We start from the raw sequence: 288358 nt of genomic DNA on the forward strand, positions 1-288358 counted from the left end.
AGCATTGTGCCCTTAACGTCAAAAATATTTTAGCTGTGTAAAACTTTTTTTTTCCGGTTACTGTATCCCAGCATTCTGGAGGAAGTTTAGAAAATCTAACCCCTCTACTATGCATGACAATACAAGTGTTGCTGTTTAAACCTCTGCACTGTTCCCTGCAGTTGGATTAGACCTTCAATGCTGAGATTTTCATGGTACTTCCTTGAGTGTGTTAAATCCTTGTGCACTGTGTATGTCACTAGTCACACTGCTAATTAGAGAATTTACCTGTCTGGGATACTTGTCTTTAGTACTACAGGTGCCTATTTCTGTCATTTTTGATCTTCTTATGTGAAAGTTAGGTGTTACTTTGTGTTACAATCAAATTTTCACAGCTGGGTGCTCTAGGAATGTTGCAGGAATTTTTGTTTGATAGAGCGAGCCATTATTCTGTGTGAGATACCTGCCTCCATTTATCAGTTTCCATCAGAAAATTGATAAGTTTAGATCTTAAAACACTGTGTGTTATTGTGACATATGAACATGCAATTTGGCCTTAGATAATCTCATGTCTAGCAGTGGAAATTCTTATTCAGAATGAATGCTAATTCCCAAATCTTAATCTTAAATCAAAAAATAATTCTTAAATTTGTGAAACTTAATTGTATAACCATCCTCAGTGTTGTAAGGAACTTAGAAGATTCGGAGTAATGTGAACTGTGACAAGATTCTTGCTTCGTAGACCTGCCAGAAGCAAAAACATAAACCCATTGAATAGTGGGTGATCTTCTCAAACCCATTGAATAGTGATCTTCTCACTGTGAAGCTGCTTGCACCTGTTTGGATCCATGCAGGAATCAGCCAGTCCAACAACAGCAGTACTGCTTGGGAAACAGCCTCTTTTATTGCAGCAAGTGCCACAGTAGCCAGCAGGATGGGAGATGAGCAGGTAACTAGGCAGAAGGAGATAATTTTGGAATAACAATCCAAGCCCCTTTCTGCTGTTGCCATGTAAATTTGGCTAATGGGAATTGCCTGGAGATCTAGTGCACAGAAAGGAGTGTTTGTTTATGATTTTTCCAGTTCTCAGTTACTGTGCTCTCCAGGAGGGTGTCCTTCTCTGAGGACAGTGTGTCTTGTTTAGAAGTCACAATGTTTAGGAGCAGGATGCCAGGGTTTTAGCAGCAGAGGGAAGTGTGAAATAGCATTCTGCTCCCACAGTGTTTGCATGCTAGCAAGATAACCAAAAGCATTATAAGGATTCCAGTGGAAACACCTCTGTTTTCATGCTCATCATCTTGGCTTTTGAAGGATGTATGTCTGTACGCTGAGATGTGTGTGCTGGTGTGGTGGAGGAGAGAGAGAACGCCAGGTGATGCCAGCCTGAGGAGTTCAGATCATGTGGTGATCATGGTGCAAAATACCTGCTCTTTTGGGTAGCTGAATCTGCACAGTAGTCAAGCTACTAGAGTCACCCATGTCCTACAAGGCAAGTTTTTTGTCCCGGTGTAGCTGGGGAGGTGCATACATTTACTCCAAAATAAAGAGCTTGGCTTTGTGTGTCTGTGTAGTGATCAGGGTACTGAAAGTAATATCTGCTCCCTAGATCTCAGTAGACCACAATGCAGAAAGTGCCTTGGAGAACTCTTTTTAATTTGCTAATGGAGTGTCATGAATTTCAAATTCTTTACAAACATTAGTAAATTTACATCATTAGCCTTTCAAAAATACCTGACGGTAGTGGCTGGTAGCTTTTTGAAGCTATTAATTTGCTTGAACATGTGACTCAAGTGTTTCCTCTTGTTTACATTTTTGTTACCAATTTATTGTGGTCCATATGAAATTCTTGAGCCTTAATTTAAAAGCTTCTATTCTCTTTTCACTATGGCTGTTGTCAGTAGTACCTTTATTACCTAGACTCATGCATTAAAATTCAAATTATCCTGCTCTCCTACATCCCAGCTTGAGCCATGTTCTGCCTGACCTTCGTCCTACAATGGATGCATCACTGTGCATCCTCATCAGCTCCCTCTTAAGACTCACCCCACCCCAAATCTCTTCAGTGACATCAATCACCAGCACATCCTTCCTCTCCATAATGACAGACACTACAGTTTCCTTTCTCTGCTTGCAACCACATCAGTATTTTTTCTTGAGGTCCCTCATAAAGTGTTTTGCTGGCCTTGTCTGTCTCAGTGATTATACAGATCCTCTGCCCTGTATCTCAATGGCCTGTGAGCATGGTCATCCAAAATGGATTGAGAATTCCATGAGAAAGTCTGTTTTCTTTATTATCACTGTTTTTTTTTTTTTTTTTTTTTTCCTGTTCCCTTCTTGACCTGGAAGATCACTCTCGTGTTTCATGATTTTTTTGTCAGGGATGAAGATAAAATCCACTTCTTATTTCAGCAGATTCCAATTTTGCTTCCGAGACGTGAAAAGAAACTAGCAGGTGACATCTGCTAGTAGCAGTCCTTCTATTTGAGATGAATTGTGTCTATTTTATATGGGAGTTAAGAAGTTTGTCCGATTAATTTGGTTTGTATCTTGAAAACTCACAAAAACGTTAGCTTACTTTTAGTACTAATTGAAGAGCAGGTGGAAAGGATTCATTTTATAGGATGTGTCAGTGGAATTGGGAACTTACTTGCTGGTAAAGGTAATGGATTACCATGAGTGGCTGGGATAAAAGATTGACCTTTGAAATCAAAGAAATCATACAGCTTGAAAATTCTCACACAGAGAAGGTAAAAGCACTATATCTGAATGATTCCACCGATGGCCTCCAAAAGACTTTTCTTCCTCATTTGTCAGGGAACCTTGCCCATATGTTGGCTGTGTTGATGACAATTTCGTAGCTTTTTGGTGAACCAGAGATAGAAGGTTTGTGGGTTTGCATGCTGCTGCCTGTGGGGGGATACACATCATAGTTTTCCCAAATTCTAACAGAAATGGGTGAACTTCATTAGGTCTCAAAGAAGTGTAGATTGCCTGCCTGGGCGAGATCCTCCAGAGAGAGGACAGGTGGATGGTGAGGGAAGGGTTGAGAGTGTTCAACCTGGCTGAGCAAGACCTGTGATTAGATTATCTTGGGGAGCAGGAATGTTGTGTAGTTGGAAGCAAGAGGCAAGGGAATCAGATGAGAAAAGATCTGACATTTGATGCAAATTTAAGTGTTTCAGAGTAGAGGGAGGAATTTTGAGTTGTAGTGTACCAGGGTGTGCTTTAGTGGGGGAAATCTTACTTGCCACACTTGGGGCAGAACACAGTTACATGCAAGGGGCCTTATGTTCCTGCATGTGTCATTCCAGAGTGATCTGTGCCATGGTTAATGCCCTTATTTTACTGTTTGCCCTCACACCACTACTCCTCACACACCACATCACTCCCACCTTGCAGTGGTTTGTGGCACAGCTCTGAAGTTCTTTGTGGCAATCTCCTCAGTCAGTTCTCATAGAGACATATTTTACCTGTGGTTTGAAGTGAGGTTTCCAGGCCCTTCAAGGCTTTTGAGTTTTGAGGTTTAGCTTGAGCAGGAAAGCTATTAGCAATAAACAAACCTTGCTTGGAGTTACACAGACTTGTCTTCATGCATTGGCATCCTTTCCTTTGATGTGTTGGTGTTGCTGAGTAAACAGTCTCCAGGATTACTCCAAGATTACAGAGCCTTGATTGTATCTGTGCTGTTTTTAGGATACTGCCTGACCAGGGCATTGCTGCAGGCTGTGAACCTGCCATCAGACTGGCTCTTGGTTGCCTTTTTATACACAATCCATAACAATTTGTAAAGGCCTGAGACAAAATGAAAACTGACTGTGGCTTCATGCAAAGATACTGTGGGTACGCTTTGCACTTTTTGTAGCTGTGTAACTTGCTGTATTCCTGTGTGGTGTCATGAGCATAATGCTGTAAAACTCCACCTATCCTGAGCCCCTGTGCCATTTCCATGCCTGTTCAGTGGTTGCTGTACTCTGCCTCATGAAGTGCACTCGTCCCCTCTGATGGGGTGCACAGGACAAAGGCTAATTTCTTGCTAGTGATGAGCACAGGAGTGTGGAATAACAGCTCGTACACAGACTCCTGTTGATGTCCCAACTACCTTAGCAATGTGGATTGATTTTCCTTGGTTGGTTGAGCTGAAATTTATTTTTCAGTGATCTGCCCTATGGGACCTTGTATTATTGATACTTCATCATTGTTGCATTTGAGCTTTCTCCGTTACAGCAATGTCATGCCTCTTGAGGCTGCCTGGTCTCCCTTTCATGACAGTAGCAAAGTCTGTCAGGAGAGCTGTATGAGATGTATGGAGTGAGTCTAGTTGTCTGACTTGTTAGTAGCATGTTTATGGGAGAAAAGGAACTCCAAGAGAAGCATTTTTTAAATCTGTTTATTTATTTAGAGAATAGTTTTTATCGTGGAGAAGGTTGGGTTTTTTTCAGTTTTTGGAAGTTATTGCATGTGCCTGTAAGAACAGAAAGGTGCTAGCACTCAGCAGTGGCTTTGAGGGAGCTGCATGTCCTCCAACTATTTTTTTTTTTGTTTATTTGTTTCTTGGTTAATAAGTAGGAAAACTTCTGCTCCCTATACTTTCTGAAATGATGCCAACTTACTGGTGCTTGTTCAGCACTGTTTGAGCAAGAGCTTGTTGTTAATCTTTTGTTGGCACGTCAGTGACAATAGGATAAAAAGGTTTCTCAGAGGAAGTGGGCAGGAGTGATGTGACAGAGGTATCTGCAAAGGAAGAAAAGAAAAAAAAATGAAGAAAATCCTCTTATGGGGAAAAAAAAATGCAGAAAAGAAACCCAGAAGAAGACAGAACAGGGTTCATTTGATGAAAAACTTTCTCCATAACTAAATGAGAACTGTAAATACGATCATTCGCTAAAACACAAAAGGTGGCAGGTAATACATCTTAATAATTCAATTTAATGCTGCTTTAAGTGAACAAGTCTCAGAAAGAATGGGCCTTTCTTTTGTTCTTTATATTCTAATGAAAATATGTTCAGTTGATGTCTAAATTTAGAAAAGATTCACAGAATTAGGTGGTTTGAAATTGATAGTGAGAAAATTCACCAAGTCTTACAAATGAATGATTAGGCAAAGAAAACTTTGTCATTTGGCAGTTTTGTATCCAAGCCCAATTTGTTAATCTGTTAAATCTGGAAATTGTTGAGACCTTACAGGTTACTTTGAAATGGGAGATTGTGGGGATTTCTTCTCAGAATTGAAATCTGGGTTTCACTTTTCAGTGCAGTTGTGGAAATAATTTTCCAGCTGCAGAGCTGTCATGCTGTGACTATGCTTTATGCTCATGACTGTCAATAAATCATATGGCCATCAAGCATGCTGGGTTATTGCCCAAATATAATGAAATTACCTGGGGGGCAATTGTGATACCTCAGTTTCAGGTAGTCCAGTTTCAAAAGTGACTTCATTGTCAGCCAACATATTTTAAGATTTCTCAGTGCACTTAAAACTATCCATATCTTGTGCACCCAAGATCCATATCTGCTTTTTAAACCTATTTATCCAGAGAAACTCTGGCCTTAATAGGTGTTCCAGTATGTAGAAGGCAGAAGAGAGAAGGAATGGAGGGAGGTGCCCTCTTTCTACTTCTATGTCTCTGTAATTTATCTCTCTAAACTGCAGAGGTTTAGTGAGATCTCTTTGCAAAGGTTTTATTTTATGTAGTACTACTAAACCTTGTGTGAGTTCTGTCACTCAAGAAATACAGTTTATGTATATTTCACTCTGTTTAAATACAGAAACACATCTAGAGACTGCAGACATTTGTGAGCCAGGCCAGTAGAGCAGTTTAGGGGCGTACAAAGGAGAGCACTGCTTCTGCATTTCTGTAAGAAACTTGGGAACAAATTGGACAATACTTCATTTGCATGTCTGCTGAATAACATGTAGAGAGAGGGAGACTCCCAGAAAACCAGCCTATAATAAGCTAGGAAATGCTTGCCTGATCTCTGGGCTGCATGTCAGCTACTTTGAAACTGCAGCAGCAGTGGGCTTTCTTGGGCTGGAGAATAAGAAGGGAAAAGTTCTTAAGACTTTGGCACTTTTTTGCATTCTACATTTACATCAATGAATTGAGCCTTATTCAAACTAGGGGATCAGTTTTACAAAGCCATATCCTGACAAGAGGAAATGTTGCTAGGACTGGCCTTGGAGTTTAGAGAGGAGCTGGACTTTGAGACTGAACCTAAAAATACCAGATAAAGACAATGACAGGATATTTGGTTGTCTGGGCTTGAGGGGGAGGGGGCTGACAATTATTTTCAAATGTTTTAAGATAAGATTTAATTCCTTTAAACTCTGTTGACTAAAATCCATGGTTTCTGTTCCCTTCCCCATTGTGAAGGGGAGACTGTGTTTATTTATGAAAGCCCTATCAGATTAATTCAGGGGGAAGAAAGGGGGAAGAGGTTCCACAAGAGTAGTTTTAAAAATGCTTTGAAAGCTGTTTTAGGAATGGTGATGCCAGAATACATACATAGAGAGAGGCATCCTTTGGATGTAAAGCAAAATCCTTGTGGCAAGCAGTAAGAAATGAAAATGGGTTTTGTCTCTAAGAAACAATCTCAGTAATTTTGCTGATGTTTTGTTTATGCTGTTGGAGCATATTGTTTCTCAGGAAGCATAGTTGTAGCTTAATTGTATGATAATTGGAATTTAAATACACATCATAAGTGTAGCTCATTTATTTGTGCTCTTGAAAGTTGGAACAATGCTGGAGATGGCAAATTGGAAGCTGCAAAACACCTACTCCTTCTCCGTTCTAGAGAGTAAGAAATTTTCCCTTTCTACAGCTGGACTGTGAGCATTGGCAGATAGGCCAGTCTGTAAGTGATGGAGCAAAGCACTGCAGGCTCAGTTTTGCTGTTTTCCCAAGCTCTGTTATGCAGTGATTTTTTGTCATTTTGCAAAGACAAGAATTTGATCGGTTCACTTTAAAGGGAGAGTCAAACCATCATGGTTGCAGAAGGAGATGTCATGAAAAGTTGTGGGAGTAGGTGAAAATAATGGCATTTGCAATTTGCAATTATTTTTTTGCAAAAAAATAATTTTGTGTCCTTCTGCCAAGGGACAGAACTTCTCATCGTGTGAGTGTCTGCAATTTGTTTCCTTTCTCCCTTAACCATTCTTTCTCTTTTTCTTGAATAAGTTCTCTTCTGTTTATCCAGACTTTCTGTGTGTGATGCAAGTAGGTCTCTTGAGATCGGTCAAGGTAACATTTGAAACTGCAGGATTGCTTTAGATTAGATTGAAGGAAGAGGTTTTTTACAGTGAGGGTGGTGAGACGCTGGAACAGGTTGCTGTGAGAGGTGGTGAATGCCCCAACCCTGGAGACATTGAGGACCTGGTTAGATGGGGCTCTGAACATCCTGCTCTGGTGGATGGTGTCCCTGCTCGTTGCAGGAGGGATTGGACTAAGTGGCCTTTAAAGGCCACCCAACTCTCTGGTTCTGTGAATAAGGCCACATAAGGGAGGAAAATTTCATGTAAAAGCAGATCCAAAGTCTGTATTATGGTTAAGGAGCCCTGTTCAAGCAGTTTGGACTCCAGCTGTTGGTGTGAATTTCTGTTTCTTAGGCTTCTATCAAAATACTGAAGTCAGTAAAGGTTGAATTCTATGTGACTCACTTCTATCGATTTAAAAATTAAATCAATAGAAATATAGTACATATGCCAAAAACCTTCATGATTTGAAATGAAAGGCAATTAAAAGATGATGATCTGGGCTGAAGTCATTGGAAGAGATTTATGTTCTAATTAATCTACATATCTTGTTTCTATTAAGCTTCTTCCTGATATAATAAAACCAACTTTGTTATTCCTCTCTGACCTTTCCTCAACCAAATTTCTACTGCCTCAAAGTCAGGAGTCTAACTGCTGAGAGTTTTTTTCTTCCTGTCCACCTCAGAACACACAGAGCTCCATGAAGAAGAAACTATCAGGATGTTTGTTGACAGTAAATGCAGTACTTCTGGCATGACTTTTTTTCTCATATGTGGGAGATAAGAAAAAACATGGAAATTAAAGACATATTGCTGTCATTCTTGCTATTTATCTGATCCTGGACAAAAGTGTTGTTAAGAGTGATGAGACCCCAGTGAACTAGATGCTGGAAAAGTGGAAAACGCAGAAAAACAAGTCTTCTACCAATAATTTTGTCCCTAATGTGAGGCGGAAACATAATATATAGATATATATAAATATATAAATTTCCTATTGAAATATTAAATAGGAATAAGATAAGGGAAAAATTGAGGAAATAGACATATAGGAGAGTACAAGCTAACAACTCTCTTGACAGGTACCATTTCTTTTTACTGGCAACTGTGAAAGGTAGCATAGGAAATTTTAACCGAGCAAAATTATGTATAGTATTGAGATATCCTTGTAGATATTGGTAAAATGCAATTAGATTAAATTTGCAAACACCTGAAATATGGCAAAGCCTGGGGGAAGCCTGCATATCTTTTTAAACCTAATTAGAACATCCATTTTCTCTTCCCATTCCATTTTCAATAAAAGCACATGCCTGTTTTTGAATTATGCTCTTACAGCTCTCTTACAGTGTCTGGCTGGTAGTCTCACCTCAACTTATTCAGTATCAGGCTTTATATTTTTTCTCTTGGTTCATCTCATAAACTTCCCTCATCCATTCTTTTCACTTATTATGATATGATTCCCCTGTTATTAAGATTTTCCTCAGAATTTTTGAAATTCTATCTTTCCACCCTTGCTGGCTATTGCAGCCTGAGAACCACAGCTGCCAAGAGCCTGTGCCCATCTCTTCAAGATCCTGACATGTCACACTGTGAACTCTCTCCTCCTTTACAATTTTTGTTGCCCAGGGACATTCAGTGACAGAGATGCTCCGCTTCTTTCTTGCCCCTTCTGTCTTCCACAGTGAGCAAATGTCTCATTAGCAGCTGTTCATTAGCTGTTCCCCAGCTGTTTGTGCCAGCCTGAAGTACCTGGCCAGCTCTGTAAGTGGCTCTAAGTGCAGTCATCCCTTGTCTGCACAAAGCATCGATGCTGTGTTGAGACCATTAAGCTTTTAACTGTGTCAGGGGCTTGTCTATTTTCTTGGCTGGAATTGTACTTGTCTGTGTGTTTCCATAGTTCTGTTGCCTTTGCAGCGTGATCCTGAATGGCAACTCCTAATCTGTAGGCAGAGGGGGCTTGGAGCACAAGCCCTGTGGGGAATGATTGAGGGAGCTGGAGGTGTTTAGCCTGGAGAAAAGGAGACTCAGGGGTGACCTTATCGCTCTCTACAACTTCCTGCAAGGTGGCTGGAGCCAGGTGGGGATTGTCTCTCTCTTCAGGCAGCAACCTACAGAACCAGAGGAAACAGTCTTAAGCTGTGCCAAAGGAAATACAGATTGGATATTAGGAAAAAGCTTTTTACAGAAAGAGTGATAAAGTTCTGGAATGGTCTGCCCAGGGAGGTGGTGGAGTCACCATCCCTGGATGTGTTTAAAAAAAGACTGGATGTGGCACTCGGTGCCATGTTGAGGTGTTAGGGTGGGTTGGACTCGATCTTTAAGGTCTCTTCCAGCCTTGTGATTCTGAGGATGCTCTGGGGCTGTGAACATGTGGGATCTCTTAAGGTAAACTTGGGGAGGGGAAGGCACTCAGTGGGGGCTGTGGTAGAGCTGCCAAGGGCTTGGGCTCTACAATCAGTGCATCAGCTGCTCTGTGCTGGCTCCAGATGATGGCTGCTGTTTGAGACAGTGCTGATGTGACTGCTGCTGTCAGCCCAACGTGCCCTGGTTCCCTGTAAAACTTTTGTTGGGTTTTTGGGGGGTTTTTTGTTTGTTTGTTTGTTTGTTTTGTGAAAATGCTGATATTAGCATGTCCTGTGGGTTGTGGTAAAGTGTGCTAGCCAGCAAAGCTGTGGTGCTATCTGTCTTCCTGAGGTGAATCAGAAGATGCAGATGAAAAAAACTCATCTACATTTCTCTGCAATCTCTGCTAACAACATATTCCTTCACCTTCAAACAGGAACCCACTGAATTGGGCATATAATAACCCTTTCAAATGTGTAAGAGCTTGCAGATTGCAGCACTGCAGAGAAATGATGTTAAAGAGAACTGGATTAATTTTATAGACTGGGAAAATAATGGGTTTTCTAACATTTCTTTTCCCCTACAATTTTTTATCCACTTTTTAGCAAATCTTAAGTTTTATAATGAAATGAGGCATTTTTGTGTGCTTTGAAGTGATCCAGTTTCTGCCTTGTAACAACTGGTTTGTAACTCCACAGGGGAGTATTTAAGCTGCTGAATGCTGTTTGAAAAGATTGTTTAATGATGTGCCACCTCTTTCATGTGATATCTGCAGTATTTTAGGGGTCTTTTAAAATTTTTGTTTATTGTTTGGCTGTAGGGGGTTGGTGTCTTGGCTCTGCCCTGGAAATGAAGAATTTACTGTAAATGTGCTTTGATTGAAGCTCTGCAGCTGCTGTGGTTTCTCTGGTGCAGAAAGTGCAGAAAGTCCTGACAACACACTGCTCGTGTTGTCTGCACATTCATTTGCTGGCATCTTTTTTGAGAGTGTGTGGGTCAAGCAAAAACTTTCCCCCTCCTTTTGTCTGATTATCTGTGCCAATCACATGTTAAAGGAAGACTGGAAGTTACATCACCACCACTCCATGAGCATGAGATCAAAACCAAATGGGAAACCAGTGACCAAATAAGATAGAAAGGAGGTAGAATTCCAGTAGCAGTGAAGACAGAGGATAAAATGATGGAAAATATATGAAGCCATTGGGATAGATTGATAGCAATTTAGGTGTTTGAAGGAATTTAATGGCAGGAAAAAAAGACTTCTGCAGGAAGACTGATTTTGGATTTTTTGCTTCACTTTCTATCAGGTGAAAAACTAGCTGCAGGGAGCTTTCCAGGATGGAGATCAGACAAAAGATAAACAGGTAGAAGGCAGAGGAAGGGGGAGAGTAGAAAGAATCTTCCTCCTTGTGGTTGGGTTTGGTAGTAAAAGACAAAACAGTAGGAGTCCAGGAACTACTTGACAGGGGATGCACATCTCTTCTGAAAATGGTTTTGGTGATGGAGTATGGACTGTCTAGTGCACTTAACCTATCCAGAGGCATGCTCCTTCCAAACTGTTACTGCCTGCCTTAGCTGCTGACTCAATACTGATGAAGTGTCTACAGTGCTTGCCTGCAAACATGTGGCTCTTGCTTCAGCACTGCCTTCATTCTATTTTTTTCAGCTTTCTCTCTGTGAAGACTTTCTCATTAGAGTTTAGAATTAGTTCAGTATTTGGACAGTGATTTCTCCACTTCAGAGCTGTTTGACCAAAGTCTTAGTGAGAGCCTGTGCCCTATAAAACAAGGTGCCTAGCTGTGTTGTCTGCTGAAGGATCTTGCTGGTAAGCTGAGTTCATCAGATCTGCACAGCTCTGTGTGTGTACTCAGAAACTGAAATTCCAACTTCCCTGCACATTCAGTCCATCCCTCTGTGCCTGTGCACAGGAGAACAACAAGGACAGACATCCTCCTGGTGTGAGGAAGATGTGATGTCAAGGTGGTAAAGCCTGAAGTAGTACTGCTGCTGTGCAATCCTGTGCAGCAAACACAGGAGAAATGGACTTTCTGCAGGGCTGCTTGCGTGCACAAGGCAGCCCCTCCCTGCCTGTGCCCCGGCTGCGGCAGAGGGGAGGGAAGGGCAGCTGTGGGGACAGGGAGAGCACAGTCACAGGAGGGGGAGCTGCTGTGGAGCAGTGCTGCAGGGGGGATGTTAGCCGTGGGCTCGGGACTCATACTCACATCACCCGTGTTCTACTGCTGTTCAATAGGTCCCTGGAAGGGTGGAAACAATGCTGTACAAGGTTTTAGTCTGAGACACTGCCGGCTTGCCTTCCAGAGTTGCCAGCCTCTCTTGTCTCCTCTTTTCTTGAGCCTGAGCTGCTGCATCACAGGTTCATTTATTACCTGGTGTCAAATTACAGGAGAAAGTTTGATTCATCATAAATGGCAGCCCTGTGTTTCAGCAGATATTTTCTGAGTGTAGTGAGCCTAAATCAAGGGAGTGTGGATTAAACTGTCCCTCTGATTTCCTAGCTCACTTTCAGAGGATGTTTGTCAATCTAAAGCCCTTTCACAGCCTGGAAAATACTGTCTTTTTAATAAAACTCCTTTGAAATCCTTATCCATTATCTTGGCATCTTGTAGAAGATACAATTATGTCCCAAAGTTTGGTTGACCAAACCCTTGTTCAATGGATGACAGCTTCCAATCCTCTTCAGTAAATAATGGTTCAGTTTCTGTAAGGTTTTTTTTCTTGCCTCTGTTTGATATCTCAGGCCAGGGAACAGTGTCTATTCCTACCAGTCTGAGTTTAAATGAAGCAGACAGCTAACTTTGATTTGCTTCTGTTCCTTCTCATCAGACAAACTGGCTTGCATTAATCATTTTAATAAAAATGGCATTAAAATGATCAAGTTTTAAAAAGACACACGACCCACCAAGTTACAAGTCATCCTGTATGCATATTAATTACAACTTGTCTAAATTTTAGCAAAAGCTCAAAGGAATCAGTTTTCCCTGCATGTTGGCTTTAATATGGAAAACTCCCTGTAATGCAAGATGTATCCCATCCTAGTATAGTTTTCTAAACACAGTATATTAATTTTGATGGATGACCCCCGAATGCTTTAAATCCACTAAGATTTGCAGTAATTAGAATTTTTTAAAATACTTTGTTTCCTGAACTATCCATGGTGACATCCGTCTATTGTCACGTGGATTTTTTGTGTCATTATTCATTCTTCTTAAAAAAAACCAAAATCAAGTAATTTGTATGGAGAGCTTACCTTTGCTGCTACATGGTGGAGGGAACATGTTTTCATTTATCTCTTTTTAGTCACTGCTCCCTTTTTGAGTGATTGTGTTCTGAAGAGGTGCACATTTTTCAGGAATGTTGGAAGCCCTTCCCCTCCCACCCCAGTCTCCAAGTAGTAGCATTGTTCCAACAGGAGGGCCAGAAAGTCACTTCATCCATTCTGAGTGCTTGCCAATGGAAACTCAAGCATAAGGCAAAATTCACCAGGCTTTTTTTTGCTCCTCTGTTTCATGCTTCCCTCTCCATTTTCTTTTTATTGTAATGTTTCACCTAACAATGTATGTGATATAATATATAATGCTTGCATGCACAAATCTAGTGTATATATTCAGAATATTTATTTATTTAGTGGTTGTAAAAAGCAAGACAAAGTGTTGGGTTGTTAATCTCCTGTCATCTCCCCCAGACTCCAAGCAAGGTTTTTCTCTCCTCCTGAGTCATGATTCCATGTCTGACCTTTGCAGAGCCGCACATCCTTTCTCAGTCGCGTTTCACAGCGTTGCTGATGGCTTGCTGCTGTTTGCTCAGCTGCTTGTGCTGTCCTGTGCTGTTTTCTCTTCCACCAGCCTCTACTTTATTTCTAGTCAGAATTTGCATGTTTAGTCCGCTCTTTGCTTTCTAAGATCTCTCTCCTCTCATTTCCTGCTTTGGTGGTTTCAGATCGTTCCTTTATTTTCTCAAGCGCATTCCCCCCTCCTTCGCTCTTTGTCACCTGCATTCCTTGGCTCGCTGATGTGTCTGATGCGGCGTTCCCTCCCATCTTCCCATCCGTGCCTCCCTGAGCAAGGTTTCCCCCTTGTCCCTGCCCCCGGCCATCTCCCGGGAGCCAGAGCAGTGCCGGAGGGGAGGATGCTCCCGTGCTGCCGTGCAAAGCCCTGCAGTGCCGCTCAGTGCAGGGAGAGGCAGGGGGCACTGGGGAACAGCTGCCAGATGCAGGGGAAGCAGCAACAGCCTGGTCCCAAGGCAGAGGGTGGTGGGAGGAGTGGGCTGTGATCCAGCACATGCCTCTTTCTGACAGGCACCGGTGAGGGAAGCCTGCAGCTCCATCGGACATTGGGACTGATGTGAGAGATGCTCAGTGTAGCTCAGAGTGTCATCTATGGAGATCCCCTTGCCTTTCCACAAGCATGGTCTTTGCTGGGCTTCTCCCTCATTCATGGCTGGTTTTACCCTTTATTTCAGAGGTGACAAAACCCCAGCCCAGCAGAACAAGACAGCAGGTCTGTACCACCACTTGCCAGTGTCTGGATTTAGGCAGCAAGCCTAGGAGGGTCCTGGCTTGACTAACTAGGGGAGAAAAATGTTTCCTTTCTGGACCAGCTAATAATCAGGTTATATATTAACAACTAAAATTTGATTAGGCTTCTGATTAGGAAAGAGTAAGCCAGGAGTTTGAAGCTTGTTGTGTCAACAGAACAGATTAGCTTGAGTCTGACGTTCTGCTTTCAATAAGGAACTGTTAATAGAATAATAGTGTCTCCTCATGAGGTTCTGACCAGGATACAGGGCTTTGAGCAGTTGCTAAGTATCACAGGATATGCACTGGGACTTTGCAAGCAGCCAGACAGAAGGCTAGCCAATCATGTCGTTTGCTAATAAACAATAAACAATGATAAGGGAGTAGGGAAATCTCTGACTTTAATGAATAAGGTGAAACTTGCATGAAAGGTGAAACTGGGAAAAGTACCAGTAGGTTGCTGTCATTTGCCTGAGGTGACTAGCTGGAAAGGCAGATGTCGTGCTGGGGGACCCTGAACTTATTGTTGTACAAGGTTTTATTTGCAGAATAGCACAGTTCAAAAAGTTCTGAACAATTCTGACAATTGACCCTTTTTACTGGAAAGCATTGAGATCGTGTCACCCACACTTTGTGAGTGGGCTCACTGCGTGCAAGGGGAAACTGCCAACATGAGGTGACCTGGAATGGTAATGGCACTTGGGTTCTTACTGAGAGCAGATTTTAGAAGGAGAAAATAAATAATGCCTGTAAATTTTTTATTGTGCCAGGCTACTTTCAGCCAGCTCTGAGAAATGGCCAGCAGATAGTCATGTACTAAACCATTGCTGTTTTGTCATACAAACTGGTGTCACAGAAAATCAGGGTACCAACTGTTAAAACCATACTGTAAGTGCCTAACATTTAGAAATATAAATAATGCTTAGCCTACTTTTCTCATCAGGATAGGATCCAGTGACAGTGTGATTAATCACAGGCTGTTCAGCATCAGTAGGGGGAAATGAAACCTATTAATGCTGCCCTGTTCTCCAGGCACTGAGGCTGTGCTGGGAGGAAATGATCTCTGACGTGAGGGAAGACAGACTCCTAATTCCACACACAAAATTCCACCTGCTGTCAAGAATGATTAGGGATCAGAATGGTATCTGAGGGTATCCGTGGTGATTGCTTGATCTTTGTGGCTAGCTGTCCACAGCCAGACCCCTATTAAAGTTCTGTGTGGTGTTTCACATTCTGCCTAAAATGCTCCCCTGCCCCAGATACGTAGGAGCAGGACAGCTGCTCCCTTGGAGGATGCTTGCTCTCTCTGCCTCAGACAGCAGCACTCTGAGGGGGGGCACATTGCTCTCAGCCCAGAGCAGCAAGCTTTGCTTCTGCTTGTTACTTCAGACACTGGGGATGCTTTTTGGATGCTGCCATCATCACCACCAGCATTAATGATGCTCTTCACTTGCGGGGCAAGGGGATGGGAACAAAGCAACATTTCTTCTACATCTTTGAACTTCAGCACAGTGGATTTCAATAAAGACATCTTCTGTTCTACGTTATAGCCAGGCTGCCTTTGTCTACTACACAAATGATTCATTTCAGCAGAACCTCTGTGGATTTTGTCCTCCCTCAGATCACTTTGAGTTAACCTATGGGGAGGGGGAGCAGATGTCCTGCTGGGATGCCAGGTCTTGGATTCTAATGTGTCTGCAGGAAAGCTGTAGATTGTCTGAAGGACACACTAAGGGCAATGCACTGCGATCCATCAGCTAAGAGAGCAGGATGGTGATGATGTGAACAGAAACACAGAGACAAGTTGCTGTCACATGCACACTGCTCATGCAGATGACAGGGAAGTGCTTGTACTTAACTGGATCCAGGTAGTGGTATCAAGGCTCCCATATGGAGTGATTTGTCTTAGAGGGCAGGTAAGCTAAAAATAACCAGGCAGCTGTAGGGGAGTTTGTCTTGCCAGGTCCCCCTCAGTTAGGGAACTGTATTAGTAAAGCTGAGATTGCTTCATTACTGTCATTGAGCCCACTGAATTTGGGCACAAATGTAGCAGCACTGGGACCAGTGGAGAAGCAGTACTCAGAAACACATTCATTTGGGAGGGGAATGGCCAGAGGAAAGGAGGTACAAGGGGAAAAAAAAGGTTCAGAAGTGGAGAAATGGAAGGTAAGATAAAAATCAAGTAAAAAACAAAGGGCAGATTTTCTAGCAGTAAGAGTAGGAGATTTTACAGATGTTAGTGTAGCTGTCCTACTGGCCTAAGGCCGCCAGGATGCCTGAGGGAACCCCTGGGACAACTCACTCACCTGCCAGCCAGGCCTCCTTTGGAAAGGTCTGGTGTAGGGGGGGCAGAGCCAAGAGGGATAACTTGCACCTTAATATTCAATGCTGTGGGGAAGGTGATGTGTATTTCAGTAGTAGTTATGTGTAATTAATAGGATTTAGCATTGATAAATTTGTAGCTGTGTCTAATTGCAAGCAAAATAATGTAAATTGGACACAGTTGTCTGTTTATTAGCTAAATAAACTGTTTTATTATTTATTAGTAATATGTTGATTAATCAGTAAGAATTACAGTCCCTATCAGTTCTGTCCCCAGCTTGCAATATAAAGAATGAAAGTCACACCCTGAGGCAACAGTCCAGCATGTGATTCTTCTGAAACTGGACCTTGGATGGCTGCGTCTCTGTGGAACCCAAAGTGGTGAGAAAGTGTTGTAAACATGTTGAATACCAGTCTGGTTACTCTTCCACTTAGACTGTCTTCCATAGTAATCTGCAATCCTCAAGGTGATGTATTTAAAGTTCTTTCATTCCCATTTTTAGCTCTCTAGTTCCTACATGGTCAAAATTGTCCTGATCTCTCAAATGCCCACATAAATATTTTGGTTAAGCTACTTTCAGTTTATGGTTCCTGTTTTGGAACAGGGGGGGTTGCAAATTTTTGTTTGGAACTTTATAATCATCTTTTCAAATCTCTCTAGGTATTTAGTAGCTGTCATTGCAGACAGGATGGTTTGGTTCATTTTTTTTTCTGAGTAGCCTTTTATTTCTTCTTCCTGTGAAACATTATTTAGTTTCCTTTGGGTAAAATTCTCATTCTTGATTTAATTTCATTTGACTGTTTTCTAATGATTTTGGGTCAGCTTTAATGCCTTATGAATAATTTCATTATTTGTTCCATCTCGCTTCCTTGGTTCCTGACAGCTCCTCTCTCACTACCTCTGTCCTGATGTGCAAGTTTTTGAGTTAGCCAGAATTTAGAGTTTTCCCCATGTAGATGAGCATCAGTAATACACAGATGGGATACTATTTGTGATACCTTCACAACAAAATTCTATTCAGGGTGCTGGAAGCAGAATTTGTTTTCCCCCTTAGAAATTCTGTCACCTTTGCTGTTTACCACAGCCACGATCACTGTTTCTTTGGCCACGTCTCTGCCCTATGCCCAGCCAGCAGCAAATGGCCATGCCTCATATTTCAGGTGGATTTATTAGGAATGCTGAGTAATGCACTTTATGCTGGATCACTTATTACACTTGTGTTTTGTGTCAAGATCAAGTTGGATGAAAGAACTGAGTGCATTGAAACACCATTTGGGAGGGTTATTGGTTAATCATACCTTGAAATGCAGTTGAATGTTTTTCCTCATGTAAATTTATGCAAATGCTTTTTCACTGAATGTGGAATTATTATAATAAAGGCAGTACTGTGTGTATTGAAGAAGTTGAGTTATTTGGGTTTCGTTACCCTATCTCTTAGAGTTGAAGACACTCATCCTGTCCAGTCTAATTATTTCCACAGAGGTTTTTGTTTTTCTTTCCTCTCAGTTCCTCTCTGAGCTGAATTGTACTGATTGAAGAAATGCAGATGTTTAAGAAGTTCTCTTGGTACCTGCTGCTATGTTGAAGCTGGATTAGGGCTTCAGCCAGTCCTGCTCCAGCAGCTTCTGCTGGTTCAGCCATTAGACCTTCCTTAAAACTCAGTGAGCAAATGCAACCTGCTTAATGCTGACTCTCTGCACGCCTTCTGCAATGGGTGAAGTTCCTTTCAGCATTTCTATCCTGCTGCAACTGGAATTAGATGGATTTGTTAATTTTGGAATTTACTTCTGCCCAATACTGCAGGCTGTTCCCTCTCTGGAGCTACGTGGAGAGTTTTGGTGGCTTCCTCTGTTAGAGCTAAAGATGATCACTTAGGGTAGCAGCTTTGTAAAGGATTGCTCTGACTGCTGAGAGCCCCAGATTCCTTCCTGTTGATAGCTGTTAGCACCTTTTAGCTCGTGTTAGCACAGAGAAGCATACACATAGTGAGGAGAGAGCAGATGTTTGAATAAGTGCTCTAAGGACAGCAGTAGAGAAAGCACTAGGATGGAGCAGTGCTCCTGCCTAAGGGCTGCATCCTTGGAGGATGCTGCTGACCACAGCAACATTCCTAGCTCAGATTCTTTTTTGCCTTTTTTATATTTGAAGATTTGCACTTGGAAAAGGTTTTAGCTTTCATTTAAGGTAACTTTTAGTGAGTTATGCCCCTATTTTCTGGCAGTTTCACTCTTCCCTTTTCTCCCACACCCCTTTTTGAAGGACCAAATAACTGACTTTTCAGTCAGAGGCAGAGTGAGAGGAGTTGGTCCACAAATACAACTTTCTCAAAAGCTTCTGACTACTGATGACGTTTGCTGCCAAACTTGTATTTCTTATCCCTGCCTCGTATATGTGTAAAAATTTCAGTAAAAACTCTGCTTTTCAACTGTTGTTCCTGATGTGGTTTGGCTTAGGAAAATCTGAGACGCAGTGCTGTGCAAAAAAGAAACAGCAAACCTAGACTGCACTGCACAGTGGATTATTTCAAGTACAATGAGTGGGGGAAGAAAGACATTGCACTTAGAATAGATACTACACTTGATAAAAAAGCCTGAGTATTCTACACACTGCTAATCTTGCTAGCTTTAATTTTTATCAGAAAGTCTGTCTGAGCTGATTTCCAGAACCTGTTTCTTTCTGTTTAGTAAGTACACTCACTTAGGCCAGTTTTGTTTGTTGTGTGTGTTTATTTCCCTAAATTCGTGGAAATGAGTGTTATCTTTCTTTATTTGGAGTAATAAAACCAGATAAAGCTTTTATATCAACATGAACAAAATCTAATTTGTGAAGATGTTTTGTCTGTTATGAGGCTTTTATTTGAGCCTTTAATTAATTTCATTTCCTGAATTTAGATTCAATCATCTGTTCTTCCTTTTAAATGTATTCTGTTGTCCAGGCTAGAATAGCTCTTTTTGTGACAGATGCAGATATTAATGAAAACTCTTGATCTGGTGTGTAGATATTATTGAACACTTACAACACAACCTGAATTTGTAGTTCCTTTCTAGCCCTGGAGAAATCAAACTGACATCAGAGATCTGCCCGTTCAGTCACTTAAGTCCTCTGGTGAGAATCTGAAGGGGCAGGGGAGAGAATGTGAGTTTGATCTGAGGGAAGCATTGCCCTGGGTTGGTCTCTTTTAACAAAAGCTTTATTATATAGCTTGTTATATAATTATTGTTCTTTTACTATATTCTATATCACTCTATAATTATTCTATTATTATATTGTAGAATATATCTGAGTGAAATTGAACATAGGTTTATATTGAAAGAGGGACTCTTTTTTACTAGAAATACTAAATGGGTAGAAGTCACTATATTTAAATATTATTTAATTTGTTACTTATTAGAGCAATAGGATGTTCCTTCCTTCCCTCTGCTCTCTTGAGTCAAGGGCTGGGTGTCATGCAATAAATCCTTGCTCCATAACTACATGGACTGAATATAGGAAAGAAGATCACATTCTTAAACCTAAGGCTTGTGTTGGCATTCCAGTACCTAATGATATTTATTTAACATTATTTTTAATGCTATGAGTGACAGGAAAAAAGTTAGATGAGAAAAAAAGGCACAGTGGTGTGCCTGGATATATGTTATGGTATTACAGTTGAGCCTTTGGAGCGTGGGTTAGATTTTTGTGCAATTTTCCCAGGGGACTCCAGAACTATGGATGTGACCACACAGAAGCCCAAAGAGAGGAAGCTTGGTATGTTTCCACCTTTTCTCCTGTTTCACAGTCTATTTCATGTCTATACTTGTGTTAAATTGCTGATATTTACTGGGTGTCCTGCAAAAGAAGAACCGATGGTGAGGGCAGCAGAGAACCACTCTGTACTGGAGATGTGGAATGAACACCAGCACAGGGAACAGACTGACAGAGGCCTTGGCTGTAACACCTGGTGGAGCATGAGAAGAGGCAAAACATCTGGGGGGAAACAGGGGGAGGGTGAGTGATGACAGAGGCACATTACTGTTTTCTTACTAAGAAACAAAATTTCCTAATAATTTGTCAGGCTCTACCTTTTCAAGCTGAAATTTATTACTACATCAAAGTGAATGCCTTGCTACTAACAGAATAAATGTCTCTATTTAGAATGTAAATGAGAAAAATGTATGAATTACAAGACATTTTAAGACTTGTGAGTGGCTGGGTGGATGGAGTTAGTCTTATTTTAGAAATTGGCTTTGACATAATTTGGTAATAAGTAATAGGCTTAGTTTCTGATTCTCTAATAACTTGAAATGCAGCAAATCTTTGCTGACTGTGTGAGCTGCATTACACATGAATGCAAGGCAAGGGGTGTATGTGGGAGCTTGGCTGCTTGGTTTGTTTGCAGCCTGGCTGCCTCCCTTCCTGCAATGCCCTCCCTCCCTGGCAGAGCACCGGGACAGAGGGTTGAAGTGAGCCTTGCTCTGCACTGAGTTATGCCAGCTTGAGGATGTTATCCTTTTCCAGAAGATCCTGGGAGCCCTTCAGGGGTTAGAAGCACATAACTGGAAGTTGTGTACCTCCTGTGCTCCCTTGGCTCCTTCTGCCTGGAGGAGAAACCTGCCTGAAAATGCTGTATTGGGTGATTCTTGGAAACAGACACCTGAAGGCAGATGCATTCTTGTAAAAAGGAAACCCAGAAAGCATTTGCACAGATGTGGTTGACACAGGAGGTCATGATCTCATTTCATATGTCACTGCTTAATCTTAGCTGAGATAATTACAGACATATGGCTGTCTAAATATGAAGTCAACAGGAAGGTATCCAGCTACATGTGGTACTACAAGTAAATCAGATTTCACTGCAGCAGCCAGCAGCCGAGCCTATTAGGTGGATATCGGATATTTCCTGACAAAATTTATCACTAAAAAAAAGGACAACAAATTTAGATTTATTCATTCTTTGTATGTCTTTGTAGACTGGTACCAGTATAAATAAAACTCACATTAGTATCTCATAATGTTCAAATAATAACCAATATAGAATTTATAGTTACTTATTTGTGTATTTTTTCTAAAACATGACAGGATGAAAACCCCGTGTCCAGAAAAAGGTGTAATATATTACCTAAACTGTCTGGGTTGATGCTGGCAAATCCTGGAAAATACCCAGACAGTGAGGTGTGGATGGTTTGTTCCCCTGGCCAGCAGCTGGATCAGTGCTGTCACTTGCCTGGGCTCTGAGCAGCTGCCAGCCCCAGCAGCACAGCAGCGGTAGGTGCAGTAAAGCCCTCCAGCAGAGGGTGGTTTGTAGTGCTCAGAACCAGTACAAAATGTCCATGGTGCTTTTCCTTTTACAGTGCTGACCCCAATTACTTTTCTTTCCCTTTCTTTCCAGAAGGCCTCACCTTGTGGCCACACCATTATCACGTTTCTGTAGCTCATCTCCACTGCAGCACAGCTATAGCTTTGATATTGTTGCTTCAGAGGACTCCCAGAGTTGCTTGGGAAGCCCATGGGTATTTTTGCAGGATACTGCCTTTGCAGCATGCACTGAAACCCCCTGGTTTGTTCCAAGCTTAGTGGCAGTTTTCTGCACAGCCATGAGCAGACACCACCAATTACATTATTTCCTGACTGTAAAGCAAGAGGATGGGCTCTCCTCTACTGCCTCCTGTCATGCTTTTAAGCCATTTGTGAGCAGGGATTTGTTTTTCTCCCTGTGTATAGTAAACTGAGGTTGAACTCCTGTGGTGTCCTTGCTCAGATTTGAACAGCCCCTCCCAAATTCACTGCTAGGGTAATTATTTGTCCGTGTCCCAAACAGAGACCTGCACAACGAGCTTTGGCAAGGCTTGGTGCACCAGCTTGTGCTGAGAAAGTCCTTGTGGTCCCCAGGTGCTGTGGGCCAGGAGAAGCCCCACAAACCCACACCCATCACCCCACGACCTTTCCTGGGAGCCAGACTCCACAGGGATGTATTTGCAGGACCACAGGCAGCAGCAGCAGCTCGAGCTCTGGGTATGATCCTCCCCTCAGGCTCACGTGTTCTTGTAAACTGAGATTTCACACAAGCCAGTGAAGACATACTTCAGTTTTATTGTTGTTTAGGCATGGATAGAAACATTAATTCTTTTGCACTCTTGGTTCTTGAAACTTGCCTATAGTGAACTCGGAGCAGTGAAAAACCCAGCTCCTCGGACTGACGATTTAAAGTGCATAGGAGATCAAGCAGAATCCCAAAAGGCGAGGAGTTGTTTATAATCCTTTTTCCGTGAAAGTTGAAGGACTTTTTTTCTTCTCTTTTGCCCTATATTCCCCTGATAGTGGTATGAAAATTTTCAGCCCTTCCCTATGCTTTCCCTTTGAAGTTTTCCCTATCTTTGGAAGATTCCTCTCTGTATTTAAGAATTATTTGTAGTGGTATAAACAAAGAGAGGCGGTAGATGCACACTCCTTCACAGGAGTCTGGTACAACGTTTCCCGTTCAGAGTCATGCCCACTGAATTTGTTTTTACTTTTACAAAATGTGTATCACTTGGCAGTGTTCTTGCACCAAAAGAAAAAGATATATTTATATATAAAGTAACTTTTTTGTGTGTTCACGTTTTATTTTCGAAAAACAGGTGTTTAAAAATTTTAGAATTTTTTTAACAAAATTCTAAAAAGAAAAAAAATCACAATATTTACAGAGATAACAGAATGGCTTAGCCATGCAAAACAAATTACTTTGGTTTTTCCCCCATTTTACTTTGGTTTAAATATTGACCAAGATTATAATTTTTTTTCTTTTTGCCAAATAAAACAGTAACAAATTAAAGTTTAGAGGCATATAACAGGATTTCCCTCTAATATTTTATACAGCATAGAGTTTATAGGACATCTTATGTATTTAATCCATGCCAATGCACTACAGGAAGCTTTTATTAAGACATCAGTCACTACCGCCCAGACATTTAACATTTTACAAATTTACAAGTAACAGTGTTTTCTGCCCCCTAAATAATGCAAAAGTGGCAAAATACATTTCCTAACGTCCATCTTTTTCTTTTATTTATTTATTTATTTATTTTTGCCTACCAGTCTATAAAAACTTACTTTTTCCCTGGATATTTGTAAATGGAAACCTGATGTTCTGCTTACTTCTGCTGTTCCTCTCCATCAAAGCTGCCTGTTACCTTCTTCCAGAAACTAACTTTCCAGATAAGATGAAACTTATCTCCCTTAAGTACAACTTTCTATTGGCAATTCACCCTAAAACCTTTTCTTATCAAGTACCATTCTAAAAATTCCCTCAAGCAAAAAACATGTTTATAAAGTTACAAACTTGAATGTAACTAAAGATACATAGACATTTCATTGTTACAATTATATGTACTGTTTGATAAATTAGGTACCAGTTAAAAACACTAAAATTATCTCAAGGTGCATTCAATATCTGTAGCATAGTTAACAAAAACACACAAAAAATATATATATATATATATTCTATTTTTGTGGGAAAAAAATGCAGCTTTGATATGACCACTTTTTAAAAAAGTTTCCAATTCTGACTGGTATCTCTCTGAAAAGAAGAAAAGGTACAGTACTTTAAGGCAGCGAATAACATAAAGGAATCAAAATTAATCCAGAATTCCAGTTCCTTATCCTAATGCTAACATGAAAGACGACTGATAACCATCAATAAAACGCATGTCTTGCTCTAGAAGAAAAGGATTTTTTAGCCACCGGCTGTATGTAGGCTAGGAATTTTTCATAGTGTTCCTTACTCAATACCCAGACTTCTGCAGGGAAACTCTTTATTCCCCTTCTAGCTTATTGAGCTTTGCATGGTTTTTTAAATGTTCACTTTCATTAACAATTTAGTTTATTCTTGTCACAGCTGTCACCCTTCTGCTTTACCATGATTTCAAAGAATGAAAAAGGAGTTTGACATTTTCCTTTAAGACAATCTTACACTCTAGGTACTTGCTACAAAGCAGAGGCTTCACTGATTACAACCAGAATCAGACATGTACCTGCTCAAAGGGTGTCATAAAAACAAATGAAATAAAACCATTACACTATACATCAGATTAACAGCAACTCCCAGAACAAAGCCTTACAGTGTATAAAAATAGCTACGTAAAAAATTTACATAAAGGCAAACGAAAAGAAATCTTCAGTGCAGACATTTACAAAAAAATATTTCAAACAGAACACAATATGGTGACCTATTATCATGGCTGTTGCCAAAATTAGTTTGTGGGGTTTTTTTAGCTTGAGATAATTGTGTCTAAAATCCTTTGAAAACCTGGTAGTATGATCTGCTTAATACTTGAACCATGAATAGCTGTCACTTCTTTGTATATGTTTAAATACAATCCACGTTCATGCTTCAATTGGTCTATATGTATTCTCTGAAAATATGAAAGATAAAGCCAGTTAAATATTTTAAAATATGTTAACCATCATAACTACTCAGTATATCTATGCTGTGAATAAACAGCTACATGAAAAGTACTTTCTTCTGCAGCTCAGTGATGTAAACGCTTTCTTTCATGACAAGAATCACTGTTGCAGTATTGTTCCCAGTAAATCCAGTAAGTTTACTGGTAAGTAATGGATTTATGTTCATTTCAGTTATGCAGATCTACTGATCTGAAGGAATACAGAGTAGAAGATTGCACCAAAGGCACACAGGGTGTTTACACTGCAGCTTTTTCAAAATCCAAACTGACTTGTTTTCCATCTTTAAATCCTTCCTAGGACATCATTTCGGTATGCCCAATTCCCTGTTCCAAACTAGTAAAACAGTGATATTGTTGGTAAAGTGCCTACAGCAATGCTGCATCTCTTGTTATACTATGTAATTGCTCTGTATAATCCATTACATTCTAAATATTTAATGCAAAACTTGTGGCTTGTATTAGAAAATTTCAGTCAATACTGACATATTGAAATTATTGACAGTTGCATTCATTTAAAAAAGAAACCTTGTTATATAAATATGAAATATCATAATTCCACATAATTCCATATGCTTTAAACCCCTTTTACCTCAAGAAGGTATCCAGTGCTATTTACTTAAAATCGGTGAAAATCAGGGCTGTCTACAGCCTTCCTGTGAAGGAGCTTATAATGCAAGCACCCCTGAATATGTAATACTCTCATTTTTAAGGCTATTTGATGACTAACTCAACAAACCCCTATGGTTAGCTGGTTTCCAGACTCTTGTGTTAACAGAGTGTTAATTTTAAATGACCTAAACTGGCCAGAAAAATGGTCTAAGCCCCTCCCTTGGGTACTAGGAGGAGAGGTGCAGCAGTGGTGTATATATGTGTGAGCACAGGGTGGTGCTCTTGGTGCTCTGCTGTGCTCCTGTAATTCCCCACAGAACTACACATCTGCCAGACCATTTGTAAACAGTTTACTTCATACAGATCCCAGCGGGGGAAACTTTCAAACCTGTTACTAATGTAATACACAGTGTCTCTTTCCAGGATAAAACTGGTCCTAGTACAGTGTGTGAAATCTAGACTGAGAATTGTTTTGTTCTATGGGAAGGAAGTTTCATGACTTTACATTAATGATGGAAAAAGTGACAAAGGACTTGGAAACTTATGCTTTCAGTAAGGGAAGAAGTTCCTGCAAATATTTCAAGTCATAACTTGAAATCTTCTGAACTCTATTTAAACATACTCTTCATATAAACACATACATACACACGAACAGTGGTACAGTACAAAATTTGTACTTTCACTTCCTCAAGCACATGCATTAAAATAAAGCCAAATATCAAGTTCCATCTGAATGTCAGACTTCTTTTTATATTTGTATATGAACCTCTGAGTTCTACTGGCCAAAAGCTTGAGTCTGTCTCTCCTAAAACTGCACCACAAAACAACCCCACTGCCTCCCCTCTGGAAGGTGAGCATCAGACCAAGCTAGAGCTTTGATCACCAGAGAGAAATGGTGGACAGAGATTTTAATGCTGTAATATGAAACACTTACCTGGAATGATGACTGACACATTTTCTCTTAAGTTTCAGATTTATGATTGTTTTCCTCTAGTTTTTTGTTTTCTTCTATGTTTCCAAGATCTTTGTCTACATGTTTTGATGCTGTCCTACAATGAAAAGGAAGGTCAGTTTTTGCATGTCTACATCATTTTGTTCTATACTCATATTAATGACACTGCCTCCTCCCCTCACAGTGAACGGAAAATTTTGACAGTTCTATTCTGAGCAGAGCAACAGGTTTGCATATGTCTGTAAATAGGCCAGTGACACCAGATCTCCCACTGCTGTGAGTACCACAGGAAGTATTGCAGCAGGGCTCTGTGTGATGATCTACCTCTTGAGGAATTCAGAATTATTCTGTGCTAGCAGACATTTAGTAAGGTTAAACCAGTTGTGGAGATCTATGTTTCTTGACAAAGTAACTGTGCAGCTTGTTTCAATAAGCACGAGTCTGCTTTAAGGCATACTAAAGCGTCACAAGTGTGGCTAAAATATCTTGATCAACACAGCGATCTTTTGTGTATTTGTAGTAAATTACTTCAGAGCCCGTGCCAAACAGAAGCTCTTTAAATGTGAAAAAATTCATAAAAATTCTGGCACCACTGAAAAAAAATCTCACTCTGGCTTGTAGGTCTGTTTTAGCTACGACTGACAAGCTTTGGGTAAAGATGAGATTGTGTAAATGTTTGAGGGGGGGGGAAAAAGAGGTATGCCTCATTTAAAATACTTCCTTAATGCAAGTAGTGGTGATGAATTAATGAGTTAAGTGCTTAGTTTAGCTTAGCACAAAAAAACCACTATGCCATTCACTTAATCTGTGAGAAGCCTCACTGTCTGCCAAGGTGAAAGATTCCTGCAGTGCTGTGATAACATTTTGAAGGCCCCAATTTTTAAAATGTAAATGGGCAAATATGTTTGAGTGGGACAAAGTAAATCCCTTGTGTCAAAGCAGATTATCGCATCCGCATTTTCTCGATGGATAATTTGTTTGCTCTAGAGGAAAGTACGGTCTGCTGTGACTGACTGATGCACATGCTCACCCTTGCTTCGGGGCACAGACCTGAGTGACGCTGACTCGTGAAGTACAACGAAGACACAGGCTGGGGAGTGGGACATGTCACGCTGACACCATGCAGGAGGGCTCGGACCGGAGCGGGCCGGCGGGCGGGGGTGTTGTGGAGGGGCTCCTGAGCGCATCCTCCATCTGAGCAAAGGCCGGCAGAGCGCTGCGCCCAGCGTGCCCTGGGCTAAGGACCCTGGAGCAGCGCTGCTGGGGCAGGGCAGCGCGGCTCTGGTCTCTGAAGAGCTCCTGGGCAGTGCACCTGCACCTAACCCTGCCCCACCTCTGGCAGTGCCACTGAAATGCTGCTCTCCAGCTTGAGGTGGGGCGCCTGGGGAGGATGGGATTCTGGATCCCAAATCCCACAGGCTGCGCTGAAAGGGACCTCTCTGAAATCTTATCGGTTTTAGAGGAGGTCGTTTCCTGAGGGACCACAAGTTATAATACTTTAAAGCTGCATTATCTTTTGCTATTGGTTAGGGCGCCTCTGTCATATCTGTGTGACTGACAGGAAGGTATCATGCTGAAAACACATTTACTGCAAAGATCTGAGCTCCTCTTCATTACGGGCAAATTTAATTTTAAAAGTGCTGAGATAGTATTACAAAGTAACTGGTTCTACAGTGGTAAATTTCTATTGCGCAGTAACAATCTATTTTTTCTGGTATTCAAAACCTGAAGCACATGAAATAGAAGAGGGAAGGAATGTGAAATGCAATGAAGAAGAAAATTCAATGCTTTGGTAGGGACTGACCTTCCGTGGGCTTAATAACCTTTCACAAATCTCTTTAATCCTAACAAAAAAGAAACAACCCCTCAAAAAAATCCGTTGAAAATGAAAAAAGTTTATAATTTAAAGCATGTTTGGTTTAGGTTGAGCACATAATTTGGCTTGTCATGTGGCTAATGAGTCTTTTCCCTAAATAAGTCTCACAAAATTGGAGACAATAGGGGAAGAGATGAAAAGCTGAAATAATCTGGACTCAGGCAATTACCTGAGCTGAAGTGTGTTGGATGTGAGAAAGCAGTACCATCCACATCTGTCCTCACATAACTGCTAATGTCTGCTCTTGGAGACCAGACAGACTACTGGCATGGCTCACTGGGATCCTTTTTTTTGGCCTCTTATCACCAGTTTTACAGTGCCCAAATCAGACTGAATCTCATATGACCTGACACTTAACAGCAGAGGGAACTGTCTCGTCTTTGATTAGGTTAAAAGTATTCAGTGACTAACATCAGGAGATTCTGCAATGCGATCAGGTTTTGATTTTTAAAGTAATCTATTTTAGTTCTATATTCAGTCAAATTAAATGTCACCTTTATTTTCCTAAAGCCACACTGGGCAAAAATGGGAGACTTAAAGGGCAACACTAACTTTGAAAGAGGCAGGTGCTCCAGAAATCTTTTGGAGGGTGTTACAAACCACTTGCTTGAAATGAGAGCAGCAGCAGTTTTTCATATCTGACAATCAGATGGATTTCGATTCTCAATGCCTGAGACTGAAATGCAGCCCTTTATTTATGATGGTTCGGTGATCCTGCTGACCTGGTTTTTTGTTCCCCAAATGCCATTATCAAGGCAGAATCACCACCTCAGCACAAACAATGCTGCAGCCTTTTTTAGTGCTAGCTAAACAGTGTCATTAAAGGAGCCAGGAGTTTTTTTCCTTGGAGGTGTGGTCCCCAGGCTGTGCTCTGCCAACAGCAGAGGAGCAGCCATCCCTGGCACGGCACCAGTCCCCAGGGCTCGACAGATGTGCTTGTGTTTGCAACAGAAACGTCTCAAAACATGGGTTCCATCACTTCCTGAGGTGACTTCAGGCACAGGACAAGTGGTCCTTGTCCAGCTGAACATTCAACAACAGTTGTTCCTTACTTTTTCTGTGTGTTAATTCCTGCCAGCTTGCTCCATCAGCAACTCAAGATTGCCTTCCTCATAATATTTGAGTAGCTGGGCAACAGAGTCTGAACGCACAGAAATATTCCCAAGGATTTACCCAAAAGGGAAGACAGCTCACTTTACCCAGACCTGGAGCACTCTCACACTGTTATTATCTACAGCTCCACAAAAAAAGCCCGCACCTTTGATAGTGTTGTTCTGAAGAGTGAGAAGTTGGTTATATAAATATGAGTTTACTCACTCTTCTTTTTTTTTTTTCCCCTTTAAACTAATTTGTAAATCATGGATCACTCTGAGCTCTTGCTAAAATTATGACTTGTATTTAATATTTATCTATGCTTGCTCTTCAGGAAAATAAATATCCTCAGGGAATCCTAATCAAAATCTCTCTGTAAGTAGTACCAAAGTGAGATTTTTAGCATTCTTAGGAGTGTGTGTGCTGTGAGGCCACTATTTTCATGGATCTTGTTCAGATACTGTTCATAGCATTGTTTGTAATATGAAGACTATTTTCCATGACAATTGTTTTGCCTGCTGCAGTGTAAATACAGACTACATCTAGATAGATAGGTGACCCAAAAATTGATGTAAGGTTTTAATTGCTGATCTCTTTTACTCTCACAAGTCTAAGCCTTGCCCTCAACACTATTTAAGGAAGAAAGTATGCATTGCTGTTTGTCCTTGTAACCCAACTTTGTGATAATGACAGGTAAGACAATACACATCTGTGTAGTTCTGGGTGCTGAAGCAAGAGCCATGAAGTTCCTTAAAGCTACACTCAGCTGCACTGTTGCACATGATTTTCTAGGAGCAAATGGTTTTATACATCCCCATCTGGACTCGTTGCAACCTCCTTATTTACTCCAATCTTGCCTTCCACTTCCTCCAATTATTTTTAAATGTCCATCAGTAGGAGAAACCCCAGAGATATTAGAAAAATATTCCAGTCATCAATCAATGGTGACCGTTTTTACTTTGTGTCACTTTTATATTAGATTTCTGTTATGAGCTGACACTTTCAGAGATGTTTGGTAACTATGTCTTTTCTCTGAAAGGGAACTGAGAGAAAACCAATACAAATGCTGAATCTTGTTGAAAACATAATGAGTTTCTTACATCTTTGGCCCACCACATCTGACTTGTATGCTTGTTTGCTATACAGTACCAGAAAAGGAGAACTGTTATGCTTCACTTTCAGAGATGCCACTAACCTTTGTCATTACTGTGACCTAAGCAACATTTCAAGAGTCTGATGTGCTCTGCATTTGAACAACTTTAAGACTGCTGCTGTGATTCAGCTGGCCCAGCTGAAGTGATGTCCACTGGATATTGAACCACTTGAACCTTGATCTAGCCTCATGTGACTTGAGATTTGGGCACCTCCCAACTACAGGGATAAAAATGGGGCCAAGATCCAACCACATGCCAACTTCCATGACCAGAGAGCAGGGGACAGGGTGCTGAGTGCATCATTTCCTTTCTGAATCTCATTTCTGCTGTACCCTCAGCTGTTTCTGGCAAGGTGAAAATTTCATATATGAAGCATTTACCTAACATGGGTGTCCTGCAATCTCTCAACTGAAGCTTGACACAAAAATTTTACAAAGATTCTAAAGTTCTGAGTTATATTCTGTTCAGTATAGATTAGTCTACAACATCCTTTTTGGAAAAAGGAGAAATCTGCAGAGAGAACAACTGTTTGGCCTTCTGCTCAGATGAAGGAGAAACAAGGCATGCTGGGGTAGGTAGCCTCAACTCTTTATTCAAGAGGAGGCTGGATGCAGGATGTGGAATACAGATGAATCTCTGATTTATGGGATAATATTCACACTGAAAAGAATATGTGGCAATAATCAGCTTTTCCATCAAGTGAAGCTGAGGCAGTGAGTAACTGTACAAGTGATTTATTGTGAATATATTCCAAGGCTACAAGTATAATTCCTACTTAGTGTGGATGACAAGACAATAGAAGATTTTACAAACCACAACACCAATAACAAAAAAAAAAGTAATGTTTTTCTTGCCTCGGCAGACTTGGAAAGTTCTGTGCTGCTGCCTTCTCAGACTTTCCTTTGGCGTCACTTTGGGGATAGAGATTAGGTGAGTTACTGGTCAAGGGTGGGTTCAAAAAATAACTGCTACCTGCTGGCCTGGATGGAGATGGGGGGGTTTGTGTCCAGAGGTGTAAGTTGCTTTTTGCAAGGTCTACTTTGATTGCTAGGCTATGATTCATAATGAAAACTTTGTCAGAATAGGTACTGACATTCTGCTTGCTCCTGCAAATATGGTGTGCAGAAAGCAGGGAGGATAGCAACAGATCAATTTAAAATACACAGAGAACAGGAGGTTGTCAGTGATGATACATCAATTAAGGGGTTTGGGAGCCAGCAACCATGTGTCAAATACAGAGATTATTGTTTAACTATAAAGGCATTTTTTTTTCCAGTGAACCTGTCTAATCAATTCGAGCTCTAATTCTTCCTCTAAGCTTTAGGAAGAGAAGCTGAGCATGAGGAAAATAAGTGGTGTCCATTTAGATTATGCCATATCCTATCTTTTAAGCATAAAAAATTGTTGTAATTCATAAATTCATCTCATGCTATATTCTATGACTCCTGTCAGCTCTCCCCACACTACTCAATGGTGCAAGAAGAGATATTTTACCTTCTCTGCCCTTGTTATACTCAAACCACCTCATCCAAAGAAACCCAAAGCAGTGTACCACAGCTTCATGACTCCACATTCACACATTCAAAAAGGAATGACAAAGTTATCTTAGACATTATTGCAACAGTAGCAAAGTGTGGGAGGAAGAGCACTATGTTGTTACTTTTAATAATTTACCAAAAGAAGCATATGCTGTGGGAAAAAACCAAAAAAGCTCTCTACAGTATCTGAGTGTGGTTCTATGCATGGGTAATTTATAACAATTCTATATTTGGAAAACTTCAAAAACCTGATCAGTTATGGTTGAGCCAAAGTCTTTATGTATTATCCAAAAAAAAAAAAGAGCATTTCTTAGCAGATGGAGAATTCCTTGTTGTACTTTCACATCAGCGAAAACACATTTGTACATAGTAAAATCCCACTGGTATATTTTAGATTTCATCTGATTCAATTTCAATGAAAGATCATACTAAAACCAATTGAACTTTAAGACTGCTTTTACACCTGTGCTGATTGGAGCAGGTTAAGCACAGCCACTTAACCTCCCCTGCTCAGAAGCAGCTGTGAGAGCTGTCAGAAGGCAAGACTGCTTCTGACTGCCCTCAGTTCTCCCTGGAGATAAAGGTATAGGGGTAAGACCAGATGGGGCACACAGCAACAGCCAGCTTCAAAAGGATGGAGCACCTTGGCACCTTCCCATCTATTTTCTGAAGTGAGCCTCTGTGACAAGGAAGAAAGTTGAAAATGGAAAATGCTTCATGTCTAAAACCTGGACTGGGATGAGAGTTCCTAGATTTTTCAGCAACAGGAGCTCTATTTTTACCAATTTTATTTCAGAAACCTCAGAGTATGTGTGATTAAAATAATTGAGGATCTCTCTTCTCCCTGAGATGGTTGAGTCTTATTCTGTACGTTATTCCATTTTTAAAGGAAACAAGGTAGCCCATTCCTAAATGAAGGCAGTTTCTAGCACCAGTACAGCCCCACAGACTTCCACACACCAGGTTCCACAATTAAGTACTATATTTAAATGCAAGAGTCAGCACAGACTTGGCTGTCAGGAAACAGGACCTCATTACTACAATGATCTATGAAAATCTCAGAGCCCCACCTCCAGGAGATGAGTCCCATTAAGCATTAGGACAAGCCAATCAGAGGTACCAAGTTTCCTTTTGCTATCAAGTGCCCCTACTGTAACAGCTTTTCCCCACTCCAGAAAACTGGAATGCTGTAGAGGAAGGAAAACAAGTAAACATATATCTCTTCTTATCACTGCTCTTTTTCCAGCTTAGTATAAAGTTTTCAAAAAATTCTTACTTTGATTTCTTCACATAGAGCCAGTAGACAACACCTGCAATCAGAGCAACCAGCAGAAGACCGACCACAATTCCCACTATTAGCTTTGCCTGGTCATTAACCTTTTCACTATTGTCATCTGAAGCAAAGAAGAAAAGTTAATGAGATGACCTATGATAAAGTAAAGCATTGCAACATTTCTAAAGACTTTTCACCAGAAACAGAAAAAGGGATTAAAAGTAAAGAAAGGAATAAAAAAAGAGAGAGGAAACCATACATACCACTTCTATCCTCTGGCTCATCATATTCTGGAATACTTACTGAAATGAAAAATGTTAAAATTTAATTAAAGACAACACAGACCTAAAAATCAGCTTTAATTACCAATTTACAGCAATGACAGAAACTGGAACAGTGTTTTCCAAACAAAATATTTAATCCCATCTTTAAATAGAAGCCTTTCCTTTTTAACTATACTATATACATTAGAAGAATCTTACTCTAAACCTGTAACATTCAAGTCAGAAATATTTCTGACCAAGAATTTCTGTCCTACCTTCCCATAGCTTCTCACTGCCTTTCATCATGATATATGATTAAAACCAGCCAGTATGGCTGATTTCTGTTGTGAGTCAAGTTATACCAATAATAATAAACTGTAATTTAGGGACCAAGAGATATTGCTAATTTTGTAATAAATAAATATCTCTATCTTGTAAATGAAGTATTACTTTGCAGTATTTTGCACTATTATGTTGTACTGTTATTTTGTAATATTGTTTACTTTTGTAGCTAGCCAAGAAAGTCATGAAGACTTATTGACTTATTGTAGAAAACTATCAATAAATTTTATGTACTACTGATCCAGGTGGATTTACAATTGCTTGACTTAAGACAAGAAGGTTAAATATCTTAGTATTAACATTACTATGCAGTCCTACTCTTCTTTTGAGTGCGATGTATGGGTACTTTATGAGAAACTGTAACTTTAAGGAAATTAACTTTAGAGGACACTCACTAGCAGAGACGTTCATGGAGGTCACAGTCCTTTCTAGCTCATTTTCTGCAATGCAAGTTAAAGTTACATTTTCCTCAGGAGCAATTACAATTTTACTGGAAAATTTCCCATTAACATATTTTGTCTCCTCTGTCTGAAAAGGTGAAAAATGAAGATTAGTATTATTTAAAAACACAGAGAACAATACACACATCATTTGTATTACAAAGTGAAAATGTTCAGAGGGAAATAACTCCCAACTAATATTTCAGTTTTCCAAACAATAGCAAGAGAAATACTACATTGATTAAAAGATGATGTGAATATTTGAAAGAAAAAAGTTGGCCAAAATATCCAGTTATAGACAGTATGATGTGCACTGTAAGACTAATGATAAAAAAGTTTTTTTCTGAAAAATTAACAACATTATGTATTTGCTTTTAATTCAAGTATTTAAAAAAATATTCCAAGTGAAAAAATTCTTAAAATTTCAAGCTTCTAAGGTATAATTTCTTTCATCTCGCTGTTTCTCATTTATGTCGCTCTAATTCTTCACTTGGAAGAATTGTTCCAAGTTCTCCAGTTTCCAGCTTTCCAAGCTATTTCCACACTAAGCATTATTTTGCCAAGCTACGTGTGTCTAGTAGCACCTATAGTATCTGTACTGTAATATTGTTCCTTAAATTTGCTGCACATCATTCTTGGATTAATGCAACACCTGGAGAAAATTATTTGCAATCCTTCATATAGCTTCAAGACAATTCCTGTCCTATACCTACAAGTAAACAGACCAATTTTGTCAGCTACACATAATTTCTGTAGGCTCAAAGCAGAACCTAAATGAAATGTAATGGAATCTCTGGGAGCCCCTGTACATTGTCCTTCCAGCCACTGACTGTCGAGAGGTCTCATTTATTTTTCCTGCTAAGGCAAAATCTGGCAATGCTTTTCATGGGATTTGGCAATACATATAAAAATACTTCAGTTTGCATATTTTCCAGGAATTTTCCCTGCTATATATGTTCTTCTTATTTATCCCTCAGGATGAATGCATAATCATTCTGTTTCCAGTGAGAAACAGAACCGGTTTCCAGGTATAACCATACAAAAACAACTCTAAATATTAGGATAAAAGCTGCTAAGCACATAAGGAACTATAATGAATATGACTTCCGATTCACATATGCAAAATTTCATTACATTTCACTCAGTCAATGCCCACATCAAGTACCCATTTGCTTTCTAATGTAAGTTCTACAATTCCATTATTATTTGCAAAATCTTTATGCAATGGCAAAATCAGCACATTACCCAGATAAAACGACTAAGTACCTTCATTTAAAAAATGCATATTTCATTTGTAACCTTTTCTTTTTCCTTCCAGCTTCAGCTTGTAGCCAGTGGATCTCCTTTGCCTTTCTATTCAAAAAGGCTTTATCATAAAAAAATCATCCATGTAAGTACGTGGGAGCTACAGCTACCACTTAACCTTCTCCTACATAAATGAAAAAGACTTTTCTTCAATCTCACTACCTCAAAAATGTTCCTTGCTTTCAATTTGCACTTCCTATACACTAGTTTTTGGTGAATAAAGTAATAAGAAAGATACTTGCTTTATTTAGGATGCTTCCACTGCCTGTAACTGTCCACTGCACTGCTGGTTTGGGGAAACCTTCCACATGGCAGATAATTGTCTTAGACATTTTATTTGTGTTGGTTTTCTTGGTCATTTTGATTTGAGGTTTTCCTACAAGAACAATATTACAGTTAACCAATTTATTTTAAAATAACAATTAATAATTGTAACTATCTGCTTGCTTACCTTCCACAATAAGTTTAAGTGTCTGTCTTTTCCTCAGTCCTTCGACCTCCTGTAGAGTAGTTTCACAGACATAGTTTCCAGCATCTTGATACTGAAGACTTGAAAATGATGGGCTTGTTTGCATTCTGGTATTGTCCTGATAAAGTCAGGAGTTAGAAATGACAGAGATGGACTCACAATACATTAACCCCTTAATGACTACTACCAACAGAAGTTTTCACATGCTTTGGAAAATTAGAGCCTCATTTTTTTAAGCTGTTTCCGCATTAATAAGTACATTTGAATCTACAGCAGGAAAAGTGGAAACTGCTGGGGATGTATAGAAGCCATCTCCTTTCTTCTTGAACAATTTTGCTTTTAAATCAAGAGCATAGATGGGATCAGTTATTAGCTTTGAGCTTTTCTAGTAGGTTGGCCAAGGCCATGAGTGATAAAACTTTTGAGACACAAGTAACCCTCCTCTAGGCCAGGCTTATGAGATCAACACATGCTCATAAACAACCACTAAGCATCATTACTGAAAGTTTCCAGCACTACAGGTTTTGTATAAAGCCACCTTCTTCAATAGCTACATTTTCCACCATCTGACCTTTCAACCCTTGCCCTTTGGTTATGTTTATCAGAACCAAGACCAAGTGCACCTCTGACAAAATGCACCACAATTCCTCCAAATGGGCTTTTCTTCTTAGAAGAACCTTATTCTCAAAGGGCCTTGTATAGACCATTTCACAGAAGTTGTATTTGTGTTACAATATGCCTTAATTCTCTCCATTTGGAAGCTGAGCTGATAATTACAGTAACTGATTTCCATCAATGTGAGTAGATCTCATTTTAACCACAGGCGTAAGACCCATTTTAACAGTATTCTTTAAAAAGCCCAATGAACAACTTCCTTCCTTCCTTCCTTCCTTCCTTCTAAAACACTGAAGTAGCAGCAGTAATATGAAGAGGTGAACACCCAGATGGAGTGTGAAATAGATGAATTACTGACCTTTATCCAAAACACAGTTGCATTTCTACTAGAAGAAATTGTGCATGACACAGGCAGGGCCTCTCCAATCTGTTTTGTGACTTCTCCACTAGGAGTAAGCTGCAAATCCAGATCTGGGATAGAAAGAACATTTGTAAAAAGTTAATCTCAGAAAGCCTGGCCCACTTCAGAGGCTTATCAAGAAAAGAAAATGTGACTAATTGCACTCATTAAATGCAAGATTTCATTTCTTCAATAAAATTCAAGTCAATTTTACAAGGAAGGGAGATGAGAGAATTATTCTAAAACAGGCATTGCAGAACATTCATATTTTTGCTGTAATTATAGGCTAAAAGGAAAAGCAAAACCTCACTAATCACTAGACAAATGGATACATTTTTTTCACCTTGTTCTGCTGAAAGAATGACAGAGTAGGCACAAGAAGCTGAAGAAGTACTTCACATAAAAGTATGTGCCTCTCAGAAAGGGATGCACGGAATGCTGTGAGGGTACCTTACTATGGGCCAGACAGAAATGCATCTTCAGGGGAGGACTAGTGCAGTGGGGACAGGTCATCCTACATAGTAATTGTGGAGAGAACAACAAGGGCCAAGGCATGCCTTTCTTTGGTGTGATAAAACTAGAGGGTTTTTACCCTCAGAATCTGAAGGGGATGAAGAAGGTCAAAGAGGGTGTATGAAGCATGATACTGACTGAAGGGGTGAGAAGTCTAAATTACAGGGTTGGAGAACTGCACATGAAGCCCTTTATTTGTTCTTATTTGTAGCTTAAAATGCCAGTTTTGTGTACCTCAAAAAAGAGTCCAAGCTCTGCATGACATATTTAAGCTCAAGGGAAATTGCAGTCAGCACCAGCTGTGTTTGACACAAGGCAGGGTGAGAGCCAGTGACAGAAACATCAGAAAACACTGCTCTGGATTTTTCTGAAAGATTTCGTGGGCTGGTCATTTACAAAAAAAAAAAAAATAATCCTACAATGAAAGAAAAGCAGAGTTTGCCAATCTTCATTTTGCTTCCCCTCTGACAGTGCCTTGCCTGTAAGCCAAGCTGCCTTGACTGAATGGCTATCATAGATGTGTGCACACACACAAACACATGCAGTCAAAAGCACACATGACTGCATCTCAAATATAGTCCTTGCTGGAAAAGGGCTGCAAAGCCTCCTTTTGGCTTTTAAGCAGAGCTCAAAAAAAGCTTGAGACAAAAGTCACAGTGGAGGACAGTGAGTTTTCCTTAACTCCTTTACTACTGGCTGCATTCAGTGGTTGCCCTGGGAACACCATTGTAATTTAAGGTAGAAGTTGAGGGAACAACAAGGGTTCAGCCTGTACTACAGGTCTGCAGCATTATTATCTGTGTTACAAGCCCAATGTTTTTTCTGAGAGGTCACAAGAACTGCACTTTCGTCTGTGAATGAGTCAAAAATCTTGATGAGATAAAATGGCATCTTTTTTCTGTATTCCTATGGGGATTTCCTATCCTCCCTCTTGAAACCAGTAAACAGAACCCAACTATTCTCCTGTGGCTTCCAGAGGGGGAAAAAAAAAAAAAAGAAATGAAATTACAAGTCTCCTCCAGTGAGCAGTATATAGATTTGTTTAGTGTATGGGATGTGTTTCTTCCTAAACACATTCTACCAGGGCAGAGGGGGGGGGGGTTAAAGAAAAAGCTATTATTTTTTTTCCCCTAAGAATTTCCTTCTACACAAACTTAAACCTTTTGTTCTTTGAAGCAAGATTGCACCTCCAACCTAAGAGATCACCAAAGGCCGTTCAGAAGGCATTCCTCTCATATTTGCCATAGGAAGCAAAAATTAATGGAAGTTTTGCCTTCATCTCAGGCAAGACTGACACTGATCCCAGAGCAATCCTTCAGCCCAGTCTTCCTCCAGGGTAGTCTGGCTGTGCCCTGCTGGACCCTTTGTGTGGTGCAGCTGGGACTACAATCCCTCCCGCACCGGCCTTGGCTGCTATAGCAGTTCAGAAAAATGTAGAGGGTATGAGAGGAGCTACATAAATCAGAGCAGTATTTGTGTGACTTATAAGGCAAGAATTAAGCTACTGTTTAACGTAAGATCCCCTCTAGAAGCTCTACATGAACAACTTGATTTAGCTTAATTTTCTGCCAGTTTATCTGTAAGGTCCACAAAGTAATGTGATGTAGTTACCTTTACCTCTCTGCTTAAGTAAATAATCTCACTTTGGTACAGAAGTATGAGGAGAAAACATTTCTTGCATATAGAAGACTATCAAAACCAAATTTTTGTCTCCATTGGAAAAAACCTTTTCTGTGTGAATTTTCTGTACATTTCACATTTGGCTTTGAAATGTTCTTCAGAAACAAGCTCCTCATCAGGCACCATTTTCAAGATATGCTAGCTCTTAATGTGGTCTCATTTGAAGTCTTGCATTGATTTCAGTGCTGTCTTTGCATACCAAGTAGGGCAGGAAAGAGACAAACAGTGCATTCTGCACGTATCACCACATCATGTGAGGGAAGTATGGAATTAATACGGGCAAGACTGGAGCACACATTTCAGTTTGGAAGCTGTGGAACATCTAGGACAGACTCCCAGCATTTAAAGGAGGCCTCTGATGGAATACTGCGCTGCATTTGGGAAAACTATGTAGGCACTTGTTGTGCTCTGAACTCCATAAATAAACTAGCAGACAACCGGAAACTTCTCCTAGTATCTTGAGACTAGAATTTTCCATGTGACATTCAAAAGGTGATTTCCCCTGTATTTTCAATGGCTTTACAGAAAGAAAAGACAAGGCTATAAAAATATCTATAGAGAAATACAAATGCTATACTCCTAAGACCTTAAATTTACTGGATGGTTTGCAGAACACATTTTAGCAGAAAGGAAAGCATCACAAAGAGGAAGTTCCACAGACCTACTTACTCCACACTAGGTTTTATGAGCAGAAACAATTACAGAATCATAGAATGCTTAGGCTGGAAGAGACCTAAAAGATCCTCTACTTCCAACCCCTCTGCCATGGCTGGGAACACCAACACAAGACCAAGCTGCTCAAATCCCCCCAGTAACAGATAATGAAAGGGCACTGTGGGGGTTGAAAGAGCTGCTTCTTTAAAACAGAGGGAAGATAAACCTGTCCTCTTCTGCTGGGTGTTTTCCTTGCCTCACCCAAGGCGTGCTTCTACATCCCTGCAAGTGGCTGTAAACAGCTTTTGCCCTGGTCCCCTGACTGCCAGGTTTGCTCACCTGACCCTGGGCAAACTCACTGGAGGAACAGAGCTGGCAGAGAATTTACAACTCGTGTGAAAAGCCCCAAATCCACAGCATCAATCCTGTGCTGTTGCTGCCTCTGTAGAGGGACAAATCATGCCAACTACGAGCACTCAGTTCTGCTGGACTTTAAACTGGGACCTGGCTGCACAGATCCTGCTCTGAAGGGCAAGAGCTGAGGTTGTACAGTTTGTCCTTTATGTTCCATGGATAATGCAGGGAATCTTTCATCCCTCCTCGATTCCCTTCATAAATAATTTCCCTAAGCATTGAGGGTAACTCTGAAGCTTTAATGCCAATTTTCAGATTTCTGTAAGTCTCATAATTTACAGTCAACTTGGAAAAATGGAGCTTGGTATTCTCTACAAAACATATTTGAGGATTATGACATAATAATGTCTTTCAATACTAGCAAGAAGCTTTCCCTACCTAGGCACCAAAAGAAATCAGTGCCATTATAATGCTTAATAAAATTGGTTTGGGAAAAGACGCTACAGTTGAAATGTAACAAATTACTATAAATAGTTTCTCAAATAATTTGAATTAACTTTAAAATAATTTAAATATTAAAATTAATTAATTAATTATCTTAGATTTATTTTAATTAATATTATTATATTGCCTGCTTTTTGTTGTGCTTGTGGTTGGGTTTTTTAAGAAGAAAATAAAAACATCTAAAATTCTCAGATTGGATGTGAAGAAATGAAAAGCTTTGACTCCTGATCAAGGTTTTTTTAGTGTGCCACCACAGAGAGGAATATTCATCCATATAAAAGGTGAGCAAAAAAGCAAAAGAGGGAGAAAAAGTAGGATTTGATAACCATTAGTAAGTAGTATCTGAAGGACAAACTGCAGAAATGCTTTAGACCATCATCAGACAAGACAATGAAGTACCTTATGGGTGGTGCATGGTCTGGACATTCAGGAATTGCAGAACTATCCCAGGCCACTGCACCTCATTTTAAAAAAAGGCTTTATTGCAGATAGAGGTGTTTTGGAAAAAAACAAAATGAACCCTAAGTAAAGTGAAGTAGTAGGGTACTGGAATGCAGCTCTGAGTTCTGAGTAGCTGCATTAGCTGCCAGCACTGGGAAGATTCATGTCTAGAAATTACATGTTTCTCTGGCATAGCAAAGCTCTTTGAATGTGCAGACAAAATAGAAGACACGGAAAAATTGGCTTGTTAAAAATAACTTGGAGCTGAGAAAGCCATTTTTTAGAGTAATTATTTATGAAAGGAAAAGTAGACATGCAATACACTTGGAGGAAAATCAAAGGGTCGGTTATACCAGAGCAAAGATACCTTTGCTATCCAGCAGTGAAGAGGCAGCAGCACAGAGCCCTTTTCAGGTTTTACATGCCCAACTCTTGGCAAACAGAACAGGTGGGGAGGGTAACAATGAATGATCATATTAAAAGCAAAATATTCATTAAATATAGTAGTGTAATTAATAATGTGTAGTGTAATTAATCAATAATCGCCGACATATTATGCATGTATTGTACCTCTTCCAAGAAAAAAAAATTCAAAACCAAGTATAGAAACATTAAGTTTGTTTTAATGTAAAATATAACTGCAGTGGAAGCCTTTAAACTTCATTATCCTTCAGATCCCCCTGAACCTGTCAGCTACTGATGATACTGTGAAGACTACAGACAATCAGCGTTCTTAGGGGAAAACTTCTACCCCCAGCATGAGTTTTATTTAGCAGCCTGTGATAGTATAGTAGAGTTTGAAAGAGTTCCTGCTCGTGACTTCTGCATGAAGAGATCAAAAGCAACTATTGCTTTAATGGTCCAACCAGTTCAATGGCTGCTTTCAAAGTGTTGCTGATAGTGCGACTAAACAGTATCCACCTAAAGAAAATTTACTGAGCTCTGTAGCTCTCATGAGCCTGGAAAAAGTAAAAAAACCCAACTTTTCCTATGTGAACATAATGATTTCCTAAGTTTCTTCTCTAGGCTCCTTACACGTTAACCTCATCGAGGGAATGGGAACTTAACTATGAAGAATGACCTTCAGTGATATTCCTGTGGATTAGCTTCCATGTTGGTGTACATTCTAAGGCACAGCTGGAAGAAAGTAATTTCCCCTATATACCTTCATATGGGCAAAAGGTAAAATAACAAAACCCTCACCGTATGTGACAGTGTAATAGAGCCATGTACTATCCAAAGTCACGTGAAGTGAAACTGTCCAGCCAATGAAATGAGAAAGTCAGGATTTTCAAACAGAAATACATTAGAATAAATAGCAATGACTGGAGAGGCCTTCAAACCAACACTCCACCTGTGGGTAACTGCACTAAGCTGCATACACACAGCAGGGAGACCATCCCAGGAGGTCCAAGATCAGTTTGAATCCTAGCTAGGAGCGCAAAAGGCAATGACTTACAGTGCACAGTGATGGTGGTCGAGTCCATCATGCTTTTGTCAGTCAGGGAGCACTTGTACTCTCCTGTTGCATTTCGTCTCACATCTGTCATTACGTAAGTATCTGAGCTTCTTATACCTTCTGTTTCTCCCTGCAGGTGGAAAACAGGACATTTGCTGTACATTTGCTGCTAAACACACTAATTTTGTTGAGGATTTTCTTTAATTATAAGGATGGTGAAATACTCCAAAGCACGTATAGACACGGCATCATTGAAATGTGATCACCTATTAGTTAAAGTAACATTTACTTCCTGCACGATAACATCATTTTTTAAAAAACAACAATCAAGAGCTTACTCTTTTAATTGAATGACTAACTCATTTTAAGAGATTGTTACAATACAAAATTTAAAAGTTTAGCCAAAAAAACCCAGTCTACTAACAAGTATTGCAGAAATCAAAACAACAAAACAAATTCTGTTTCTAAATCTGGTTCTGATATATTCAGCTTAGGACAAATCACATTTTTGAACAGCACAAGCACACAGGTGTTTTGAATTAGCCAGCAAATGCTTTATGGCTGTCCAGTTCAGCCACTTTCCCCCTGATTACTGACTTAGATCAGCTTTGAAACAAGCATAGAATGAAACCCTAATTCCTATCTCTGAATCCAGAGAGAGATTTATAATACCTGTGAGCCTTTCAAAGAGATCACCCACTGCAACTCTCCTTGAGAGAAAGGACCAGTATCAGGCAGCAGGGAGCCCACAGATAAGACAAACTCGGGTGTTTAGCTCACTCACTGTGATAGTGGAGCAAGGAGAGATACCAGACACTTTTTCACTGGCATTTAGTGACTTTCTAGGATGACTCACTGAATCTAAATGGCTGTTCTGAGATAAGGACTGCAGCTCCTGGCTCCCCTTGCTCTCTCCAACAATTCAAACATGCCAGGAGTCCAGAGGAGTGACGATTATGTTCAGAGGGTGACATGCTGGGTTTGAAATATCTGAAAGGACACCACTTCTTTTGGCTTCTCACAAGAGCAGCTCTGCTCAGAGCTGCAGCAGGAACAAATAAGGCATATAAAACAGGAGTGGGAAGCAGGACATGGGAACAAGGACCAGGAGTCTTAGAATATAAAGCCACATCTGTCGGTGGATTTCACCACTACTAAGAAGATTAATGGTAACAAAGCCTTTATTTTCCTCAGTCTGTGTCTTAAGCATTTTACAGATTTGTTCTTCTGTGCTGTCACACACATTCTTTTTTTGTGTTGTTATGCCACCAAACAATTAACTGAAGAAAAGAAATTGCACAAAGATTAATCTGTGAAAGTCCAAAAAATAGCTGAATTAATTCGCTGTACTTTCACTGCTGGATCTGTGTTATGACAACAGATGAGATGGTTTTCTTCAAGATGCTAAACCACTGTAATCAAAATTAAAATACCTGATGATGGGAAATAAAGCCTTGTAATTTTTGGTAGGTCTAAACTCCTGAAAAATTTGGGTGGGCTGGGGGAAGGAGAGTTTTTGAAAAATATTTTGGCAGCTGAGGTGAGGTGTTCTCAGAGTGTGATATAATGGTCAATGTCTATCTTCAGCGTTTGTCGCATCGAATTCCTTTCTTCATTTGTTACAAAACCACGTAGACACTGACATGTAGCAATGTCTGCAGGAAGGAATGATACAGAATATTTCACTAGGCAGCGACAGCAAGGCAGGACTTACTGGAATGTAAAACAGGAACTCCTGCGGAGGAGGGTTGCCGTTTCCTGAGCACTTCAGAGTGATGTTATCGCCCTCTTTAATGGTACTACTTTGTGGCAGCACTTGAATAGTCACCTTCTCTGTTGGGTCTGTGAAAATAATGTACATATTTAATAGCTTCAGAGTAATCATACAGCAACACTATGCATATGATATTCATTGCCCAAGAAAATGCAATTTTATCATCTGGCGGCTGAAAATATTTGCATGTGTAGATCTTTTTATAAAAGAACTTGAAGTTAATCACACTTTCTATATACTTGCCAATTAAGTGCAGAGAACTCATATGACATAAAATTCATTTTTATTCTCTAAAATACCTGTGTCTGAAACAGCAATGATTACAACTATGTCATGTGCTTTAAAGCAAAAGAAATCCTGATTAGTATGAACCATTTCATGGTGTGATTTCATTATGAGGGATTAACTTGTCCTCTGTGAAATTCCCTATTTGGAGGACCGCAGCAATCAGAAAAACAACTGAAGCTCTCAACGCCGTGTATTAGTACCAGATAATAGCCCTCTGGCACTAAAAAGAAATAAATATGAACTAAGCAACTATATTCAGCCTATTCTATATGCTGATCACTGCAGGCTTTCAGAAAGATAAATCTGGTGAACATAATAGGACCCTTAGCATAGTCAACAGAACGCTAAATGTAACATACTTCTGTCATGTTCACTGAAGTTGAACTATAACTTACATTTCACTTTCATAATTTTTTAAAGCAGAGTATTCTTTAGCAGATGCTGTTATTTCTAAGTAGAGGCCTAAACATAATTTTTGGAAAACAAAGTAAAATGAACAAAATTAAAATAATGTGGGCAGATAACTCTCACTATTTTAATGTCAAAGGATAAACAAAATTCCATCAAAGATGCCAGTCTTGCATTAAGATACAGCACATCACACCTTCTTAGACACTAAAAAAGTCTCCCCAGCAGAGAAAGCCCTGGCTGACAGGTGATTTTGTGTGTTTAGTGAAGCGTGTGCTCTGCAGCCCTCCCGACCCTCCAGGCACTCCTCCTGCAGCGGGATTTCTCAGTACCAGGAGCTGCCTCCCACTGCAGCCTCTCAGTCACTGAGAGCCCCAGCACAGCCCCTCGGCCTCCCCAGGGCAGCACAGGGCTGGATTCCAACCTGCCACAGCCTCCCTCCTCCAGAGCCTGCCTCCCTTCCCATGGAAACACCACACATGACCAAACAAGCTTCTACCTCAGCACCTTCAGAGCTAAAGCACAACCTCGCCTGCTTGGAAAAAGGAAGTCCAGCTTCACTGCTGGTATGGAATACAAGAGATGCAATGAGACAGCTGGCCAGGAATGCCATGCATGCCCATCTTGGAAGCTGCTGGGCCAAAAAATTCCGTTTCAGGGGCTGCTGCAACATGTCTTCCCTTCTGTCAAGTTTATGTTAAGGTAAAGTTATCATAAAGAATGTCTAGATATATCCTGGAATTGCTTAGGCTTTGTCTTGAGACTGAAATGGGAGGAATTAATAAAGAAAAATAATTTCATTTAGAACAGTTTTTTCCCCACAGAGATAAACAGAACTGGATTAAAAATGGACACAGTTAAACAAAAGTTACATTCTTGCAAACCACTAGACTTTTCTCTAGAAATATCCTACCCCTCTATCAACAGCAATCGACCAAAAGCAAATTTTAATTTAATTTGCTAAACTAGGAAAAACCCCAAACATACAGAAGTAAAGCCCACTTTAACTGTTGCCTAAGATGAAGAGGTCATTCTTCCGAGGGAGATGCAGCCTGAGAACAGGCAGATGGTGTCCAGTGCCATGCAGAGTGGTGCTTGGTATGAATAATGCACTCCCTGCTTTCACTAAGACACAGGAGCAGCCTGGGGAAGGCACATCTTGCCTCTCAGTGGCACACATGCCTGACTTGGCCCATATCTCACTTGCTGCTTTTGCAAATCTGAGATTCTGCTTTCTACAACAGCAAAATTGCAGGAGCCAGCACCAAAAGGCAGCCATTTAGTAAATGAATGCTGCCATCCCAGGGCTGCCCCAGCCACTGTGCCATTTCAAGGGAAACACCAATGCTGGAAGCAGCCTGAGTGTGAAGTGTCCTTGACTCTAATCTGTTATGTAAAGCAGTTTATCCATAACAAAACAGACACCTAACAGCAGGACATGACTGGGAAGCCTGCCTGACAAACATTATCTTTTTACACTGAATAATGCTGAGCAGAACCCTACATAACTGGAGCCTAGATGATTAAATATCTCAGATAATATCCAAGTGTCCAGCTCCAAGACTCCTCTCCCAGTACTCCTTGCTTTCAGCAGCTTCCTTGCTTGCAGCTGCAAAAGCAAGCATGAAACTGCTGCTAGCTGACCTAAATTATCCTAATCCAAGTAACATCCAACACAGCAAGAGCTAATTCCCTCTTCTTCTCATACTAGGTTACAGTGGCTGTGTCCTTCCAGGATATGAACTAGCTATTAAACACTTGAGCACTAAAGACTACACTAACTCAATGCAACAGATAAAATAAAAAACCAAACCAAACAATAAAATATTTATTAGATCCTGACTGAATAGATATATCTTTAAAAAAAAAAATCTTCTGAAGGCATAATTTTAATCATGCTCTCCCCATTTCTTTAGGAGAAATGGATAAGTTGCAAGGAATGAGCAGCAGGTCTTTATGATTCGGTTCTATTGCTTTAGGGATGCAAAAAAACAGTTTTGACAGTCAATCTAAAATAAAAAAGGCTGAAAGACTTCCATTTCTTAAGAGTTGAGCCTGCCATTTTTAAAATCTGCATTATATTTGACTCATTAAAAAAAAAATCACAATTATTGAGAAACTAATTAGGAGCACTGAACTAAACTAAAAAAGCAAAATGAAATCAGATGGGTCATTATCATCAAGTAACAGCAGTCATGAAATGCATCTTGAAGCTTGGACATCTATTAATGAAGAATTTCACAAATTAATTTGGAGATGCATTTATGCAGAGTAAGGAAGTAAAGTTACAGCAAATGAGAATACTCAGAAAGCAAACTGTGTAACTCCACACTCCAAAGCCAAAGTTCATACCTGAGGCCTCTCCAGTACTGAAAAATATGCCTGGCTCCCAGTATTTGCTAATTAGTAACACACTGCTGGAATTAATTAAATTGTGTGTTACTAGAACAGAACTAGAAGAGCTAGTTTATCAAACATTAAATCTTTATACAGAGGGCACACTACACGTGGCCAGTGACTGTGCCAGGGCCACACAGCCTTTTTCCCCTTCATATTGCCCAGTTCTCACTTGCAAGTGCATGTAGTACACACACCACAGCAATCTGCAACAGCCTTACCCTCAACAGGTGAAGAGCCCTAAAGCATGAAAGCAGAGGGGAGATGAGGACAGCACAGCATCTCTTGGCAAGTAACAGCCACAAATGCTTTCTGGTCCTTACATTTCTTTCCTGGGAACATCTGCCATTCATAGCAGGAGTTATACATGGTCATGGGGCTCCACAAATGACAGAAAGAAACACAGTGAAATTTGGTACCCAGCTTTATAAAGCAAAAGCAGAAAAATAAGAAATGTCTCTAGCTTTAAATTGATGGGATAGGTGCCAGCAGGCCTGAAATGCCTATGGTATTCCCATGGGCAACAGCTGTCCCAGAGGTTTCCTGGAGATTTTCTTCTCCTTTAGTTGTGCTGGCTGTTGCTCTGGAGAAAGAGCTGGTAAAAAGACAATTCTGACTTCAGATAAAACCAAAGACCAGCTGCTCCAAGGTTGGGTTTTATTTGATCAAGGTCAAAACTGATCCCCTACCCTGCAGCTCAACAAACTTTACCTGTAGAAGAAAAGCAGCTATTGTCTAGGCAGAGCACACATGGCACTTCCAGCCCATGGCTTTTGTTTTCAAGGCAGTGCTGCACCCACACCACCTGGAGAAATCGAGCGCCTTATTTTCTTTATGCTGGACTCTATACTTAGACCCTATCATTCCCAAAACAGGGATTCACCTTTTGTAAGAGGAGGTATTAGAAGTGTGCAGAGAGGAAATACTTGACTGGACATATTGTCTGTCTCCTGTTCCTCTATATCCTGCTGTGACCTGCTGCCTTCTACAGTCCTTCAGAAGTGCCATTTTACACGACTTTGAAATGTCTCTTCCCCTGGCCTCTAAGTGCTGCCACCTCCTCTGATCTTTCCTTGCCAACAGCCTGTTTTGCTTATTCAAAGGAACATTATGATTTCCACATCCGTCAGTAACACAGTAAGGAAGCCGCTTTAGAATTCAGTCCAGTTAGAAGCAATTATTTGCACAAATTCTGTACTTAAAAGTCTACCAATATTCAAATCATACATTTTAAATGTAAAACACAGCATCTTACAGCTGTAGAGAAGCATTTTTCAGAAAGGTAGACAGCCAGAATTAACTGCTTGGTGCTGACTCTGAAAAGATGAAAATATTTGAGTTTACTAAAACTGTATTGTGTATTTACTGCATATTTTAGGGGGCACAGAATCACTTTTATCAACCACTATAACTTCTCTTAAAATTCTCAAAATCCTATTTCACTGTAACTTTTTATGGCTATCACTTTTCTCTTGTCAATGAAATCTTGATATGTATTATTCCATTGCTAGGAAAAATGAAATCTCAGGTAAATCTGAAGATAATAAAAATTACCTTGGCAATGTACTCAGACTTTCTTGATGCAGATCAGTTTTGAAGAAACCATTTCAATAGCCAAGCACTCTCCAATTTTGAAAACTGTTTCTGATTTTGCTTTCCCCTGCCCTGGAGGTAGACTTTGTACAGTAAAAGATGCTTTTTGATAACTTACAGTGAACATCGAAGACAACTGGTTCAGACTGCATTGTTTTCTGCCCAGATGGTCCATAGTAAGTCACAATGCAAGAGAACTTGGCATTTACATCTTCCTTAGTTGGCATGTACTGAAGAGACGATGTCATGGTGTAGAGTCCGGTTGTCCTGTCCACAATCTTTTGCAAATTTATGACTACAACTGAAAAGGAAATAATGTTTCAGTGTCACACACTCAGAATCTGAAACCTTTTTCCTGTACGCTGTTGCCTGTTCTGCATTTGAGATCAGGCTGCAAACATACATGAAACATGTTACCCAATAGATTGTATGCTTTTCCTCTAGTACTGCCACTGAAGAATACCAGGAACATTTTAGCAACAACACACTCCTAACCTACCTAATATTTTAAATCAAATCCAAACAAAAAGCTATTTCTAAACTGGTGTGGTTTTTAATACCATTCAGCTCATTTGTAAGACAGAAAGAAAGCCTCAAACATGATGGCAAAAAAATTAAGGTCAAATTTATTTTCTAATTATTCTCTAATTTATAAGGAAAGAAAAGTAGGAAAATAGGAAAAATTGAAGCCTTATTGGTCTGTCAAAGTTGAAAAGAAGGAAAAAAAATAGTTGTTGTCACATATCCTGGAAAAGAATTAGTTGTATAAGATGATGGTCTGTGTGGTCCAAAATACAATATTGGACAGGTATGAAACTGAGGCAGTTAATACCTTATAAGAAGTTGGAAATTAGATACAGGTTTTTATTAGCTACATAGGCTCAAAAATAGCTTTGGGATATCATTAATAAAGGCAATTCTCCTCCCCATGACGTGTATTTAAAACTGGAACTAAAAGAGAAAGATTATGTGGCATAGTTTGGGTATTCTGAAAGGCCTGAACAACTCCTTCCAGCTGCATCTTTCCATATGAGCACTTTTTCTCAAAGGAAGAGTACATTAGAATAAGGCAGAGCAGCCCTTATATACATCCATGCATACACATGGATGTGTGGGTGCGGGGAGCCTGGCCATTGCCAGAACGTACCATCATCCACGGGCTGCAGAACTCTCCCGTTCTTGTACCACGTGACGTTGCCCTCGGGATAGCTGTCCCTGGAAACGCACTCCCCGAGCTGCAAGACAGACAGCAATCAGCCCCTGGCTCTCTCCACTAGGCTTCAGCATCATTCTGGTTTTACTTCTGCCCTTTGGGGGCGAAAGTTCCAGGAAGTCCAAAGGCTTGGCCTCACCCGCTTCTCTTAAATGAGGCACATGGAGTCAGTGAGGCGCGATTTGGCAGAGGGTGGTGGGTCTGAGATCAGGGGGGCTCTTGTCTGCACACCAGGCAGGGACAAATAGAGCAGTGCAAGGCTGTGCTCAGCCAGGCTACAGACTCCCAGGCAGGTGCTCATTCACCCCTCTGAGCCATCACCTCTGCCTGGGCTGCAAAGGGACTTCAGGCAGCTGTTGGGAACGTAACTGTGAAGGAGAATGCTGCTCTTACCATTTGTAGCTTCTCTGTTTCTAAGAGTTTTGCTTGATGTAAGATTTCTGGTTGAGAGGGTTGTTCTAAAACATAAATAGGATAAAAGTACTGGTGAAGGGAGCACAAACAGCTGTTTGAAAAACAAAAAAGTACTAAAAATATGTGGACTTTTGAAATGAAACAGAATAATCTAGCCTGATACAGTCTTACCTACATTTCCCCATTAAAAGAAGAAAGGGTGAGGTATTTCTCTTTCAATATTAGCAAAAAAACCAAGAGCAAACTCTCACTTTAAATGTTTCACACCTTCCATAATGAATTCCATGTACTCTGACAATACATCTTTTAGCCAGACAGACTAGTTCACCACCCAGGAGGAGAGAACCTGATCTGATCTATTGATTTATAGGACACACATGCTGGAGAAGGTGCCAGTAGTAGAGAAACTGTAGCAACAAAAAAGCAGCTTTCCTGCAGACATTACTGTAGCTGAGCTGTCAACATTATAAAGGAACAAATTCAACCAAATCATTCTTCTAATGTTTATTTTTCCTAACTGGGATTATTAAATTTAAAAAATTCAGATGACAGAGAAAAGTGTAATTATTTTAACTGATTCTGTGTTAGTTATGACTCTCTTAAAAAAAATAAACTTTTTTCCAGTGCCAGTTAGTCTTCTTACTTACTTTTATTATGGTAGATGGATCTCTTAGCTTGCCAAAGTGGAGGATCTATCAGTGTTTCCATCATAAAAGACTACTTTCTAGGGACTATATAACTTGTCTGTTAAAACAGTTTGGCCTGAAGCCCGGAATGCAAATTCTTATCTCCAAAAGAGACAGTTTTCCCCACAATTTTAAAAGAAGAGGGGAAGAGTGAAGGGAAAAAAATAAATCAATGTCTATACAGCCAAGGAAAGGCTCTACACCCTATCTGTACTGCTTAAACAAGCATACTTTTACAGACTGGAACATTCTTAACCATGCCAGCTCACAGAACCCTTTCCCCAAATGCTTCCTTTCAAATGCTGCATGTATGTTGGTAATCCCAGCCCTAAGTGAACTTCACCACTGTCTTGGCAAAGTCTCTACACTCACAGCTGAAGTTACTGATGTGCAGATGCACTGCTCCTGTTGTCACAGAGGAGCAAGCAAGCCTGTGTGTTTTCCCAATAATCCATTTTAGTTGTGTGCATGTTTACGTGCAAATGCACAAATACTCTCCACTTGAATGACCACCGCAGGATGGAACAAAATCAGGTCAAAAGGGAAATAAAAGTGAATAAAAGAAGCTATTCATCTGACATTTTCCAAATAACTTTGCTTGTGGCAAAAAAAAACAACAAACAAAGACACAGTCAAAGCTTTTTACATTAAGATCATCATATTGTCTTCAAAGGACTAATAAAGACTTTTCTTTTTAGGCAATACACGCATGTTTATTTCTCTTTTGTTAGCTTTAAAGGAAAAAGGTGGATCTTTTCCATATATGAACCTATCAAGGCAAAATTATTTTCACATCAGTTCAGGAAAACGTGGCTTTACAAAACCATTAGCAGGCCTTCTGGGTCAGATTTTGGGTCTCATAAACAGGGGTAGTTGCCTGCCTGTCCCAGACACCTTCCCCTACCTCAGCCTTGCTTCCTTCTGTCTCTCATCTCCCCCAGGGCAGGTTAGAGAAGACCCTGGTTTTGGTGTGTTGGATGCCAGGGATGCTACCAGGGGAAGGGAGGCCTCCCTGCCCTGCAGCTGCTGGGTGGGCTCTCCCTGTTCTGAGTGCCCTGTGACCGAGCAGGTGCTCCAGTTGAGAGGCTGCCACCTGCTCTCTGTGAGAGAGGAGATGCCTGCTGCCAGATCCCGCAGCCGCTGCACGTGCACCAAGGTAATTCCCTGTAAAACACTCGCTCGGCGTTTACCAGCTCAGCGTCTGAAGTGGGGAAAAAAATTTAAACTTGGCAGCAAACCCCGCTTTGGTGGGTTTGCAACTTCAGCACACTGCTTATCTCGCAGCTTAAGAGCTTGCCAGAGTACTTTGCAACTCTATATAGGCCTTATAATAGAGGGAAAGAAGAGTTCACTGCCTACAAAAGGCAAGTGCCAGTGCAGCAGGACAGCAGCTCCCGTCTGCTGGGCTGCCCTGCTTTGGAAACTGGCTGTTTAATTCCACAAAAAAGTTGCTGACAGGATCCATCTGGAAAGCTGGTAGTGCTTGTCTGAGTGGTCAGTGAGAGAGACTAGCAGGTGGTACCTGCACAGTGAGCCATTTCAGCTCCTCAGCCCTGAGATAATCAGGGAGCATAGCTGAGGACAGAACGAGCTCCAGCAAAACCCAGAATCAGTCTGGCTTCTGGGATGCAGCTGAGATTCAGGTGCATGAGATTCTGGTTTATGAGGGTCACACTGCAGCAGCCTAGCTCTGTACCTGTGGCTTCATGAGTTAGAAACTCCCCTCATTAAATAAATGCAGCTTGCCAGCTACACTTAATTCTTCTGCAATTAAAGCGAGCAAGTGAGCAACTAAAAATGAGGACTTAAAAACCAGCCTCAAGAAAATTAAATGCAAAGAAAAGTTAAGAGAACCGTAAATAAAGTTGTGAATGCAAAGTGAAAAAACACAAAGGTAATTTTTCTTGCAGCGCTAAGTTGGTCATATTACATGCGTGGCATCCTCCCTTCTTATCTTCCTTAGTAAATAGAAGCTTTCTCTATTAGAATTAATGCACAGAATAAACCAGACAAGCTGTGCTCCATGGCTGAGTTAGCATTGTGTTAATGCTTAGTAGAGTACACAGTAATTCAAGCAGTTAGTGTTTCATTTTTCCATATACCACTGCCTCATCTGCATATTTACTACTGTGCAATAAGTAAACATGATAATTCTTTATCATTTCTTTGGAAGCACTATGTTTACTATGCGTGCTCTGAGCACACTCCTCCCTGTTGTCATTAATTCAATTGTTCTTGCAGTCAAATTGAAAGTGAAACGAGGGAATTACTATTGGCTCCTAATCTTGCTTCAAACTCATTTATGTGACTGACAGCATAGATATCATTGAGGACTCCCTGGCACCTTCTACCTGAGAGAAGCAAAAGGCTGCCCTTCCAAAACATTAATTTGTGTTCTTCAAGCACAGTGTGATCTCTTTGAAACTGCCTGTACCCACAGTCAGTGTGCTCCCACAACAGACTTTGACTGTATAAATCTGTGTCTGAAGGGCAACAAAGGCCAAAAGCCATCCAAAAGCACGAAGCTAAGGAAGATAAGATGCTGCAGTCACAGCCCCGCGTCTCTAAAAAGCCACAATGGATATCCCCCGAGGCTGACAGGGTTTGATGGACTACACTCCTGCTCTGAATCAGCACCAGGAAGGGACCAGGCTTGTCCCTGCTCCTCTGGGAGCTCTGAGCTGGGCTGTGCCTCTCGGGGCTGGGCTTTGCACTGCAGACCAGCCTGGCCATCGAGCTGCGATGAGAGCAAACACGAATGGACCTTGCTGTGCTCTAGGAGAGAACAGCAGACTGGTATTTCTCCTTCCTACCATCCAGCAGGGCACAAAACAAGCACTTAGGGTGCGGATCACTTTCCAGCCTCTTGCTCTCTCCCTCACAGTGTGTGCTGTTGCACAGTAGCTGCTCAGAGCCACTTCTAACCTCCCCCCCGACATAATCCTACAGACCGCACACGGTTAATGTTTCCCTCCTGCAGAAAAATTTGCTCTGAGAACAAATGGAAAATAATCAATGCTAATTTTACATTTTTCATTTCCAAGGCCAAATGACATCACATAAGTGAGTCATTATCAAAGCCTAAAATTCTCTTTGAGCCAGCACTTATCATGAATAAACTGCAAGTGCAGGCAGTCCTGTTACATAAATGCCACCAGTAGATTACATTTTTGAAAGCTGCAGAAATTTGCTAGTCTTAGTAATTTACTGAGCCAAACTTACTTTCTTGGCTTTAATCCTGCCTTAAACAAAAGTTTCTGTAATTGATGATTCAGATGCTGATGAATGTTAGTGGTAATAACAACTAGATTTACTTACTGAAAACTTTGACTATCGTCGGCTCTTCGGAAACGTCATCTTCTGTAACTAGCATACATACAAATCTCTTTTCATCGCTGATTCTTGCATTCTTGATGGATAATGTATAGTTTTCTGAGAGACTCAACCTGTCCTTGTAGTCTGGTACATCATCATACTGTACATTTTTTTTTGTTGATGATCTGAAGGCAATAAATACTGGAGATCCATTTGGCATTTCCTATAATAAAAGGATAAACACCTCTATTTTGCATAAACACTCCTTTAAAAGCTCCTGAAGATTTGCAATTGTTACAAATCTATAATTTAAAAAAAATCTGCAAACTATAAGATGGCTTTTTTTCCTGATTAGTTTCTGCTGTACACAGAAGAAATTCAGTGCAATAAGAGCTAGTTTAAGATTGCCATGGTACCCATGAGAATATCATGAGTAGAAATTATTTCAATCCTTTGGCTCAATCTCAGCATAGCAAGGGGCTTTCTCTGATAAAAGCTGGTGTTTTTGGCAGCACTTGCCAAAAACTTGTCTGTATGAAAAAGTATTTGAAATAGAAGCATGAGTGAGCTAGTCTCTACAGCTCCGATTTCCTTTTTTTCATTATTGTTTCACATATTCCCATTGTTTATTTGGGATACTTAGACTTCATTTCAAATGCAAGATTTAGTCAGGCATAACTGTCTATTTTATTCTAAATTAGTTCTTAGCTTGTTTTTTTCTCCTTTGTCTTTAAAGGACCCAAGAGCTTGTAGATGGGAATATACATACAATAAAATATTGCTAATTGCAAAGTATTGTTTTCTAGACATCCTCCTTATGCAGTTGACATCCCAAAAAGGAATACAAATTTGACAGCCTTGCACACATCTTTCCTATTTAAAAAATATAATTTTTATGAGGGACATTGATTTCTTCCTTTTTACACAAACACACGCACAGAGCAGGGACAGACAGTGTCTGCCTTTATTTAAAGAGAGGTGAAACACTGATTCTATCTTTATGTTCAGTATTGTGCTGGGTGCTGGAGAAGGTTTTAATTCTCTTTTATCCCTTATACCTTGCAGCACTGATGTCAGTAGTGTTCCTAGCACAACACCTCAACTGGACTGCAGAGTCCACAAAGCCCACAAAAAATGATGATGCTGTGACAAGATGAGTGGTGTCAGAGCTGGGCAGAGAGCAGGAGGCATCAGGTGCTTGTGAAGTTTAAATTCCCTTACAGTTTTTCTCCCTCTCCTACTTTTAACTCTTGGATTTGTCTAATGTTTGTCTCACAGAAAATACTGTCTAGACTCAACACCCTGGCAAGAAGTTGGCTGTCAAGTGCAAATGAGCTCCTCACTCCTATAGCCTGTAGCTGCAAGCACACACAGGTAGAATTGAAGTGAGCAACAACTGCCACGGTGCAGATCTCCCAGTGCCTCCAGGTTCCCACCAAGAATCCAAATTGCTTCTCACAAGGCAGTAGAGGAGAAAACAGAGTTCATCCTTCTTCCAGTGAAATAATCACCTGATGAAAAAAACTAATCCAACCCTCTCTGTTGCCATGCTGTGAGCTGCCCTGGGAGAAAAGGTACCACTTTCCCTTGGTTGTGTGGGCTGTCAACAATTTCATACAACAGCAACTTAAACAGGCTTCTGTGTATGTTAGGTTTCATGTCCCTTTCCATTTAGAAGAAGCTGCAACATCTCCATTTGCTGTTTGTTACTTGTCCAGCACAGACAATCCAAATGCAATGGAAAGAGACAATGCATTTCTTTTTTTCAGAATATCCTTGCATCTTCAGAGAGATGGACTTGTGTCTTCGCCAGAAAAGCCAGCAGAATGAAAAAAATACTGAAAAATGTAAGCACTCCATCTTCTGAATGCTCATGTGAAACAGTTTTACTGTTCCTTTTTGGGGAAACATTCTCCCCAAACTTCTGACTTCATTTCCTGAAAAGTGTTTGCGGGAAAAGGATCATTGAGTGGATGTGGGCTACAAAAGCTGCAAACCTGAAGATAAAAAGGAAGGAGCTAGGGGAGAATAGGACACCCCCCAACACTGGCAGATCATTCTCCTGTAAAAAAATAGGCTGGTGGATGCCATTTGCAAAAAGAGAGAGAACTATATAATTTTAAATCCACTAGAAATTATCTATTATTGCAGGTACATTTGATTTGAGAAGAGGAAATTTAGATGAACTTCACGGAGGCAGGAAAACCATTTGTCTCAATACAGTTTGAAAAGCAAAAGGGGTTTGGTATCCCACCATTTTTATCCAGATACGCTTCCAGGTTTCCTTTACTTTGATATGCTGATCCTCCTTGTGACCTGGGATAGTGATCACACACAGGAGAAGCTCATCCTGTGGTGTTCCTACTGCAGCCTGGCCAGCACACCTAGAGAGCACACATCCTTTTGCTCCTGTTCCCTGCCAGAAATGGCAGAGTGAAACCACCAGCAGCACTCCCAAGGTCAGCTCTGCTCTCTTCTCTGCTGTGCATTGAGCAAAACAAAGCCTGAAACAGATCCCAGTGACTGTCAGATCAACCAAAGATGGGGACAGTGCTTTTTTTCCCAGGGATGGAGCGCGCTCTGCTCCAGGCAGCCGACTTCAAAAGTGTTCAAATGTGCAGCCATGGCTCTGTCAAGTGAGCGAGACACCACAGGATAACATGCCAGATCTCTAATACAGGTTGGCAGAGAACTCTTGAATAATTATTTCTCTTGAACAATGAGATTAATTCCTCAAACCTCTAATCTACACTTGGCAGAAATTATACAGCTTGGAATCTTGCAGTCTTACAAACACAGGAATAAACGGCTTCATATATGAGGCAGAAATTCTATCGTTTGGAATCTTAAAATCTCTCTCACACACACACACAAAACACACATCATCTTATAACAGCTCTAATAAATATAAAGATATACTTACATATTTCCATTTTCCAAACATAAGACCATCTGGTACTTCTAGAGGACAAGGCATAGTAATAGTGTCTCCATATATTGCATTTACTGTGTATAATCCCAGAGCTAGAGGAGAAAGAGAAGAGAGGAAACAATTTTAAGTGTTTTCTTGAATTCCCATATGCTAGCTAATATTTGGTTCACACCTATTGAACAGCAGCTCCTTTGCAAATGGTTATTTCCAGCATGTAGGATTTATCCTCAAACCTATAACAAAACAGAATTCCTATCACTGAATTTGTTAAGTGAATGTTATGAACTTTATGGACCCATGGCTCCTGCCAGAGGCAATAGGAGCCAAGTGGATTTCCAAACAGGCCTGCACATGCTCAATCAGATGAATATCTACACTTCCATCAGAATTGTCTCAAACTTTAAATGTACAAAGGGAAAATCCCTAAACCTTTATTTTCTTCATCTGAAAAAACAGCCTGGAGAGGTTGCATTGCAGCACAATATTGTGAGGAAGCCAGAAAAGAAATTATACTCTGATGGCTGCATATATTTAAAACATAGGAAATGATGACAGAAAAGGGAATGATGATATTAAAATATGTTCCCTAAAACCTGGAGGGGAAAAAAAAAAACAACCAAAAAAACCCCAAGAAAAACTATTCTGCACATTTAGATTTTGGAAAAATGAAGTGAAATGCTTCGATGAATTATTTAAGAACAGCTTTTTTGGAAACCTCAGCACAATATTATTGTGCTAATGCATAAAAATGTACAGAATAAAACCGACCCACTTATTTTCATTGTCCAAAACATGTGAATTGAACAAAAACAACAGACCCTAAAGTAATGAAGTGCTGTAGTGCAAGGAAGCTTAAAAGGGAAGATGTTACAACTTGGTGCATTTGCTACAATGCAAATTTGCTTCTCCTTTCCTTAGCTGCCTCTGGTTTGCTGCTCCTTGCACTGGAGGCAGATTTTGCTTCTAGTGCCTGCCCAGGGAGTGTGCTGGCTGCCTGCTCTCAGCCACACATCTGCAAGTCCTGTCAGACTCTTTGCCCAGAGATTCAGGATCTCCCCCTTTGCTGTCTCTTCATTCACAGCTATAGCTTAAGGGCTTGCTGCCAAAGAAATTGTATCTAAGAGAGTGAAGTAAGATGCTGGTGATGTAGCCAGGTGTTTCTGAGGAAAATCATCCATTCCTTCTAGAAATATTAATTTTTTGGGAGATTCAGCCCTTTCTTTCACTAGCTAGGAAGAGAAACATGCATCTCCAAAGACCTGAGCCACAGATCCCTTTGCTTTTTCCAAGTCCTAAGGCTGCTGCCTGCAGGACCTGACAATTCTCTAGAGTGCATGGGTGCACTCAATAGGGAGGTTTTCCCAAGGGATTGTTTTTTGTTTTACAGAAAACCATGCCTTTTCAAAGAGCCAAACACTGAATGCCTTGCCTGCAATTTAAACTAGAAAGACCCCAGAGCATTTTTCTTGCGTGAGGACTTCAGAGCTCACTGTTAACATCAGCTGGTATTTATCACGTGTAGCAGAGTGACAAATGAGGCTGTGGGGCTTGTGCTGTATGATATTGCACAAAGAAACAGTATTGCAAAATCTTTCCTCAGAGAAGCTACAATCTGGATGGCACCACATTGTTAAGGCAGAAAAGCAGCCTGGAGCTTAATGGACTAAGGAGCACAGGAGATAACAGGCACCACACTTATCTTAAACTTTCTTTCCTTCACTCGCCTCCCTTTCAACTAAAGCACTGCTAATCTTTCTGATTCTTACTTCATTAGTCACAAACATGCTTTAGATGCATTATCATACTGCAAGGACTGGATGCTCTAATTTTCTATATGGTTCATGAAGACCAGCTGCTTCCTAAATGACAACAGTGGTCATTCCACTAGGTGGTGCTGAGTAAGAGCAATCTTTAAAAAAAAATTTTTTTAAAGATCAGATAACTTCAATTTCATGGAAACAGAAGCAATGTTTTACAATATCAAGCTATAAATGGAAGTAAAATTCAAAGTTGGAAGAAATTGTTCCCATGGTCCTTTCTTGCTCTCATCTTCATTGTGATCACCAGGAGGGAGGCAATCCTAATTTTCATTTTTTTGTCCTTTATTGGTTCTCTCCCATGGGAGCAAAATTACAATAGACTTGCAAATATATATTCACTTAGTAAACTGGTTAGTACATGTTCAAATTCCAGCTAAGTGCCATTTAGTAATTTGAAATCTGTAATAGCATTTGGCATCACATGGATAACCAACAACTGCTCTTCTGATATGAGATACTCTTTGGTATTAGGGGAAATACTGCCTGTCATTAGAGGAAAACAAAATGACCCCCTAGGATCTGAAATGCTGCTCTCTTCTAGACACCCATTTAGCCCCTGCAGAACTGCTAAGGTAGCAAGTATACACTACTGAAGACTCAACAAGAAGCCTCATGAGGGTGAATGAAAATGTGTCTGGAGAAACTCTACAGCATTCAGAGACAGTAATTGGTGATTGGCCTGATAAAGGGAAAGACTGACTTCTGATTTTAAAACTCTTTCAGCTGAAAGGCATTTCTTAAAATGGACAGATTCATTACTTGACATAAATTCTGCCTATACTAAAATCAGACATTTTTCTATGAATTTGTTAACACAGAACCAGAAGGACATAGGTTTTACTTTGAATACAGAGAAACAGTCCTTGCAAGAATGAAAAAAGTCCTCCTGCAAAACAAAACATTCTCGTCCCACTTCTGTAGCAACAGATCTAGCACGCTGAAGGAGTGCAAATTAATTGAATAACTGCAAACTTTCACCAGTTACTGCAGTTCACCACAGTAACTGCAGTAATCTCCACAAAATGACCCTACCAACCTACACATTAAAGAAAAAAAAACAAACACTTCAACAGAATTGGAAATTCCTCTCTCTGTTGCTATTAGACATATTTGTAAAATGGTGGGATGAAGAAGAGAAGAAAACGATTGCTTAATGAGGTAACAGTGCTTACCACCAACCCTCATATTGTCAGGCCTCTTTACATGATTTCCAGCTCATCCCAAGAAAAAGAAAATGAAAGCAGGTCTACAAATAACAAATTGCTCCATGCCCTAACACGGTGCAGGGTCAATGTCAGGGCCCTCATTTCTCATTAACTCTGCGGGAGGGCGCAAAGGCGGCCGTGGGGAATAACACTACGTCACCAGACAGCGTGTCCTGCCTCGCTCTATTTCTGGTGCACCTTTCTGTAGCTAATTAAGAGCTCAGCCAGCTTCCCTACGTGATTTTCAGATGCTGTCTTCTAAAACTGAGCTAGTGCTGTGAATAACACCACTAATTCAGAGGCAGGATCTTGTCTCACGTACGCCGAGAGCAGCTCTACCTGCTAGGTCTGAACTACACCTATATTACTTTCCTTCCATTTCTTTACATACAGAAGAGGCTTGAGAAGGCTAAGATTTACTTCATTTCCCTCTCTTTGATCCAGTGCTGGAGAAACTCTGAGCCAGATGAGACCTTTCCACACAGGTTGGAACATGGGAAGAAAGCAGCAGCTTCATGAGGTGTGATTGCTCAGAGAAAGATCCCAGCAGGACACTGGTAAATTGAGATGACATAGCTATTGATGCTTTTGATTGGAGTACTTTCTGTGTCCCTATGGCACTACTAACTGCATCCTCCTTTATCCTGCTCTCTGCCTGTGTTTCACAACACAAGAACCAAACAGTACCCACATCTTCAAGGGACAAAACAAAAATCTTGAACAGAAGCTTAAATGCAGAGAAGGTGCTGTTGTTATTTTAGGTCCTCACCAAAAGTGTGAGGCAGGTTGTATTTTAGATCAATTATCCTTTTCAAATCAAGAGGATCACATAGGAGGAATACACAGAAGGTGAGTTAAAAGAAAAAAGAGATTAGGGATGTTTCTCCAAGGAAATAACAAAAGCAGCCATGTTTTCCACCTCTACATTCTGTCCACAATACTAAAACAACTTCTTGCCACAGACACATCTTCTAAGTGCTTGGGAGTCGTGTTTCTGGGACAAATGTAAAACAGAACGAGAGCTGTTCAAACACCCTCTAGATGCAAGCTCCACGTGAGGCTGCGAGCCTGTATCTGAAAGCTGACTAGCACAGGAGCTGCCCAGGACTCTGCACCGGCATGCACAGCAGGGCTGCTGCCCCTTGCAGGGCAGGGGAACCTCCCTCAGTACCTCGGCATTCACTGATTTAAATGATGTTTTACATCTACAAAGATGTCCTGTATTTTCCTTTGCACTTTATTTTTTTACTGCTGATGCTTCTGCCCTGGCAGGTTCAGCAGTGCTGCTTTTTATGACCCTTTCTGGACCCAAAGAGCAAAGCCTCATTACTAGAGAACAGCAGGACACGTTGGCTGCTGTGGTTCTTTGCAGCAATCAGCAGCATGAAGCAGGGGAGGTCAATTAGCAGCCTCTGCCATTGGGCAGTGTCCAAACTCAAGAGCTTTTATGTCTATTTAGCACCTACCTCAGAAACTGCAGCAAACTACTTTGGAAACTCTACATCAGGATTAACACTCCAAATCTTTTTGTGATGCATTAGCCCTCCCATCTTTTCTCCAGGTAGCCCAGACTAGCCTGTACTAAATATAATCTGGGAGGTTATAAAGCTTTGCTTCATTAAATAAATATTTTATTAAGTTGCTATTTTTCTTTCTGCCCTCCCCTTCCTAAAGGGATTTCAGCTGTACAGGCACACACATAGCTGCTACTGGACACACTTAGCTACCAGCATAAATGGCTGGTACTTACCTAAGTGATTTATTTTAGGAAACATCAGTGTTTCACAAAACCATTACATGTTCTTAAGACTGAGGTGGGACCTTTTAGAATCACAGAACTATTTAGGTTGGAAAAGGCCCTTTAGATCATTGAGTCCAACTGTAAGCCTAATGCTGCCCGGCCTACCACTCAACTATGTCCCAAAGTCTTTTAATGACCTCCAGGGAGGATGACTCAAACACTTTCCTGGGCAGCCTGTTGCAGGACAGGACAATCCTCTTGGTAAAGACATTTTTCCTAACAGCCAATCTAAATGTCCCCTGCTGCAACCTAAGGCCATTTCTCAGCTCCCATCTCACTACAATCTACATTTAGGTAGCTGTAGAGAGTGATAAGCCTCCTAGTTTCCAGACTAAACAGCTCAGCTCCCTCAGCCACTCATCACAGGACTAATTCTCTACACCCTTCACCAGCTTAATCACTCCTCATTGAACATGCTTTTATTAAAAGTAATTTTTTTGTTTGTTTTTTGAAGACAAAGCAGTATATGAATGACAGCTGGGTGTTACTACAATACAAAAATGTATTAGAAAAAAACTCCTGCTTTGGATGTGACAAGTTTGACAGCAGGTGTCTACTGTCCCAACTGTTGATACTTGATAATGCCTTAAAGCAGGTTTTAACGTGGGAAAGCATTTTTCATTTAATTAAAAGCACTATTTGGAGAAAAAAAAATTAAGAGAGTTTACAAAATCACAGACTGATTGAGGTTGGAAGGGATGTCTGGAGGCAACTGGTCCAACTCCCCGCTCAAGTAGGGCAATCTACAGCCCACAGCTGTCCAGGAGCCCATCCAGATGGCTTTTGCACATCTCCAAGGAAGAGGACACCACAGCCTCCCTGGGTGTGCCAGTGCCTGTGCCAGTGCTCAGTCACCCTCCTGGGCAAAAAGAGTTTCCTGATGTTCAGAGTAACAGCCTGTGCTTCAGATTGTGCCCCTGCACCTTGTCTTGACACTGGCATCACTGAGAAGATCCTGTCTGTGTGTCCTTTGCACCCTCCCTTCAGGTATTTGTACACACTGGGGAGACTCCCCCGAGCTTCCCCTCCCCAGGATGAGCAGTCCCAGGTCTCTCAGCTTTATCCTACAGGGGAGGTGACCCAGTGGCCCTTCCCAGGACTCTCTCCAGAATGCCCATGTCTCTCCTACTACAGGGCTCAGAAAGGGACATGCTGCTCCAGGTGTGGCCTCAGTAGCACTGAGCAGAGGGGAAGGATCACCTCCCACAGCCTGCAGGCACTACTTCCCTAATGCAGCTCAGAGTCCCATTAGCCATCTTTGTGCAAGGCTACACCACTGGCTCCCATTCAGCTCTGTGTCTTCCAAATCATCTTCTCTCCAGAGCCGCTTTCCATGCTGCATGGACTCCTCAGGTAGGGCTCAACTTTTAACTACTCCTTCTCCCTCTCTTTTCCTAGCCTGGCAAAGTCACTTTTCAGTAAGTCATTTAGTAGGCTTTCAAGACTTTCACAACAGCAGAAGAAGACCATATGCAGCAAACGTCATGCACCTTTTATTTCACCACCTGTGCCTGATAAAATCAGTTGAAAAACACAACAAAACCTATAATTTTTTATTTTTTTTTGCTGAGCCACAACAGCTGGGGAGCCAAACAACACCCAGCTGCCATTTTCTCAACAAGCACGTCCTTGTGATCCAGCCTGCTCTGCTGAGAACAAGCCTCTCCACATGAGCTGCAACAGGCAGTCCTATGCACAGCTCACACAGCGCTCATTAATTTTCTGACATAGCACAGAAAACACAGGATACACTTCAGGATGTCAAAATACTGGTTGAAGCCAGCAAAAAGAAAAGCTCACGTTATCAAAACTCACACGTAAGACATCCCTTATTTCAGCTAGGTGGGTATAATGATTTGTATGCTGGGTGTGAAAAGAGGGAAGCAGGGCAAACACTTCCAAGAAAATTCAAACAGTGATTATCTTCACCGTACAAACATGATTAAAAACAAAGGTGCATGTGTTTGTTGATATGTTATGTGATACAGGTTATATAAACAGTATATTGTGTCTTATCTCCACCTGTTAAAATAGTGAAATAAACCCACACAAGAGCAACTAGCTCATCAAAAGGACCATTAATTACAAAGATTCATCAAAAGTATCCAAGAGGGAAACTAATTGTACATAAACATATACATCAGTATTTAATGCATCAAACACTTTTAAAGCAACATAACAGAACTTGCTGAAGGGTTTCTTTTACTTTATCACAGTATTCCTTTAATTAGTTTTAACCCTGAATAATATTAGAGCCCAGGCAATTTTAACACCAAAGGAAAAAAAATCCTTTTTCAACTTATAAGCACTGATGGAACAGACAGCAATTACCCTTCAGAATAAAGACTGCTAACTTGAGCTCTTTGAAGCTGTGAAGTTAACTTGCACATTTGGGACTGGTTTTGGTTTGTTTTGGGTTTTTTTTGCAGGGGAAGGAAGGGGAAGAGGGAAGGAAAGGGAGAAGATGCAGCTGAAAACCTGGTTGTGACTGGAAGATGTTGAGCTGCTTTTGACAAGCTTGTCAGATAACACTTCCTTAACTCCAGTGACACAAGCAGCTGAACTCACACGTACAGGAGTACTTATGTACTTAACACTGATTTTGGCAATTATTTGAGCAGACTAGAGAAATGGGGCTTGGCACCCAACAACATCAAGGCACTGGACAGTACACACCATGAAACAGGCAGGCTATTTAAAGCTAAAGAGATACTGAAAGCATCAGAGAGTAGGCATTAAATGTCAGCAGAATTCAGCTATCATTACCCTACACAAGCATTAAGTGTGTTTAAAACACAGTTTTTCTCCATGAATGAGGAAAGAAACCTGAAGGAAACACATCAGCTTTTCAGAAATCATCTTTCTTATGAATACTAACAATTACACCTTTCTAATACCATATAAAACAAGTGTTTTCCTTATCAGTACAAAGAAATGAGCTATAATTAGAAACTGGCTGAGATAACTTGTCCCATCTGACCAAGGCTACACGGGCTCTTCCACCTAAATCAATGAAGAAATCCTCAGCCCACTTCTTCAAGAGGACTGAGGTTATTGCATGCTTCTCCCTGGTTCTTTCTTCTATAGTTCAGCCAGTCTTGAATGGCAGGGATGGACAGTTTTCCTACACATGCATATAGTTTGGCTTTCTATGTAACCGTAAGTGTGAGCTCTAGGCTGAGCCTCCATGAGTTCAAGTCCAAAATCTCATGGAGCACTTGAACCACAATTTTAAAAGTCCTACATGGTGACCATATAGAGCTCTGAGTACTGTGTGCCTATTCACAAACCAGACTACTCGACTGTTTTTTATTTTACTGAGAGCTACTTCTGTTCCAAGATCTCAAAATATCCAGCTGCTTCAGTATTTTGGTCACTTTTTTTTTCCCACTTCCCAAACCAGAAAACAGCTTTCCATCTCTATGCTCCTTTTCTGTAAATTATTTTCGTGCAGCCTGATTTGAAACTACTTTAGCAGAAGCTTTTGGGAAGATTGAAGGAAATTTCCCACAGAGGTTTTAGAAAGTTATGTCCTTCCAAGAACAGATGGTTGTGTGGGATACTACAGTGCATAGTTTACAGGGATTATCATCACTGCAAGATTTACCCTAGTGAGGTTCACACTGAGCTTTTCCCTGAACATCTTCTGTCATCATCATTGCTAAAGCACTATGCTGGAGAACATACAGGAAAAAAAGCTTTTCATTTTGAATGTACCCAAACAGCTAGATTGCATCTAAATGATGACTAATAATCTTTTGTCAGCTTAGTATCTTCAAATATTACGTATAAAGCAATAACCATGACATTTTTCAGATCATAATCACCAAAAGTTTCTAGAATTTTTGATAGGTATGCAAGAGAAATTTGCACATAGTCGTACTCCTTTAAAACTTGAATGGCCATCATAAAATGCATTATCATTGTCATTTAAAGTAAAACAGATACTGCTTTCAAGTCAGCACAGCTTTCAAATGACATAAAAGAGCTGTTCCTAGCATTACCCTCTGCAAAGCTGGAGACTAAATGAGCAGTTCAAAGCTCAGTAACTGATGCAAAATGCTACTGCAAAATGAACTACTTGTGTCAGCACATCAACCTTCCTACCACCTCAGCCTCGCTCCAATGCCCAGCTCCATGAAGACAAAGGAAACTGCTTCCAACAAAGTCCAACAGTTCTGAAATGGGACCAGAAAAGCTTCACTTTTTAATCCTCTCCCTTTTAAACCAGGAAGGCTCCAAGGCTCTCTGCTAAAGAACTGCAAGGAGAACCCATGAAAGCCACCAATGCCTTTGTAGCACATGGGCTTTGTTACAGCAAGATTTTCCTTCCAAAGAAGACCTAAGCTTCTTTTCCCAAACCACCACTCCAAAACATCACCTGTGATTCCAGTGGCCTTCTAATCACACTATTTTATGGAAGCCCTAGCTTTTGGCTCAGAATTATCTGGATTCAGTGTTAATCCCAAATCAGTCATATTTGCGGATTTAAATTTTCAAGTCCTTTGAGTAAATCTTACAGATTTAAAAGAAGTTACATATATAGCAATGTTGCTGTGAACAGAAAAAAAATGCAGTGTAATTCCAAGAAAATATTTACAAATTAGACTTAAGGAACACACAATTACCGAGTAAGAAATGCTTGAATTAGTATAACGCTAACAAAGACGACGTTTCCTCAAGACCCAGGTGGAACCACATCAGAAGACATGCCCAACACTGGCAAATTGGGGTCAGCATCAGAAAACCCAGCTATGACTTTTATGAGCACCATACAGTAGGAAATAAGTTCTTCTCCACAACCAATGCTGCAACTGAAAGACCACAGTTAATTATTTACTTTTGTGCAATTTTTTACAAAACATTGCTTAGGATAGTTTTCATAATTCAGAGGAACAGATAAAATCACTAATGTATCTTCCTACAAATACTTCTGCTCAAGATGTAGCCATGACTAAAGGAACTTTGATCAATTTTTTTTTTAACACACAAAAAAATTGAGAATAGTTTATTAAAATAGTTACCGACATATGGTGTGATTTTTATGAGTGGTCAGGCACATCTGCCAGGGAAGTGAGTTATAGCTTACTAAAGTCTGATGATACAAGCTATCTGCCAAGAAATGAGAAGCAAATGTGACTCAGAGAACAGAGTCTGAGTCAATACTGCAAAGAATTTTTACTTTAAAGGGTATACCTAATTAGGCAAAATGGGATCAACAAAGCCTTTGTGGCTTGGTGAAACTTCTCATTGTTTCTGAGGTTAGCCCCTGGCTGCTCCTGAAGCTTACTTCTGATGTGCATCTCACTTGCACTTCTAAAGCCCTTCTCCGTTTGTTAAAACTACTCAAATTGGTTTTTATTTTCTCATTATGTTAGTCAGCAATGCTGATGTGCATCCAATAACTTGAAAGGACTTTCTACAAAGTACAGTAAAACCAGCAGCTCAAAAACAATTGCCTAAAAATCACCATTATATTCTTCCATGAATCCATTTTTCCCCATTAAAAAAGTCAATAGACAGCATACTGAAAAAAAAAGATCTTGTCCCTTGTTTCTTCATGATTTAATATTGACAGTATACACCGAATTTCTGCCTAGTGAAAGCTTAGTAGCAACTTATATTTTCCAAAATATGAACTTTCCAAAATGTATATATTACATATACTTATTTAAGCTTGAACAAGTCTCAGGAAAAAAGTTAAGTACCATAAAGCAAATAATATTGCAAAGTACGAGGGAAGAAAAATATCACTGACCACTCTAGTTAAAAGTAAATAAATGCAGTGGACAAAAAATTAGGAATTAGGGGAAAAAGAAGGCAAGTAAAACAAAAAATTAGAAAAAGTTAAATCAATGCCACCAGAGTCCTCCTATGCAAAGAAAACTCAACAGCAAACAACTTTCCTCCTCCTTTAACCACTTTTCTCTCGTGAGTTGTGTCCATTTTGCCCACAGTCAGAAGGAACAAGCACTTATCTTCCACTCATCTAGGGTCTTTCCAAGCTGAAAATTAGTGCCTGCCAGGTTCCAGCAATGTAATTTTTTTTTAATCACACCTGTTGCCCCTCTACTTCAAACCATGATCTGCTCTGTCAAGGAATCCTAAAACACAGGAAGAGGCCAGATCTCTCCTATGGACTGTTCAAGGTCTGCAAAGGTACCTTTCTCCATTGCACTGTGGGTGCACTGTCTTCATTCATGCAAAAGTACCCCAGGGTGTCCCCAGCCTCTGCCACAGGCTCACTCTCTGCTGTATATTCACCCATGTAACAAACAGTGTTCCCAGCAAGCAGAAAAGACCCCATGGGAAAAAGCCATCATTTCTTGTTTCTCTTTATCAGTGCTCTGAAACACTTGCAAAAGATTCAGATGTATTCCTATAAACTCCAATAAGTAAGAAGTAAAATATTTGGTGAATGTAAGTTTGATAGGGGGCTCACAGAGGGGCACAAGGCACTGACACTGCAGAGATGAGCATCCAAAATTGCACATCCAATACTGTTGTTCCAGATTGCAAGGCAAGATGTTGCCTTGTATGGCAGTTGTCTGGTGTCAAGTGGGCAATTCTCATCTCTCTTCCTGAGTGATCCTAATCAAGGTCCCTCAGCAGGGAACATCTGCTGATAAGAGGCTATTGAATGTCACCACATGACTGATAAGAACTGTAACATCCCATTGTGAGATGCTCCGCCCAGAGGGAGGAGCCAAGCATTCCTACCCAGATATAATCTGGAGATTCTGACACACCAGCACGGCTCTTCTCCACTGGACTCCCCAGAGGAACAGCAGCTGCTTCTACTTCCACGGATCTGTGGAGGAAGAATTCACCCTTTTCCTACAGGATCCCCTGCTCCAACAGAACCACGCCTGACACTCCAGGAGGACTGCAGCCCCTTTTCCAACTGGACTGCTACCAACACCCTGACCCACAGGGTGTCAGGTTGTGTTCTGACTCTGTCAGTGTTGTTCTAGTGTATTGCATTGTTTTATTTTATACTTTTATTTTTTCCTTCCCTATTAAAGAACTGTTATTTCCTGCTCCCATATTTTTTGTCTGAGAGCCCCTTAATTTAAAATTCATAGCAATTGGGAGGGGTGGGGAGGGTTTGCATTCTCCATTTCAGGGGAGGCTCCTGCCTCCTTTAGCAGGCACCTGTCTTTCCAGACCAAGACAACTGTGCATCACAGAAAAGTGTTTTTCCTCCCTGCCCTTCACCAAGGCTGTCAGGTCCACAACTAATTAACATTAACAAACGATGTCCTGCCACACCTGCCTTACTGCAGTCACACTTACCAGGCCTGCTGCTCGCTGGCTTTAGCAGTTATTCCCAAAGAAATCAGCTAGACTTCATGATAGAGAAAATAACAACCTGTGACCGAAATGCGTATAATGTGTACAGAACAATTTTTTCAGTGAATGAGCTTCACTTACTTGTGGTGAAAACCATGCACTAATCACCTCAAAACAAAAACACCAAACAAACAAGCAAAAAAAGGCCAAAGCCTTACAGAAGGTACAACTTCAGAGGGCACAGATGAAGGACAGATTTATCCTTCCATGACACTGAGTGGGTGAGAAAAGCTGTACATGCTTTCAAGAGAACTTGCTGGACAGATACCCTGCAGCTGACAACAGGCTTTTGGCTGCTCTTTTTTCCACCAGCTTTCCCTAGTGATAAGGGAGAGGACAGAGCAAGGCAGATGAGATGAATGTAGCCTTGCCAAATCATCCACAGGTCTTTGTTACCTGGAAACGAGAGCTATCATTTCACTGATAGCACAACAACAGAGGTGTGGAAGGGGAAAAGCTCATTGAAAGTATAATGCTATAAATCCTTATGGTTTATGCTAAACTAAGTGACTGAGAGCTCCTCTGTGGCTCTCTTTAGATTTAATGGTCTCCTCACAGACAGTTTTTTAAATTTCATGGATGCCTGTAGCCAGCCTTGGTATTGGCAACAGCCCCCTGCCTTAGGAGGATGAGCTGAAGCAGATGTGCACTTTCACCAGCGGGAGAAATCAACACCACCTTAATTTCTGAAAGTTTGTCCTTGCCTACCTTTCTTAACCAGTACACTGAAAACTCACAGGTGTGTGCCAAGAGCAAAAATTGCAAGCAATATATAAAACCAAATATATAAACACAAAGTTTATACAGGCTTTTATTCAATGGAGAAATGTAGACACATGGATATGGAGGTGTCTGAGGCTGGTGTGACTTCAGTGCCATCATGTCCACTTGTGGATATTACTGACATGTGTGAGGGTAGGAAGTGCTGCCAAGTATCATGTTCTGCTCCCACCTCATATGAATTTACATTTCTATGTGCATATACAAACTAGCATCCGATGTGCTATCACTTTTCTGCTTTGCATGAATTATTTATTTTTTTACGGAAAAAAAAAACCCAAACCATTGCTTAATATAATTCTGCATATAGAAAACAATGCTGGAGAGGAGCACAAAACAGCAGCTCAAACCTGGTGGATGCAGTCACAGCTCACAGCGAATTTCCTGTATAATATAACATTGGAAGATATAGGTACTGTCCAGTTATTGAACAACTTGCTGTAAGTCTCAGCTGCCCTCTGGAGAAAACCATGAAAGGTTAGAAAATGCAAAGCATGATTCCTATTAATGCTTTAAATTAATGTAGGAGTCACTTCCTAGAATTTTAATGCCTAGTTATTGCCTTCTGCAAATACAGTGCTGCTGAAAAGTTTAAAAGCAGCAGGATACATTGCAAAGCCTGTATGTTGACTCAAAAAGGGAGTTACCTTCAGTGTGTGAAAACAGAAGTCACAAAGAAGTTTAATCTTTCAAATATTTATGCACATATTTATCTTCAAGCACAAGTAGTGCCACAGCATGAGGATGAAGGCACGAGACATCAGCACAGCTACTAGAAATCTCTTGTGTTGACCAGGCTTCCCCCCCTACTATAATAAATCTTGTGGTAGCATCGTGAAAGTCCAGACCCCATTTGTAAGATAATACAGAGACACAATCAAATGATTTCTCAGGGATCCAGCCCTGACCAACCTTATGTAGATCACTTTAGGACCCCCATGGAGTCACTACTACTTCCAGGGCATAACCCCAGCTCAGTGGAACCCCCAACTCCAGGTTTGTGCCTATGCCACCAGTAAAACCTGCCATGTGGTTTGCAGAGAGAAACTTTGACTGCCTGGGCAATACACTGTGCTGGCTTTAGGGAATGTGTTTTCTGCACACACCTCACGTCAACACAGTCCAGCACACTGAACAGCAGAATCAGAAATGATAGCAACTGCACAGGCTCTGGTGCTTGTCATTTCAGATTTTGATCTGAATGGCCAAGTACTCAACAATTCCTGCAGAGCAGCCCACCTCAGATGCACGGCTTTCAGTGCAGAGTGGCTGCATTTATGCTGTCACTGAAACTCTCTGTAAACACCAATCTCGGTGTGCAAGTCACTGCTTCCTCTGTATACCTGTCAGGAGCTCTGCAGAGAAGGCAGCCGTGTTTGTAGCAGCATGACAGCTGCTACAGTGCATCATGCTCCTGTAAACTGCCTTAATGCCCAACTGCACTTGTAAGCACATTTGAACATCTTACTTTGACCTACACATGTGAGCCATAATTACCAATTTCCCTGTCTAGGTACTGCTGCTGCTGCCCATATCACCACTTGTCCCTGAGCAGGAACATAGAGGATGGGTCTCCTGAGTTATTTTGATTTGTGGCAGGAGCCTTTACCTGTACAGTGCCAGTAATCCATTTTTTGACAGCAATTATGTACTCAGAAAATGACCATTTTGCAGCCACTGTAGACAAGGTGTTTGCAGCAGAGGCCATACGTGGGCAAAGCACACACGCTACTGCAGCTCTTGGCTGAAGCAGATCCTGTCCCGAGGAGCAGAGCCTTCATGTGCACCTTCAGGCTGCACTACTGTGAAGTGAGAGGTACCTCATTCTCTCCTAAGAGCACTGCAGTGTTCCCTGCAGAGGAGCAGCATCCACACGGGGTCTGGGAGACCGCTCCGGCTCTTGCTCATGTGAGAGCATCCCTGAGTCAGTCAGTTCCACAGCTGGAACTGTGCAGATATCTGCACAGCTGCTGTGCTGTGCAGATAAAGCCATCATGCCCGAGGGGACTCCAAGAGCACCCATTACCTACAGCCCTCCCAAGCCACCACTCTGCAGCAAGAGGAATAAAACCATGCTGGGTGCCTGGCAGAAAGCATTCCTGAAAGGCAAAAACAATCTTACAGCTGCTCCAAGCCATTTCTGACCATCTGGAGCAGTGGTAGGATGGCTCAGTGGGTCAAAAAATCTGACCCCCAAGGGAAAAAACTTTGTCCTCTGTGAGGATGCAGAACATCTTTAATCATCTCCAGCTTCTGTAAAAACATGCACTAATTAGCATAAATATTTTAAAAAATGTTCCTATACATATTAATTCTAAAGACAACCTGAAAACTAATTAATAGTTCTGGAATCCTTTTTTTTTCCCCCTCTTTCTGGAGCACCATCTGGTGCCCTTCCTAAAATACCAAGGCTAGAGAATTATTTATGTGAGCTTTGACCACATCTGAACAGCTCACAGAATGATGTATGTTTTTAATGCCCTGATACTGACAACAAGCCTTTTTTTCTCTAAATTAATGGGAAACAAGTGTTGCACAGTGAAGATAAAAGTGACTTTGTGAAGTTTTTTTCTTTAGAAGTTGCCTTTTGTAATAGATGAGGGTCTTTTCAGGAATGTTAGTGTCAGCTTGTCCGACCAAAGGGAGGGATGCCTTGGCACATGTGCCATGGCTTGTGTGGGCATGGTGGGAATTGATGGTATATCAGGTTGGTCTTAATTAGGTTACAGAAAACAAACAAACAAAAACAACCTATGCCAACCCAGCCCCACCACATACAGAAACAAAACCCCAGATCAGCCCATGTCACCCTCCAGCAAAAGAGTATCTGCCTTTAGCTTCTCACAGGTAAAAATCGGCTTTTTAGGCTGATCAGTTTAACTTTTTTAATATGTTTTTTCTTTTTCATAAATGCATTTGATATGCAAATTCACACTGAAAAACAGATGTTCACAGCCTAAACCAAGCCACAGAACCACAGAATGGTTAGGGATGGAAGGGACCTTCAAGATCTTCTAGTTCCAACCCCCATGCCACGGGCAGGGTGACCATCCCCCAGACCAGATTGCTCAAAGCACTGGCTTTGAACACTTCCAGGGATGGGGCAAAGAAGAGTGAGAAGCTGGGTTTTGATACCCAGTGCAGGTGCTGGGAGTGCCAGAGCCCAGGGAGCAGGGCTGCAGTGCAGCCCCTGCCCAGCAGCTGGTCCCCAGTCATTGCCCCTTCTGGAAAGCAGCATGGGGACCTCTGAGCAGGAACCCACAGCTTTTGCACCAAAGGGCTCTGAACCTGCTCCTCTGGAAACAGGGCTCAGGTACTTTGAAAGTACCTGTTAAAAACAGTCAATAAGAACACCTAAACTCTCCATTTACAGATCCCTGTACTCCCCAGCAATTCTCAAAGCACTTTCTCCTAGACATAACTGCTTTTACCCTTGTTTTAGAGCAGCACAGAAAATGTCCCCAGACACGTGGTATGGAGAGCTGCCAGCTGTGGCAGAGCTGGGATGGGGAGAAGCAGAGACAAACAGTTGGCACAGAGCAGCTTTCAACTGGGTGACAGACCACCAGGCTGCAGAGCTGTAAGTGTTTAATTTTAAACCCTGAGCATTATCCTGAAGTACTGTTTAATAACCATCATGCCTCTGCTTTGAGGGTGAAATACCAGGAAGTCCCTAGGAGAAGCTTCACACCTGAACTCGCCTTCTGTGCACCAACAGCTGCTGCAAGAATTATTGTTCCTCTCTATATAGTCCATATAAACACCTGAAACTGGCTGCTACAGTGCTGAAGTTAGTCCAACATAAGATAAATATCCATCATAGCCATTTAAAAAATAAAACAACCTTCAATATATTAAGTGCTCTAAAATCAAAACAAAGCACCTTAAATCAAGCTGGATCCATCTGAGTAGGTTTTCATTATCTAGATTTATCTTAGGTACACGTCATTTCTGTCTCATTAAATTGCAATATAAATTGCATACATAAAAATATTAAACATTTTTTCTTCTCAAAATGACTAAAATGTGATAAAAGCCCACACAATACTTTCCCCTGCCTTGATGTTTGCAAGAGAGTACCATATGGCTTGTCTGAATCTCTCAACAAGAGCTTTCCTGATTCAAAACTATTTGATTTGGCAGGTCCTTCTTTAGAAAAATGTAAATTCCCATAACATGTTTTAAATTATATTCTAGTTAATAAAGCATTATTTTCTTGTTTGAGTACAAGCAAGCTTTTACACATTTTTCATTTTCACGATAAAGGTAAATTCTCCAGCTTTCAGAACTGGCAGTAGTATTTTTTCCAAACAATCTTCTCTGCACATCACTAATAAAGCAATATTTCATAGTTGTCTCCATCCTCCCCTGTAGCTAAACATATTAGGGCAGGCCAAAGATCCAGAGTATATGGTAATCTTTTTCTTAAACAACTGTGTATGCTGAGAAAGAAAATCAAAGGAAAAGAGCATTACTGAAACCCATTTTCTCCTATAGGGGAAGGTGCTGCACAGAGTTTTTGTGACTGGCAAAGGCCAGGCAGGCAGCATTTGACAGGAGAAATACTCTGAGCTGGTGTGCTACAAGAGACCATCCTTCCTATGACTTGTCTTCCAGAACAACCAAAGTAATTAAATCAGCAACTAAGGGCTTTTCTGAACAGATCTGCTTATAGGACATGTGGTGTAATAGCCTGGTTTTGTCCTGGACTTCACACCAGGATGAAATCACTTTATTTTTCAGGACAGATGCAATAGCTACAAATAGAAATTGCTATTTAGTTACACTTCAGAGTACAAAGTAGTTTATCATAGGTTGCTTCTGTGGGCCTAAAGAACCCTGGAGTACAGGTTTTAGTAAAATAAACCTTCCCTATGGCTGTGTTACAGGCTTTTCTTTACAGCAAAGGAAAATGAAGCTTGTGTGACTGCTGCTCACAGGTAGCCCCACAACAAGACAAGTTAAGAAGCTGACAATTTCCACTCAAGTTTCACAGGAATGTATTAAGTACTTCACATCAAAAGTGTCAGGAAGGCAGGGAAGAGGGGAAAATAAATGAATAAATAAATAAAAGACTGCAAAATAAGATTAAATTGATAGGCTGCCAGAGCATCCACCCTGTGGAGAAGTTTGCACAGAGGAGACAAGTTTCCACAGGACCTTCCACCAATTTTGTTTGTAGACACACTGATGGGCATGAAGTCATGGGGAAAATAGCCATCATTAAGTCTACTGCCCCCATCTCCACACCTTTATATTCACCCATTTCTGTGGCTGAGGGTGACCTGCACCAGACTGAACAGACCAGGCTCAGCAGAAGCAGGCACCTGGGAACACCAGTCCCAGGATAATGGAGAGATGGCAGGAGGACACAAGTGAGCATCAACCCCTTCCCTGCTCTCTGAACAAGTCATCAGCTGAAATGATCCTTAACAAGGTGAGCTGTAGTTGTAGACCTGGTTTTCTACCTCCAGCCATTAAGGGGTAGAGGTATACTGTTCCAGGAGTAGCCTCACTTCATTAAAACTATTATTTGAAAAGCAGGAAAACAAGAGGAAAAAAAGTCTTCATCCCCCAAAACCAAAATTCAGGCAATTCAGAGGATGCAGCAGATTTTCTGTATCAAAGCACAGTCCTAACTAATCTTACAGAAGCAATTCTAATTAGGCAGGAAATGAAGAACAGTTCATTTCAGACTGGCTGAAAGAACAGTGGATTGATTTAAATCAAATCACTGATTTTAATCACGGTTTTAAATCAACCAAGCAGGACACCTTGATTTACCTCATCAACTTTAATCTTGTACTTTTTACTTTTTTCCTAATGAAAGCTCATTCATTTTGTTAAGATAATGGGAGGAATTGTGAAAAGAACACACTTCGTGTTAAAATGGCTTAAAATCTTTATTCTCACTCAACATTAATGACTTGTGACTTCAAAGCTTGAACTGACTATTTTTTTAACAGTTAAAAAGCATAGCTTTTAAAATTCATTCACATTTTAAGGCTCATGAAACACACTGCAAATTATTTTAGAGATTGTAATAAATCTAGGTCTTGATAAATGAAAATATTTTTGCTTAGGTATCTTCTAAAACTGTCTGGGTAAAGCAACTCCAATTTGGGACACCACAGACTTTATTCCATTTCTACGAAAGAACATTAGAGCCCAACAGAAGATAATGCATTATGTAATTTAGGTACACCTACTAAAAGTATAAAACCTGACGTTGTGCAACATTCTCCTCAAAAAAAAAAAAAATTAAAAGCTGTCAGGATACTTTTGCAACTGTGTTAATACAAAAAATATGAGGAAAATGGTGCTGAGATCCCAACGATGAACAGTTCAGAGTACTTTGCACATGAGATAGAAATCCTGATTAAAGGCTAAGCTAGGAAAAGAAAAAAAAAAGCTTTATAATTTATAAAGGAAAAAATTCTGAAGCAAGTGTCAGCAAAAAAAAGAAGAGGACATGTAGGGACAGTCCTTGTGCTGTAAAAGAGCCGGAGGTGACAGAGGAGCAGAACGGATTTCATGTGTAGGTACGTGTAATACAATGTGGCAGCAGAATAGAGAACAGCAGAGTGTATTAATAAGAATGAAGAGAGACATTAAAATGAACTAAGGGATGTTTCAGAAGAGTGGACTGAGAGAAACATTATTATTGGCACACCTAAATGTTACCCGTGTACAGAGTTGGCACTCCATTCAATATTGTTTCCTTTTCTTCCCTTTAGAGGCTTGACAGAGAGAAAAGTCATAAGAAAACACTCATTTGGTACCACTGCACACCAAGACATAGCTCTCCATATAAAACCCAGCAAAGCAAACCCAGGCTTACATCAGCTAATAAATACAAGACAAAAGCACAGAGAGCCTGTAGCTGAGCAGTATCTCATTTTAATTGTCGACACAATTCGGACTGTTTTTGTTAGGGAAAAGCTACAGATGAAAAATGCCAACTCCTAATCTTTATGAGCTACTATTTAAATCTCCACCAGGTTGCTGGGGCTCTGCTAAAAATGAGCCATGAAAAAATGGTGATGCTTTATTCATTAGTCCTGCCCCCAGCAGGCACTCAAAGCTGCAGACTCAGAGCTGCCTATCTCCCTGTCAATGTCTTAAGCATCTTTCCCTTCCCTCCTTAGTGCTGCAAAGCTCTGAAAGAAAGGTGGGGATGGAGCCCACCTCGAGCCATTCTGAGCCAAAGCAGACCTAAACAAATCTTACAATCCCTTCCAAAAAAGATTAAGTATGTTTGATTTGCTCATATTCTACCTCAGAAATCTCTGAGGATAATTTTTCTACTCTTACTGACAATGTTCTTGAGTAAGAAAAGATTTACATTTGAATTTGAAGTGTTAAGGTACTTTTCCTTACAAACTATGGGAACCTGCAACACAAAGTGTCAATCTGCTAGCCGAGGCAGATGCGGTGATTCTGCTTTCAGTTTTCTTTGACACGGCAAAGAAAAGGACTTTTTAAACACCACTTGAGAGCACACAAGTGATAAGAACAGTCAATCCAGAAGGAACATTCACAAGAAAAATAGACAAAACCAAGCTACCATGGGCAAATGATGAAGATTTAAGAAAAACTCCAGACTGCTGGCATTTGAGATAAATTAAAGTACAGCTTAAACAGCAAAGCAGAATTTCCTCTGCTTTATGATTAGGAACTTCAGCTACTTAGTTTTGTTCATTTGCTTTGGAGGAAATATTTCAAGGCCCAAGCTACATACCCTGTGCACTCTTGGTAATTGAAGTTAAAAGCAGAGCACAGCTGCAGGGGGATTTGCTAGGTACCACAGTCTTGGAGAGCTGACCACTACAAATACATGGAACTGAGCAGGTTCCAACACCTTAAATAGTTACACCCTTCACATAACAGCACCTAACTGTGCCAAAAGAAACACTCTGCAAGAGCAAGGACATGATGCCAGTTAAGAGTGAAAGGGGTGGCACCAGGAAATGAAATCAGCTGCATTAACTAACAACAGTGCCAGCATATCAGTCTCTAAGCATCTTTTGCATGCTGACTTCTCTCCCTCCATCCCAGCAGGATTACCCAGTGCAGTTTACACCATGGAGCAGACGTGCTGTTGAAAGGTGTATTTGTTAATGTCACCTCACCCTCCAATATTATAAACCAAGTTTATGCAATTTGGTGTGGATTGCTCAACTTTGGCCTCCCTTTCGAGCTGAGGGGAGGGAGAGAGGGGACAGAAAAGCTCTCTCAATGTCAGCACTTAATTTTCTCCTCTCAAGTCCTCACACCTGCACCTTTTAAACTTACAGGTTTTAAGGGAAAGTAATACTCAATGTCCTCAAAATTCTGTAAAACAAAACCCCATAACTTTCTATGCTTAGAGAGCTCCCATAAATCACACTATTAGAGCTGGACAATGAAACTGGTTCAAATGCTATTTCAGGGCACTGAAGATGCCTCATGAGGTACTTTATCATCTATCTCATCTTAAACAGAAGATCACTCTTAAACACAATTTATCACTCCAAAAAAAATAAAAAATACTATGAGAATATACACCTACACTGCTTATAAACCTCAGCCTGTACAAGCCCCTCTAACCAGCAGAAGGCTGCACTGTCTTACAGACAATGAATACATCTTTGAATTCGTGTGTCTATTTCTCAAAAATCACTAAGCTTGTTAAATTTATCTATTAAAGAGAGAAAAAAAAAATCAAACTTTTTGGTAATCAACAGACTACCCCCAAAAGACAGAGAGCATCTATTTAGTAAAATAATAGCTATCCCAGCTGGTTTTGGCACACCTAGCTGGGTACACCTATGCCAGCTGCTGCAGTCAGATGCAAATCAAGGACAGACTTTTCCCTGTTTTCCATCACAGCCAGAATTGCTATGCTTAGTCACTTATCATAACAGAAACACACGCTTAGGAATAATTACTAAAAAACTCCTTACTCTGTACTTTTCACCAGATTTCAGCGCGCAGATTAATCAAAGCATAAAACCTAATGGTAGGTTAAACCTCGGACGTAGCTGTTTTCAGAGGACACTGGCTATGTGCTGACACACCTGCTTTCTTGCCTCTTCTGTATTTCTTCTATTCATCTATCAAAGAAACAATCCTATTCTTGTCTTATGGAAACAGCCACTGGAGAGAAGTGAATCATATTTTAACAAGAAGCCTTTTGGCTCTCTTCTATTCAAAGGAGCTGTACATTCAGGATAACACTGAGGCAGTTTTCTTTTCTACCTAACTTCACATCGTCATTTTTGTGAAGAACACATTTAAGCAGGTGTCTTCAGTCCTATGGCTTTTTGATCCTAGGTAAATTGTTGGGTTTTTTAAAATGTCTACACTTTATGCATTAGTATTTTACATTACAAAAAAACCCCAGTCTTCAAAATAATGATTTCCTTTGAATTTCAGTCCACCACCTTAACTTGTGGTTTGTCTTCCACTGAACACAGAATGCAGCATTTCTTATTTTCGTTGTTTACAGAGGACATGCCATCTTAAACAGAGTTTACATTCTTCTGTGATAGCAGTTGCTTTCCAACAAGTGTATAAAATTATTTCCATTAACAACCTGTTTTTTCTGGTTTAAAAAAAATTCACATGAAATAAGTTGTAAAAATGTGAAATTTTGTTAAAACACTGATTATTCCTAGTAAAAGAAAAAAAACAAAAATCAAAAGAAAGTTCAACTAGAGATTATTAGCATTACAGTGGGTATTTCAGGCCAAACAGTAACACTTTGATAGCTAAACAAAAATATTTCTGATTATAAGAATTACACTTGGAGTTAAAAAATAAGTGCATGTACAATCTTTTTGAGAAATTGATGTTCTAGCTATCAATTTTTGAGGGAGAATTTTAAAGTTTATATCTGATATGGCTGGAGCTAACATATCTGGTTTAAAGGTACATTGTAAATAATAAGTTCAACATTTTACAGATAAATATGATATATTCCTAGATTTTGAATAATTTAAATACATCAAACATAGAGTTTCTTCCATGGTTACAAAATTTTAGATGATCACTTTCCTCACTTTACTGCCAAAAACCACAAACAAACAAACAAACACACCCCCCACCCCCCAACCACAAAAAAACCCCAAAAACCTTCAAACTTGAAATTTTGGCACATTTCAGTGCCTATGGGTTGGAAACCTAACAGCATCTTGGTCTACTCTATAACTTGCTTTTGCTACTGTTGAAAAACCACATTTGTGACCAGGTTATGACTTTTCCTCTCCCTGCCACAAGTCTAAAGTAAGAAAAGGGATCCAGTTCAGCTCTTCTAATGCAACCAGTCTGGCAAGTGGGAATTCTAATTTACTAAGAATTTTTTTACACAGTTCTGCAGAACCCTTTTTATAGCAAAGCAGAAGCCTACAGGGATGTTAAATCTTTCATCTATCAGGATTCAACCTCTGCATTATTCTTTCACCTCCATATTCCTGTATGATATCAATGAAGGACAAATAAAATAATTTGAAATATTCAAGTTATCAGATTAAGATGGGATTTATCAAAATATTAACAAACTGTAATATGCACTCAACTAAAAAAGAAATGAGAGATTTTACATTTTAGGTTTCTGGAAAGAGAAGGTGGGTTACATGTAGGGTATGTATGTACCTACACACCTGCTTATGTCTGTGTTTATTCACACTATCAATATGGACAGATTTCACAAAATCTTCTTTTTAATCTCACACTCATATATTACTGAAACATCAAATTAAAAAAAAAATAGAACCACCAAGCCAAGCTAATGAACTCATTACAGTTTCTGGAGTTTTCAGCCTTCAAGTTCCCTTTAAGTGCATGAAGAGAAGATAAAACTCAATAGCTGTGGTTGGGTTCTGATTTCAGTGGCTGCTGCATACATCACTGAAATTTAAAGGTTATTCCAGGTTCATACTAGAGCAAATAAGATCTGTCTCTACATTTTTAATGTCATCATGTATATTTTTTAAATCACATTGATAAATTTTATTATGGCCACCAGAAAAACCACTGAAAGCTGATTATTTCAAATCTCCATGTCCTTGCTTCCCTCCCTGCTCAAGTTAGTCAACCAACACAGCATTATCTTTCATGCTGCCTCTAAATTTATTCTCTTAAACACACCAATCAGCTTTCATGTAAAGCAGGGTGCAAGACTTTATGTAAACCAAATACCTTAATTTGAATAATTTACTGCTAGGAAAATTATATGTTCTATATCTAGAGTAACAAGCAAAGTATCAATAGAAAGCCACAACCAACCTATGAGTAGTAGAGAAAGAAGGGTCTTCTGGCTAAAGCTCTGAATAAAGAACAAGGACACTTGTGTTCTTGTTCTGCCAACAAAAAGTTATACTTTGGGCATCAGGCAAATTGCTTTCCAACCTTTAACCAGCTCTATAGCATTTTGTGATAATATTACATTGTGTAAAAAAAAAAAAAAGATTTTGTGAGTATAGTTAAATGATCCAACACCTGACTACTGATACGCAGTTCAGCTTTTCATTAAACATGTAGTTTTAACCTCTGCTAGGTTAAATGCTGAAGGTACATAACAAATGATGACAAGCTGTTCTGATTTAAAGGCAAGCACTTGTATTTCTAGTTCATTAAAGCAAAACAATTACTGTATTTTCTATATCATCAGAATTTCAGTGTCCAAGGCACCACAAAGCCTAAATAGGGCGGCAATTCAAAGCAATAACTGCCTTCCTGTGGCTGTTTCCTTTCTTGATTTAAGCACATTCATACCTAACTCAGGTGCCCAAGTAGGCAGATGGAAGTTGCACAGCAGTTCTCTTATCTGACATTTTCCTCTGATGTATAAAGGGCACGCAGATAGCTTGGTAATGAATGTTGGCTTTACCTACAGATCATGAAGCAGGCTGAACCTGTCCTGTAACATCCTTGAAGATCAAAATGATCTCTAAAACAGGCTGGGCTTCAAACTTACACAGTAAACAACCTGTTAACGTCCACATCCTTTGGGAGCAAAAGAAACCTTCACAAAAACACCACAATTCTGCCCAAAGGTTTCTCCTGCCTTCAGTCTTACCCAAGCAGCTCACAGGACTGCTCTCTCTCTTGAGTCCCTTTCGGGCTAAAGAATTCTTTGTTTCTCAGCAAACTCAAAGAGATCTAAGTGATTTTGCTGACTTTTGCCCAAACAAGCCTAAACAATCAGGTTTAAGGCAGAACAGCTCAGGAAGCCCACCGAGGCACAGGGCTTTTACCTAACACTTTGTTACTGGATTACAGCACACGTGCTCCCTTGGCTGGCCTGCATCTCCACTCTAGGGATGGGTACTACAGCAGCAGCTGCCTCTGAGGTAACCACAAAGCCTGCTATTTAATCCAGCTTCCACAGGCATTGCAAAATAACCCCTCTCAATGCACAGTTAGTATAAAAATACACCAATTTCCACAGAAAAAACTGAAATTAGTCTGATAGTGACACCTTTGTGAGCCTTTTGGGGGGTTTTAATGACGCACCAGTCTTATATATCTGGGGAATAAATAAACTGAACAAACACAGTAATAATTTTTCAAATGATTCTTTAAGACATTCTATATGTATTGTAAGTTGAAATGCGAACTTATAAAGTGCTTCTGAGATTCTAACCTCCAGGTTTAATTGCATGAATAAAAAAAATTGTTATCATTTGGCACCCAACTGTGAAAACAAAACCACCATTTTCTGTTTTGGAAAAACAAAACAGATTTTGCTTTCAGCTTGTTTTTCATGAAACATAATGTGGGAAGAAGCATCTTTAAACTGCTGCTTTTAAGTGTCACTTGGAGGCACGGCTACTTAGAAAATTAAACCCATAATACATTGTATTGCAAATGCAACTCCAGGTCTCTTGGGCATTAATCTCATGTTCTAAACACAATTTAATTTGGCTCTGCTGCCTGTCAGAAAATTGAGAAGAGAAAGCAAGACTTTTCCAGTACAGCACAGGCATCAGTCCTTCTAAGAACTTACTATTCCACTATACTCAAAATCACTGTGTGCAAATACCAGAATTACTCCTTTTCACTTTCTATTTTCCTTTCAAAAATTATGTGACAGCAAAAAAGCAGTGAGTGCAGAAAGTATTAAAACACACATCTAATCTACTTGATTTTAGAGATGTCAGCATATTTTTGTCTGATATTACAGACTTGCAATCTTCCATAGTGTTCAGATACCCCAATTTCTCTCTGCATTTCAAATGTTGACATTTTTGGGGCTTCTATTGCCATGGTATGAAGCAACCTGAAGACTCAGCCTGCACTGTGCCAGGCGCTGCACATCTCTGGAGGCAGACTGCCACAAACCCTTGCAAAACAAGAAAGGCAGAGGCACAAAATGAAAGGCAAAATATTTATTCTTCCACTTTTCCTCCCCACTTCCCTGCCCTCAAAGAAGCCATGGGAAGCAGGATCCGGTGAGCAGACACTGATGCTCTTTGGAGGTGAGAAGCTGGACCGTGGAGCTGGGAATGCCACTGCGGCACAGGCAACACCAGCTGCTCACCAGCAGCCTGAGCTGCACACAGAAACCTTGAAACCTCACCCTTTGAGATGATCTCTCTCAAATCCCAGCCTGAAATTGCAGAAAAGGGCAGACCCATCTCTAACAAAGGGCCAGAGGCTGAAATCAACTTCTCCAGTAAGATCAACCCAGGAATTCAATTGTAAATATGCCACTGTTGTGGTACCTTGGTTGGCCTGTGATAAATGGTGAAAAGGCAGGAGATGAGAGGGGCTCAGAGGCAAGGACAGCTGTCTGCCCAGGGACAGCACATTTCACAGATTCAAGAGATCTTAAAACCTGTTAAGCCCTGGGCTCGCAGCCACAAGCTCAGTGAGCACAATAAAGGGCAGCTCTGGAGGAGTCCAGGCAAAACAGACACCAAGAGAAACAGCTATTTCATGCTTTTCCAGGTCTGCCTTACAAAAATGACATTTCCCTGTAACTTGCCCTGTTAGCAAACCCCCATGGATGCTGCTACCAAGGGCTGATGGAAAATGAAGCATGAGGAAGGAAGCAGAGTCTGCATGTGCTGGTGCAGGATGCTCAGCCATAAGCAAGAGATCTACTGTTTGCTCCACAGGCCTGAACACTCACCACTCACCACTTAACCTCATGTTTTTCATCTGAAAAGTGTATAGCTGATAAAGCTGCCTCTGGACAGTAACCTTCTTATTTTTAATAGGGAGGAAGAAATAGAAGGAGCAGAAAATACAGAACAATAACCCTCAATAAGCAACAGATATTTTGCTTCAGTTAGAAATGATTATAGAACATTTATAAATCAAGGTCCTTCTCAAAAAAGTTAATCAGAGATATATTTCTGTATAAGCAAGACAGCACAGATATTAACATGAATTTAGAGAGTCAGGATTGCTTTTTGGGTGATCAAGGTGACACATAATGGAGAAATCTGATTTCCTGAATTGCCCCTTAGTCACAACCCTGAGAAGATATCCAGCTTGGCATCCCAAGGCTAAGCACTACCAATTGCACTGCTTCTTAAGATTATTATGTCTCTACACAGCATGAGATCCCTCCAAAATTCTGTTATTATGGGTAAGTGAAATTCTGCAATCTCGTACAAATCTATAAAATGCTCTTTTCATCATATCAGAACTACAATTTTATATTTGGAGATTAAATAAAAAACAACAAATCAAGCACCTAATATCCCAAATCTACCCCAACTCAGCAAATTCAGAGCTGTAAGTTGTCAAAGAAACAATTTTTTTCTTATTATTTGAAGACATCTCTGAATATATCCTAAGAGGAAAGCAACCAAAATCCTTCTACACCTTTAGAAATGTAATTTTTTGAATCAAAGGAACAAGGATTTGTAATAAAGTATCTAAAATTTAAGGTGTCATCAGGAAAATCCCCAACTATAACAGAATCCACAACACAAGTTGTTGATAGCTGCGATCCCCACACTTCCCTCCCTCTTCTCTTTCCTGCCAAGTTGCAGGGAAGTGTAGAGCACCAAGTGTTCCCTCTTTGTGTATACAAAATAAAAGTTCAGGATGTACCTCAGCCCACATTTCCCCAGCTAGAAACTAACCTGACTTGGACTCGTCTCCATCTGGAAGAAACACGTGACAGGACATTATGGGGGGAAAAACTGCACAGGGGACCCATCACAGAGCCAGCCCAGGTGCTGTTTCACTAACACCAGCTCTTCCCACATAATCTCATGGTGCTCCAAACACTGAGTGCTATAAAGGCAAACTGTGTAAATATGTTTTGGGCTTTTGCTGTTAAAAACACATGTGAAATCTTCCATGTCACATTAGAAGGACCAGCAAACAGTTTTTCAAAGGAAGAAAGTAATAAATGACTTATTTGCTCTGCTTAGTGGGATACCCTGTCACGTCTCCAGGACCTCCATTAGTGCTCCCAGTCCTCTTCTGGTTTTCCACTCATTACCTGCAGGCCTAAAATGCAAACAGCACTGTGCTCTAAAATGCTTGCTCTTGCCAAGTACAGAAGCAGAACTCCCAGTTTTTCTGGTGTTCATCACTTATAGCTTTGTCCAGAAGCAGAACTCCCAGTTTTTCTGGTATTCATCACTTATAGCTTTGTCTTATATGGAGATTTTAAGGGAGGTGGGAGTACAGATCAGAAAGTCAGCAAAAGATACATCTTTAGGAATGGCCAGCTCTGGGTAGGTGTGTACCCAGGGTAGGCTCATAACAAAGTCAGGGTTGAAGGGGGTTTGGAAATCATCCAGTACAAAGGAGAGTCCAGATCAGGTTATGTATGGCCCTGTCAAGCCAATTCTTACCTATTTACAGTGAAATACTACATTTTTATCTCATCCCCTTCAAATGAGTTAACAAGGGTAAGAAAACTCAAATACCAAACAGGTGTTGACTTTAATGGACACCTTTCATTTTTGACTGATTTTCATATATTAAGTTTTCTCTTCAAGGAATGATCACTTCTAATACAATTTCAAGACAGAAAGCAAATGTAATATTAAAAAGGGGCTCCAAAATCACCCAATATCCTCTAGAGTTTTGTAATAACATCCAGATAACAAACAATAAAAATGCAGTTCCAGAGACTTTACCAAAGCATCCTAGGGACCTTGTAGTCCAGTTGCCATCTGGTGTAAAACCCCAGCCACAATAGTTTTCCAGCTAGAGACAAAAACAAGCTGGTGAGCTGTTTTGTAATTATTGTGTGACAGTACTAGAATACCTTGTTTGTGTTGGACTTGGGTCTGTCTAAATCTTGCTGATATCAATCAGCTTCAATGAGTGCTGGATCAGATCCACACCTGAGAATTAAAGCAATTCAATTAAGGCTTTGTCAATCCCAAAGTTTGTTCAAGAAGCATCTTGCCATTAACAGAAGTGGACAGGTTGTTCTTTTAAACTTGTAAGGCTCTCTCTTGAGGACCACAGCAAACATTTTAGGTTCTTGATCTACAGCTAAGGTTAATCTGTTTTAACAATGTCCTAATCAGCTAAGATGTGCTGGATATTGATGAGAAAGAAAGCAGAACAGAGCCTTGATTAACTGAAGGGCAAATTAAGTTTTCAGCTGAATCCTGGGACACTGAAAAAAGAACAGGTGGAAGAAGGAGGAAAATTTTTCTCCTGAAGAATAAAGATCTGAAACTCTTACTCTCTGTGCAGAACAGATAACTACAGGAGAGGCATTTGGACGAAGAAGAATTACAATCAATCAAAACTGGAAGGCTCAAAGGGTGGTTCCATTAAGAAATTCAATATCAGATTAAGACCACAGGGAAGAAAGGTCCTCTGAATGTGAGTTTTATTAAAAGGGCCATTTTAAGAAAAAAAAAAGATGAGAAAGAAATGTGACTTCAAGTTGTGAAAGAAGGCTTCCTGCCTGCTCTGAACTCTGCACCTGATTGCTAAAATAGGTGTTATTTGCCCTTTCAGTAGCCACCCCTGTGCATTTTATCAAAGATTTTTCGTGGAAAACCAGGATCACCACCTACTTGTTAGGAAGAATTACAGCAGTATTGTTAGATATGCCTGGACCACCAGGCTCCAAAAGACACCAGCAGCTGCTGAGAGGACACTACATCTCTTGAGGCTGGAATTAACTATCCTGCATCTGATGTTGGGAAGCAAAAGTAACAGACTCTGTTACTCTGCTACCACAAAAGTAGCAGCCAAAATATGAAGTCAAGAACTTACCAGCCGATCATCAAAGAAACCATTCTCTAGAACATATGCAGACAGTTACATGTGTATGGGGAAATATTAAGAAGTAACATTTCTTGTAACATAAATTGCAACAAATCAAGGGAAACACATCACCAAAAGAATTATGAGGAAAAAAATTGCTGATTTACTATTTAAGTAATGTCACTCTAGATGGTTCTGAAATTTGCTGTTCTTGTTAGTCAACAATTCTCTCATAAAGTGTCGCTGAAACAAGCATAACACTGTGAAAAAAAACAGTATAAAAGGTGAGGAAGCAGAAAGAACTGAATAACAAGAGGTAAGATAGAAAAAAACTTGAACTGATTAATTTTTAACTGAACTGAAAGCAATTCAACACCAAACATTGGCAAAAGTAACATGGCCCATCAAAATTATTTTACATGACATAAAACAATAATAATTCAAAGAACATTGAAAAAAATTAAGAATCCTAATTTCTTCTGACTCTATTGAATCACAAAATACTTTGTGGATCTTTCGCTTCCTAATCTGTAAAGAGACTTTTGGTGCTATAAGCCATTAAAAAATTCTTTTTTTTTCTTAGAAAATTATTAAGACCAATGTACAATGTCTTTTGTACATCTCTTCAAATTGTGGTTTAGTAAGTAGAGCTTTCTGAATGTTGTTGCCCATAGTCTCTGTGGTGTCAAAATCCTCTTTGTTTTTTCAGCATACAAATTAATTTTGATTCATGAACAGTCCTTGAGCTGAGTAAAAATTTACTTCTACCAGTACCTGAAGCATACAGAAAACCTACCAAAAAAATGCAGCTGAATACACTGCCACTAGCATTCCTAGCTTATCTATTCATGCTGTAAAATTTCCATTTCAGCTCCTCAGTAACTCCCACTCCTTTCCTTTTAAAGGTAAGCTTTATCAGGGCTGAGTTTGCTTTTCAAAAATTTGACTAATTTTTTTGTATGCTGGTGTAAAGCTTACCAAGCATTTGTTACAAAAACACAGTCCTAAAGTCATAAACTCAGGATATTTATCTCACTGTATTTTTGTTACCCCCAACAGAACCATCTACAGCCATTCTCTGACTCTAAGAAAAATTAATAAAGCAGTTAACTCAGGTAAAATTGATTTCACCTAACTGTAATTACATTCAGTGTACATTTTTATGCCACTTTAGCATCACCTTTATGCTCAGATGAGGGAAAATGGCATTTCCAGGGAACTAACAAAGAATGGTCTTGCTCACAGTGAAACATGCCCTCTTGACCGTGAGCAGATGCTGTTTTAGACAGCTGACTCAGATGTACACCTGCCCAAGTGGTCAGATAAACTCCCATGATTACTGTACTCAAAATATTTGGGAAAAAAAATTCCAAACGGCCAACAATATTTTTAAGGAAGTTATCAGCAGAAGCTGACAGTCAGATATTCTGTGCATAAGCCTGCAGCCTTGGAGGGGAACATTTACAAACCCAAAGCTACCAGCAGTCCTCCCCAGAGAGCAGGGATACCCAGTAAAATCCATGCTGGCCACTGCTGCAGGACTACACGGGCAGATCTCCTCCCTTAGGTGGGACTTAAGTCACTTGAATGACTCTGGATACCCGAGGAAGTCCCAACACACAAAATAACTATATAGCATAATAGAGCCTCAAGGACTGTTCAGATATCCATCAAGATTTTCATGTGGTTGCAAAAAAAAGCATCCTTATTCTATTACACTGGTACAAATACTCATGATTTTGCAGTCACTGGTTTGCAAGACGAAATGCTGAATAAGCAGTTTCAGTATTTTACAATTTTTGCAGACTAAAAGTAAAGGTTTTCGAGTAAAAATGCTGACAATTAACTTGCTCTAAGCACTACCAACATTTTTAAAGTTAGAGAACCAGAGAAAAAAACAATATTTGCAAAATCATGTAATAGATCAGTGTTGAGAGCATTACTTTTTAAAGATATCATAAGTGATGGATTTCTTTCCCCAAAGATTGGAAGATGTTTCCCAGGCACTGCATACAGAGAGGACACTGCACAGGCATTTAATCTAGTCTCTGGTAATAAACCATTCAAAATGTTTAGAGGATGTAACAATGACACCAATGCATGAAACTTTATTTCATAGAGACATTGATATTGAGCAAACTACATATTAAGATTCCCTAGATATCTCAATGAAAAACCTACAGACTTTTAAAATGATATCACCATTACCATAAATCATCAAGATTAAAAAAAGCATGCAATGGTTTATATTACTTCTTCAAGTTAATTTAATAGCTTCAACTAATAATAACTAGGATTTGAAGTTTTCTTGTTAGCAACTTGCAAACTGATTCCTTAGCAAACTTTTTGACCCATAAAGAAGTAAATACATGTATATTAAAAAAAAAAAGCTGTTTATAGTTTTAAGACTACAACAATTGAAATTGTGAGCTGATTTTTCAAGTCCATTCCTGTGAGAAAGATATGTCTTTTTTTTTGTTAATCCTTTCTTCTACTTTGTACTCTCCAACACCAGGAAAAAAGAGAGGTAGAAAGATACAATAAATTCACAGAACGGTCAGAGAGTTTCTGTTTCAAGGGAAGAATCCAAAATTTTTCTCATCTGTTTTCAGACAAAATTTATCTAGGAATATTTTGTTGAGACTAGCCACAACATAGATAAGTATTTATCTATTTATTTCTAGCCACCATCCCCAGCAGCACAGCAATCCTCCCCATGCTCTCCCTTAAGCATTTTAAGCTGCTATTCTTTATCTTTTACAGAGCTGTTGGCTCTTTATGATTTCATCATGATCTTCTCTTGATGATCTAAACTCACTTTCTGATACCCATAATTTTTAAAGTTTCCTGGCATTTTTTCATGGAAGTCTTCAGTCAGAATCACTTAAGATGGGCTAATCTGCCACAGTAATGAAGAGCTGAGGGAACTTGCTTTGAGACACAGCCAAGAAACTTCTAGTTTCAAAGTTTAAACATGCCATCATTGATTGTAACACATCCTTTGCTGCAGACTGTGCTAACACACCTGAGCACATTTGTTTTGCCAGTGAATCAGTATTACTTGAATCCTTTGCACTTGGGGGAGAGATGATGGGGGAAAGGACCTGCAATTTTGACTGTCCAGCTACTCTGCCTCCTCAGGATATCGGTATTAGATATTTGGATGGATACCTACCTGCTCCACTGAACAGGGAAATTAGCTGGTATCTGCTGATCTGGAGGACATGTACAAGGATTTCATTTTCTCATGTGTCTGCACAGACTGACTGACTGCTGTCACTGTTATTGGTAAATACAGACTTTATTAACCACTATGTGGCCCTTCACAGGGAAGGATAAAAGCTGCCATTCTTTTTCTTTGGGAGATCACAAAACAAACAAATAGAAATTGTTGTTGTGCCCCCTCTACAACCATGGATAACTTATGTGGTACCATGTGTTGCTAATTCTAATGGTAAAGAATAATACTGATGACATGAAAATGGATTTAACACATCATGACCTATATTTGCATTTTCTTCCTACAGCAAAAGAAATAACAATTGAGTAGGATTCTTTATAGTGCAATCTGTACTACCATTCAAGAACCAAGGTTGGAAAAGAGCAAAGTTGGGGCAGATTATATCAACATACTGTATTAACATTCTCTGGACACGTACTACCTCCAGAGTTTTATTTCATTCTTCCCTAAATCTTTGCAGTCATTTTGTGAGAATTGTGTGTAAGCCAAGAGCAAACAAATCCTTGTTACAAGCCATGTTTTACATCCCTTCTGCAGTCAGTATGAAAGCTGTCTTTGTAAGGTACATGATAACAGACTGTAAAGGTTTAGTGGTGTGACTTCACCCTGGATTGCTTCCACTGCCATATTCAGACTCTGAATTCAGGAGATGAGGTGCAGCAATAAGAGCAGTGTCTCCCAGAAGGGTTAGATGCACAAAGGGGAGCTGGCTTTTTCTTCTATGCTTTTGGGCAAATCTCTTGAGTACAGAACAGAAGATAATCACAAAGACTGACATACAGTGGGTTTGAATAGGCTTTTATTTTTTGTTGTATAGATAACTCTTTTAAGTCAATTCTTTGTGGTCATCAAAATTAAACATTTGATTTAAAACTGAAGATAACATGCTTTTGAACATAAAATGAGAGCCAACATACCAGGGACTACCTCTGCCACTCCCTTCAATTCCAGTACAATGGGAAATGCTAAAGGAAATCAGAGGAGGGAAGAGACAGCACTCTACAGAGATTTGGAACACAGCTGTCTTCTTATGTCATAAGAACTCTGGACTAAAGTCATCTAACTTTATGGAGCAACTTAAAAATATAATTTGGGGGCACTTCTAAGTGTACTGGCTGCTCCGTCCCTCAGAGATTCCAAAAACACAAATTAAGAGCGCATACTTACTGGCTCACCAACAGGGATTACCTTTCTCATGCAGGACAACCTGAATGATCAATGCTCCAAGAGAAGCTGTCAGAAAGCCCTGAAGATCTCCTACTGGTGAACTTCAAAAGCATAACTATTCCTGCCTGTTTCTGGTAGGAAGTATTCACCCTCCCAGCTCTCCTGGGGAGGAGATGAAGGAAAAGCAATAGGTCACAGAAGCATCAAGCACTTCAGAGGTAGTCCTGTGTTTCCTGTCTCATTTTCTAGCCCTTAATACCATACTGATTTACCTGCTATATCTTCTCTTCAGAGGATCCCAGGCCACACTTCTTCATCATAAAGTTTCCAAGATTAGAGTAGGAAAGGCAAGAAAAAACCAAACAGCTCATTTGGCCACCTGCCCTCTTCCTCCTGCACTCTGCCCTACCCAAGCAACAAACCAGGCACTCTGAACAAAATGAAAGCCACTAAGTTTCTGTGGATGTCTCTGTTCCACCCACCAAAAGCACATACACACACTCAAAGCAGAGGACAAGGCCAGAGGTTTCACCTGATCTAGAAACTGACTCTGGAGAGATTCATCTTAATTAATTACATCCTGCTTTATAAATCCAGCAGACAACGTAACACATGCGCTACACTGGTTTCAACAATGCTGGAGAAAATGAAGTAGCTGACAAAGGGGAAAAAATTGCCTTTTCAACCTTTTGCCATTTGAAATTAATTGCAAAACATGTACCAGTGTACTGTAAAAAAGCTGAAGTCAATATAAAAATTTGCAAAAGTAAGAACCTTCGTGTATTTGATATATACTTAATATGATTTTATTTTGAAATAACAAAGAACTTTTAAAAATTAACCAGTTTACAGGCATTTTTGCTGCATCTACATAAGCTACCTAGAAAAAGCAGTATTACCATTTCTGTTTTTCAAGCACAAAAGCTGAACAAAATAAAAAGAGAAAAATCAACTGTTTAATGCAGATTTGAGCTTTGAGAGCCTGGAGTACATATCCAGCAGAATAATGAACTTGGCAACCAAGCATGCAACTCTTAAAAGTCATGTCAGCCCTCATTTCAAGGTGGTTATGTGCAGGGTCTCCAGCCTGACAGATATCTGAGGTCACTGACCTGACATCAGTGGGGCCAGCAAGCAGGAAGGGAGGTGCAGCTGAAGGACCTTGTGAGTGCCAGGCTCTGCACCAAGAGGAGACAGCAGCTCTTGGCAGCCCAGGCACCCCAGCACTTCCCATTTCCAAAGCAGCTGGAAGAGGAATGCAAGTGGTGACTCTAAGCAATCAGCAAAAGCTAAGTGCTAAGGAAGTTACTTCACAGACTGACATTTTTAAGGTGAGTGGGACCTGACCACTCTGCATTAGTTTCAGCAGTTATCAGATTCTTTAACTTCACATGCTGTTTCAAATGAGTAGGTCAGTCATTGCTTTCTAAAGGGGCCTAATTAGTCAGCCCAGAGTGTGTGAAGCTTCATTTCAGAATGAAAAAATGCCATCCCAGAACACTTAGTTAACCAAAGTTAACTAATCACATACTGCCTAGATCAAAGGCCAGGAACTGGAGAACACAGTTTACATATTCATGATAAACTACAGATCTCTGAAAGCAAGGCTGGTGGAAGACTCTGGACAATACATGCCCATGTGGCAATAAATCCATTTATGGTGCCAAATTAGTTTTCCAATTTACATTGCAGAGTTCTCAGGAAATCTTGCTCCAGTTGTTCAAAATCATCATGATCCACCTTGAGCAGATGTTTAGCAATGAAGCAAGACTCTAGGTACCTTATTTTGATGTTGAACTCAGATAAGGGTGAGATTAAGCAACTGAAGTACAGAATTTCCTCAAATACCCATGAAGAATAAGGTTTAAAATAATGGCATATTTAGAGAATGCTGAGTATTGTCTTTAGTGATTATATTTCTAATTGCAATTGTCATCAGCTTCTCAGGGAGATTGTAAAATAACAAAGATTTCAGGAGTGGAAATTGAACAACTGAAAAACAAGAGATTTGTAAATAAAATTTGTAAAGCTTTCTAGCAGACAGACTTTTAAACTATGCCCTCTAAATAACTGTCGCCCCAAGACATAAAGTGCAAGAACAGAAATCTCTGGTCATGAACCCACAGGGGAAAAAAAAAAAAAAAACAAACAACAAGGAAACAGGCACTTCAGCACAATTTTTTTTCTCCTTAGAAGGCCAAGGCACACAATACCTGTCAACATAATTGCTTGTTTTGATAAAAATACTTAGATGATCTATTTTTCAGTGAAAGTAAAGGTTTTTAAAGATCCCTGCAGGCTAAATTTATCAAAAGACCTTCATGATTTTCCTTATATTGATGTTTTCATGCAATGTTGTTGGAGTGAGATTCAAAGAACTCATTGCTGGCTAGGAGCAACATCACAACTACACACTCACATATAAAATAGAGTCCACACTGAGCAAAGATCAACAATTTAGAACATTCTCCTGACAAAACACAACTGTCTTACCAAAGTATACACAGCATGCATGAGTTGTTCACTTTGTCTGCTTTAAATGATTGAAGTGACCTGGCCTAAGTCACTCTGAAAAATGTACAACTGAGAAATGATTGTTAGCAAATGGGGTGGGGGAATGCTGAATGGGAAGTTTTAGTGCTCTGCATGTGTCATTCCTTCTAAACTGCCTCTTTATGAAAGTGGACTTGTCTGTATCTGAGAATTCAAGAGTCACATTACACGCCTGCAGAGACCCTGGGAGGTTTGGTTACAAAAGCCAGACATGGTATTGTGTATTCCCTGATGACAAGAAGTCAGCAGAGCCTATTACATCACTTCAAAGTGGTCAAGCAAAGGCAGGAAAACCCCTGGTGTTATCTGATAAATTGTTTTGTTAGCTAGTTTGGCACCAGCGTGTCTGGTATCTAAGACTTATGATCCACAGCCTACCGAGTCCATGCTATTAGATTGCTGCTATTTTGTGTCAACAAGAAATGCATGCTGTGACAAACGCCTTTGTGGTAAAGTATGGGAGGAGAGAAAAGTCAGAGGGGAACACTACATTTCCCAAATAAGTAAGGAAACCCCTGAATTGCGCTAGGATTGACTACTGATAACAAGCTCCATTAGGGAGAGAACCTCACAGTTCAGACCAACTCCAAGCATATCACATTTCACTACTAATACCTAGTTTTCAAACACAATTCATTGTTGGACAAGCCCCCTAACCAGGGTATCAAAAGATCTTCTTTTTCTCTTATGATACATTTCAAGCAATCTTCAGGCATATCCAGTATCAAGGCTATGACTGAAGAAGGGAAGCAAGGGAAGGACAATAATCCAGAGAGTGACCAATTTCACAGAACCATCACAGCATAATTCAGGTTAAACAGGATCCCAAGAGGTCTCTAGCCCAGCTTCTCTGCTCTAACCAGAGTCAGCCACAAGATTGCATGAGACTCCTCAAGGCTTTATTGGGGCAGATCACAGAACCATAAAAGCCCCTCCTCTATGCAGGCTCCTCAGCACAACTGCTCCTGTTTACCCACATCTGTCTTTTATCGACAGGCCCCAAATCAGGAGCAGTATTTCCGATGTGCTCCAGGAATATCAGTTCAAGGGAGTAGCTGCTTCACTTGACCTGGTGTTCTTCTCCTGTTACTGAAGCCCTAGACAGCATCTGCTGCCTGCTTCAGGGGCACGCTGCCAGCCTGGGGGCAGTCCATTTGGTGAGACCTCTGGGAGATCCCAGTGAAAACTCAGGGAAAGAAGGTTCTGCAGACTTGGGCTGCCCGAGGAGTTCTTATCTGGGTGCACTGTCACTCTATCTGTCCTGTTCAGCAGCAGGCCAGCATTTTCCTTGCTTATTCTTTTACTGCCCATCCAGTAGCAGAAGATTGCCTTGTGGTCCTCAACGTCCCTTTCCACTTTCAGCTCCAGGCGAGCTTTGGCTTTCCTAACACAATCACTGTGTGCCATGGCAACAATTCTGAATCCCTCCTTTGCAGCCTGCTGCTGCTCCCACCTCCCCAGTCCTGCCCACTCCACATGTAGCTCAGTTCTGATCTACCTACTTTTTTTGCCTAAGATGCCTAATACTAGAGGGAGGGAAGGAAAATATCAGCGTGAAGAACTTGCCAGGTAACTTGAAATCCTCTCAATCTTGAGCTCCATCATTTCATGGTTGATTCAGTCATTGATTACACCACCATTTTCTATTTGTTCATGAGCTACAGATCAGGAAAATATTACCCCTAGCTTAGTGAAAGTGTTAGCAAAAAAAGTAATTCTAAGTCCATTTCAATATCAATTTTATAATTTCAAGGTATTAAGTCTGGTATAAATGGTGGATTTTGTGAAAAAATGCATTTAAACTGCCTCTAGACTTTGAAGTCTCTTAGTACTCAAATTATTTGGTTTGCCTACTTTGCTCAGTCATAAACTAGGGACAGTAAGAACTCGGATACAGAGTTGCATTTGATACCAGTGGTCACTGTACCCAGACTTATGGCAGTAATAAGCCTTTCAATGTCTGGAGATTATTCTCACTATTAGAAAGATAATGTAATATGAACTCCCAGGCTAAGAAATAGTTCTGTATTGAAGCTTATGGCAAAGCACAGGAAAATAAAGCTTGAGCTGAAAAATACTCTCATCAGTATTTTAGCTCTTTTTACTTAGTTTATCTAAAGCAACCAGATGCATGCAATGAATAAAAATGTCTATTTTGCAGCATTTCAGCCAGTATTAGAAGAATATACACTTGAGGACACAAATATTGGCGGAGGGAATCCTCTGCCTGAACTTGGATATATGGTAGTTTTGTAGGTCATGCTAAACTTCAAAGAACAAATATAAAAATTGTCCAATTCTTCTTTTTAATAAACAGCACTTTTGAATGAATAAGGCTAAAGGAGACTATTTCTTTCACAGTTAAAGCACTCTATAACTACTTTCACTATTAGCAAAAGGCTTGCCCCCACCCCCATGTCTAGACAGCAGTTTTTTATGTGACAGAGACCAAGCAGCCCAACCTAGCTGTCGGGCAGTAGAAGTAGCATCAGTCTTTTTTAGCAGTGTCATCCTTGATACTTTTTTTGGATGAGGCTTCCATTTAACATATTCAGCTGTATCTGATGTAGATGACTGTCTGCTAGGACGAAGACAGATGACCCCTCTATATTATCCTGGAGGGGAGTTGCATTGATTTTGCAATACCACCTATTCACTGTTTCAGTTCACGGTCTGGCATTCTTGTTGGTACTGGCAGTTATTTCTCATTCTCCTTCTGTGAAGAATCCCCATCTATCATCCTGCTGGATGAAAGCCACAATAGGTTTTGCTCATCTACAATAAACACTGTCATATATGGAGCCTGGTGTCCTATCGAAACAGAGCTTATGTAAACATGGTGAGCTGGGTACGTGTCCATCCATCAGCTGAGCCCTAATTACTTTGCCCTGAAAATATCTTGGAGTTGATGCACAGCCACCAGCCTCAAGGTTCTTCAGTACTTACAATTTTCTCATTTAACAGAGATAAGGACTATAAGGAAGCCCACACTTAATTTAATTTCTTCCCCTTTGGATAAATTAATTCATCCAGCTGATTCTCCTTGGATGTGGGTCAGGGTTATCGTGGATATGACCTCAAGGATTCAGGAGTTTGAGAAGCAGAAGGGAGGTATGAGATAGGAAATACAATGCAATACAACACAGAGACTTTCTTCTGCCTGCAGATGAGCTTGTTGACTTGGCAATACGTGTTAACCACTATATTCTAACCAACAAGGTCAAGATGAACAGGAGCAAGTCCTGAGCTGTACTTTCTGGGAGAGACTGCCCTTGACAAATATAATCAGAAAATTTTTGTAAAAGAGGTCTGTGGAAAAGGGATGTGATATTTATTTAGAATATCTCCAAGTTAATTCTACCTTCAAATCTATTTTCTCAAAGATTTAATCGACCCACACTCTTGCAAGTGGTCTGGCCAACATACCTTGTGTGCAACACTGATTCCAACGAAACATCCTGTATTATCATTCTCTCATAAATGATTGAAGCCACACTCGCTATGGCACTGTCCTTTGCTTCCAAGTGTTGCTTACTTCAGCCTTCATAAATCTTGGGACAGGTTGCTGTTTGCTGGCCATTTCTCCTTGTTTAATTGAAATATGTTTGTTTTTCCTTCATGAGATCACAGGAAGAAAAAAATCACATAGCTGATACTCTGCAACCTTGTTGTCATCGTCCTGTTGCCAGCAGAAGACACTGTGTTCTGAGTATTCATCTCTGTTGAGGTCTCAGCAGAGAACAAGCCTTCTGGTCTGGACATAAACCATATGTTCTTCAATGTTACTACTAGGAATAATAATAGGGAGTAGTAGTGTCTCAGACTACTCAAACTGTGTCTGCTGTGAGCAAGACAGGCTTTTCTTACAGTCCTCATCCTGCTCTTTCTTTTGGTGTTTTCACAAAAACACAAACATGTATAAACAGCTCTTCCACTGTTCCACTTCATCCACAATCTTCATAAATGCAACTAAATTCAAAGTACTAACACTGAAATGTACAAATTTCCTTTCAAGTTCACATAACTGTTACAATTAACCAAGACTTGCCACTGTTAAAATCAGTTTGTTACACATATGTTGAGGGTCTGAATAAGGTTGAAAATGAGCCAAAGCCTAACTTTGACTAAACAGCTTCTTTGAAAAATCCCAGAACTAGAGCCTGCCTCTGCATGCTCTCCTGAACACCTGTAGAAGAACTTCAAAATATCCTTCCATCCCTGGAAGTGTTCAAGGGATGGTTCCAAGAGCAGCATGTCTCTTGGGGAGTTGGAATGAGATCATCTTTAAGGTCCCTTCCAACCCAAACCATTTTGAGTCTATGATACAATCCAATAGCCAAAGTGCATCAGTTCCTGCAGTTATGTCATTATCTGCAGTGCCAAGATGAAACCCCTCCATGTTTACTTGATGGGCAGGTATTTAGAAAAGGCAAAAAATCAATCCTCCCGTTGTCCTTCTGAATGAAACACAACTACTAGCTGTACAACTAGCTACACATAGCTGTATTGGTACATAAACATGTCATTATCAGTACACTTGAAAAGACTTATGATAATGCTTAAGGAACAAAAACTTCACAGCATTTACATGACATGGTTTCCATGTTTCTTGTCCAGTGTTTACAATTGCCTATAAAACTTGTACCTAGGCCCCTAAAAGCTGATTAGTTCCATTAAGCTAAAAAAAAAAAAAAAAACCAAACCAAAAAAAACATATCTCAACCTTCACTTGACATTAACAAAAGTGTTTACATGGCACAGTTCTTGGCTTTCCAAGCCAGCAGAGCCTCTGCAACACAACTGATTAATTAAAGAGCTCTGAGAAGTTAACACTGAAGGTTACTGATTAATTGTATGTTAGAGCTGCCTAATCAAGTACCCAAGGCAATAAACAAATACAAAGATATATTATACACTGATTAACACAATTATTTATAGTTTTACTTTTAACTGGTTGCCTGCCATGCAGCAGTCTGAACAAAATTGAATGAACACTGGGGAGGGTGATCAGGATCACTTACTGTATTTTCCCAGCTGGCTATTAGGGCTGTTTTCCCTGGAAGTAAGACATATGATTATAAATCCTTCTTCATGCATGGTCATCACATGGGCAACCACACCACAATCATTTATCATGTATTTCTGAGCGCTACTGGTTGCTATGTGTGTCTCCAAGGGCTGAAATTCAGCGTTGCAAACAGCTGCTAACCATCATTAAGGAAAAGCAAGCACACTACTCTAAATACTACAGCCCTATTTAAGCACAAGATTTACACCTAGAGATGATCAACAGCTCTTTCTCTTATTCACATTCAGATCTAATGGCAAATTTCTCATTTCAGAGATCTTTTCCTCTATGTATGAATTTCCAGTCCCAGGCTGCAATACTTCTTTGTCTCATAAGGCTATTTTCATGGCCTCCTCTAAATCTATCATGTAACTCCTTTCTCCATATCAAGAGATGAATACTAAAGCGTGTCCTTACTCCATAGTTCCTGTGTTATCCATCTATATAATACAAAATAAAGCATTTCCTTGCAAGCACTGGGACAAGTTTATTTACTGTTAGGGAGGCTTTTTTAAAGGACAAGCTGAAGGAAGGGTTCTGAAAGAAGGAAACTCTGGAATGACTCTTTTCCCCGAGTCAATAAAAACAACTTTGTCTCCTGCAGAAATGTCATCAGTTCTCCTCCCAGATATGCCAGTTATGTCTGATTCATACCAAGAAGCCAATGAGCAGACTTTGCCTCTTTTGTGTTCACTGTCCACCTCTCTCCTCCTCTGAAGAAGAAGAAAAACAAGAATAAAATGAAAAAAAAGCTGTATCTCACAAAAGGCAACAATTCCTGAGCAAGTCATTCCCTGATACTTCCCCCAGAACTCTTACTGTGCCATACAAAGTTTTATTAGCCCCTTTAATGGGCAGAGCCCTTTGTTAGCCTGCTCTTAATATAGTCAGCAGTCCAAGTACAAATGTTTATTCTTGTCCTGTACTACATTTTTGTTATAAGCCCCTTATACTTATCCAGTATGACCACAATAAAATCTGCCATTAAATCACTTCCCAGCTATGAGGGACAGATCAAACTTTCCTTCTGTAACCAAATAGCCCCATTTCCCATCTAGATTACACTGGTTTTAAAAACTTCCTAACACAAGACTGGTGTAAGACAAGAGGCTCAAGCCCATTGTGTCAGGTAATCCCGTGTCCTCTAACTACACACATTTGACTGCTTGCAACAAGATCCGCAGCCAATCATGAAATTCCCTTTTTCCATCAAGTTGGTGTGCATGAGATCTGACAGCTCAGGCACGCTCATTCTCCTCCATCCTCAGTTAACTACTCTTTGAAGCTGTTCAGGGGAGATGAAAATATAACAGCATCAGAAAGGGTTGATCAGCATGAAATAAAAGAGAAGGTCAAAAGCTGATTGATGCCACCACTAAAATTGTAAAATTAAGATTCAGTCAATTTACATTGTTAAAAGTCACAATTTTCATACTAGTACCATCTGTTTTTTTCCATATTAAAATTACCATTAGAATTCCTCTTTAACCTTTTTTTTTTTAATCTGGTTGCAATTACAATCAATCAAGAACAAACCGACCCATCCCTTATCTCCTGAATTATGGATTCTGTGACATAAGTGTAAATTATACATTCAAAAATCTGTCTGTCCTTGTTTCCAAAAGTGGTTAATTACATAACATTTGATAGTTGTCTTTTGGAAGGCTACTTTTCATAAGAATCTTTAAATGCACAATTTTTTTTTCCTTCAGAAACAATTTCCACCCAGCAAAAGAGAAAGTCTTAAGAATGTTGAGCTTCATTCACATATTTACCAACCCTGTAAATATTAACTTCATGCACTAACAACCCTTCTCCAACCAGGAACTCTTAAACCCACTGTTTAACCCATGTAAGCACAGATCTCTTCAGCACCCTGGGCTTCCAAATATTAAACGACAGCATGTGTCCCTTCATGAAGTTTGAGCTAAAACTTGAACCTGAAGCTCTACATGTGCCACACATGCAAGCAACATGGTAAAGCAGGCACTGGACCTTCAGCAATTGTTATTGTTCACTAAATAAACCAACAGGCAGGCAACAGCTGCTTGTGAAACCTGTTGAGTGGCCATCACTCTTAAAACAGAAATATATCAATCCTCAGCCATTAAAAAAAATAGATCTCACTGTACATTTGCCAAAAGTACAGATTCAGAGATTAGATGGGAGGTTTTCCTTATTCTCTCTCATGTACTGGTACTTAGTCTCTACGGTATTGAAAGTTTAACTGGTTTCCTTAATTTTGACACAGAAAGGTAAGCTAATTCCATAGGAAGCAAACACACTTCTTCCTTTAATCATATAGCAATTTTTATTCCAGTTCATTGTTAATTATGTTCCAGATTTCTGTGACTAATAAAGCTCTCTACCACCTTCTTCCACCTTTTCCATGACACTGTGTTGCAACACAATTTCCTCACATAGCTTTACACCTACTTTGTCATAGGGTATTTCCAAAACTAAAAGTAGCTGGAGGCAAACATTCCAACTACTCACACAACCAAAGGTCTTTAGAAAACCTCTATCAGGCTAACTAACCCTGTAGCTGATAGAAGTTCTCCTAGCATACATGCCAAATCAATAACATCCCATAAGAGTAGGGTAAGAGTTCACAGCTTCAGCAAATTACACCCAGGTACTGCTGAAGGGAGCACCTGCAGTCAGGAGACTTAGTTAAGAGAAGAGCTCTTTCCCCTGCCAGTACAGCCCTGGAAAAGGTGTCAGAGAGGGCTCATTTCTATTTCAAATGTCTAGTGACACTCGGTAGCTTCAAAGCACTTTTTAAGGGCTCGTTTCCTAGAGGCCATTGCACTTCCAGAAAAAAATACAGTGAAACAATTCAATGAGTACATTTGATACAGACAACTGCAAATCTCCATATATTTTTACTATTCTGGGGTGAAGAATGACCCTGAGCTCTTGAACTGGCTTGTTTATCCTGACCTTACACAAGTTCCCCCAGCAAACCTGCCTGGACAAACCCTTACCAAGAAACAAATTTGATGCTCATTTTATCATGCATGGGAGAGAGATGTGCACTAAGTGTTAAGCTGCTCTACATTTAATATCTGAAAAGTTTATTATCCCTGTAGCACATAATCAGGGAGAAAAAAAAAAGTAGGTAAAATAATCCCCTGCTTAGAGGTTTGTATTAAGAAGATGGGAATGGTATTTAAGAATCAACACAAGGCACACCACGTAAGTAATCTCAAAAATCTTAATAGCACACACAGGCTCCTCACAATCCTCACTCAAGAAACAGCAATGAGTTTGTCACTGTTCTCCAACAAAGCCATGCCTTCTTAACAGCCTCCAATGGCAAAGCCCAAATATTACATCTGAGAAACATTCATGATGACATTTACGTGCATCAGAAGGAAGAATTTTGTGGAAGGCTGTTTATGCTGAAGTATTTAAGTTTTGACATTTCCGTGCTGAAATTTCAAAAGAGCATATCTGTGGGTGTTTTTGATAAATTATGTATCATAAAGACAAGAGAGTTATTAAGGAAAAAGATACTGGTGAGCAAAAGAATTTTGTTTTTCATTAACCAAAAATGACCTGAAATGTAAAATTATTGAATTCAGTGTACTGTAACCTAGAACTAACCCCATAACCTTCCTCCTACAACAAAAGATCTAATTATACACCTTGCTATGAAATTTAGTTAAAATACCCTCTGAACACAAAATTAACTTCAGAGTTATCCTTACTGTGTCATGGCTACATCGCACCTGTGCAAGTGCTCGAGTGCTCTAATTACAGGTTTATAGGAAGTAAGCCTCAGAGAGCAATCATCTGAACTCCATGGAGGGGATGAGGGCAATTACTCTTGTGCATAAGCATTTAACACAATGCTAAAAACACAAAGCATTTAAGTGCACTGTTTCAGTTGTCTTCTGTCCAAGCAGTGGGGCTGCTGTCAGGGAAAATAGAAAATCATTGAGCTTCTTCAGCGTTTTTGCTCCCCTCCCATTCTTCTGATGCTGGTGCTAGACATTCACTACAAGCTAGATGGCATTTGCAATTTGTAAAATAACTTGCAAACAAACAAGGAGTGCAGAAAAATCCAAACAACGTGGCATCTTCTGCAATGGAGGACTGAAATCATGACAAAAATCCTCCTGCTGTCAATGTAATTTATTTCATTTTCAATTCTAAACCAAGTGTTAGTGAGTGAGAAACTTCTGTTGATCAAGGAAACTTTTGCAAACCTCCTAAGTGCCCTAGATATGTTTGTGAGCAAGTTGTTTCTTGCACCTTCAGAAATTTCAACTTAGTCTTTTTTCCTTTTTTACGTTCACAGGACTGTATACTGATGGGTTTGTACAAGCCAAAAAATACCCAACAAAAAAGCCAAATGTCGCCACTGCAAACACACAAGCTCGTATCTTTGCACTCAAATGTCTGCCCCAGTGAGCAAAGCAGGACAGGGCCAGAGGCTCCCCACTCCCACAGACCCTTGGGCAGCTTCACACGTGCTCCAGCAAAGCACAGGCACAGCTAGTTCAGGCACAGCTCCACCAGCCAGGCTCTGCTCCCAGCAGGATGTTTGGCTGCTGGATGCACACTCCATGCTCAACCCCCTGCCCTTTCCCTTGGCTATATGGATGTGGACACAGAAGGGAGGTAGGGAGACTACAGATTACAGCAATAACCCTAATGGGGATCAGGTGGGAAAAGCAGGAACACAGTAGGAAACACCACATCCCTAGCAAAAGGAGGTGAATAAAAATGATGAGGAAATATTGCATGGCAGAGCTCAAATATTTAGTCTTTGAGACTAAAAATCATTAAAAGCTTTCCCTCTTTCTCCATGTCTTCACATTAATGCTTTAATCCCATTTGCAGAAAAAAAAAGATGATGATTTTACAGATTTTTACTTATAAAAGTATGATCCGTCTGGTCTTTGAGTTTTATGTGAACAAGAAATAGCTCCAGCTCTGGTTGGTTCAGACTTGGGATGGGAAGAATTAATAAAGAAAAAAATTGGGAACTGTAAATGCATTGAACTAATTTTTTTTTTGTAATAAACCATAAACTAAACCTGCACAATTTCTTTGCAATTTAAATTGCTGCTTTGTCAGTGCAGCAGTGAACATCTTGGCAGGACCACTTTATCCTTTGGGTATTCCCATAAATCTGACTTATCAAACTTCTAGACTTGGCAAAAATTAATATGGAGCAGATTTACAGGCTTAAGAGACTTTTCCTCCCAATTTTTAGATACTTGATAATAACTGTACTACAATTTTTAGTACATGACATTTTTATGGGGTTTTTACATCATAATTAAAAAAAGAAAAAAAAAAAAAAGAATGCAAAATTTTCTCTGGGTTGAGACTGAAAACTCCTAATTATCAAAAGAGCCAAGGATCCCAAAATTTAATCTGTGACCTCACATTTTTAGAATTATATAAAATTTCTAGCATGTTCCCACGGTCAGCTCATATATTACTGCCTTTACCTGTTTAATGCTTCTAGTTTAATGTTATCTTGCTTGAGTGCTTCTCCTGGTAGCTCTACTAATTACTGTACACTTTTTAATAATGGAATCACAAAAACAGATTCACAGCCTTATCAAACAGAAGAAATTCTCAGACTTACTTTAATTTGAATGGGGTAAAAAATCCCAAATCTTCTTACCGGTCTTAACAAACCACACAATTTTATATACTTGTGATTAGCCAACTGCAATCACACAAAATTATAGTGACTAAACACACACATGTGAAAATTCCAAACTAGGAAAGTTCTCTCCTAGTGCTTGGAATAGCCCATTATGAAATATTTCTCATTTCTGATATTACATAGAAAAGAACTCAGACTCTGTTCAAAGCACCAATATGAATATATATTTAAAGTTTTATCACGCTAACTTGCATGATCTCAAATCATTAAGGAGCTGACAAGAATTTTCTGAGCAAGTTCGCATCACAAAACATCCTGCTAACTAGGAATTTTAGTTTTGCTCCAATCTAAAGATGATATTAAACAAATGGCTTAGCCATTTAAAGTTCTATGCCAGGCTTCTTGTGAAGTCAAGTAAAGTTGAATGGCATTTCACTATGGTTACCACGAAAGAGAAAAGATCTATTGTTAGAAACACACAACCAATTCAAATAGATGGTTACTCACAGCCATTTGTAGCTACAGTAAAAATTCAGAGCTCCTTTTCAGAAAGTCAGACCCTGTTTAAATGGTGGTTTTGCTTCTGTTTTCGTGGAGGGTTCTCAACATGCAACAGGATACTAAATTTATTTACAGCTCACAAAATTAATTTGAAGAACTGCTTCAGATAGAAAAGTTAGAAGGGGAAAAAGAGTGGCATTTTATTGTGTTGGAAGCCCAGCACCAGTATTTGAGAGTTTGCTTCCCTATTTCTGTGTTACAAGTGCATCCCCCCCTCAGGCATGTTTTGCTCCAGCCCTCCTGATTTAAGCTAATAGAGGACACAAAAGCTGCCAGGTTTTTGTGCCAGAAAAGCTGCTTCAAAGTAAGAGAAAAGTGTTTATATCTCCTGGTCTCTACCACAAAATTTGCCAGATTCTAGACACACTCATATTCAGAGATTAAAAAAAAAGAAATCCCTGTTATTTACTGCTTCCCTGCCCTTCAGAAGGGCTAATGAGTTCTGCAGTCACCATCAGCCACACAGCTGTACATGCTGCAAGGCAGGCAACAACGATGGCTACTAAATGAAGACTGATGACATTCTGAGGGGAACATTCCCAAGAAAAATTTCCCTAATCAAATTAAGCATTGTGCACATAGATGAGATTTTATTTTTAATCACCAGTAACTGTTTGCATTCTAAACCCCACATTGCTGCACAGCCTTAGAAGTGGAGCAACTTGCAGTTACTTGGTTACTAGAAGTATAGGGACAAAGCATGTCAGGTCACAAATGTTCTTCAGGGTTGTCAGAACCACTATTTGCATTAACTCTCTCCTCTTTTGAAAGAAAACCAAGAAAACCAAAACCAAACAAAAAGGGCCAATGAAAACACAAAATATCAAAGAAATACAACAGAATTGTTGTGGCTTTCAGCACATTCTGTCCAAGAAAGCTAGGAGGCTCTTTTAATATTGTCAGTGTCCATTTCACTTGTTTATCTTGTGTATATACGTGCTAATAATAATACTGGAAATAATGGTATAAATAACTAGAACCAGACTAATGTTTCACTGATGTGTACTTAAAAAAACAAATCAACCCCTCATGTTCATTACTTAAATAAGAGGCTTAGGTGACAACTCAGAATTCCTTTTCTTTGCCCAAGGTTGGAAGTTCATGCTCAGATGAATCCCCCTGCGAGAGCTCACAAAGATGTGACACCGTCAGACTGAAAACACTCCAGGAACTGCAGAGATACACAAGTATCTCCTTGTTAGCTAGAAGTTGTGTGAATTTTTTCATGCCTTGTTAATTTTAAAGTCATTCACCAGACAGAACTGGCCAGTGCAATCCCTGTCCAGTCTGATGCAGACACTGAGGAATGACACCATGAGTCTGCCAGAAGGCTGCCTGTGGATGCCTGTAATCTCCTCCTCCCCCTGATTTTTCACTGACTGGTTTTTAAGGCTTGAAGTGCTTTAATTCATAGCACACAGTACACTTGACATATCCACACACCACTGGCCATTTCCTCTATTAAAAAAAAAAATAAATATACATATTCTCCTTTTGTAATAAAAGAGGAGAAACTCTCTACTGAGAAAAAGAAATACATTTCACTGTTGTGGTCATTGGTCAGAAAAGATCCATTCTGATTTTACCGTGCTAAGATGGTACTAGAGAATTCCAAATGCATTTATAACCTAAGCATACACCATTTCTAGCAAGCTATAAAACTTAACCTTTATAGAATATGAATAGTGCTTCACAATAGCTTTTAAAAGGGCTATTAAAACTTCACACTTCCAATAAAAAACAGTCTAATGCTCTTGATCCTGACATCGCCTTTATACAACGTATTTCTTCTGCTACTCAACTGTGTGAAAAAAAACCAACCTATATTCTGAAGATTACCTCTTTGGACCTTCAAAAAGAAATCTAAAAAATACCTGAATTTGTAGTCTGAAAAGAGATTTTAGTGGGGTTTCTGATTTTGTGAAAAGGTTTTTTTGCAACTTTCAGATGGCAGGGAAAGAAATATCCTCCCGTTACTTCATTGGTTTGTAACAGCATCCAAAAATTAGCTTTTGCATTACCACTGAAAAGAGAACAGAAGAAATTAACAGGCATTTCTTCTGCTACAACTGTGGGCTAGACTTCTGAAAGCTCTTTGTTTATAAAGCAAAGCCAAAAAAATTCACTGACACTGAACCAATAGATCAGAAAACCACAGCAATCTGTTAATCTAACACTGACTACAATGAAATGCTCATTTTTTAGGTCAAAACACATTTCTTTATGGGAACATACAGGGTCCTTGGGCTCACCCAGGGGCAATAAAGACTCCACAATTTATCATCAGTGTAGAGATTAAGTGATCATCCTTTCCTCTTCACAGAGAAAAGCAACTTTAAAAAATTAAAAAAAAAAAAAAAGAGGCAAAGGGCTCATGTCCCAGCAGAAATCTCATGCCATATTCATGCAAGCATGCTGCACACCACAGTCATAATCCACATTTCAGCAACAAGAACAGGATGTGTGTTGGCACAAACAGAAGGTTTGAAAGAGGAGCTATGGCCAGGCAGTAACTGCTTCATGCTTTAATAATTCTTCACACAGAAGCCAGTTCTAGGAGTACAAACTCCTCCAACAAAATTTACTAAATGAAAGAAGAAAAACTAAAACACATACACAAAAGAAAAAAACAACAAAACAAGCCAAACTAAAGAAAACAACCACCAACAAAAAAAACATGATAAAACAAACACCAAGCAAGCCCAAAACAAAACTCACCACATTTTTTACAAGCTCATTATAAATACCACCAACCAGAATATAGGTACAAGCATGCACTTCTTGTTTCTCCCTCCACTCTTGAGTTCAGTGTCTTTGGCTGACTGCAGCAGTGTCAGCACATCACAGCACACCCAGCTGGGAGAGCAGAAAAGCACAGAAAGCCATGACCCCCTCAGTCTTTCTTGTTGACAATATGAAAATGATTTCTTTTGGGGGCTGAGATACTTCCCAGGAGTTGACACATGCAAGCTCCACTTCCCCTGCAGTGAACACTTCTGAATATCCATGGAATGGGTACACAGATCTTCCTCCCTGCCCTGCAAGTTGCGTACTGGCAAAGGGGATTTAGAGACACATCTCCAACTCCTCGAAAAACCAGATCACAGCAAACAGCAACCACACTAATTCTGAGCTGAGTGTCTTTATCTGCTTTGTGAAGTCACTTATTCTGTATTTGCTCACATTTTATGTCTCATTTGTAGTATATGAGCTTTCATTTTCATGGAAGAGTCTGATTTTTTTGAGTTTCTGGGTTAGACAGCTGAGGTCCAAGAGTCCTCATCCACACAGATACCACTCAGATATATTCCTTCTGGCAGGCTAATCTCTAAGCCATTAGTGTTACATATGGTCTCTGCCAGTTTGACCACTGTATCTCTGTCCTGTCCTTCCATGTTTCTCCCACACAGGTGGAGCAGGAAAAAGGCAGTAAGACAGCTCTTTATACTTGGAACAGTCTCTGCCCACACAACCATAACAACACAATTAATAATCTCAGTATTCGAGTAAGACTTCTCAAAAATTCTTGCAATCATATTAAACACAAAAGATTTCCAGTTTTAGCCCTTCATGTTTTAAGCTTCATTTTGGAGATTATTTAAATCCCTGTGCTCAGAGGGCTGGAGCAGCTCTCCTACCAAGACAGGCTGAGAGAGCTGGGTCTGTTCAGCTTGGAGGAGAGAAGGCTCTGGGGAGACCTTAAGCAGCCTCACAGTGCTCCACAAGAGAGCTGAGAGGGACCTTTCACAAGGACAGGCAGGGATGGGACAAGGGGGGGTGGCTTCAAACTGCAAGAGGGGAGAGCTGGGTTCTTTACTCTGATGGTGGTGAGGCCCTGGCACAGGTTTCCTGGAGAAGCTGTGGGTGCCCAGTCCCTGGAAGTGACCAGCCAGCCTGGATGGGGCTCTGAGCAACCTGGTCTAGTGGAAGATGTGCTGCCCATGGAAAGGGGGTTGGGACTAGATCGCCTTTAAGGTCCTTTACAGCCCAAACAATTCTCTGATTTTAGGATCTTAGCATAGTTTTGGAAGTTTGGCACATTGACACTACACTTGCTTTAAAGCCAGATGTGATTTCACTATATATCCTGCCTTTCCATTATCCCTTGAATATTTACTGCAGTGTGAGAAAATATATTGTAACTAAATTTATCAGCTAGCTCCAAAAACTGAAAAGTCATATAGCTCATATTATAGCTTAATGTCTGAATGTAAAATATAGAGATTTAAGAGGTTTTTTTTTTATAGCCTAATCTGATACTTTTCTTAAACTGTTAGTGGGAAAAACAAAAACATCCACCCTGCTGCATAACTTTTAGTCATGAAGAGTGATATTTACCACTTCCCAGGGAAGTTAATATATCAATTAAAAATATTTTTACATTTTTTTCAGATTTATATTTGGATTTATCTTTATTATGCAAAACAGAAAACCATACCAAGCCAGCAAGAGCCATTAAATTGAATAAACAAGCTACAATAAACCAGTCTTGCACTTCAAGACCACACCTCCTCTGCTTTAAGAGCAATACTACATGCACAGGGTGTCACTGTCTGCCATTGCAGGAAACTACCTTTCATAAGCGAGGAGGATGAGATTTCAGCAGGACCAATCATCTTTGGCTGCTTTGTATTTTATCATCTTGCCACCAATTTCCTTCTGCTGGGGAGAAATGAATACAAAAGCAAGACATTCTACTTATCTTTTTTTTTTTTTATCTTCCACATTGCTATAGCTTATGAAAAAAACAAGAGTTTTGATTGCTAACTCCAAAGTCAAACATTAAACTCCAGGGCAGGAAGCCTTATAGCCACCTTGTTACAGCATTGCTTCGGCTCAGGTTAGCTGTTTGGGTTGTTTATTTTTTGAGGGTTTGTGTTTTGGGGTTTTTGTAGTAAATCCAAAAGAAATAACTTCCTCTGTAATTTATTATGTCACTAAAACAGCCAGAGTCAGCTAACAGTTAGTAGAAATAATTTATGATAACAAATATTTTGCTCTAAGTTACAGGCAGGCAAACCTGAAGCTAGCATGAGTCTTATTACAATGCTATTTTTGGAAGCTAAGTCCAGCTGTGCGTCATTCCAAAGAATTATGCATATTCCTTATTAAAATCTATTAGTGGACAGGAGATTTCTTTTCCCTCCTTCATTTTCATTTCATCACTGCATTTACACTGTAGGCAGTGGCAAGAGATGATGCATGTTAAGAAACAGACCACCATTCATTCTGATTTCCTAATTACAAGGGAGCAGACGCTGGCTGTTTTGAACTATCTCTTTGTTTTGGTTCACATGTGCATTAAACGAGCAACCTTTCCTGCAGCTAAGTGAGAAATAGCAGGGCACTGCTTTCCTGGCACTCTGAAAAATGACTGCTTGCTTTCAGTAGCACTGGGAACAAAGTACCTGGTGAATATACAGAGTATCAGAGCAAAACCATACAGGATCATTCTCCTCACAAGATGCCAGTTGGGAATCTATATTCTTCCAGTGTCTTTTTCTGCCTTTCACTGTCCAAAATATTTCCCCTTCTTAAAAGATGAGCAGATACTGCAATACTTGTATCCTTAAATTTTTGGGGGGAAAAAAAAAAAAGCCAAAGAAAAACCCAACAACAACCACAAAAAAAGAGAGTAGGCAGGCTCTCAGGTACTGGGCATCCTCCAGTCCAGCCTCCTTCCTGCCAGTCATGCAGCCACCTTCTCTCTCATTATTGCTTCACTGCTCTGCCTCCTTAAGGTCTAGTTACTCACCAGCAAAGGCAACAATTTATTTTTCAAGTGTGTGGTGGGGAAAGTTGGTTTTATGTGAGAACGGAAGTGCAGGTCTTTTCCCAAAACAGTTACTGACACACTGGAAATACCAGTTTTGGTTTCTTCACTCAATTCAGAAGTTTGCAAGGAATCAAACTTTCCTGATTACTTAGTTCCTATCTGTCCTACAAAAATGCTGTGATCTATGCCTGAAATCAGGAGATCTGACATTGATAAGGGAATATAGGAAACCACATCATACTGGCTTTTCATGTGGTATTTTTCACCATTCTCACATACCTTTCTTTCTCATCTACCTCTTTTGTCTCCCTCTACATTACTTTTTCTACTGAGTTTACACTCCATAAAACAATTAATTTCATCTCTTAATACAACTGATAATTTAAAACATAAAAAATTACTTTTAATAATACAGTCAGAGCAATTAAATTATGGCCTGCTTTTGAAATGCAATAAAAAGTGGCTACACATTTACTTTCAAAGTTTCTTTATGTTCTATGCCTCAAAAAACACCCCTGAACTTTGTACCTCCGTCTATGTGCATTCTTCAATTCTCAATGAACAGGAGGTAACAGGGAAAAAAGCCAAACAAAAAAACAGTGAGGGGTGTGGGTCACCTTGGACACTGCAACATCAAGGACAGTGAGATAAACTGTGTCCTAACTTGTCAGGTATTGATTCTAAGATCCAAGACATCCTTGTTTGGATTGTTCCTTTCAATCAGCTGTAGATGATGGATATGTTCTTGCACACATGCAAACTAAAAGAAAAAGAAAATTCTGATGATGAATAGAATATAAACAGCATCATCTGAACTCGTTCAGTTCTGCACAGCTATAAAAAAGTCATGTATAAACAGATATGACTAAGTCTTTAGAATGAAAGTCCAACACTTTCATGTGCCTTAACAAATATCCATCAAGTTTTCTATCCACATCCATCTTGCTTTATTCACTACATTTTGACAGTTCAGTAATTTTCTCCACTAGTACAATGTTTTGTTCCAAAAACCCCACCATATCTGTACTTAGAATCTGATACCAGATGAATAAACTAACCTTCTAAAATTAAGAGGTGGAGAAAACACTGTGTCAATTATCACAGCTTTAGTCAAGACACTGACACATTACAGCTCATAACCAAGTCAACAGCTCTGCTCCCTCTGTCACTGTGTTCATTTGCAAAGCAAATTTTGACAAGGATGAACACTGGCAGGCTGAGCAGAGTGGAGAGATGCTACGATGCTGCCATCAGAACAAAGGAGAACACCGCATGGGAAGATCAGGGATTGCTTTAGGATTAGAATAAGAGAAATGGGATGAAAGTTATAAAAATCCAAGCTCTCCTGAACATCTCACGAGCGCTGCTCAAGTACACCAGCCCAGGTATGACAGATAATGACACAGCAACTATGGTCTGACAGCTCAACAGAAACAAAAACCTAAATTACACCTGAGGACAAAGTATTAATGTCACTGTACAACTACCACAGTGAAGCCTCAACTCAACAGCTCACTGCTGTTAAAAGTATTTTCAAGACCTGATTTAACTTCAACAAGTAAAAAGATTATTTACTTGCAAGAAGAAAGAGTCTATCACATAAGGGAAGACTAAGAGAGACTACTTTATTATCTAAACATACTGGAGACAGAAGTGTTTGGCTACAGTTCAAATACAGCCACATGCATTATTACTGCATTCTGACAAGTTGAAGTTTTCTTCCCTTCTGAATGGAAGAAGCAATGACAGAAAACAATTTTTAAAGGGAGCCAGTAAATTCATAAGTGGAATTTATATTATCATCCGCAACTATGTGGGCACAGACTCAGTGATCCAAAATGCCTCCTCCAGTCTTAAATGTGCACCTTTGTCTTAGTAACATCACTATAAATCTTCCCAAAGGAAACTCCAGTGTGGGCATAAACCGCTTTCTTCACCCAAATGTGCTGTGCCCTTTAGCCTGAAATTAGCACTTAACACCTGAACTGGAAATGCAAGACTCCTCTGAGCCTACCTCAATTTTCCAGTCTGCTGAATTTTTAAACAAAATCCCCTATAATGATCTTCTAGCTGCCTAACCACTTATACATTTAATATAGATATCCCAAAGAGTTCCTCTTATCCTCTGCATCCTCCCTGCTCTCCTTGTGCTTCTACCATTTTCTTGCTTAAAATATTGGTTTGTCACTGCTGAAGTTACTGGGCCTTAGAGCACACTGTAAGCCCAGCAGTTGAGGTCGAAGCCTGAGAAGGCTCCAGGAGCACCAGATGTGCCTGGTACCCTCACACGTCTCCATTCAGCACCAGGGATGCACCACCAGCCTGGGAATGTGCAGATACACCTTTGGTCATACTTCACACTCTGCCTTCTCCTCCCCCTCTCCTGTCCTTCATTTTTCATCCTCCAATACATTTCTTTCAGAGAGGTTTCTGAAGTGATGTTTTAGGAGTGACATACCACAGCTTTTCCAGCATTTAATAAGCTGGTTTAATAGCAAGTACTTATTTGCCTGTGTCTCCCACCTGCAATTTCTTAGCACTAATGCTGGTGTTGCCAAGCTCTAAGGTTCCTCCACATAAAAGTGGTATTAAATGAACTTCTAAATTACAGATCTTCTCCTACATGTTCTAAATATATACAGAAATACTTCTTTTGCTCAGTTGGAGTAAATTTAAACTAATTTCATTCTGCAGATTTGGGCTTGTCAGTGCATCAACTCTGTTTCAATCACATCTCTTACCAGATATTACTGTATTTTAAGACCACCAACATATCAAAACTGTTACTCTTCAGTGCCAAGAGTACTGGACATCTCCAACACTCCTGAAACTAAGTCCTAATTAAAGTCTGGTAATTCTAGATTTGATTATGGTACAGACAAGAACTAACAAACCCCAACAATATTTTTTAAATTCATACCTAATTTTAATAAAAACCTAGAACTTGGACTTTTGGACTGTGTCTGGAAGCTACAGTAAGGAAAATCGTACCTGCATACCATTTTGTAATGAGCATCCAATTCAAAGTTTCTACTTACTCATTCAAATGCAAATTAAACTAGCTAAAGAACAAATGCCCAGTCTGAGACACAAATTCAATTATAACAAGTCAGTCACTGAATTCTCAATATAGATGCTTTTCTGTACTTATATTTACATTTTAATCTAGACAGAAGAAAGAACAACCACCCTGGTGAGGTATATGCAGATTAAACTTCATGGTTAGGTATATGACAAATTAAAACAAGCCAAATAAAATAGACTAATAGGAGCTCTGGGATTTTTTTTTTTTTTTAACTTTAAGAGACAGATATGACAATTTTTATCACTTTTTGTGCAGACTTTTCCTCGGAGTGAAGGAACGGTAACCGCAGACATCAACCCAGAGATATGATCTCAGACTGGTATTCCTGGCATGACCACAGATAGATTAAAGGATAGAAGAGATTGCTCATCTGAACCATGGCACCTTTTACTTGACTTGAAAGCACTTTTCCTTTATAAACCTTTCAAATTTCAACTAATTAAGAGTTGATGCTCTTTGCATAATTACTCCTACAGGCACCCAAGTCAAAAGGCTTTGGGAGGCTCGTTCCAGGCACAGGACTGAGCACTTCTAGCAATTCCACACACTGACCCACCCTGGCAGGCAAACACCACACTCAAGGGCTCCAACCACTCACAAGTGCAACCCACATCTCCCAGTTTTTGTAGCAGGTGCCCACAGCTCAAGACCAGGCAGTCCCTTCACAGGTTATGTGGCTGGTTGTGGTGGGCTCACCTTCCCTGGATACCAGGTCACTCCCCAGCCCAGCTGGAGAGAGAAAATACAACTGAAGGGTCAAAGGCTGAGGTGAGGGCAGGGAGAAATCACTCACAGGCAAAATGGACTTGATTTGAGGAAAAATAATCTAATGGATTGCAATTCAAATCAGAGTAGGGTAATAAAATAAGAACAAATCTTAAAGCACCTTGCCCCTACCCTTCCCATCTTTTTGGCCTTAAATTTACACATGAATTCTCTACCTACCCCCACACTGGCACAGGAAAGTTAAGGCCAAAATGGTCAGTAGGTCCCAGCCCCAGGTCCCAGTCAGGGGAAATGGTCAGTTCATCACATGTTGTTCCTGCTGCTCCTTCCTCCTTAGGGGAAGGACTCTGCACACTCTTCCCCTGCTCCATCCCACAGGACACAGTTCTCCATAAACTTCTTTATGTGAGACTTTTGCACAGGTTCTTCATGAACACCTCCAGGGTGGGTCCCTTCCATGGGGTGCAGTCCTTCAGGAACAGACTGCTCCAGTGTGAATGCCCCACAGGGTAACAAGTCCTGCCAGCAAACCTGCTCCAGTGGGAGCTTCCCACAGGGTCCCAGCCTCCTCTGGGCTCTGCTCTGCTATGGGGATCTCCATGGACTGCAGTGGATCTCTGCTTCACCATGGACCTCCCCGGGCTGCAGAGGCACAGCTGTCACACCAGGGGCTGCAGGGGAACCTCAGCTCCAGTGCCTGGAGCACCTCCTGCCCCTCCCCTTCTCTGCCCTTGGTGTCTGCAGAGCTTTTCCTCCTCCTCTCCTGCTGAATCTCCACTGTGCAGATTCTGCCCCCTCCTTAAATACATTATTCCAGAGGTGCTGCCACCATGGCTGATGTGCTCCATGGCAGTATGGAGGGAGGCTCCTGGCATCTTCTCACAGAAGTCTGCCCTTTAGCTCCACCAATACCAAAAGCCAGCCCTGCAAACCCAACATACTGGTTCAGAGAAAGCCAGCCTTCTGCAGGGAATACTTCTCATCCTCTTCAACCTACATCTCACAGATGTGAGCCTCAGCACTACAGATCCAATCTGTTGGTAACCCCAGGGACTGACAGCAGAGCCAGGATTGTGTGCCCTGACAGTAACAAGCCTTGCTAATGCAATAGCTTAGGTAATCCATTTTTGCCCTCATAAAAACCTGTGAATCTTGTTCAGTGCCATGTGCTCAGAGGTCAGCATGTTTCACACGATCCCCAAAAAGATCGTGTGTTGGAAGCCTACAGGTATCAGGTCATTCTGTTTCAGAAAGGGCACCCAGATCAAACCTAAAATAGATACACCTCTTCCCATTACACAGACATACTCATCTGGCTCCTGTTTACCGTGTTACTCAGACACTGAATTTAAAGGGCTTTGTGCTCTCAGCTGGCCTGCAGCCTAATGTTACAGTTTGGCTGAATTTCAGGGTTAAAGGTTAAAGGTTATACCTAAAACAGAAAGGCAGAGATAGAGTTCGTTACAGAACTGAAATGGATCATATCTGATGATCCAACACGAGCCTAAGTTTAGCTTTCCATGTCTAAAAATCTACCCATAGGCCTGGGTAAAGGTTTAACAGGTAAGCTCAGCCTTCCACTTAGCCCATCACCATCAACTCCAAACTGCATACAGATAAACTCAACTCCAAACTAAACACAAGTTTTAATAAATTGTACTCTGATTGAAGAGTTCTATATGGTCCAGACTTCCTGTTGAACAGTTAGATATACTTTATCCTACAAATTTTTATTTATGTAAGTAGCAGTTTCAAGAATGTACTTTCTTTTTAGGTATATTCTCCTGCTCTCCATACTTCATTTATTTGCATCAACATCCTCCTCCTTACTTCTGTCCCTTCATCACAAAACTTCCTGTAAAATAATTTGCAATTTTCCCATAGCTCCATTATCTTCTCACACCTTTTTGGCATTAAGAAAGCAGCAGAAACAATTGCAGTGCTGTGACAGATGAAATTTGAGGAGGAGAGCAGGAAGAGATTTAGTTTGTTGCATTGTGTCTTTTGCTCGGGTGCTTTCTGGAGAATTAAAGTGTGCATTAAGCTAAGCAGAACGCTTCTGAAAGCACACAATGACTCATAAAGGTCTCTTGTGCTTAGCTTTATATTTTTTCCTCAACAATATTTAGTGCAACTTGCACACATCAATAAAGAACATTGCACCTAAGACTATCTAACAGACCTACTTAAGGCACAACATTGGCCCTTACAAACTATCCTAGTAAAACTTCTGAAGGGCAAAACTAAAACAGGAACTCAAAAGTGAAGTACAGCAATCAATCTCACACAAACACACCAAGCTTTCACAGCCACCAAGACATGTTCTTGCATGTATTAGAGCAGATAGGCTATTCTGCTTTCTGCTCTAAGCACTAAAAATCCTAGAGGGGAGATTTCATGCCAGACTAGAAGAGAGCAAAAATGTATAATTTGAAGTAATTTTATGTTTAAAATACACCAGGACAGAACTTCACAAGTTTAATGTTTTAATAAAGAAGTTACATACACACACATGGTGGATACTGGGCCGCAGGGATCTCTGGCAGAAGTGCTACCTTGTGACAGCCCAGAATTAGCTTGTCAGCATTAGGAATAATCAGGGTCTTCCCTGTTTATTTAGCACATTTAATAATAGTAAAAGCAAAGAAATCTGGCTGTTTGCAATGGTGAAACTTAACCAACCCGTATGTATGACTTATTCCACCTTGAAAATTCACACTGCTGAAAAAATTTAAATGCTTTCTAAGAGGAGCAAAAGAAATTAAGACAAAGCAAGCAAAACCTCAGCAGGACAGGTGATTTGATTTCAGTTGACAGAAGCTACACATCAGCTAGCTTCCACTAAGGACACCACTGCTGCACTAAACAAGCCCTGCAATTTGCCATCAAAGGAGTTTTGAAATAATAGTACATTACTTGCTGAAATCACTGTTCTTCTTCACTTCCTGACATTTTACAGCAACTGCCCAAGGGACATGAGAGACTTCAGCATTAGTCAAACAAAAATCTGAGGAAAAAAGATTTTGTTCTACTCATACAGACAACTCGATTGGAAGAGGTGCTAAAGTGACCTTCCGAGTGATGAGGTGTAATCAGGATGCTCCACTTTCAAAGCATGTAAATGAATTAAAGCCAGAGAAGGTACTGGACAGCTGCCTTAGTGCTTCAACACCCAAAGGTGTTTTTGAAACCAGCTACAAAGGGACATACAGTCCATCTTGGAAGTAATTCTCTTAAGAGGACAATTCAAGAGCACACAATTTTCTGGAAACTGCATCCTGGGAGTAGTGTGGTGTGCCTCTTCATTACCCTGGCTGATGAGGCAAGGGAATGTGAGAGCTGCACTGAAGTGGGAATAAAACAGCCAGGACTGTCAGAGACTGAGACAGGAGAAAAGGAAGAGAGGAAAATGAAAAAAACAGTCAGGCACCAGTTTCCTCAAACTGTGGGAAAGAGCAAGAAGTCTGAAGTACAGATCTGCTGTAAAGACAAGAATTTTCAAAGCAGCAGCTCCAGCTTCAGAAAAAAGTCACTTGGCAGGAGGCAAAATGTTCAGGATGTTGAGAAACAAACAGCCCATGCTGGTGCAACAACCATTGCTGCACAGGACAGTATGCTCTCCTTCATCAAGTTGCAATTCAAAACATTATCTAACTTCTATTTCCAATATTAAAATGCTGGCTGTAACATCAAATAATCAAGTGGTATCTTGATTTCCTCATTTTAAGGAAATCAGTCACATTATATGAAAATACAGTGATCCACTCACACCACTATCAATTCCTCCTGTAGGATGTTTCTACGGGGCAATAACTGGACACAAAGCCCAAAGAAAAAAGGCATCTGCAGAAGTACATGTTAATCTGCAGGCACCAGCTTATGAAAAGCTCTGCCACAGTTTATTTTCCTTGCATTTGAACTCAAACTGCTTTTGAGGAATAAAGCAAAACAAAGAACTGTACAGTATTAACAGAGAACTTAAAACACATTCAAGTCAGCCCTGCCCAAGGCCCATATTAAAGGCTGAAAAAGAAAATAATTCTATGCTTTCTTAGTGAGACAAAAAAAATTGGGATGGCAGTGTTTGGATCATCATCTCTGTTGCATTGCTCTCTTCTACTCTGTGTTCTCAAAAAAGAAAAAAAGAGAAAATAAAAGAATCACCAACTAAATGCTTTATGTCCTTACTTTAAAATTAAAAAATACCACTTTAATAACTGATCAACAGGAGAAATTTATAATGAAAAATGGGCTTTAATAATATTCACTACACACAGAATCAAAATGGTTTATTGGTAATAAAAGCCTTAATTACAGACTCAATTATTGATAGATATAAATGAAGTACAGTTTTGTCATTTTTATAAGCTGTGCAAAATATAAAATAAAAACCAAAGAAACTGTTCCTGGGCTTTATTATTTCATATTGGTAAGAGGGTTTGTGGGTTTTTTTTTTGTTGTTGTTGTGGGTTTTTTTGTTTGGGGTTTTTTGTTTTGTTTTTTGTTGCTGTTGGGTTTTTTAATTTACCAAAAAAACCCCAAAAAATTCCACAACAGCCCTAATTCCCTCTCCTTTTCTTCTCCTTTATCTTTCACTTAGCTTTTCCATCTCCATCCCATTTCTCCTTTCATGCAGTAGCAGAGTCCTTCTCAGGCTACTTAAATTCTTTCATTCTGCCATTTTGGATGATGACAGGAATGATTTCCACTGACCATTCCTGGCCAGAAGCAAGCCGGGCAGCCACTGCCCCCCAGGCACCCTGCAGCAGCACTGCCTGGCCTGCAGAAGCAGCATTTGCTAGAGGGACAGCCCCACCTGGCCAGGACGAGCTGCTGAAGGCAACAAACCAGAGTTTCACTCTCCTCTCATCTCCGCAAAGGGCAGAGCTCACTCTTACGTTCCTCTCCCGTCCACACAGACTTTGAGAAAGTGTCTTGCAGCTCTCCAACCCCTTTTGTATGGCTCAGATACCTCTGAGCTGATGTTCCACAAGGCAGCAACAAAACTAGAAGGAAAATTGCCTTGCTGACAATGCAACTGAGCAGCACCACCGTAAATCAACTCCTAGCACATCACCACAGCGACATCCTTCCACACCAGAGTGCTGTGCTCATTCCAGGATCCCTGCACAGCCCCAGGCACACTTAGCACCCCAGAAAACCACTGCCAGAATACACCTGCCCTGCCATCAACACCCTGCTCAGAGCTGGTTAAACCATCTGTGTGATCTGGATTCCCTAATTTGTGCAGAATTTGGGGCAACTTGAGAAGATGCGTGATCTTGGAGAACAGAGAAATAGCCCCACTAAACACAGATAATAAAGGCTTGACAGAGAATCGTGCCAATCAGGCCAGAGGAGGTTGCTATTCTTAGCATTGCTTCCAGTTAAATAAAGACTTCTGAGTTAAATAAAGATATCAAGTGTACCTAAGAAATTCTTTCATTTTCACTACGGCTGCAATTTGCAGCTGGCAGTTGAGTTTCTCAGTGAGATCCTGGGAAGAAGACAAGAAAATTCTACAAACTTAAAATGACTGGACATTGCCAGAGATTCAAATGTTATGTGTCACTTTTAAAAACAGAGATGCAGTCGGGACATAAGTCAATTAACAAAAAGATAATACTGAAACAGAAAATGCATTTAATGACAGCCTGACTAATGCCAATTAAATGCTCATTGAAAAAAGAGGATGCCTGTGATACATTATGATTCAGAAACTAACTGGTCTACATAAGCTAGCCTTGAACAAGAAATAACAAATTGTTGTGTTAAATTACTATAAAATTAATACAGACCAAGAATGTTTTTTCTTAAATTAAAAAAGAGCAAAAACTCAACTGGTAATGCTTAGCAATTTCAGGAGATTTTACCATGCTCATGGAAAAATAAACAAAGAAAAGGTACAAGACACCCAGTTGCACCAAAATTAATTTTATCTTGAGCAAAATAACCACAAAATACAAATAAATCAAATATCTTATGGGGCATAATCTGACTAGGGGAGGAACTTCATCCAACCATTTTTGATAACTGCAGTTTCAGATACTAGGAATTTAAAAAAGAAAAAAAGAAAAAAAACCCCGAGGATTATATTGGACAAAAGATTTTTTAAAAAGATTTCAATCAAGTAAGCTATGCAGAGGTATGCAACTCTGAAAGAATATGCTGCCATCCAGCAAAAAAACAGAATCAAAGCCCGCATGGGCCTCCAGAAATACCATCACAGAGGAGTCAATAATCAAACACCAATAATAGAACATTTGAACAAAAATAAAGGAGGTAGCTCAAAAATAAGAACATAAAAGGTTGCATATAAACAGCAAACACTGTTCCAAAAGACTGACAATTTTATGGCATAATGCACTCACAGCCTGTCACCAGCAACAAATAACTTCTGCACACAAAGAATTTCAGATCCTTGTTGAGAACATTGGAGGAAAATAAAATCACGAAAAAAGGAAAGTTATCCTTTGTTAGTCTCCCACTTATCTGTAAATTCTGAACAATGATGTGGCTGAACTAACCACGCAGGGATGCAAGCATTCTTTAAACTCACAAAGCTGAAAGTAAAGTAACCTATGCTTACAGGTGAAAAAAAAAGGTGTTTGACTAATGAGAAAGTGCACACCATCATCTTTGTTGTGGGATGAATGTAAATTGAGCTTAGAAATTGAAGGGCTTGACCCTCATCTTTTGGAAGCCAGTTTAAAAGACTCCAGGAAAGAAACATTTCTCCCTCATCTCCCTAAAATGCAGCATGTAGAAACACATTGAGATAATGTGTAGGCATTCAATGAAAATTATTACAGCTCCTAACCTTTGCTAACAAGTTTCAGGGCTAGGTAATTGATTATAAAAATGAAACTGCATTTACTATTTGCTAACTTCTGATAAGCAGCAGCTATATAATTGATTCTCCCTTTCAGTATGCAACCAATTGCCCTGGTATGAAAGCCTGTATGTGAAACGCTGGCACTTTATTTAACAGTTTGTCTCACTGCCTACTTTCCCCTCTATGAATAAAGACTGAACTCAAATTGCCATTAAAAAAATTATGGGGACTACTTCAGAGTATTTAGTGTTATTACTGGGTAAATGGCCTGAGACAAAATGAGATGCAAGGTTATGTTAAGTTACTACTTTTCTGGGAGGAAATCTAGGAGTCAGAAGCAATCATTAGTTATTGTTCCACAAGTCTCCCAAGAAGATCTGTCACAGAAATCTGGCAAATCTCATAATCCTGTGTTTCTGTGTCTCCAAGGCGTAGTGTGGTAGACAAATTCTGATTAATTAGCTGGATCAGAATAGTTTGCTAATATAAACATAGCTCTCATCAGCATGTGCATTCCTGGCAGCATAACAATTCTCCCTTGCTTCGCTTTTGACAGTGCAGTCTGCTCACGTAAGCACATCTATGCACGCACCTGGGCTGGTGTAGGAGCACTGGGGAAACATGCATTATATTCTTTGAGCAAAGTCTGTTGGGCAGTCAGCCCTGAGAACTCTACCTAATATTCATCTGATGTGTTTTGTCTCTAGATTGTCCCAAAACTCCTAAAGCTTGTGTTTAATGACCCACAGGGAGAAAAGAGCAGCATTCTTTACTCCTCTGCATAATCACCTGCTGGCCTAGAGCACAAGTCTCTCCCCATGGTCACTCACACAAATAGGTCAAGGCAAAGGACTTTGCATCCTCATCTTGTTCACTTCTGACTGAATGGTTCCCAGACTGAGAAATTCGGCATAGAACTCCTAGGTGTTATTTGAGACCACAGATGAGCATGTGATTTAAGAGTCACAGTGTCATGCTATCATAGGCATAGTAAAAGGAAGACAAAACAAATATTTGTTTAAGCCCATTCTTTCTTCAGACTGAGCACAAGTTCAAGTAGAAAGCACCATGCCTAGAGATCAATCATCCACTGACATGCCTGTCCACTACCAAGGGAACAGAGCACATGCTGGTCTTCAATAACTCCCACATTATCTCAGTAAATTTTCTATAGGTCTTGCTTCCCATCACAGTTGTATGCACTGAAAGCCAAGATTTTACAGGATTTTATTTAGGTCTAGAGAACTTTTAAAGCATTTAAGTCTCTTACAGCTAGTCACAGCGATCCTTCCTTCACTCACACTTTACAATCTTCCAGCATAGGGAAAATGGATGTCCAGGAGCTGGAACAACCTAAATGATCCTTATTCACAAAAATCTAATAAAATATGCTTCACTGAAACGTAATACTTCAAAAAATACAAGCTGAAATTAAAAATACTCTGGGAGTTTATTTTAAATAGCAATAACAATAAAGCACTACAATATCTCGTTGAAAAGTGGGACAAAACCAACACATGAATGGGACCATAACTGAATTAGTCTACACTGCAAAATAAACAAGTAATCATCACAGGATTTGATAGCCATGCATTTAAACATATCCTAATCCTGAAACTAATAAGAAGGCATAACTATAAAAATAGATCTCTCATGTTAAGTCTCATAAAAGTCACAAAACTGCAAATCTGCTCTAAAGGATTTTCTCACATTTTAATTAACTATCATAAAAATATTGTGATGAGATAATCTCAGTTTATATAGAAGCATTTTCTCCATTTAAAATTACACTCAAGAAAGCTTAGTAAGCTGCCTATTCCCTGCTGACAGGCAAAAAAAAAAAATTATCCATTCTTATATATTCTATTTTATAGATGGGAAAACCATGTGTGTGCAATTTAAAAACAGAGGCTTTAAAAAGTCAGTCAAAGAGGTGAACTTACATCAGACTTGGGAAGACTGAACTAGACCAAGTCCCTACCTGAACTATTTCTCATGCAAGTCATGATAGCTTAACATGCTCTGCAAGGAGCAGAAAGACACTGTGACTCACAGACAGTAATCCAGCATTTTAACAGCCTCTACACCATCACTTTTGGATTATTGTGTCCTCCCAAGCCCCCTCTGCATGGGCCCTGATATTTCTATTCTAAAAATTAGGTCCTTAAGACTATTTAAATATGCAGATCATTTCAAAGCTGGGTGCTCAAACACATGCTGGATCACCGCCCAAAATTATTGTTTTACCTTAATTTTTGTATTTGGCAACAAAGCAAAGCTGCTGTTACAGGTTTATGGCACCTGCCAACCACCACAAGCTGCTTCTCCCCAGCTCAGTCCAGATACAGCATGAACAGGCTTAGGTCAGAAAAGTGGCTGACTGCTGCAATTTCAGCAGCAGTGGGTCACACATCTGTATTTATAACAATATCCTTATTAAACAACTAATGTTACATTTCTTCAGAATTGGTAACAAGGAGCTGTAAGAACACTGGCTGCTTCCTTCCAGGAGTGAAAGTTTCTTGACCATCTGGAATGCCCCCAGTGTAAGGTGAGAGTTCCTCCACAGAACATCTGTTGGCCCAACAGGACAGACACAGACATTTAGGTCTCCCAGCGATTATGCTCAGCACATGACAGCCTTTCTCTGGCACATCAGCTCATGCACCAAGTCTCCTACAATGACTAGAAGAAAACATTCAGGGTTTTTTCCTCTGCTCAAAAACGCTGTCAGTATGAAGAGCTTTTCAGTTTATCAGTCCTGCCCCTAGATGGAGAAGGGAGGCTGTTTAGAAAGGGTGGGTTAGTCCTGGTGGTTGCCCTATGAGCACAGACCACATATGCCCGGCGCAAGAATGTGTCAGCTTTGCCAAGTCCCTGTGGGAAGCAGAGATGGTTTCCTGAGACAGGAAATAACGCTGAACCGTGTGGCTGACAAAAGAGGAACAACAGGGTGATGTGGCAGTAACAGGATCTTTACCAAGAGGGACATCCTGCTGAATTACTGCAGGGAAAGGAAAGGCTGCGACTGTCAAACCCAGGGGAGCACGTGGAGATACAGACAGGGGAGGCCAGGCAATGCTCATCTTGCAATTGGGTTGTCCCCTGTTCCTCTCCCCCAAAATACTCTGCTCAGGGGCTCTCCTCAACCCCACCACTTTCCAGAACGCTTCCTGCTCTCCTGTCTCATCTTGTTTCACTCGCAAGCCCAAATCCAGCTGCCCTTTCTGCTCAGAGGGCTTCCTCCCCCAGCCACGCAAGGGGAAGAGGCAGCCCACGTCGGCTGTGCCAGGGCCCCCTGCTTCCTTCCTCCTGACATGGCCTGCCTGCTCTCCCACCCCAGGCTCTGCACCACCAACTCCCCTTCCCACTGTCTCTGCAGCAGCTGGGACTGTGCCAAGCCAAAACCAAAAGCTGGGCTCCTCTCCGACCCAGCCGACTGTGCTCCAACACCCCACACAACATGCTAGCCCCACACACGCCAGCCACAGCTCCTCCTGTCCCCACGCTGTCTGTCCCTTCTGTCCCAGCTTCCCAAAGGACACTGCATCCTTCCCAGTCTCTGCTGCAGACCCCTTTCCATGATTTTGCCATAATATTTCTTTTCGCAGGCTTCAGGGATGTACCTGGTTGAACATGCTGGAAGTAAGTTCTTTGTTTAATTTGGGTCTGCCACCCTGCAGAGATGCTGATCTGTGTCTTTGGGCCCACTACTGACAGCAAACTTCTCTCTCCAGTCTCTAAAGGCTCCAGTCATAAATATTTGCTTACAGAACAGTAGCAGAAAAGTGAACTTTTAAGTATGCACATTAATACATCCTGTCAAAGATCCAAAGTGCTGCTGTTGCAACCCTAGATACTCCAGCTTTAATTGTTCCCACCTCTAAAGCCTTCAAAACATAGAGGCATACTATGTCAATGACAGAGTGAAGTTAAGCAAACAATATGCTAGCAAAAAAAGTATTTTCTATTTCTCAGCCTGAAATGTTCTCAAACATCTTTTGATGTTCAAGTGGTATTTAGAAATCCAAAACACCTCTATTACATTATTTTGCTTTATTTAAACAAGAAATCCAGACCTTTTCTCTTAAATTTCAGCCACAAAAGAATAAAAATTGACGGGTAAGAATTTAAGTAATCTTTGCATCTTTTTCCCTTTCCTATGATTTTGAGAAGTCAGGTTCAGACTCCCCTCAGAATAAAATGGCAGCAAAGAACAGCTTTAGCTTCCAATGCCCTATACAAAATTTTAAACTTCCACTCCTGTGTCATCAGTAGAAGAGATCACATGTGGCAGGATACAAAATACAGCACCTAGAAGGCATAGCTGAAACCACACAAGGGGTCAGTCCAAGACTAAATCAGACAGGGATGCTCCCCAGCTGCAGCAGTAGCTGGTGGTACAGCTCACACTGTCAGGCTCCTTCCAGAGTCACAAACCACTCAGCCTAGTCCCTTCCTGCAGCAGAGGGGAGAAACAGTGTCTCACAGGAATTGCTACTCCTGATGCAAACGGGGACCTCCCTGAGCTGTCTGACCCGGACCTGTGCTGTTCCAGACCTGATCACAAGACAGTCTCCCTGTTCCAAGCCTTGCATGGCAAAGTTCGCCCACCCTGGCACTGGGAGAGCCCTTCAACATGCAATTCACCTGCTATATCTGCAAACATAATTTGCACAAGATTAAGCATTCCAGACTCACCAACAGCTTGTTGGCAACAGAAATTACCAATGATGTGCATCCATTGCAGAAGTAGACCATACAAAATTTTCCAGCCTTGCAGTAGCAACTAAAGCATTATCAAGCAGCCAAAGGCTGTGAAGTGTCCATTATGTTTGAAATACAGCTCAAGCAAATGCCATAAGAAACATAAATAATTTTTTCACCACTAAAGTACCAGAGATCACTCAAATCCTTTCAGATGAACTGCATGCTCTAGTACTTCCACCCTGACTTAACAGTCCAAGCGTGCTAACATGTCCAAGGGGAAAGCAGTTCTCCTAAGCCACTGTCAGTCCCAGTTCACAACAGCTTCCACAACTATCACTCTTTGAAAAGCCTGGCATATGGTGCCACATTTTTCAGAGAATACTCATCAATTTCCTCTTTCATTAAAATATATTAAAAAAAACAAAACAAAACAAAAAAACCCAAACCAGCACAACAAAACAAGCAACCAAAAATAATCCCAAAAAACCCCCATCCAAACCTGAATCCATATCCAGTTCTCATTGTTCCCTGACCACAGGGAATTAAAAAAACTCTGGTCTTTTTTTTTTTTTTTAACTTTCAAGTTGCTGTTGAGGAAGACAATGGAAAACTGCAGACCTTAGCATTTTATTAGCAGATGGAAGATTTAGGTCATAACCTCACACCTGGAATTAAGTCCCAATAAAACTTTTGGTTTTGTAGTAGCTATCCCTCCCTAAAGACAGAGAAATAGTTCAGCTCTAAAGAAGGAAAAGAAAATGCAAAAAACATATCTAGAAGTGACTTAAAAGCCAGCTAAAAAACCCCTTTAAAACATCATGAAAAGTTTTAGCAAAAAAATAAAAGGTTTTCACTGAAATAGTCCCTTTCAAGTTTCTATTTTTAACGGACAAGGTCCCTCAAGTTTTATGTTTATCACACTGTCACAGAACTTGCAGCCTGTGAACCACCAACTTCATTCTGTAGTTATGAAAAAAAATCTGTACTGCACAGTATGTCCAAAAAATTGCATGAAGATTTCTGTATCTTCATGAAATGAAAATCTGTACTGTACAGTATGCCCAAAAAAGAAAAAAAGGCACGAATTCTCTATTGTGTGAAGAGCGCCTCCTCAAAAGGAGTCAAGGTCTCCACATGCTCAGCACTCTGCTCTCTCACACTTAGATGAAAAGCCTTCCATAACAATTGTTCACAGATAATGACGCCTCACAGGAAGACTAGAAATCAGTTGAAACACAGGTAAAAGCAAGCTATGGATGTTACTTTAGTGAATTAGAATCCATACCTAAAACAAGGCATCCTACCATCCCAAGAGGGTTAAGTTTTTATACATACTCACACAAATTTTCCAGTGTGAAGCTCATATGTGGCCTTTAGGAGCAACCATAAATAAAACTATAAGAATAAATAATTTTGAGAAACAATTTGAATGCATTACTTCTGCCTAGAAAAATTAACAACCTTTTGGGCTGAGCCATCAACATCAGTCTTCAAAAATACTCCCACATTTAAAAAAAACTGGACTAAGCATTCCAGCTAGAAATTATTCACCTGCCTCTCCTCCTCTGGAGGCAAACACTGCTCCTCCCAACACCCACTTCTTTCTGGGTAAAGCTGCTGGCAGCTCTCACTCAGCCATTCAGCATTCACTACAGAAACACACTGTGTTATTCATTCCTCTATGCCCTGTGCCACTGATGCAATGGAAAGAGAGCCAAAGATTGTGAGCATACTGGCTGTGCTGAAGCCCATCTTTCCTTATCACTACTGTACTTGCAGATGGACACAATGATGAAAAAGTGATCTACAGAGGGCTTCATGCACCATTCAGAGCAGAAGAAAAGTGTTTCTAAAGTAAGCAGACATCTCTGCAGTCAGGTCAGGGAGTAAGCACGCCCCCAGCAAAAGGTGGGAATTCCTCATGCTTGGGAGGAATAGAGATCTTTCCCCTCTTACATAGCAGAAATGAAACAGCCACCACGGACCTCAAGGTGACAACCACTACAGGGAGTTCTTGCCAGCTGGTTCTTGAGCTGCATGCTGTCCAAGAGGAACTCCCCAGCTCCCCAAGCTGAGCTGTGCTGCCCTGGTGGCTGCAGCGGCTCTCCAAGACTCCCTTTGCAGGATGATGACAGCCAGCAGGCTCTGCAGAGCCTAACACTGCCAGCATGCCTCAATACCCAGCTACATTCCCACAAGACCTCCAAAAAAGCCACAATTCTCATTTCTCTGCTCCTATCCCTTTGGCTCTCAGACAGACACAAAGCATCTCTTTAGCCCCTCTGATACACCAACAGTTTTACACACAGGCCAGAAAGTTTGCCTTCCTTCTGGCTGCAGATACTCAGGGATTAAAGCTCTTTTGAAATAAGGAACTTTCTTACAGAGCAGGCAATACATTATGTTAGGATGCACAGAAGATGCCAAAATATTCTGTGAATCTACTAAGGAATAGTGAACCTGCCTCTATATCCACAGTAGTCACCTTTGCAACATACCACTTAATTCCCACTATCTCAAAAGTTTTAGACTACTCCCCCTGCTGCCCCCAGAAGCTGCACAGAAGTTTTGGATTTAACACGCCAGGGTACTTAAAGTGACAAAAAATGACCCACAGACACAAGGGAGTCTGGAGGAAATACCAGAAACCTGACCCATCCCAAGTCTGCAGGTGAACTTAAAGAAAGCACACTCCAAGATTCATAGAGACACTTCGGAATTTGCTGCTGTGGGGCACCTCACATTAACTGGGGTTAAATCTTGAAGGTAAAGGACTTAAACTTCAAAGCTGAAACAGAACCTGTTGCATCATTCAACAGCAGCATGATGTGCTAGGTCAAACAGAGCTACAGAACAGTCATCCCTCCTAAAGTCCTGTTACAGAAACCATGTCAAGAGCTAAACTACTGGAGCAAACCATTTTCTAAAAGTTTTAAATATTTAACAAAGCAGTACAAAACACAAAAAAGTACAAAATACAAATTCATGCAATGCAAAGCAGCTGTCATTATTTACTCAAACATTGGTGACTGTTTCAAACCACAGGACTTCCTTATTAACCATAATTACTAGAATTACTTTACTAACCGTAAAGCTTTGCATTACTAAGTTCTTGCAGAAAAACAGTAAGAAACACAATTCACTCCAACTGGAAACTGCTGGGACACTCACAACACTGATTTTCTTATTGCTTCTGTGTGTAGGCTGGGTTCAAGGTCAGCAGCAAGCTGCGCAGCAGTTGGAAAACTGAAGAGTAATATTAAAAATTCTTGACAAAAATCTCAGTCATGAGTTATATTTGGAAAAATTATCCCCTCGCTAACCTTTAAAGCTGTCAAGTATAAGATGCAAATGTTTTCTGGATTTATATCACCAGTTATCAGGGCACTACTTTGCTGTCAAGTGTCAGAAATTTCCATCTTCCCCAGTTTTAGAAAGCAAGTCGCATACTGGGGTGTCCCTGTGTGGATTTAAAATAATACCTGACCTATCATCCTCTCCATATGCAAGCATTTGATGTGCTGTATCAAGAATGAAGAAATTGATTCAGCATTCTTCTCTCTTCTGAAGTTACAGGGCTACGCTGCAGTTTCCCAAATCCTGCCTGAATATTCCATTTGTTCTTTCCCTGTTCCATGCGTGGTTTTGTAGGTAAAGGCCACTGAGTTCATCTCTACTCTCCAGAACAGCTAGAATAAACCAACAAACCTTTGACCATCCACATTTTATCTGGATGAGTCACAGAATCCACTTTGCTAAACACATGCCGCTTTGTACATTTCATGAAATAAAATTCCATGCCAAAATGGATAAATGCATAGATTAATACTCTAGCTATCTCATCAACTGAAAAATCATTCAGAAGCTGCAATTAAAAGAAGCAGCATCTCACAAATAATTTTGAGATCTCATAGCTGCCTTCAATTGCCCATTTTTTAGTGTGTTTCAACCCATGTCTTCTCTGTCAGATATCCAGTTACAGACGATTAAGTGAACACTTACCATTCCACCCCAGAGATAAACTGTGCCAACCCTCTAAAACAGAAGCCTTAGGAATTCTTCCTGGTCAGCATGAAAAATTCACTCAGCTCAAGAGAGAGTTCTCAAAAAATAAATGGTTACATTTTCTAACAATAACAAGCAAGCAAAAAAAACCTTAAACCCAGAATCCACCCCATCAAAACTTCACATTAAAAAGCCAAACCAACAAAACTGTGAAATAAGTCAGTTGTATATAAAATGCCACGCTTAAATCAAGCTGTACACAAATTACATCTATTTTGTTCTCCAATCTTTATGGATATTTTCTTTAGTTAAATTGGAGAAAAATGGATTAAAAAAGTGCAACTCCTGCAGCATGCAAAATGATAAAGGGGATTTGTCTGGGATTCATCTGATTGAAGAATAATGCTGAGTTCATTACAAGCTTGCTTGAAGGTGACTCAAAGAATATCTTTTTAGAAGTCCTGTTCTTTATTGAGACTTCATAATTAGTTTCAAAACCATCTGATCAGAAATACTATTTAAAAAATGAAAGTATTCGAGAAAAATATTAAGTCCTAAGTTTACAGGGCAGTTGTCAACTTTCTGTATGTATGCTTTTCTGTGTTAGAGACAGGGAAGAGGTAAAAAGCATACACCTCACCTGGCTTCCTTCTCAATGACCATTATTTACAGAATGGCAGCATACATATTCCACTTTTCCTTAAAATAAAAAAGTCCTGAAAGAACTCACTGAAAAAACAGACTTTTTTAAACAAATGCCCTACCTAACATTTTACTGGAAGTTCTAACTTTCTCTCACCCCAGCAGTAAATCTGGTACAATCATTTCCTTATCTTGTTTGTAGGATAAGGAAATGATTGTAGGTGTAGGTCTCTAGGTGTGGCCTATTTCATGCCACATCACTCTTGGCTCATTTGATCCCTGGAAATACCCTCTATCTTTTCTAATTCTTTTTGGGTTTCTTCATGATTCTCACCAGCTGCTTCCCTCAACAAGAAAGTGTCACTTAAAAACCTGATTCTGTAGTGTATCCATCTGAAACACCCAAAGCCTTGTAGCAAAAGAGAAGTATCTCTAATTGAGTCATCTTTTGGGGTTTGCCTAGTACGTGATTTGGATTTGGCCTTCCTTCCCCTTCATGCAACAGGAACCCTGTGATGAAAGTGAGATGCTTTCAGTACCAAAGCCTAGCATGACAAAACGCTGTGAAGAAACAACAACTTTTAATATAACTTTCTGGCTGAAGTCAGAGGTCTGGGAAAAGCTGAGACACACTGCTTTTAACAGCAAGGTAGCGGAGCTCCCTCTATTGAATTAGCTGCCAATATCTCTTCAAAGCTTTAAAGATGCCAACTGTGGTCAGAATCGATGTTCTGACGAAAGCCTAAAACCTGCCAGCCTGGGCAGCTGGGACCCGTCATGTACACTGTATGCCAGAGACAGCTAGGGGAAGGGGACAGCCACCACACAGAGCCCATGACACATGCCAAAATGTCACTGCCTGCCAGGGCTCCAGCCCTGGGGACTTCTGCTATCCTTGGCTGCCGTTTGAGAGTTTTCCATCAGGTCCCAAACTGCCGTGCCCGAAGCCCACAATTAACGATGCCAGGGCATACTACAGATGGTGCTACCACAGCACAAAACACAACACATGAGTGCAGTTCAAACCTTTGAAGTTTTTATTCACAACAGGGGTTAACCGTACACAGAGTACCCCCTAAACAAAATATATGGATATACAGACTGCTGAAACACTTATTAAATCACCAACTGCACTTTTTACTTCTCATCAAGGGAGCAGCTTAGTACTTCCATTGCTGTTGAAAGCACTTTGAATGCTTTCTACCCAAATGTTACAGAACTGTTCTAACCCCTGATAACCTCTAAAAATCATACCCTGCAGGTGCTCTGTCTTGCTCTCTACACTCTTTTATCACTCTCTCCCATTTTTTACCTCCCAAAATAAGCACATTTATTATCAACAGTAAAAATACTAGTTCAGAAGAAGCAGCGCTGTTTTAATAAGCAAATTTTTATTTGCCTTTCTGGAGACCTATATCCATGATAAAAAAAGCAATTTGATCTTAAGCTAGGCAGAAATTCCTCAAAAGAGCAAACACTGCGGAGCAGCAGATTAACATCCACTGGTGTAGGAATGATTGTGATTCAAGCCATCCTCAATAAAACACACTGGGAAAGACAAAGGAAAAAAAAGGAAGAAACTTGATCTGATCACTGTCAGTAGCAGATTGTCAGAATACAAGGTGCATTGCAATCTCCTTGCTAAATTATGAGATTAATTTTCTATAGTATTAAAGGAAGAAATGTACAGCCTCCTTTAATAGTCATCCTGTTCCCATTAAAGAAAATATACCGAGATAAAGAACATGTAGGTCAAAACCTTGTCTTCTGGGAAGATAACACTCAAGCATTTCATATCAAGGGGAGTTGTTAATATTCAGGTTTTCCTGGAAAAATCCCGTTCTGCTTAAGTAATTTCTAATTATCACCCTACAGCATTTACAGTTCTTTAAGAGTCTCTCATTTGAACATCAGTGAATGGAAGCATAACTATTTTTCTTGAAGAGAGAGGAACTTGAGAGAAATCAGAATATTGCAACAGGTCCCCAATTCTCTTACAAATGTGGCCTTGCAGTTTGCACACACTTTTAAATAAAATATTACTGTATTACCAGAGATAAAAGCTGCACATCAGCCAACTCAGAGGAACCTTGAGTAGCACTGAAGAGAGAGCTTGAAGATTATGAGGTTTTAGATATGGTAAAAATCAATATATAAAGTCTAGCTTCCTATCAGAGCTGGCAGAACTAAGCAAGACCATACTATGACACCATACTATTAGAGATGTGGAGAAACAGCTTCAACAATCAGCATGGTAGTATTAAAAAGCCACAAAACTCGCGTGTGTGAAACAGCAATGGAATAACCACTGGAGATCAGACCTCAAGCCAGCTTATCTGTGAACATCATGCTATGGCCATAGAGCACAGATCACAAGAAGGGAAGACTGAATATTGATAATCTTGTGTAAGGAGATCCAATTACAAATTACAGCTCCCAGAAAATAAGCCCATTCAGCCTCCCCAGTGTTAATAGGCTCAAAGTGCATACAGAGAGGTGGGGCTCCTCTGTAATCAGTTTCTTACTAGCAACCTGCTCTTATTTCACCCAAAAAGTCCAAAACCACTTTGACTAAAAAAATACTCTCCAGGAAGTGCTCTGGTAGAAACCTAAAAAAGCCCACAATGGTGTGTCACATATGAGCAGCCAATATATTGAAGTAATTGCTGCTAGAGAAATGCTTCTTTTCATATGGCTTAGAAGGACCTCCTATGGAATCAGGTATGATGCCATGGAAATCTGCAGTGACACTCTTACCTCTTTGGACTATAAATCCCACTGCCTAAGTAAGATACTTGCAAGAAAACAGAGAGCACAGTTTAGCCTGATCACACAGATATAATTTGCATTATGTAAAATACTTCTCCTATTTTATTTTCCCCTTTATGTATTATCTTGCATAAATATTTAGAGATTCTGTTCCCCAAATCTTTCTGCTGGAAATAAGTCAACAAATGAATTCTACTACAAGGAAGACTATACATAAACCCAGGGTAAATAATTTTAACAACCCATGTTAATTGCAGAATGGATGGTATTGCAAGAAAGGGGATTACTCTTACACAGATTGGAGAGTGACAATAAAATATCCTGAAATTAAATATGACTTGTGACAGATGTATTTATTTCATGAACATAACAACATATATTTTCTTCAATAAAAATCACCTGGCTGAAATTTCAAGAATTTACAGACCTGGATGATTTCTGTTGTTGCCCTCTGCCTTCTCAGTGCTACAAACCCAACAGTAGAGGAAAGAGCACAAGAAAAACAGTTTATGTTGGAAGGCTTTCACATCAAAAAAAAAAAAAAAAAAACAACAAAACAACTAAATATATCAAATGCTTCCCAAAGCAATGAATCTAACAATTAAAACTCACTTAGGAATGAGTCTGGTTCCCTGTATGTTAGGCCACAAATACATGGCCCACTGAAGCATATACACGTGGTGCAGATGTTTTCTGATCTCAGTTTCAGAAAACCCTTGTGAACTCTAGATCTTAATATAGAAATCCAGTTTCCCTTGCTCACAGTCACACCAAATACACCAGGGAAAAAACCCAGTCAGAAGGGGAACACAATGACTGTCATGAATAAGATTACATGTTTCAGTCTTGCTAGGCTTAGGCAATATGTAGCAAGTAATTAAAGGAGAGACTAAGAGCTTCCTCGTTGTAATCCACCAGAAAGCAGAGGGAGGGGGAAAGGTCACAATTAGCTCCTGGTTAAGAGTTTACTTTCTTTTCACACACAGCCATTTCTCTAGAGATGTATGAGATTATAATCCTTTTTCTCACTTAGTCTGACCGAGAGGCAGTCTCTTAGTGCCAAATGTGTACTTGGACCCCCTCTCTCTTTTTAAGATGGGTGTCTTCCTAAGCAGTTTATTCTGTGAAGAAACAAACCCAAGTTTTCTCATACGGATCTCCATCATCCCAGTCCATCTTAAATATTGCCAGAGATATTTAGAATTGAGGCACATAAACTTTTAACATGCTTTTAATACCTCATCTATTGCTTTCCATACTCAAAGCTCAAATGCAACTCCCAAAAGCTGAGTACCATGATGGAGTAACACATTCATACTTTGTTAAAAAAACTAGCTATCATCTAAAATAGATGAGATAGCAATGGGGAAGAACCAGTAAAACTACAACAATACCAAGACCTTTTCATAGGTATTTTTGTATGTAAGTATCTTTTATATTCCTCAGAATAAACAGAGAAGTAGAGGCTTAAATCTACTACTGGGCTTTCCAGGCATTTTCAGAACTGCAGGGAAAGTTTGTAAGCTGAGGTGGGGCTGGTTTCTCCCCACACATATTTCCTTGCAGTTAGCCTGAGCTTCTCCTTGATGGGGCAAGGAAGGAATGAAGAGCAGAAAGACAAAGTTAAATGATTTTGCTGACAGCCTATTAAGATTATAGGTAGTCAAGTGACATTTTTTTTATAGAGCTCCATCAACACAACCTTTGAGATAAAATATTTTATGGTTTCACATTTTTTTCAAATGGAAAATGTAGACAGACACACAATCACCAAGATCGTTTTGTATTTACTCGGTTAAATCTCTCCACAGAGGAAAAGTCTTGCTTCTTAGAAGCTGAGGTGCTTATCTCTCTGATAATCCACATGCCTTCAAGATCTCCTAAAATGAACTATCTTTCCTGAAGACTTTCTCTGCATCACAACAACCAGTATTCTTTGTAAGCTCTGGCACCGGGACTGGTATTTATTATGTCCGACAGTGATTATACCCTGTGTTTGCCAAAGCAAAAGCCAAGCAGCACAGCCTGACACCCGGCTTACAGTTCCAATATTGCTGTTGATTCTGTCTGGAGCTTTTTTACTGTTCTATTTGAAATTACAGATTCAGCAGGCTTGCTTTACTGTTGTAGCTAGTTTTCAGTTTTCTACTTGGAGCTTGTAAAACACAAGTATAAATACACCGAGTGAAAAAGGTCTGCTCTTCTCTTTCATTTCGCCAAAACCATACTGGCCGTAAATGGTTAACTGGAGAGCACGTAACAACCAGGCAGAGGCCAGGAATGAAAAACCACCAGCAGCTCCAACACTTCTGCAAACCCTCCGTTGTTGCAAAGGCACATAGAGGCAAAGCCATGTCTTAAAGCAATACAAAATTTTACCACAGGCTGACGCTCTTTCTACAAGAATAATGAGACGGTCCCCGCGCTGAATGCAGAACTCCTCACTTCACAGCTTTTCCCTCAGACTTCACTTTCACGCTCAATATTTACAAAACAAAGCCTACAAACACCTCATAGCCAAAATATTCCCAGAACAATTAGGATATTTAGCACTCTCTGCGCCTTCCTACTTCCCCAGCGCCTCTCTCAGGACTGCTTTTACGGGCGGAGAGAGGAAGCGAAGTTACCCACGCGATGCCGATCCGCCGGAGCAGCCTCGGGCACGCAGCGCTGTCCCCGGGCGCGGCGCCCGCGCTGCCCCAGCGAGCTGCCCGAGCAGGGGCCGCGGGCAGCGGGGCTGCCCCCGCCGCGCCCGGCTGCCTGCGGGCGGCAAGTGCCCGCCGCGCTCCCCGGGCTCCCACCGGCAGCGGAAAGCGGCGGGAGGCCGCCGGTCCCGCGTTGTGCCGGCACGGCCGCGGGCGGCACTGAAGGCGCGGAGGGGAGAAGCGGCTGAAGCGCCGAAGTTGCAGGCGGCTCGCTGCACAGACGTGCCGCTCAGCCTGGAAGTGAAAGCGACACCTCACCGGGGCTCGGCGGCCGCTGACAACGCCCTGGAGGGACCCGACCGCCGCTTCCCACGGGGAAAGATAAGACCAGCGCGTCTCGATCCCCCTCACCGCTGGGGCAGCTCCTGCCTTTCCCGCAGGAGAGACGGCATCAGCCGACGCACCCTAGGAAGGTAGGAGAGGACCGCTCTCCTCCAGAAGCGCGGCGGGATGCGGCGGGCACCACCGGTCGGGAGCATCCCCCGGAGAGCAGGGAGCCCGCAGTAGGTGCTGGGGCGCTCCGGGGAGCGGCGGGCGGGCACCGCCACCTGCGCTCCGGCTTCCCCTCCGCCAAGTTACGCGCGGCCGGGACGGCGCGGCCGCGGCCACCGCTTCCCGCGGGCGGGCGCTCACCTGGGGGCAGGCAGAGAGCAGCGAGCAGGAGGCAGAGCAGGGGCGGCAGCGGGCGGCGGCGGCAAGAGGCGCAGGCGGCGGCGGCGGGGGGCTCCATCATCCCGCCTGCCCGCGGCGGGACCGGGAGGCGGCGGCGGAGCGGGGCGGCGCGCCCGCGGGAGCTCTTCCCTCTCGCACCGGAGCGCGGCAGCGACTTCTCCCTCGTCGAGGCCGGGAAGAAGCAGCGGCGGCTGTCCCCCGGCGCCGGGAGCAGCGGTAACTTCCCGGGCGCGGGCGGCGGGGCGGCTGCTCTCCCTCTCGGCGCGCAGCGAGGAACGACTCCGCACCGGAGCAGGTGGCGGCTCCCTTCTGGCAGCCGAGCGGCGCTCCAGGACTGAGCGCTGCGGCGGGAGAGGCGGAGCCGGGCGGCGGCGGCGGCGGGGCTGGCCCGGCCCCCGAGCCCCCGCCCCTCCCGGAACACGGCGCACAGGCGGGGGGAGCCCCGCGGGCAGCCCCGCCACCGCCCCCCGCCGCAGCCTCCCCGCCCGCCCGGGATGTGCGGGCCCCCGGCCCCGGGATGCGCCGCTGCCTCCGGGGCGGCGCTGCGAAGGCGAGGGGGCCGGCGCTGGCGGGCATGCGGGACAAGCCGATCCCCCCTTCACCTACTCCTGCTTTGCTTCTGCTCGGTGCATGGGCTGTTTTCTGGTGCTGTGTTCAATATGCGTGTTGGTCACCAGTACTGCAAATCCAAAGCTAAAAAATAATGGAATAATAATGACAATGCCTGTTCTGTTGAGTGTATAGAAACGTGATTGTGCCTCCTCTGAGCCAAAATGAAAAAAAAAAAAAAGAGAAAAAATTAAACAGCAAAGATAATAACGATCAGCTTAATCTTATATAGTTGATATAGCAGAGGATTGGATAAAAGGAGGGGAATTCACAACACTCTGGTTGCACGAAGAAATGCACTGCAGGGTGAAGAGGGATCTTTCGTCACTTGTGGAAGTCGGCTGCCCTAAAGGTCAAAAAGATTCCTCATCAAAGTAATGTAATCCAGAAGCAGCGCTTTCATGCACAGTGCTCTTTTCTCCTCCTGTTTCGGTCTGAGTAAGCAGTGCTGTTTCACTGAGAGGGAAATAAGCACGCTGAAGCCTCACAGCAAGTTTCTCAGCTCACAGTTCTGCATGATCAACATGTAGCCCACGCAGTCATGTGAAGTAAACCTGATGTCCAAAATCTGAAATATGAATAATGCACATAGTTTGGTCTTTCCAGAGGGACTTTCTAGTAGTGAAATTCGAAGTGTCAAGTGCTCTATCTCGCTTCATCACCATGTGATGATTTGAATTCTTGGACGGGAACTTCCCCAAAACTCCGGAAAATGAAAGACAAATTTAGCCAGCCGGTTGTGCTACTCTCAAAACAATTTTCTTGATGTCTAACAACTAAAAATACTTAAACATTTCAGTGATACAGCGATACAGTTCTTTACAAAAACACACCCTGTGTACTCTTTTGCATATCATGCTTGTTTTTTTGTAAAGAGGAGTGAGGAATATTTGGCTTTTAGAACTTAAGTCTAAAGTATTGTCTTCACTTCAAAAATGTCCTTCTGTTCTTCCACATTATTATTATTATCTTTCATATATTGTGTACAGCATGCCATGCAATCAGTTTTAAAAATACTTTACTTTCTAGGCTTACTGCTCAGCAGAGTTCTGTCATCCTTTGTTTTCTCAGCAGATTTCTCTTTATGGACATATTACGAAGCAGATTTAAAAAGTACTGCTTTTAATATCAATAATCTTTTTGTTTTCCTCTTGAAGCAAATTAGCATTTTCCATTCAGTGTTTTGCTGTTTTGTTGGTTTTTTTTTTCCTTACATGTTTAGAAGAAATTTAATATTTCTCTTGCTGTCAGACCTGGAGACCTCCTCAAAATCTTGAGATTCTTGATAGAATGGCACTGAGATGACCATCTTACCCAGTTCAAACTTTTATTCCTACTTTTTTTTTAAAAAAGTTCTAGGGCTTTTAATAGTATGTGCTGATTTTGCAACAACTTGGGCTCCATTACAAATTAAGGGCCTAATCCTGTCTCCTGCATTGATATGGGCAAGCTTGTTGAAGTGATTAAAATTGTGGCTGGCAAAAAAAGGCAGAAAAGTCCAACTCTAAAAATAATGCTCTGAGTGTAAATAAACATAAGAAAATGCTTATAGGCTAGAATTCACTCTGCATTTAGTACCTGTTTGCTTTTTTTTTTCAACATGGCAATAGCGAGATCAATTTGTATAAATGCAAACACATGGTTTGCTGGTTTAGGGAATTAAATAATGCCCAAGTACCTTGTTTTCAAAGCAGATGATTAACTGCTGCCTCATTTGCATCAACATAATGAGTAGTATATGTTCTCTCTCACTGGGAGAAGGGATAAGGAAGTCTTTCTGAATATTGTAAATAAATTCCAATGGCATGGTGCAGAGACTAAATGGCAAGCTATAGAACTATACGTTTCAGGCAGGCAAAACATACAGAGTCATTTTACAATTTATGCTCAAGATAGTATTGTGAAAAATTATCTGAGGACTGTTTTGCTCTGAATGTGTTGCCTAAAGTCTGTAAGGAAAATGAGAAATGTGAGAGATTACATTAAGGACATAATACTTTAATCAGAAGTATGATTTGTTTAGGATTTCCCTCACTCCTTTGTCATTTATCTTCAAAGCTGTTTCTACCTTTCACATGAAAGAAGTTCTTTGAATTCTGAGTAAATAGAAAACATCTCAAGCTCAGATTGCTTAAGTGTTTTGATAACTTTACAGGATTTTAAATGTGATTAGAAATTGTTAAGATAATTATTAAAGATATCTTTATATGCTATGTCATTTTAGCTATCCTCAGTTCTGAGACTTTATAATTAATTCTTTTAATGTCTGTTAGGTTGATAGAACATAGATTTTTTTTTTTCTACATATTTTCTTGGGCCGTGCTCCTCTTCCTATTGAAGTTAATGGGAGCATGAGTGAGTCACTGATCTGTTGGAAAAGCAGCAACTGCCTGGCTTTAAAGTCCAAAATAAATATTTATTTTGAAGAAGTTAAAACACTAGTACAAAAAAAAAATCTGTAGAAAATAACTGGTTTTGAAAAGCAATAACAATAATAATACATTGTTAAATGCTTAATCCTATCAAACCATAGATTTTCTGTTTATGTGACAAAGTGGATTGAATGTGTAATCCATTAATAATGGCTGTGCATAATAACAAAGAGTTTTTGTTAACATCATTTCCCTTTTACAACAGGTACATAAAACACTTTGGAAGCCAATTTCTAGCAAGAATAATAGAGAATAGTGTTTAATAGAGCATAATGCTCCTGATAATTTAATCTGTCGTTAATAGTAGGTGGATGACTGTTAATATTGTTTCAAGGAAACTTTGAGGGCTGGTTTGGCTCAGCACTCAAAATAAGGTCTACAAAGTGGAGACCTGTTGTTGAAACTGCCCTTGAATTGTAAGACAAGCATTGAATGCAATGTCCAGCCTCGCATTTCTGCAAATCTGATTCTGTTATTTTGGCTGGGCGCGCTGCTGGGGTAAAGGTGTCAATTCAGAAGAGACTTGCATGGTTTAGATTATTGTCATTTGTGTTAAAATGTGATTCAGCATTATCTAACTCCAAGGCTTGAGCATATATGGAATCCATACTGCTGGTTACAACACAGACCCAGGAATTTTTGGTGAATCAGATAGGACTTGGCTCACGTTTTATGACTCTTGAGAAATCCACAAGGTGCATCCAGCCCCCTTAGGTGCCTTGAATACCTTTAAACACCGGGCTGTGCAAATCTGAGCCAAAGCATGTTGAAGTCAAGCAGAGTCTTTCACTGATTTTATTTGATTGCACTAGAAGCTATGGTATACTCATGTCTGTCAGGAATCGTTTTGCATTGCTCAGTGTTGGCACGTGAAGATAACTGGCGGTGAAGTCTTTCTGAAGTCAATCAGCTGTACATGGTCAAGTACAACTCTAGGTTGTAAAGTGTTTCAAACAGAACATGCAAGACACATAGAAAATTATCAAAACCCAGAGCTGGCACTCTGTGAGCTGTGACCAATAGTAGCAAAGAAGAAAGCCTACTTAAATGGGGTCTCTGCAGGTATCTGCAAATTTGTCTGTCTTTGACCTAAGTAAACAAGACCTATATATTTGGAATAAATAAAAAAACCCTGACAAATTACAGAAGAATACATGGAATCAACATTTTCAGTATTCCTTCGCTGCAAAAATCATACTACTCATGAACATTAGCAAATGCCTGCCAGTGCTGTTATTACAGTAATCAGCGTAGCAATTAGGCTCCTGAAACAAACTTATTTTCCTATTACCCATGTCCAGTGCACCTGTTTTTTACATAATTTAACTAAAGGACCAGCACTGTACAAACATTCATTACATAACCTTACATTTGTATTATATACAAAATACCCAGAATGCTTTCAGCTGAGATGAAATTTTCATAAAATTCAAGTGGAACATGAGAATAAGGAGTTTGTAGAGTAGCTGGTTGTCCTTAAAAGTTTGTGCTCTGCCTTAAAAACAAGCATGAAGAAAATGAAATTTTTAGACTATTAGCAGGTTTTATGCGCAAAATAGACAAGAGTCACATTAGATGATGATGATTGAGAAGTGCATAAAGATAAAGAGCAATCCAGTCCTTCAGGCTGGACCAGAATATATCAACTTTCCTGGCCACCTACTTGCCTTTTGTGAAGGCTCAATGACCTTTTCCTCTGTCTTTTTCATAAGGGTTTTTGGTAGGTAAAAGTAGGCAGTTTTCAGATTTCAGGTCTCTTTTTTGCATTACAAAAGTCACTTATGAGGGCAAAGAATTATTTTTCTGTGGGTATCCAGTGGGATACACAATTGTGAAGAGTAGCACTGATAATATATTGGAGAAGTAAAATGGCTATAATACAAAGAATGAGATTATTAGCATTGCTAAAGTAGTTAGACTGTTTCCCCTTTTCTCAGTGTCCATGAAACCAAATTCTTTGACTTTTTGTGCTTTCTAGCCCTTGACAGTCCCTGACAGTAACAGAAAAATACCTTGATAATATAGGATCTGATGGGCCTGCTGTACTAAGGAGCATCCTTGACAAGACACGTTGCATTCCGCCAGAAATATCCTGCAAGCAGTTCTGCAACACCTGGTTTGCAATGTCGGCGTGCTGTGAAGGGGCAAGAAAGAGCAGAGTGTCGTGTGATTTATTAGGATGTCACTGAGCTTCTCTGCCCTGCTGGATCAACTCTTTACCCTTACCCACAGCTGGCCTGCCTGCGTGCAGGATGGACATTCCTGGGTCTCAAGTGATGCAGAACATAGTTCTCAGAGGGGCTCAGCCAAGTCCTGGCTTCAGCAGTTGCTTCTTGGGCTGAGGAGCCTTTCCACAGGGCTGTTCACAAAGGAGGGGAGTGCAGTTGGTGCTGGCGCCAGCCTCACCTGGAAGCAGTTCCCCATCTGTTCCCTTGATGTCACTTGTGGCTGAGGCTTGGACTGGCTTGATTCTTGCAAGGTCAGCTCTGTCATAATCTGCCCCAGCTTCCAAATCTGGGCCTGTGTTACCCAGTTCTACTCACCATGCCAAAGCAAGTGCAGACAGCATCCTGGCAGAGCAACAGAGGGGAATGGAGGACTGCTCTGGCCAGCAGCCTCCTTTTATCCCTGCTGCATGCTGCCACTCATTATTGCAACATTAAATCACAGCATTTTATAAGGTAGGCACTCAAATAGCTTTCACCTTTGTCCTGCCTTTCATTTGAGGATTTCAGATTCTGTGAGAGCATTAAGTGCTTGGCAACGACATTGGACAAGATACTGAACCCTAGAAATATGAACAGGTTTCCTAATCGGTTTGAAAAACCAGTGGTGATTAAAAGAAAGGATTCAGAGTTCCTGAAATTTCATTCTCAGCCTCCCAAACTGAAACTACTCTGTTTATATTTCTGTTGGTTAGAGAAAGGTAATAAAAACAAATGTAAAGATCAGAAGCACGGCTGGTAGTCCATTCAGTGAAATGCTCCTGCCTGTACTAGTTAGTGTGTTCATGTTTAATTTTCAAACTTAGCCAAGGGCAGAAAAGTGGAGGCAACTCATTCAGAGCATGTTGGGGATTTTCTCCTTTGCATTATGAAAACAGCAATGAAAGTAAGCATGGAAAGAAATGAGGCATATTTTATAGAAAGTTTGAGTGCAAGATATGGAAGAAACTTTGCTCTTTATCCACCTAGAGACCACTTGGTTTTAGGTCTGCTTGTGGCTGAAGAAAATCAGTGAAAATTGAGCAAACCTGTAGGTCTCTGTGGAAGAGGACTTTCATGCCTGCTCAGAACTTACTTGGACCAAAGGAAATTTGTAACCTCTTCTGCAGAAGCAATTTTCTTCTTTTTTTGTCTTGAGTGAACCAAAGAGCCTTTTTCAAGTGTTGAAGAATGATGAGCTAGTATTGAGTAGAGTAGGTGCACCACACTGCAGAGTTCAGATCCTTCAAAGTACTGCTTCGAGAGATACAAATAATAAATGAGAAATGAGAAAATGAGAGATGGTGATAAAATGAGAACTGAAAAGGAAGGATTAAAATAAAGAATTAGTACCAGGTTCACACTGGTTTTCAATACTAAGACACTGGATTCTTCACATCGCAAAGCTGGGCAGTTTCCTTGTGTGACAGGTATTGCCTCAGGCCCCAGTAATCATTTTTTCTTTTCACTCTTGCTGGTAGCAGCAGACTTTCTCATGCTGCATGACTTTTAACATATGCAGCTTTCATTCATTAACTTGGAGGAGAGGGTCAGCAGGAAATCAATTATGCTTTTTTTTTCCTTTTTAATGTAGCCATATGCAGAACCATTAAAATTAATCCACTGTCTGTGTTCCAGCGTTGCAATTTCTTCCTTGCAACGTTTATTGCAGGGTGTCTGCCCCAAGTTGTGCTACATCAGCACTTGTAGATTAGAAAGAGCAATTCCTAGGTAAATGAAAGGAATTGCTTTTTCCCAGTCTGACAGTTACCCAAGGCAGGAATAGGCCTGCCTCGAGTGGTAATAGGGCCACCAGTTGATCGTGTGTTCCTCAGAGCCAGGTGTTGTCAGATCCCTGGAAAAAATGGATTTGAACATCTCTCATTTAACTGGATACCTGTGTCAAGCCCAGATTTGTAAATTCTGTTTTAAAATTCCTGAAGATTGAAAGGTTTTCAAGACCAGACTCTTAGTATTGCAACACAACTTAGGTGAATAGTATTGGAATATCTCCCTTATATATGTAATGCTGGCTCCTCAGAAGGGGATACCTTTTCAAGGTGGGCCCTTGAAAAGGACACAGTGATTGGAACTGTTGAAAACGGAGAGTTTAATTAAATCAGCAGAAAATTGCTAACATGCTTGAAGATGTGGAGGACTAGCACATGGATTGAGAGAATTAGCCATGTATGAATTATAATTATGATATAATATGTATGTTGCATTAGAGCAAAAGGCTCGGAAGTGCTTGAACTCTCCTTAAATATCTTTGCTGTTCTGGAACAAGGAAGAGCTCCTGCTACAGGTAGTTTACAGATGAACTAGATAGGATGAGTAAAGTGTGCTTTGAAGGAAAAGAAAATTGTTATTCTTGTACATCATCTTGGCTCAATTGAATACATTACACTGTTGTAAGCATTTCTTTTTTATTTTTAAGGAAAAAAATTGTAGAACAAAAGCAAATCAAACTTGAAAAAATTTTGATTTGCAGAAATTATAGTAGGAGATGTATTTTCATAAAAATGAACTTGTAATTACCTCTAATAAACTGCAGTGATGTCTTTGGGAAGGTGATTTATAGCATTTTATGTTGGCAGAAGATGTAACCACAGGTTGTTGGATTAGACACCAGTGCTGAGTCACAGTTTAGAAGGTAATACCAATTACTGGTGCATCCTTGTGAGAGAGGCTCACTGTAGCAGCTGCCCCATGTGTTTCCACTGGCTAAAATAATCAGTGCAATTAGAGAAGCAGTGCTGCAAGGGCTTTTTTTTTTCTTCACATAGAGTGCTGAGAATTTCTGATAAGGATGGATAACTAATATTTTGGCAATCTATTTAGTACAGTCTTCAACTCAAAGGCTGGAAGACAACTGTTATCAGCTGTCTCAGGATCACACTGCAAGAGGTGGATTCGCAGGCACATTGTAGATTTCAAGGTCAGATTCTCATTCTGTCAGGATGTCTGTAATGGTTTTTAGTTAGGAATGGCAGTCAAAAGGGTTCAAACTTGCCTGGCATCAATGTTCTGAAAGTTTGCACTTAGTAACAAGAAGACGAGTCTACCTGTTTTGCTTAGGGCAAACTTATCAAGATCTCTCTACTTTTCTGGTTTTCATTTGACCTAACTTTTTAAGTCTATGACATTTTTCAGAGGGCAATTTATTCCCTTGACTCTGCTACTCCAAGTTTTAATTTATTTTTAGACTTTCTGCTCACCCTACTCTCTCATTGTCAAACAGTCTCCTATGTCTCACAGAAAAGATGTTTCTGCTTCATCCTATGTTTGGAACGATAGTGTTTGTATTTCCAAATCACCATTGCAAATGATGGGTCCTTGATTTCCTGGGGATGGCTGATCCCATTTCCATGTGAAGTAGCGAATTGATTCCTTGTTTTGCTTTGCTTATATGCATGGCTTTTACTTTCCCTCTTAAAGTTATCTCACCCTAAAAGTTCTTTCACTCTTACCCTTCTGATTCTCTCACCCATCCCATTGTGGGGAGTGAGCAAGTGGCTGGGTGGCTCTGAGCTGCCTTTCAGGGTTAACCTACAACAGGTCTTGTTCCTTACAGAATTGTTTCTGACCCATTGCTTGAATTTATCTTCTGTTTAGTACTTTATAAAATTCACCCTATGCTAAAGATATTACATGATCACTACAAGTGAGCAGGCTTTGTATCACTTTATTAATAGATAATAACGTACACAAAATAGTGGCCATGCCACTTGTTCACCAACACAATTGTATGTTCAATATGTACTTTAAGATAAGAAGATGCATCTGTGTAAGGGTGTTTGTTGAGTGTAAGATGTATACTGAAGAACCATTTGATCCTAAAACTAAACTTTTCCCCTGCTGCTCTTTTGTAAGACAGTTGTAAAATCTATTTAAACAAACAAAAAAAGGATGCATTAATCACAGTTCTCTGCACCTTACTCTCTTTCACTCACCCATTCTTTAAGTATAAATCTTTCAGCCTTGTTCCTTTCTCACATAGATAAAAGGTCTAAAAGAAAGAGAAGTTGGAAATGGGAAGAGAGTGTAGACATTTTTAACTCCTTTTGTGGGAGAGATGGGGAAGGAAATTAAAATTTGCTTCAATGACAGAGCGCAGCAGTGTATGAAATTTCAGTTTTCTGAGAATGGAGGTGAGGTTTTAGAGAGGAATAAATGAAGTTTACTGAAGTGAACGCTGCTGTTAGGCAGGCAGGTTTCCACTTTCTTTTGAACCACTGCAACTAATTTTGCATGCATTGTGAGCTTTTTTTTGCAAATCATATCTCTTTTGAGAGAGATGAACCCCTTGAAAAGCAGAACACTCTAAAAGGCAACCAGGAGGATTTGAGCCTATAATTGAGCTCCTACTAAATTAATGTTGCATTGTCAAATGCTACTTGATGACATGGAGGATGGGACAGCCATGTAATTCTTATATTGTGTGAACCAAATTCTGAGGTCTTAAGAGCTTCTTAGAGATGGCATCTATCTCACTTATAGCTAAGTGGCTCTTAAATTAAAAAAAAAAAGAAAAAGAGAATAATAGTACTTAGAGGCAGCTTCTGTGAAGTGCTCGTCATGCACAGTTCCAACAGCACTTTAAGAAAGAATGTCAGTATCATTATTTATATTGAATTCGATTGGGAAACTGAGGCAGAGGATGAAGGGGATTGAATTCCTGAATCAACAAGTAGTCTGTAAAAGACTCAGAAACAGTTAAAAAGTCCCATGAATGCTGGTAATGCCCTGTAATCTATAACATCTTGGTTTTTTCCTCTGAATGTTGCTTGAGAATAAGCTATCCTTGAGAGAAACTCTTCAAGTGGGCCACTTCAGTTCTTTGAGAAATGTTAAGAAGTCTGAATTTGAGAATTTTTTTAATCCAATGCCTCTTGGATTGAATCCTTCATGTCCTTCCCAAAGTATATGTGAAGCCTTTGTGGAAGCCATGGATAATCTGGAAAATGGTATTATTAGGAGGCAGGCAGCATGTTGATTTATCTTCTTTGCATTCAAGTCATACACTGTGATCTTTGTTATTTCAATAGCTGACAACCACAAGGACCAGAATGAAGAGCAGGGAGAAGGCTGAGCCAGAGATGACAGAAGGAGAGCTAATATATTGTCACAGGGGCTTTGCAATGGGTGCATTATCCTCCTGTGACAGCAGATTGCCCTCTCAAGGTATTTGTTCAAAGACATTACTGAAGCTAAGTCCTGCTGAAACATGTAGTTTTAGATAATGTTTGTTAAATGTGATTTGCATCTGTGTGCAATGAAATAAATTATGATCAGGTTTTTTTTTTGGTTTTTTTTTTAATGAAAGCATCCTTGGGATCTTACATATGCAATCCATAGGATGTGTTATTTAACTGTAAATAAACTGAAGCTAGACAAAGCTATGTGGAAACCATGGGGGGCAGAGGTACTTTTCTTGTACAGGTACTCAGGTGACTACTGCATTTAATGTAATAGGCATTATAATTACTTGTTTTTATGAACTTTTCATCATGAGGCCCCAAATTCTGATCAGAAGATGGGCAGTACCGTCACTCTTATGGAACATTCATGGGAAAAGGATAGAATTATGTGACTCAGTGAGGTTCAGAATGTTGAGGTTGTTCATGGCTGTAGGAATTGGGTCTTGATTTTTCAGAAGGATGTCATGTTCCCCATGCAGAGCAGCTGCTGTTACTGATGATTCCTACTGTTCCATGAACACATGGAACACAGCGGCAGTGGCTACACATGATTGTCCGTGTATGTATATAAGGGAATTAGTAGGTTGGAAATAAGTTTGGAAATACCTTTGCCTTCTGAATAAGAGTACATTAGCTTGAGAACTAATCCACTCTTTAGCAAGTTGGGAAAATTATTCACTTGTAGCTGGTAGGAGGCTGAAGAGTACAGTAGCAGACACATATTGTATGCCTGCTAACTCACATTCCTGTTTTTGGTCCTTTTTATTCCTAAATTATAACTATTTTATTTTAGAATTGTAAGTTTGAGGAAAAAAATTGTTAAGCATAATACTTTGCTTACTGCGCTAATCTTTGCATAATTTCTGTCCGGAGCTAATTTATTTTTGTTATTCAAATTTCTCCAATGTAATATTTGAGGGGTCTTTACACTCTTGTGCAACATATGCAATCTGATCTTAATAAACAGGCTGTTGTGGAGTTTATACTTTATATATCAGTATGAAATTGAGATTTTTCCTTGTCATTTATTTATATTAAAACTTTACTGTATTGTCAAGAGACACCAGTATTTTTGCGTTAATTACTGCTGACCTGAAAAATTGTTTATGCGCTTACTTAAGTCCATCCTGTTTGTCTTCAAAGTGAAAGAACTGTCTTGGCTGATTCAGGGCAATGGCTTTTTTGAAGAATGTGTAGTATATCTTCATTGCCTTTTAGCCTAGATGCAGCTACCATAGGCTGCCAAGGTTCTTCATGAAATCCTGTAAGTATGGGTGAGTTAGGCTGCTCTGAGCTCCTGTTCTGCTTCTCTCAGCATCCCCGCTAATACCAGCCTTTGCTGTTGCAGACACACACTTCAGCCGTGTTTCTCTTGGTGGCAAGATGCTGTTTCTAGCAGTTCAAGTGGAATTCACTTCCTTTCCAGAGAGGTCCTTTAGGCAGTGCTGTCGACAGGTCACAAGCAACTTTCAACAGAATTCTTTTTGTTATGCAGGTTGCTCAGCGTGCCTCCCATACTCCCCAGATAATGGCTGTATTTTCCTGGGTTTTTACCAAGTAAATTTCCTGGTAAACAAGATTATGGCTTAATTAAGATGCAAAGAATTTGATCCAATATTAATTTTCTTAACATTTTTAGTTTCATATTCCTCCCAATTTTCCTATGCTATTAACTTCTATTTGGAAAAAAATAGTTGGAGTGTAAACAAAGCAAAGAATTTAGATGAGTCTGTGCCCTAGTAACCACTAAAACCTCCTATTTTCATTGAGATTGAAACTGTGTTTGAACTCTTCACTAATGCTAAATCCATGGTTATCAAACTGTTCCACAATACTGTGGGAGTGAATAAGGCAACTATTTTTTTTTTTTGAGACATTGCTTGTGATTGCTGGAAAAGAGAGGCATATTAGTAACAACATTCAGAAGATTTATAGCTTGTTTGCTGGTGCATAGGAGAGTAAGTGCAGATTACTGAGGGTTCTCAGTTATGAGGGCTATGAATTAAAGTTATTATCCATAATTTATGATTCTCCATGTGCTTCCAGTCTACGCTCAGTTAGAGAGAAAACATCGACAGGCAGAGTAGGGAGGAGTAACCTTGAAAGAGGAAGACTTGCTCCATATAATCACCATCTTCATCCTGTCCTTGAAAACAAATACAGAATCTTACAGTTATTTAAATACTTGATTGCTATCTTGCTCTAAGAATTGGAGACCCATTCATTAAAACAGGAAAACTGCATCAGCCCTCTTGCACAACTTCTGTGCCTTAACCATGGGTGCCTGTGGAAAATTTGGAAGACTAGAAAAAGCAACAATGAGCCCTGGAAAGACTACCAGCATAGTAGAATCAATTTCTTCTATTCTTGCAAGTATTTGTATACATTTTTCATAGCTGGTGCTCCTCGGATTTAGTGCACAGGTCAGACCTAGTGCACTTCAAGTGTTTTTCTGAAGTTGGCTAAGAAGAAAAACCACTAGCTTGATAGATGTACTTTTGCTTGCTACATCCTGGTACATTTTTCACACGGATACAGATGTATGTATTTAGAGAGAGAGAAAATTGTACTTCTTAAAAGAGGAGCAAGAAAATGCCTGTAATTTCTTTTAAACTCAGTTCAGGTGAACTTTATTATTTGAATACAATGATTAATGGTCTATCTTTTAGCCCTTATAGTAGCAGCACATCTGCTTCTCTTCAGCATGTCTTTCATTCCCCAAAATTTTAAACAAGGAGGAGATTAATAATTTATGGAAATTGTTTCCTGTGCCTCTTCTTTTTTTCAGTGTTTTCAAATTAGCTTCTCTACTCCTGCCCATGTAATGCATGGTACAAGTTCTGCAGAAGATGAGTAACTTCAACCACATATAGATGTGGAGGGTGGCTGAATTTGTAGGTAATGATGATATAATTAGGTAACAGAATCACTATGTTAGAGTCTGCCTAGGCAGACTAAACTTCACCATTTTTAAAATTGTCATTAATGTTCATAAAAAGGATATAACATTTTATTACCTGGAAATAATTTGCATTTATTTCCTAATTAATAACTGTTAATTTTTTTGCACAAAAGTAACAGGAAGAGACCTGTCTGAACATCCTAGATTCTTCTGACACATATCCGAGAATAGAATAAATACCGATCAAAAGCAGCATCATTTTAAAATGAGAGGAAATCATTGGGTAGATCAAAAAAATAAAACAAAAAGCTTATTTTTTATTTGAAGAAGATTTCAAACGCTGCTATAACAACTGTGGTAATAGTTTGAACCTTGTGATGCACAAAGGAAGGGGTGGATTTCAGCCATGTTGAGGAAGTCATTGAAAAGAGAATCTTAGACCCATTGCTAATGTATTGCCAAAGGACAGAATTCATCTCCTGAACTCCAGACAAACAGAAGAACTGAGACTCAGTTCTCATGGATGCATTAAGACTCCTCTAGAGCAATTTACCTTGTGTATTTTTTTTAGCACAGTGCAGCCACAGAAGTGTTGACATTGCTCCTTGATTTAGTTGAAATTTTGAAATGAAGTTTCTCACTGCCACAGTAGTGAGATTTGTTTGGCAACTTGTTAACACATTAAAAAAGAAAATAGCTGGGTTTATTATAAAAATGTACTGCTGAGCATCACATATGCGCTCTTCGTCCCTGTATTTGTTGCCTTCCTGGTTTTTGTTTCTTGCACTATCTTTCTTTAGCTAATAATCTGAAAAATACTCATGCATATGCTCATTGTAGGTTTGAAAGTATTCCAGATGTGGCTGCTCAAAGTAAGTTCTTTGCTTGCAGTAAATTCCTGAGTTTGCTGAACCTTTAAGGGCTCCAGTTGTGGTGACCATAAAATGTTTTTTTACAGTGTTATGGCTGAATATCTGAAGCTATCTAGATATTTGGCTTCCCCCAAATCTAATAGCAATCAGCTTCCTTAAATACCTTCGAAGATCTGCACTTTCAATCATTTGGGGAAGAAACATTCTTTTCCCTATTTAACAAAGGAACAGTATGCCAACTTTTGGTTGTGTTTTAGCAGCAGTAATAACACTACATGCACTTGCTGCTGCTATTTTCATACGTATATAAAACCTTTTTGCTTTGACATTATTACTGGAGGACTTGCTCCATCTGGAGAAGAGAGCATCTGGGAAAACATAGCAGCTTTATGTGGAGAAGCAAGGAGGTGATCAAGATGTTGGAGCCAGGTTCCTAGTGGTGGAGCACTGAGAGAGGGCAAGACGTAGTGGACAGAAGTCTAAACAAGAGAGGTTCAAACTGGATACAAGAAAAAACTTTTTCCCCAAGAGGACAGCCAGGCAGTGGAACAGGTTGCTGAACAAGAATGTTCTGTCTCTGTCTTTGAAGGATTTCAAGACCTGGCGGGACTCAGTTGTGAGAAACACGGTCTGCTTTCAACAGAGATCCTTTGTTTGACTTCCTGAGGCCACTTACAACTGAACCTCTTTATAATCCTATGAGCATACTATTTTAATTACAGAAGTTTTTAAATACCAATATTATCTGGAACAGATAAAAATGGCTACTGCACTCAGATTGTGAATGAATTAGTCTAATCAAGCAGTTCTACCTTAACGACAGGACCAAACTCTTCCTTGATGCTGTAAATACATTTCTTTATAGCTTCTGAATCGTTACAGTGACGCCACATCTAACGGCATGCAGGTGCTTGAATATATTTACTGGAAAGACAGGTTGATTTTGTTTTTGCTGTCTAGCTGTTGAGATAAAGAGGTTGACAATGACTTCATAAACCATAAGAGAAGCAAGCTTAGGATTGCTAAAGTTTTAGCTGTTAATAGATTCTTCAGTTTATGACAACCAGCAAATTTTTTTTGAAAAGCGGAACTTAGTCAATGTCATTTCCAAATGAGAATTCTAATGTCTAAGATGTATTTTACTACAATTTTTTTTCCTCATGAGATTTTCTCTAAATCACCTATCATGGTTAAAGACAGATGAAACTTTATTCCATACTCTAAAGCAGTGTATCTTTATATTATACCTTGAAAAAAATCTGCTTTTATCTTTTAATTCAGAAAGCCTCATCAAGATGTGCTTGTTTTTGCCTTAGATAAAAATAAAGAAAGAGAGAGAGAGAGAGAAGCTGCAGTTTTTTAATTTCTTTTTCAGAGATTCTGATTTCAACAGCTGCAGAGAGTAATTATTATAAAGACTGTAGTCCCAATTGTTTTGAGTTGATGTTGTAGCCCTACCGTAGCAGATACTCAGCAGATGCAGACTGAAGCACACAACTTGAAACATATGGCAAGATAAAATCTGAAAGCTATGCTAGCTAGCTACCATAAAGATTTTGTGAGGGAAAAGAACTTTAAATCAACCTACACTTTTAAGGGAGGACAGCAAAATGTTTCAGGACAGAAATGATGATACCTCTCTATCACTTCTGCATCTGTAGCTGAAATCTCTGGAAGAAGACATTACTATGTTTTATTCTAATTGAGAGAAGTTAACAATTTTATCAAGACTTCCAAATAACACTCATAATCTCAAAGTTCAATTATTGCACATTCTGTTATTCCAAAACATTCATTACTGTATTGGTTTTCCAAAGAAGGTAGAATAAAATTTCAGATTATCAACAAGAAAACAGATTTTAACTCAAATAGGTACTATTAGTGAGTAAATCACTGAGAAAATTTCTGACTTTTGAAAATCGTTTAGGTGATTTCCCCTTGAGGCATGATGTAAATAATGTCACACCTGTTCTTTCCCCTGATGGACAAGTTCAGTTTTAATTTCTCTGGTAGAATACACTACTGAAGTGCAATTGCCATTCATTTATTTTTAAGCATTCCAGGATAGAAACAATTAAACCTAAAAAGTTCACAGAAGGCTTGTAAATGTAAATATCTCTATCTATATCTATCTACATAAATATAGTAAAGAACATACATTTTAGCATTAATGTTTATGATGCCTTAAATCTGAGATTATTCCTTTCATCTGTAGATATATATATATGCACCACACATGGACATTAATATATGCACACAGAATAAGAATTTGCTATCTGTACTAGTCTGCCTACTGTCTTGGTTTTCCATTGTCACCTGCTTCATCCTCTGCCCTGCCAGACATCATTATCACCCTGATTTTCCATCTTTCACCCTTCTACCACTCATCTGATATAAAAAACTTCCCTGGGTTGCCCAGTCATATTGAAGCAGGTCTGCTAAGCAGCAGCAGGTGTCCCAGAACCACTTTAACACGTGGATGACATTTTACTGTAAACAATGTGTTTATGGTTTTTTCATATATTTTGATATAAGTATTTCTTGTTTTTATAAAATATTTACATAAATAATATCCTGACAAAACAAATACTCCTGGATACAGTACAATATTTTTTCCTGTTTCAATGTTGCTTGTTTATCAGACTGATGCTTCTAGAACTGTGTGGGCGTCTAGTGTGTGATTTGCACAACATCTTCCTTTTGCATATAAGCCGTTAATATCTTATGTTTCTGGTTAATGCTAATGGCACATGAGTGGGAAAGATTTCATAATGCAATCTACTGTTCATATCTGTGTGTATTAAGTGCCTGTATGCATCTTCTCTTTACTACAACAGGTTTATTCTTATGAGAAAAAAAAAAAAAATTGCCCTCCATTGACCTGTTATCCATTGCACTTTTCAGAAAGTTACCCTTAAGAGATAGCAGGGTATGGCTGTGTATATCTGAAACACACGTTCGCATCGTCAGAGATAAGAAACAGCACGCATCATGACCAGCAGATATTTCATATTGGCAAAGAATGATTTTATGTCAGATTGGAAGCTGCTAGATGCTATGAATGACAACAACGGCTCCAGCTATCCCTGGGAAAAAAAGAAAGAAAAAAGGAAAGGCATATACACCATGTCAGAAACACTTAGAGCATCCTGACTATGCCTGTAAAATCAAGTGGAAGGTAACTCACACCCACTGTTCAGCTGAAAGGTGTACCACAGAGTAACTGTGGCAGAATGGGATGTATGTGGAAGGTCATTACTGAAAATGCTGTATTCCCCTGCTGCCTCCTCAGTAGACCCTAGACAGACAAGGACTGTGATTGGACTGAGGCATTATGTAATCTTGGACTTAGGTGAAGTATCTGGCTTTTTTAGGAATATATAGTCAAGGATTTGGATGAATCCCTCAGCTGTTCTACTAATTTTTTTTTTTAACCTGAGCAGGAAAAAAAAAAATTTGTGATGAAGTACAATGAAATGATCTTTGCAAATATAGGTAGGAGAAGACATGAAGATTCTGCTCTGTGCTTGACTGAGTCCAGAGCTGCCAGTTTGGGTTAAATAAATGTATATGCACCCTCATTTTTAATATTATTTTTGTAATTATTTGCACATTAATTATAATAATCTTTAAGGTTAATAGTAGGTATAATACTCTACTATATTTACCAAGACATCCTGTTTGTTAGAAATCTAAATACTGTGCAATTTTATGGGAGGACTAAATCTTGTAAAACAGATGAAATAGCAGCAGGGGTAAACAAAAATGAATATGGATTTTTTTCTTCATAGTTTGACCCAGATTATGTCATCCGCAGAATTTACAGAGTCTGCAGATATCACATCTGACTAAGAGCTCAGTTCAAACTATTGCAGAAGGCTGGAGCAAGCCTTTCATGAAACCACAGTCCTACGTGCTACACTTGCTGTGGTTGGGTGTTTACTCCATGGTGTTCCAGGGCAGAAAGCTGAATGCAGCACTTCCTATTTTTCACTGCTTGTAATTTCCATCTGCCTTTGAATTTGAGAAGAGGGTCCATGTGTTTCTGAATTGCGCTTTTCTGTGCTCTCTTGCAGTTCTTCTTTTGATGTAGCTGTGGGATGAAAGGAGGGCCTTTGGAATAAGGGTTATTGCCCCATCTTGCACAATTAACATAATGCACATATCCGGCCCTGGTTCTTGTTCTGGGGAAGTGGGGGCATGGAGTCCCCAGCACTTCCGTGGATGTTTGACTCAGGGAAGTAATGGAAACTGTTTGCCTTTGCTGGATTGAGAGCAATGTGCCACAGTCAGTGAATGCCTGTCAGTTAAGATTTGCACACAGAAAGTGTTCAGGAGCAGCATTCCCTTTCTGAAAGTCTTGCTTTCCTGGTATCTTGGGGGAAAAAAACCCATTACAATTAATTTAGAAGTCCTACTGGAGAGGTAATTTTAAGCAATCTATGCATTTTACACATATTTTTAAGTAAGTAAGATTTTGAAAATTTACATCAATAGGTAATATCTATGTTATTTGTGTCCTTGTTTTCACTCATGGTGAGGACAATACAGCTTTGTGGCTCAGACCCCATTTTTAGAAAGAAGTTCAAGCACGGTCTCACCCAGTCTAGTCACATAATCAGCATGCTCTGCAATGTTGCTAGTTTAGGGGCAGTGAAGTTTATAAATCAGCAAAACTTAGTAGTATAAAGCAATGTATTTTTAAAAGGAAAACACTGTTTATACGAATAATGATTAGGTGAGATGAAAATGATGTTACTCTTAACAAAACAATTTACTGAAATGTTTTGAAAATGGAATCGCCAGGAGGCAATTTACTTTGCTTTGAAATAAGGCTCAAAATTGCCTTCTGCCATTGTGATGGCAGGATGAGGGAGGCATGTATACAAAACCAGAAATATATACAGATAAATATATGTACAACCACTTACACCTCACCACATATCCCTATGTGTGCATATATTTGTGCATAGAGATAATGCTTTTCTTGATAACATTGATGTTCAGCTCTTTAAATCTGATACCTGTTGTAATAACAACTCTGTCTTGCAATCTCATGGCAATTGCAAAAGGGAAGTAAGGCTCTTTTTACAAAAATAATAAAAAGTTCTAAAACATTATATTAAGACAGTCTGAGTAGTACTGAAGTCAGATTGACAGAGACTCTTCCAAGCTCTGTTTCTACATGTGGAGCATTTCATGCACATGGAAAAGGCAAACAAATCCTTTTGGTTTGCAAGTTGTACTGTAGGGCCTATTCCAGACTGTAGTCTAGAAATTTGAGAAATTCATTTTTGAGGTGAGAAAGGCAAAATGTAGAATGGAGAGTAGAGGACAGAGACCACAAAATTGTATGCATTTCAGAGGAAAACTGCTAAGAGTCAGGTTTTCCAGTCTAGAACTTAATCTCCTATACCTTCACCATTGTGTGCTATTCCCCTTCTTATTTTGGCTACATGCACTTCTTGCAGTTATTAGTAAATACTGAAATCCTTTAATACAGTTTTACCCAGTCTCCTACATTGTGTCCATGGTTTTCAGACATGCTGAATTTTGCACAGACCTTTGACTGTGAAAGAATTTCTGAGTATTTTTGAAAGAAACTAAAACACTTATGAATTCCATGTGCATGCAAAATCACACAAAAAGGTTCCCTGAGTGTGCTAAGAAGGGGTGAGGAGGCCCCTGACAGAGGAACCTGGGCAATGGAATTGGTTGGGGATGGCAGGGACATTTGGCAGCCAAGTTCTCTAGCTGTGGTTGAAACCATTATTCCTGTTTCTCCTCACAAAGCCGTGATTTAGGGGCTCTGTGAGCATCTCTCAGTGCTAGCATTTTTGAGTTTGTGTGAGGGATCACGGGATTTTCTTCATGACCATCTGATCTAACACTTCAGGGGCTTATCCCTGCATGTGGATATCTGAAAATAATACTTCAGAAGCTCACAAGCTAGGTGAAATCAGGCTGTCCAAATGTACATTATAGGGAAAAAACCCCCACATTTTCTCTTGTTTGCCTGCGTGTATGCCTCATCCCCAGCAGAGAATGTTGCTCCAGAAAGGCTACATTGCCTCAGGTATTCAGGAGAATCATTGCAGTTAAAGTGACGTTATTCAAATCTCCTAAAATCTGTATCTCCTTCTTATTGCTGAGGGTACAGGAATACATTAGTGAGGTAAAGGTAGAGGTGATGGTCCAAGTTCAGGGTTGTTGGAATGAGAGGTACCAAAGTGATGGGACCAGTACAAGGAGGAAGATGACTCTGCCTTTCTAGAAGAATATCTGTCTTGGCTTATGACCTACTGGATATAGAAGTACCCAAAATATTTCCACTATGTTTTCTCCTCCAACACTGTTATACAAGATAGTCCACACCTTATTATGAAAAACTACATTAAGATGAGGCAATAGATAATCTTGCAGAACATCTCTGATAATCATGCTGCCTTTTTGGCATATAAACAACTTATCAAAAAGTACTTTATTTCAGTGTCAATCTACATTTTCAAAAAGTGGAAAAACTTTAAATCTCATAACCCAACTAGAGAGCAGAAAGTTTATCTATTATTTTTATAATCTCTTGCTTTTATAAGTGAAAATATTACAGGCAGACTGAAACCCTTCTATGTTTGCAGAAAAAGGATCTTTTAACTTGGTACTGCTGATTGTCTTGCCAAGGGCACAAAGGGAATCAATGTCAGAACCAAAATGGGAATGCAGACATTCCAGGTGACAGTTGCAGAAATATTGATGTTGAATGCTTATTTAGCCCTTCCAGAGGTTTTATATAAGTCAATTCATAGAGAGATATTCAGAAATCTTTGAGTCTCATCCTATTCACCTTGCCTGTTCCTCTCTGAACTCCTCACCCTTGTACCCCGCCCCATTTAATGCTAAGTGTTTGTATTTGTGGTTCAAATGCTGCCCACTGAGTCTACAGAGTCTGTAATTCCTGTCAGCACTGGTGGCCCTGTTTCTGTGATGTGCCATGGCCACATTTCATCCTTTGTCAGCAGCAGCTCAAAGGAGCAGTCCTCCCTATTTTCAGCAGTTAGTGCCATCAAAGATTAGAAGATTAGGTACAAAATCAGGACACCAAGAAAGGATCTCTCTCACACTAACTCCTCTGGGGTTCTCCTACATAACACACACACTCATGCTGGTTGCTTGGATTTATCTATACTTTCTGCAGCTCAAGCACTCTTCTGGGCTAGAAGATTCCAGAGCCACATTGTGGGGAAGTGGCTGCTTATGACATAGTTCCCCTGAAATTAGGGCATAAATTTTGGTTAGGATGCCCAGGCTGCTGCCTGACAAGTTTGCACAAAGCATCTGTGCCAGCTGAGGATTCTGCCTGCAGCATTTTAGTGATAGGAACAAATGTACCTCACCAAGAAATGACCCTTGGGACAACAGGAATCTGTCAGAACCTCCTAACACAGCTGTTTCTGATGCAGACATCACTTTTTGCCTCCAAAAGTGAAGTTCTTTATCAGTTCTTAGGCAGCCTACAAGAGCTTTATGAACTTACCGGAAAAGTCAGAAAGTTCTTCGAAGACATGAGCAATACTGATACTGCACTCAAGGCAATAATTGGGCTCTGTACCAACTTTCTCTTTTATATTGTATTGGAACAGTGAAACACCCTGAATGCTGGACTTTGAAGATATTTCTTGATTTATTTTTCTCCTATTGTTTTATCAATACTTTTAGCATGGCTTTTTGTTGAAGTATGGAATATGTCCTCATCTTTCAATTCTTTCTGTAGGTGTCTGACTAAAAGTAGAAATAATGCTGAGCTGAGAGACATTTTTAGTAAATCCTATTGCTTTAAAAAAAAACTGGTTATCTGCTGCCAGAACAGAACAGATACTAAGAAGAGGTGGAGTGAATTTGTAGTAAACCAGTTAGAAGTCTTATAGGATCCAATTAGAAGTCTTTGTTGTAACATAAGATTATGTTTACATTATAATTAAGATTACATATCATAAAAGGGATTTAATGTAAATAATTTTTGTGAGTGAGGAAATGGCTTCATTGCATACTGTGAAGCACACAGAAATCTGAGCTACTTTTAAACTCTATCAAGTGCGTAGATTTCTGTACTAGCACAGTTGGATTGCTGCTATACTAGTTTACATATCTGTACAGTATATAGGGTTATTCTGTAATGCCCCTGAGTTATAGACTGCATACATGGACACCCCATACCAGATGTATTTCCTGTAGTGTAATAGTTTTCCCATCTGGTCACAAAGATTATTGTGCAGATTTTGATTTTTTTTTCCCCCAAATAATGACCAAAATTGTAGTGTGACTCAGGAAATTAATACCAGATGAGTTTCATCAAAATACTTGGGAGTTTTTGCCATTAGCATCAGTAGATCTGGAATTCCATCCACTGTGCTTTTTAGTAAAGATACCCTTGGATAAACTGCAAGGGCAAGCAGGGGTGTGTCCAGTGGGAATGCTAAGGAAATCATGCTGCTCAGAAATGAAAGAACAAGAGAGCACACATCTTGCTCCCTTCTAGGAGGCTAGTGGAAACATCTTTGGCCTAAAGTTACAAACAGATCCTAACAACCTGGGAAACCCCCTGGGAAGTCTTATCCTGGGCTAGCCACAGAGACCATCCTCATTATTAAATTGTCTCCCTTGAAGTAATTTTGAGGATGAATAGAACAAGTTTAATATTTTTCATGGATAAAATTATGTTAAGTATCAAATCACTGTCAGTGTTGAATTTTTTATTCAACATCGAAGTTACTCTAGGTACATGTTTGAGTATCAGCCTTCATTCTAAATAAAGGCTTGCATTTTGCATGGTTTTCATGTTTTTCTTTGCAAATATCATCTGATGACCTTTATAAATGGCAAGGCCAAAGCATGAAGCACTTCTCTTGTAGGGAAGCCCTTGTAGGACTCTTAAGGCTTACAGAGTCCTTTTTAGTGGCTTTTCACCAGCTCTGCACATTTTCTGGTGCTTAACTCATTTTTTGAAATCTGAAGAGATAACAATGAGAAACATAAAAGGAGAAAGAGAAACAGGCTGGAGAAATTCTTCAAAGCACAACTCTAAACAAAAGAAATATGGGACCCTTGTCCTGTCCGCTTCACATTCCTGTTGTAACGATTTCAGTTCCTTCTGTCTTCCTTATCTCAGAAAAGAGATAGCGTCGCTTGCTTACTGCACACAAGGGCTGCAGGAAGTAATTGATTTAGACATACAGGCTGCTTTTGAAAGCCTGCAACATTATTAATATGAACCACTGCCTGCCAAAGACATGACCATCTAACCACTGTACCCTCTGTGATTGAGCTTTATGGAATCACTTCAATTACTCCCAACCTGCAAGGATTAAGGAAGCCAGGCACAGTTTTCTATTCAGCAAATTCATTTTCCGCTTCATCCTCAAACTATATCCCTCTTCTTGGTTTTGCTCATCAGCATTCAGCTTCTAGCCAAGGAGCCTGTGGGATCTGCCTGGCTGGCCCAGGGTGAGACTTTAAGGAGCTTCCCAGGTTTTTAGTATCCCTTTGTAACTTCCCTGGGGCCAAGGACCCTTCCGCTAGCCGTGTTGTCAGGGCAGGAATTCACACTGTTATTTTTAATGTCTGTAGAGCAGTTGAATGTCCCTGGGGCTCCTGCAGACATTTATCCCTCTTAGGCTTCCTTCCACAAACCACTGCTGGAGGAGCACTTTGGAAATGGCAGCCGTGGAAGGCGCCTATTCACTGTGCGTTAGTCGTGACTGTTGCTTCACGTTTGTAAGTAGCACTGAGGGGTTGTTTTTCCCTAATTGCTTCCAGCGCACCCCTGCACCACAAGAAAATATTTCTGTGCCTTGTTGATCCTCTGGATTGTGCAGATATTGTGCCATTGACTTTTGTATCATATTTTCTGTGCCTTCCAGTGGTTTTAGTATTTTTCGCTCCTCTCTTTCCTTCTGCTTCAAAGCTCTGCTGTTATGCTTTGCTGGTCAAGTCACATTCCAGAAAGAGTTAGAGTAAGAAATAAGTTGCTGGCAAGGATGCTTTCTCTTATATAAAATAAGTATAGCAAACCAGCATGTTGCTTTAGCTTTCAAATGTACATTTACTCTTAGCAGTAGTTAAAATAGTTTGAGATGGACTATTTCAAATATTTATGGGAATGAATAAAAATATTTTGTTGGGGAAAGCAGTTTAATCAATGTTCTGAATGAAAAACACATTTTATGGTTTTCCTTTGGGAATATTTTTGCTGTATTTTCTCTTAACATTCTGATTCTGCATTGTTTTGCACCCACTCCTATATTATAGTGTATGTGTATTTAATAAAGGCTTGAATAAATTAAGTATTTTGGTAAGCTTGTGCTACTGTTCCATTAATGTACTATTATCTTTGAAATTTTTTTTTTGGTTGGCGAAAAAACCCAAATTGTTATTCTTCAGTCTGAAGGTACAACAGGAGAAGGAACCATGGTGCCCTTTCGCAGAACATCCTGACACACAGCTCTTGGAGAGTATTTTAGATTTACCTCGTTCCATTGAAGTCTCCATAAAATTCCTGCTGTTTTCTCCACTAACCAAGACTTTACATTGCAAACCAGCTCAATGTTCGGGAAAGGTGACTTGGGGACAGATGTAACTTGGCCATCTCTAAGAGTGCTCCAAGCACTCCAAGAGTGCTTCCATACTCTGGGATGTTTCAGCTCTGATTTCTTTTTTCCCACAGTCCAAACACAGAGATGATTTAGGGATTCAGTCACACTCTGTTTAGTCCACAAGTTTATATTTTTAACTTAAATTCTTTTTTTTCACCCAGTAAAGGCTGGAAAATTGACTTTGAAATGATGAAACACAGTCTAAGCATTTCTGGGGAAAATATTTCCATATTTGTTTAATTCTTGTATATATAGTATTAAAACTCACACAAAAGTCAGAATGAATAGGAAGCAGGAAACAATCTTCAAGCATAATTCTTGCTTTTATAATTCCCAGCACAGGTTTTGGTATGTGAGAGGATGTGAAATGTTGTGGCCAACTTCAGTTTTGCTTTATCCCCCAAAAGGCCATCTTAGACTAGACCCTTATATAAATCTGGATGAGTTTAATCAGAGCTGAATTTTGCAATGTGTTAACTCAAAAGGCACACTTCTATTCTGTCACTCTAAACATGAACTGCCTTAATTTAAATTTCCATGCATAAAAATCAATTATCTTCAATTTTGTCTGCAATTCCGCATAACAATTCAATCCTTTTCAGAAGAATTTCTGGGATTTTATTCAAAATCAAATTATCTGGGTGGATTTTTAATAGGAAGGGAAGGGATGGAAGCGTGAGGTTTTGACTCTCCACAGAGTTGTGGGAAGAACTCAGACATTTTGCAATCAAGATATTATGTTGAAATATTGCAAAGTATTACACTATTTTGGCGGCACCTTTATTAAAATGTGCAGTGGCTTTTACAGTCTGCTTAGATATTTGACTGGATTTCAATCTATCAATTCACTTGGACATTTTAATAAAATGTTAGGAAAGTTACTTTATTCTTTTCTATATGTTTAGGAATTTTTAATTAAAGATTTCTTCAAATTACTTCTTTGACATTGTTAACACAGCTCTTGTTCTGTGAATTATATAGGTAAGTAAAAGATACCATTATTATTTTTTGGTTACATTTTATTGCAAGTAAATGCTCTGTAGGTTTTTATTTCAATCCTTAGTGCTTAACAGTAACTTCTAGTTAAGCCAGATACAGTAAATTTTTTGGGTGTCTGCTATATTGAAATACAGCATGTAGCCTATGAATTATTTTGAAAATGAAGATGCAAATTTTTTTGGTTTTGCCTAGGACTTCAGGATCTAATAACTATTTGTAATTGTAATTTTTTGCATATTTTGTAAAAAAAAATTAAATATATCATCTTTCACTTGGGAATATAGAAATGCTTCAGGAGCTCTTAGCTCTACTCACATAATTTGCCAAAAGTTAAAATTATGCCTTTTTTAACAGAGGGACTGCAAGTGGCAGAACAAAATGTAGTGGTAGGTGCTGCTTCCTCACATTGTTTTTCAGGTGTTGCTGTCCCTAAATATTCCTTCTCCCACTGCAGTTTTCAATTCAGACAACAAAAGCGCTTGGCACATGACTTTGGTGACCGCGGTGGCACGCACTTGTGAAGGCAGCAGGAGCTACCTGAGTGCTGATTTCACTGCCACTGCAGTCAGAGTGACTCAAATTGGGGCTCTGTGGGCCAGGGGCCAGGCTCTGTGCCCAAGGTCTTGGGGGCTCAGCTGCCAACGGTGCATGAGGGCTCTATGGGGCTCAGCCTGTAAATTACAGGCATCTCGGCTTCCCCTCCTGGGTCTGTGGGCTGAACAGAGGTCAGGTGTTCTTAAACTGATAAAGGAGCTCTTGAGAGAGAAATTACTTCACCATCTGAATGATGAATAGCTGAAGAGAAATCAAGAAAAGCTGAGATTCAGCTTGGCATCCAGTACAAACACAAATGTACATTTTGTGCCAGACATCTGTGTTTGTTCCAAGAAAAGCCCTAGGAAAGAGGTTCTGGCCTTTTTCCACCTGGAAGTTATGAAAGAGGCATGAGAGCTCAGTTTGCTTTTTCCTTAGTGTGTACTGTGTTATGTCCTAGGATATTGGAAGCTCTTAAAATTGCAGCAGTGTATTTCCATTCAGACCCTGAGCTTTACTGGTCACCAGGAGCACCCCACGTTTTCCAAACCACTATGCTAAAGGGTGCCCTGGCCAGGATTTCTTGCCTTGTGGCTGGACACACACAGGACATGCCCTCATGGCAATGCAGTTCAGAACATTTACATATGCAATTATAGTGTTCTCAAGAAATGTATAATGCTCTCAGTATATCCAATTAAAAGCTCTCAATGAATTCTATAATTCCTTTAAAAATCTACAGGCTTTTGATGTATTTGCCCGTATTCACATGTTCAGTGTTCATTAGAGAAAGGGTAAATGTTTCCTTCCCATCCCTTTGTCCTTTGTTCTTTTCTTGAAGATGAACATCAGCCTCTTGTCCTTGTATAAAGAACTCTGGGTTCAATGCTGTGTGTGTTTGTTTGCTTGCTTGCTTGTTTTACATCTAAAAAAATCCAGATCTTGCCTATTCTGAAGGACATTTCAATTGAATGAGAACACAGTAAACTCAAATCACAGGTCATAGGATGTTAACTTTAAAGTATACTTGAGTTTGTTTTTGCCAGCCTCTTATGAAGAAGTAGAAGAAAAATTGCCTTTGATAAAACATTCCTTTCTTCAGTTATCTCTTGTAGGAATTCCCAGTTCACATCTCTTTATCATCCAAATGATTGTTCTACTAGAAAGGTTTCAAGCTCATCTTTTTACCTTTGTTAAGTCCCATTTTATTTCTCATTGATATGAATGGAACCTTGAGACCTAGCTTGTATTTTGGCAGTCTGAGATGATACAATGCCTTAGGACAAATCATGAAAACATTGGGAAAAATTATTTATTTAACCATTTTTAGAGCATCTGTAACAGTTTGCTTCATCTTGAACACAAAGAACCTAAAGTAAAAATGTGCTAACATTAATCAGGTTGCTAGGAGAGCAGCAAAATTATAATGAAACAATAACTGCCCTCATGAAAAAAAAAAAAAAGAAGCATCCTGGTATATTAAAAAAGTTGTCAGGACAGAGACAGGAGGAAACAAAGCAGGTGATATCCCTAGGTTTTGGTAGCTTGGAGGTTTTTTTTTGGTTTTGTGTTGGTTTGTTGTTGATGGTGGTGTGTTGGTTGGTTGGTTGGTTGGTTGGTTGGTTGGTTGATTGGTTGGTTGGTTGGTTGGTTGGTTGGATGGTTGGTTAGTTGGTTGGTTTTGATGTGTCACCTCAGTAGTTTCTGCTTACCTCTAGGAAAAATGATAAATTTGAATAATGAGGATTCCCCAGATTCTGGCTGGGCTTTTGCAGCCCCCCAAAAGGAATTCCAAATCAGGTTCTGGCTGAAGAGAAGACAGCTTAGCAATAGAAACAAAGCTGTAGCCAAATAAGCCTTGTTTTCCAGTTTTAATGTATCCTGTATAAAACTACCAGGCTATTTCCCCAAACATTCTTAATAAAGTGAAAAGTGGATTTTTTTCAGAAATCATTACACCAGCCCAGATGCTGCTGAGTATATGTGTTTGGTTTGTCACATAAGAAATCAATAGTAATACTGCAGTCATGGGACTGCACAATGTATAAATGTCTGCATTTGTTTTCCAAAATCAAATATTAAAAATAGGAGATGGAGAGTGAGATGAAACATGCCAGTGAGTAATGGGATTGCACTGGAGTTTCATAAAATTGTAGCAAGTTTTGATGGACGTTTCAAGTGTTAATTTGAAGGGAAGTTAGATGTGCAGGTTCAAATGAGCTTGTAATAGTGAAGAAACCTCATGCACTGTAGTCAGTGTGGAATTACACATCTGCCATAGGAAGCTGCTAGAGAATGAGTCTTTGGTATGACAGTGCTGACTCTGATGGGAAATTCTGAAGGCCAGTCCCAGATGGCCATAACCATGCTCATGGGTGTAGGTTGGTTTCTGTTTGTGTCCATGTAAAGCTGTGCCCAAGACTTCAGTTGCCTCAGAGTAAGCGTGCAATGCTTCTCTACTATATTCATTAACAAAGGCAAAGCAGTGCAAAACAAGCGGATGCAGCTTCAGAATGTTTTGTTCAAATTAAACATAACATTTCTTAGAAAAAAAAAAAAGGTTTTATTTTAAAATTATTATTAGAAATAGTAATGTAAGAAGTATTACCTTTGCCTGCATAGGGGCTATATATATTTTAGTAATAAGCTGAAATTTTGTCAAAGAGCATATTTGTGTAATGGTTAATAGGGGGTTACATGACAGTAGTTATTTCATTATTTATCTTGAATATTAACAATTTATTAAACTGTAATAAAGGTACTCAGCTTCATCCATTGAAGACTGCAAGTTAGGTCTGTGAAATTTTATCCTTAATGCCTATTAAATGTGCAGAGTTAGAAGAACATAAAAGGAGAAAACAAGCTTAGAATGATATTTCTGAGAATTTAATAACAACAAAAGAAGACTATTCATTAGACAGTATTTAATTTTATCCTCCTTCTGATTCCTTAAAGGTACCTAAGTGGTCTTTATATTATACCTAATTTTTTGGTAAAACGGATGCATATGTGTATGTTGGAGAGTAATTGATCTTTCCATTATATTGTTGGAACAAAAATGTTGAGTCCATTTTTTTCAATGTGTGTTATAGGACCTAATTTGGAGGGTAATTTCATTCCTTCACAAAGGAATTTTTTAGCTCTACCTGAATTCTGCACATGGTGACCACAGCATGCAGAAGTAAAGTGATACACCTCAAGTGTGACATTAAAATGGGGAAAATAGAGCAAAAATCACCTGGGTCCCAGCCCATTGCACTGCCCTTTAGACCAGAAAAGAGACATGATTGATGGTCAGTTTTCTATCAAAAACACTGTGCACTGAAAAAATTGAGCTATTTGTCAAGCTGAAAATCTCCAAAACTGTCTTGTGAACATAGGCAAAAATCTGACATGTTAGAAAGTCCCTCTTGTTACAAGTAGCCAAAGTTTAGTGGTTGCTTGTGCTTGTTTTTATTTTATGAGATTGTGTAACAAAGAGGAATTTAAAAACTGAACTTAATTAATATTTATTGCTGGAGTTAGTATTACAATTACCTCACAAGGGCATAGACCAGGGCAGGGAGAGGCCAGGAAGGCTAACAGTGCTCAACATCAAGACTTAGTTGCGCTTGTGCCCAGGATATTGCCATGACCTATGTTACATCTGCTTCTCAGTAGGAAAAGAGAGGAAAAACACCTCTTCCATTTCTGAAAGTACTGTGGCTAGGAAAATCAGACACACTTCATTTCCATCTCTATTAATCTATGTTGACAAACCAGACTATTAGCCATATTTGAAGAGGATTAGTAATTAACTAGGTAGCCTAATTATCAGAACTCCTTTTTCCTCCCAGAAGAAAACAATTATAAGTCTATTTCCACATACTATTTAAAATAAAAATACTTCAAAATGACAGATTTTATTGCTTGGCCAATGGTTTGCAAATGAATCACAGAATACAATGCACTGCTGTTTGAAGTTGCATTTGGTGGCTTTTAATAAAACCCCACTGTTTATGCATCAGATGGAACATAATCTCTTTATTTCCTTTTTCCTGTGCAAAGCATCACTTGAATGCCAGTCTGCTGAGACTGGCAGAGACTGACAGACACAGTTGCATCATTAGAGCAAAGGTGCCAAAAGGGATGTTTGGCTCTTTCAGAACTCCAGCTCTTCAATCCCTTTTATGCCAGCAGGCAATATTTATTAAATACTCGGAGAACCAATTCAGCCCATTTAAATAACACTGGCAGCATAAACTTGCATGTGAATAGCAGAGAGAGCTGCTGGTGTGGGAACAGGAGGGGTACAGGAGTCCTTAAGGCTGACTCCCAAACTGACTGTGGGTGCGTGGCATTTCTTGAGCCATGCCTGCATGAATGGGCACAGGCAGATCAGAGCTTGAGCTCCTTTGCACTGTCTAGATGAAATCCAGCTCTGGTTCAGAACCTTTGAGATCTCCTGCCTGGCTGTATGAGGCTGAAGGGCAGAGCTGCTCACTTTACTGTGAGGGTGCTCCAGGGTAGCTGTGGGGGGTGTGGGGTTCTCCTGCAAGTCTCTGCTCGGGTACTGGATAGCACCTTCCCTACCATGGTGCAGAGATTATGTTCCCGTCCCTCCTGTGGCGGAGCTGATGGTGCTTTTTACCTCCTGGAGTTCTGGCTGCCATGCAGTGCTTTTGTATTGATGGGCAGAATCATGCTGGAAATATTTCTCAAGGGCTCGGAAGAGAAATGGCCCTCTGTGTTGCTTCATGTCCTTTAAAACTGTTGCTTTTCACCTTTAAGGATGAAAATGCAGCTTGGTGCTGCTCTTGAGGGCATCATTAATCAGGTCTGAGTGAATGCTCATCAGTTTAGTAGATTTATGTGTATTTATTGTCATTGTAACATTTCATGCGCAGTTACATCCATTACATGGAGTTTGTACAAACCTAGGCAGATGCAGATTTGAGGCTTGTCAGGTGTATTTTTTCTCTGCTGAGTCAGGGGCAGATTTTACAAAGCCAAGTCAGAGAGTCTGGGCTGGTTTTATAAATTCAGATATATTTAATATTGATAGTATTTGGAATAGCAGGTGAGGGCACAAACTGAGCTAAGAATCTGTTTCTGCTCAGCATTGTGTGACTACACAGCAAGAGGAGTTTTACAGTCTAAACAGGTATGTAGATGTGAAGGTTTGTTTGGGAAAATGCTCAGAATTACAAAGATAGCACAGCAGATTGGATACAGATCTTGGCTTGAACCCGTAACTCCTGCTTTCTGGGACTGTTCCCTTGTTTCTCTCCAGCTTTCCCTGCCAATATAGAGATATTATCCATACATGGACACACAAATGCCACAGCAGACTGTGAAGCCAGATCTTCAGCTTAATAAAATATCAATGGTTTTTCACTATGCCAATACGCTGATTTTACCATATTTGAGAACTTGATACCATGTTTATGTTAAAGTTTTCTAGTGTTTTTAAGATACAGAACTCAAGACTTCCAAAATTTCCTTCCTAATTTAGGCATTAAATCTATATGTAGGCTGGGAAGTGTATGACCTGATTTTTGATGAGTGATTCCAGTGTAAGCAGTGGTTGCCTGAATCCTTCACAGCTCAAATAACTCACATCACTGCCTACATATGAATGTGGGTGCTTAACTTCAGCACCTAATTTTAAAAATTTCTGTCAAGTATTGCTTTTGGCTGCTGGAGATTTCAGCATCCCATTGTCATTGTTCAGTTCAGCCATCTATCCTTCTGGGTCTTCTTTGTTATGGTGTGTATAACTCTTGCATTAGTTTGGTCTTGTGTAAACACATAGCCTTTGCAAAATTCTGCTTAGTCTTTCCATAGGTTCAGAATAAGAATGGATTCGTTTCTACTTCTGGGTACTGTTGCTACTTAAATGGTAGAGGACAAATCACCAATAAAAGTAAATTGGCAAAAACGCCCTCATTGAATTAAACATGACATCCTCAGGTTGGTTCTAATCAGGTGGGATTTCTTCTAAAGTGGGTGTATTTCTGAGGGTGCTTACTTCCAGTTTGTGTGCCAACATCCTTTAATTTTCAACAGTGCTTTGAAATGACCTCACAAGGTTATATAAGAAATTTTTACAAGGTGATCTGGAGACTGGAGAACATGTCAGGCTGGTATTTCACTTACATCTAGATGTACTGTGTGACACATTAATGCTGCAGACACATCTGCTATTCCTAAGGGGCTGGGGAAACTTCAGTCTCAGGCAGAGGCAATATGTGGGGTTGACAGAGCAGACAAAGAATCACTGCACGTTACTGTAGCTGGTGAGAGATGGACGCTGGGGAATTGATCAGGGCTCAGTATGATTCTGCTTGCTGTGCAAAGTAACATAAAGCATGTGGCAGTGTTTTGTGACTTAGAAATAAGAGACAGTGATTCACTAAATACATATTCTGAATATAAAGCAGTGACTCTTTATGGCTTAACTTCTGTCACTCTCCCAATAGCTTCAAGTCTGGTTCACAGTGACTACACCTCTATAAGAACTTTCATACTTCTACTGAGCTTGGTCTCATCCATAAGACCAAAAGGGTAATTAAAAATATGAAGACTTCCTAGACAAGTCATAGTTTTATCTAGAAGTTCTGAAACACTAAATTCACATTATCTGTAATATTCCATGAGGTTTTCAATTTGCTTGGTTTTAAAGCTCCTAAACAATTGTTACATACAGATGACACATATAGCAAGGTTCTGAGCTGTGCAAACAATTTGGATGACCATCTTTTATAGTCAAGCAAGTATTTAGTGTTACCTGCATTATTTTTAAATAAAGAACTTGCTTCTCCTTTTTGGAAATCTTTTTAGGGTTTTCAGTTCAGTTTGACATGTAAGGTATCTGAGGTGTAGATTAATCTTTCTGTCCTCTGCCTGTGTCATAGTTTTAGGTACCCTTAATGACCAATACAATTAGAATCTTAACTCCCTTGTTCTCCTCTTTCTTGGTTTTATGTAAAACTCCTATTTTGTACCCTATGATTGCAATTTGATTTGACTAGTTACTTAGTTTATGCTGATCATTTTCTTTCACCCGTGTTCTGTCTTAATTTTTACTTTGTTTCAAAGATGCCTAGAGTTGAATTAAAAAAAAAGACCAGTTAAGAGCAACAAGGTAGTGCCTTAATCACCTTATCACATACACCAAACAGAGTTGTTCATTCCAGTAGTTTTGGTGGCCACCAGTTTGGCATTTCTGTATTTGGAATAATTTCTTGCCAACACATGAACTCTGGAGTGTCTGTAGGTATAGGCAAAAACAGTTGCCTGAAATAGCAGATTGCTCTGAGCAGTCCTGTGGTGATGACCTTCTGATACTTTGCCTGTACCAGAGGATTGCAAAATCAGGCCAGCTGCAGCTTTAAATGAACTGAAGATTGGTGGTTGATAGGCTGGGGCAGCACCTGTTGCTGGAGGTGAGCACAAGGCATCTTCTCCCTGTTCCCTGGATACCAAAAGGAGCACCAGAAGCAAATCTGCAGAGCTGTAATTCTGGGTCTCTGACCTAGTTCTGTCTTCATCTCTTTTCCTTCCAACAGCTTGGGAATTATGGCTTTGTCTTGACCCAGACACTCATTCTTTTGATGCGGTTTTCCTTATACTGCAGAGAAGCCCCAAGTTATAGGAGAAAACTTTTTAAAGCTCCTCAAAACTCAAGAACATAAAAATTGCAGCTATTTTCAGTGTAATGAGGCTGTAAATCTTTTGGTCTTTTGAAATCTTCTCTCTCATATTTAAATTCAGCTGAACTACACTAGCACAGCCTTGCAGCTTTGACAGTTTGCTTTTCAAGTTCACCTGCCCTGAAAATGCTCTTACAGGAGCAGTCCAAACCATGGGTGTGTCAGCAGGGCTTCATGGGAGGAAGCACTTTCTTTGGATGCTGTCACATCTGCTATGGCTTACTGTACCAGAAATCCCTTCTGTGTTGGTATTCTCCAGGGGTATTATTCTTTCTTCAGAGGTGAAAGCCTCAAAGGCTTCAGTCTCACTAATGGTCCAGGGCCTGTTTTCTGTCCCTTAGTCCACATGACATAGCATAGGAAGTAATTCTGTTGCCTCAATAAATGAGGCAACATTGACAGGGCTGCAGCTGTGCTGCTTCTTCATGAACCTTATCTGCACTTAATGCACTTAAATTTTTATTTTTTATATGTGCTAACCTGGCTGTATTCAAATGAACAGAAGAATAAGAATGTAGCAATAAAGAGATGTTGCTCTGAATTTGTAGCATTTGTGGAGATATGCCCAGTGTAGTGTCATGGTATATTAGCTATGAGACACTGGCAAAATATGGGTGGTTTCTCAGTTATGCGAAGTATAAAAATTTTGGTAGAAAAGGGGGCTGGTTTTAAGATCATCTGTCTGAAGGCAACGGGGTAACATTTAATTTCCTAAATTATACCGATACAGCTTCCTGAAAATAAGTCAAAGAATGGATAATTTTCACATTTCATTTAAGTTATAGGAAGACCTTGTAAATTAATTTGTTGGTAGCCAGGTAAAGTTTAATTACACTATGAAAAGGGAAGGTGGCATCTTTCTCAGTACAGCTCCTCTGTGGGTAACTTTCAGAAAGAGGTTCAGAACATCATTAAATTAGAGACTCTAGAGACTGAATTGGCTCTGTGACCATTTATAATCCAATTAAGAGGAAATAAATAGACAAACACACAAACAAATCCCAAGACCCATCTGAATTGTCAACACAGACAAAAAATGCATTAAAGTTTAACTCCCATAATTTTTTTCTTTAATGAAAAGAGTGCACTAAAGTAAATGCCACAAAATTGCTGCTTTTAGCAAACTGTAAGTATTACCATATTTAGGATTTATAATTTTTTCTGAAGCCCCTGATAGTCCCCAATATCTTTCCAATCAACTCCCTGTTATTGTCCTTCTGGGTTTTTTTTTGCAGAACACAAACAAGAAAATGAAAAACATTGAAACATTTCATCATATGCAGCAGGATTTAAGGCTGCTTTGGAGAAATTGCGCCTCATTATCTGGAAATACAGCTACCCAGACTGAAAACAGCCCAAGATGATAGAATGCAGCAACTTGTCTATTTAGAAACATAAGAAACTCATTTCCCTAGTGCTCTGTTCTCCATTGGTCCCTCACTGAATACAGAATGAACTTAAAGATTTCTGCCTTATGTTCAAAAGCCTACTGAGGATTTGCCTTTTTTTTTCCTCTTAGCTTTTATAGAGACCCACTATATTAGGTAGTTTGCAAAGTTGTATGTGGACAGTCCAAACCCTGGCACCACTGAGGAAAAAAAAAACCAAGAAGACTAGATTGAGTGATAATTTTTGGGCAAATTCACAAAAGAGCTGGGAATTGAGCCAAATCTGTGACATTCGCACTAGTTTCATAGCAGCCAAATCACACTGGCTGCCAAAGCTACTCAAGTAAGCACATCTTTCTCTACAAGCATCATTTTTTATAAGAATTTCTGTCACAATAGTGAAGTTTCTAATCTCAGGACATGAAACGAGATACTCTTTTGTGTCACTTGCAAAACTTACTTTAGCAAGCAATTAGATTATCAGCCCAGGGAGATTTGTCAGACACGTTTGCTCCTTTGATTAAGTTTTCCAACAACATCGTATCCTTCCAAATCTCAAAACCAAGAAGTAGAAGAAATAAGAAGAAAAGGTGCAGGGGAAATCATTATTTCCTTAAAAATCATCCAGCATCTGGACAGCACAGGGCTGAAGGTAATATGCACAACTAGGTTGCTAGAAGGGAGCATTTAATATTGTTAGATATTAGTTCTTGTTCCTACAATTTTGGTCATCTTGAAATATTCTCATTGCATCTTCTCCATACTGAAACTTCAACCTGCCAAGACTGCTGTGCACCTCTTGGTTTTACATTTGGTGTTTACACTTGCTGGACGCCTCCACATCTGCACCTGCATGCCCATGTAGGCTGATGGCTGCTCAGAGGCCTCCTTTTGCACAAAGGTTCCCAGCTAAATGGGTACATACCCAAACTTGTTTTGCAACTGTGCTTCCAGAAGATCTGGGAGATCAGCCTCTTAGATGCCACAGATTTGGATATTCAATCTTTAGTGACCAGGCACTGAGTGCACTTCCCATGTGTCGTGGACTGCACACCCAAATCTCGAGATGCCGCCTTCGCCATTGATGTAGGGACTACCTCTATCTTAGTGGGTACAGAAAAGCATAAATATTTGTCTTCTGTAAACTCCATTAAGGAGGTAAAAGCTTACCTTAATTATGAATGAAGTGCAGCATCTGCACAACTAGGCAGACTTATTTTTAAAGGAGTATACATTTAAACATGTCTTTCTTTGAAACGTCAAGCTCATTCCTACTTATCTTTCTTAATTAAGCAGCTACCTGTGTTGGCTAGCTGTGTTGATGAGCTTGTACTTCAAAAGAACTGTGATTATAATCCATATTATACCACATTTGACTGAGACAAAGCTTGAGTCACATGAATATGTAACTGTATTATAACAGATCTGCAAAGAGGTTTGGAGGATTGTAGACAGAAGATGAAGTAATTAATTAAGGAATTACATCCACAAGGTGAAAAGTCCCTAAAGATAAGTATGCTGAGAGTTATTTTAAGGAAAGGATCTAGGGTTTCTGCACCTGAATAATTTTATGCAAATCTTCAGTGGCAGTGTTTGTGTGTGTGTGGCTGTATTTTCCCTCTCACACGAGTGCTCTCAGTTCTGCGTCTCAGACTCTTTGTAGCTTCATGCACATCAGCAGACCAGCAGTCAATGTGCTTAAAGCTCACAGGAGAGGACCTTCCAGTTATCAGGGTGAATGTTTGCTCAGGAAAAAGGAAGGTCATTTCTTTCCTGAGCTCTGCTTAAAGACCCCTGTAAGACTCTAAAGCACATAGAAAATCTAAAGCAAGGTCACAGAGAGTACCAGACTGTGGCTTTCTGGAGTTGTGAAATAACCAGTTACCATATTTTAATGTCAATTTGGCGCAGGTTGCTCCCATTCTGGGTAATGCTTTCCATTCTTCAGTTGTGAGAAAAAGAGATTAAAAAATGCAGGTGTCCTCTCTTCCTGGATGTTATTTTGAAATATGTTGTTTGTACTTTCACATGATTAAATGCTTGGCTTAAGATAAACCTGAAATATCTTGTAGTCTGCACACACACAGAGATGGCAATCTTATGTAATACATGTAGAAATGTTCTCATTATTGTTTCTATCTGTTTTTAAAGTCTTCCATTGTGCTACTAGGAAAGATCCAGATTTTTACTAACACTTGTGTGCCTATTGTATTTATTTTTTAAATGTGTGGGTTTATTTATTTTGATTTTTAGGTGAAAAAAAGATTTCTTTTAGTTTGATGGTTTGCCTATTATACTCAACATGTCTTGCCTCCCTTTTTTCACAGTAGTTAATACCTTTTAGCCACCAAATTAGAATAATTCAGCATACTACTCTATTTTAAGTGACATTAATAGTTACTGTGATTTGTTTTAAACAATAAGCATGTTGACAAGATGATTTTTAGATAATTTTTTGCCATTTGTAAAGCAAGTAGGTAAAAAAATAAAAAGGAAAAAAATGATAGGATCAATTTCCTGTTTTTCTTTCAGGAATTTCTGGTGAGCTGAAATATTTTATGGTTTTTTTGTGTATTTCAGTGAGGGCTTCTCCTTGTTTGGGAAACAGGTTTCCCCTGATTCTGAGGTGGAAGAAGTAAGATAAGAGGGGCAGTGTATCTTGCTTAAATGAAAGAACAAACAGTAGTAACCAAGCACTGCAATATTAGAGAGCAGGGAAAAAATAGGCAATTCTTAAAATTAGATCTTTTGAAGACTGGGGACATTCAAACATTTGCCTGTCTTGAGCAATGCTTGTGTCAGATGTGTATGGAACACTGCTGCTGTTGAAAGCTTTTTATATTTGGACGTTTGCAGCACATCCAGGTCTGAACCAAGAAGTACTGCTGGGTAATGTGTCCCACACCATCAGGGAAACTCCACTGTGGTGTGTCCTCAGTGATCCTGTACCTGTGACCAAACCCAAGGCAAATTGTGCTGTTAGCAGAAAATTACTATAGATCATGACCCTTATTTTCACACATTTTTAATGGGAGTTCCTGCCATCATCCAGGATATTTTTTTCACATATTTTTATTTTTGAAATAATAAAACCCCAGGAGTGGCTGTGGATGTGTCATCTCCCTGTACTGAAACCTGCCAAGTTCTCTGCATTCCAGGTTGCCAAGTTCCCTGCAGACCTTCTCTCCAAGTGTACCTGATTCCTTCACTAAGTTCTGGCATTTTTACCACTCATAAGGGTGAAACAATCCACTCTTCAATTTCATCCATGCAGCTTAGATGGCAAAAGGTGACTGTTCAGATTGACAGCCACAGTCTGTAATTTCCAGCTGTGTTTCACAAACAAAATGCATGGGTGCAAAACTACTCAAGCAGGTCTTCTTCAACAGTCCAAGTAGCCACCACTGTAAAATGAGAGCATGAATTCCTGCAGACAAGTGGCTCAGGCATGTTTTGTACACCAGTGTCCTACCTAACTGTGTTTGCTCTAAACACAAAACTGAGCTGTGCTACCTCCTAACACTAATTGTAAATGGAGCTATTACAGAGCCAGGGAAGTCATTATGATGGCTCTTTGTTTAAGTCATCTGGCAGGCTGTAAAACATGGTGTTTATGACAGTATTAGATGGCTCTAAGAGCTATATATCATGCCTGTTGCTCTGGAAAGGCACCTGCTGACTTTTCATATGCCAGCTTGTAAATAGAAGTATGTGGACAACTTGGCTACAACATCTCCCTTTTATGTTTAATGAAACCCATTTGAACTTTGGTCTGTGACCCTGAAAAGAATAGTTAAAGAATTCTTTTAAGGACGTACAGAAGAAAAAGAAAACCTTTTCTCAATGCATAACTGGTCCAAGGACAGAAATTTTGGGGCAAATATTCTTGAAAAGGTCATTCTGTATTTATATGCTAACTGCCTTTTGGTGCTTTGACCCCCAAAAACCCTGCTGAGCAGAAATACTTCTCCAAGTGTGATTCTAGTGAGAAAGGTGATGCAGAAAGCCAAAGGACTGCATTCCTTGGCACGTCAGCACTGATGGTTGTTCCAGCCCCCTGTACAACATTCTTGCCTTTTGGCTCTAAGGTAAATCAGTGCATGGGCTACAGCCTGGCTGCTCTGTACCCCACCCCTCGCCTTTTACTCCCTGGCACAAAGAAAGGTCGGCTTGACCTTTGCTCTCTGTAAGTGTGCTGCTGGTCTTCTCCCTGTTCTTGCCCGCTTGGATTCTGGGGTCATGGCAGGATTCAGATGCAGGAGAGCACTCTCCATTCAGCAGAAGTTTTTTAGGAAACGTAGTAAGTGTCCTTGCTCCTGCATTTCATGCAGAGGTGCTTGAGGAGACATATAAATATCTGCAAGGAGTGTTTATGGGATGCATAAAGCTCTGTCCCTGGCTTTCATGCTCACTCATCCTTAACCCCTCTAGAATTAAAAGATATACATAATAAATGATTCATCATGAGATTGTCTCTTGAGATTTTTTAAAATCTTCTCAAAGCATAGGCTATGTCAATCATATGCAAAGTCTCAAATGGAATTATTTCTCATAATCAACCACTCTTAGGTTTGTATCTCATTTTTACTGTGTCATTTTAAAAAGAGATCTGATTCTCTGTGCCTGTTTTTCAAATTGAAAGAAAGAAATAATGTATTTTTTAATCCATATTCAGGACTCAGAGATATCAGCTGAACAGCCTCTGGAGTCTCAGGATTTCCAATAAACTTTCATCAACAGAAAATCAATCACTTCAGGGAAAGATACATGCATCCCAGTGGTTGCATGCAAACACAGGAGTGGTAGAGTGTTAAATTAGATGCCTTATCAACTGGCACAGTAAGAATGGTGCTAATCTACATAGTCCATTGCAACAATAGATGTGACACAGCAAAGTGCACTGTTAAGTTTAATAAGTAATATTTTTGAATGTACAACATATTACCAGATCACCTTTGAGAAAAAGCAAGTAAAAAGAAAAAAAATCAAACTTTTAAGTCTAATAATGGAAAAGACATCCAGTAATTATCAAGGTTCATAGAATCTGAATTGAAAGCTTTAATTTAATTTCTAATATGTATGTGGGGACCCTGTTGTTGAAAAATAATGAAAAGTAGACAAAAAGGATTTTCTAAAACAACATGAGGGATAAGTATGCAGCCTGGAGTCTCTGCAGAATGAAAACATTTTTCTTCTGAAAAACTCAGATATGCTTATGGTTTAATATACATTTCTGTTGAATCTAAAACCTTGATCATGATTCAAAAGACTGATACTGATTTGACGGGATTTTGAACCAAATGTGTTGAAGATTTTATTCCTGTGTAAAACTTTAGTTATTCTGTGAATGTTTAAAGGGCACTGTTTACAGCCAGGTCCAACATCCATCAAGACCTTCATTCATAAAAAACACACAATGAAGACCCTTGTAGTGTTATGTCTTTCTGGTGCCAGAACCCATAAAATGGCACTTTTTTTTTTAATAAGCCATAGGAGTTAATTTTCTCTTTGTGCCCACTCTTCCTGTAGTAAAGCAATGCTTAAACATTCCTGGGTGTGTTGTCAAAAAATAAAATAGAAAATCAAAATGAGCGTGTGAAAACCCACCAAATCTGAAAAAGAACTCAGTTCAAAATGTGTTCAAAACATGTTTCCTTGGAAATTTATTTGTGCATGAAAACAAAATGTCAGAATGACAATGTATGTGGGCCATTAAGTTTCAGCATAGTATTGGTGTTCTAGCTAGAATTATACCTCATTTTTCAGTAGTTCATTTAAGCCTTGGCACTTTAAATAATTAAATCACCAAATACAGGAACTGAAGTAGGTGTGATCTTTTACCAATATTTTAAAAATAATGATTTCTTTTATATTGCATGAGGATGTCAGTGAGCAATGAGCTAAGCACAGCTCAGCCTGCTCTCAGCCCATACATGCAATGGGAGCAGCACTGAGCTCTGAATCCTTTCAGCAGACGTGGCCGGGAGCCAAGATCCTGGGCAATGCAGGTGCAACTGGAGTATCTGATAATGATTTGGCCCCATGTATGCAAATTGCCAGAACCTAATATTGGCAAGAGGACAGGAAAGGTCCCACCTGCGTTTTGTGCGCCACAAGTGCGACTCAGTCTCTCTTGACTCACGGCAGCAAGAGTAGCACTATTACAAACCCTGCCAAGATCCTGGCAAAGCCTTCATGCTCTGCTGCAGGGGAGGGTGCAATGCACAGGCTGCTGCCGTTTGCCTTTGGATTGCCTTTGGATTCTATTCCTGCAAAGGAAGAATGCAAAAGGCTGGGAGGTGGGAGAGCTCAGCAAGGCCTTAGATCCCAAAGTCTTGTATCTGGATACTTGTTCTGAAGTCATGGAATGACCAACTTCCATTTCTAGGCATATAAGACCACTTCCAGGGATCACAGCCTGGAAATTTTAGGGATTACCTTCAGGGATTTTAGGATTTGTCTGAAAGGACAGTGTATAACCAACTGCAGGTGTTAGATGATGGGTGGAGCATGAAGCATTAATGAAAGGGAATGACATTAAAAAGACTGTCTTGATAACTGCTGTTCATTAAAGGTCAGACTGTGTGGGGAAGCCTTTAATTTATGGATCATATGGAGGTGATTCACAAGAGCGAAGTGAAACAGGTCCTTACACGTATCCCAGAACCTGGGCACTTTTCCACTTTCTCCAGAAGCACAGGCAGGATATAGAGATAGAGAAAGACTCATTTCAAAGAAAGTAATGTACTTCCCAGGGCCCCTCACTTCCCAGAGCCTGGTAAACTCCACATTCTCCACAGAGATCATTCCCTCAGACATAGATGTTAACTTGCTGTGTTCTGGTTATGTTATTATTATTATTATTATTATTATTATTATTATTATTAATCTTGAAACTCTTGTTTCATCTCTGGTAGATGATTATGTTTTGACCTGTGATTCACCTATTCACTTCTAGTTTTCTGTGTGATAAGGATGTTGAACAGTTGCCAAATTTCATACCAGAGGTGTCTGAACAGTAGTGGCAGACTAAATAATCTCTGCAAACCACATTTCTATAAAGGCTTTTAAAGCACATTAGGATCTTTTGGGATGAAAAGCAATTGTAAACTGCAGTTATGATTGTCATCCAGCACTTAGGTGTTATTGGAACAGAATGAAGAAGCAAGAAAAGCTATATAATGATTACTGACATGAATATGTGATGCGTTGACCTTTGCTAACTAGCACAGTTTCTTTCTCAAGTGCGAAGGTAGAGAAATGATATCTGACTTGAGATTTAGAAGATTTCATTTTCATCCTCTAGAGGTACTAGCTTGTATTTCTTGTTTACATTTATCATTAATAAGGACCCAGAAGCACAGCAAGTGAGAAAGTAGTATCCCACAAGATATTCTGGAGTTTCAAAGAGTGGGGGTTTTTTCACAATTACAATGAAAATCTCAGTTAGACTAGAAATGCTAATCTATTTTATTTTGGAATGCTGAACACTTTAATTTTAATAATGCTGAAACAGAGTATTATATTGAATCAAATGTCTGAAGAATATTATATAAATATTATGAAACCTTATAAATTAAAGGTAGTCACAAAAAGGATAAATTTATAAAAATTTACTAAATGCTTCCAACTTTTCAAAACACAAGGTTTTAATATGACATAATCAAAAGCAAAAGGTGAAACAAGATTCAATTTTATACTTTTCTCTCAAGATGAGTATGAAAACTGGTGTTGTCTTATTTTAATTCAACATTTCTGAACGTAAAGCCTCTTTTGACCATGTATGAATTCTTAAGACAAAATCATAATAAGTCTCTGCTTGGTTCCCTCACTCCAAGTAACAGTGGATGACAGGCAAAGACCTGTTGGCAGGTGTTAATTGCAGTAGAGAAGACATCTCTCCATGAAATTCCTGCAGGTTATGGGCCAGGATCAGAAACTCTGCTTGGCTTAGATGCAGGTCTAAAGGAATGTAGCAATGAAGCTGTTTTTACCCTTAGGTCTTCTCTTGTACAGAGTTACTGCTAGGCAAAGCTAGAGTGGGGAATTACAGTTGGTGTGGTGTTGTACACAACTCTGTGCTAAGGAAGAAAAAGGAAATGTTTGTGTGGCTTTGTCTGGTCATGTGTTTGGAAAACACAAGTACCACATAGAGTGCTATCAGTAGAATGAGAGCACAGATACATTTTCTTGTCAGTAAATCCAGCCTTAAGCTGGGTACTCCAAACTACCTCCTTGTGCAGACATTTTTATGAGCAATGAGAGAGGTAGCTTACTTAGAAATGTGCTTTCTAAGCTGTTTGGCTCCCAAAGCTATTTTGAAAGCTTAATGTCTTTGAAGGTAGGTTGAAGTGCTTCATTCATATTTGTGGCATTAACAAACTTCTCACAGAGCATGATTGTGGAATGGCACATGTACAAACCAATAATAACTTCCTAACTTGTGCAGCCCTCTCTTTAGCCCTAACTCCCTCACCTCAGGGTTGACACAGAGCCACTGGCAATATTATCTTGTGGTTTAACATGCCATCCCTCTGCCAGTCTCAAGACAGACTAGCATCAAGCAGCTGCCACCAGCAGCTGTGGACATTCAGCACCTCAGAAAATTAGCTGCAGGGTATCTTAAGTCTGGAATTCCAAAAGGGGTGAATCATGAATTAAAAGCTGCAGTTGCAAACATAACTCCGGTTCTTGAATTTTTCATAAGAATTACTAGAATTAAAGCCTTACAGATGATAAAAATAAGTGAGAAAAATCAAGACTTGCTGTACCCGCTTGAAAAGGAGAATCTACCTGAATGATACCCACTCTAATTGTTTCAAGTGACATCTTAAAAGCAATGTTGATAATTTTGAAATAATAAAAAAGATTAGTAAATTATCTGTTAAAGTGAAGCCACACTGCAAGGCCAACAGTTAGTGTGGTACTACACTAAACTGCAAAATGAACAAATTTGTTGGTTAAAACAATGAACAGTTGGTTGATAAACCTGCTGAGAACTTGGCAAGAAAAGCTGAACATCAGTAGAAGTTAAATTGGGATGGAAATACCTGAAAAACAAAACAAAAAAAAATGCAGAAACCTAAGAGTTGAAATGCCTCATTTACCATATTTCATTTTAGTTTCTTACCTGAGATCCCCCATGCTTATCACATTTTACAGCGAGCGTATGTCATTCTACTCAATAACACAGCTTAAACACAGAGTGAAACATAGCCCCATTTCTAAATTTATGTTTGTTCTTAATTTGGTGTCAGACATCACAAATAGTATTGCTAGACTCATATTACATATCACAAACTATGCCGTGCAAGTTGTAAAACAACATGTCCAGGTCTAGGAAACCCTCTTTCCTCTAATCAGGCTTGATAAATAGGAGGTCCTTAAGCTGCTGGAGTCAGTGAGATAATACCAAAATCAGTTCATGTCACAGAGCAGTCTGAAAGATCTCTGACTCTTCTGCTAAAGACTTCATGGATGGAGCCACATTTGTGTTTTACTTTGGGCTGGTTTTGGGGTTAATCTACCCATTCTCCACACCTAGCAAACTTTCAAATCATGAGCAAGTCTGAGAGTGTTCGAAGTGGATTTTCTTGGGATGAAACTAAGCCAGGACACATGCTCCAGTCATGCTTCAGATGCAATGGGCTCAGTGCATGGGGCCAGACCAGAAGTAATTTGAAGCTCTCTGAAGTGCAGCTCGTGCAGATACCAGTTCCTAAGCACCAGCTGTTCATGTTTAAAAATCTTCTCTTGCTGGCCTGCATTGCTTGGGGAAGGAGACATGCTTTGTCTGTCCATCTGCATTGCTACCTAGGCACTGCCCAGGGCCCAGCCTGCCTACAATTCCTGTGCTCTGGCTGCAGCATCAAACCCCTTCTGACACTTGTTTGCTTCTAAGGGTTTTGCAGAGAATAAATGAGTTTGCAACAGCCTTCCCCTGAGCAAGGCAAGCTGGGATCCAAAAAAGGGGTAGATTTGAGACTGAGAATCGTTGATCTGGCTCCTTGTGGTCCTGCACTGAAACTTTAGGAGCCACATGTCCACTGGAGGTGGAGCAACAGAGTAAGAGTAATCACTGGTTGGCTGGTGCATACCCCAAAAGACATAAAAACATAATAAGGTGTTCATCATATGTGCTCTTTACAGGATGTACAGCAACATAGACTTTGGGGTGGGAGGGCTTTTTGGAATTAATAACTTGGGTTAAAATAGGCCTTCCAGAATAATCACCTCACCTTCTTTTTCTGACTTCTTCTCAGAAAAAGAGTTTTCCATTGACTCATGAAGTTTTATTGTCCCAAAAAGGCTAGAGCACTCTATTTCCTTTTAATAAAAACTTTAATGTTTTTGTCAAAGATTATCATTGCTAATACAAATCCATATGGCATCTTAAAAAAATTCATATGGTATTCCTGTATCAGAATCAGCATGTGTAATCCACAGAAGGCATCCATCCAGTCCTTAAAAATGCATCAGGTTCTCCATAAAGAAAAAATAATGTACAGATAACATAATTGGTTGTCTGGTCCTATGGAAGGAAATACTGGTGGGTCCTCCTCTCTGGGTTCTGTCTGAAGGCAGAGGAAGGTACTTCTGGTGCTGACACAGGTAAGAAGGTGCTTCACACTCCATTCCCCGGGGTTAGGAGTGTGCAAAGCCTCCACAGGTACCTGGCCAGTGGAGATGATGTTTGTGCATCAGTGCATCTGCTGAACTGCCTTGAATATGCCCGACTCAATTTGTGACTCCTGCTAGCAAAGAGATTTTTCTAGAAGTTTTCTTATATGCTGTTATTGCATCTTTCTCATATCTACTGTATCTATCAGCCATTGCTGACCAGTGAAGAAGTTGTGTGGGCTTGATGAGAAAAATGCCTTTTTTGAAAAATGGACTGTTGGGCTATTTGTGTTCTTACAGCCCATGCAGCAGCAGTGCATATTGAAAACACAGTGGTGGTCTCTTTCTGGTGCCTGTGAATACTGAGGAATATGAATTACTGATCTGTTTTAGTTATTTTGTTTCTTTTAGAAAATTAAGTCCTGGTTTCCTTGTTTTGTTTTTTTCTTTTGTAAAATGGTTGCATTAGCAGATTGTACTTCCTTCTTAGACTCCCATTTACACTGATATTTTCATGTTTATTCTCATCTCTCACCTGACTGTCAAAAAAAGTAGTATTTAGCAGTTCACTTCATTTAGTGCAATGCATGAAACTAGTACTATCTTAGAATAAATACATTATGCCTCTCATGCATGATATAAAATTTAGAAAGGAATCAACCACTACAAATAAATGAAAGAAAGGAAAGGGGGGGGGGGAAAGAGAAGAAAGAAAAGCCATGGACACCCAGAAGCCAGATTGATGCAAATCTTTGTAAGCTTCATTGGAAGAAAAGGGAAAAAATCAGTTTTCATAAATAATACTCCCTCTCCTTGCATGTTGATATTTAGAGGGGTGTTTATATGACTATTTGACTGGTTAGTGGTGTCTTTCATTGCTTTGGAAAGGGAAATTTGTACACACAATGAAGAAGAAGATAAAAAGCAGCAGCCTTATAGGAATATGAGGGCCTCTGCTAGTACTCTCTCAGCCCAAGGAAAATGTAAGCAAATGTATGAAAAAATTGTCTAGTGTTCGCAGACTTTTTTTTCCTTTTTCCATAGAATTAGAAAAGACTGGGTTAGGAAAGATCTAAAAAGGTCAGACTGTGAAATTTGCAGGCAAAAACATTTGGCGGACCATTCAAAAGAAAGCTAAAAATAAGGGAATAGATTAAAAACAAAACTACTCACAAATTATTTGGAAAAAAATGAAATGTTCCTCATAGTTGTGAGTGTTCTCTGTGCTTTGCACTTGTCCCCCACAACAGGATGCACCAGAGCCCTGACCACTGCAAATCAATCTTACACCAGTGCTCATCCCTTTCTTTTTTTGCAGAGGGAGGTAGATCAGTAAAGCATAAGCACCCATGTGGACAACCTATTTCATTGTGTTTAACTGACTTATTTCCAAAACAGTACAGTGCAGTACTTTCTGATACAGGACATGCAGAAATTCCTTTCACTTTCAGCCATCATGAAATTAAATATTCATTTTTTGCTTTCTGACATCGTAACAGAAAATGACATGATACTAATATTATTCTCCTGCCATCAGTTTATTCTACATTGAGTATGCACAAACAGGTAGAGCAAGCTGTAAATCCTCTTTAACCTAAAAAGATATTTTTCAAATTTCTTATAGGAATTTCTACTCATAACATATTTTTTTTCTCAGAACACTGATAGCAAAACCATCCCATGAAACATATATGTTTGATATTGTCTTGTTTTGGAATTCACAATAAGTGGCACTCTCAAAAGCAATCTGGGATGATCTCATTCAAATCTTACTGGCATTGCATGTCTGCAAGGACATGACACTTTGGAAAAAATCCACCTCAGAATCACTTAAGCTGCCACATGACAGTAAATCTAATTTTAAGGAGCACTGTAGAGAAACAAAACACCAGAGCCGCATGACATAAAGCCCTGAAGCTGTACAGTGTCTTCCTGTCAGTCCAAGTTGTTAAAAAATACTAAAGGAGAACCATTTTTTAGCAGGATTTAGGTCAGAAAGGCATAATTTGTTTGTTTATGGCTGGGATGAAGATGGAATGTGGCTCAAGATGTAAGCCCCGTGTTGCTGGGGCTGATGGTGGTGGTTCTGCATGGCAGCAGGAACATGTCAGCATCCTTGCATTTAGTCCCGTGAGATTATGGGCTGGTAGCTGGGTGGGCATGTGCTGTAGGGGTCTGTAAGAGCAATGGAGAGCTTTGCCCTTCTGCAGCAAGAACAAAGGCATCTTGTATCCAAAGCAGTGTAGCAGGTTCACCTATTATTTCGCCTATCAAAAAACAAAGGAGCTCTTGGGAGCTTTATGGCAGCGTGACATGGCTGAAGGAGTGCCTTTTGCCTGATTTTATTTTGGGTCAAAACAGAAGAATAACGCTGTGACTCCAGGGCTGTGTTACTGTAGGTGCTCAGTGCATCTTTAGAATTTAATCTACTTTACCAACTATGAAAAGATCACCTAATGCAGTAGGATCATGCCAACTATCAAACAATAATCTGAGCAGTCAGTGAGCTGGAGTATGATCTGCTCTGTTTGTCAAATTCGTGGAGTTAGGGCACTTTCTTGCTTTCCCTCTGCCTAGATCCACTGTAATAAATTTGGATTGCATGTCAATTATTGCAATTTATGACTACCCATCTCTCCATTCTGAACATGTATGTGATTTTAATTTAAGGCTTCCTTGCTGTACAATATTTATTATCAGTTCTCTATTTTAGCCAGCATTGAGATAACTGCTATTTTACACTCTTCTAATGTCTTCTCTTTTCAAGGTCATCAGTTTTGTGACATCGCTGAAAATGAAGTAGGACGTATGGTTCAGTTTAATCAAATTTCATGCTCTGTTGCCTCCTTCTTATGGCCTCTGTGCTAATTGATCAAGTTTTCAATTAAAGTCCTCCATCTTTGTTTTAATTCTTTGTTAAGGTTTTTATTCCATTACATGGTTTCATGAGATCTAACTTGTTACAAGAGCAAACTGTCTCTGCTTTTCCAACTGTCTAGTTACAATAATTTAGCTATATAGTTATAATTTAGCTGTATGGTTCATCTCATTTCCCCTTTCCTATTATTAAAACCCTCAGTGGATTAGCTTCATCTGTTGGATTTAGACTTAGAATCCAAAAATTTGATTTTTTGTCAAGACAAGATTAGTTTACTTCGTGAATTGTCATGGCTAAAAATCTCTCTGTATCCCAGCAGTTTCAGCCATCTTGCTTAGCCACAATTAAGCAAATTGCTGCTCCTAAAGAAATATTGAAATGACTCTCACTAATAAATAGGGCCATGTCAGGCATGTGTAGAAAATTCTGCCTTAGAGAGAGGTTCTCTTAATAAGCAGTGATTCTGTTTTCATTCCTTTATTGCTTTTGTATGGATCAAGAAAATGTTAATATGGTAAATGTATATTGCTACGCCAGGTTGTTTACTCATTCTCTAGTTCATAACACCACGTTTCATCCCCTGAGTAATACTATATCAAGCGTGTTTTGAAATCCACTAACATGTTCATTTTTAAAAATCAAATAATCTTTTGATTCAAATGTTTTTTAAAAGGTCAAAAAAATGTGCTGGCAGAATCCATATAGCTACTTTTTTTTTTTTTTTTAATGGAGGCTTTGTTCAATTAAGGATCAGTTCGTTTCCACCTGTTGACTTCTAACTTCAGCTCTGATGCTTTCAACTCTGATGAAAATATAGACCAGATCATTCTCTGAATAAAACTGTGATAACTGTCAGCAGTCTTAAAAGGTTTATGGTTTACACTCTTTGTGGTATGAAAAAAATCTCACTTTATGATAATCTTCAAATAAAGAGTGAAAGCCTATAAAACATTTTACATGCTTCTCTTTAAGATGCAAAATCAGGTTTGCTTTCAATGTCAGCTATCTGAATGTTAAAACAGAGCTAATGTGTTGATGAGAATGACTGTAGCAGACCAATTCCAGAGTCATGGTGCTCATACATTTTTGTGTGATGTTTTACTATAAAGTCCTGCTTAGTAACACTTCCTCTCACATTGTGTTGAAGAGATCTGCTGTGATTTAAGCCAGGCCAGCAACTGAGTACCATACAACCACTCTCTCACTCACAGGGTCAGGAGAGAACTGGAAGATGAAAAGTGAAAAAACCCATGGGTTGGGATAAAGACAGCTTCAGAGCAAAAGCTGTGCACGAGCAAAGCAAAGCCAGGGATTCCTTCACCACTTCCAATGGGCAGGCAGGAGTGCAGCCATCCCCAGGAAAGCTGGGCTCCATCTTGTGTAGTAGTTCTTTGCAAACACACCCTCTGAATGTCCTCCTTTCTGCCTTCCCCCAGCTTCCCATGCTGGTCATGGTGCCATGTGCTGTGGAATTCCCTTGGGTCAGCTGGGATCAGCTGTCCTGGCTGTGCGCCTCCTGTGCAGCCCCAGCCCGCTCACTGGGGGGACAGTACAAGCCCCAGAAGAGGCCTTCACTCTGTGCAAGCAGCAATGACAACATCTCTGCATTATCAACACTCTTTTCAGCACAAATCCAAAGCACAGCCTTGTATGGACCAGTTACTGTGGAGAAAATTAACCCTATCCCAGCCAAAACCAGCACAGCATGCTGCAAAGTTCTGTCCTTTGGAAATCTTCTTGTCCTTTCAGCTTCACTATTCTGGCAGTCACCAGGTCCTGAAAACCTGATATGTTGGGAGGGCTTGAGTCTTGGGAGTCTGGTAGAATGAGGTAAGATCCTGCTTCTACTGCAGGGGTTGCCAAAACTTCTGCTGATTTCAACATAGTCAATATTTCATCCTTCCACCCAAGAAGAAATAATTCATAGACATTGGTATCGTCTGTGGCATCAAATTCTGTTTGGGATCCATTGGGTTTCTTTGGGCAAGTCCACTGACCACAATAAATTACAGAAGTCTCTGTATCAGCAAAAATACTTCTATTTGTGGAGGGCATCTTCAGACGACTGAGGCATTTTTTAAGGGGTGGTAAGATTCATCTAGCCTGTAGCTGGCTTTCAACAGTAGTCAAGTACTGAATGGTTGAGAAAATCACAATAACAGGGCAAGTGTAGATTGATGCCTCCCTGGCATATTCTCCCTGCTTCCAGCAATCCTTGGTTATAAACATTGTTTTTGGATTTGCCATCCTTGGTGGAATAATTTCCATAAATTGACCCTGTTGCCGTTTGAACTGGTAAGAATAACACTATTTAGAATAATCTTGAGCAAGAAATTTCTCAGTTTAATAGTGCTGCTTATAAAAATGCCTTCTTTTGTTTGTTTGTTTTTGGCCTGTCACCCATTAATGTCATTTTTTGTCCCTATTTCTTGAGCTGTGAAAAATCAAATAATTTCCTAATGATCTTTTCATTGTTATTGACATTTCTATTAATTTGTGTCACATCTACCCTTGGTTCTCTCTTTTCTCTGCATAAGATCCTTAATCTAGTTATTTCTACTTTGGACATTATTCTTTTCTATGTGACAAGAATATAAGGTATTATCTGAATGTTTTCTCACCCTTGTACAGCTTTTCTGACCAGAAAGTCAGAACTGCAGGCAGTGTTGAGGTATGGGCACACCATGGGTTTATAAAAAGAAATAATTACATTTGCAGCTTGATTCTCTGTTTCCTGGTATTTCCAAGCATCCCCTTGTGTTTTTCTTGGGCCAACTGATGTTTTTATGGAATCAGCTGCTGTGAGTGGGAGCTCTCATTCTGGACGAAGGGCAGATAGTTCAGAGCTTATCCTTGCACATATCAGGTTAAATTGTGTCTCCTGGTGCATCGCTGCATATTTACTGACGCTGCATTTTGGCATTCATGTTTTTCTCCACTATGGTGCCATACTTCTGTGTGCTTTTACAGAATCCTTTCCTTTCCACTCTTCTCAATAATTGAGCATTAACAAGTTTATCCTCTCACTCTTCCCCGCGCTTTTCTTTTTTGAGTATTTTTGAAAATATTTATTAAAAGCCCTTTAAGAAGAAGCTTGTTGAAAGCTTTTTGAAAGTCCTTTCACTATGTGGTGAAATGCCTTTGAAAAGGCTTTGTACTCTCCATGCACAATTCCTACAAGTGGAATTACCTCAAATAGGCAAATGCTTTTGCCTGAATGTCTCCGCCCTTCACTTCTCCTCCTCAGAACAACAGGTCAATAATGCCTCTCTTTTGCAAGTTATTTTAGGGTTTTGGGGAGTAAAGATCATACACATGCTGGCCATTAGTATTTTCTAATCTAGCTATTTCAGTAATGACTTACATGTTGAATGCTTGAAGGGAGCCATAGGAAGAGCACAAGCTGTTCTTTAATTGCATCTGGCAGCCATAATAATTAATAATTGTAAAGCAAACGTTGCCTACATTTGAAATATGCAACTACTACAGTGAGAGAAGATTATAATGTCTCTTTGCTTTTGAAAATCCCTCAAAGCCATTATGTTCTTTAATAAGCATATTCTGAAGTGTATTTTCTTATGCAAGTGGGCAATTCGAGAACTGCAGAGATGAATACACTGCATTATATATTTAAATCAAGATTAAAATAAATTCAAAGACAATTGAAATTATTATTAAACTTAATAAAGCAAATCCTTGTATCATTCCCATAGTTATTCAACATTGCTTAGCTTGCAAGAAGAAAAGTAAAATAGTCCATTCCCCATCTTAACAAATAAAGATGGCAGTAATAAACCTCTTTTATTGAATGTTTGATTATTTTAAGAAAACTTGCTTGTTTTTTAAAATGTATGTTCTGTTCTCTCTCGACATGGTGAGCCACAACACATAATAAATTTTAAACCAATTTTGTCTGTGAATGCACACAATCGATTTTAATAGCATTTACTTGCATTGGATTGTTTTAAGAGGACAGTAGCTCAGCAAGCAGGAAACTTTGTGAGCCTCTACTCGGTATCTGCTGAATGCTAGGTCAAATTGAGCTGAAATTGGTCTGGTTTTCTCATCCCAGCCTGAGTAAAATAGAACATTCAGCTATTTCAGAAGCAGATTTGGGACAAGTCTGATGTGTGAGCCCTAACCTGGAGGGTGCTCCCCAGCACCCCTTATGTACCAGATGTAGCAGGGACAGCGTGGGTTGTTTTCAGCCCTACCTTGTTTCTTCACCCAGTCACATGTGAGTTGGAAGTGCTCTATGAGAGCCATCCATAAACACAAACAAAGCTCTCGAGTTTTCTTTGGCAACCATTAGCATCAATATCACCTCTTCTGCAGACAGAGCTTGGACAAACTCCTCTTTCTTTCTTAGCTTCACCTTTAGCTCTGCTATCACTCTGCATTCTGTGTATTCTAGATCATGTAGGCACTGTTCTCTGATCATGATCAATCCTACACGCACAGAGGGATTTACCTTGGGCTAGAAAACTATAATTTAATTATTCCTTCCTCTTTTCGTTGTGCATGCTTCTCTTGCCCCTGAAATTCCTACCTTTCTTGCAAAAGAATAACAGAGATAATGATTAACCTTTCAGTGCACTTATGATCTTCAAGGGCTTGAAGATGGCCATGGTTAACCATGGCCAGAGTACAGACCCTGCAGTCTCAGATGACACAGAATGTAGAGTCATAACAGCAAGTACCTTTGAATGACTTTGAGTGACTTTAGATGTGGACAGGAAATCCCATTGCATTTAAGGTTAATACTCTCATTTAGCCTAATAAAAACATTTGGCACTAGCTACCCTATGTTATTTATCTATGGTGACTCTTTTAAGCTAATTTGCCACTAGTAAACTAGCAGAAGAAACCAGGATTCTTCTTAACAGCTGAAGAATGCACTTCTTTCAGAAGCTGCTGTGGTAAACAGCCTCATAGCTATTTCTTCTTCAATCCAGCGGTCTTCTGCTAAGCTGATGGTTGCTGTATTAAAAAACAAAATTTGTTATTCTTAAATTTAGGTTTTATTGAATTTGATCATTCTATTTTTAAAGCTGCACTTCAGCTAATGGTCCAAACAGATCAATATTTATAACCGGTGTTGTGCAAATGAAATACATTAATAAGTAAAATATATACAGTTGTACTTTCACATAAAACTTAATTAATCTGATGTGATTTGTAGACTTTTTAATTGGAATTATCAGCTAAGGAAAATAAAGTCTTTTCCTCTCCTTGAAAGCAAGGAGAAATTCTGGTTATTTCCAAAGAATAGATACCAGATTCTGATTTAGTGGTGCTTTATCATAAGTTAATTAAGCTCAATTTCTTCAAGCAATGCCTTCAATTTAATGTAGTGAAAGACCAGTACCATGCCTTTAGGAATTGGTGTCAGTAAAACTGGTCCTTCTGGTAAGGGTTGTCAAAGAGTCAGCTGAAGGTACAGTAACTTCCTCTCAAAAGTGAGATATTGTGCTGTACATGAGAAAATAAGCCTAACCACTCAAAGGACTGAATGTAACTCGGTGCTGGAGCTAGTTAAGTCAACCCTGGCTCTGCATCCTTTGCATGCTGCTCTTCCAAGAGATGTGCAAACTAAGCTAGAATAAAATTGCCCTTGATATGTTTGTGTAGTCACCCTCTCCACTGAGATATGTCAATGTCTTCCATAGACAGGCTAAAAGTATCAGTATACTTTGCAGTCTAAAATAAATCCATGTTTGCCATATACATTTTTTTTTTCACATGTTTGTGGGGAGTTCTTACTCTTTCAGTAAGGCAGACAAGAGTAAAATTCTGTCACCTTTCTATTCCTTCTTTGACTCCTGGAACAAATTTGTCTAATCAGTGTGCTGCTTTATTTAGGCCAGGAATGGCTGGATCCCAGATGCATCCCTTGCTGTCCCAGATGGTCAGACTTCTCTCTGTATCTTGGGAAAGAGAATTCAGGGACACACAGTGTCAGGTCATCAACCCTGGCTTTATACAGTCAAAAAATCTCCTGTCAAGTGTAAAGTGTGCTACACACACTTGTGAGGATGAGGATCTGGTCCCATAAATAGGATAAGAATAAAATATCTCTATTCTGTGTAACCAGAAGTATGTAAGACCACACCTCATTTGCTTTTGCATCTAGGAAAACAAACATGTCCTGTTTTTTTTTCTACACCTGAGTTGTGAGGTCAAGAACGTGACACTAGCAGCTGCCATGTTGTACCTGTCTTTCTATACTAGGTGGTTAAAATGGATATTTTTCTAAATCACAAGTACAGGTCTCTTCACGGAGAGATTTAATTTCTTCCTAACTGTTTTAGATGCCGGTTTGTCCATGTTAAGTTGGTTCCACACACACTCACACAAATTAAAATTCATTTTCAGCAATAGTTGTCAGCAAGAGAATCCCTCCCTTTTCACCTGCCCTCAAAATCTGTTATTAAAAATAGCTGAACTGCTAATGAAGATGAAACAAATCTCTAAGACCACTTTAGAGAATACGTTTGTCAAGTAGAATTTTAGACAAGCTGTTTCATGGAGGAGTATGCAGGGACTTGCTGCTGTAACAAAAAATCAAAAGTACCCATGTTTGTCTCCTGTCTGTATACTACCAGTTCCCCAGTGCGAAAAGGAATATGGACAGCACCTCTTCCCTCCTTGTTTTCCTTTTGCAATAAAGCCCTGGCATCTTATTAACTAATTAAGTTTTAGATTTCCCATGTAGGAAGAAATCTGTTCTGAAATTCACTCTCAAATTAATTTCTGAAAAAGCCACGTCTGCAATGCTGGTAGAAGGCTGGATACTGTAAGGCTTTTTGCAGTTTTGAATGGTGCATCTGGCATTGTCAATTCAGTTTAGACAAATTTAAAATACTTGAGCATCTCTGGGGGAAGTAGTTTTGTGGTTCAGTAGGTTTGGCAGGGGTGGCAGCCCTGTCCAGGTTGCCAAATTCTTTTTGTTTACTCATGGGGAAAGAGATGCCCGTGTGTGAGGTGTAGCACTTGATTCAAACTAAAAGAGGGTAGGTGTAGGTTAGATATTCAGAAGAAATTCTTTACTGTGAGGGTGATGAGGCACTGGCAAAGGTTATCCAGAGAAGCCCAGGATGCCCTATCCCTGGGAATGTCCAAGACCAGGTTGGCTGGCATTTTGAGCAACTTGCTCTTGTGAAACCTGTCCCTGCTCATTGCAGGGGAGGTAGAACTAGGTGATCTATAAAGCCCCTTTCAGCCCAAATCACACTATGATTTTTCCCATCAGTGATTAGATAAACAATAGTTACAGACCAAATTTGCTAAGAACTTTTCTCCTTGACAAGATTTGCTTCTAGGATCATCAGCCCTATGCACCCTTCTCTCTGCTTTGTCTCCATTTCTCAGTCAAACACAGAAACCAAAATGTCTGTTCTTGAAATCTTGCAGTTTTCCAGATTTCATTTTCAGCTCTTCTATTCACTTCAGGAAAGCTTCACTCTGCAGTTTCCACTTTTAATTCCTTATTTCCATTGTATTTAAATCCAGAGAGAAACTGGTGGCACCTGTGGATTTCAGTGTGACTCTTAGATGGCAAATGGAGAAGGGAGGAATGGCATCTGTGTGGTTGGTCCTTCATGACTGTAACTGCTTGTTCCTAAAAATGAGGAACAGGTGCAAGAAATCAAAAGGCCTACAAGGGCCAAAGTTTCCCTGTTCAGCTCAGATTTCTGTGGGAAGTTTGCAGAGACCTGCAGTGAGCTGTTCTGTGCCTGGCCGTCTGTCTTCTGGGAGTCTTCAGCTACCCAGCGACATGGGAATCTGACCCTGTGGCAAAATTTAGCTTCAGAAATTGAGCTTTTGTAGTTTTGCTTAAGTTTCCACCTTTTTTGTTTGCACAGTACCTGATCTTAATGCAACCCAGCGCTGTATTATCTTTCCCAGCCTACGCTCTGACAGCTTTTAAAAGAGGCGTGAATTTTCTCTGTTATCTCTGTGGGATGTGTAATGCCCTACACCTAAAATTCAGCTTACTAGCTCCTGCTCATTTCAGCTAATGGAGATAGCTAATAAGGTTCTTTTACTGTATGTTCCTAGAATATGTTACATAGCCTGTGTTAGAGTCTCTGCATAATTGTTTGAGGCAGGTACTGGAAGAGTGGGAGTGAAAGAACAGGTTAGGAATTTCAGCTTATTTAATGAGCTGTTTTTACCTTTGCCTGACAAAGGAGGTAGAAGGAGAGCCTATATCATAACTCTTTCCTGAAGATCAAGCCACCTACCTTATTGTGGTTTGATTAGTCTGATCCAACGTTTCCATTTCTAGCTTCCAAAAATCGTTTTACCTATTTTTTAACGTGATTTTGCACCACAATGGTGACAGAAAATAGATTGTACTCAGATCCTGAAGTTTATTCCATTTCAAAGTAAAATAAAGATAAAAGAAGGTGACTAATTAGGGACACTTTCTAAGAATGTTTGTTGAAGATTACATGGATGCCACTGTTGCACAGGATTGTCTCAGAATTTAAGTCCAAAGGCTCGTAGACACCACCCACATTTCCTATACTGTTAAGAACCCAAAGGTTTGTGTTGCCATATTAGACACTGGTCTTCACTTGGACTCCCTCAGGTGTGCTAATCAATAATATGATGAAACAATAAAAAAATGAAATCATGGTCACTGCTGCCCAGGAGTGCCGAGCATGTGTGTGCTCTTATTGCTATGAGCAATAAAACAAATCACAGCCAACTTTATGATTCTCTAATCTAGTTATACTTGGTGTTAATACTGGGAAAAACTGAGGACTCCACAGACTTTTCACCAATGAGGAAGGTACAGTTTTTCTATTTTTATATCTCTTTTTTCTTCCTGAGGATACCCAAGCCAAGAATCACTTGGGTTTTAGCTGACATAGGTTCCAATGTCACCACATACATTGCAGAAGAGTTTTCTGAGACATGAAGAAGTGTTCTTTCTTTTTATTTTGAACAGTCATCCCTTTTATGCAAAGAATTCTCGGATATCCAGACTGGGAAAAAGGGTTGGAATATACTATCTACACCTACCAGGAATTTGTTACTTCCAGTCAGTGTTAAGAGATGAAAAATTAAGTCTTCTGAGCTCACCTGATTCAGGTCCAGCTGACTGGCAGCCTCAGTAAATGAAGTAATTTCACTTCAAGAGTTCTCAGAAGATCTAATTTCATCACCAATGTAAGGATTTCTGAGGGCATGCAGAACTCATATTCTTTTTACATCACCTCTGATCATGATTGTTTTCCAGGAGAATGAGATTTTGTATTTTACTGTGTTACCTCCATCATGGTTTGGATGATTCAGAATGCAGAGCATGCCTTTGCTTTTGCCTTTTTTTGCTCAGAAATTCCCTTTGTAATCAGCAGCTTACTCTCATTGACTGAAATGGGAGGAAAACACTCCTTGACACAGAAAGGAGTAATGGGAAAGGTCAGGTGAATGAACAGAACTCTGGAGCAAAAGCTGGGTTTGAGGAGCAGGATAAAGCAAGATACAAAGCCAGGACAAGGTGCCCATCCCAAGTGGATCTGCCCAGTTTAAATTTCCAGACAAGGCACAGTTATTTAGGCAAAGGAAAGAAATCCCACCAAATCCTGCTGTTGGTAGAGAGTCAAAGGTCTGAGAGATGATTCTCTCATCTTAAAGGGAAGGACTCAAACCAGGACCAATGTGCTTTCTTTTCATTCCTATAGTTCTTTCCTAATCCTAAAAAGCAAATGAGCATTTTCTACCCAAGCTGAGCATCCTCAGGGTAAAGAACTGACTGACTCAGCCATGTATCAACTTGCAATGTGTGTATCCTTGCAATACAACTCAAGAGGCATTTGTTTCCTGTGTCGTAAAAGACCAAGGAAACATATCATTATTATTACTATTAGTTTTATTGTCTTGTATTTTAGGCTTGTATAGGGGGACTGTGGATTTATTCTTTTTTTGATGAAGGAACTGGCAAAGAAGATTAAGTGATCTAATAATTTGTAATAATGAGTGCTGCATTTGTGGGTACTGCAGGGTGTTATATTATGGCTTTTGGGACCATGCATGCATTTTATAGGGGAATAAATAAATAATCATTTGTGCCTTCAAAATGTAACAGTCTTCAGCAGGGAAGGACAGAGAAATGAAGGCTGATTCAGAAGGGAACTGCTGCTCCAATTTGCCATAATTTTAACAAGAAGAGATCTGTTGAGTGCTTACAGGAGAACAATGTGTAGTTAATACTTCAAGTTAAGTACTGGCTTGACTTTTTTCCCTCTTTATTCTTGGATACAATTATGAGCAATCTGCAGAAATAATGAGAAATTATTGCAAGTTTTCCAAATTTCAGACCTTTTTTAAAGTGATAAGAAGGAGCCCTACATTTTATAACATTTATATCTTTCTTCTCTTTTCAAATCTGTGTGAACTTCCCTATGCAATTCACCTATGAACTTACACAGTAAAATCTGATTTATAACTACAAATTATGGCCCAGTGGATATTGATTTACACACACCAAATGATAATATATGCTAAGAGCAGTCCCATAGGGCATACTTGTACAGTAAAATGCAACTTAGATTTTCAAAGTCTGGACTTATAGCAATAAAATGGGTTAATTTGAAAGGCTTTATGGAATTAAAGAATTATTAATATCCCCTATTTTGATGAAAACTAGGTTGAATTATTCATAATGAAAATATTGTTGTAACTTTTGTTGGATATGAGAGCTTTCTATTTACTTTGGATGTTAAAAGAGATTGTAAGTATTCTACCTCCCTTTCTGAGAAGCAGTAATTCACAAGAATAGCCAGTGATACTGCTCACAAGGGGAGCTGAATCCTCTTCTGGCCTTTAATAATGTTAGGTCATATCGTGCCCCTGGCTGTAAAACAGATCTTCTCTCTTCAGGAGGTGCACTGGTGACCACTGGCGTGAAATTCAGCTTCCAGCTGGCATAGTTAGCTGTGTAAGAAGTGAGTGCAATTATAAAAATCCTCTAAAGGATTTTTTTGCGGCCTTTCCTAGTCATGGAAGGCCCAACCTGTTACACAGGGAATTTCTGGACTTCCAGGATGAGCGCCAGTCTAGATTCCTTGGTCCCAAAATTGCTCCTAAGGCAGAAAATTATAGCTTAATCCGTGAAAATTATATTATCATGTTTCCAGTTCACACTAACAAGACATTTGTCCTTCAGTGAAGTTAATAACACAGTCTGAGTAGCAGACCAGTACTCAGCTGCAGCAAGTTTTCTTCTCAGGAAAGAACCAAATTATATTCAGGTGTGGTAGAGAGCACATTGTGCTGGTGTGGGAACAACACTTCCCAGGGTTGCAGCCACACTTCATCACCTGTGCTGCAGCCAGGGGAGTTCTGGGAGGGTGTATTCCAACTACCCAGGGAGTGTTTTGTAGGACACTGTCTGGCACTGCACCATCCCTCAACCACGTCCTACCTTTCAGGGTAAAAATTTACAACTGTAGAAGGGTTTGGGTTGGAAGGGATCATCCAGTTTCAAAGCCCCTACCACGGGCAGGGGCACCTCCTGCTGGACCAGGTTGCTCCAAGCCCTGTCCAGTCTGTCCTTGAACACTTCCCGGGATGAGGCATCCACAGCTTCTCTGGGCAACCTGTGCTAGTGCCTCACCATGGTAAAAAATTTCTTCTGGGTACACAAGTTGTAAAAACTCGTGTAGATAGAAAACCAGCGCTGCAGAGGAACAGGATCCTCTCACGTCAAAGTCAAGACTGGGGAGGGTGAGGTGCTCTCAGAGTATGTCTGTCCTACATTTCAGACCTGGAGAAAACTGCTGTAGCAGACATTGCATTCCCTGGCTGAGGATCCATGCACTGCTGTCTGAGGGGGCACCTTTGGCAGCACAGGTGCAGCTTTTGATACTTCCCCTGATGCTGGATTTCAAGCGTATGGAAGGTGTGCTAGCAAAAGTTCTCATTAGCACCATGGAAAACCACTCCAGTTTTGAGAAAAACTATTAACAATTGAGCAGATACAAGGAGTGCCTGCCACTGGTAGCTTTGTGTGATTTATATTTAGTTGCTTAACTGGTGCCTCATTGCAGCTTTTATCGGTATTTTCAAGAGTACATTGGCATTTTGTGGTTAAAGATTAGTTCACTGCATGGTTGCACTTGCACGTGTCCTTCCCTTTTGAGAATTCCTTGTGGGATATTAATTTTCCATTTCTAAAATGTTGTGTCACATTTTAAGAGAGAAGTATTACATAAGAATAGGTGGATACAGCCTCCAGGTGATGCATTTATCATTTTAAAGCGTAGGGAGCAAGGGCAGTATTTGTTGAAAGTGCCAGATAAAAGCCATTGAACAAGAAAACAGCAGTGGCACTTCCAAGGGGGTAGACACTCTAGAAATAAAATGATTTTGTGGCATCTCGTACAAAGAACTGAGGGTCCTGGCCACTAGGTAATGCCAGAGTCCATGGCTCTTTCCAGGGGTCCAAAGCACAAGGGAAACAGCAGAAATGGATATCACAAAGCAAGACACAAATGGCCAAACTCGGCTTTTCTGTATACTCTGGCTCAGAATATACAGGGGAAATATTCCTGTCAGTATTATTAGTAGCAATATTTGACTCAAACTTTGGAAAGCAATGTAAGTCTTTGACATAGTAAACATTCAGTTTTCTGTTTGCCTTCTCCATGTTAATGTTTTAAAGTTTATACCGTAGTAAATAATACAATAGTACATTTTTATTAAATTGAGGAGACACTTTTACATTCAGTTATTAGCTATTTAGACATTGGTAAATGGGCTGTTCTCAGAGATGCTGATCTTTGGATATCCTTTTTCTTTCCAAATGCACATTTCAAACCACATTTCCCTTCTTTAAATCTTGCTTTTTCAGCCTTTTTCACCCCCTCATTTTCTGTTTTCTCTTGGTGTTTTTTTTTTTAACTTAACAGCAGACTTTATTTGCATCTGCAGTTTTTCAGTGTGTTTGTTTTTGTTGGGCATTATAAGCATGGTTATTTTGTTAATGTTCAGAAGCAGTGCTTTTTATGATTCTTTATGATTCTTTCTCTCTTCCCTCAGAACACAGATCTGAATTAGTGGAAAGTAATATATAGGTAATTTTTTTTGGTGGTTTATGTGATCAGTAGAGAGCTAGCACAGAGCCTTCCAGAAACTCTTGGCAGGACCCTGAGATGATCATCACAGACGAGTGGCTGATTGCAGAGCTGAATAAATCTGTGATTACATTACAATATAAGGGCCAGTTACTGCAACCCCTTATTCATGCAGGCAATCCTAATGGAGGCAAAGTTAAGAAGGAGAAGAAAGCTGAAATCATCAAATTCCTTTCAAGCAGAAAAATCATCCTGTGGAGTGAAGGGGTTAATGCCTTGAAGGCTGCCTTTTCCCCCCATTTCCCATCAGCTGTATACAACATGAAATGAAGAGAATAAATTTAATAGTTGCTAATGGCTTAAGCAAAAGCAACCTCTGTAAAATAGGTCCCAAAAATACTGAAGGTATTGCTGACTCATTCTGCAATTCAGAGAATGTTTCTTCCAGTAATTTATTTAACTTTGGAAGGCAAGTGAAAAGTTCCTTAACCAGGAGTCACTGGTAAAAGTGGATATTTTAAGGCATACCGATCTGAAGCATTTATTTGAAAAAAAAATCTGATATATTTTTGATGCTATGGAAAGTATAACTGCAATTAACACATTTCTATCATTACCTCTAGCCCAGCTTAAAACTATGGAGATGTGACATGATGAGCTCAAAAGATTGAGGAATAAATGTTTAAAATGTAGGCACAAGAAAATATATTGGATTGAGCAACATGCCTCCAACATTGCTTATTTCATTATTGAGAAAAGCATTTAAAAATCTACACTTAAACTGTGTTTTTTAAAAAAGCCTATCCCTATGGAAAGCATTTAGGCTTATGCTTATCTTGAAGCTCTGGTCAAGCTGCGCTGAAATGAATGGAAAAGGTGTATCCAAACCCATCAGAATGAAAGCAAATATGGGCTGGTGCAAAGCCCACTGACACCTGAAGGGATGTATTTAGAGCATTTGCCAAAAAGAGATCATTCATTTGTTCATTCCACAGCTCTCTAATGCATCCCTAAACAAGGGCAGGACTGTATACAGGTGAAAAAATATACAGTGGATGCAGTCTATGCCCTACCTGACCTTAGATTTCTTACAGGGATTGCAAAAAGTTTTTGAAGCCACTTCCATCAGAGAAGTATCTGCCATTTCCCCCCAAATTCTTGCTCCTATATTATGGACAGTCTTGTTTCTCTGCAGGTTCTCTGCATTTCTGGAGACTGTACCCAGGCAGCCCTAACTGCTACCACCAACCAGCCCCACATGTGGGTTTAAGGGAGAAATTTCAGGGTTGTCTTTGGGGCCCATGACAGGTACTGAATAATCAGACTGTGTTTACACACTACTTTGCATATCTGTTCAAATAAGTTCTCCTGAAGTTTTAGGCATTTCTGCAAAGCTACAGCAAAAGTGATGGAGGGAGGGTGTAGGAACAGCAAGTTTGTTTAAAATTACTACTTTTTAAAATGGATATAATCTGCATATGCAAATATGGAAAGGTTCCATTTCAGCTGTTAATGATGTCGTTTTTACTTATTCAGCCCAGAGCAGAGTTGCCCTGAGTGCATTGAAGGCTATGGCTCAGTATTTCTGCTGCTCTTTCTTTTAAGAAGCAGGTGAGAAACAATTCCCACCAGACATTGGTCCAAGGGTTCAAGAGGGATGTGTGTATCCAGGGATTTGTGCACTGTGTATACCTAAGCCTGCATGTGTTCTCAGTATTGGTCCTGCAAACTCCTATTGAAAACAATATAAAGCTTCCAGGCTGCTTTTTGAAGAGGCTTTAAAGCAGACTTTTGAACATGCACATACTGAAGCAACAAAACAACGTAAAATGCAGGGCTATGGCATAGATAAAGGATTTTTTGGACCAGAGTACAAGGAGTTAAACAGCAGTGGCACACTTACAGTAGTTTCATGCTGGAATGTTGCAAATCCTGTTGTTTTCTCAAGGTTTTGCACACAGAGAAGTTATGAGACGCAGTCTGGTTCAAAGCTATGCGAGTTAGCTAAGGTCTGGCAGCCTCAGGACTGTGTTTACACACTACTTTGCATTTCTGTTCAAATAAGTTCTCCTGAAGTTTTAGGCATTCCTGCAAAGCTACAGCAAAAGTGATGGTATATTTTCCATAGGCTTATGGCTCTGTGGGAGAACCAGCTATGCAGCCTGTCCAGTGTGAAGGGAATTCTGTCATGAATTGGAAAGGAAGAATGGGAAAATATCACAGAAACAGTCTGTCCTTTGGGTTGGTGTAATTTTCTGACACTGGCCAGTAACTGGGGGACATTCAAGAAAAATGACTTAGTGCTGTGCTTGATAAAATGTAGTAATATTGACCAAGGAAATTCACTCAAATATGAATAAAAATGGAAAACTGTGAAATCAAGGCATTTGCAGATGAGTAGGGAGGCTTCATTTTCCTTCCTACAATTTACTGTCCGTCATTGTTGAGGCTCAAATGACCATAAATGGATACATGGTTACATGGATAAATTACTATTACCACAGCACCTGGCTCTATTTTTCCTGTGAAATCGTAGGAGTAAAATTATTACAGAAACAGCAACCAGGTGAAAGCCACTGTAACAACACACATTCTTTGTGGCGTGCTGCATCCAAAGCTGATTTTTGTTAAATGTTTTCACTTGTGTATCACTAGTGTATCACTGAGAGGCATTCGTGTCTACTGTATGATTTTGTCAACTCCTGCAGCCTGGAGCAGCACAAGGCACTCTGAACTCTGCCAGCAAAAGCAGATGTATTCTCAGTGTAGGGGCATTGCACAAGACCCCTTCCATCTCCCAAAAGACACCTACCCTGAGAGCCCTCAGGGCTTCTGGAGTTCCTGATGTTTCTTCTTGATTTCATCTTCGGGGGGAAAAAAAAGATGTCCACTTGAATACTGCACTGGAAAGGGAGAGTTGTGTAGGGAAAATATGCTTCTAAATGTTTGGAAGGATAAAAATTACCTCCTTTTTTTGTAAGCTCCATGCAAGAAATTTAGTCCAGGAATTAGTTATCCAAATTACCTTTTCCTTTTATCTAATGCAAAAACACTGTCACACTCTTAACTAATGTTTCATTTTTGTTTGTAAATGCAATATTGGATACTTAATTAGGCCAATAATTATTCACACATTAGTGCGAACTTTTTGAAGTATAATGGTAACTTGTTAAATGTGTAATTATAACTACTGATAATTAGTAACCTTTTTTTTATGTGCATCACTGGTCACAGAAAATATGTTTGCAGTACTGGATGGTGAAATTCAGGGAAACTAATATCTCACAAAACCTTGACCTTCCTCAGCTAGAATTTTCCATGTTTTGGATACTCATACTCTTCATTTTGAATTTCCTGCTATCTCAATAACTTTCTGCTGTTTTTGAAACGGGAAAATGGCATCTTTTGTGTCATTATTATAAAAATGATTATAAACTCTCCTTTGATGCAACTAGTGTGAAATCCTTGCTTTTTCTTTTCCTTGGAAGTTCAAATAGAAGCATTTGATTCCACAGCTGAAATTCTCTATGAGCAGGTTTATTTTTAAAGATCCAAGTTTGATGTATATTTTCCCTTTCATTCCAGAAATTTGAATGACAAAATACTAAAGAAAACTCAAAGATTGAACATAATTCCTGCTAAACACTTTAGAAGTACTTCCCTAGCCTGACCTATTAATTTTATTACCATACAAGACTGTGTTACACATAAATTTTTATGTGTGTGTGTCTATATATATAGGAAAGTACATATGCTCCCTATATATACGATTTATATGACCATTAAGTGCAGAGCCATATGTTTTAGAATACTGTGGCTTCACTATTATTCAGTCAAAGTTAAACATTTCAGAAACTGAGATGCATCATGCAATCATAGCTGCGGTCTTTTGCCTGTGGCAGTCTTTAACAGGGTGGTCATGTATTACTTCTCAAATAAAGCATCCACGTGCAGCTTTATATTTTTAAAGATGCAGTACTTTGAACCTAGAAAATTCTCCAGATTCTCCCCCAGGAGTTTATCTTACATGATTTGAAGTCAGTGAAAACATTCTTACTGATAACATGCAGAGCTCCAATCCTTAAGCCTGTCCATCCTCTGTGCAAAGGAAAGTTTAATGTGGTACTTCAAACCCTGAATTGTCAAACTTTCCCTTCATTATTCCACAGGTACAGTAGTATTTACCTGAGTTTTAATTTGAACCATTTATTCCTTTTTAAAATAAAAATTATTTATGAAAAACATTTACTGTGACTGCTGATTAGTTCCTTTCTGATGATTCAGAGAACTCCTAGATTTACTCATCTTTACTCATAGAAGGGGGTCATAGTAAAAAAATTACTATCCAATTTATAGAGGAGGCTAAGGTTTTGGGGTTTTTTTGACATACATTTTCTAAGGACAATTTTGAATTTAATTTTTATAAAAGCACAGCTACAAGATTGTTGTAAATAAAAATGTATTTATTGGGTTGATTTACCTTAGTCCTTAGTAGAAGTCATAATTGAACCCTTTTATATTAACAATTCTCTTTTCTGAGATTATCTTCACAGATGTTATCTTATTCATATTGTATTTTCCTATTGTCTTCCATTTCACCTAAGGAGAACCTCTTGTGTGCCAAAACCTGAGTATCCAGCTAGAGAGGTCCCAATATTTAAATCTACCTAGATTTGAGAAATAGTATGGACCCTTAGAAAAAAAAAACAGTTATAAATTTTGGATAAAGTTTCAAATTTGGATTGCTTATTTGAATGTAATGTAAAGGACCTTAGAGATGTCATCTAAATACAGTTGTTCCCTAACCAAATTGCAACAAAGATGAAAGGAAATAAAACCAAGAGAATGATCAAGAAGAGCAATGAAGAGCTAAATAGTTCCCTGTTGCATTAGAGTGGCAATAACTTTTGTCGCTTTGATTTGCAGCTTTGTAAATTGGGAGTATCATGGCTGTTTCTGATGTTTACACAGCACTTAGCAGATAATTAAAATTGTCTACATGCTAAGTATTTCAGCCATACGTGGTATTTTTATGGCAATACCCAGACATGCATATCAAAGCAGCATAAGACCACAATTTTTGTGTACTTTATCTGGGGAAAGAAATGTTTTTTCAGTTTTCCATAACCCATTCTCTTTGCTCTGCTTTGAATGTCTGAATTTTGAAGAGCTCTACCTGGAGCCATAATGGAATATTAAATACTGTATGTAACCACTGGCCTGTATTTCTGGGGGTTTTAGTTTGGTTTGGGTGGGTTTTGTTTTGTTTTGTTTTTTGCTTGTTTATTTGGGGTTTTTTTTGTTTTTTTTCATAAGGGTGATACATCAGCAAAGAGTTAGTAGAACTTCTTTTCGACTCTTTCAGCATTGCCTGTTCTTTGGCTGGCTTGCTCCTCTGGATGGCATTGTGCTTTAGGAGATTTACTGCCTGTGCAAACTTGGCTGGAAGCAGAGCACTCTATCACCACGCAGAGCCCAAGTTAATATATGCTGCCTCTCAGTAAACCTTGCTAATTTGAGTTCAGCACTGTGCTAACTTTAATTAAATGGCTTCTAATTCAGAGCTGGTTCATACCTTGGCTCCTATCCCCATTCATGGGAAGAGTCAAATTTGTCTGTCCATGGTGATATGACAAATCCCCACAGTTATTACTGAATTCTTTACTGAGTTGGTTCAACTTGGCAATGTGACTATAGTGGCCTGGCTAACCAGATCAGTGGGAATGTTTATTTTCCATCAGATGTTTAGGAAGTCAAGGAAATGTACATTAAAATACCTAATCCTTTATTCAGAAACATAAAAGAAAATATTGCATCTGTTCCACTTTTTACCTCCTGAAGTTACCAAAACAGCAAGACAAACTTTCTGATTAAATAATATAAACATAGGAGAAGAGCAGCCAACAGTGTCATAAAGTTAATAAGAATATATTTTTATTTGGACTCGAAATAAGGTAATTTTCCTCTTTTTTTTTCCCTTTCAATTATTATCATTTTTGTTTAGAAATAATGATGAAAGCAATTGACATCTGCCAAAAGTAAATGATGTGCCAGTTTACCACAAATTGCTTGTCAAGTCTAGGCAAGTGTAAAAATGCTAAATGTAACATTAATTGATCATTTTAACATACCAGAAATTCTAAATTGCTCCATACGATAAAAAATTCTCTTTTTTGCCATGTTTAGAATATCCTTTTCTAGGGCAATTACTTTACCACTGTTCAATGACCATGCAATGGAAATTTATTTCACATTCTTTCTCCGTCATTGCAAATTATTTTAATTACTTCTGCAAAAGGTAATTGGCACAATCGTCAGAGGTTAGCAGATCATTTGGGAATGTTTATTTTGCCAACTTATCTGTTCTTGAAATATTAATATGAAATTATTTTATTTTTTGTTACAAATATATATGAAAGATTTGTAGTTTATGTGAGTGTTTTCTAGGAGAACCTGTGACCTCATGGTTCATGAGTTAATACATTTATTCTGGCTATTAAATCTTAGCTGAATGTTAATGCAACATGTTAAATACTATAATCTGAAGGCTTTTGTAAAAACAATATTTTTGTATTGTACCATGGGACTGTAGTTATAAAATGAGAAAGCACAATGTGTTCAAAATATTGAAGTTCTTGACCTCCTGCTGAGCATTTGATATCGAAATATACTTAGTTATAGACTTTGAAATTGATGCCCCTTTCCATTCTGGGTTGAATTTGCACCTTTGGTACAGTAATTTCACTTTGCATCTCTGCACATAATTATTGTGAGACTGATTCAACAGGGGAACAATAAAGACAGAGTTCTGCCTGAACATCAGACAGTATTATTTTAATGAAACTTGAAAGTTTGAAGAACTAAAGCAATAAACACTGCAAAACGCCCAAACCAGGCAGTCATTTTTTTGGTTGTTTGTTACCCTTGCAGTATTTGGAGCTGTATTTCTGTAAAGTGAGATATAAGTGTAAAAGACAACAAAGGTTTGGCCTCTCTGATCACTCTTGCAGCAGAGTAAGAAATCCTCTGTTAAGCATCCATCACCTGCAGCCTCCAAGCATTTAACTGCTGATATGGACACCTGAATAAGGAAATGCAGCAAGGGTGTAAGAAAGATTTATATCTTCCTAATCCTAAACTCAGTATCAATTTCTCCTTATGTATTCACTCTGCTGAGGACTCTTAATTAACTCCCAAGGCAAATGGACTCAAGAAGGTGACTGGCTCTTTTCATTCTGCGCTGAACCATCACTGTCATATGCAGCTACAATCTTTTGCCCTGAGAATGTGAGTATATTTTTATTGTTCATGTCAGTGTTGAAGGGCCCTCAAAACATTATTATATTGCATTGAGATAATGAGCATCTCAAGGAGACATTCACAAACTGAGCAGATCTTTAGCCCCTTGGAAAATGTTGCAATATGAGCGCTTTGAGGACATGCCATTTTAGCAACACTGAAATTTGGGAGGGTGGTGGTGGTGGTGGTCTCCCAGAAGGCATTTCATTTTGGTGGCTTTCTCATAGAGCAGTTTGCATGGACTGTGCCCACAGGAAAGTCAGACCCCAAGCATATTCCAGCTGAGAGATTTGTCGGCATCAGGCAAGTTCTTTCCATCAAGTTAAGAGCAGTGCATTTGTCATTCATGAAATTTTGGCCCCTTGGAAGCCAATAGGTGTCCTGCTGTCATCTTGCAGGGTGAAAGGTGTTTAAGTTCTGATTCTGCAATAAGATAAGTGGTTGAATCAGAAAGAAACCTGTCAAATTCCACAGAAATTGGTAGTCATATGCGATTAGTCTGGGTTTTCTTTTTGGGAGGGAGGTTTTCCAACATACTTAGAAAGTTGCTCCCATTTCAGCTGGATCTAGCTACGGAATTTCTTCTTTGTAGAACAGCAGATCTCTCCCAATGTCCTTGTAATGGGTCTTTTAATACAAGAACAAGAAAAGTGTACACAGAGGTCCAGGTCCAGCTGCTTGGGCACTGTCAATCCATTGACATTAAGATCTGCTGAAAAATCAAACCATGCACAGAGAGGTCTTCAAACTTGATGTATAATTAAATTTAAAAATTAATAAAAAGTCTGCCAGTTCAAATCCTCATACTGCAAACTGACATCGGTAAACTGACATGCCAGCACTGATGTTGCCAGGCTTTCATCAGTCACCAACCTGATTATCTCATGCATTGGCCTACTCATGCCAGAAACATAAAATGAAATTCGAGTGAAGTTTTTCTCAGTGTAGTGAAACCAGAGCCTTTCCAATTCTCATCAGATGACTTTCTTAGGACACATCACCTTCTAAAATTTAACTTTGATTTTATGACTTGGCTCACAAAGGGGGCAGAGTGGCCAATGTGATGATGATGGATTTTTATACTAAGTCAGTATCACTTAAAGCTATTGTTAACTCTCTGTCTGCCGTCACTTTGGACATTCAGGTTTCTGACAAATATTTCTCTGAGATAAAACTTCTTTGGATATTAACAGTTCCGAGGATATACCACAAAACATGTTTCCAATTTCTTTTTCCTTAGCTTCAGAAATGTTGTAATCAACTTTCTATGGAAAAATACTAGGGGCTACATTTGTTTCAGGTATATCCCAGTAACAACAGCTGTGACACGTTGTGAAGGAGGGACTGGGTTGTTCCACTCACTGCTGGCCTTCATTTGGCCCTCTGACTCATAAGGAGCTTTTGGCATAGTTGTTTTCAAATTGCAGTCCTCTTCTTTTCCTTCTTTTCCCAATGCAATTTCTGTACACTTGCCTATTGATTTGCTTCTCTTCAATACTTTTCCTTCTGCATGAATATAGGGGTTTATATTCCTGTGGTATTTTCCCTGACTTTGCATTGCTGTCTTCACTGCCCTTCACTTTGTTGAACCCATTTACATCTCTGTAAGCAGTGAGAGAGAAATAGCACCCTTCAGTGCCCCATTTGCTCATCTCATTGCACAGGTGTAGATATGAGATTGTCAGGAATTAGGTCTGGCTCAAGCTACTCAGGCATTGAGTTATGCTTGCAATTTGAGGTTTAGAAAACACAGAAACCATCAATTTTCATTTTATGCAGTTGTGCAATGGTATGGAATAGCATAAAATCTTACCTTGGTCCACAGTTAGTACTTATTTCTGTGCTGTAGCAAAATCTGAGCAAACGTGAAATTAAATGCAAGTTTGTAAGTCCTGAATTGGGCAGTACATGGTCTTTGAGATACCAGGTTTTGCTGCAAACAATCCATGCTGCTCTGTAAAGTAATTCAGTCTTCTGTAGGTCCCCAGGCATAGGTTAGTACTGCTGGTGTGAAAAAAGCCACCTCAGCTGCCCATTCTTCGCTCATTACAAGGGCATTTATTTGCTCCCCTACCAATTTCTGAACTGTGCAATTAACAACTTGATAAAAGAGTGGGAGCCCTGTTCACTATGATGGTTTAGAAACTGGGATCACGCAGCAACTGCCTGGAGAGCACCTGAGGTTTGTGGGGACATGTAAGTTTGGAACCTGAGAGAGGAGAAAATGGACAGCTGAGGAAGGCAATCACCACAACTCTTGGCTGGTAAACCATCTTGCCTGTGCCACCAGATCCTCACATGTGTGTACATTTTGAGATAATTTGTTATTTTGAATTTGTGAGTTATTCTGTCCACTTAGCCAAGCTTCTATTCACAAATCCAGTGCATTTCAAAGTCTTCGTTTGGTGCTGGTTTATTACACTGAATCACTTAAAAAAGGTAGAGAACTTTGCTCTGAGACTAAGCTTACATAGTGACCAGGATGACATGCAAATGTTTTGTCCTGGTTTGAAATTTATCTGCATTCTGTCTTTGAAGACACACTCAGACCTGGGTCCTGTGGAGTTCATGTCATCACACAATGGTTGTGGTTGGCAGGGGCCCCTGAATCTCCCCTGCTTCCACTCCCTGCTCAAGAAGAGTCATCCAGAGGCCACTGCCCAGGACTGTGCTTCCTATCCAAGGAGGGAGACTTCACCACTCCTCTGGGTGACCTGTGCCAGTGCTCAGTCACCCTCACAGGAAAAAAGTATTCCCTGATGTTCAGAGAGAACCCCATGTGTCTCCTTTTGCACCCATCACCTCTTGTCCTGTCTCTGGGCACCAAGGAGAAGATCCTGGCTCTGTCCTTTTTGCACCCTCCCTTCAGGTATTTATAGACATTGATGAAATTCTCCTGAACCTTCTTTTCTCAGGGCTAGACACCCAGTTCTCTCACCCTTTCCTCATAGCAGAAGTGCTCCAGTCCCTTAATCCTCTTTAGGGCATTTTACTGGACTGTCTCCAGCAGCTCCTAATTCTCAGTCACCTACACATTTTTAGAGTAAAATTTAGCGCTGTGGTTTTTTTGCTTATTTATTTGTTTTAATAATTCTGGCTATTTCAGGAGCACTTAAAGTGGAAAAGTAATGAGAAAATAAGAATATCTAATTTACCTTCAGTTCCTTTTTTCCTGCTAGATCTGCTTAAGAGGCTGTGGTCTTGTTCTAAGTCATTTAAGAAATGAACAAAGGAACAACTTTTATGGGAGATTAATGAGTGCAAGGGACTTTGGTAATATGGCGGTAAGTACAATAGAAATGTTATAAATACCTAAAAAATCAGCACAGAGAAGTATGGGCAAAGTTCCAAATGGTTGTCACTGTTGTAAGATGGAAAATAAAACCCTTAATGGGCAAAACCTCTGCCTGTTATTGGTAAGAAGCACTAAAAGTAGCCATTCTTAGGAGCACTTGTGGTTGACTAGCACTTGTTATGCTACAGGAGAGGAGTAGTAGTCCTGAGGAAGAGGTTTTTCTTTGTTGTATCAGCAGTTTTAAGTAGAGCACAGACACTTTATGCTTTCAGGCTTGGTTGCATTAGAAGATATACTGAGCACAGTGCAGAGGACTTTTTTTAAGTAAGAGGTGTGCTAGGAATGAATAGTGTGACTAGTGAAATTTTGCTTCTTTCATTTGTAAAAAAATACGGCCACTTTTCACATTTGCATGTTTCCAATCAAAATAGGTGCAAAGTCACCTTTTTTCCCAGAAGTCAAACAGGCCAGAGTGTATAACAGCAATTAAGTATTGAGTGTGCATATGAGTAATTAATTAGTGCCATGGGGAAACATATGTTTTGGCTTCTTCCTGGAGCCAATTACCACATGCCTGTGTTCTAAGGCAGAATGAGAAGCAACCCCATGCTGAAACAGGAGTGTGTTGCAAAACAACATGACAAAGAAGGAAGAAGTATGTGCTGACCAAGCCAATGGGTACAGTGACAACAAAAGAAAAAGCATCTAGGAAACTTCTGCACTGAAAAGAAAGCTCAAGCTGCCTTCAAGGGACAGCTTCATATCATAGGTGCATAAATTTTTAGTTAAGGTACAATGCTTAAACATATTCAGCCCATGGTGGAAACTATATATATATAGTTGGAATGGAACTAAGTTTTGGTACTTCTATTTTTGCTTTGTTTGAGTTCATATTCCTGTATTTATAGTGTCACTTTAATTCACTCCATGCTCAGTCCTGAAATGTGTTTTACATGGCTGCCTTTGCAGCCTCAAAACATCTCCTTCCTCCTGAGAAGGAATCTGAGGAAAACTGAGCAAATGTTTTATTCAGCATCAGTATTAAGATATGCAATGGGCTTTTGGCCAGGATGCTTTTAAAGAGCCAGTAAGGATGCAAGTCTTGGCTCACGAGCTGACCCAGGGGCTGGGGTTTACTCCCTTCTGCACTTCCCAAAGACAGCAGAGATTTCCCAATTCTTCCTCACTTTTAGAGAATGCAGAGGTGGTCCCTTTGCCAGTCTTTATTCTGCTGGCATTTCATTATCCTTGGAATATTGTCTCCTTGAAAGATGCTCCTGAAAAAAGAAGCAGAGTTGCAGAAGTCAGGCACAGTTATATGTCTTGGTTACATCTGCAATGTAAATTATTTTTCAAGCAGGATTAGGAGAATGTCAGGTCATTGAGAATGTAGACAGGGTTCAGCTGAAGTTTGGTAGCCAAATGCTGGCAGAAACTTTGTGCCATATTCATTGAATATTTACATAAACTGGGATTATGTCAGTAACAATGACACAAATTTGTAAGTTAAATATGGGAATGCCTCCTAGCAAATGACAGAGTGAACTCTGTGATTTGCTTCACATTTAGATATTGCCTTACCCAACTCCTGACATGAAGATGTGGCAAGCACAAATATGTTTAAAATAAATAAATCCCTTCAGAATTCTTTATGCTTCCATTTCCACTTGCATGAAGACATCTCACCAAAGATATTGCTGCTCTATGATACTTCTTTCAGACCTAACAGAACAGGATTTAAAAAAAGCTTTAGCGTGGCTTTATGGCAAGAATATTCATGAATACAAATCTATAGTTTGCTCACATCTAGCATAATCCAGGTACACATTTTTCCTGTGCATTCATTCATGGAAAATGTAACAAAGATGAAAATACCATATAGAACCATGGTTTTTATATTTGACCATCTGTGCTTCTTGCTGCCAAGAAAATGTCCTTTGCCTTTGCTCCTTTCATTTTACTGACACTCTTGGCAGGTGGGGCTTTTATGATCGTTTTATTATTTTACCTACTTTTAGTCCTTGTCTCCCCTCTTTAGGCCATCTTAGATGGAAGTATTTAAAGAATATGCTCCCCTATTTCCTGCTGCTTTCTTGCAACAGAGCATTCTGTTCACTCTTTTTGTTTCTCATCATGACAGATGCCGTCCCCTCTGGCTTTTCTGCTTCCACCTTGTGGCTTGTTACGATTGCTGCTTTAAAAGTGAGCACTCCTCATTCCTCCCCACCTCCTGTGCATTAACTCTGGGAATCTGTTTATCCAGCAGCCAGCCTGCTGAAGCTGTGGATCCCCAGGGATCACCCCACTGCATTAGCAGTCATCTTCATGTTTGCTCATGGCAACTGTGCAGGTTTCAGCCGGAATGTGGCTCTGCCCCCATCTCCCCGCCAAAAAGGGTGGCAACTTAGTCACAGCTGAAGGAGCAAACAAAAAGAAGGAAAGGAGGACTGGCCATCAGTGTGGAATTGACCCTTACTGGGCTTGTTGAAGGTCTTTCTGCGTTTTTGTGAGCACAACCCACCTGGATAACCCAGAGAAAGCCCAGCTCAGGCAGTGACCAGTTCTTCCCAGCAAAGTCATTCATCATCTCTCTGGTGAAGACCTCTCTCCTCCAAAGGAGGGATCTCTGGACATGAGATCCCAAGCAGCATGCCACTGTCTAATTCCCACACTGCCCTTCCAAGGACAGACAAGGATGCCTGATGGCTTTTGAGGGCTGGCTTTGCTGGTGCTCTGCCAGGGGTCAGCCCAGCTGTGGTGCTGGGCAGAGATGAGTCTGACCAAGCTGCACTGGGTAGGGTCAGTGCTCACCTGGACTCTGGTCCTTAAGGCCAAGCTCTGGGCCACCCCCACCCCTTGGCTTTTCATGTGCTAAGTGCTGCTAATCATATTCTTCAGCTTTCATTTTTACTTCCGAACTCTGTTGGCAGGGCATGGCCTTGTGCATTTTAAGATGAGCCTCAAGAAGGTATTAATAATACTACATGAAGGTGCTGGACATAATCAGGAAAGGCCTTGGCTTACTTTCAAAGAACAAAAATTCAGTTTTGATCCAAACCCACAGTTGGTACTTACAAAATCATAATGAAAAAGTTGCCCAAGATCTGATCCATATACATTCCTCTACTGTTTCTTGGTACATCTGTAATCAGAGGGATGTAACAAATGGCTAAACAATTTGTCACATCCTTAATAAACTGCACAAAAGAAAAATCAAGATCATGTTCCAAACCCATTTAACAAAAACTCATCAAATTATTTAGTGTAATTGTGGTCTCCTGGATTTTGATTTGTTGCCAGACTATATTATTTAATGCACTCAGAAATGAAGAATTGGTATTCCAGTGGCACAATGTATCAGAGCAACATCAAAGAATTTATAGCTTGTGTACTGAGTTGCACATGAGTTTCAGGAAAATATTCTGTTTAAACACACTTAGTTGTGGGGTTTTTTTTTATATTGAGCATTATCAGGGATAACAATATTTCATTGGAGGCAGATGACTATCCAGAAACATAATTAATCATGATTATTTATGCCATACCTAATTATCAGGAAATAGCCCCAGGGATACACTTCAGTTATATTTCAGAACCTTCCGACTATAATTACTTTGCTTTGTATTAAATATTCTTTCCATACTCTTGAAGAAGTTTAGAATGTATTTATTAAAAATAAGGTCACAAGAATAGAAATAAATAATGAGCAAGCAAGTAATGAAAATATGTGCATTTGGGGAAGTTCTGAGTTATTACAAGGAAGTACAATAATTTAATTCTCTTCATAATTAGGTAAAAGAAATAGCTTTCTACTGTATTTTTTAATATGTGAGCACAGTAGCATAACAGCAAGGACTTTAAACCATGGACCTTTTAAAATTCTGTTAATGTGGTGCAAAGTGGATTAAAAGTTGGGGAAAAATACAATGCTACCTAAGGGTTTGAATGCTCAAAGACTTTTAATTTGTAAATTTTGAAGCCTATTTTTCAGTGAAGACCTTTCATATTCTAAGGAGTTTTATAGCTTCTGGTGTTGCTGCAAAAATATTTAGATGCATTTCTATCTTATTATTTATAACCCATTGTGTGTAATTAAAGCATTTAACAGGAGTTGTAAAATTAGGTAGGCAATGTACATGAGTGTGTATGTCTGCAATTTACATTCCTGGTTGTTAACAATATTGAATACCTTTAAAATGAAGAAAGGATAAGGTTCAATATAAGACCTCAAAACATGCACACACTTGTGGACCTAAGCTATCATTTTATTGAAGGGCATACCACACAACAAAGTCATTCTTGTATAAATGAAAACCTGGACCTTTTTTTTTTACAAAAATAAGGTTTTTTCACTGTCTTTTATTTTTTTATTTTTTTATAAAAAAGTCAACAACATATTTTCAGCACCGCTATAGCCAGAGGCTGTTTTTGGGAACATGGCTTTTGCGTAACAGATTTGCAGAACTATGCTGGAATGCATGTCATTACACTGTCTGGGGAAGTAGGCTGGGGAGGAGGGTTAGTTTTGGTGGGGGTTGTTTTGGCTTTTTGGCATTGTTTGGTGGGTTTTTTTGTTTTTTGTTTTCTTTTGGGCTTGGGTCATGGTTAGGAAATTATGTATATCCAGGCAGTACATTTAGTTATTTTATTAGCTGGCAGAATATGAGCTCGGAGGTACTCATTCAGTGCAGCCTTTTGGTGTGTGCTTGATGTTAACGTTGGAGTTCCTGACCTCAATTCAGGTTGGTCACGGTGATGTCGCTGGTTAAACCTGGCTTGCACCAGCACCAAAAGCCTCAGCACAGCTCAGGCTGCCTCCAGTGAGCTGCCCTGGGAGCTGCCATGGAGTGAGTGCTGATCTCTGGGGCCTGGCTGGAGTGCTTTAGGGTCTACCTCTTACACAGGTCCCGAGACTTTGGGGTCAGGTTCCACCGAGGCTCCTGCTGTGGCTTGTCTGTGATTCAGTGAACCACAGCTGAGGTGCCTTGGCAGCCACATCACTGATGTACTTAATGGCCATACCCTGGTTTTAATGCCCATGGGGTTTGTGAGACAGTTTTGAAACCTCTTCAGGGTTTGTCTTTGCAAAACTCTAATTTCAGTGAATTTAAAGGATTATGCTCTTTGTTAAATTATTCAACCTGCCTAAATATTATGAAGAAAAATAAAAGTGGGTATTATTTTAAAATGCTAAGGAGGACTGCCTGATGTCAAAGTTGAGAGTCAGGAATCTCCTTTTAACACTGGGCAGACAAATACTGAGATTTGCTAGAATTTAACATAGAGACAGCCCTCAGATGAAGTCCATTGTGGTTTAATGACAGCACAATGTCTATCTCAACCAGTGATGAAGAACAATGTGTACACTTGAACTGCCACCGTATTCCTTCTGTGAATAATCTTATGGGAAACTGACTGAAGTATGAATTCTTTGATGAAGTCTTTCCTTAACAAATATCTGATTTTTTCCTATCCCAAATTTTTGTTCTCTGTTTGCTTCCTAGCCTCAGATGGACTATTTGTTTTGTTGTTGTTTTTTTACCTATTATTTGAAACAGCATTAGCATAGAAGGCAAAGTGTTTTGGTAATTGAACATTCAGCTAATTAAACCAACTAACACTGAATGCCAGTGTTATGAATTGACCACTTTCCCTCGGCATTTTCTCCCTGTAAATTTATCCTCTTCCCTGAGATTTCTGAGCATTACTGTCGAAGTGTGCACTGCTTCTTGATGCTGATGAACAGAAGCAACCTTCCTTTAATAAGTCACTAAGGTGGAAACGGTGATCTAGTGACTTTTTAGAGAATATTAAATGTTTCATTTTAATTTATTCCTCCCAGTATACCAGCCTCCAAAGGCAAACCCTAAGAAAGATGCAATGAAACTTATTTATCTGATGTTGATTCAGTTTACACTGAGGTGAGCTCAGGTACTTCCCTGAGCAAATTCCCTGAAGCCGTGAGTGGTTGAGGTAAGAAGCTATCCATCTCCAAAAGGCTTAGGGGAGCTCAGCTGCCAGCAGCATGGGGAAATGAAAAGAGAAAAAAAAAAAAAAAAGAAGGGAAGAGAATTCTAGGAAAGAGAAAGTGTTTCTTCATATAATCTTAACATGCTATTTTTCCCAGAAGGAGCCATCTTGTGTTTGTCTGAATACCTTCCCTACCATCACATGGCTGGTTTGATCCAGAGCTTCTGAATAAACTCCTGGGCCAGGCCAGACACTTCAGCTTTCTGAAAGATATTTCTTCTTTCCCCAGTCTGAAAGATACTTCTTTCCTCAGCACCCTCCACTGATTTGAAGTGTGTGCTATAGCCTCCAGAGAGCCTCAGTTCAGTTCTGGCTAGAGAGGAATAGTGGGCAGGGTAGCTGTGGGGGAGAGGAGTTTGCTAAGCTGGGAAAAGTGGATGCTGGAGATCTGAATTTTCTCAAGTTTTGATCTGTCCTGTTGGGAAAAGGGGAGAGGTCAGGGTAGCTTTTCCCAAGGACACAATAGAAGAAGGGAGATTATTGTTTTATGCATGGTGCACATGAAATGATCCACAACAGAAGTTTCTTGTCAGATAGACATAGAATGCTTTAGATAAATCTTTTCCTCAAAGAGAAATTCTCAATCTTGTTCTAGTGTTGCTGGTAAGAGCCTATGGCACATCCTCTAGTCTAAACAAATACACACTGCCTTCCACTGAAGATTTCAGAAGAAAACTGAAAGGCTGTTTCCCCCCACCAGAAGCATTGTTTTCCTTTATGTGGAATTGTGAAAGCAGCTTCTGCATTGTTAAAAGAAATTATTCCTTGACCGTTTATTTTTCTCACTTTCCATTTATTATTTTACACTTTCTCTATCTCCCAAGGTTTTTTTTACTGCAGAAGGAGAGATTTGGCTTATGGTGTCCATCATGTGTAATTGATCTCTGTGGTTGTAGACCCCGGAGTGTGACTTCAATGAGAAATCCACTCTTAGCATAAGCTGGGAAAATAATCTCCTTTCTTTCAAGAATCTGCAAGCTCAGTAGGGAAAGAATGACAAAATTCTGGCAATTATTCTGCTGTTTGTATGCATATTGTTTCCTGGTATTTTATTTCAAATTTTTCCAGAATGGAAGTCCATCTTTAAGCAGCCAGTTCTCTCCTCCAGTCTTGCCAAGCCACAGCAGAATAGAAGAACTACTTTTAAATTATCGTCTAATCAAATTGTTTGAAAACCTATTAAAACATTACATATAAAATTTGGAGATAATTTAAAATTCATTCTGGAACCTATTTGCAATTACTGAGGCTCAGAAACAATCCAAGGGGAAGCTGCTTTTATATGGTACTAAGTTGCCTATTTCTTACAGCCATTTTAGCCACTGTAGGTAATCTCATATTTGACTATTCAGTGCGTAGTAGAGACATCAGTACAGGTATTCACTGCACATCCATCCCAAAGGAAGGAAATAGGGAAGCTTATAGAAATGAGCGCCTTTGTACCATTGTTGTGTTTTTCTGCCTTGTCTTAAATTCAACCATGACCTTGGTTTAGTTGCACTAGTGCATGGCAGCAATTACCTTGACCTCCAGAGTCATCCCAGCTACCTCAGGTCATTTGGAACAGGAAGAACCTAAAGGTCACAGAGCTGTGCCCTTTAAAAAAGGCTTAGGTTTCTCTGTATGAATCCTCACTTAGCATGTAGATGTCCTCTGATCCCGTAGGATTTCTGTGTAATTTTGAAGAGTTTTCTGTTAGGATGCAGTAATGGTGATAGACTTTCATCCTTGACCACATTTCCGCTTGCTTGCCAGGAGCACCCCCAGTTATCTGGCCACTACAGGCACCTCAGCTGTAGAGATAGAAGAGGAGAAGTAATCCCTACGAATGGCAGCTGAAAATTTCTTCAGGAAACTTGCAGATAACCGACCATGAGTATGAAGGTAATTAAGGATGACCTCTACATCCATGCTACATGTGAGAATATGAAGACACCCATCAGTACTGTGACTTTTCTCACCTGATATCTGACTCGACTACTTTGCTGAGGTATGTAATGTTTTCTTTTTTTTTCTTTGTAACAGGGGAGGCTCATTTTATAACATCAAAAATATGTGAAAGTATTTTTTTCATTTCAATAACAAAAAACAAGCATACTGAAAAAAACCTAGACATTTATTTCTGACATTTTTAATAAACTTTTCCCTTTAAAAAATCTTTTTAATTGTTAATTTCCATTAAATATTAATTTGGCAATATTTTTCTGGTTTATGTAGAAGGAATACCAGTCTTTTATAAAGTTCTCAAATTGGAATTTAAAAATCCTGGTTTGGGTAAAATGAAATATTGTATCAAGTGATTTTTTTTTAATTTTTGAACTGTTTGATTCACTACAAATTGTCATCAAACTGTCAAGAACAGCAGCAACAAGAACATCAAAGGCAAGAAGCGGCAGAAGAAGTGTTAGCTGCCAAAAGCTGTTTAGACAGGAAGGTGTCTTTATTTCTAATGTGTCTAGGCTAGGTTTTCACTTTCCTTTTTCTTACATTTTATTCACTCATTAATAGTTGCATATTTTGCTTCAGAACTCTAAATGCTGTTTTTTCTTTTTATTAGCGTTAAATGCAGAACAAACCCAATCAATAATTCTGTCTGCTGTTAAATAGATCTGGACTCTGGGTGCTGTTAACAGTAGACAAACTGAGCGTTACAGATTAGCAAGTATTTTGGTCACATTGCTTGTTAAATTCAGCTAAAATGCAGCAGCATTTTGTAGAATTTTACAGGACTTCTTTTGAAAGAAAAATATACATCATCCTTAGCTTTTGCTTTTTGGCTTCTGTCTTTTTAATTTCATATCTTTGCAGGTGTCACACTCTTTGTTTTCACATAGCCACTGCAATCATCCATTTTCTGTGTTTACTCAGCATTAGATTTCTGTGTTTATTATCATTCAGGTACAGGGGGTACTCAGGCAGTCAGTGCAATAATTTTGAAGAGCCTCACCAAAACCTAATCAAGTCAAGAGAGCATCCAACTTTGGCCTCAGCAAACATGTTGTTTAGAAAGAAGTTAGAGATGTCAATTGAGCATTTTGATAAAGTCTTTCAAGTGTAAATCCAGTAGCTTCATGTCTCCTTCTCTTCATGTCACTTCATTATATCTCACTGCAAAAGGTCCAAGCAATAGCAAGTGATACATTTCCTTTTATTAGAGAGCAGTGACAAGGAGCTGTGGCTTATGTTTGTTTTGTCCTGACTGTTACTCTCAAAGTCACTGAAATACAGCATGGAAATTAAAATATTGAAAAGAACATACAATAACTGTGAGTTTCTGCTCTTATCTACTGAAAAGTGAAACATTTCTAGAGGCTGTGCTGCCTGTGGCTGGTGAGAAGCTCTGGTTAGATGTGAGTGAACATTAGAAATATCTTTTGTTTTTAAGCTGAATCTTTATATCTGAGTAATTATGAAATCTCCAGGGCAGGGAATTCTTCCAATCAAATATATGCATCAGAGAAAAATATCAATCCCACAAACAAGACATGAGATAGCACATCAGTCTGTAACTCTAACACATCAGACTCCTTTATAACTGTGCAATAGTCTTTTCCTGACCCATAAATGTCACTCAAGAGCATAAAGTATTTTCCACTTCCTAAACCATAGACACTTTACTTCCCTATATCTAAAAGCTTTAATTTTAAAATTCTATTACAACCTGCACTAAAGAGCTGAAAATTCAAAATCACCAGTGAAAAGGGCACTTACACAAAGTTTATTGTTAAGTTAGGCATGGCACTATTCTTTTTTATAAAACTGAAGCACTGTGCAGGAATTTGGGCCCTTTTATTTTATCTTATGTCACACTACTATAGCATATGATGTTATGTAATTTATTCTGAAATATGAACTTATTTTGAAATTTTGAAACCTAGCCTCAAAGCATTTATTTCTGGAAAAAATTAAACCCTCTAATTTTACTGTGTCAGAAAAAGATTTTTTTTTTTCTCCTAAACTCAAAGCTCTTCTTCAGAACAAGTTTAAGACACCATTATGTGTTCCCTCAGGCTATTTTCTAGTAGGTCTAGTATTTTGACTGCAAAACTTTTGCACAGAAGTTGCCTCCATCCTGATCTAGATTTTATATGCTGCCGGAGTGTAAGTAAGGAATAGTAATAAAGTAAAATAACCGTAAGCAGAAAAAGTGAGAAAGAAACAAGGGAAGTATGCATTTGCTTTGGTGTAGGCAGCAGCATGCCTCCACACATTCAATTCCCCCATGGCCAGGTTCCATTTAGCACTTGGAGAGCTTTCATACATATATATGTTTTTCCTGAGCTACCAAGTATTTCCTCTTCTCCTTAAGGATGACTTTTAGGTGTAAATGAACATGAAGATAGTGCATGTGAAAGGTGTGACTTTGAGGGTTGCTTGAAACGTTTAAAAACTAGCTTAGATAAGTAGTGGTGAGAAAGCTAGAAGAGTAATGTGACACTGGGCAGCAGAGAAGGCTTTGAGGGCCTCCTCTCAAAAGGAGGAGTCAGAAAAAACTCCCTATTGAACTAGTGGGGGAAGAATGCTAACGAGGAAGAACAAACAAATCCTGCCTGGTTTGCCAATGTCCTGATTTATGTACTTCATCAGGACTCTCTTTTTGTTTCCCCTCATCTTTCCAGATCTATTGCTGTAGAGGAAGAAGATTTCTATAGAAGAAGTGAGCAGCTGGAATTAACATTGTGACCATGAATTAAGCAAAAAAACCCCAAAAACAAACAACCAAAAAACCAAAAAAAAAACCACCCCAAAACAACAACAGCAACAGCAACAAAAACAAACAAACCAAAAAACCAAAAAAAAAACCATCCCACCCTCCAAAAAAAAAAAAACAAACAGGAAAAAGATAAGAGAGACAGAATGCAAAAAAGACAAGTGAATTAACATACTAAGTCAATTGGTTCACTCAGGTCTTTATTAGCCAGACACCACAGTGATCATTTGGCTGTTGGTATTTGGAAAGAAACAAACTAGTTCTGTACAGATCAAAGCACCAAGGAAAGCTGCAAGAAAATCAAATTCTGGTATTATCTAGCCTGCCTTATCAGAACATCTACCCAAAGCTTGAAACTAGCAGCATTACAAAAGTGGGAATAGGATTATTTTCACATTTAAAATAGACATAGGTATTTCTGATTGCATGTGACTGTTCCTGCAGCCAGCTGGCAGGGAGCAGCCACCACCCAAAAATGTAGTGAAAGACATCATCATGACCATGTGGTGCATCAGGCACAGCTGCCTCACGTGTCCCCACGATGCTCTGTCATTGTGCCAACTCCACAAGTACTTCTGAGCTGTAAATTGATTTAAAAACACTCATAATGACCTGCTTGTATCAGATCAATCAAAATTCATTACCGAGGTAATAAAGGTGTGTTAGAAACTGTCATGGATTTTCTTAATCACTCTCTTGGATTTCCAGGTCTGGTATTCAGACACAGTCAGTGGAGGTGGGTCCAGAAAAACCACAAAAATATCACACACCGAATATTCAACAGGCTGCTTCTAGGTTCCAGAACAGCTGGTTGAAAACAGACTTGGTAGTGCTGTGCTACATAAGAATTAATATTTAAATGGTGTAGAAAGTCATGCTGAAAAGAGCAGGTGTCTCTGAGAGCATGCTGGTGCCAGAGCGTGCTGGTCTGACCTCAGCACATGGTGCCTGCACATGTAGCATTTAATGACATTGACACAGCGATGCATTTCCTTGCATTTTTCCTGCACCTGGTGATATTGCAGCTTTCAGCCCCACCCAGGTCAGTAGAAAAAAACTAAAAACCAAATCTCCCCCACTTTCATGAATTTTTTCCACTTCCTTTGAATCCAGTCTGGTCACCTCTCCTTTTTAGTAAGAAATTAGAAATTAGAAATTACCAGCAAGCTGCCTAGTTTTACTGAGGTCACAATGTTCACAGAATTGGGACAAGTTATGTTTCTCTTTTTGGCCTATCACTGAGCTGCCTCCACTAGGCAGATGTTTCTAGATGTTAAAGTTAGTACAAGAAACCTAGAGGTGAGAAAAGGAGTCTAGAAATGGTGGGTGATTTTGGGGTGGCACTGAAAAAAGTGGAGGAATATGGAAAAGGAAAAGGATAAGATGTAGGGAAGAATTACTGTAGGAGAGGGGTGTATAGGAACAAGCAGAGGAGTTTGTGTGTGTTTGAGGAGTGCAGAGCTATGTGTTTTTCTGAGAAAAACAGGAAGCATTTTATGTGTTAAAAGGTCAGGGGTGCATGATGAGAGCTGGGGAAGGTTTGAATGGCTTGGGATGGGAGGCTGAGAAAAGACAGCAGGGCAAAGCAGCAGAGATAAACTCAGTTCCTGGCTCTTTTATAGGCTCTTGGCAGGGACTAAGACACATTATTTAGTCTTCTCATTACTTTGCCACTTCTGATGTCCTTATTTTGTGACGTCTTTGGGCCAAGAAATATGTGTCAAAGATTATGAGGCCCTCCAAGGGCTTGAATGCACCAGCAACAGCAGCATAGGTAAGTCCTGTCCATGCACAGCTCCTGTGGCATCAAGTCAGTGCCTGTCTCTGAGGAGGAGACAGAAGCCCATGGCCCTGGCTAACAGATCTGGAGCCTGAAGCCCAGGCAGCAGATGCTAAGATGATCGGAATGGAAGTCTTCAGTTCCGAGGACCTAACCTGGCTATGGAATTCTGGAATTAAAGCAGGAGAAGATAGGGCATTTAATACCTTTTTCTATCTCTAGCCAGTAGGGAAAAGCACATGAGTCTGAGCATGAATAAATTTGGTGGAAAGGGAGTTTGCAATTGGGAGTGGATTCTGGGACAAAGCAGTAATGCCTTGAAGAAAGTTTTACATGTTTAGTGAGGAAAAGGCTGCCAAGAAAGGAGAGTGTGTCTGAGAGGAGGCAGGGATCAGCCTTTCTAAGGCTGTGAAAAGGTATCTTGTGAGAATTTTGGTAATAAAGGAGATAGGGTAAGAAAGAGTGTGAAGTGTAGTAGAAAGGGAGTAAGCACAGGGAACCACAAAATGGGAACATGAGAGCAGAAAAGGAGTTCTCTAAAAGGAGGGAGAAGTGTTGAAAAACACTGGGGGGGGGGGGGAAAGAGAAAGAAAAAAGGTAAGATAGGAAAAGAAAAAAAGAACAAATGGCAATTAATTCTGCATTGAATAGAAAAAAAAATGACCTTAATGAAAAAATTAATTAGAAGGTATCTGCAAAGATAAAAGATGATGAGAAAAGAAAGAACAGAATAGAATGAAGTAGCAAAGAGAAAGAGGGAGACAAAGTACATGTAAACGAAGATTTTAATTAGCACAAAGGATAAAGATATCTACAGAAAATAAAGCATATGTATGAAATATCAGACACTCATTTATGTAGGTCCCTTCAGGCTCAGATTTTTACGTGTCTTTTTCACTACTGACATTTTTAAAGTTGAACACAATTCTCCTCTCTTGGTTGTTCTGACCATTTTATTCCCCTTGTGACTATATCATTACTTCAGTAACAAAGGATGATGTAATACACATCCTCTACATTTGTATTTATGGTTTTGCTCATTTTTTATCGTTGTTTTCTACTGACACTGATTTCCTCATTAAACCAATCTTTTTGTGTCTATACTGACAGTGTGTTTCTGGATGACAACTACTCTTTCATCTGGGGAATGCATTTTGGTAGAACTGTTGGTACCCAGTCACTGTGCATTTGCACTGCAACTCTCAGCATCACTTACCACACATGCCTCTCAAGGAATGGCATATCTTTCTAAGGAAACAGCAGTGGTGGAAACTTATTCAGGCTACATTTGCCATGAGTTTCTTCATGGACAATATGTTTTATGAATATTATTGCAGTTATTTTTCCACACAGATGACTCCTATGAATTAGCTTTTGTCAAACAGACACAGAGTCATAAGTTCCCATTTCTGTCCCTGACACTAGTACAATCTGTGAATTTGAACCCTTCATTAAAGAAATTGGATGATAAAATACATCTGTCTCAGAAAGAGGTTTAGTTAATGGTGGTAAAATATAATGAAAATCTGAAAGGCCTGATAACTTTTTTTTTTCCTGTTTTGAAAAGCTTGACATGCTGTTTTGTATTGTAGCTTCCTTTGATTCCCTGCTCTTGTTAGGAAAGCTAGGGTAATGAGGGAGGCAGAAGGGTGGATAATAATCCTGCCTTTTGCATCTGGATGGCAGTGTAGATTTAAACATAGTTTTTAAAGGGTACCACAAGTTTGCTTTGTGGTTGTTATGCTTTTTCAGGCTTTGAATGAATTTGGTATGCACTATGAAAAATTTCTAAAGTAAACTTTGCATGGAAGGGGTATAATGAAGGGACCATTTGTCCCATCTCATTAAACCAAATGGGAAACTTGGGATCATGATTCTGTTAATTTTATATGGTGTAGCTTAAGGAATGACCTCAGAATGGGCAGGTGCACTTGCACAGACTTTGAACTAGCTGGCACAAGAGGAAATACAATGGAGATGTGGTAGCACTAAATGGGTCCTGGAAACTTTGTCCAGCTCATAGCAAAGCTCATGTCACCCCATCTTCAATGCTTGGCTCCTGCACATAATTACTCGTGGAGGAGAAGCTGTAACTAGCCATGAATAGGAGACAAGATTTCCAAATGGCCAGGGCATTCCCAGTGTTCTTTTATCCCCCATGCTCAGAGGCAGTGAATGATGCTATCCTGAAGTCATGCAGAGCAGGCTCTGCTTCTGCCTGGGCAGGGTTTAACAAAAACAAGGCACCTTGAACTTCAGTTGTGAGAAGTGCTGAGCATGCATGCTCATGCAATTCCATGCTTTTTACTTGGGGCAGAAGGTTCTGCTCCCTTAGCAGAGTCACCCAAGACCATGGAAATGCCTCGGCTGTAAAACCTTCTGCCACCACCAGCAGCCTTCTTATGTGATGCTGCTGAAGTTTTTTTCCGTACAAGTTGAATATCTTAACCACGCCCTCCAAACCAAGAGGAAGGAGACCCAGGACTGCAGTGAACTTGAACAAAGCTTGCAAGGAATTTTATGTTCTGAATAGGAGAGTGGAAAGTAGATGGGAAAGAAAGTGAAGGCTCTAACCAGCAAGCTCATGGTTCAGGTTCTGAAGCATAGTCAGCCAAAAGAAAAGCCTGGGAATATAATCTTCTGTCAAAGATCTCCCACAACAACATGGTTTCAGGCCTCCTTGCCAAACCACAGTAGATGATTGTCATGTTTGGAAGGGGATAATTCCTTTTCCTTCTTGTAGTTTTGTTTTGTGTGGGACTGGTGAGAGAGGAAAATATATCAGAGGGGGAACATGAGTGTTCAGTCCTGCAGGAGATGGATGTTCTCTCTGTCTAGGGCTTAATTACTGACAGCAGTAAGTACTGTTAGATTTGCAAAGAAATATGGACTTGCTTATCATCACCACAGGTAAGAAGACACATGAAAGCTACTTGAAGACTGAAGAAGTAATTCTACATGTCACACAGACAACATCCTTATTCATATACATATACACATAATACCTTCCATTAGGCTAAAGGAAAAAATTACTGTTTTCCCATTTCCACTCTTCTAACTGTGCAATTATATTTCTGTATAAAGGGAACAGCAACTAGAGTGAAAAATAAGTGTCGTTGGTTTTACAAGTGCCCAAACACATATATTGTGTGTATGTATATATATACAAAGGGTTCTACTAAAATAAAGCCAGCCTGGCCAAACTGTTTGTCTTCTCTGGGAGATATTGTATTAAGTCTTGTGTTCTTACTAGCCTCACAATGATCTCAGATAAGGAAACTGCACCTTTGTGAACAGACAGAAGAAAATCTATTGTTCTGATGTTTATCTATTTGCATATTTGGAAAGAAGTGTGACCTCATTCTCTATTCATTGCTCTGTTTTTTTTCTTCAGTTATCTCTGAATATATTTTCTTTGACCATCTCTCTGATGCAGATTACTTAATCTTAATGAGTGGAAACTCACTAGTTATTATTAAAACTGTTTAGGCAATGTAAGGTTTCATTTTCTTGTGTAGGCTCCTCATATTCTTAATTGTAGTGATCTTATTCCCTAAAGTATCTGTGTTTCCATTATTAACTCCTATTAATAAATTGTACTAATAATGTACCACCCAGTCTGAGATGAAACAATGCAAAACAAACCAAGACAGGGAAGAAACAGGACTCATGTTTTGTGTTAAAAGGAACCAGAAGTATTTAATTTAAAAGTAAAGAAAGCCAAAGACAATATTGCACCAGGTTCTCCGTTTTGTTGACACCTTTCTCTTCTTGTCCTACCAAGAAGCACTAAGCATGCTCTGAATAAACACCAGAGAGACCATGCTTTGAAAGGCTGACACACCTGTGGCATGAATGGGGGTTAAGGTCAGACTGCCCTTGTGCAGTGCGATGCCAAACCTGGAATACTGACTGTGGGATCTTCAGTTGAAAATAATTGTAATTCTGCCCTGAATTTCTCAAAGTTCCCCAACACCAACTCATAGAGTTGCAAAACATAAACAGCAATCACATGTTAAGGGTCTGAATCAAAGTGTCACTGCTGTGCTGCTGTAGACAAGCACTGCTGCAGCAAGAGGCATCACCAAGCTGGCATCCCCTCCCTGCAGCTGAAGTAAAAATGTTACTGCATATAGGAGCCACACCATGTAGTCCTCATGCAGTGGGAGGGGAGGGGAAAGAAGCCTGGAAGCAGCTACAAACTCACTGCCATCCAGCCGTGACTTAAGCCCCCATCCAGATGTACATGACTAGACACGGAGGCAGGCAGAGCTTGCCCCATGGGCAAGGAAAGAAGTGCTGGACTTTGTCCTGTGCGGACTGGGGCAGGAAAGAGGCATTGAAGTGTCCAGGTGACAGAGTGGCAGAAGGAAAGCTGTGCATAAACCTTCATGAAGTGTGGACGAAGTCTTTTGCTTCAATAGGATGTAAATGATTCTGTAAATAATTGTTTCTGAAATAAATGTTTTGGATTTTTTTCCTATATTAGTTTCCTATATTAGTTTTCCAGTTCTAAATGTGTAGGTGGACCATTTCAGCATGTTGTCTTTTTTGCAGGGCATTTCGTAGTGCCTATTTCCCCCCATGCTTCTTATGAGGACTTGAGCCTGCATTTCAATTTTAAGTAGCATTTTCTCAACATTCCCTTTCAGCATTGCTGCTGGAGATGCTGGGCAGAGAGAAGCAAGGACTGATCCCACACTGAATTATTTTGAGGCAGCTGAGAGAACCCTTGTTGAGCTCAAAGCTCTGCTGACTCCTCTTGCCAGGGAAGGGCCTCCCTGCCATGTCTCAGGGAGCCTGGCTGGACGTGTCCTGCAGGATGTGTTATCAGCACAGCGCCTCTGCTTCCACCTCTGGCACAGCACAGCGAGCTCAGGGACGAGCAAAATGCCAGAGTCTGTGCCTGGTGCAGAGCTGATCCTCTTGGCTCTCCTACTAAATATTTCATTTGAACCACGTTCAGGGCTCAGCCACACTGGCTCCAGAGCCCTGAACATAGCCTGCATGAATGGGGTGACAAACTCAGCTCAGCTTAGGTTGGCTCAGCTCATGCTTTCCAGATCAGCTCCGCTCATGCCTCCAAGAGAGCACTTGCAACCCCAGCTCATTGGGAGTGAGGAATATGCAAGGGACAGCTTGTTAGCTTTAGTGGTGTCCCTAATAAGGAATTTCCTTCTTTCCTGTCAGCTGTTGCTTCTCCCACCAGGTCATTTTCCCCTCCCCTACAGCATTTCTGGTTTGCTTCCTCTTGAGGCTTTAACAAGAAATAAGGTTGAGGGGTGCAGAAGTAAGAACAATTGCACAGAAAGGATATCAGGTATCTGAATTCCTCCAGTGTAGAAAATAGCAAATATGGTCAAAACCTTTGGTGGAAGCAGCATTATTAGACGTTTTGATAGTTTGATAGTATCAGCTTGTTATAACTGGGACATTTTGCAGGAAATATTGATTATAATGATATTTCACTTTGAACAAAATGGAAAGTAATGAAGCCACCTTCTCACTTTCTGTAAGGCATCATTTCTCTAATGTTTTGAAATGACAAGCTGATCAGACTGGAACCCCTTGGCTCCATTTTGGAGTGGTTTTCACTGCAAATGTTCCTTTTAAATGAAAAATTATAACTGACAAATGTCAAAATAGAAAGTAACATTTTAATTAAATACATTTGTAGGGAAGATTCTGAAAATAAACATTCTGTTCTGATCTAATATGGAAAGATTCAAAATCCTGGACTGTCTCTGAGACAGAAATTCTGGCTCCTGCATAGCTCTGATAATATCCAGAGCTGAAGCAAAGCATTGATCCTGGATTCCTTGACCAGTAAAAGTGCTTTTGTCTGTGTGTGTGTGTTTTCTGCAGATGGCTTCCATCCCTCTTTATTGCAGCAGTTCCTAATATCAGCCAAAAATATCTGCACAAAAGCCTCTGTTATGTCTCTGGGCTTGAATTCTGGCCAATGTTACATATATGGAGAATAGAAACCCAGTATCTTCAATGGCTATCTTTTGCATTGTACTGACAGAGCCCAAGCTGGATAAAATGCAGTGTGCAAACTGAAATTGAATGAGCCATAAAGTCTGAAATTATTCATTTGGGAAGTATGTTCTGAGCGTCACCGCCACCTTAGAGATCAGGGAAAAATAAATAAAAGCATTTTCTCTTTTGTTATTAGTTTGTATCTTTGCTTACTGAACTGTGTGCTGAGAAGACAGAAAGGTCCAGCAAGGGGCAGAGAACATAAAATTTCCATTATGCTGTTGCTCTGTGGCAGCATTTGGTATAGGTGAAGTGCCTTCTAAAAGCAACCTCTGCACAGGGCATGCAAAATATGAAGCAGCTTGCAAACTACACGGCTTCGTCTCTCATTATTGTAGAAATAAAACTTCCTTTCAGACATTGCCGCAAAAACGGGGGTTCCAGATGCAGTTTTGTATTACAGACCAGCAACAACAAAGATATGCATTTTCTAGAAGTGCCATTTTCCATTCCAATAATCCTATTAAATTCTACAGCTATATGTGCTCCTTATTTTAGAATTAATAGATCTGAGAAGAGGATTGTTTGTCCAAATCCTCTACAGTGCAAGGGGAGAAACGGTGTGGGTTTTTAGAGTAAGATGTCAATTGGAGTACTTAGGCTTTTCTATGCTACATGCATTTTTAAGAAATCTCTGTCTGGTAGTCACCAATTACTTTCCATTGCCTGTTGTTCATAGGGCAGGAGAATATACAGTTTGAGAAAGCAAAGCTGAAACTATCCATTCATTGTTCTACAGATTTTTTTGCTGCCTTTCCTTACAATAACAAGAGGTTTCCCACGGCATACATCTCAATAACTTCTGCTCAGCCATGCAGGACTGTTCCTGGTAGGGGGGCTGCTCTCAGCACTACTGCAGCCTGGTCAGCACACAGCTTCCCCAAATGGTTGGATGCTCCAGCACCAGAGGATGTGGCTGTCCATCAGTGGTCCCCAGACCTCCAGAGCTGTCCTTGCAGTGCTTCTTGCTGCAGCCCAGGAATATGGAATATGGCTAAAGGGTGGACAGGGCTCAGGCATCGCACTGGTGGGCTAGAGATGATTACAAATTACAGCAAACCCTGTGGTATTTGAAGCATGTGCAAGCTCCAGTGGGAAGATTCTCATCCCTTTTGCTCAGCTGAGCCCAGGGGATCCTGGATCGTGCAAAAGACAGTGGAGTTTAAAGTATTTTCATATCTCTGGATTATGTTTGGGAGAAAATGATCTCATGAAGAAAGCTTCAAACCAGCATGGAGGAGAGCAGTTTGGGCCTGGCAGCAGGAGGGGATTTGGCCTTAGAAACACATCCACAAGCTCCAGAGAGAGCCTTGCCCTCTGTCCAAATTGCAGTGCTGCCCTGGTGGGATTCCACTTCCCCCCATCCGGGAGAGGCTGCAGGAAGGGGTGGCACAAGACACATTGTCAGACATAAGGTTTCCAGCACAGTGTAGTGACAGGGAATTTTTCTCTGTCATGGGAGCAGGCAGCAGCCCCTGTTCCACCCACTTTTATCATTAACGAAACAATGGATGGCATATCTTGCCTGCTGTTGTCTGGGTGGCAAATACACATCAGGAAGGGAATGAAAGGTGGGTGTGAAAAAGCTTGACTGCTATAATTGTCTCCTATTAGCTTAAACATTTCTCCTTCTTTTCTGCACTTTGATCCAGACTAAAGACAAGGGAATGAGTAAAGATGTTATCTGGGGTTAGTTCACTTCCTTGTTTTGTGTCCTGTTTGTTGTTTCAATTTCTCTTTTTTAAATTGGAAATGAATATTTATACTATCCAGTATCAATTGTAGTTTTAATGAAAACAAAATCCTTCAATGCTTTTACCCTGGTTTTAATTTCTACCAATCCCTAGGAAGCTCCCCTCAACAGGCTAAATGCTTAGATTTAAATGACATTTCCTTGTTCACAAAAGCAATGATTTCTTATGTGATTCGTGTCGCTGGGAAAAGTGACATTATTCTTGGGAGGGATGGGATCTTGTAGGTTAGGTTATATTAGTCTTGGGTTATCACATGAATCTTATTATTCTGTGTAAGTTCCTCATCTTTTTTTTATGTTTCCATCATATGCCATTGAAGACTTTGATGTGCATTCAGAAGCAGATTGAACTGTGGCAGGCAGTTTCCCTCTCTACCTTCTGCCTTGCCCTCTGTCCCCGCAATATGGACTGTGGGGCTTCTCCTGAATCTGTGCAGTTAACTGCCAGGCTTGTTAAAGGAGATTTCAGTCTGCTTTGGTTCATGGCAACACACAGCCCTGCATAATCGACAGTCAAGAGGTGGCTCAAAGGCCACCCAGTCACCTCAGCTGCAGGGACAGCAGCTTTCAGGAGGTGACAGAGTGGACAATGAGAGAGTAGAGACCCCTTCAGCAGCAGGACTTCAATCTGACAGTAAATGTGCTGCAGGATCCTTAAAACCTCCCAAGGAACAAAAGCTGCAGGACAACAAAATATTCATATACTTGCTCCCCCATCAATGTAATGCTTCTTTCCCCCATGTGCCTGCAGAAGTTCTTGGTCTGATGACAAGGATGGTGTGGAAAGCTGAAGCCATTGTCCTGGGGTGACAGCCATCTTCAGCTCTTTCTTGAATTTTCCAATAATACTCCAGTATAAAATCCAAAGGAGGAACAGCAGCATTGTCTATTGTATGCTGCTTCTGTGAAATTGCATGACACTAAAGCATAGGAAAAAAAACAAAATCTTGAAAGCTGATAATCCCTGCATGTTGCTGGTTACAGAAAAGCCAGGTTAATCCCAAAATATTGCTGCTGTTTTCTGGTGCTGACATACCATCTGCTCTTGTTCATGCTAGACTTGACCGGGTATGAACTTTAACGCTCTTCTTGTAGATTACACTTATTTGTGTCTTCAGACATTCTACCTTCTTGTAAACATGCTTTTGCTTTTGGTTGTAGAAACCCATTTGCTTTAATGATGTGATAATTAGCAGCAGCAGACACTAGGGGTTGGTTTTTGAATTCTTTCTGGGAGGCTTTTGGTGGAGCCTGATGCTAGCTCTCAGGTGCAGCAGTGTGCTCTCCTGCTGGTTTGCCAGTGTGCTTGCCTCGGTCCCAAGTGGTAGACAGAACAAAGACCATTTAATTTTGGCAGCTGTGAATAGGAATGGGTAAAAAGTCTTACTGCAAACTGGCTAAAGTGCTTAGAGCAGCTGCCCCGAGAGCTGATGGGTAAATCCCCTGCAGTGGGTTGTCTTTTGACAGAAAGTTGTACAAGGATAGTACAGTGCCATTTCAAGCAAGAGCTAATATTAAGCCTAGCCAGACTGCAAGTAACACAAAAATTACTCTGTTTCTATAGTAGGACACATTTTGAATGCAGCTGCCTGACCAAACTGAAATGGAAGTAAAAAAAAATTCTTTTGGCTTAAAGGAAGCAAAATTCCTTTCTGAGATCAGTACTCCACCTTGCTTTAGAAAGCATCTTTTTTTTTGAAATTTTCTATAGCAATAAAGCAATTTATTTAAACTCCTTCCAGCAACCCACAACCCAATTTTCCTTTCTCATTACAAGTGTTTATGACAAACACATCACCCAGGATTTTTCTATGTGTGCAGACATGAATACAGCTTCCCTAAGTAATGGGGTTGCCTGTTTTATGACAGATACACACTTAACACATACATTTGTAATGCAATTATTGATGTAATGGATTAAATATGGAAACTACTAAACCCCAGAAGAAGCTAATTTTCAATCACTGGTAGGCTAGAAGGATTCATGCAAGCTAGGAGGAACTAGTGCAACAAATAGAAAATGTAAACCGTGACGGTATTCCTTGATTTATCAAAATTATTGGAATAATTCTGTATGCCAAAAATAGACCAGTTCAAAGCTGTACTAAACCACAATATTTTAAATAAACATAAATGCAAGTGTGTGCAGAAATTATGTTTAAAAAACAGCTTTAAGATTGCAGTCACTTTACCAAAAAATCAGGAAGTGTCAGAATTACAATGATTATCAGGAGATAAATGTCCACTCCACTGTGTCTATGTATCATGGCATAGTTTTTAATGACACAGTTGCATATAGATTTTTTCCAAAGGACCATACCTCATTCATCATGCAGGATGGATGCTGCTCACTTAATCAGCAGTTATTCAGTCTCTTGTTTACTCCATATTACACAGATGAGAGGACTCCAGCCTTATTTGCTGCACACTATTCAAACCCTTCTCTAAAGACAGAATTTTCAGTTGCCTCCTGGGCTTTTCTATTGAGCTCATCCCTCATGTGGTATCTGAGCACTTTGCAATGAATGCATTTATTTATACAAGACCCTTGTGAGAATGAGAGATATTATTAGCCCTATTTTACAGATTCACAGACAAAATTCTCTTTTTTCAGTCTGAGGCACCTATGGCCAGATTTTTCCAGTGTGCTCAGCTTTATCTGTTTAAAGCAGAGTTCAGGTCCTATTGAGCTCAGTTGCAGCTGGAATGCTCAGCATTTCAGGAAATCAGGCTCCAGAGTATGAAGTCAGATACCCAGAATATAAAACACAGAGAATTTCTTTCTGCTTAGAGGTACTTTGCTTTTTGCTGTTCCTGATTTCTTGTCCAATCCATTCCTTCCCCCTGACGCCTTCCCCTTTCCCTGAGTGCTGCCCTGTCTCCTTTCAGGCACAAGGAGGGGAACCAGGGTCAGGTGTGCCAGGAGATGACTGGGCCATGCAAAAGGCAGAACTCAGAAGGTGGACAGCAAGAAAGGGCTCGAAGGAAGGATTTAGAAACTTTGGGCAGGTAAGCAGTGTTAGAAAAGCAGTGCTCAGCTGGAGTTGATACTTGTGAGGGACATCAGGGAAAACAACAGAAGCTTCTGTGCTACTTAGCAGTAAAAGGATGGAGAAGAAAAATGTGGACCCATTGCTGAATGGGCAGGTGAGTTAGTGAAAGGAGATGCCTATCAGGCTGGATATAAGAAAAAATGTTTCCCAGTGAGAACAGTCAGGGGGTGGGGCTTGTTGCTGAGAGATGCTGAGCAGGCTGCATCCTTGGAAGTTTTGAAGGAGGTTATATGGATATAGCCCTGATAAGCTTGATCTGACTTCTTGACTAACCCTGCTTTCAGCAGGAGTTTGGACTAAGGAAAGTCCGAGTGTCTTTCCCACAGAATTACCCTGCAGTTTCATCAACACTCTGTTTCGCAAGCATGTTTTTTCCCAAAAAACAACTCATCTAAGATTTTACTCTGTTCTTTTCAAGATTTGGGCTACGGTACTTTTTCAGGAACTTCACTGCAATAATCACACTTTAGTCCTGGGCTGGCTCATGTCCAGCAAGGCAGGCATTTGGCATTTACTTAAATTTTCCCTGCACAGAGGAACAGAGAGATTCCTTTCCTTTCTTGCAATGAGGAAATTTGGGAATTTTATTTGTGGGAAGAGGAAAATTACATTCCTGACATGAAGACCACAGTTCCTTTAAAATCGGAGGATGAAGGTAGTTTTCAAATTGAGGTTGGGTGAAGGTGCCAAAAACCAGAAAAAAGCAAAGAGAACCAACCAATCAATAAAAAAAAAACCCAAACCCTTCCCCCCAAAAAACCCTCAAAACCCAAGAAAACCCAAAACAAAACCCAAACCAAAATCAACAGGGGAAAAATTGTTTTGCTCTAACCTCAGATAAAGAGTAATCATATTAACCACAAATAAAGAAAACCACTAACCACCACCAATAGAGAAGGGATACACTCACTAAATAGTTGTACCTCACAAAGCTGTAAGGAATATAGGTACTACCTAGTGTTGAGAGGAGTCTTAAAATATATTGTGATCTCCAAGTCACCTAGGACAAGGGGTTTTGTAGGAATCTTTCTGCACATTACTTTCCCATGATAAAGATACAGCAAGCAGGAAACACCCTGCCAGAAAAGAATGACAAATCGAAACCTGCCTCAGCTGTGGTTCTCTTGAGTGCACAGCCTGAAGCATCTCCTTGTTCTCAAAGAAATATTTCTGCATATTCTCTTTTTGTGTGCAGTACTGTGGATCAAATGAAAATAAGAAAACTCCTTAAGAATTTTTCCATCTATAAATGGATTTCAGAAATTTCAAAGGACATTGCCAATAAAGATGCAGTTTAAAGGTTTGAAAGATTGCATAAGTGTAAAGTTGTGCCCTATCGATTCCTTGCTCATTTTCTCTCAACTAACAGAATGGTTTTAAGTTTCTGTTAGGGCAGAGGATATGTTATTTCTGTATAAGTGCAATTTCCTTTAGTTATGCATACATAAACATACACATACATATGCATGTGACTAAGCAGTTACACTAAAGAGAAGGCACATTTACCTGAGGAACGCATTAGAGCAGACAGAAGTCCATCACTAACTCAGCCAATTTTAAACCCATGAAGGTTTTTCACCCTTCAGGAGATGCAGTGACATAAATATCACTTCCTTAGTAGAATGCCTATGGAGGTTGATGCTGAAATCCATATTAGGCAGTTATCTCTCTTCCAGTGTGAAGATCCCTGCAGAACCAGTGCTGCTGCTGGGAAGCTGAAATCCTCCTGTAGTGCCAAGAACCTTTACATCCCATCTCCACTCCTCTCCTAACATTACCATTGTTTACCATGAGCAGTGCTCTAAAAGCAGATGAACACGTGAGTGCAATGAGACCATTGGGATGCTGCTAAATCTCAGCTTCTCAGCAAACACCAAGGCATTCGAGTTGTGAGCAATATAATCTTCTCCAATCCCCCCCCAGGTTTTAACATTTACAGCTCTGGTCACCATGAGCAGTGATGATGCCCTTTCTAGCCCACAGGAAATAAGTTGGGAGACCACTTTGTCCCTTTCTCAGATGGACTCACAATTTCATGCTGGGCCATGCCCTGTAACACGATTGAAGTTCAGGCAGGAGATGAATGAATGAATGCCTAGATGTCACAGCAGGCTTAATCCCTGTAACTTTAATTTCCTTTACCTTTAGAGACTAGCAAAAGGAAGATGTAACTTTCAAATTTTTTTTAAAAAGAATGAATCCTGTGGCTGTAGGGGATGGCCTTCATTGAAGTAACTTTTTATTTACTTTCAAAAAAAGAAAGCTTTAGGTTTATTGGGATCATTCAGTGAAAAAGTACAGAAAGAGCAGGTCATCCTCTTATCTCTCATTTCCTCTGCTTCTTTTCTACCCCCTCGTATGGTTTGAAGGAGACTTTTTGACATCTGGCCTTCAATTTGGGGCTGTTTTCGGCACTAATTTTTAGTTTCACTGGGAGCATTTGAACTGTTGAATAGCATTTCTCTTATCTTCAGCACGCCAAGTAGTTACTGCTACAAAAGGGGTGAGATAGAGAGAGTACTTCCCAGCTGAGGCAACTGCTGCTACTAACTTGCTTTTTGTACTGAACACTGAGTCATGCATTAGGGTCAAAACAAGATTTACTTTTCTGAGTTAGAAGAAATAAATGAAAATTGAGAACAGACAGTTGTCATTGCCAGTCAGTTGGTACCTAGTGAATTATATTCTTTAGTTAGCAAGGATTCATATGTGCACTGAGTAACTTTTTCCTGAAGTACAATTGCTCTTGGAGACATCTGTGATGGTACTAATTCTATAATTATAACCCTCTCTATATCTTATATCTTCCTGCTTGATAATTTTGCATCTTCAGAGACGGCCAAGAAAAAGATCTCTTTTTCACAAGCAGTAGGGATCACGTGCGTCGCGAGAGTCTCACTGACTTGCGGCTCCTTAAGTCTCATAGTCAGTTTACAATTTTGGGTGGGGCTCATATAGCTTGTCAGGCCTTGCTGGTGACTTGCATGGACATTTTTCAGGGTTTTTGGTTGTCAAAGTGCATTCATTAAAAAGATGAAAGCATTTAATGAACAATTATTTGTTACAATGTTGCTTGCTTTTTGTGGATCCCTCTCGGCCCAAGGCAATCAAACGAGGGAGAGGGCTGGTGTGGGATGCTGCTGTGAAGGTGAAGGTGCTGGAATGTGGCTCTGTGCTCCTGGAGAGCTGATGTTGGGGAAGAGAAAGGAAAATGGCCAGGCTAGAAAGTTTTCTTCCAATGAGAGGTCAGCTAGCTGAGGAAAGGTTTATAGGTGGAGGCTGTGCAGCAAAGGGAAGAAAGATTCACAGTAGTTTTCAGTGGTAGTCTTGTTCTTTGTTTTTTAAACAATTGTCTTTGTTCATTCAGAAGAAAAGATGGATAAGGGGCAGGATGGTAGTATAGAAAGCAGTGAATGCTAGAGAAATGGTAAATCAGTTGTGGCTACTTACTGTACTACAAACACACAAGATAATAGGTATTGGAAACGTGTCTGTCAAAGCAAAGAAGTCACAGAGAAAGGCCAGGTACAAGTGAGAGTTACCTATTTTCTGAGTTCAATATCCATAACAGGCATTCATGAACAAGCCTAGACTGTTATTTTTGAGGTCTGAAACACAGTTATTGCACATCACATTGATGCCAGGGCACCGGTGCCTGGGATTTGTAAAGGGACAAAGTGCGCCAGCTCAAGGTGACAACTCAGTTGTCTAGATCCGTTCAAACATGTTACAAAGGCAAAGAGGATATGAGTGACATCTTTGTGACATGGTAATCCAAGGCCCCTGTGCCAGCTCCTGCAGGTACAGAGAAGTCCTTGGGCCTTTGCTTTGTGAGAAGTGCGTGCTTCAAGGAGGGGCTGCTGTGGAAGCTGCAAGCCACCCTGTACAGTCAGCAATCCCACAGGTGCCCACGAAAGGCTGTTCTTAGGCAGAGAAGAAAAAAGGTCCTAACCATGCAACAGGAAGGGCAGAAAGCTTGCTTGGGCGTGGGCTCCATCTCCATGCTGCCTCATGCATCAATGCAGCTTTTGTGGGATGCATCCCGCAGCTCCCACAAAGCCCTTGTCCGGTTTGGCAGCGGCAGCTGACAAAGGGCAGAGAGCTCTTGGGGAGTTACTGCTTCTGCAGATCCTTGATCTGAAGGGAAGTGAGTGAGATGCTGCCCAGAGGGCCTAAAAGGGAGTAGAGGTTTATAGAGATGACATTTCACTTTATGGGAAGCAAAAGGAAGGACATGATGTAATCACTTCTGGATATTATCTTAAAGGCTCCTGGACTCCAGTGGAATGTAGAAAAATATAGACTGTCAGAAGTGAGGTAGTGGCATTTAAAGATATCACTGCTGAATCTGGCTGGGGAGCAGACCAGCACAGGCACTTTTTCCTGAAAACCCTGATGCGAGCTTTAGGATGTTCTTGAAATGGACACTCAGAGAAATAACGAGCTCAGAAATTATGCTACTTGGGAGCTTTGATTGGAATAAATTACAATCAGGAACATTATCTTTCATGAAACAAGCTCTTTTTGGTTCAAACCCCTTCTGCTCCTTGTGAAGCATCAGAGAGCAGTAGAATTACTTTGGTGTAAAGTTATTTATTTCTAGACTTCTGGTAGGCTGCAGTGAATTATAGTTACTGAACCAGCTTTTATCTAAGGCTCCTGAAACTGAGCAATTAACTTTCTGACTTTTACACTAAAGCAATTCATGTAAACAGATTGTGGGTATGAAGCAAAATGTTTAGCAAGTCATAAACTGTGAATTTGTTGTTGATTTGTCCTTTTTTTGTTTCTTTTATTTTCTGAACAAAACATAAATTTTCTATCTTTAGTGGGACTTTTTTTCCTAACGTACTGAAATGTGTGTATCTTTGGGGCGTAGAAGAATCCCCAGAAAGAGTCTCAACCTCTGGCAGTTTACCATAAGGGGGTAAGAGGATGCCTCTAAGGAACAGGCATTTGGGGAATTGTTGCAAACAAGATGCCATTGGTTATGATGGAATGTAAATTTATAAGCAGGAAAATATTACCTTGCATTTACCACAAACAAGAAAATGTGGCTGTGCAGTTAATAAGAGGTAGGTCAGGAAATTTAAATTAATCTCCTTTCTTATCCTTCCTACTTCAGTGAGTAGCCAAGCCAACAGGATAAGTAATGTATCTCCTTTGCATGATGATACCTCCAATCCGTTGTCCTTGCTTTGCAGAGCTCAACAGTATTGCCATATAAAGTGTCATCAATATCATAGAAGCTTGTCCCTTTTGAACAGATGGGACACCCTCAGAGTCCCTGAAGATACAGGCCTTGTTTAATTTAGACCTTGGCTCACAGCTGCCAGAGCTACCTCGATGGAAACTTCTAGAGAATAGCGATATGCCTATTGACTTCCTCTAAGACTGGTCCTTGCACCCTCCCCAGAAGATATTGCACTATGAAGATTATGGAGCAGAACATAATGAAAAGGGCTTCTCTGACTCCTTTGACTGCTTAATAATTAATTATATGACCTCTGTTTAGAAGAAAAGCCAAGCTAATTAATGCATACTGCAATAGATTGTATTGCCTATAATACAACTATGATGTATAATGTAAATTTAGGAAATATGAAGATTGAGTGTGGATAAAATGTTCCGTTGTGCCCCATCACAAGGATTTTAAGAGCACTTCTTTGCAAATGTCTTCACTCATTCATTTTATGGCACTCTGCATCACTATGTAATCATGTATAATTGCTTGAAAAAACACTTAGACTTCTGGCCCCTTGGGGTGCAACTGAGTCAGAGAGAGACAAAAAAGGTCAGTGTTTGAGCAAGGACTGAAATTTTCTGTAGTAGTACAGCATGTTCCCTGGAAGTGGAAGTGTTTCTGCAATACCTCCCGCAGGAGGACTCATTCCAGTGGTCTACATCCTATGTACTTTTAATCCAAATTATGTAGCTTTAACCCAAATTTTTAATCCAAACCTTTTCTGTCACCTATTGCTTTTGCATTATTTTTGTCCTGTTATCTGAAAAAAGTGCTTCTGATCAATTAAAACTCAAAAATGTCTTCTATCACGTTTCTGAAAGCAATTAAAAAAATCTTCACAATATCAAAGGAAGTAAAGCAAATGTTCTTACTTCCATTCAAAATTTAGAGATGTGGAAGAAAAAGTAGTATTAATTTTCTCTGGGTGCAGGGTGTTTACAGGACTGAGGATGGTCTGTGGTTGTTGAATCCTACTTTGGGTTAGACCAACAGCCATGCTCTCAAACTCTCTTGTGAGTTCATACATTGTCTCCACGGCAGGTTGGGCTTTTTTTGCTTTAGGTACTCTTACATGCACAGAATCGACTTTCTGTGACGGTCAGCTGCAGCCTTTTGGCAATTAACTGATGGTTCGTGTTGGAAGTGAAGATAGAGTCCTTTTTCTTTATGAACCTTTTCACAGGTGCAGACTATCTCATTAGTTAACTTTGTTATTTGACAGTTGTGAAAAGTGTCATGAGGTCTGAATGACTGCAATTACTACTCACCTTGTTCTCTGTGCCTTGACTCAAATGCCTTTAGGTAATTTGCAAAATCCCGAGATAAAGGCTGATATGCAAACACCATTCCTGAGATAAATGGCAACAAATGTTCTGTATGACAGACTTTATTTGTGAGGCATTCAGATAACACAGTGATTGGTGTCTGGTCAGACAGATGGGGTTTTATTATTTTTCTCTGATCCTTTAAAGTTGGATATTCTGTTTTGAAAACAGAATTGACACCTGGTCAGACTGCTCAAACCAGGGGCTTGAGAGGGGTTGTACTAGCTCAGTGTTGCAAAATGCACAAGAGTGGTGAGGGCTAAACTGCACTTGCCTTCAGGAGTGCCAAATGACATAGAAAGCCTAGACCCTACAAAGTCTAGGCTCAATATGTCCTGTCTGGATGAGTGAGTAGTTAGAGGTGCTGTATCTTGGCTGCAGGTCCCACCAGCCAGCAGTGATCAGGGCTCTGTGTCAGCTTTTGGGCTTTTGCCTTCACCAGGAGCCCTGTGCCTGCAGCCCTGCTGTGCCAAAGTGCTGACCATGACCCTGAGACTGTGCTCAGGAACCACCCTGGTAACTGCAGGCAGGAAAGAGCAAATCAACACTCACACCATCCAGCCTGACATCTGGCCAAGTTGTGCATCTGCAGTCCCAAACCAGAGCATTCCATGCAAATATGAAAACTGGTTCAAGGTCAACTCTTAGCTGTTCACAATCATACCACTCAAGTCAGAGGAGTGGTGAGAATTAGCTGTGTCTCAGATGTAACTGCCTTTTTTCTTCATCCAGCTTTGCAAGACATTTTCTCAAGTAGTGTTTCTGTTGTGAATTTGGAGTGATATCCCAAAATGAGGAAGCCACCTCTTAAGTTATTCCTGGTTAATGCTTGGTATTCTCTCTAGACTAACAATAGCCCCATATTTATCCCACTTTCCTTTCCCTGTTCCCACAGAGGAGTCATCTCTAACTTTGTAGTTGCAAAGCCAAATCTGAAACCTATGACAACATCCTTTCCTCACCAGACAGTGGTTGGCCCTGTAGTGAAATTCCATGTTGCATGATTTGAACAATAAAAAAATCTTTAATACATGAGGTTTTACAGCCTGAAGATATCCATGGTAGGCCAATGGTGATGAAAATGTTGCATCCATCAATTGTTCAATTGTTTTGGTTTTGGTAAAACAGTCGGAGGTGACAACCTAAGTGTGTGTGGGGAAAAAATATATTTTGCATGCTAAAATTAAAATAGGATACTAGGACTATGCTGTAAGTCTTTCTTTCTTTCTTTCTTTCTTTCTTTCTTTCTTTCTTTCTTTCTTTCTTTCTTTCTTTCTTTCTTTCTTTCTTTCTTTCTTTCTTTCTTTCTTCTCTTTCTTTCTTTCTTTCTTTCTTTCTTTCTTTCTTTCTTTCTTTCTTTCTTTCTTTCTTTCTTTCTTTCTTTCTTTCTTTCTTTCTTTCTTTCTTTCTTTCTTTCTTTCTTTCTTTCTTTCTTTCTTTCTTTCTTTCTTTCTTTCTTTCTTCTTTCTTTCTTCTCTTTCTTTCTTTTTTTCCTGCCACTTCCTTCCACCATCTCCTCTCCTCTCCTCTCCTCTCCTCTCCTCTCCTCTCCTCTCCTCTCCTCTCCTCTCCTCTCCTCTCCTCTCCTCTCCTCTCCTCTCCTCTCCTCTCCTCTCCTCTCCTCTCCTCTCCTCTCCTCTCCTCTCCTCTCCTCTCCTCTCCTCTCCTCTCCTCTCCTCTCCTCTCCTCTCCTCTCCTCTCCTCTCCTCTCCTCTCCTCTCCTCTCCTCTCCTCTCCTCTCCTCTCCTCTCCTCTCCTCTCCTCTCCTCTCCTCTCCTCTCCTCTCCTCTCCTCTCCTCTCCTCTCCTCTCCTCTCCTCTCCTCCTTCCCCAAAAAAAGAAGAGTTAAGCAGAGATACTTTTTCAATTTCCCTGGGACAGCTCCCCCCACCTTTTTTTCCTATTAGCCTGCAATAATTAATTTAAGCAGAGTGACATGGTTTTAGAGGTCACACCAATGAATTTCAGACAGCTGAGACATGTCTAATTTAGCTTGCCTGTCTACATGGGCCTGCTGAACAATCAGTGGAAGCAGAGATGCCTTTGCAGGGGCACCTGAAATTTGAGTCACCTCCTGGAGGAGTTGTCTTTCTGGGTTAGTTAGGTTGAGGCTTAGGAGCATTCAGTGCTGGTGAGCACCCTAATTTCACCTGAACATGAGCATGCTTCTATATTTTTCATGCCAGTTATTTTTTTTCTTTTCTCATCCTCTTTTAACATTTTGATCAAATGAAAAAGCAAACTCTGATAGTTAAGCAATATTGATATACAATATTTCATTTTGCTGCATTTCTCTCTAGTTTTTCTGGCTAAAATTATTTGATAAAACCTGTGAAACGATTTTTGTTGCCTTGGAACTCTGTTTTCTAGCAAAGTTACCAGTCTGCTGTCAAAATATTCAAGGTTAATGCCAACTATAGAATAAAGCAGATAGCTGCTATTTTTCCCATTGTCTTGCTGGACAAACACAAATTCCAGTTTCTCGGGCTGTTAACTTGGCATCTTTTACCAGAGGGGAATTCAGAGGGCATAGGAAAAAATGCCAGCTAAAGAGAGGACTATCTTCCCCCTTTTAGGGTGCTGACCACACCTTTTCAATCTCCAGTGAGGGAAGAGAGTTGAGTGTACTAATGACAAAATGGCAAATGTGCAAACTCCCTCAAGGAGCACTTGAAAAGCTGCTTCATCACAGCAGTGTGACACAGACACGGGCAGAGGATTGTTCTCTTACTTCAGATTCCAAGCAGCCATCAACTTTGCTGCACATTTCTACCTATGTGAATTACAAATTAGTGACAAATACGTTTGAAAGCTAGTCATTACCTCAATCAGTCAATTATTCAAAAGATGTATCAGTGTGATTAGTTGCTCTCAGTTAATTACAGGAACAATAAGTAGCTAATAAAGGAGTACCATCATTCATATAATATGGATTTTCATTGTTTTGGAGATACTAATTTTAAAAGTCCTTTGAATCTATATATTGAGAAAACACCCAAAAATACTTTTAAAATAACTTTTTTTTCAGGCTATAGGCAGTGTTTCACTCTCTTGTAGTTCTTTCAGACAAAGTTATGCTTCTGCCATCTTCTCAGCAGTGTTGAAAAATAATGAAATGATCTTCAAATGTAGTCTTGGTAGTGAATTGTGTTAAGAAGGTTGAGTGAAGGATGATTAGACCACTTGCTGCTTTTAATCACTTTACTCCCATCCAAATCTAAACTGATGCCAAAAACTGGCAAAGAAAGATGGGTATGTCAAAGACATCGTATTTCATTCCTATAAAAACACAATTTTCTCTGAAATTACAGATGCAATACAATAGGATATCATAATTCTCCTCCCTAAAATTAGTCCCTGCGGGAGAATGCATAGTGAAGGCACTTTTTAAAACAAAATTGTCCCAGTTAGTTCGTTATATTTTGTATACCTTGTACTTTCTTCTCAGGACCTTCAGCCCAGCTTGGTAGATCTTTATAGCTATATCACATCCCCAGGTTTGAAAAACTCTGAGAAAAGATGCAGATCCTCTTGGGTCCATAAAAAGCCATTGTGACACCCCAAAAGGCATTTGCAAGTCCCACCCAGTGTACCTGCCTTCCCCCCACAGGGTCAAGCTAAGGACAATAATCCAGCATTGGATGATGGAGCCACTAGAGATGACCTTTTAGACCTTCCCCTTCTCCCCAGATCTCCCAATGTTTTAAAAACTGTATGATTATCTCAGGTTTTTTGTTTTAATATTTTCATTTTTTTTTCACCTCTATCTTTACTCTGAAAGTCTCTCTTGATTCCTGCTCCACTCTAGCTGACCTGGGCAACAACTCCATTAACGTACCCTCCACTTATTTATTAAAAGAAAAAAAAATTGAAAAAGCCCAGTTAAATCTTGGTTGACTATGATCATCTTTAACTTAGCACAGTCTAGTGGTTAAAGCAATATAATAGAAGGCAGGAATATCTGCACCTGACCAAAATTCCCTCAGAAAATCATATAAGCTCTGTATCACAGCTCCTTTATATGTAAGGTGCAGCTCCTTTATATGTAAGGTAAGATTTATACCTGACAAGGTGTTGTGAAACATCTATGTACGGTATGCATTATTTTGCCCCTCTTCATCTCCTTATGATGGCTGCTGAATACTAATTACATGACTTGAACTCAGGGTTTTGGTGAATCCCCTTGCATGATTTCAGAAAAAAATCACCCTTCATTAACTGTTTTTCTTTCTCCATTGTACCCAATAAAAACATTAGAGGAACACAGAAATCCTGCTGTATTGAACTAGTGGTACCTAATCCATTAATGCTTTAATCATCAAAAACATAGTGGATATATAGTTTTCAGACTGATTTTAAAGACGTCTTCTCCAAATAATGAGAGGAATACAAACCCTTGTACATTCATGCTGATGTTTTTCAATGCAGAGATCAAACCACAGGATTGCACTGGATTCTTTGTAAAAAATTGTAGAAGTCTTCAAGTTTCATCTGCATAAAACACTGCAGAAAAGTGAAAACTGTAGGGCCAATTTGAGCATTTCTGGTCATTTTGTCTGGATGGATGCGACACTCTAGCAAAATTGCACTGCCTCTGATTTCACATTACTGCTGTTGTCTTTATTCTTTCTATTTTTTTATTTTTTATTTTTTATTTCATGAGGCAGGCACGGGAGGACACTGATGGGAGGCATTAGCCAAGGGAGGTATTCCTGCTGCTGCCAGGGTGAAATGTGTGTCACAGCTGAAGAGAGGGACTGATGGGTGTGAGTGGATCCATCACCATCTCTGATACTGGGTAGATGGAGGGTAGAGGAATACAGTGTTGTAGATGATGAACTGTTGTAGACACAACAGCTACATCATTCCCCTTGTACACCAATACAAGGGAAAAGGACTAGATTAATTCTTTTGGAAGCTGATGTACTCAGGATATGGACAAATTGGGGTAGTCACAACCAAATTACACCCCTATTGCCATTCCCTTTATACAGCACTTCAGGAATCACCACACTAATGAGACTCAACATTTTCCTCCTGGCTTTACAAAAGTCCTTTTTCAGGCCGAATTTATTATCTTCTCACCCTTCTTCCTGCTGGCACACTCCTGAGGCAGAAGCACATCATTGAGTAAACACTAAACTCAGTCAGTGCAGCTGCTGCAAATGCTCATATTTGTCATGACAGTGATTCAGTGGGATTTGAAATGATGGCCTATTCTGAGCTCCCTGAGCATTTCTCTTGTACAGCCCCTGTGGCCTGGCTGAGGCCAGTCTTACTCACTAATCTTACTTCTCTTTGCCCAGAAGGCTTTACACCTGTATGACTAAAGGAAATATTAATTTCTTTTTCTGCAAAAGCATACCTTCTTATGCTGGAAAACAGAAGCAGTACAAAAGAGATTGGATCAATTTGTTTCAATTACTTTGTGTAAGCTTGGATTTAATGTCATTTAGAGAAACTTAAAAGAAATTCTAAATTATTTTTCCTTTTCCTTCCTTCCTACACTCAGTTTTGACACTGGAAAGAACTAATTTTGTCTCTTTCACCAAACAATTGAGCAAAAGTACTTAACCTATTTTAAATGCACTTGCATTTATTTTATCAGGAGATCCTCCTCTTCCAGATGCATTTACAAATACATACAAAACTCCATCCATTTAGTATGGACTAGAAAAATACACATAAACTTCATGTGTATAAGGTTCCCTATAAATCAAATCCTTCTTGCATATTTGAATAGCCACTCCAACAAAGAGAAAAGAGAATAATGAGAGTGTGTGACATAAGAGCCTGAATTAACAAAAACTCTGGCATGCTAAAAGACAGAAGAGTGAGGAGAAAACAAGTCAAAGGCCTCTCTCTTGAAATCCCTCCTAACTGGCAAATCACTTCTATATCATTATGCTATTGCAGCACCATGAGGAAACAGATGCTCCCTAAAGCACTTACCCTCCAAACAATTCAGTATATTTCAGGCCAAAGCAAACAACCTGGCTTCTGCTAGAAAACTACCCAAACTCCAGAACATTTCATGGTAAGCATGTCATCTGCTTCCTCTTCAAAGTGCTATGAAACATGCAGAAAAAGATGGAATTTTTACCCTTTTTTCAGGGTAGAACTGTATAAAATGTCTGTAATTATTGAATCTTTTAGATTAAAAAAGACCTTTCAGATCATCAAGTACAATCATTGACCCGACACTGCCAAGTCCACCTCTAAACCATGTCCCTAGCACCACTTCTGCACATCTTTAAAATATTTACAGGCATGGTGACTCCACCACTTCCCTGGGCAGCCTGTTCCAGTGTTTGGAAACCCTTTCTGCAAAGGATGTTTTTCTAATATCCAACCTAAATCTCCCCTGGTGCAACCTGTGTCTGCTTCCTCTTATGTTGTCACTTGTTATCTGTGAGAAAAGACCAATCTCCACCTGACTACAGCCTCCTTTCTGGTACTTGTAGACAACAGCAAGGTCTTCCCTGAGCCTCCTTTTCTCCTGGCTAAACAGTCACAGCTCCCTTAGCTGCTCCTCATCAGATTTCGTTCACCAGATCCATTGCCCTGGTCCTGCTGGTCACATTATTTTTGATACAGGTCAGGGTGCCTTCTGGCCTTCTTGGCCACCTGAGCACACACACTGCCTCACGTTCAGCTGCTGTTGGCCACCATGTCCAGGTCCTTCTCCTGCCTGGAGTTGTGGTGACCCAAGTGCAGAATGCAGCACCCAGCCTCATTGCACCTCATACAATTGGCTCAGCCCATGGAGCCAGCCTGTCCAGATCCCTCTGCAGAGCCTTCCTGCCCTCCAGCACATCAGCATTCCCACCTAGCTGGGTGCCCCCTGCCAGCTGACAGAGGATGTACTCAATCCCCCAGACCGGATCATTGATAAGGATATTAAACAAGACTGGCCCCAATACTGATCCCTGGAGGATGCTGCTTGTGACTGTCTGCCAGCTGAAGGCAGCCCCTCTCTGAGCCCAGCCAGGCAAATTTTTAACCAGAAAAGAGCACACCCATCCAAGCCCTGAGCAGCCAGCTTCTCCAGGACAATGGTGTGCAAATTGGTGCCAAAGGCTTTGCTGGAGCTCAGGTCCACAACATCCACAGCCTTTCCCTTACCCATTGGGTGGGTCAGCGTGTCACAAAAGGAGATCAGGCAAGGAGCACCTGCCTTTCATATACCTGTGCTGGCTGGGCCTGATCCCCTGGTTGTCCCGCACATGTATGTGATGGCACTCAAGATGATCTGCTTCGTGATCTTCCCCAGCACTGAGGTCATGTGGACAACCCTGTAGTTCCCCAGATCTTCCTTCCAGTCCTTCTTGTAAATGGATGCTACATTTCCCACCTTCTGGTGAACTGGGACCTCCCCAGTTAGCCAGAACTGCTGGTAAAAAGTGACTTTTAAGGTAAGTAAGTACCAGAGCTGCTGGTAAAAAACCATGGAAAGTGGCTTTTCAGCCAGCACCCTCAGTACTCCTGGGGTGGATGCCACCTGGTCCCATAGACTTGTGTGTGCCTAGGTGGCATATTAAGTTGCTGACTGTTTCCTTTTGGATTACGGAGTCTTCATTCTGCTCTCTTTCCTTCTCCTGCAGCTCATGGGGCCTGAAGAACAACTGTTTTCAATACTGAGACTGTAGCAAAGGAGTCATGAAGCACCCAGCCTGTTCCTCAGCTTTTGTCACTGTTTCCCAAGCAGCCAATAAAGCACAGCGATCAGTGATCATCCTTAGTCCTCCTTTTGTTGTTAATGTATCTACAGAATTTTTTTAAATTGTCTTCTCCAACACTAGCCAGATTAAGTTCTACTTGGGGTTTGATCCTTCTGATTTTCTCCTGGTATAATGCCATAACATCCTTGTAGTCCTCCCATGTTCCCCGCCCTTTCTTTTCAAGTGCAAGGGTCCTTTCTTTTAAAGGGCATTTTTTTCCTGAGTTCCAGACAACACTTCCTGTTTAGCCAGCCCTTCCATTTGGGACTTGGGGGCAGCCTGCTCCTGTGACTTTAAGATTTTCCTCTTAAAGAGAGTCTTGCCTTCCTGGACTCCTTCCCCCTTCAGGACTGCTTCCCAAGGGACTCTGCAAACTAGTGTTTTCTAGAGAGGCCAAAGGCTGCCCTTCAGAAATCCAAGGTATTTGATAACTCCCCTCCTTACCTCTCCAAGAATCAAAATTGTGATTACTATGCCCCAAGCACCAGCCCCTCCCATTCACCACCAGCAGGTTCAGTGGGATGCCTTCCCTAGCTGGCTTACTCACCAGCTGTGTCAGCTGCATATTGAACATTTTGCCTGCCTCTTCATCCTGGTTAGGTGGTCTATAACAGACTCCCAACCTGATTTCTGCCTTCTTGGCCTTCCCTCTGATCCCTGCACATAGACATTCAGCCCTATGGCCAACATGATTCATCTCTAATCAAAAAAACCACAGGGCTACCCCTCCACCCCTCTTTCCTTGCCTGCCACAAAATCACAGAATGGTTAAGGTTGGAAGGGATCCCAAATGTCATCTAGTCCAACCTCTCTGCTCAAGCAGGGTTCCCTAGAGCACACTACTCAGAAACGTGTCCAGACATCTCTTGAGTATCTGCAGTGAGGGAGACTCCACAGCCTCTCTGGGCAGCCTGTTCCAATGCACAGCCACCTGCACAGTGAAACAGCTCATCCTCATGTTCAGGTGGAACCTCCTGTGCATCAGTTTCTGCCCTTTGCCTCTTGTCCCGTTGCTTGGCACAACCAGATCCATCTTCCTGACACCCTGCCTTCAGACACTTAGAGACATTGTTGAGCGCCTGCCTCTGTCTTCTCCAGGCTAAACAAGTGTCCCTCCTGAAGAGTTTATGCCATCCATTGCAGCACTTCAGGCTTGGCCTCAAAGGAAATTGTCATTTGATGGAGAGAGGAGAGCATGCCGTAAGCACTCTTGATCCCTGTCGGCTGCCATCTGCCAGGCAGCAGAGGAGGAGTGCTCCTCCAGCTCATCATGGTGAGCACCTGCACAGCAAAGGACAGAATGGGGCCCTCAGCTCAGGGACTGGCATAACTCTAAGTTTGGTAAAACAAATGTGTATTTTTCAAACACGGGACATTTCCTATGTTGAAGCCGGTCTAGAAGAATTGCAGCAAACTCTGAGTGTGAGACACTTTGGAGACCATTCAGTAGCATTCACTTGTCTCTCCAAGCTATTTAGTTTACTGCTGTCACCTAAATGCTTTAGAAATCCTGGAAATATTTCTTTATGCTGATAAATTTTGGCAGCTGTAATGTCTGTGAATTAGAAGGTGTGTCTATAAATTGCTATATATTTTTTGTGTAGGTGGCTGCACATGAATGCAACCACAGGCATTCGATAATCATAAAAAAAGTGTGAATGCTGAGCTCAGATGCAATGTGCCCATTGATTAAAATGCCAATAACAGCTATGTGTTCTAAAAATTAGGGACAGATTGCAAGGTTATACATGGAGCACACAAGGAAATGACTTGTTTAGATTATGTTATTATCCCTAGTGAAAGTAGTCCACATAATTGTTCTGTCAAGTAAGATTTTCACACTGCAAGTTAGAAAAGTGTGGGGGAACCTGTTAACCCCACTTGTCTGACCTGTTCCCTTTGGAATTATCTTTAGTTGGAGGTTCAGAAGGAACAAACCACATAAAGTCTATACCCCCTTTCTAACATTATTATCCCCCCTGCTGGTTTAATTTATGTGTTTAATTTTGGTTTTCTGGGTGCAATATGGTTAATTGCTTGAGAACTGTGCAACCTTACAAGTGAAATTTTGCTTTTATAATTTGTAGCACATCAAGTGCAATAATATTCATTTAATTTCTGAAAAAGGTAATTATGCTAATAGAATTGTTTGAATAAAAATTCACATAGTACCCAGGATAATGTTCTCTACCTCTTAATTTATACTAATGTGGGTCTGCAAGGAATTTTTAATTACGTACTTCAACCTGGGGCCAGGAAGGGCTAGACAGAAACAAAGGACTGACAGGTCTTAAATGGGACAGAAAGGCTGCAAAGACAGAGGTCTTTGCAGCAAAGCTGTCAGAAGTGATGCAGGTATTGAATTTGGATAGATGCTGCAAGATGCAGTAAGCAGCCCCTGGTCACGTGAGGGGATGTGGTCTTGCTATGTTTAGCTAACAAAGGTAAAGTAGGGGAGGAAAAACAAGACACTGCAGGTCAGCAGGGCTTGCAGGGTGTAACCCTTTGTGCAGATAACCCGCTGCCTCCCCAAAATGTGTGACACCTGAGGAGGGCCAGCACTGCGTGAGACTGACCATGCAGAAGCTGCCGCACAAGAGGGTGTGGCACTCAGCTTCTCCCATCACCCTGGAGAGGCAGCTGGATGGAAAGCACAGTGGCAGGAGAGGAACAGCACCTCCCTTAGTCCCAGGGAAGTACAATCTGGTTTTAGAGCAATTCACTAGGCAGGATTTAGGCATGATGGCTTGGAACTGGCTCATGGGGCACCACACATACTGCTCTCTGATGCCCAGACATCTTCCATGCGGGACAAACTCTGTTTCAGCATTTGGATGTGTTCTCAGAAGCACTGTTGACCAATAAAGAATCTTTTAGGGCTGAGAAGGGCCATTCAGAGGCAGGGTTGACCAGGGGTTGTGCTAAGATGTAGCCCATCATAAACCATCTCATCTGACCATCAGCCTGAGAGATGCACATTCAGGCCATTCCATGCCCCCAAGCCACAGCTGAAGCATCCTGAGAGATGCCTTAGGGTTTTCCTGTTCAAAGATGGGTATCAATTTCATTTTCCTGGAGTCATTAGGATTGTTGCTGCATCGGGTGACTGCTTGCAGTGGGGAAGTCATGCCTTCAACTAAGCTCTCTTTGCATTCAGCCTTTAGGATCCCTATGCAAATGGGGTGTCAATGCAGCATTTTATTTTGGAGGAGATCAATTATCAGTGTGGCCAGATTTAAAAACATGTGATCCCCACCTCTTCCCAGAGTAAACTTGTGTCCCCTGGCTCTTGCATGTGTCGCTCAGTGAGAGGCTGGTGTCTGTCAACATTAAACCACACTAAATTCTCCTGTGGCAGTGTAGAGTTCTTGCTTTTAAAATTGTGCTGTTGGGGGTTTCCAATGTTGATTACTGCATTTGTAGCAATTTCCAAGACTTGGAATGAGGAAACCTCTGCAAATCCTCTGGGAATGGCTTAAACTGTGAAGGATGATGTGTGAGAGTATCTAGAGGTGGTGACTTTCATACTGGGGTAATATAAAATGCTGTGAATAATTCCCAGAGTGTCAGTTCCTGTTTTCTCCCTGAATTATTACAGGAGGGTTTCCTTACATGCCATTACTATATTTACAGGTGATAAAAGAGCAGGATTGGCAGCCTAAGAGCTTGAAAAAACTGTTTATCCATGGAAAGGGTATTATGAGGGGCAAGTTTTGCACAACTCTGTGTTTCTTCCCTTTACCAGTGCTCTTGTCCTCCTTCTCCTTCTGTACTAAGTTAATCATTCACAGAATTGGTGATTTCAAGGTCACAAATAAGGAGACATTTTTTGCAGCTTCTCGTTTTTGCTGGAAAAGAGGGGGTACTGAGGTCAAGCCAATTCATTTCACAAATGCTGGCTGACATTAATATCTGAATGCTTTCTTGATTTCCTCTGTTGGGTACGGGAAATAGCTTTAATATCTTGTATACCACAATGTGGTAGCTATTGCCTTTTAATGTTGATCCCTATAGACCATCAATCCCTAACTGGTGTGGCTACTTACTGAAACTGAGATGGTTTCACACTGATTTATAGGTAAAAGATTCCTTGTGTCATGACTAATTCCTCAAGTTGTATGGTTCCACTTAATTTTTTAAATTTTTAAAATTCCTTTGGCCATCAACCACCTCTGATTTTTAGGTAGAACTCTTCACTGATTTGATTGTGGAGTACTTAAGAACATAAGTGGGTTATATGGCCACGTGTTTTTATGGAGCTCAGTTACTTAATGATGTCAGAACATTTGTTTATGAGATTTTTTTTTGGTTTTGTTTTCCTCTGATAGCTTTAAATATAAAGTGCCTTATAACTGGGGAAGAACAAGTTTGTATGAAATAAAAATGGCTATGGATCTTCACTGAAAACACATAGTGAGGCTATTTTTACTTTCATTGCTGAGTTTTGCAGAATAAACAGATTACAATAAACAGAATACAGAGAGATGATAGCATTATTATTATTATTTATACAGCACCATAAATGTGCATTCTGCTTAACACACAAATAAAAGATATCTCAGGAGATCACTTCAAGTTCAACTCCAGCATAAAGCACAACTTTCTCATGAACATTTCCTTATTTTCACAGTTGTTAAGAACAAGTGTTTCAGACTGGAGTACATTAAACTGAGGAACTGAAATCCTCACCTAGGCTCAAAAAGAATGTGATTTGATCAGACTGCTTAAGTGTATAGGCCAAACCCTGTGCTAAAAATCCTCCTGACTGCAGGGAAGGCCAGGGCTGATACAACATTCCCACCAAAGCTGCTGGAATTCAGGAGTGCTCTGAACTTGTGAAAATTAGGAAGATTTTTAATGTTTTTAAAGGTGATGCCTCACTGTAGGGCATAAAACCTCACAAAAATCATTGCGACATGTCAAACTCTGTATTAAGCACATTGCTCACAGTGCTCAACCAAAACCTTAATAATTAAAAAAAAAATTATTCTCTTATTTTGTAAAGATAATAAACACAGAAGGGACTCAGGCCTGGAGAAGCTCTGTGAGGAAGGAAATGTTGGAGACTGAATATATTTAGAAACCCCATTTGGAGCACTGATCCAGTGATAAGTTGTGTAAGCTCATCTCCCAAAGCATTGAGAACATGTACATGCACTGTTGTTACCCATAGACATGAGCTGGGAGCCACAGGGGTGAAGGGAAAAGCTCACTCCAGAGGAACAAAATATTCCAAATGAACAGTTTTAAAGGAAAATCAGTGAAAATACTAACCAAGTAACACAACAAATTAATTGAAAATGGAGCGTTAAAAACACTAATTAAAATAAATGTCTATATAGTATAGTATTTACAGATTTCAAAGGGAGGAAAGAATCTTTGTTGGAAAACTTTGTAATTTGCAAGGCAATAAGAGGCACTGGCAGGTGCCAAGCCCCTTGGGGATAAATCATGGCCAAGCTTCAGAAGTCAGGAAGGAATATGAGTTTCAATGTTATCTGCAACTAGGATCTTTGGCAGGACGCACTGTTTTGTGTACCAAAGGGACACCTCTCCAGAACTAGTTCTTTCTTATAGAACCTAATTGTTAATGTAAAACCTGATTAATACAATTGTGGCAGGAAGATTTATCTATCTTTAATGTCTTGACAAACTGGGTAGTGCTTCTAAATAGCCTTTATTTTTTTGACACCTGTGGAAATTCACCCAATTAAAAAAAAGCATCTTTCCATCCCTTTGAGCAAATGAATTGTGCTGTTGGGGCACTGAACATTTACAGCAGCAACAAGCAACGAGAAATAGTGTCCCAGTAAGAATACCACCCTAATCATACAGCTTTTCATCCTGACAAAAAGATAAACCAATCCAAAACCTTTTCCCTGAATACAGATATTCAGAGAAGGCTCCCAGAGCCATCTTCATCTGTTGTCCCTGTTTTCTCACACAGATGTCACAGGGCTGCTGAGGCTGGAATTTTGTACCTCCCCTCAACATGAGATAATGTCATTCTTTCTAAAATCATCACTGTCAATTAGCTAAGAATTCCTGAAGTGCCAGCTAAGCAGTGATGGAGAATAGACTTCAATACATTCTAAATCTGTACTGGAGAACAGGAGTACTGCATTTTTCTCTGTGCAAGAGTTTGCTTTGAGCATATGCACAATGCATTTCCTGAACTCTTCATAAACTGCAGGAGCAAACAGAGAGTGCTGCATTACAGTGTCTAAAAGTCCTCCAGATACTGTGCTTGTCTTTTAGTCATGAACAAAATTTATTTGTGAAGTCTGTATTGAATACTTTATTTTCAAGTAAGAACAGTAAGAATCTGTGGAAGCCTATTTTTTTAAGAAATGGAAGGAAATAAGGCAAAGTCCTTGCTTCCAACCAAGTAAGACCTGACACAATTTCAAGTAAGTGTGACTGGTAAAAAGACATTCTAGCACTGCATTATATCCTCAAGTTGCAAAAGTTAGTAGGCTGGAAATGTGCATTGTTCCAAATCCGAATGGATGAAAGGGCCTTTGGTTCTCAAGGATTTGTCCATAACAATTCAGACCACGTTAAAGTTTGGGAATTTGTCCTTTTCTATTAGTTTGACCTAGGGGTTAGGAAACAACTCTACTGGAAAAAATTCTAGACTCCTGTGAATTTAGTAGAACTTTTGTAGTCAGCCATGTCTGGAGTGGGATTTTCTTGATTGTCTAAAGCAACTGAAGGCAAATAGCACAGTCTGGAGATAGTTCTGTAAAACCAAGGAGAAAATTTCTCTTCCAGGGATTAGAAAACACAGAAGCCAATTCTGTTGAATTGAAGCCTGTCTTTACAGTCCTTCCCAGTGTGATAATTGATTTCAAATAGCTTTTAAAAACAAGGGATGGCATCCAAAAATAAAGGCTCTATGGTATACCTGGCTGGCATTTATTATTACAATCCAGTTTCTGAGGAAATGTTTTTGGACACAGTCGTTTTTCTGACCTGAAAAAATAAGATCAGGAAGATTATAAAGTAATTTAAATGAGGGAAATAGAAATTTGTCTGGATATTTTGTTTTAAAAGTCTCAATCAACAAATAGCCTCTAAATCAACAAATAGCCCCTAAAGCTGTTTTAAAACCTAATAAAAATTTTCTGTTTAAGAGCTAAAGGAAATTCTCTCTTGTCTCTGCAAAGGGGTTCAGCTAGTGTCTCAAGGTCTCTTCCAGGTGTTTTTAAATCTGCATGTTTTAAATCTGCTTTACCTAGGTAATCCTTCCCAAGACTATCCAGGAAGAGGTCCGGGTGCTCTGAGAATTCAGAAATAAAAAGAACTCTCCGAAGTGATCTTAGTGCTAACTTCAGCTGCCTCTGGCCCCCATCCAGCAAAGCACTTAAATCTGTTCTTCTCTTTGAAATTGGCTTGGCAATGTCAACAGGGCTTCTCACATATCTGTGGTTAAATACCAGCATAAATGATTATTTAGATCTAACCCCTCTCTATCAAGGCTTGAAGTACCCACAGTAGTCACTGTAAGAGAGAGCCCTGTTTCATATTTCTGTTGATCATGTTAACATGTTATTTTGCTCTTTCTACTGACTTATTTGACTTGCCACACGCTGCTCTGGTTCATGCTCCAAAGCTTCATCCCCCTCAGTCTAAATATCCCCACTCAACCCCTTCAATCACCTCCTTGGTACCCACTCATATTTACTGCAATTGCCTGTGTCCATTGCTGGGGAGTGCTGACCTTCTGTAGAGCCAGCAATGCTTTTACTAATTAAGGAACAACTCACCTTCTCTAGCTTTGCCCTTCAATTCCTCCTAGAAATCCTTTTCTCCTTAACAGAAAAATGTCTGGATGATGGAACAAAGCACAGTCATCTGGTGACCCTTGGTTGCGTAGAAATCTGAGAGCTGTCTTGCAAGCTGGGGATCCACCTTGGCTTTCTTTTTGCCTTAGAACTTTGGAAAAGCTAATTGGAAAGCAATCACAGCCCAGCACTTAATAGACTTTCACATTTCAATAGCAAACAATTATTTTCTGTGTTCAAGAGGCACACTCTGGGAAATTTTCTCCCTTTCATAGAAGGTAGGGAGTTTGATCTTGGCCAGGGAAGAAGGCATATCACTTTATTACCTTCTTTAAATGAGAATAAATGTTTTATAAAAGTTCTGAAAATAATTTCTTATGTCAGGGAGGAAGAAACTTAGTTCTAATAGTCAAAATGCCTTAATTAGTTTTCCTTGAGTCTGTTTTCTCTGTTATCCCACTACAGCTGAATCAGTTTTATTATCCTGAAGAAATAATTTGCTCTTATTAAGACCAAGTACTCTGTTCAATAATTTAATATGTTCCATTCATCTTTAACATTAAAAGGCTGAGACAAAGTTCACTGAAATCAATGGAAAGTATGCTAGGGACACCAAATGGCTTTGGGTCCTTTTAAGGGAGTTTTAGTCTGAAGAAGCATTTATATTGTGGTTATTATGTGCAGCATTTCTAGCTTGGATATTATTAGAGGTGTAATTATGGTAGTCGAGGGCCCTGTGAGGCCAAATGGCAAGTATTTATGCAAGTCCTTTAGCAGGTGGAGCCTTTTTTAGACTGAGTTCTTTGCTGCCATGGTTACACTACTACAAATACCTGCCCTTGATACCTTAAATTTAGTTTACTTATGGTTACACAAGTTGAAGTCACTCCAGTATAGCCAAATTTACTCTCCCTAGAGGTTTCTTGTGTTATGGTGATTTCATCCCTTAAATCAGAGATATATTCCTTCATCACTGGCTGGCTCACACTACTGCTTGTCAGCAGTCACCCTACTACTAGTCTTCTCTAGCAGTATTGTCATTTTCACTTACAATCTATTTTCTCCTTTCATTACTCAAAAAGGTTTAGGTATTCCTCCTTTTCTGATAAGTAATTTTTGTTCCTAGCCACCTATGTTTCCCTCATGGATCTGTTAATGGCAATAAATGAATCCCTAGATGCATTATATCATGGTTGAGCACCACTGTGTTGACAAGTGAGCCAGAAAAGCCCTTCTAGCTCAGTTCCTCAGAGACTGAATATAAAAAGCTATCCTAGAACCTCCTACACTGATATTAGGCAGTATAAAAATCATGGTGTGTGCTGGAAATATTATTCTCCTCCAACTGGTAGTGTAGCCTAATGATTATCAAATGTATTTTGGAAGTGTCCAGTATGCTTGCTTGTCAGTCTAAGAACCACAAGTGCCAATTTTAATTTCAGGAGAAAAATGAAAAGGCCACAATGAGCATCTTAAACATTTATTTAACAAGAGAGAAAGTCCCTTAACAAGAAGGCAAAATCTGATGTCTGTAAGTAATCTTATGTACTCAACTGCATTCTGTTTTGTTATGGTCTTGTATGTCCAGTTGAAATTCCTTCACCATAATCTACTGGGACATTATCAGCCTTATCCAAAGCTGGGTCAGATCAAGATTATTGGTCGAGCTCAGTCTTAGAAACCTTTTGTAACCTAAATGATCCTGTGGTTCTAAGAAGGGGCAACTTGATTAGTTTATCTTTTTTTTTTCTCTTTTGCCTTGTACACTATTTCAAAATGTAATGAAAATTCCTTAAGACAGGGAATTTTGCGTCATAATTTTCCATTGCTTTAATTTTTATTTCTTTTTTTTTAAGCTTGTGAGAATTTAGGCTAGACATAAATAATTTTCTTTACATTTTTTCACAAGTGTGAAATCCTTACATTTTTATGGAATGCTCTGCATCATGTGAGGGAAGCAGGAAGCATAGAGTAAGCTGGCTACAAGAACTGGTATCTTGAACCTGTAATTAATTTAAAAGTCATGCAACTGGAGCCCTTCCACCATCTCTGTTCTTGATGTGGACTTCATGAGAAGTATTGCTGCAGCCTCTAAATGGAAGGAAAAATGAGGGAACAAACTGAGAAGTTATTAAGAATAGAGCTATTTTTCTGATGAAACATGACTTGTGCTGACAGTGGAGTTTCAAAGTATGCTGCAGATTTAATAGTCATAAGTAATATTTCACTGGTGATAAGTGATGCTTGAGAAAGATAAATTTCGAAGGGAAAGAAATTCTGCCTGAGTTTGTTCAGACACTATTGTATCTTTTTATCTTGGATACCTTTACCACAACATCTACAAGGAACCAACACCTAGGCTTTGGGGATAGCTGAGCTTAATTTCTAAACCTAATGTGTGTATGCCCAAATACATTGGAGTTTTGTTCCTTACTCCCTGTACCTTTTTTTTTTTACTTCAGAAAAAAAGGAATGTAAGAATATATAGATATGCCTACACAGCTTAAGTGAATGACCCTGATGCAACCAATTAATAATATATATTCTCACTTGAAGGGTTAAGGAAAACAGCTCTTGATTTATAACACTCAAAATACATGTTTTAAAGCATGAGCTCAGGAGTCTGCATAGGCAGACTTCACGTCTTACTGCCTATTCTTCTTTGGGAGGTTCAAATGATTCACAAAAGATCATATCATGAGTGTATGTAGGAGAAGATAGGACTTATTATGCATTAATTATAATCTATCACAAGCCCATCAGAAGGCTATTGCTGGGCCAAAGAAAAATGCCTCTTTAATGTAATCTTGGTGGCATACGAATCTGTATCATAGTTCCTGCTATGTATGTAAGAACAAGTGTATTACTGTAAAACTGTATTAAAGTAGCTTTTGCAAAACTTCTCAGCTTTTCCACAGGGCTTTAAAAGCTAATATCAGTGTTGATGTAATATAAAAGAAAGATTTTGTTCTTACACTTTTTAAATGTGAAGTGCACGTTTGATATTCTTCATACAATACTGGTTTTTAATGAGGTAAAATCTGTACAAAGTGTCTGTTTCTTGACTGATAGAAAAGCAGCAGAAGAAATTAGTATTGTGAGAGAATATTATTTGCTTCTCTTGGCACTATTTTTTGGTCTTCATAGCTGAACCTTTTATTATTTTCATCCTTTTTCTATTGAAATCTTGGGGCAGGGAATACTTATGGAGCAGGATATACCTCCAAGCACACACAGGTGTACTGAAAAGCCTTATGTGTGAGCTCCTGCAGTGATTCTTTAAATCCTTAAGCTAATCTATTGTCCATCTTCTCTATACCCATGCACTGTTCTTCTTTTTCCCTGTTTTTAAGTTGGACAATTCTATTTTCTGCTTCACTGAAATGAGAGTCAAAAGCCTTTGATTTATACCCCCAATTCTCTCATTTACAGATAGTACCATTACAGGGATTTTTCACTAGCCATTCTGCTTTCAGGCAAGGTTAGAATTGCTCTGGATCTTGACAGCTGTGCAGCAGCAATAGGCTCAGGAGAGCTGCAAGCATGAGTCATGTGCTCTCCAGTGGCAAGTGGGGAGGAATTTGTATTCTCAAGATGTAAGAGGTGGTTTTCTCATGTTTTATTTCAAAACAAGTCTTATTCCTAGTTGTTCTAGCCAACTAAACTGATCAGCAAAGCCTCTAGTTTTAAGTCAAGAAAAGAAATGTGTTTTGAAGCGCAAACAAATGTGTCACCTCCTTTTCAATGGGAGGACAGCCACACTTCAGTCAATGTTTTTCATAGGTTGCTTCTCTTCCCTTCATCTCCATAGCCTGCTAGAAGAACTTGCTCTTACCTGGGGTTCCCAGAAGAAAGTGCATGCACTCCTTCACTCACATGCTCCTTCTCCAGCCAACCTCTTTCCATACGTGGTCCCAGAGGTGTAGAGTGCAAGCTGTTCTCTAACAGCTGTACTTATGCTACAAAATTTTAATTGTAAAAGTTTCTTATCCAAAGCCAAGAGCCCTTGCTGAGCCAACTTTTACTAGCAATGGGCAGCAGAGTGTTTGCAGAAAAGGACAAGTGTCAGGTCATGTATATGTGGAGAAGATCTCAGAAATGCCCAAATCCTACTGAAAGTTGAAAGAAGCTAAGCACTTAACACATCCTTTCTGCTCCAGCATGCCTTGTCCTCAGGTAGAGATGTATTACACATGCAGGACTCAGTGCTTCTAGGGTGTGGTTTATTCCTGTTAAAAATGAAAGAAAGAAAGGAAAAAACTCAACGACACTGCTTTCCACTCAGTCTAATCAGATTTCTAGTTCATATTTTTCCCTAGCTAGACTCTTAAATATATTTAGAATATAAACTACAACAGAGAAAATCAAGGGGTTTTATTTCAATTCTCTGACAACCTCTGATTTAAATTCATTGCACTGCTACATTTAAAAAAATTAATTTTCCTGTATTTAAAAGGGTTAATAAATGTAGTAGAAGCATTTCTGCTTTACAGATAATGATAGCATTTAACAGCTCCACATGAGTGCCAATATTAATGCTATGCTGTGGTGATAAGGAAAGCAAAGTTTTTTGCTGCTTTTCTTAGATGTTTTTTTACAACCAACACTCAGCCAAACTGGGAATAAGATGGTAATGCCACATTCCTTTATGTCCTGCTAGCTGTATGACACCTCTGTTTAATGCACCTACCTCCAGCACACTGAATATATCAGCCTCTTTTAGACACAGCTGCCAGAACTAATGTCAGGAAGGAAAGTGGAAGACCAGGCATAGGCATATCTTTAGGCTGGCAGTTAGAGAAAAAACTCTTTCTGGAAATTTTTTTTAGGACAATTTATTTTGTAGCATCTCTTTAGGGCAACAGGAAGGGTCAGAAGTTAAATGAGAGAGCAATTTGTTGACAACATGGGGAAAATGCTGCTGGTGGACTTTGAAGTGGGAAATGTTTCTTAAAAGCAGGCCAGATGGAAGTTGATCATTTTGATGCTTGCAGGACACCGAATAGACATATTGTCAATTACCTAAAAGACTGCACAATTTATCAAATATGAGTTGGACAAGAAGTGAAAGCGAAGTTATCCATATAAGGGAGTTCAATGAACAAGTTAGCCCAGCTGAGTGAAAATCTCTAGCAAGAGATCTTACTTTAAAGCATGTTTTTGATCTCAGATAAAAGATTACACTTAGCAGTGGTGTTTTCTCTTGGTCTTGTTTTTAAGCTGGTTTTCCCAACGAAATGCTGTTTTAACACTCAGATTGTCTACTTCTTTTTTGTTATCATGCCTTGCCTTTGGAATCAACTGGTGATTTTTGACAAAGGGACAGAGGTCTCAGATATGCTCTCTTCCTACTCAATTACTGCATACAGACAGTTTGATAGAGAGCTCCCTGCTAATGTCTTATTGCAGTAGGAGCACAAATCCTATCAGGCACCAGTGAGTCTGTACTGATACAGCGTGTCCTGAGAAACAAAGCCAGAGAAAGGCAAGTTTCATTCTTTGTGCTGCTTATGAAGTTTTATTTTTTCCACAATCTACTAAATTCAGTAGCCAGTTTATGCAAAAAGACTATCATATTTATAAAATAAATATAATATAATAATTAACAAACTAATTTATTATTATTATTGTTGTTGTTGTTGTTAAAAATATTTGGAAACTTATTATGGTACAGACTTTCATACACATCTAAGCATCCAAAGAAGAAATAGCCTGATCAATTTTCTATATAAGTCAAACCCAGCAGTTTATTTGCCTAAAATACTGACCTACACAAGGCCATTGTACATGATACTATATGGGAAGTAAATGATAGGTGAGCTTGCAATGTTGGCCATGAGCCATGAAAAAACTTGTGTCTATGTGGTTTTGACCAAAAAAATCAAGGTAAGAATCTCAGAAAAGTCTAACAGATAAGAAACAGAGTGAGGACTCCTTAAACATTAATGCTGTTACACATGGAAGTGGGAAGAAATGCATTTGAGGGAGAAAAGGGGATAATTTTGTTGTGTCTGAGAGCCACACAATTAGAGATTCACAAACCAGCAAGCTGAGATATTAGTGAAAGATATCAAACCTATCAATCTGACCTAGAGACAGTACAAACAAACTACTTTAGATAGCAGTAGTGGTCAGCCAACTGAGCTCTGTGTCTGTGTGTCTGTGAGTGTGATACACTCAAGAAGTGCCAGATCGATGTTAAACTGCAGGCCAGTTGTTTATAGCTTAGGAAATACTTAGCATAAGACCAACAAGAAGCCTGTGGGATTATCCATACAAGCACAATCCTTGGGGCATCACAAACATCTTTGCATAAAGCCAGACCAGCTGGCAGAAAGGAAGAATAATTTTCTCTAATATTTGAATTTATTAGCCATAAAGAAAGGCTGACAAGAAATGTGAGGCATGACCGTGTACAACTGGAGGCAGAGGTCAAACAAATGCTGCATATTCTGAATTCCACAGGAAACACCTCTCCAGAGGACAGCAGTTACAATCTTCAGGGACTGTACTGATTAAAATGAAAGAAGAAAATACAAAGACAGAAGCAGAAGCAGTAGCAGAGAAAGCCAACATATTCTGAGCTGGCTGCTATCAATCAAGTTAGTACATTGCCCCTTATTATCTGGAAATTCAGTTTTCCCTCAGCAGAGCTGACTATATGTACTTTCCCAGTCTACTGCAATGGAAAGTTCAATCACCTCCAGAGAGCAAGTTGCAATCCCCAAAAAATTTTATAATTAAGAAATAATTTTCGGAGCACTGTTATAAGTTGTTTGAGACACAGTCCTATTGAAATCTTTGTCTCTAAGCATCCTTATGCTCTCAATGAGCTTTAAGGGATTATTTAAAAATATAGATATTAGAGACCATGTGAATATGGCAAATATTCCACAATGTCTGTCCTAAGGCTACAAACCACCAGGCTATTCTATCTAGCAGAAAATAATAAAAGAGCCATTAAACTCAGACCTTGCTGAAATTAAATGAAAGAGGGGGGAAACACAATCCCTCCAAAAGTTGATGTGTTCAGTGATGTGTTTCAGTGAGTGAAATGACTGAATTTTGTACCCTGTACATTTGTATACTAAAGCACATATCTAAAAAGAGGAAGCATAGGGAAAGAAGGAAAAAAGGAGAGACCTGAGGGACAAAAAAAGAATAGCGTTGTCTGAGGATCTCAAAAGCCACAGTGACAAGATCCAGATACACAGAGCTGAAGGAGTTCTTCAAAGTCAGCGTGAGAAAACCACTTTCTACTCGAGACTATGCTGCCCACACATCTACAATGCACATCCTGACACACACAGCCCAGACCCTGCAATCTGAGTTGGATGTAGGGGGTGTGGGGTGGGGGCAGGTATGGCAGACTGACAGCCTGAGCACACCAGTGATGAGCAGGAGTTCACCCACCTGCCACTGGCAATATCCTCTGCCCAGGAGGCGCTTCACATGAAAGCAAATGAGGTGTTAGCTGACTCAAGCAGTGCAGAGGTCACTGCTGATGAAAGACTAGTGAGCAGGAATTCAGAGGAGCAGCTTGACAGGAATGCGATGGCATGACAGGAGCCAAAGGAGTTGAGCATGCTGCCTGCATCTATTCCTGAAAAACAGAACAGAGGAAGGTGAAGAGGATCAGCTGCTTTGCATATAACCTAAAGAGAGAGGACTCAGTGAAGGAGGACTGAAGATATCAAAGGAAGGTTTTCCAGAAGTGATGACAATGGCAATGTGCTTTCTGCTGAGCTTTGTCTCGCCATTTGCTGAGGGCATGCAGTCCTGGGGCTGTGCCCTGCAGCTGTGGGTGTGCTGGCACAGGGGGCTCCAACTATTTGCAACCACAGCTCATCGCGTTATTGTGGGAAGGGAAACCTCTGCTGGAACGCCCATGCTTTCTTGAAAGCAGGGAAAGCTGGTAGGTGAGAAAGAAGGGTAAGAACAGACTTTTGGGCACACTTTGAAACAAGGCAAAGCTTAGGTCTGCTCAAAACTTTTTTGTCACTTTACTGACAGAAAACAGGATTTTCAGCTGTTTTATATATTCATGAAAAGAACTGATTTCTATAAAAAAAGCTTCGTATTTTTAGGAAGGGGATTAGGAGAAGATGAAATTTTTCATGCAACTGAAAAGACTACAAACACTTCTTGATTGCACTTAATGTTGTCTCAGTGTAAAGAGCTGCCAAAATTTTCCCTATCACCTCCATGATTGAGTACAGAAATGAACCGCAAGCCAATGAAATCTATTTTAAACAAACCCTTGTAGTCAGCAGTGCCAAAACACATCTTTATCTTTAAAACAATAAATAACATTGACAAAATTTGCAAAAATAGGAATGATTTTGATGTTATGGCCCAGTTCAGGGAAAATATGTGTCAAAATACCTGAATGACCTTTTGAAAATATTTTGTGAAAAAAAAAAATACTACAAAGTTGAAGTTGAAATTGTATCCTGATCCTTAGTTAATGTCACTGTGTACAGATAAGAAACAAACCACTTGTTCTTAGGTCTGGAAAAGAATGCAGGCAATAAATATCAGATCCATTATTTCTCCTTTAACAAGCAGTGCAATATTTCAGCCAAGAAATCTCCAGCCACTCTCAATTGTTGCTAGCAGCCAAATCTAATCTAAAGACTGAGGACATGGAAGAAAGTGGGATACAATTTCTGTCTTATCCTGAAGTCTATACCAAGAATAGCCTTCACTTGATCCAGAAGAACAGTTTATGGCTCCAGGACTTGAATACCTTCCCTGTTGCTCACTTACATGCTTTGCTTGCAGGAAATCAGGTTCCTGCTGCCAATTATGTTCATCATCATCACTCATCCACAGAGTCTTACTAATCTGAGAGACTTTTCTTAGTCTGAGTGTGTGTTGCTACCCTGAGCTGGTATTTAACTTCTTCCCTGCCAGGTCAGGGTATGTGGTCAAAGAGCACAGACATCTCTCGGGATATGGAGGGGCAGAAAACTGATGGGTGAATGTGTCAGCTGGAGATGCTTCTTCCCTGCCCCACCGTGCTTTATTCATGCCTGCCACAGTCAGTTGTGTATGTCAAGGTCTTCTTTCTTGAACAGCACCTTTAATTTCCCAAAGGGTATCTAAAAATACCTAAATAGAGGATTGGTATGAACACTCCAGTTCTGAAATGAAGAGGTCTGCTTTCTATTTTGTTTCTCAGTTAGATACAAAGCAGTGGAGTGTAACTGCTGTTGCTGTGCTAAGTAGCTCTTGCACTGCCCAGCACACACCCCTGTGCTAGAATGATGTTTACTGAGGAAGACACTGCATTATGTATGGTTGGAGGTCGGCTCTTCAGTCTTGGTGTTTGGCTCCTTTGAACTCCACTGTTGGGATCTCTTTTACTTTTAGGCTTCTCTTTTTGATGGAAATGTCCAACATCTTAAATCAAGGCTGTATTTCTTTCCTTGCTGAAAAAAAGAAAGTGGGGTTATGAGAGAAGTATTGTCCTTCTTTGTTTTGAGTCACAGTGGAGTAATGCTTCCAAGCAGCCTTTGCTTACTGTGCCTCCCAAAAAATGCTGTCAGCAGGACAAGGGGAAATAAGACACAAATATTCTCAGGTGCATGAAATAATTCTTTCACCATGCTCAGCATGTCCCAGAGGTGCTCTTTGTAAAAGTCAAATATTGATTTCTATGTAGATGGATATCAGTGTGGATAGATATCTGTGTAGGCACCCAACTCTTGCAGACAAGCTTCATGAGGTATTTGCTGTCTGAAATGTGAAAGCCGCTTTCAGTTGCTTCCCTTTTCCTATTCAGATTTTCCTAAAGATTTTTAGTTGGTTGATTCTTTTTTTTTAATTTGCCTGCCCTTGTGCTTAGATTTGCTAACCCCTCTCAGGCCTGGCTAAGCTGGTTTTGGTTGTACTGCCAATGAGCATTAACATACGTAAGATTACTCAGGTACAAAAGTGTTTTCAGAGAAAGAGGCTCTTACCATCTGACTGTTGTGACAATTTATGGGGACAATTTCCATGTTTTGCATGGGAGAAAATTGCTTAAAAGAATAGGAAAACACAAGAAACATGAGAAAAGGGCATTGTAGTAACACAGTGAGCAGACCTGGTCCTTGTTGAGTTAAACCATACCTCTGTTAAGAATGAAGTTTGGCAGCTTCATTTTGGTATCTCTTCAGCTTTTTTTGTCATGCTGGCATTGCTTGCAAAGAGTGAAATTTAAGTGAAAAGCGCTGTTTTGTCCTTTTCTGTTCACAAAAGTCCAGCCACTGCCCTGTCTCCATGAAATGATATGAAAAGGAATCCAGCTCTGAGACTTCCCAAGCAAAATAAATCAATTTAGCTGCCAGAATACAATGTTCAGAGTCCAGGCCCCAATTTCTGTCTCTGAAATTTCCAGTTACTGAATTAAAGGGACAAGGTCTGTCTGGGTAATGATGCTGATCATCACCTAAGCTCATTATCTAAGGATGGTGATGCAACACACGGTCCCTTTTTTCCCCTGTAAGTGGCCTTCTGAAGTTTTGAGATTCTCTTTCTTTCATGTGCTTTGGATTTATTATCTAGAAAGTTAGCTTCTTTGGGGAAAAAAGGTCACACTTTTCTCCAGGTGTAGAAAGTGTATTTTTCTATGCCTGTTTCCAGTGTGAAAACTGACAGTGGTTAACTGGGTAGCACCTCGATGGGTCTTGTGTTTTGCCACCCTCACTTTTTAGTGTTACTCTGATTTCATTCACGTTGCACCCATTGGCCACAAGTCCATATATGGCCCAGCCTGTGGAACCCAGGGGAAAATAGCTCCTAAATATCTAGCTTTGGATTCTTCCCAGACTGCCCAGCTGTTCCTATTTGGCTTTCTGTCCTCTGTGTTATTTTTGTATACTTTTCATTTAGGGGTAAGTATTTGCTTCTGCTTTGCAGTGATTTGCAGTGATTTGCAGCCAATACCTGGGTCTGTTCAGTGACATTTGAATGAGAGAATCCTTTCTATCTAGAATTATCCCATTGCTGAGTATACTGGAATCTACTCCCTGGGTGCTTTCCTTTGGCCATGTAACAGTTAGTCACTGTATTTTACTCTGGCTGCCTCATTTCTGGGAGCTTGCTTCAGACTCCATTGAGTTTATTGCCTACACTGTGTCAAACCACAGTTCATTATTGTCGTCATTTTATTAAAATAGTCTCTAAGTGCACCAGATTCTGAACACTTGACTGCAGTATTCCATGGACATCTACTTTATTTTTATATTGGTCAAAGCCAACAGTGAAGCTGCCATTAACAGCCCAGCTAACGCTTTTGTGAAGTGCTTCCATGCTTTTCCAGTGCTTGGCAGTTACTTGTTGGCCCTTAAATGCTGTATCTTGGCTCTGGGTACATATTGCTTTTGCATACCAGAGGTCAAACACACTCCTATTGCACAGGAAGCAGCATTAAACTAGCTGAAATCCAGTTCTATATTTAGAGCCTCATGCATTCTTTATAAGTTTTGTGTTATCTCTTCTGATCTGAAAAGGAAAGCGATGCATTTGGCCTTTGTGCCATATATTAAACTCTAGAGTGTTAAATAGAAAGGGGAAATGTGTATGAGTCGATAAGCCATCTTTAATATGTAAAACACACTGCTTATGTTCGACAGATCTATGGGAGAGATACTGTCTGGTTTGTGTGTAGCACAACAATTCAAAAGTGTGTGTGTTTTAATAGCAAGCTCACAGGGATGCCATACTGAATGCAGACTCCTGAGAACTTTACAGCAAAGTAGGAGAAAGTAAAAGAGAAACAGCGTTTGTGAAGTGGAGGCAAAATACAAAGCATTCTTTTAGCATTTGTGTTCTGTTGATATTTTATTTTTTCATACAGCCTGAGTAATAAAACTGTAGAGCATTTGAGACCCTGTCATGCCTTTAAATTGAGCTTTTCCAGGGAAAGTCAGAAAACATGTGTACAGTAATGTTTATCTTGTGTGTGAACAACTGTTCATGAAGTATAGTCATACTGAAGAATCTCATTTTAGTGCAAGTGAAGCTCTTTAGATAATCATGTCTGGATATTTTTAATAGCTCTTGGTAATATCTTATCCCCTTCCACTCTAAGTGCCTTTGAAAACCTTCCAAGTACTCCAGGAAAATGCTTTAGAGCAGAGCTATATGTGTAACAACTTCAGGTATTATCAAGAAAAACTTAGATAAGAAAAGATGTTCAAACCTTATACTTTTCAGTCTTCTATGAATAAGATCCACTGGTTTAACTGCAAAACTTAGATGGAGGACTAAAAATATGCAACCTCCTTACCAAACCCACTATAATGGAATTCATTCCATTAGGTTTTTGAGACAAAGTACAACCGCTTAATCTTTGGGTAGGGCTGGTGAGCTGAGTGTGAGGAAACAAAATCATTATCTCAATCACACGAGCACCATCCAAGTGAGTAAACTGGCAAAATCTAGTGTTTGAGGCCCTGGCCTAAGCAAACACAATCAAACTCCTAATGTAAACAAGAAAGTGAAATTTCTTTAATAGGTCAGCAATGAGTTTAATCAAAGAACAGAACCTTATAAGCCTAATTCTGCTTCCATATCTTGTAAAAAAAAATTACAGTCATAATAATAGATTCCTTTCCCTGAGACTGATTTTATGGCAACTCTGAGTAATTACATACATCTGGTGATAACTTTGAAAACTGCAGTTATAAAAGGAGCTAAACTGAAGATTTCAGATTCCCTGGGCTATAATAGATCAGGTTTTGGAGCCATATCCGTTGTGGAACCCTTTAAAGGACAAATGCTGCTGCAAATTTGGAAAGACACAACTTTAAATTTAGTTATAACATTGTTATCATTAACATCTTATTTTCCAAAATTGGGGAAAAGCAACATGAAAGTTTTTGCTGCGCACCTCTAATTAAGTTCTACCCAAGTGCCACCAGTATTGTATGGTAGAAATTTCACATCACAGTGAACTTGGCTGGACTGATAGTTTACCATCACAGATGAATACTTACAGAAGCTTTTAAAAGTCCCCTCCCCATATATATTTGTGTGAAAAGCTAATAAAAAAAATGTCTAAAGTATACATTTTTCATCATATAGTTCCCAAATCTGTCAAGCACTCTTAGCTGGCTCATCAAACCCTGACCAATAATCCATCTTCCCTGCTCAACTCAAATATCCATGACATCTTGGTAGTGTCATATAGCTGTCATTTTTCAAGCTATCCATCAAAGAGGAGTTTCATTCCTTTCCCAAAACAGACATCCCCTCTCCCTCCACCCACCCTCAATTTCCAGACAACATTAGGTACTGGATTAGTGTTTGTTAAACAAATGGTAACCTCAGGAGCCGTGTGCTTCCACCATATCATGAGGGTTTGGCAGTGCTTATGTTGATTCCTTGCTATTTATCTTGCCATTGTGCTCTTATCTGAATGCCTCACAATATTTTGGGTACTCAGAACAACCCTGTGAGATAAAGGACAATTCCTCTGTCCCTCCTTTGGCAACCAGATCCAAAATTTGGAAAGGCATTTCATACATTTTATGCTGGGTTAGAGGCAACCAGGGAGAAATGGAAGGAGGAAGGATGTTACCAATTTTGAGTGCTCTGACAGTTCTAATGCAACACTAGGTCTGACCTCATTATATTATGAAGCCACGGGACTTGTACAATCATAATAGATTCATTAAGGTTGGAAAAGACCTCTGAGGTTATTGAGTTTGACTATTAACCTAAGGTTATCGAGTTTGACTATTATCCCAGCAGTGAATCTGTATTATCCCAGCTGCTTAATCTGTATACCTGGCAGAGAGAGGGGAAGAGTGACCAGAGGCTCCCAAGAGAGCCATCATTAGCTTGCCCAGGCACTCAGTGCTACAGGCTTGAACCATTTCCATCCTCTCTTGGAAAGGTGGGTCCCTGAGGAGACAACAATCTCAGTGTACTGCTGGACCTCCTCATTTCTTGGCTCACCAAATTGTGCTATACACGTCTTGTGCCTCTCAGCTGTAGGAAGTGCATGTGGAGTTGTAAGAACTGGCATCTCATGGCTAATTAGTCAGATCCCTCATCCAAGTGAGCTGAAACCCAGGTGATAAACCAGGGGCTCCCAGATGAATGTTCCATCTCTGCTTCAGTTTCCCATACAACATAGTCCTTTGCTGTCAGTGCCCATGATATTAGACTTCCCCTGCCACACCCTGTATGTTTAGGAAAAGGAGAGGAGGATTGCAGGGAAAGAGTGCCTCGGAGCTTAATTTCAGCCCTTGGTACTACTGAGGTGTGGGCAGCTTCATGCCGAGCCACACTGGGGATCCCCAGCAGCAGGATTTGCACCACCAGAGCAGCTTGGCCCTCAAAAGTATCTTCAGCAGCTGGTGGGAAGCATGGAAGTCCTGCATGATGATTTTGGGGAAAAAATTATTTTGCATGATTTGTTTAGGGAAAATACCTCTTGTGGCTCATGGATGTAGGGTCATACAAAAACATAGTACCATAGCAGAGGGCCTGGGAGCCCAGACTAGACAAGCCTCCATTTTCTGGGCTTGTTTATATTTTCCTCACTTGCGCACAGATGTGACTGGTTATCTTATATAACTAATTACAGGGATTTTTAATTTTTTTTTTGTGTTTCAAAAAGGTATCAGAAATCATTTGAAGAGGGGAACAGAAAGAAAATCTAAATGCCTTTGGGTGTTTCCACTGAATTCAATAGGAGGCACTAGGTTTTGCATGTAGAGACAGATTAGCAGGGCAGAAAATCTCCCTTAAGATGCACATACACATGCATATGGTATATGCAGTACAGAAAATAAACTTTTTTATATGTCTCTGTTTTTGTATGTTTGGTGATCTAGCATTCAAAAGATCTGTATAAAAATTCAGTCTTTGCCCTTTACCTGACAAGTAATAAATCCATTGTCAAGTCAGGACAAAATTCTTTTGCCATACACTCAACCCTTTCATGGGGTCATGGCGATGGGTAATAGAATATAATTAAAAACACATTTTAAAATTATTGTTAGGATTTTTCTTCTGAAGTACTTTCCTGAAAAGCCAGACACCTTACTAGCATTAGTCCAATTACAGGACCCAGAGGGAAGGAAAATTATAAGTAATAATTTTAGAAATAGCCCCAGGATGCACTTTGTGTGACTCTGAGCCAGGAAAACCCCCCAAAGGGCATAAGTCTGGAATATAGAAGCTGGCTCATCCCCAGGCAGACCTGCAGTCTCCCTGAAAGCCTGACAGACACACTGCAATGCATATATCACAAAAGCATCACCAGTAGCACTTAACCATTCAGATCTGGTTCTCAAAAATAACTTGATTTCGGGAGAGAAAAACTGGCAGATATTTTTGGGAATAAATATAAGTGTAATTGAGGCTCTGGTTCCAGGTCCCCTTGGAATGATTTCTTCATGATCATTGTTTGATATAACGATCTTTACCCCGTTCCTTCAATGGCCTAAAGAGAAATGTAAGTTCATAGAAAGAGTAGTCATGGTCACAACCAGACTTGCAGAGGCCACAAGATCCCAGCTACACACACATTTTTGTACCTGTGGCTCCTGGAACAGCACTCATTAGTGAGGACTGTAGTGACTTTCATTATGAAAGAGGATAGTGTTTAGTGGATGTTTTCTTGATGCTACCAGGCAGGACAAAGCATGCTTGTCAGTTTATGCTTATGCTTTCAGCTCTATTTGACAAATCAATATTGGAAGAGTTTTCTTCCTCCATTTCAATTCTTAACTTTCCTTGCTCCAGTGTGAAGTAGGATGGAGAGGAGAGAAAGAGGCACTTAGCATTTGAGTTTTGGAACCAGCTCTTGTAAATCTCAGCAGCCAGCCGGCAGCTGACATCTCCTAATGAGAATGATCCTTAGCTGTGAACAGCCAAGTTCCTTCTTCTGGGCTCTGCTGCTGCCAGCATTCTGCTACAGAGGCTCTCAGGGGCAAAAGATATGTAAGAAAATAGTAGCAGAAAGGGAAATTTTATTGGCTGCAAAGCTGTCAACCCAAATCAGATGTTAACTTCCCTCCTTGCTTTCAGTTTAGTGGAAATAAGCTAAGGATTTGAAAATATGACTTTTCAAATCAAATACGATCCTGTTTTTTCACTCCCTCTGTTAAAACGTGCCATTATATTTGTGCTGTCTCGCTTTTAAGTTTCTGAAGTGAAAGAAAAAGATTTTATTTTTAATAGACTGGAAATGTAACAGCACTAGAGTCATTTGCACCTGCAGCTGAAACTTCCTTCTTCTCACTTCCCTCAACACACTCCATTCAAATCCACAAAGGTATTTTTAACCTTTAGCATGAGAGCTCTTTGTGTGGTCAAATTGTTTTTTCCATGGCAGTAATAATTCTGCCTGATGTTAAGCTTTCAACATGAAAAAGCGGGACATGTTCTTTATATGAATTTTTTTTTTTTTTGGTTGCTTGGTTGTTTTTTTTCTAATTTTAGATTAAAGAACTAAAGTCAGAGCTCCACAGGGGCAAGGAGAGAAGTCTGTATAGGTACCTCTTGCCTCTTGCTTCTTCCATGTGTGGGGCTTCCTTCAGCACTGCCGACCTGGAAGCCTGAAGCATGACTTCCCAGAATTTCCATGATGTTTGGAGTTCTCCTTAGGCTTCAGCTGTGGGAAGGAGGCAACTTTCCTGGCAAATTCAGCTCACCTCCTTTTTTTTTCACAGCAAATTCCAAGTACTGCAGGTCTCTGCAGAGAGCAGCCTCTGACATGGGTGCACATCTCTCAGCTGGATACTGAAGGTTGATAGAGAGTATAATTTATAAACCCTTGTGACCTTTAACCTGATATCTTGGTTGTCTTTATAGGGAATGTGTGAACCAAAAAGAGCCCACAAATTTTATTTAAGTGCTTGGGTTTGGCAGTCCTGAGCAGACAGGTAGGCAGACATCTAATATTTAAAATACATTATACATAAGAGACAGCCTCGGCTCCATACACACTGCACAGAGGGAGAAGCTGGCTGAAGGCCCTGTGTTCTCTCTATAAATTGCCAAAGGGAATGAAGTCAGAGTAAATGCTCAGACTTTTTGATTCAGTCAATCCACTGCCTCTACCCAATTAATCTTGTGTTCTCTTTTATTGTAGCATGTTACAAAGCAATAGTGGGTACCATAAATGATCTCTATAACCTTCTGGACCTCTAAGTGAAGTAAGGATATAATTATCTTCAAATTTTCCTACTTTTTTTTCTTTTTTTTTTTTTTCTTCAATCCGGACTTTAATGTCTTCTTAAATGTCTTTTATTTTCTATTTACTGTTATGAGAAAGTACAGGAACTCATTCTTGAGATGCTTATATATTTGTGAATGATGTAGGTGTGTACTCAAGGTGAAGTGGATGCCTTGTTAAAATAAAATTGCTGTACTGGGGACCTACCTGTGACAGAAGAAATAGCAAAGAGTAGAGAGCAAGATTCCTATGTACTTTTACTCTTTTACTTCTGTGCCCTTTTCTCTATTAATCAGTTTTCCTGCTGGGGAGCAGGCCATTGTTTAATTTAGTGATGCAGTCTTCTAGCCCTGTTGTCAGAACCTGTGGACAACATTATAAATTAAAATTTCTGTTTGGGGAAATGGTGCAACAGGCCATGGGGTTGCTTCAGGCTCTTCAGGCACGGAAGGAAAATTGAGAAACTAAGTTGTACTCAATCTTTTCCCCTATCAAAGGAACATAGAAATGTTCTTAAAATTGCCCTCGTAAGTTTGTCACACTGAAAAACCAGTAATCAATCCTATATATATTTGGCCTGCAAATAGCACGTACAGGCACTCAGAGCTGCCCAAGTCATCACTTCTTTGGAGGTCTCTGGAGTTGCACAGCCTGTCCACTTTCCTCATCCCCAAAGCATCAGTGAAAAATGCTTGATAAAGTTATAAGCTCATTTAGGTTGGAGGCAGACAGTCATCCTGGCCTAGTGCCCATCACAAAAGTAAATAAGAAACTCTGCAGAAAATTCCTGGCCATAAAATACATGCTCAGACACACACACACTCAGTCTTGGAAGAGACAGATAGACCTTTCAGCCTGTCTCTATCAGTTCAGTAGTTTGCAAGGAAACCAGGCAAGGCTCAGAATCAATAGCTGAACACCCAGCTCTGAGACCTTGTGTAGCACTTGCACTGTGCACCTTATGTGAATGAATGTGCTGGGAAAAAATATCTGCACGTGGACCAGATGCCCACAGCCTGGCCTTTCCTGGAGGCACTTCCTGAATGTCCAGTCACAGTGGTAGACAATTTCCACTGCAAGAGTTCAGGCTTGTATCAAAGCAAGTGTGGATTTTCCTCTTAAGGAGGGCTTGGTTTTGCCAAGAGGAGCGCTGTGCCACGGCTGCCCAGCTGGGGCACAGCTCCTAGTGGAGCACACTTGGATGTGGCTGTGAGCACAGCTCCTGGAGGAGAAGTTCAGGTCAGCTGCAATGGGACAGCTCAGGCCAGCATCATCTGAAGTGACAGTGACAGCCAAACGGGATTGTGGCAGCAGCACAGACCAAGCAACATTTACAAAAAACTAAATAAAGTGGTTGGGCCCACAGGTGATGTGTAAGACAGCGTTTGGCAATTGCTCTTTTTAAGGAGGTATATTTTACTGGTATTTTTATATTATGCAGATATTGCAAATATGAATTGCTCACCAGTGAACACTCATCTTGCAAAGGTTCCAGCACTAACTTGATCTTACTTTTTCACATAAAAGGAATGCATCACTGAAAAAATAGGACTTTCTCCCACATGATCAGGTTTTAGCAGAAATTAAAATCTTAAATATCTCCCATTTATTGCTCTCTTAAATGGTGGAAGAAAGAAAGCCTGGAAATATGCCAGTTAGCAACTGGTGTGCAGGAGAGTCAATGTCTTTTCTAGTTGGTTTTTAAGACAGATGTCTTTAGCTTGGTAACTGTGCTCATGCAGGATTATCTTGAACAGGAGAGAAAAAAAAAACATTATATCTTTATCATATTATAACTTAAAATTTGTGAGTTTTGGGGTCTCAGCCAGATTGGGGCTTTATTGCATAAGGCCCGGTGCAGACAGGGATTTATGAGCAGTCACAGGCTTTGCACTTTTAGTCTGAACATTTTTTTCTGAAAACTATAGCTGCCTCACAGAGATTACTGCCTGAAAATCTCACTTTATTTTTAAAGGAGTATGTTTCTCACCCACAGTGCCTGGAAATGAAAGTTCTAAATGCTCCAGCACCAGCACACACATAAAACGACTGTAAAATGAAATTGTCTGCTTTCATGGTGTTAAGTCAGTCCTGTGATTGATTGAGAAAGGAGAGGGTGTCAGGAAGGGAAGGTGTTATTCAAGGTTTCTGAATGCTGGAGTTGGGCAGAATGGCAGGTCGTCCTGCTTCCTCCCCATTACAAAATTTAGCAATTTTAAGCAAACACCATTTTAATCAGACCATCTGCAGGCAGAATATTGGCCAGTTCTCTGACACCAGCATCTCCGGGCTGCTCTGTCATGACATAACAGAATACTGGAACCCAGGGATGTTCAGGGATGTTGCATATGCTAAAAAGCACAATTCACATACCCACATAATTGTGTGTTTCTGTTTCTGGTCTTCGTGGGAGCTCTTTCTTCAATGTCCATGCTAGGTTACTTTAGCTTGTGATGCATTTTTGAGTTATCACTGACTCAGAACTCACAACAGATCTAGGCAAAAATATTGCAGCTCACCATGGATGAGGAACATTAACCCCCGTTTCCATCACAATCAAGACTCAAATTAGCTTTCATTCACTCATAGTCACCTTCATTTCAGCAGCTTGGTCTTTTGAGTGGACCAGCTTGAATCACACAGTTCCTGATGCTTGTTCTCTGCATAATTGCTACCACAGCATTTCTCAGGCATGATGAGACACTATTCCTTTCCTGCTTTGAAGATGAGCCATGTTGCTGTTTGCTGGACCTCTTACTTCGGTATTCAGGCCCCACAGTTCAGAGAAAAACAGCTTACATATGTTTTGCTTTCTGACAGACTCCTTTGGCCACTGCTCAGAAACCTCTGAGTTATCGCCAGGCACCAAGCCAGGATGGCTTTCGGGTCAGCTGGTATGGACTCTCCATGACTAAGTCAGAGCTGGAGGAGGCTGTGGAGGTTGAAAAGTTATTTTTCACATAAATCCCCTGGTGAGGCTTATCTTGGAGTTAAACTTTGCTATCTGAGCAACAAGGTTAATCCACTAAATTGGGCTTGAAAAGACAAGATTTAGGCAAATGAAAGGACATAGAAAGCTATAGTTAACAAATGAAATGAAAAAGAGAGAAAACACATGATATGTTCTTTTTTTACTGGTAATTTTTTTTGCAAGAAGAGAAATTTTGAAAGTTTTAAAGAAACAGAATCATAGTTTATATCTCTAACAAGATCACTTTTGGAGCCTTTCAGATTTCAGACACCTTGTTCTGTGTTTTTGTTGCTCCTTGTTTGTCTGTTGTGTGGGTGGGTTGTTTGTTTGTTTGGTTTTTTCCCCCTCTTTGTCTTTGTGCTGTATTTATTTGATTTTTCACTCATCTTCCTATATTTCCTTCTGGGCTGGAAAGTTAGTACTGCCTGTTGGCATCATCATCCACTTTCTCAAATGTTGAACTCAGCCTTTGTTTTTTCAGGGTTCTTTTAGGGCTCTTCATGGAAGCAGGATACTGCAAAGAGCATGAGGAAATTGTGGAGCTGGAGGTGGGAACTCTTCTGTTTGCACATCAGAATGAAAACTGGGAACATCCAACGCCTGCACAGACAAAAATGGAAAATATTCTATTCACATCCATTTGTCCTGAGCTTCTGTTTGTTCTTCACCATTACATTAGCCGTGTTTTTCCTTATTGTCTTTTTGGATCAGCAAAGAAAGTAAATATTGATCAGTGGACCTGATTTTTCACTCTGTCTCCTTATGCTGGCAGAACCAGAGTTACAGCAGGCAAGAGGACTATTCTATCACCTGATTCATGTAGTTTGGTTTAATGAACTTAAGAATGGCATACTAGATCCTGCCCTGTGTCATGTCATTGATGTTAGACCAGTTTAATGAAAGCACATGAGAAGAAGGACACAACAGAGCATTCCTTCTGCTGGTATTCACTTCTCTCTGCTGCCATTGAGCAGTTTAGGAACCTCCTGCACTGGAGACTGTGCTCAGTTTAATAGCCACTGTTGAAAGGAAGCTAGATCAGTGCTGGGATCTAAGCAAATGCCCCCTGGGTTTCAACACACTTAGGTGCATGCTTAGCTCACACCAAGGGTGGAACCTGCTCTGCTTGTTTGTGAAATCACCTAGGGATCTACAAAGGTCCTCTCCCTCAAATCCATCACCCGGTGTCAAAGTGGGATTTCATCCCCTCTGCCACAGCACACCCAGGCCAGCTGGTGAGTCATTCCTGTTTGCTCTCACATGGCCACAGGCTGCTCGAGCAGCCTTTTTCCCTTTCATGGGGCAAGGAGTGGCTGTTTGCTTTCCTAGCAGCTCGGTCCGGTAGAAAGGGGAGCTGCATGTAAAGAAAGGCATTTATTGTAGCTTGTGTTTGCACTGAAAATTTTGAAAGCAGTGCAAACAGGGACATCAAATATGAGCCATATCTCAAATATGGTCTCAAGTCTGACAAGTGTGAGAGAGAGATGACCTCTACCTTGCTAGATGTTAGCGTTGCTAATAGGACTAACAAAAAACATCTGATACTGTGCAGAGAGATCATGATGGATGGTAAATTTTCCACTCACAAAGTTCTTTTTTTTTCTTTTCAATTTGAAACAGTAAGTAATTTAATCCCTGATTATATCCAGTGTTTGTCCACAGTATGCCAAACTGTACATCATGGATGCTTTTTCTTTTTCCTAAAGAAACCATAAAAGATATATGAGAAGCAAGCAAGAACATAAATAATCCAAAATTTAGAAGGCAAAGCCCTTCACTCTGAAGACATGACTGGTAAATTAGAAATAGGCTATATAACTATATACCATGTAACTTCTACAGAAGCAAAACAACAGAAAAGCTGAATCATGGTGAAGTTAGAGTGGGACACGACAAATAATCAAGAAATGCCAGCAGGAAAATTAATCTCTGCAAAACTCCAGATGTAAAATCTATGTAAAACTAAGAATCAAAGAAAATATCAGGAGGGAGATCACCTGTAAAAGATATAAGAAATGAAAAATGGAATAATCTCAAAAGGATGGTGGTCTAAGTTTACATGATTTGTACTTATTTCCTTCAGTGACTATAACATTGGTCACAGGGCTCTTCAGTCATGTGGTGAAGAAGATGCTTTTAAAGCACACAGCAAATATTCATGAAGACCTGCTATTGGGGTTGTCCTAAATAAGTGAAAGTCTTGAGGAAAGCAGGCTTTGGCTAGGTTTGCTCTGTCCCTCATATGTTCTGCAGAGCAGACACTCTGGTTCCTCGTGTCAGGACCCTTGAAGGATGCTGCTCATTTTCTTAGCAGGATTAAGGTGCTGTGCATTGCCTGGCGTTATTTTCCTCAGAGGACTATGACCCTACAAACTGTACATCTCATTATTTTGAAGGAGGAGCATCTGAAATGAGTAACTACTTGGGAATGGGTCTCAGACCTCTTCATTCACAAGACCATCTTCTATGTCAGCAAAGTAACTAAGTTTAAAAAAAAGAGTGAGCTAAATAGCAAGGGGGCTAAAAGCAGTACAGAGAATCTGTTCAATTGAAGATAAAGAGATCAAAGAAAAAGGTGCTTTTTGAACTAGAGAGACTTTTGAAAATTATATACATACTCAAGTCTTCTAATATTTCTTAAATTCTTGTTGTAGAACTGATCTACTTTCAGACAACACTGAAATGCTGCAAACATCCTTTTTGGTTTTGGTGGAAATCTTTATTTTGCAACTTCTTTGTTTAGGTGACTAGATGTAGAGAGGCACAAAGAACAGCATCCTTTGAAAACTTCTCAGTTTTACTTAAGATAAGCAGATACAGATGTGTCTAAGTTTCCAGTATAATTTGTACTTTTCTCTACTTTCTACAGGAAATTCCTTGAAAATTTTGAACACTGAAGTTATCTAACTGTAAAGGGAAACTCTCCTTGGCTCCTGGCAGGATTTTAGGAGTCTGTGCTGCATGTTTCCAAAACTTAATCAAAACTCCACTCATATTCAAATCACGGTCAACGAGCAAAGTCATAAATTTAAAGCAGACAAATGAAGGTTTCTTATCCTAGACCACCTTTGCCTCAGTCTTGGGAGGATGCTTGGTCAGCTGTTCCTGAGTTACAAGAAATGCCTTGGCAATTCAGACATGGCTGTCACAGACTATGAAGAAATTCTGACATATGCAGGCTGCCACTTAAATGTAGAAGAGAGCTGCATCATTGCTGACATCACATGGAAAAAACAGGATGAATCTGCAAGCCACCATTCTCTTTTGGGACCTCCTAGGAGCACTCCCACGTGTCTTGAAATGAAGAGACATGCACTGCAGCCATTGGGGCTGCTCACAACCTGCAAGCAATGCACCTCCTCCAGGCACATGCAGGACTGCAGCAAATGCAGCAGACGTGCCTGCCCTTGTTAATTGTTACAGCCAAGTGCTGTGGGGTCAGAGAAGGAGTTGGCAAACTGCAGAGACATTAAAATCTGGTTTGGGTCTTTGTTCATGTTTTACTTGGGCATGCTCAGAGAGTTCTCCCTTCTTTCTGCAGCAAGGGCCTCGATTTATAACAGCATGGAAAGGCAATCATCTCGACTTGCCCCCGTTGGATTACACACTATGGAAAATGTGTTTAATTATGAAAAATTAAAGACAAGGACAATGTGTTTAGACTAAGAATGTAGACATTTTCTTGGCTAGAAGCAAAGCTGAACAAAATGGGTAAGAATTCTAGATCAGTTGTGAAGGATTTATTTACATTTTTTAAAAAGCTACACATGTTTTCACTTAAAGCTCTTGGGAGGGTCATTTCAAAGACTAGGACTCCTGGCTGTTTGCCTTCATCTCTTCCTCCATTCCCTCTGCTTGCAACTTGAACATTAATGTAGAGACCGTGTAAAAGAAAATGCATGTCAGGTGTGACATATCAAGAGACACAAAAGTTCAGTCCTAAGAAAAAAATTTTAAGTTGCTCAAACACTGTAAGGCCTTTTAGTAACCCTTTTCGGTGTCTTTTGCAAAGTTCAGGCCACAGTCATTTTCCAGAGAGTTTCTAGTCTTGCTGCCAATGAGTATTAAAATGTATAACCATTAGGCGGATTCTTTCTAAGCACTCAAGGATCAAAAAATGAAAAGAAATATTGCAATGTTTTTTTCACAATAATTATTCTTTAAGGCTTTGGGTTTTGTTTGTTTGGTATTTTCTTGGGTTTTTTTCTCTTTTGCTTCTGCTTTCTTTACTATATCTTTCATGTGAGTTACACTTAATCTCCTCTGTAAAGCCTCAATAATCCTTACCCTACCTTCCTGGAACACCAAAACCCAGCAGTATAGTTGATCTGCAGGGCCATTAGAGCTATTCATCACAAATGACTCAGCACAGTTTAAACAAGAAGAGAGAACAGATATACACGCCATCCTCAGTCAGATTAAATGCTGCCTGCCCTAACATTCTATGTCAGCAATGTAGGCCCCTGACCCATTTTCATGATAACACAGGAAAAGAAAGTCAGCAGAGGAGAAAACTACAGCAAGGGAGGGAAGGGGGTGCTCTGGAATTCTTCAGCCAAATCTTCCTCCTTTAGGAGGGATGATGCTTGTGTCCCAGAGCTCTCACTCAGGCTGCAGCTTACCTGTGGAGCAGAGGGAGGGATCACCCCACCCATAAAGAGCTGTTACTACAGACTCTCCTTAGGCTCTGAATGCAAAGGTCAGAGCTCTTATCCATAGCTGGGAGTGTGGACTGCAAGGCAAGGTAGCTGGAAGCTGATTATTGTCTGAGAGCTCTGTGACAGCCAGTGGAAGAATGACTAGGAGGGGGAAGGCGGTACTGCTACATTTGTGATTTTGATACTGTGAACTTCAGAAAAAATCTGCAAAACACTCAAAAAGGGCTTTAAACTCCTTTTTGAGTGTTTTGAAATTTCTGTGCTAAGATAATGGTGCATGTTAAAACCAAATTCCAACTTTCCTGAGCACTCCTTGCTGCTTGGTTCATGATGTGTGCAGACTCAAGACGGCCAAAGAGAATTTCACTTGAATTTCAAATCCAACAGCAAGATTCTCAAAGACATGCTAAAAACAGACATTTTGAGCTTGTAGTCATTATGAGATCTCAGAAGATTTGGGGCATCTTTTTAAGAAGCAGACCTTCACCTCTGTACTCATGCACCTGTAGCAGGGGCAGGGAACAGAACTAAGCAGAACAAGGACAGTGTTTGTTCTGATGATCATAGTAGATACAGATATCTTTGATAACTAAATTCTACAGTTCAAGCCCCATGGAGTCAGGTAGCTCAGCTCAAGGATGACTTTTACTAGCACTGGATTTAGTACTGCTACTGTACCAAGTAGTGCCATTGGAATTTCCTCTTTAGGAACACAGGGAGGGTCATAGCTTCAATTGCCGAGGAGAAATAATGTCAGTATGAAGGACCATCACAGCGCTGGCTTTGTCAGTCCCCTAGATAATCCCAACCTGTGAACTTCCTGTTGCACCTTCAGGAATGTGTGTCTGAGACAGAAACAGGCAGTGAATTCCAAAACAGGCAGGAAATCACTTGGCAGGAACTTCTTTGGCTTAAATGGACATTTTCATGATAGTGGCATACAGACAAGAAGATTTCTTGAGGGAAATAAAACTTGTTCTCAATCTCTTCACAGGTGACAACCCCATCTGCTTTTTGCTTTGTACACCACATGCTTATACCAATTATATCTTCAGAAACTAAAAATTTAACATAAAAATGGTTTCCTAGATAAGAGTGGAGAAAAAAGCAATAACTCCACCATTAAATAATTAATAAACTGATTATAAACTGCATCACAGCAAACATTAATGCTCATGATTTGATGCCACATCAAAAATGGAAATATAAAGAACATTTTTAATTTTGAGAACTGAAGAAAAGAAGCAGGAATGATTCCACTGGAAAAATGTACTATTATTGTTTTCATCCTTGCTTGCTTTGTACTCGACAGGAATCCATTAACATCAAGCAAGGCCTATTTCTAATCCCCTTGCTAAGCCCCAACCCTCGACCCAGGAGAATTGGTATTGAAGCAGAAACATGTCAATCATTTTGGCCAATTAAGCACAATAATAAACATGAAGCTAGGAAAGAAATGTGGGCGGTATTGCCAGGATAAGGAGAGCAGTGTCTACACATTTTGAAAGCTTGTCTAGATTATGAGGTTAGCTCAATGAAAAATCATCTACAGCTTGTCTCCTAGGTCCAGGGGATATTCCTGATGTATAGCTTATTCATTTCCTGCCCTGATGACACATGCATTCAGTATGTGGCAAATGGTAACAGGATTACATTTCACACATATTTCCCTGAGTTTTTGTTTCCTGAGTACTCCCGGTGCTTCTGTAGTATGCTTCAGGCTAACAGCAATTCAAATGATCACTGGGTTTATCTGGGAGCTTGTGAAATAAATCAAGTGCTATTTGCATGCATCAAGCTTACCAGATATGCTGGTAACAAGGTCTCAGTGATGCTCTCAGCTGACAAGGAGGTAGCTAAGAAGTTTCTGTTTGATTTTTAGCTGTTCTCTAAGCTTATCCTGTAAATGGTTACACGTTTTTGTTTGACACCTAAAAGAACAATGTCACTGATTTGCAGAGGGCTTCAAAAGTTCTGCTGAATTTTTATTGTTTTTATTGATGGCCAACTTTTCCTGCCTCTGCCTGCTCAGTGACCCTTCTACAATAATTGAGTGGACCTGCAGCAGGGATTTATGCCGAGCTCTACAGGTAAAGCAAATGACAGGAAGCAGAAGCTGTGCAAATGGCCTCTGAAGGCAATGTACATAACCCCTTAAAGTGTACTGGCTTATGTTGCCATGCAATTAGGAAAGGAAAGGGGAATTCTGAATAAATTTAGTAGCCATAAAATGTAAAACCATCCAGGGATTAGCTGAAAACCTAGGGTCTCTCTCTCTCTAGCAGTAGCCCAGCTCTGAGATGATCAGAATTCTGGGTGGAAAAGCACATGTGTAGTGTGTGTACATATCCATGGTGTCTCTCAGGGGTCAGAAAGAAAGCTGGAGAAGATGGGGAAGTCTGGCTTGCTGCCAGCTCACATTTTCATTTTGAACAAATGTGTGTAAAGAGTTTAGACAGAGTCCCTGAAGACACTGTTTATCTGCTCAGCTTCAAAGAAAGCCGCCACAGGAGGACTGTGATGAAATCTGGTGCAATTATCCCTTTCAAAGACAAAAAACCCAAAAAACAACTTCAAAAAACTTTTAAAAAAAAAACAATTGAAAAACCCCCTAAAATCCATATATATATAAAACTATAAATAAATGAATAAATAAATAAATATATGTATATATATATAAAACATTTTCCTGCTGGAAAAGACTGACTGATAGGTGAGTATGGGCTTTTTATTGAGGCATAATAAAGCATTTATAATTTCCATTTAGGAGGACTCTGATCTCACCTTTGCTTTCTAACCATGATTGGTAGGTGGAGGAGACATTTAATTTGAGAAGCTGATCTGTACATCCCCCGCCATAGGTCTTGACATATGTTTATGCAGGCTGGTGGTAGATTAGCTCCCATGCATGAATTATGCTTTTATTTTCATTTTTGTCATTCCCTTTGGTTGAAACAGTGTCTGTGAACACCATATAACCCCAACACTGAGATGGTGGGAAACAGGTTAGGAAAACTATAGGCAGGCAAATCCCTGCTGCTCACTCCCTGTCTCCCTAGAAAAATAGCCCATATCTGGTTATCCATCCTACAGTCACCAATGTTTAAGCTAGTGGCTGGCAGGTACTAAATAATCAGAGGAGCAAGAAAGACTTTTGGGGATACCAAGTCCCTTCCCTAGGGTGAAAAGTAATATTGTGCTTTGTGATGGTCACAAGCATGGCTGAGGTTTTCTGAGCACTGCAAGAGGTGATCTTCATAGCTCACACAATACCCAAATGAAGCTCAGAAATGATTTATTTATTTTTAACCTTTCTAGCTGTACCAGCAGTGATACTGACATTATGCCATTAACTTACTCTTTTGCCTTCCAAAGATGTGCTCTGAACATGCATGGACAAAAAATAAGCAAATGAAAATGGCTCTGAAATTCGATAATGCAAGCTTTGAGAAAAAGGTGTAGAGGATAAATAACTGAGGACGTATTCTTGGCATTATCTCTCATAATTTAAACAAGATAAAAATGCCTGTTAGAGACATTTTGCTTTATACACTGGATACCATCCACTATCACCCAGTACCATTATCTGAGTACCCAAGATATTGTCACCCAGTACCCATATCCTCTCAAGGGGATGGATTTATGTAAGCATGGTAAAATGGTTCTTATCTGAGAGCCGGATACCAGTTATGCTCCTACTGATATACATCATTATTCTGGAGGCTGTACTTATTAGATTGACAAATTCAAGTTTTTCAGTCTTAGCTGCCTGATACTTTGCCTACAGCACCACATCCACCCATTTTCCTTTTTTCCTTTTGTTGCAGAGTAGAGCAGAGGGGATCTAGAGAAACTGAAGCTGGAGGTGCCTAGTTCTGGTGTTCCCAGCTCAACATTTAGCACAGCTCTTGATGACTCTGGACCACCCAAATTCCCCTAAACACAACACATACACCCATAAACACAGATTAGATTTCCTTAAAGGGTAATCCTTTTTTGACCAGAGCATCATGAACTGGTACTTGTTAACATAAGCTCTCCTAACTTCCCAGACCAATACCAGTAATCATGCCCATTTCCCACTGCACAGCCTCCTCCAATACTCTCACCTTCCACCTTACAGTAAAATTGAGATGTCCCAATCCTCAGAATATGCCCATGTTCTCATTGATGCACAGCCTCTCTCTGTGACTCCATCATGAACTAGAAGTGCACCCACTTAGTAAACCAGTGTAACCTTTCAGCATTCCTGAGCTCAAGAACAGGCAGCCGCCTTCTTCCACCTCATTACAGGAGTCTCAAATACAAGCAATAATTATCCTCTGGAAATGCCCACATTTTTTCCTTGATAAGCTCTTGATAACATGGGCTCTGTGCCATGTTGCTGGATTCCTGAAGCTTGAGGAAGTAGACTGCATACTTTGATATTAGGATTTAAAGATTAAATGTAAGGGCACTGACTATTGTTAGTCTGTAAAAATGTCCAAGAATCCTTCAGTTTGTTCTAAAGATACATTTTTATATCTGAAAGCTCAATGTTATTTTGCTCTTTTATATCCAAGTATGCATAAATCAATGTCATTGGTGCCTTAGCACAGAACTTTTCTCTAGTAGATTAACGTGGATTTCTTTTAATAATTGAAAAATATTTAATTTAATGAATACTTCATTTGCAGTTATAACTTCCTTTCTCTATTCTGCAATCCATCCAAATAAGGTCTTTTGTTATAGGGCTACTTTTTTTAAAAAAAGATTCATATGAATTTTGATTTGTGCCCCATCTGCCTCTGGAAGCAATCCACAGACAGATATTTATATTTGGAAACTAGCTTGAGCTGTCTAGTGAATATTTCATGGCACCCACAAGACAATGGCTTCTGAAAGTCATTGGTGCTGGTAGACACTGAGTGTATGACTTTTCTTGGTGAGAGACAGATGAGTAAATGCTATTGAGAAAGCTCAGATAAATTTAAAAACAAAACTTGGAAGAAAAATACTTAGCTTCTAGAAGGATCAGTCTGGGACAGTATTAATGGATATATTGTCTTTGCAGAATGTTTTTAATAATATATTCCAGCTGAGGGTTCTCTAATATTTTTGAAGCAATTCATTTTTTCTAAAAATGTCATACTTCAGAGGAATGGACAAATGCTACAGCTGAGGATGCGTCTTTCAAAAAATACTTGCAGGACGTGCAAGTATTTCATGCTGACAATGCATGAAAACCATGGCTGGACATCATCCAGTTAAAGGGACAACTCTTTCCTACACATCTAGAAATGAATTACAATCTAAATAGACCTTCTTCAGACTCGATACAGACTCGATAATGTTCTTCTAGCAACATTCAAATAAATTAATACAGAGCAAGAAACTCAATGAGCTTCTTCCAGTTGATGGCCATGTTCCACCAGAATCACTTTTACACGTAATAGTCACATTAAATTTGACTGATATTTGACTTTACAGCAACAAAAAATAAATATTTTTAAATAGGCAATTGTTAGCCTTGCAGCCATACAGACAGAAGTTTACAAAATACTGGATGGCTCTGCAAAGGTCAGAAGCTCCCTTTTTTTGCCTTATCTTGTAGTAGAAGAACTATGAGGAAATAAAAAAGGTAATAACTGTCAGACTGATAAAATGGAAAATTCCTATATTTGCTGACCTCAGCAAAACTGAGGGGGGGGGAAAAAAAAGCTACTGAAAGGATTTAGTAATATCTAAAAAGAATAGAAATATAAATTAATGATAAAAATATTTATTATAGAAAAAATAAAAAATAATGTCATATTACTTATGGGATGATTTTCTAAAGAAAATCCTTGTTCCTGCATTAGGCCCTTAGCAACTTCCAGCTTTCCTGGTTTGCAGGCAAACTTCCCTCAAAGCCAAGAGATTGTGTATTTATTTGTGTTATAACCTTCAGTGAACACTCTGATGCTGGCTGCTATTAAGCACCCCAAAAGGATACTCATTGCTTTGGATGAAATATGAAAATATTTGGAGTGGAGTCTTTGCCATGCTTACTGTATAGACCTTTATGTCTGAGTCAGATCTGTAAGCATCCTCGACAAAATGTTCACTGGAAAAAAGAAAAAGTGTCTGATTTGCTGCGTATTTATTGAACACATTTACACATGGCCATGCTCTCATTCTGGATTCTGCAGTAGATGGGATATTGGTATATGTTAATGGTGGTTGTTAATAAACCAACATGCAAATAACATTTTCTTCTGCTCTTTGGATCCAGAATCACAATTGCCACTACTGTCAGAAATGGTGGGAGCGGGCATTGATGGGCTAACAGGGTTTTCAGCTCCATATCGTTTTAGTTTTTTACAGCTGGTGAAGACAGCCTGAGAGAAAAATCTGTAGGAGGCTTATTTTGTTACTGACTGTGTTGTGTCTCTTTCTTCCAAAAATTGGAAAACTTCACTTTGCAGCCTCTTTACTAGAAGTAACTTAATGCCAGAGTTTAAACAACATGGAAACATTTTACTGGGATCCTTATTCATATTCTTATCTATGACTCTCGGCTTGCAGTTCCTAGCTACATGGATACTTGCATTTTTCATGTATTACTCAGACTTCATACCTTATGAATATGAACAAGAAATTGGCAAAACCTCGCATCTCCTAAGACAAAATTCAAGTGTTCCCTTAAAGAAAAAAAACCCCTGCATTCCAGCTTTTAAGTCTAAAATTTCTTTGTGTACTTCAAACGAACTATTTATTTTACTGTCATATGGATAACAAGTGAAGCAGAAACGATCCCCCAGCTAGGAAATGTTGACAAAATGTTAAAGGTATTAAAGTATGCTGAAACACACATTATTGTGGTAAGACTGAAAAACTAGTCTATGCCTTCAATCCCAGAGCAGTACAGACTTGTACAGGCTCACACTACACACAAGGATATATAGCATTAATGGCACAATGAATGCTTTGTGTTCAGAAACTGGGAAAAGCAGCACCCATGTTGTTAATCATATCCAGTCCCCTCCAGCATCTGTGGCTCTGTGATGTCCAAACTAGGGATCTTGTATGTGTGCAGGGAAAATTCCACACCACAGAACAGAGTCTGAGACGTGCAGAAGATTGAGCAGGAAACCTTTTAAGAAAGACAACAGGAAAAGAGAAAGCTAAGGTGCATCTTAAATCTTGGTGCTTCCTAAGATTTATGTGTGGTTTCATTCATGATTTACAGCTCTTAACTCTCAGTTGTGAAGATCATAATTTTTCTCTCTTGTATTCCAGGAGGGTAGACAGCATGGCCTGTAGTGAAGAACTTATCATGCTGGGAGTTTAAAGAGCAGTTCCCACATTACAGACTGGCAGGAGGGTTAAA

At 39.9% G+C, this 288358-nt stretch overlaps 1 protein-coding gene across 2 annotated transcripts; it reads right to left on the reverse strand.

Moving 5' to 3' along the window:
• Positions 1–22472: 22472 nt before the first annotated feature.
• Positions 22473–138364, reverse strand: ALCAM (activated leukocyte cell adhesion molecule). Of its 2 annotated transcripts, none has more exons than XM_084226017.1 (16): positions 138051–138364; positions 57788–57888; positions 54868–55087; positions 50843–50907; positions 50384–50471; positions 49355–49537; positions 44491–44618; positions 42777–42906; positions 37130–37242; positions 36139–36274; positions 35930–36063; positions 34338–34470; positions 33601–33639; positions 33341–33458; positions 26387–26501; positions 22473–23957 (listed from the first exon to the last, which is right to left on the reverse strand). In XM_084226017.1, exons 1-15 carry the CDS (start codon positions 138148–138150, stop codon positions 26414–26416), a joined length of 1776 nt encoding a protein of 591 aa, XP_084082143.1. In that variant the 5' UTR covers positions 138151–138364; the 3' UTR covers positions 22473–23957; positions 26387–26413. The 2 variants fall into 2 exon arrangements, with proteins under 2 accessions (XP_084082143.1, XP_084082142.1); XM_084226016.1 differs by lacking the exon at positions 22473–23957 and adding an exon at positions 23995–24792.
• Positions 138365–288358: the final 149994 nt, after the last annotated feature.

The sequence above is a fragment of the Fringilla coelebs genome, assembly GCF_963513975.1.
Source record: "Fringilla coelebs genome assembly, chromosome: 2".
NCBI classification, from domain to species: Eukaryota; Metazoa; Chordata; class Aves; order Passeriformes; family Fringillidae; genus Fringilla; species Fringilla coelebs.

Excerpts from the sequence above, each read along its gene's own strand:
- ALCAM (XM_084226017.1), bottom strand. The coding sequence starts at position 138,150 with ATGATGGAGCCCCCCGCCGCCGCCGCCTGCGCCTCTTGCCGCCGCCGC. Across the intron at positions 57,889-138,050 it reads TGCTCTCTGCCTGCCCCCAG|CTCTGGGATTATACACAGTA; the intron begins GTGAGCGCCCGC and ends TTTCTCCTCTAG. Across the intron at positions 36,275-37,129 it reads CAACTGTGTTTTGGATAAAG|GACAATACCAGAATGCAAAC; the intron begins GTCAGTAATTCA and ends TGACTTTATCAG.